At 40.4% G+C, this 288,358-nt stretch overlaps 3 protein-coding genes across 7 annotated transcripts; all 3 read right to left on the reverse strand.

Annotated features, from left to right (window-relative positions):
• Window positions 1–22,877: 22,877 nt before the first annotated feature.
• TLR7 (toll like receptor 7) lies at window positions 22,878–34,174 on the reverse strand. Of its 2 annotated transcripts, XM_075714199.1 has the most exons (3): window positions 34,072–34,174; window positions 32,686–32,810; window positions 22,878–26,173 (listed from the first exon to the last, which is right to left on the reverse strand). In XM_075714199.1, the coding sequence occupies exons 1-3, from the start codon at window positions 34,145–34,147 to the stop codon at window positions 23,033–23,035; spliced, it is 3,342 nt and encodes a 1,113-aa protein (XP_075570314.1). In that variant the 5' UTR covers window positions 34,148–34,174; the 3' UTR covers window positions 22,878–23,032. The 2 variants fall into 2 exon arrangements, with proteins under 2 accessions (XP_075570314.1, XP_075570323.1); XM_075714208.1 differs by lacking the exons at window positions 32,686–32,810; window positions 34,072–34,174 and adding an exon at window positions 32,055–32,089.
• Window positions 34,175–40,516: 6,342 nt separating this feature from the next.
• On the reverse strand, window positions 40,517–66,874 carry PRPS2 (phosphoribosyl pyrophosphate synthetase 2). 4 transcript variants are annotated; one of them, XM_075708119.1, is made up of 8 exons: window positions 66,753–66,874; window positions 56,437–56,620; window positions 53,751–53,771; window positions 50,098–50,196; window positions 48,878–49,002; window positions 46,165–46,338; window positions 41,885–42,044; window positions 40,517–40,930 (listed from the first exon to the last, which is right to left on the reverse strand). In XM_075708119.1, exons 1-8 carry the CDS (start codon window positions 66,872–66,874, stop codon window positions 40,838–40,840), a joined length of 978 nt encoding a protein of 325 aa, XP_075564234.1. In that variant the 3' UTR covers window positions 40,517–40,837. The 4 variants fall into 4 exon arrangements, with proteins under 4 accessions (XP_075564234.1, XP_075564224.1, XP_075564226.1 ...); XM_075708109.1 differs by lacking the exon at window positions 53,751–53,771; XM_075708111.1 differs by lacking the exon at window positions 53,751–53,771 and having other exon boundaries at window positions 56,422–56,620.
• A 39,644-nt stretch (window positions 66,875–106,518) lies between these two features.
• Window positions 106,519–219,692, reverse strand: FRMPD4 (FERM and PDZ domain containing 4). The gene is given in 18 exon segments (XM_075719884.1): window positions 106,519–107,870; window positions 109,649–110,920; window positions 111,245–112,306; window positions 112,905–113,043; window positions 117,018–117,200; window positions 117,800–117,889; window positions 120,272–120,398; window positions 121,552–121,688; window positions 122,429–122,548; window positions 124,640–124,771; window positions 127,938–128,045; window positions 129,201–129,305; window positions 138,490–138,535; window positions 173,532–173,634; window positions 175,763–175,923; window positions 213,207–213,260; window positions 213,262–213,288; window positions 219,583–219,692. Coding segments are annotated over 18 exon segments (5,256 nt in total). The 5' UTR covers window positions 219,621–219,692.
• Between the last annotated feature and the right edge of the window lie 68,666 nt (window positions 219,693–288,358).

Below are 288,358 nucleotides of genomic sequence, written 5' to 3' on the forward strand. Positions count from 1 at the left end.
CTAGCAAGCACATAGAAGGCTCATCTAGTCATCTTTTCACAAAGTTAAATGGATTTTTTTAGTCTTATCTTGTCCTAAAGATGACATCTTGCAAATTAATTTCTGTGAGATTATTAACACTTTGAAAGATAATGAATTTGGGTTGTTTCATGAAGTTGATCCCAGAATAAAAAAGCCTGACTTTTTTAGGGAAACAGAGTTTGTGAGTGATGTTCAGATAGGTCTTCAAAAACATAACATGGAAGATTTAATCATTTTGAAGATACTAGAAAAGAAAAAGACTGTGTGACTTTTAGATACTGTCAGTGGTGGGGTTTTTTTCTCAAAATTTAAAGATAACTTCATCCAGAAAGGTCAAACTCTGCAAGAATTTTTCAAAAGCTATTTCATTCCTTAAGTAATTAAATGTAAGGTGTAAAACAGTTCGCTGGGGCATGCCATGAAACCAGATGGCAGGTACAACAGTTAGAGAAGGGCTGGTAAGAATTCAAGTGTTTAATTTGTTAAAGGTTTTGCAAAGCCAGCAAGTGTTTGGATGGAAGTGTTACCCATGCAGGACTCACATACAAAATGAGCATTATAGCACCTCAGATAATGCCTGCTTAGATCAAGAGCTTCCATATGAAACAGTATATTTAAATCCCATCAATGAATGCTCTTTATTTAGATAAGCAAAGGTAAAGTTCTGTTTCTGAGAAGAGCAGATGGAGATATGCTCTGGTAAAGCTGCTGAAGAAGAAAGAATGGTTGAACCAGTGAGACCTGCAAAAGCCCCATCTCCTAAATATTTTTTTTTTCCATGGAGATTGCTGTAGTAGCAGCTCTTGCTCAGACAGAGCTCCTGCAAATAGAATTCCCAGAGCAAACTCCTGGTAGTGCAAACAGCATTGCTGACATTTAGTCTTAGTGCAGCAACGGGAGATGAAAAACCGTTGGGTACTTTGTGCGGATTGCTACTGAGATATAATTTCCTAATTCTGTTAAGTTAAAAAAAAAGGAATAGGATAGGAATGACCTGACACATTATGCTTAAGGTTATTCTTAAGATTTGTGAACTTCTGAAAGATGTCGTTAGAAACTGCTTTGATATGGATATAGGCAAGTATCAAACTGACAGCATTATCATTTATTTCCATTTATTGTTAAAACCTTCAAGCTTCAGTGAAAGACTGTGAAGGAACTGATGATTTCTACTTCTACAGCATGTGGTAAGTTTTCTGGGGTAATAGAAGATTTCTGGTTCATGAGGACAATGAAGAGCAAGCAAACCAGATAATATTGGATGCAGCCATTTTATTTCAAGGGAAAAACAGTCTGAACAGGTTTTCTCAAGAGAGAACAGCTGGATGAATGGCCCATTAATAACAGCAGTAATATGATAATTCTGTCCTATAGTTCTAATAATAGATCATTTTTAATTACACAAAGCATGCATTTATAAAAAGGTCACACAAAAAACTGTTAGCTACTTTATAAATATCATGGATTCTAGTTGTTTATGGGTTTCATAAGTTTTTCCTTCCCAAGGTTAAATAGATTCCATTGAAGGAATGATTATTATCCTGGGCTGTTTTCATGGCCAGTATTTAACATTTCTTATACTGACTGATCGGTCACATTGGCACATAATCTGGCACAACAGGAATAATTTGGAGAGCAAAACAGTTGGTGGTGAGGACCCATTATATGTATTTTAGGGAATTTTATTTTAGAGAGACGCTGTAGTCTAGTCCTCAGACTGAATTCCCGCTAGCTGTGTTTCTGCAGAATGCCTTCCAGCTTTGTTTCAGCTGAGAGGAAGCCAGAGGATGTGTTTCAAGACCATTTCGCGTAGTGAACCAAAGCACAGCAAGGACAAACAAGTGGGAGAGTTGCTTCCAATTGCATTCACTCCATGTCTAAACAAATATGCTGCTGTAGATACAGCCTGTGACAAGAAATAGGCGTATTTGTGGCTTCCTGCCGCAAAAATGTTCACCTACACGTAGCATGTCTAATCTGAGGAATGACATCTATCTGCTGGACGTGAATTGCTGAAGCAGAGAAGTAACATATGTATCCTCTCCAGAGGAATATCTTCAGCTTCACCTTATTCCTTTGTTTTCAAGGACATGGTATAGCAATTAGCTGCACTAGACACTAGCCAGAAATAGCTTGTTAGGACTTTCTCCAAAGCCTATTTAGAAAAATGCAAAACCCTCTGGAACAATATGGACCAAGGGACTTCCACATCATGTTACCTGCTTCAGTGGAATCAGAGGGAAATTACTCTGTGATAGTTGTTCACATAATGGTTAGAAACCCCTGAAATACTGGGATACATTCTGAGTCCTTGGGTTTGTCCACACTGAAGTCAGAAGTTTAAAAAGTCTTAGTGATGGACTTAATTAAAAATGGATAACATCCCATCTTCAGCAAAACCATAAAAAATCAAATAATATAATCTTGTTAAAGAGACAGAGAATGAACTATGTTTAGAGCTTTTTGGAACATAAACTGTAGCTCTTTCCATTAACAGATAGGTGAACCGAGTAGCATTTCAAACAATATTAGATTTGTAAGCACAGCTAAAATATCTTCATGTAAAAAAATTATATGCTTTACATGGTTTTAGAATCATAATATACTTTTCAGTTACCTGTATTTTTTTTTTATTTACTCTGAAAAGGGAGGTGGCTTAGTATTTATGAATAAGAGATATATTTATTAAAGTAGCTTCCAAGGATCAAATTTTGAAGTGAAAATTATCAGAAGAGACACAGAAAGTAATTCCTCGATGTAGATGAATGGCAGAGGGGGGAGAGAAAGGAAGCCAAAGGAGCAATAAGCAAAAGCTTTAATAAAAATGTTGTTCTAGATACTTACACAGCAAGAATGGACTAGTGGAAGAATATAATCTCCACTCAAAATCCTATGAGATCTAGTAAAAAAGTGCATTTAATGCATCAAAAGAGACTAGTGGAAGTATTCTGTTTACAGGATGGTCTGTAGGATAGGTGACATATAATGCATAAATATCAGAAAAACAGAAGTTCAACATTCAATCTAAGTACAAAGCTGTCTAATCAAGCCATTAAAAAACCCCCAAACAATTCTTATTCTTTTCACTGCCACTGAATTACCTCGGTGACTTCTTAACCCAGGCTTGCTCAGAACTCAGCAGCAGAAGTTGTTCTCAACTGTTTGCTCATTAAGGTGAAGGCTTTTCTAAATATATCCCCGGGGCTGATGCTGATGCCACTTACCCAGCAGTAAAATTCATGGCAGGTGTGGTTGCTGCCGGGCTCAGCAACGTCTCAAATTCCTGGCGTCGCTGAGCACGCTGGTGGAAAATAGACGTAGACCCCTTGAGCCGCTGCTGCCGGCGGTGTCCTTCCCCGGGCAGTGTTTCGAAGGGGGGGGCAGAGGCGAAGGCAGCCTGCCCGCAGGCAGCCCAAGGGGGGTCAGAGAGGCAGCTGGCGCAGCTCCCCGCCTGGGCCAGCCAGTGCCAGCGGCACCTGCCTGTGGTTTAGTGCCACCTGCCCAGGGTGACCCAGCAGCCACGCTGGCTCCCGTATCAGCCTTTATTGACTTGGCGCAAGAAGAGACAGGTCAGGTTTAAACTGGGGGACGTCTTGTCAGAGATGAATATTCTGGAAAACTGGTCAGAAGATAGAGCGTAGAACCACTGCAAAGGCAGACAATTTTGTCACTCACTGCATGCTCCTACTCCTTAGCGCATTTTTCGCCGCATTGGGTGCCCATAAAACGGCTGCATAAGCTTACAGAGTGCAAGTCACTGTGGTTATTATTAGATAGTGACAGACATAAGACTTTGTTGCATACATGCATGACTTTACTGGCTTGCTGATAAAGCAGAGGAATCCCAGAGGCAATTTAAAGGAGCACACTTTAGGCTCAAATCCTTAAAAGTACTGAGGTGCATAAATTTACATGTCAGAGGGAGCAGCACACTGAGTGAAATCCAAGAGCTAATTCTTGGGCACCCAGATTTTGAATGAAAGAAAACTTGTGCACCGAGGCACATCATCTGTGCTGGACTCCCCTCTGAGGCTATCGAGGAGTCAGAATTTCAGCAGTGTCATATTCTGGTCTCTTTGCTTCTATTCACTCGGTGCACTTTGACTGCGTTTTAGGAGACTAGTGAAGTGGTAGCATTTTCATTTTATTTCCATCAGCAGCATCCTTCCCATCTGACAGCTGCAGACCTAGCTTAAGGAGGAAGTGTTGTTCTGTGCAAATACCTCCTGGGGTGGTTTGTAAACTGCATTTGACAACTCCAAACTCTGCATGGATGGTAAAGTGAGCAGTGCTGTTCTTTGTGGGATGGTACACTTGTCTTTTTCCTAAAAGAAGAAAAACAGATACCTAAAAAATTCATTAACACAAATTAAGCTATTCATATTTTCATGCAGAAGGGCAGACAACTATTTGAGCAGTTGTGTTTTCACTAAAAAGGCAATCCAAGTTTGCTACTTCATTTAGCAAAGATAGAAAAAGATTCACTTCCCCTTATTTCTGTCCAGGCTCAGTGTTTGAAGTGAGTAACAGAGTCAATAGGATAGTCAAGCTGGGGCAACCAGGATTCAGTTCCATCCTCTGCAGATGGGTATGTCAACACACAGCTCTCAGAAGTGAAGGGTTCAGGATATTCTGAATTGTTCCTGAATAGCTGCTTCTGCTCCACTTTGCACCAAGTAATCTAATATGACAGTTACTGGACCAGTAATAGCAGTTTGGGGTTGTTTACTTTCCCATTCTGTACCTTCTGTAGACTTTTTTGAGATGAAAAATTAGGATGTTTCATTTCAAAATTGTCACAACAAAATGTTTTCACTCATTTCCATTTTTATCTTCAGCATCCTCTAGCTTATTGAACAAGGTTCATAAACCTGATGTGCAAATAGGTATTCTGAATACTTAACCAAATACTCAGCTGCTATAGTCACCAGGCTCACTCCTGTACCTTTTCAGTTCAGACAACATTAGGGAAGTCACTCTTCTGATTACAAACTGAAGCAGACACTCAAAGCAGCTCCACTGAATTTCCTTTCTGATGGGAGGAGTGTTAGCACTTATCTGCTTTCTGTGGGCACAAGATAGTATTTTCATACTATTAAAAAATATTCTGCATTACTGATGTCATCACACAGGTTTGAACATGAGCTACGCTACAGTTTGAAAACAGGGTAAAGAATAGCTTTTCAGTGTTTGCTCCGGATGTGAGGGCAAGGTTTATGGCAACAGGAGTGTCTCAGCAACAGTGCCCTAGCCAAGCAGAAAACAAAAAGGAATGTAGGAGATTTTCATCTTGAGATTTTTTTTTTTTTTTTTTTTTTTTTTCTGGTTTGGGGTTAGTATCGCAAATCCTGCTACAACATAAGATGCCATTAAATAATATTTCTGAGCTTGTCTTCTATTTCCTACACTGATAAGTACTCATCACTTGGGTTGGGAAAGGTATGTGCCAGGCTAAATCAGGAAATGCCTGTGATTTCACAGGATCCATGTATCTGCAATTTATAAATGAACCTGGGTTTCGTGGACATGAGCTATGGGATGAAACTTGAAAAGATGGTCCAATCAGTGTAGTCATCATATGCCCTTAAATAGGGCAGGTTTTAAATCCAGAAAAAACTGACAGCAGGTTTTAAATCCAGAAATTGTGGAGCCTAGTTCAATTAGAGGCAGATTTCAAAAAGTATTTAGAGACTTAAATTTTCTGGGCTTATGGAAGCATTTGACAGCTGCCAGTGCAATTCACTCTGGAACATCTTGAAGGTCTATTGCATGCCAACAAAAATCATGAAGCTCATCAAAGTTTTATGCTAAGGTTCTGCTTGAACAGTTAAGGTAAATAGGAACTTGCGCAAATGGGTTAATCAAACTTGCCTGTCAAACACAGACTCATTCATCCAAAATCCCTTTGTCAGACATTGACTTTATTACAAAAAAAAAAAAAAAAAGAAGGTTGAAATGATATGAAGCAGGCATGGCAAACCAGAAAAGCGCTGTACCAGAATATTAAAATGGTACTGTCAGATCAACCCTTCTAAATTGCAAGTACAGACAAAAGCCTTAAGGACAGTCCCTCCCCATGAAAATAGACAAAGATACTGATCAGCCAGGGGAAAACATCCTCCAAAAATGGACCTACTGAACAAATGAGCTGCTCCCACTGTATTACAGTAACAGGCAATGCCATGCAACTCTAACTCACAGGAGGATGCCAACCAAGGGTGGCCACCTGAAGAAAAGAATGTCATCAAGTAACCAAAGTGGTGCCTCGCCTTCAGCAGCTTAAACAAATTTTCATCACCAGTAATCTAGACCGTACGTCTCCCAGGTTGTCCCCACCTACAGCCAGGGGCAGGCGTGCTCCATAGTGTATCACGTACCTTCCCTCTCCAGGTCCGGGACCTGCTGGAGGGCACCAATCCTCCCTGTCTGGCTGCAGTTCTGCATTTCCTCACAGTGGGAACCCAGTGGCGTGCAGATGTTGTGTATACCCAAATCTTTTCTCCCGCTATGCAGTCAAGATGCAGCCATGGAGCTTTCATGAATACCATGCTACAGACCAAAGAGTGGCTCCCAGAACAGGGACTGCCTACGTGTCCCCTGTTCAAATGCACACGTTGAAAACACACCAAAGGCAGAAGCAAGTGTCTAAATGACCTTGAAACAAATGCTTCAGAAAAGGTCTGGAAATTAGACAGACTAACTGTATAAAGAACATCAAGACTGAAAGGAGAAAGCAACAACTGATCTCCAAAGTTATCCAGAAAAGAAAAAGGACAGAAGTGTACTGTAACCATATCGCAGATAAAGCCACAGCAGCTGCTAGAAAAGGAACTGACTGGACAAATAAACCCTTTACTAGACACTACATTGGTAAAATGCATGCAATTCCTCTTAATCCAAACAACTAGCCAGAAATTCAAGTTTTGTAGATTACTCCAGGTAACAGGAGAACCTGATGTTTCAGTCAGGCATTTTCTTATTCTGATTGTTCTGCAAGCTTTTATTCATAAGAATGGACAAGGTCTTGTTTTCTTGGCCACAACAAAGATGGTTCCAGCCACTGTAGATATTTTCCTTTTCTCAGCACAAGCGTCCTCTTGGCGAGGTTCTGCAAAGACTCTTGCTGGCTCCTTCTCCACCCCACAATGCTGCCCTTGCTGCCTTTGCAGGCTTCTCCTATGAGCTGTCTCACACTGCTCAGCTCTCCCTCTCTCCATCATGCACTCACGCATGCAGAGACACCTACCTGCTTAGGACGATACTCAACAAAGCACCTATTTCCGAGTAGTTTGAAATTCCTGAGCTGCCTTTGCCTTTCTTGTAGAAATCAGTGATGGGTAGTTGGAGTACTATTTGCCTGCTGACTTTCAGGGAAGATTTTAATGACTTCAGATAATCACTTTAAATGAAGTGGTGATGCCCAGCAGCTTCAACAAGGTGTAACACAGACTGCAGTAGCAGACGCATGTGACCTTGTCTGAGGCATAAGGATATCTGATAATGCAGAAATTCACTACTATTCAGCTATCTAAACATGCAGATGGGTATCAAGTGGGATTAACAAAAGTGCTGGCACCTACATTATTTTATAAAGCTGCCCCTCAGGACCTGATTCAAAGCCATTGTAGTCATGGAGAAATTACCATTGACTTCATTAAGATTCAGTTTAGAGTAACGTTGCACACTCCTTTGCTGCCCTTTGCTGTCTCTGTTCCTGTGACTTGAATTTTTCCCTCATGGCATTGCAAAAAAAGGATGGAAATGTTAGCAGCAATGCATGAGAAATTTAATACCAGTCCTCATGGTTTTGACAGTGTCTGTTCAATACAAAAGGAAAAATATTATTTTTAAACCTTAATAGAATTGTTCTGTTCATGTGTTTAAAAGATCACCACATCTTTAAAAAATTATCTAAACCAAAAGTGAAATATTTCAACTTGTTGCTTGCAAAAATGGTGAAACCTCACTAATTGGCATAAGCTGACTGAAAAACTATCCCATGTTCCTGCAGTAAACATCATGTCTATAGAAACCATGTGCAAGAATTTGATTTCTGCATCACTGTAGAATATATAAATCTGCCTTCAGTAAATCTTCCAATATGTCAAAATGTCTGATGACAAGCAGTTAATGTCAAAATCTACTTCTCTAGCTGTCCTAGGCACCAAACCAAATACATTAATTAAAACATTACAGTATCAAGCTAGATGCAGAATAAATAAGAGGACAAGTTGGGGTTTTTTTTAAGAGTATGTGATTGGATACTGTCTGAACTGGGAAGTGAAAGAAAAATTAAAGGGAAGATGGAATCAAAAACTAAGAAACAGGAACCAGTCATTTTACAATTTTGTAGTGTGGGAGACAGGAGAAGGAAGATAAATTGAAAACAAGTGTAGTGGCACATGATTGGTCTGCAATGGTGAAGGATAATTTTGAATTTAAAAGAGCTTAAACCTGTGATGGTTAAAGAGGAATACTGCTTGCAGAACTGCTCTGCATCAAACCCAATGTCCGTCCCAAGCTCATAGCTACGGGCTCTTACCCACAGGGTAACTAGCCTGACTGAAGAGCTATTTCTAGTGTCATCTCTGCTTGCAGACAGCAGAGAGGAACCGGCCACAGAAAGGCTGATCTCAGGAACGGAGAGCTGCTGTTTGCGGGCATGTCCCAGCACACTGTGGGGAAGGCAGAGGCTGGTCATAAGCTGGGAAAAGAAGTAAGGTTGTCAGTCAGATAGGCTTGTTCTCTTTGGTCTGCTGTCTCAGTTTTAAATATACGGACACCAAAAATTTTCTATAGCCATGTGGGTGTTCTGGATGTGCACTATCCCTAGCCAGTCAGTCTCAGATGCACATATTAAGTGGTGCAGGGCAACCAGACAAATCTATAGCACACGTATACAGCATGCATCTCACAACTGTGCAACAGCTCCAACATCACTGGGAAACATCAGATTTCCTGAAAAAAACCTCAATAGCCAATAAGCCTATGAGCAGTAAGCCCAGAAGTATTAGTTGGATGGTACATGCACTGTGTATGTTTGGAACACTCAGCACAAGGCTCTGCAGAGTTGGCTTGGTTGAAGATTTGCATTACAGATGTTTTCCAGCTGTGGGCTGTGAACAAGATTAGCAGTTAGCCTTAGGTGCCCATGTAAGAGACGAAGTGTACTGCTGATGTAGGATTCATTTGGTAAAACACAGATGCCTATATTTGACCTTTTCACGAGTCCCTTTGCAACTGGTGGAGACAAAACAGCACTTCCAAAAGATAAGTCTTCTCCTTCTAAAGTAGGTGCTGGAACAAGGGAAGGTGACTACAGTGGCTATGTTGCATACAGCAGCCCAACAGGGTCGTATCTGCAAATGGCAGCATAATACTTCAACAAAATGGAAATTTATGACATTTCTGGGTTGCTTTTTTTTTTTTTTTTTTTTTAATAGCAGTTTATAGGATTGAGAGTGGCCAATTAAAAATGTTTTAATAAAACCCTCCTGGCCATGGGGGCCTCTGGCAGCTGCCACAGGGTCATGGCCATAGCACCTTTCACGTATTTCTTGTGGGTGCAAACACTGCCTTTCTGCCACCCAGACATGCTGTGCCCAGCTGCTCACCATGGCCATACCCAGCTCCCAGACTCTTCCCTCTGAGCAAAGAAGGACCCACTTCTCCCCCTTTCCTCCACGCCAGCTCAAAGCTCAGTGCTTTCCTGGTTGGTCACCACTGCTTCTTGGGTGTCCTATACAATGTGTGTGCTTGACTGACTGAATTCGTGCAGATGATACAATTACAAGATAGGAATTTTTGGTTTTCTGGAATGAACAGGTGTAATGAAAACAGTTCCCTTTTGATTTAAGGGAACGTGTATAATTTCCAACAGGAATGTTGTCTTGTCTAAGCCTTGCCATCGGTTACAAATCAACTCTAGATATAGTGGACTTCAACTCCATTAGTTAACTCAATAGAAATTTTAGCCATTTTTCTATGTCTCAAAATCAAGAGTGTGAAGCAGCTGTCTGTAATTGTATAGTAGTCTTTAACTGTATAGAAATCTGTAATCAGTTCTGACAAATCAAAGAGCTTCATGGATTTAAAGTAGCTAAGTTTTTCCCAGATGAGTGTGTACTCAGTTGTTACTGAGGCACAGTTCACTTAAGCTCCTTGGCAGATTTTCAAATGCTGTCAGAGGGATATATAAAAGTCTATCACAAGAAAAGTTAAAATGTGTCAGATATCTGAGGTGCTTAAACCATCCTATATAATACATTTCTCCATTTCTGCATACAATAAGGAGATAGTTCTCCCTGAAGCCTGATTTTTAACTTCACATGTTACTGATGGAGAAATCTCATTCAAGTTTAAATTTAAAATCTTTACTTCAGGAATGTTTTCAATAAATAGGAGGTTCTGTTCCAAACATGCCACCAAAAAGTATTGTTTCTTATAGCTGAGGTCTAATACCTCAATGTTATATAATATAAATATATTAAAAAAAATATAATATAATATATATATAATTCTTTAAATGAAAAATAACTGGTGAAATTGAATTTGTTGAGATATGTAAATATTACTGATTAAGTGAAAAGATTAATTCAGTGTCATTGAAAGCCTAGCCAAGGATGTCTGAAGCCAAATTCAAACAAGCTGTACCCTTAAGATTTTTAAGCTGGTTTGTACAAACGGAGCAATTATTTTTAGACCCAAATTCAAGACTTTACAATATGCTTTACAATGCTGATTTCCTGAATAGAACATTTGCTCTTTTTTCACTATCAGAACATGTTAGTGATGCATGTGACTTGGTTTTCTACTTCCAGCTGTAAAGGTAATCTCTCAAGTTGCCTTTTTTCCTCATATATTTAAGAAAAATACAGTTTCCTTTGTTTGTGGGAACATTTTATTTTCTTTCAGGAATAGATCTGTAAGGTTATTAAATTCCTTGAAGACAGGCATGCCAGCTTTTCTAATAAAATTTGGACCAAGATAAAGGACATTTAACTTTTTAAGGTGTCCTGGTTTTGGCTGGGGTAGAGTTAATTTTCTTCCTAGTAGCAGGCATAGTGCTGTGGTTTGGATTTAGGATGAGAAGAATGCTGATAACACACTGATGGTTTAGTTGTTGCTAAGTACTGCTTATGCTAGTCAGGGACTTTTCAGCTTCCCATGCTCTGCCAGGTGCACAAGAAACTGGGAGGGGGCACAGCCAGGACAGCTGACCCAAACTGCCCAAAGGGCTATTCCATACCATATGACGTCATGCTCAGTATAGAAACTGGGGGGAGTTGGCCAGGGAGCAGTGATCGCTGCTTGGGGACTGGCTGGGTATTGGTCAGCGGGTGTTGAGCAATTGCATTTTACATCATTAATTTTGTGTATTATTATTGTTGTTGTTGTTATTATTATTATTATTTTCGCTTCTTTTTCTGTCCTATTAAACTGTCTTTATCTCAACCCACGAATTTTAACTTTTTTTTCCCGATTCTCTCCCGCATCCCACTGGGGAGGGGGAGAGTGAGCAAACGCCTGTGTGGTGTTTAGCTGCCTGCCAGCTTAAACCACAACATAAGGGTAAATAGAACTTTATGTGTGCTTTGTTTTGCTCTTTGAAATCACCCTTTAATGTATAATGACTTCAATGATAATTTCCTCTAACTACAATGATTTTAGAGATGATAAGTGTTGAGAAAGGTTTCGATACCAGGAGTAGATTTGCTTCTGGTAATTGAAAGATAAATCCTGCTCCTCCAGAGCAGATGAACTCTGTACAAGCTCTCTGGAGGTTATCACCCATGTGAAGAAATCAGATGCAAAAGGGATGCACTCGCAGCGCTGGCAGTTTCTGAAAGCAGACAGCAGGCATTTTGGGGAGTCAGAATTGAAGTCTGCTTTGTTAAGGATGCGTTTGAACAGGAGGGTTTCCAAAGCAAGGCTGAAATCAAAAAGTATCATTGAGGAACTATGACTCACGTCAAGTGCTGTAGAGGTATGGGTAGGCAGGATGGCACCCAGGTCAAGTTACTGTGGGACAGTGACAACACAGTGAGGTTGGTGAGAGCGGGACAGCCCCAAATTCCATGGGAAGAGATTTTTCCATAGGGGTCACTAAAGCACCAATTCTAATCCCGCCCTGCCATTTCCTTCAAGACTGTGGTGTTGAGAAAATGTTGTAATGGAGACTGCTGGACATGAGCCTTAGCCAGGTAACAGTAGGTGCAAGGCCTCTGGGTACTGTCTTCAGTAATCATTAACATTTAGATGCAGTTCCTTTAACATTTTTAAAATTGAGAAAATTGTATTTAATCTATACAAAGGCTGGGGACCATTCCTGCTTCGATTCTTGGGGCTTAATGTGCTAATTCCAGTCCAGTATCAAAATTAGAAGGTTCTCAGAATTGCTAAAATCATCTTGCAAAATCTCTTCAGTACGCTCAAAATATCATGATTTTAGGAGGCACTGTTTCTCTAGTTCTCCCAGGCCTCACTTAAACTCAAAGCTTGCTGATGCTGCTTTTCACATACTAACATAAGGTATTAATCCTGTAGTACAGACCAAGCAGTGTGCTCATAGTCTGTATTAAGGTGACCAAGGTGAAGTTAGATTGCACTCTGGTCATTGACTTGAGAGCAAGCAAACACCTTCACATGAATAAAACATGTAGGAAGCATTGGCATTAGGTATTGCTAGCCTTCAAAGCCTCTCCAGTAAATTAAGAATTAGCCTGAAGGAAAAGCTTTAGTGATGAAAAATGTTATGAAGTCCTCTACACTGATAATTCAAAAATTGTTTACATTAACAGCTGGATCATATGCAACAACAAACCTGAAACATAGTGCAATTCTCTTGCAGAGCTATTCCTACACAACACTGTCACGCACAGTCACACAAATTAAAAATAACCCAAACCACTTCCATAATTAACAAAAAAAGATTAAATATGGATTTATGCTGAAGGAGATAACTGTTGACTTGTAGAAATGACAAACAGATGCTGGCAACTAATGCAGTGATTTTACTGCAGTGAGGTGAAGGGGTGTGTCTGGATATGCAATATAGGTGTGCTTCTTTTGCATCATTGTAAAATGACACGAAGCTGTTTCCTGGATATGCTTTCATTTAATGCATATGCATGTGGATGCATATAAAATATCTCTTACTGAATAGTTAGCATGAGCTATTTTGTCATCTAAAATGAGGACAAAACATAATGACTAGAGAGAATATAGACATGTGAGATTAATGTTGAGTCAATTTTTTTGCTCTGCAGAAAAAGCCCCTGTAAAACAGGAAGTGAAAGTGAGATAAAGGAGGAGATCAGTAAAAAGTGTTAAGAAAAATAAGAAGTAAAATCATTATGTCAATTTGATGGGTGGCCGGGCACGTGGTGATCAGCAGGCAGAGGAATGTGAGTCTTCATTAAGAACTAACTGTCTCAACAATACTCTTCCTCAGGAACAGAAATATATCACATTCAGATTCTGGTCATGCTCCAGTTTGTGTCGTTTTATTCTGCCAATATGCATTTTCCATTCAGTTATACTGCAAGAAATTTTCCAGTTCTGTCCAAGAAAAATAACTGCATCATATTACTAAGGCACAACAGCTACTGTGCTCTGCTGTAGGCTTGACAACATATTGAGAGAGAGAACAAGACACAGAGAGAGAGAGAGGGAGAGGGAGAGAGAGAGGGAGAGAAGCAGAGAGAAGTTATCAGAAATTCTTTCCATTATCAGGAATTTATGAACAGGAGTTAATATAATTTTTGACTATTTTTTTCCCCTGCACATTATGCAGTCAGTATAAAATAAATCACAATAAATCACAGTTCAGGACACATAGAGGAAGACTTGGAAATGGGAGGGAAAGAACAAAATAAATTCACAAGGCAATGAGGTATTAAGTGCTCTTTGCGTGATATCCTGATTAGTTCATCTTTCATTTAGGTGGTCTTTGGGTCTGCAGAATTTCCCTCTGTCATGGTTTAACCCTGGCTGGCAACTAAGCACCACACAGCTGCTTGCTCACTCCCCCTGCCCTCGTGGGATGGTGGAAAGAATCAGAAGAGTAAAAGTGAGAAAACTCCTGGGTTGAGATAAAAACAGTTTAATAATTGAAATAAAATAAAGTAAAATAGTAGTAGCAATAATAATAATAATAATATACAAAACAAGTGATGCACAATGCAACTGCTCACCACCCGCCAACCAATGCCCAGCCAGTCCATGAGCAGTGATCGCTGCCCTCCTGCCCCACCACCCCTGGCTTATATACTGAGCATGACATCATATGGTATGGAATATCCCTTTGGCCAGCTTGGGTCAGCTGTCCTGGCCATGCCCCCTTCCAGTTTCTCTCTGGCAGGGCATAAGAAGCTGAAAAGTCCTTGACTAGTGTAAGCAGTACTTAGCAACAACTAAAACAGCAGTGTGTTATCAACTTTATTCTCATGCTAAATCCAAAACACAGCACCATGTCAGCTACTAGGAAGAAAATTAACTCTATCCCAGCCAAAACCAGGACACCCTTGCCCTTCAATGCCTGCCTCTGCTCATCCTTCTCAAGCTTATGCTCAGTGAAATGGCAACCCTACCTCCAGCCAAAGAGGACTACCTAGGAGCATTGCTGAAGAGACTTAGGCTCTGTTGCACCGTTTGCCTTTAAACTCCCAGCCGAGCCCTCTGCCCTGCAGCAGAGTCAGAAAAGTTTGTGTAGACAGGTATGAGAAAACCATTAAGCCTGGTGGCCAAAACTGTGAGCTTTATGTTTGCCAATGAAACAACATTAGAGAGCTCTTGGGAGCCTGCAGCAGGTTGTTTCATGAAAGGACAGTCTAGACTGGAGAGTTCGACAGGTGGGGGCATTCACACTACCCCTTTTTAGCCCCCCAGTGCAGGATCCTACAGGAGGAAGATCTCTCCCCTGGGACTCCCTAGGGACAGCCTGGCTCCTCCTGGGGAGGGGCTGCTTGGGGCAGGATTTGGGTTTGGGCACCCTGAGCTGCTCTTTCTTAATTTTGGCATGCAGGCCAGCTGCCCACAGAAGGGGCGAGTGGAGCATCTGCCCTTTCCCTTGCGGCTCCTCCACTCATGGTATCACCTGCACTAGTTCGAAGTGCCTTGCCATGAGAAACTACAAAAGGAGAGCTTTTCTTTTTCTTTTTGAAAAGAAGAACTGGCTTGTCCAAGAGAAACAACTGCTTTCTGAATATACATTAGGAAGTCACTCATTGCATGTAAAACTACTAATATAAGAAAATACCTGAGAACAGTGCAGACTCGGACCATCAGTTAATTTTTTTGTTCCTGAGAATAGAATACTACTTTGAGAAAATACATTTCTTTTGTGCTCTTAGGTTCCTCTTTCTTTAGAGCTAGTTATATATTTAGCTTGCCTTAAAAGTCCTCTTTCTTGAAGGTTCTTTTTTCCTTTCAATATGTAAGCCACATTCTTTCTTTCTCTGAGATTTATTAACTGATTTTAGTACACTGTTGACAAAAAAAAAAAGAAACCGGGGTTGTTTGAAGAATCCTTGTTGTGGTCCATAACATTAAAAATTACTCTTTTTGTCTTTTTAAAGCTGAATGTTTTTTGGATATACATGTATATATACATATATATATTAAAAAAAAACCCTGCTCTGGGATTAGTGTCTTTGATCAAAGGTCAAAGCCTTAGAAGGTCTTAGCTGCCGCAAAGCTGAGCTCCACCACAGCTACTCACTGCAGAGGTATTTGCTCCTCTTTCTCTGTCACCTGCAGAGCTGCCCCGCTTAGTCTAGTGCTCTGGGACCAGGGTTGGGGCCAGAGAGGGTGTACATCACCCCTCAGAGCCTGTGCATACAGACACGTACAGCCATACCACTCTGAAGGAAATTCAAACTCAGAAATATCTGTAGTCCAGAAGATTAGCTTTTCTGCCAGGCACTTTCGATGACTGGATCTCACTTCAAAGCAGGGCTTCATTCACAGCCATCCATGGGAAGATGAAGTAGAGTCTTAAAGGAGCAGTACTAAGAGGGAATCTATTGTCTTTGATTTACTCCTTAAATGCATGTGGCAGTTGTGAGAAGTATCTTACAGTCATTGTTCCTGGTCCTTAAGAATGTGTTTAGGAAGCATTGCCCACGCTTGTAACATTATTCCTTTCTTAATTGGAACAAGTGAGAAAATAGGATGTGTAGGATGGAGGATAAGTATTACCAACTAAAATCATGTCATAACTTGCTCTTTGTGTGCATCACTTACTCTGGGACATGTTTCACAATGTTTACAAAGCTCAGACTTACCCTTCAAAGTGCAGCATGTCCCTCTCCCAGCCACAGCTGAGCTGAGTTGACATGCCCGCCTACAACCCACCAGCAGCACCCTCACCCTTCCCTCTCCCTTTCCAGACCCAACTGAGGTGCACATCAAAATCAAAACCCAAGATGGTCATCCATGTGAGGGGTTTCATCTTTTCTCATGCCAGACGCTAGAATGGGCTTTGTGTAGAATTACAGGAGATATCCAGGGTAAAACAACAGAAAATGTGGTTGCAGCGATATCACAAGGCTGGAGCTAAAGCCACTAGCTGCTACTTCCTTTTTCACCACACTGGTGTTTAAGCTTCCTGGAGTTAAGTATAGGCTATACATCACTTCTCCTTCCTCTTCTTGCAGCAGCCCAAATTGCTGGTTGGCTGTCAAAGATGAATAGTTCAGCTCTGGGATTTTGATGAGCTGATGCCACTGCTGCATGAGGTGGGTTTTAGGACATAATATTTTCTGTCACGGTGATGCTGTGGAACATCTGAGAGGAACATGTGAGGTGAGAATCCACAGGGAATTACGGAAGGGCTTTGAGATTTGTTTTTCCAAAGGAGCAAGGGTCAGTACAATTCTTTTTTGGAAGTTCTTGCTTTTGCATCATGAATGGGAGTTCAGGATAGGTAAACAAGAGCACAGCTTAGTGATTGATTTTCTCCTAGGTTAATACTAGAACTAAAAATAAGATAAGTCATAGTCCAAGGTAATTATGTCATTAGGTTAAGAGGTGTTATATGAACAGAATGCAGCATGCAGCTGCAATGTTCAAGAGCATAATCTTATATGAATGTAATTCTTCCATATAGACTTGTGGATCTCAAATATTCTGGGTAAATGATGGGGAAGAATCATCTGCAAGCAAGAAAACAAGAATATAAGGTAAAAACTTTCTTGTTTTGTGTTTCAGGAATTTTTTCCTTTGTTCTCGTACACTGAGAGTAATTTGCCACTGAAGGATGTCAGTTAAAAATCAGATTTCAATTGAGTTTTTAGTCAGCAAAGCAAAAGCATAAAAAAATTAGGGCAGGAAAAGAAGATGTATTCACAAAGAAGGTCTCATTGACACTTTCTCTCTTTAATTGAAAAGTACTACATCTGTAGGAAAATACAAGACTGGGCATGTGTGTTTTTAAGCAACACATACTTCCAGAACCTCTCACTCTTGTGGAATCTTAATAAAATATTGATAAAATATATGATGCCACAGTTGCAGATATTCCTATGCAGAGAATGACATCATAGATAAACACAACAGCTAAGACAGTGAGACTGGAACTTAGCTTGGAAAATATTCAGAAAAAGATTTAGGAACCAAAAGTGGAAACCTTCCATTTTACAAACTTGCCAGCTTTTCCATAATTATATGAATCCATTGTCAGTCCTTCAGAAATGCCATTGCTGGAAAAAGACTGAAACTTTGTTTCTTCAAATGTTTCTGAATTTGCACTGGCAAAGATGGTTTTGATTTTGTGGGTGTTTCTCTTAAAAAAAGCTCATTTACCTAGGTCTGCTTTTGCTCAGATTTTTGCCATTAGCAGCATCTCTTGGTAACAATAAAGGAAGGAAAACAAAATGTAGAGAGGTAAGGCCATGGATTTACATCAGTGGCCATTCTGCTACCGCTTCTTTGGCTCAGGACTGTATATCTTGAACAAAGATACTCTTCCATCAAAACAAAAAAAAAGCACCCCAGTTTTACAGAACTTAGTAGGGCTTCCTACTGTCTCATACTTTGCACACCCAAATTAAGAATTTCTCACCAGGTACACATTTAATTCTCAATTTTGACTGTTTTTCTAATTAAATAATCCCATGTATAAATAACCTCTAAGTGCTCATTAACCAAGGCATCCACACATCCATATAAATTGGATATCCAGGGGCCCTTTTCAGTTTCATCAGCAGCAGATGGGCATAGTAGAACTGATTTGACTTCTCTGTGCTTTATTTTTCCCACTTATACTCCTGGAGATAATGGTGGATTAATGTGTATGTCTTTTGCATTTAGACACACAATTTATCTTCCTGAATTAGGAGGCTAACTTCCATATATACTCAATGAAACTGAGCTCTTCCAGAGGCAACTGAGAAGAATTATAACCTAAATGACCTGAATATCTTGTTCAGAGTAAATGGAGAAATTTGGCTTGTGGCTGATTTTTTCAGATGAACAGCCTATCACAGAGCTTATTTCTACAGGCAGATACTTTCAGAACAAGATTGAGAAAATTAAAAGGCAGGGGTTATTCAGAAGACAAAAAATATGTTCACTGTTTTGGAGAGCCTATTGCCCCAAAATGTGATCTACCACAGACCAAGGGCTCCTGGTCTTCATGGAGTTTTTTTAAAAAATGCTGTTATGAAGTTCCTTTACAGGATATCATGTTTGCTACCTAGCACCCCAGCTTTATTGCAGAACAAGGGCCTAAGTAAGCTAATGTTATGTTGAATTTAGACCTGCTCTGACCTCCAGAGGTCCCTTCTAACATAAACTATTCTCACAGGGAGACACCTGCAAGTTCCTCATATGTCAGTTCTTAAAAATAGGGAGATCAAAGAGACAAAAGAAGATTTTATATTCATATAAACCTATGCTATAAGTAAGGATGTTTCTTGCCAGTTTTCATTGATTATTCTTCTTGTGCCACAATAACAACAGTAATGTAAACAATGCATTTTTCTGCCAATTCCACAAGAACTGTAAAAACTCGATAAATTTGCCAATATTCCTCTTCCTTTCTCTTTTTTCTCCTTCTTTCACTCCACGTGTGGTCTTTCCAGGACACAAAGACTAAATACCAAGTCTAGCCATTGTCTGGTACAATTTCTGTAAGGAAACAGCAACCAATGAAGAGCAGCTTTGGTCATCACAGTTGGTGTTTATAGTACTTAAGATATTTTGATGTTTATAGTACTTCAGATATTTTGATGTCCACATGACATGGTTATTCAAGACCAACTTGCCACTGACTGCACATGTAAGCCTGGAGCAGCAGTCACCTCGCCTAACTGAAAGTATCAGCAGTGCAGACACCTACCTCTGAGCTAGTCATCATGGGAACTCTTTACAGCCAATGTAGAGAAATCCTACTTTTGGGTTGCAATTACTTTGACCCATCTTAAACCTCTGCGTTAGGATGAGGTAAGTGATATTCATAAAATGACTCTATTCTCTCACCTCTGAAGGGAGAATGAGGCATAGACCTGTTAATGCAGCTGTAGATGTCTACATTTAAGTTATCTGAATGCCCTTACCTCCTTGTCCTCATTGACCTCACACCACATCACAAGCTATGCCATCATGAAACCCTGAGGTATAGAAACCTCAGGACTCTTCAGTGCTTTGTAAATTCAGACACTGCTACACCAACTAGGCAAGCAAGCTCTAAGGTTAAAATCCTCATAGAGTTAAAGCAATAAATTATTAGTTTGAATCTGTCAGATAACTCCTACCTCTTTGGTGGTGCTCCATTATAAAAAAAGATTCCAGAAGGAGTGGGGGGTATGCCCATTTAAGGAATTTCTTGGCTATAAACCTAACTAATCTAAATTTAAATTGGTTTTCCTGTTCAAGAAACACTTAGATTGAGCTTGTGCCCATCAATTAAATGCTCTTGGCTACTATGTATGAAACTACCTAAAAAAAGCCGCAAACCCAGTTGTTCTATGGGTACAGAGGTAACTGTTTCACTCTGTAAAACACACATGGTCCAGGACAGTATGTGACCCCCTTCTAGCATACCCTGAAGTATTCAGAGAGAAGGATGTAGGCCTGCCTCAGCTAATTGGGCTGGTACCTTCTCCCTGAAGCAGGGTAACTACCCAGGGGTGTCACAGGACACAGAAATGGGGTGAGGAGGGGGCAGGAATTGTCGTCTTTAGCTAAAAAAAAGAAAACTTGGTGCTTCAGTCTTCCCTGAACCCTCTTTATTCCTCTGACCATGTTTTTTGCAGGGCAAGGGTGCAGGCATCAGGAAGGGTTTTGTTACATGAAAACAGCTGTGGGGTCTTCTCCTGGTGACTCAGGCGCTGGCTGATAGCATTGATCCTGGCAGTGGGCAGTGCCATGCCTGCAGATTGCTCATTTCCCACTGCAGACCACAGAACCGTTCACTGTCCCTCTTGGATACTCAGCAAAGTGTTGGTGCAGCAACAAATAAGCCCCTCGCCATACTGTAAGCTCGGACTTTTTCGTATATATGCATTGCTACTCACGCCATACCCATCTTTGGATGCTTCTCAATGGAAGAGAAAATACTTCTTCCCTCAGCCTCAGAAAGGTCAGGTGACCTTGTGCTCCTTCCCTAATGAGCTAGGTTGAGACAGAGGATCTGCTCCAGGTAGAAATGGTGTGGGGAGGCAGAGGGATATGGTGTGGGAGTAACTGAGGAGCAGAGGTTCCTGTTTCAAGCATTACCTTATGAAGGCAGTCTTATTACAGCACATGTTATCATAATTAGAGATACAAATTGCTTAGGCTTACAAACAGAGCCATCAGAAGGATACATTATTAAAATATATATTATTAAAATATAACCATAAAACTCCCATTTTTTCCACCAGGCCCTCCTCTTTTTCGTACTTCTGTTCTTAATCAATAAAAACGCTGTGACAAATTAGAAGGAAAAACCCCTTGCTGTCTGTAATATTATTGTATGAAACTTGGTTTCCCTGTTTCTGTTTGTATTCTTGTCTGTCTGGTTGCCTACAATTAAATCAAAAAGGGGCTCTTTAAAGAAAGGACCAGGCAGAACAGGTAGGTGAGGAAACACAGGAGGCAGCTGAAATAAGCAGGTTCAAAGCAGTTAAGAGCGTTGGTTTCCCTTTGGCCAGAGCTGCCACCGAGCCTCATGGCCAGAAAAGAAAAAGGGCTTAGAGAGAGAGGGGAGAAGCTGCCCGGACTGCAGACAGGAGTGTCAGCAAGGTGAGAGCGTGCTGCTCCTCCCAAAACAGAGATCATCATCACAGTGAGCAGCGATCCCACCCGTGCCACACACAGAGGTTTAGGCTGCCATCACAAGAAGCTTCAGCTGAAATACTGTCACATGTTTGATGAGGCCGTGCTGTGAACCGGAGCAGGGAACAGGCCCAAGTGTTTATGTTTCTGAGACGTGTTTCTTCCCTTTTTCAGCATGTCTCTAAAGTCAGACCTGTTCCCAGCTCAGGTTTTTAGTGGTGCCCCAGCAGCTGCTGTGGGAGAGGGACCTGCCTGGGGAACAAGGAGGCACAGGAGGGCTTGAGGCTGCTCTGGAGCACCGCAGCACGGCTAAAGAAACAGTGGGATGGATACTTTCCTGTATGACTTGGTCTTACATGTTTTGCACTTTGAGTGACTTGTGTTTTGTTCTGGAGAAAGTCTGGGCAGGTGGAGGACAGTCAGTCACTTTAGCTCATCCTCAGGCCCCAGCCCTGGCTGCACCTGCTAAAACCATCCCAGCTGATACACGAGGGCTTGTAACACAGGTCCTGGGTGGAAAACGGGGAAGCTGAGCTCCTAAAGCTGGCGGCACAAGACTGGAGAGGAGCCCTGAGTCCTCAGGGAGAGGCCAGCTCAGCCAGCAGCCAAGGAGGCAGGGGAAAGGCAGAGTGAAGAGGTTACTTGGGAATTATCAGTAAATGCTTCTTAACTTCTATCATGCCCTAGTTTAGCTGCCTTTTTCTCTGTTCTTCCACCTCTTCCGCTTTCTCTTTTTTCTTTTTACCTCCCCTTCTTTGTCTCTTCCCACTTCCTCTTTATTTTACTTGATTTTGTCCATCTGCCTTGTGCCTCTCCCTCAGCCTATCTGCTGCCCTGCTCTCCTTCTTTGCTCCCACGCAGCAGCTCCATGCACAGGGACTCCCTTTATCTTGTAACTCCATCTGACCCGCAGCCTGCAAGCCCTTCTGAATTTGTTTCTCACATACCTTCCCATTTCAGCCCATACACATTCTTCAAAGTCTCTTCAGATTTATGAGTTTTTTGACAATGCAACAGCAGGAGAGTTCCTGCACCACACCCAAGCCCCTGGCATCCATCCCACCAGAACTTCCTTTCCCCAGCAATCAGGGCTGTTGCCCACTCAGACAGAAGCTATAGGCTCAGGAGCTGTAAGCCTGAGATGAAAAGATAACCATTCTTACATTTTCCCGACTCCTAAAATGGAAGCATGAGCTTTGCTTAGGGCATTGTCTGAGACAAATGTGTTGGCAAATGCTTTTCTTGCTTTTCATAAATACACCAAATACAGAAACTATCATTTTCTATTAAAATCACATTTACATCCTACAGTGATCTGAACAGCAGCAACTCTGGGCACGGCCAAACTCCTCCTGGCAGTCTGTGTACTAGAGTAAGCTGAGCAAGTGTCTCACCCACACTTGACCCAGCCACAGGAGATGCTGGAGGCCTCCAGTGAACTGAAAGCTGGAAGTGGTGATTCTGTTCTAAACCAGGGACTTCCAGTGGGTAGTGCATCTTCTCTTGCTGTGCAGCAATCAATGCCAAGCAAGGTGCATGTCAGCTAATTGTCTGTGCTGGCAACAGTTTCTGTTCAATCTTGTCATAGCAAAACAAGTGAACTATCAGCTTTGGGACTAATTGTGCATTTCATTTTGTGGTACAGTATCACAGTTATATTTATCCTCCACACTTTGACAGTTTTTCCAAGTGAAGTTTAGGATCCGTTGCTCACCGCACATAACAACAATATTTACAGGGAAGGGTAGAGCTACACAGTTTCTTGCAGAAGCTTGTTGTAAGCCAGGGTATTGCTCGTAGCTATTGCATTTTTCAGGCACTGCCAGAAGTAGGGCTGAGATCGAGGGTTAGTTGGCCATTCCAGGACAGAACTTCTGCATAGCCTCTTCCTCAGCTGGACATACCGGGACTTCTGCAGAACCTTCTCAAGAAATATCAAGATAATGACATCCATTTTTTCATCTAGAAGCCGCTGGTGGGCCATGTAAAATGTTGTCTTGAACCTGCCACTTTTAATGTACTTGTTGGTCAGCACGAATATAGTCTTTTTGCTCAGCTGAATGCTCTGGGAGAGGTTGTCAAAGACTGGCTGTCCTGGGAGCCAGTCCCGTTCTTCCAGGCATAAATTGAACTGTCTGGCTTTTTGATCTTCCAGCCGTTCAACCAGTTCTTTCAGCACCCACTCATTCACAGCTGGATCTTTATTGTCATAGGCAATAAAAGCATCATAGCAAGCATCTGGTAAAGATAAACGCCGATAGCCCTTCAACTTGGCAGTGCAGTAATGGTAACTATACCATACATCCCAGAAATAGAGATGGCTCATCACTGTGAACACCATAAAGACTAGGACAGTTGAAGCTGACAGACCATACAGGATCAAATACGAGGTGTCCAGCTCACAGGTATACAGATCCAAGAAAACCACACTCCTCCCTTTATGTGCTCCTGGGCCAGCACAGGTCACGTCTGTGGCCAGAAGAGGAATAGTCACTTGAGTCTGATTGATCCACCAAACAAACCACACAGCATCACAGTTGCACTTGAAAGGATTGCCATGCAAAAGCAGCATCCTCAGGTTGTTAATGACATTTTCAGGGAAGCTAGATTTCTTAATTATTTGGATCTTGTTTGAGCTGAGGTCCAAGTATTTCAATTTAAAAGCACCTCTGAGAAAATGTTTGGTTAGCCGTTGAATGTGATTGTTTCGGAGCATCAGTTCTTGGAGCGTTGAAGAGCAATTGGACAGTTCTCGGGGAACAGTAGCCAGAAGGTTATTGCTGAGGTCCAGAGTTACTAGTTTCTTCAGATAGTGGAGGTTTCCCCAGTTGAAGCTCTTCATCCGGTTATTGGTTAAGTTGAGGATCTTGAGTTCTGGAGGCATAGCTTCAAAAACACCATGAGGCAAAAAACTGAGTGAGTTGAAGGAAATATCCAGTTGTTCTAGGCTAGTCAGATTCTTGAAGAATGACAAGTATCTAGCATTCCCATCCATCCATAAAACATCTAAACGATTTCCTCTGAACTCTAAAATTTGAAGTGATTGGCTTTCCATTCCTGTGTTAATAGAGGTAGAAATTTCATTCTCATTCATCATCAGCTTCTTCAGGTAGGCCAAGTTTTTCATAAAACTAAGCACATGACTAACACCTTCTGCCAGAAAATAGTGTGTGTTCCTGCTCAGGTCTAGAATTTCTAAAAATTTTAGCTCTTTGAAAGCAGTTGAGTATAGCAAATCAATCCTGTTGTTAGAAAAATCCAGATATTTCAAGCCAGACAAGTGGTAGAATTCACTTCCATTTAAGGTTTGACTTATTGCATTATCTGACAAGTTGAGGCATTTGAGGAAACTAAGACCACGGAAGTCTGAGGGGTTAATAAAAAATATGTTGTTTCTGCTTAAATCCAAAGTTTCTCCATATTTCAGGCACTCTTCCTTAACTGAAGATTGGTAGGAAGCAGCCTCTTTGTCTTTGGACCTGCAACTTCGCCCATACTCATCATACCTGAAATAATGCATCTCTTGTAATACTTTCCTGTTGTATTGCTCTGCTGAAATCCTAGGATTAGAGCAAAATCCATAAAAGTTGCTTTCGCCTGAAGAAGGAGAAATTTTATTCACTGAGAGGTCTATGAATTTAAGAGCTGGGAATTCTTTCAACATGCTCAGGTTAGCAACTTTAATAAAATTAGTCCCGAGATCCAACACTGTTAGATTTCTAAGACCAAGCAATGGATCTAGATTTCCTTCTTTCAGTTCTTTAAAGACATAGCCCCTGAGCCTCAGGGTTTCCAGGCTAGAGAGGGTGGAAAATGTCTTAGACAGATTCAAGGATGGAGAATACATCTGCAGTTCAAAATTAAAGGACAGATCAAGCTCTACAAGGCTGGGGATAAACTTCAAAAACTGAGCATCTCCAATCTCCTTAACAAGGAAATTTTGGGAGAGGTCAAGCTCTTTGAGATTCCTGATGTTTTTAAACCAGCTGCTGGGTATGCTCTGAAGAGAGTTACTGTGAAGTCGCAAAATTCTTAAATTTTTCAAGGAATAAAAAGCCTTTGAATGTATCTCAATAGTGCTCTTGGGGCAGGGAATACAAGGATATGGGGCATTATAGCAACGTGGGCAATTACCACTTAGATCAAGAATTTCTAGGTTGTGAAGGGCACTTAAATCATGTTCTTGAATCACTTGAATCATGTTATTGTAAATATACAATTCCTTTAAAGTAGATGACAAATTGGGTGGAATATGAGTTAAGTTGTTAGACTTCAGGGATAGTATTGTTAATTTTTTTAGTTCCAGAAAGGCTGTTTTTTCAATTTCAAATGAAACATTGCATGGATTACGGTAGTAGCAGTTCTGTCCCAGATACAATACTTCTATGTTTCCTAGCTCTGACAAATTGGCTTTTTGGATGGAAAAGATACTGTTTGCTTCCAGGCTCAGCAGACTTAAAGTAGTAGGAAGACCCTGAGGTATTTCCAACAGCTGGTTTGCATCCAAATACAATGACTTCAATCTTGTCAGGGCAGCAAAACTGCCATTCTCAATCTTCGGTCTGCTGGTGCACACATGATCTTTGGGCCCCATTCTGACAGGCACACAGTTGCATCTGAAGTCAATCTCCACAAGGTTTTCAAGATAAGCAAAGGATGTTGGATAGATATGGGGGATATGGTTAATACTCAGGGTAAGGTTGGTAGCGTTTTTAGGGATCCCTCTGGGGACTTCCATGAGACGCCGATCGGTGCAGTCCACTGTCACAGTACCTTCAGAGGCTCTAACATCACATGGTAAACTTTTGGGAAACCAAGCTCCTGACAGCAGCATCGGAAATAGGAAGAGCAAGACAAATGGCAATGCATTTGACATCTTTGCACAAGGTACCTGAAAATAAGGAAATAGGGAGGTATTAATTTAATGCAATGAGAACATCTCATAGGCCATCATATCAACCACATACTGGGTCAGACCAAACAACAGCTAACCTGGAATCCTGTCTCTCACACTGGCTAAAAGGGCATGTGCAGGTAGGATTGTAAGTTTGAGGAAGGCATATGTTGGTATTTCCTCAAATGCTTTCTTTACTTTCTTATCATGAAGTATTGTAGTGTTAAGATAAATATCAATTTCTAAATAACGGATCATAAAAAAAAAATCTACTGAAAAGATGACAAGGCAGGCGATTAAAGGCTACATCGCTGTGAATATGCTTTTCTTAAGGGGAAACAAGCAATGTTAAAAGTCCAGCAGATTGCCATTGTATAATAGCATAAATGAGCAAAGTTAATTTTTTGAAGCATATGAAAGATAGAGAAAATCTACAGTCACTTAAAAGCTAGTGTAAATTTTCAAAACCACATTGACTAACAGGTGAGTGCCTAATTTGAATTTCACATTATAGAATCATAGAATCGTCTAGGTTGGAAAAGACCTTTAAGATCATCCAGTCCAACCATTAACCTACACCACCAAGCCCACCTAAACCAATCAAGGGTAGACTAGACTAAACCATATCCCGAAGTGCCACATCTACCCGTTTTTTGAACACTTCCAGGGATGGTGACTCCACCACCTCTCTGGGCAGCCTGTTCCAATGCTTGACCACCCTTTCCGTAAAGAAATTTTTCCTAATTTCCAGTCTAAACCTCCCCTGGCGCAGCTTGAGCCCATTTCCTCTCGTTCTATCGCTAGCTACTTGGGAGAAGTAGCTCACCTCAGTACAACCTCCTTTCAGGTAGCTGTAGAGAGCAATAAGGTCTCCCCTCAGCCTCCTCTTCTCTAAGCTAAACAATCCCAGTTCCCTCAGCCGCTCCTCATAAGACTTGTTCTCTAGACCCTTCACCAGCTTTGTTGCCCATCTCTGAACACGCTCCAGCACCTCAATGTCTTTCTTGTACTGAGGGGCCCAAAACTGGACACGGTATTCCAGGTGCGGCTTCACCAGCGCCGAGTACAGGGGGACAATCACCTCCCTGCTCCTGCTGGCCACAGCATTCCTGATACAAGCCAGGATGCTGTTGGCCTTCTTGGCCACCTGGGCACACTGCTGGCTCATGTTCAGCCGGCTATCTACCAACACCCCCAGATCCTTTTCAGCCAGGCAGCTTTCCAGCCACTCCTCCCCAAGCCTGTAGCGTTGCATGGGGTTGTTGTGACCGAAGTGCAGGACCCAGCACTTGGCCTTGTTAAACCTCATACAGTTGGGCATGGCCCATCGATCCAGCCTGTCCAGGTCCCTCTGCAGGGCCATCCTACCCTCGAGCAGATCAACACTCCCACCCAATTTGGTGTCGTCTGCAAACTTACTGAGGGCACACTCAATCCCCTCATCCAGATCATTGATAAAGATATTGAACAAGACTGGCCCTAAAACAGAGCCCTGGGGAACACCGCTCGTGACCGGCTGCCAACTGGACTTAACACCATTTACCACAACTCTCTGGGCTCGGCCACCCAACCAGTTCTTTACCCAGCAAAGAGTATGCCTGTCCAAGCCGTGAGCTGCCAGCTTCCCAAGGAGGATATTATGCAAGACGGTGTCAAAAGCTTTGCTAAAGTCCAGGTAGATGACATCCACAGCCTTTCCATCATCTACCAGGCGGGTCACCAGGTCATAGAAGGAGATCAGGTTGGTCAAGCAGGACCTGCCTTTCGTGAACCCATGCTGGCTGGGTCTGATCCCCTGGTTGACCTGTACTTGCCTGTGGAGTTCACTCAAGATGAACCCCTCCATAATCTTCCCCGCCACCGAGGTCACGCTGACAGGCCTGTAGTTCCCCGGGTCCTCCTTCCGGCCCTTCTTGTAAATGGGCGTCACATTGGCAAGCCTCCAGTCATCAGGGACCTCCCCTGTTAACCAGGACTGCTGATAGATGATGGAGAGTGGCTTGGCGAGCTCCTCCGCCAGCTCCCTCAGTACTCTCGGGTGGATCCCATCCGGCCCCATAGACTTGTGAGCGTCCAGGTGGCGTAGCAGGTCATTAACTGCTTCCTCCTGGACTATGTGGGCTCCATTCTGGTCCCCATCCCTATCCTCTAGCTCAGGGGCCTGAGTACCCTGGGGATGACCGGTCTGGCTGTTAAACACAGAGGCAAAGAAGGCGTTAAGTACTTCAGCCTTTTCCTTGTCCTCAGTGACAATGTTCCCCCCCACATCCAGCAAAGAATGGAGATCCTCCTTGGCTCTCCTTTTATTGCTGATGTACTTGTAAAAGCATTTTTTATTGTCTTTTACAGCACTGGCCAGATTGAGTTCTAGCTGGGCTTTTGCTTTTCTAATTTCCTCCCTGCAGGACCTAACAAGATCCCTGTACACCTCCTGAGTTGCCCGCCCCTTCTTCCAAAGGTGATAGACTCTCCTTTTTTCCCTGAGTCCCTGCAAAAGCTCCCTATTCAGCCAGGCCGGTCGATTTCCCCGCCGGTTGGTCTTACGACACACGGGGACAGCCCGCTCCTGCGCCCTTAAGACTTCCTTCTTGAAGAAGGCCCAGCCTTCCTGGACCCCTTTGCCCTTCAGAACCGCCTCCCAAGGGACTTTCCCAACCAGGGTCCTGAAGAGGCCAAAGTCTGCCCTCCGGAAGTCCATGGTAATAGTTTTGCTGCCCCTCCGCTTAGCATCACCCAAAATTGAGAACTTTATCATGTCGTGGTCGCTAAGCCCGAGACGGCCTCCAACCTCGACATTTCCCACAAGCCCTTCTCTGTTGGTAAACAGCAGGTCAAGTGAGGCACCTCCCCTGGTAGGCTCGCTTACCAGCTGCATTAGATAGTTATCCCCCACATACTCTAGGAACTTCCAAGACTGCTGCCTCTCTGCTGTGTGGTATTTCCAGCAGATGTCCGGCAAGTTGAAGTCCCCCACAAGAACAAGGGCTAGCGATTGTGGGACTTTTGCCAGCCGTTTATAGAATGCCTCATCTACCTCTACATCCTGGTTGGGTGGTCTATAGCAGACTCCCAACAGGACATCCGCCTTTCCGGCCTTCCCCCTCATCCTTACCCATAAGCATTCCACCTTGTCATCACCACTGTCAAGCTCTATGCAGTCGAAACACTCCCTACCATACAGAGCCACCCCACCACCTTTCCTTCCCTGCCTATCCCTTCTGAAGAGCTTATAGCCCTCCAGTGCAGCACTCCAGTCATGAGAGTCGTCCCACCACGTTTCCGTGATGGCGACTATGTCATAGCCATCCTGCTGCACAAGGGCCTCCAGCTCCTCCTGTTTGTTGCCCATGCTACGTGCATTGGTGTAGATGCACTTAAGCTGGGCTATCGATTTCGCCCCCAACGTTGTCGTGCTGCCCCTGGGCTCCTCATTAGCGGGCCCGTGTATATCCCCTTCCCCCTTCAAACCTAGTTTAAAGCCTTCTCAATGAGTCCCGCCAACTCATGGGCGAGAATCCTTTTCCCCCTTGGAGACAGCCGATCTCCATCAGCCGCCAGCAGGCCCGGTGCCGTGTAGATGTCCCCATGATCAAAAAACCCAAAATTCCACCGATGGCACCAGCCTCTGAGCCACCTGTTAATCAGGTGAGTTTTCCCATTCCTTTCAGCATTCCTTGCTGCCACTGACGGGATAGAGGAAAACACTACCTGCGCTCCCGATCCTGCGACCAATCGCCCCAGTGCCCTGAAGTCCCTCTTCATTGCCTTAGGACTTCTCTCTGCAATCTCATCACTGCCCACCTGTATAACCAGCAACGGGTAATAATTGGAGGGCCTCACGAGGTCGGGGAGTTTCCTCGTAATGTCCCTAACCCTGGCCCCAGGGAGGCAGCAGACTTCCCTGTGGGATGGGTCCGGGCGGCAGATCGGGCCCTCAGTTCCCCGCAGGAGGGAATCGCCTACCACAATCACCCTCCTTTTTTTCTTAACAGGGGCAGTCATAATCTGTGGGGTTGACTGACTGATCCTTGGCAACCCCCTGGCTGGACCTTCCCCGTCACCTCCCTCCCGGCTTGCCTGGCCCTCAACTTCCAGAGCCCCGTATCTGTTGTGTAGGGGCAACTGGGAAGGTGAGGGAGGCCAGGAGGGGATTCGCCTGCCTCCCTGGGCAGGGACCTGTTTCCATTCCCCCCCGTCTCTTGGATCCCCTCCTTCTGCTTGCCGGTCAGAGGGCAGGGGATCCTCCGCTCCTTGTGGGGCCTCCGCCTGCTGCCCTGGCCCCAGGGACGGCAGGGTGCGGCTCCACCAGTCTATCTCCCTCTCACACTCCCTGATGCTCCTCAGCCTTTTCACCTCCTCCTTCAGCTCTGCCACAGGGCTGAGCAGATCATCCACCTGCTCACAGCGAAGACATTTGCCGTCCCCGCTGCCGTCTGGCACAAGCGACAGGCTCAGGCACTCCCTGCAGCCGGCGACCTGGACGGCCGCGTGTTTGTGTGGGAGCTCCGTCTGGGTCGCCGCATTCCTGTAGTAAGTGTTAGAATGGATGTATGGTTGACCTAAGCCAGTCAATTGCTATACTTCCATATGGTTTAATACCAGCTTGCATTTTCACTGTCCAATAAGGACAGAGAGCCAAGGGGGCACTGTATCAATGCAAAGTGTAAAAATTAAAATCAAAGACAGATTTAGGATTGAGCATGTCCCATGAAAGACCAATAATCAGTAAATAATCAGAGCCAAAATCCTACAGGCATTTAAAGAACCCTCTAACACACACTCTTTGTCTGTCAAGTCTTCGTGGTCTTGCTAACTTCATAGATTTGTGTGTATTATGGGAAGAGCAATAAGCTTTTGATATTTCACAACATACTAGTTACTTCCTCAGCAGCAGTCAATGTCAAAGAAACCCTGTCCCTCTGGCCAGAGGCAGCCAGCTTTGGCTTGCCTAGCACGGGCAGAGCAGCCATGACCGTTTTGCTGCCTTTCACAGCTTCTTAACTGCCTGTGTCTGATGCTGGTCAAGAGGTTTAAAGAAAATAAAACCCACAGTAATCAACAACATCATTTTTCCCTGGAAAACTCAGTGTTGAAGGCTTGGGGAAGCATGGCACACAGAATGCTCTTAAACAACCAGGATTAGTTATGCATGAAATATTATTGACTAAATGTGAATGTGAAAACTTTGTTGAGTGTTGCCTAAGACATGCCTTGTAGGTGACACAGACTTTGGGATTAATAGAGGCTTTCTGTTGTACACTCTGTATACTTAGACCACTGTGTTCCCTGTATAACTTTGTGCTTCTGCGTTACCTTAGATAACTATGCTAAATCTACCTGTGCATCTGTGTATCTGCAGGAGTGCTCTAGTGACTAGCAGGGCAGCAGATGTCAGAGAAGCCTGATCAAGTCTCACACAGCACTGCACTTCTGCTATCTAGATTCAACAGCCAAATGGAGTCACTCTGCAGATTCGTTCAGTCAGCTTTTGAATACAAAGCTTTGGTATGGAAGGAAAAAATGCAAACGTCCACTGCAGACCTTGAATTCAGTGTATTGTCACATGAGATTCGTATCAGTAACCCAGTACCGTACTACACCACAGCCTTTCCTCTACCATGATTTCCTTTCCTATTGCCATGAAGTGCTATGGAGCTTTCTTCTTCTCAGCAGATCCTCAGAAAAAAGGCAGTGTAGCTAAATGTCCTGGCTGGTAGTCATGACTATCATTCACACAATTACCCAGGGAAAGCTAACCTGGACTAACCAGGCCATGCCTGCAAATTCTCATTTCATTATTTTCAACTCTTGTGAAGTCATTTGTTAACAATCAAAATAACCTCCATTTGGTTTATAGTAATTGACTTTGGAAACTCACCCAGTCGGAGGCCACAGTTCACCAGTGTCTTCAGTACGGTCTAACCAATCAGCTTTAGAGGATGATTAACTTTTCTGATTTCCTGATGTATAAAAGCACTTGCATGAAAATGATGAATAAGAGTAATCAGAGTAAGTGGAGAGCCACTCCGGAGAAGATAAAATACATTCATTTCCTCCGACCATCCTAGCTTTTGTTTTAGAACTCTTTTTCCTCCACTAATATGGGCAGGGATGTGGGAGGGAGAAGGAAGGGCTCCACCGTTGATATTAATTACATGGAAAACTGAGGGTCTGTCTTTGAATGAAAAGGGACATTGCTGAAGAAAAATCTGGATATGTTCTTGTAACTATTTGGCCTTCCTTCTTTTCCAAGGGACACACTACAGTATGCATGTAAAAGACTTTATTAGACTAATGAAAAACCAAAGAGTGCCTATCCTAACTGAATGGCCCATGGTGCCCCAGCTCCTGCCTACCTCCATCTGTTGCTTTACCAGACCAACACACCCCAGGGGCCAGGGTCGTTAGCCAAGACAGGTGCCCATGGAGCATGGCAGAGAGGTGGCAGGGAAACCACAGAGACTCTCGCACTGCAGGAGACGTCACTCCATCACATGGATGCCATTTACTTTTATCTGTCGATGCACGTCACAGCAGACTGTGAAGTGCCGACCCTCGCCAGCCACAGACACGGTACCTGCAGCCACCGAGGGAAATAATGACAGTTGCCGTGGATCAAACTCCAGCAGCATGTCTCCCTTAAAAAAAAGGAAGGAAATCCCCTGCTGCTAACTAAGGGTCAAACCACAGATTTGCTGCTCTTGAGGAAAAGTTAATTAGAATCAACCTGTGAAGATTTGCTAAACCAATTAAAACCCTCTGTCCAAGCAATAGAGTATGAGCTGGGCAAGATAAGATTGCAGTCTAGATCGCCACAAACTTTCTACATGAACTCATACTCGGCCACTGCGCTCAGGCGCGTAATTTTAGGTGCGTACCTGAGCTCCTCGATTCATTGCCATCAACCTGGGCTGCACTGACATTAAAGAGAGAGCAGGAGAGAGGAGAGGCCTCTCTGCAGGCACTGCTCAGCTCTGAACATGGAGGGAGCTCTGCCTGACTACGCACTGAACGGAGACAAACACTGCAGGTTTACGTGCCTAAAATTAGGTGCAATTAATCTGGGCCTTAAAGTCTTCACAGGTGTGTTTGTAGGTTTCTTAAGAAGTTGAAAAATGCCTTTTGAGACATTCACAATGCTCAGATTTGAACTCTCACATATTGCAGTATTTTTAGGAACCTAAGTGGTGTTGCAGAGCCAGCCAGCTCCTACCATCTTTAGCCTTCATTTCTTTGTACATCCTTCTGTTTCCCGATACCCTTTTAATACATTAGCTATTGTAACTGTAAACTGTTACATTCTGGTGCTGTGTCTAACTATTCGCATGTGTAATACCTTGTGTCTGTTATAGTACTGGAACAAATAAAAAAGATTGCTTTAATTAGCAGAAACACGCAACACCAACTTGTGCAACGTCTTTGCAATGAGAAGCTAGTTTAAACATACAGCTAGAGTATGCATGTGAAATGTCCTTTTCCCTGCAATCTATTCTTGGCTTTATAAGAAGTTCAAAAAGTACTAATCTGCTGATATTAAGTAGCAACAGTGCAGCTAGGTGTTTCTGAAGGAAGTTTTTCTGTAGGTGTTCCATATATATTTTAAAAGGTGAAAGGGGGAAAGGCTAGAGGAAAAAGAACACCTCAGAAGTTATAGAAATTTGAAAAGACATTATTATACTCATTCTGTAGCACAGTAGTACAATTAAATGCTAGCCAGTTAGTGATAGCGCAAATAAATGCTTTTGTTTCCTGTTGTTACGTATTGCAGCTTGTAGCCACGATAGTAAATTGGAACATTTAGAAAGCAGAAAAGGAGAATATGTTCTTGAAAGTCTTCCACAGCAGTTCCAGCCAAAGAGGTCTAAGAGCAAATTTAAAATGGAAGTTTAACCTACCATTTTCTGTGTGCTTCCAGGTCTGGCAGATTTGTTGCTGGAGGAGAGTGTAAATCAGAGCAGAAGAAAACAGCATAAAAGAGGTCCCAACCGGTTCAGCTCAGGTGTGGAGGAGAGCATAACACGACATAACTCACTCAAGACAACAGCAGTAATCACTGCTCTATCTTCTTTCTCTTCAGCTGGACTGCGACTCGAGAAATAATTAAATGTGAAACAACTGCTGTAACCTACTTCCTCAAACATTTGCACTTGAAATGAAAACAACAGTACCTCATTTACTCCTCCACCCCCCATAAAAATAACTGAGCATTCTTATTTTTTTCCCTTTTAAACAAATTCTCATATTACTCATCCATCCATTGTGACAAAACGGGGGTGGGGGTGGGGTGTCCTTTTGGTCTCATATGCTGCAATTTGCTCTCTTTTTTGCTACTTTTGAATGCAGTTTTCATTTCAAACTGTGCATTTTACCTAGCTACAGTGTCATACTATAAAGAGCTATAAGCCAACCTACTCCAAGAAGATGAATATCCAAGCCACGGGGAACCCTAAAGGAGGTCAATTGCAAAATACTTGGTGACAGATCAATCAGCTAGGAGACAAATGCTTTACATAAGGGTAACATTCGCTTCAGAAAACTAAGATCTGCAGAAGGTCAAGTTCCTTCTTCCCCACCCCCGCACCATTTTTTAGTGTAAGCTGCACAGAGAGGCAGAAATTGTTAATGGATGTTAACAATATTTTATATTTGGAAGTTTTTTATTATTATTATTGTTGTTGTTGTTGTTGTTGTTGTTGTTACTATTATTGGTTAATTTCTGCTGCAAATACCTTCAAGAACTGGGACAAATCTCTTAAGCTAAATACTTTGTAGAATAAATGTCTATTAAGTGAATGGGACTTCAGGAAAGGGAACCAAAATAAACCAGAAAAAAAAAGGATAGTGCTAAGGGCATAGGAAACAGCGTACAAAAAAGTAAAAACGGTGTGGGAGAGTGTCGAAGGAACCAAGTTAAAGATGACATGGATAGACTTAAGCTGGTGACAATCCAGCATTTCATGGAACACGGCGTCTGTTTGAGAGTTTCTTACTTAAAAGTTTCTATGCTTAGCAGGACAGACTAGTTTAATGGTTAGGATATTTATTAGGTGGGGTATTTTTTTTCATATCTTCTTTCCCTACATATTTTTTGTTACATTTTAAATAGCAGTTCATAATTTGTCTCACTGTGGTGGAGCTGAGGAACTCATTTCGGAAGACTGGAACCTGAAGAATGAACAGAGAAAGACTTTGCAATCATACTTTAAAATTCCCTGGGTTTAGTGGCCGAGTCATATAGACATAAACAAAACCAAGAAACTGTACAGCATCATTACCACTTCAATCAAGGCCTAGGAAAGGGCTCATGAATTCGCTATAGGTTCAGGACTATATTGCTCACCTTTGTGCCTGATTACTAAAAATACTGTAATAAAGTACGATTCTGCTGCTGTTCACTGGTAACTGGATTTTTCTTTTCACACAAGATGCACTGAGGTTTTCACTGGGGGTTATTATAACTAATGCAGACATCTCACTAAAATCCTGCTGCATTCTGCAAGGCCATTCAGTGCATTTCTGGTAGGAGGAAAACATTAATTGCAAACACTCTACGCTGGCTATTCCACTCTGAATATTTCACATATTGTATGTCACCAGAAGAGAAAGTTAGCTTCCATGCATTTATAGTTATTCACCTTACTGTAAAGCAACCATGCTTAATTAATTGTGAAATAAGAGAATGACTTGGCACAAGCTGGATTGTGAAAGTTGATTTCCTCAAGCACATAACCACATCCCTGGTATATGACACTGGAACACTGCTTCAGCATGACATACTTAACATCCACTCGCTTTGGTTGTAAAGTAGGTTTTCTAAAGCTCAGTGTCCACTCACCCAACCCTGTAAGTTTTGACAGGTGCTCCATATCTTTGGAGATCTCCCTTGCAGTCTATACCTAGAAACTTTGGAAATTTTAATAGCTATACCAATGCCTTGCCTTTTGTTTTGGACTAGTCTGATTTTATTTTTTTATATGAGGAACTCGCTGTCACCCAGCCAAGAGCACGAGTTTCAATTCCGTGCAGAGTGAAACTGCAACTTTAGCCGAACGCTAATAGAAACACAGAGCGCTTTTTTGCTTTTTTTTTAACCTAAGAAATGTGGGAAGCAAAATACAGCAGTATTTCCCTTCAAAAGGTGGGGGCAAATGCAGGGGAGCTCAGCAGTCCAGATCTTCAGAACTATAATTTGATTTTTAAAGGCACACAGAGTCACAGATTTACTGATTTTAAAAGTTCAGGTTTCCTTCAAATGTTGTACAAAATCTCTTTTGCCTCCTGTGAAATGCAAAGTAACTGAAAGAAAAGTACTTCCTACTGCACCACGTGCTAGGGGAGGACCCACTGGTACCCAACGCATGTATTTTGCCACCTCTATGAGTGAAGAATGTAATTTAAAATGGAGCAGGAGTCTTTAGTTGCCTTAATACTTCATCTACAGGTTTGGTTTTCACTTAGATTGAAATTGGACTGGTGAACAATACATTTCTTCCCCCCCCCCCCCCTTCTAAATGAAAACTTAAAGCAGGATGCTTTAGTTTATTCATCAAAATCAGTATTCTACTGTGTTTATCTTAAAGCTGGGTAGTTTACTTAAAGTCTTGCAGTAATGCCTTTTCTCTGTTGTGCTAACCCTCATAGCAATAATTATGACAGCACCCTAAGTATTCATGGTTAATATGACATTTAGTGTAACATTGCATAATTTACCCAGAAAATTATCAGAAATAAGATGCTCAGGTTTTGAAATACATAAGTTGACTTTTCAAACTGATGTAGACAGATGTGCCAAAAGAACCACAAAGAGAAATGGATAGCAAAATTGAGGAAACGATAACAAAATCACTTGCAAAAGCCTTAAGGGATGTCAAAATGTAGGAACCCTCCTGATAGCAGTTGCAGAAATGTGTTTGCAGGCACTAACAATAACCAAAACAATAAACAGAAGACAACGGTAGAGAAGATGGCCTACAACACAGGCAGAGTAAGCTCTCAGAGCTCTGGTGAGGGAGAAGACCCTCATGGATCTGTGCTAAGAGCCCACCCAACCGCCCAGTGCGCTGACATATGACCGAGGGAGCCACTAGCATCACAGAGACAGACTTTCCCATTTCTGAAAGCTGAGGCTACCCCAGTGCCAAGACTGACCACTTGGTGTTTACAACAGGTTAAAAACTATTTGCTGAAAGCAAAGGCGCCTGGCTTTCCTCTTGTTGAAAGCGAATTACCTTCCAGGGACACAGTAGGCATCCAAAAATACCCGAAATAAGACGCAGTTCATTTCCAAGCTCTCCAGGGTCAGCAATGCAACTACACCTCTCCCGCTTCCCCCTTCCTAAGGGGTCAATAAGATAGGGAAGCCAGAGATGGCATCGCTGCCTGCCTTTGGGGGATGGTGATGATGATAAGCGCTAAGGCAGTAATGCTGGAAGTGGTGGTGCGTGCTAACGCAGGAACTGCCGGCAAATCATGCAACTGGCAGGTTCAGAGGAGTTTGGGCACTTGTGAATTGGATATCCTCTAGTCCTATTTCTTACTGATGAAATGACTAGCCTGCAGAACCACCCCAATTCAAACAGTTTCATGTAGGTAATGTGCTACGGTTTACAAAGAAATTCTCAGGCAAGAGCACTGAGGGAGCACTGGAACAGCCTCTACAGAACATGGAACTCAAACACTGATGGACCCCACAAAATCCCGTAGCAGGAAAGCAGCTCCATACAGAATAAAGGCTTAAGATCAGGGCAAGCAAGCAGCTGTAACAAGGCTCATATTAAACATGCAAGTGTGTTGATTTATGGGCTTCCAGAGACCATGAAACACAGCACTGTCATTTATTATAGGGCTTGATACTGTCTTTTAAAAAATTGTGCATGACACTTATGGGAGAGGGCTATTACTCAGAGGTTATTTTGATCCTAATTTCATGGGCTGCAATTTATATGGATTGATTTTCTTTCTCCCTCTATGTATATTTTTACATATACAAAATATCTATATGATACAGATATGTATATTATGTAGTGTATATATTGTATATATCTAGATATAGCTACACACTGCACATACATCATTGCACAATGTCCTAAGTGTCTGATCTTCAGACCAGAATCCCAGCATGAACTGGTGAGCACAGAGCATTAAACACCAAACACATCACAATTTTCTGTTTCCACGCCTTTTCATTCTGTCAAAATGGATGGGGTTTTCACACAGCTGCTGGAATTCACCTGTAACTCTTCATAAACATTTCTAGTGCACAAAATGCAGCAGACACAGTAAGCTTAATTCTGCATTAGCTTTCTACTCTTTCCCCCATGTCATCCTGTTAAATACAGTTGAGTGGGTTTGCTTACAACAATCTGAAAAATAAGAACTTCAACTGCTCCTAACGTGTTAACTCAAACTCCCAAAGAAATTTAAACATTGTGTCCCTTCTGTCAGACTGTAAAAAGAAGGAGAAGGATGATCTTATTATAAAGAAGTGTACCAGTCTGGTGTGATTAACTGTTCATCCTTATGTCCAAGACAGCTGGAGCATGATTTATGAGCAAGGTTTGCATGAGATTCAGAGCCTACATTCTTCCCTACTTGACCTGTGCAGGGCACAGTCTCCAAAAAAAAAAAAAAAAAAAAAAAAAGTATCAAAAGAATAAAACCACAAGCAATCTCTTGCCACAAGTAATTTTCAAGATTTATTTACAATACTTGTGCACAGTAAAGGCAAACAATTCAGCATTTTGTTTGTAACAAAGATATGATCTATAAAGCAACTGAATTGATACTGTACGTTAAACGTATTGTATACTTTTTGCACAGTAATGAGGTCTAAACTTTGGAATAATTACGTGGCCACAGACTAGGTGTTAAGAGCTTAACTGCAAAGTAGTATTTTCAAGACAATAGGTTAAATAATCTTACATTTAAAAAATTGTGTTACTAATTAAAACAATAATGTAAATTCACTTCCATTTTGTTATAACATATTTTTGAAAATTCAACTGTAATAAGGAGTTCCTCTGAGAACTAGTGGCTGAACTGAATTTTCACCACAGTATCTTATATACCCCATTTTTGTATTCATCACTGAAAGCAGTACAGATGAAATTGTTTTACTAATTTTCATATAGGAAAAAACCCACATATAAGGACAAAATAGATTCATTCTCAGCAAAACCAAAATAATAGTCTATCTGAAGATGTCTTAAATGGAATGGAGAAATCCATTTTATAATACAACACTGTATCATTATAAATATATCCCAGAATAAGCAAGGTGGGATGAAATAAGGCTATTTTTTATGCAGCTCCACAGTAAAGAAGCATCCCACAGGCATGGCAAATGCTTTTGTAATTAACAACTGCAATTTCAGGTCGGAAACTGAGTTTTCCCATGATCTAGGTGCAGGAACACTATCTTAATATATGCAAAGTCTTCCTTTCTAGCAGGAAGACTGAAAACACTCCATAGAAGGATTGGAAGACCTAAAATTACAGTATTAGATTTGTTTTTTTCCCCCAGAATCCATTACTGACTGCATTACCAGCACTTAACCATAAGCCTTCTCAGCATACAAGAGGCAAAATTTTAATTCTCTAGTGTTAAGGTATTTGAGACTAGTTAGTCTACCACAGTTCACTGGCTGCACAGTAAAGTACTGTGGTACTTTGTACTAGAAAACTGAAGCTCTATTGACTGTGCAGTTTGAAAAAAAACAAAAAGTATTTTCAGATACTATTTAATCAAGTAACTGGATAGTGACCAGCTTGCATCAATGTAAGTGTGTTTAAATTTGCTGTTTGGACTTTGCATAGCGAAGCTTTACAATATTAACAGGGAAACTGCTGTGAAACGATTCATATGATCACAACCAAGGAATGTCAAAAACTACGGGGGAAAAAAAATGAAATTAAACCAAACTGCTCATGATTAAAGATTGGTCCTTATTATTGGAACACATGAAATTAATCATCCCAGGAATACTGAAACATTAATCTTACAACCAAAGACAGCAGCTGCACAGAATTGATGTTAGGCAAATGATTTGATGTAATGAGAGCTTTACAAAAAAACCAGCAGCCACATATATCACATGGAAAAAAAGAACACAAAGTGTATGATCCACAGTTAATACTCTGGATGTGTCAACAGCTCCTCAAAATTAACATGAAGTTTACATTCTGTTAGGGCCTACAAAATACTATTCATGGTAGTTAAACATAACAAAACAAAAACCAACAGCTGCTTGCCTGACAGATGAATAGATACAAGATACCCAAGCCTGCAGCATTTAGCTTAACACAGAAAATGATCTTACATGCATACATGCCATTAAGTTCTACAAGCAGTTTGTAGTTCTGTATAGAAAAATGGATGCAAAGCAGCAGTTTAGCAGAAAGTGCGGATAGGCACATGAAAGAGAACTTATGCAACACACAAGACCTCCAGACTCTCAAGGGAATTCATAAAGTTTCTGCAAGATGGAGATTTATTGCCCATTTACAAAGAACAAATGGTAATTACAAGACAAATATAATAATTAAACACACAAGCTCTGGAATTGTACAAAGATACTCATTCCTTGTGGTTGAGATGCATTGTTAAGAACAACAGTGCTAGCTGAAGGGACCCTTGCAAAGATGCAACATAATCTCCTGCAGTTACAAGGGGACGTGACTGAACAGGTAAGACACTGATTCACCATTGTGTGTTCTTCGAATTGCCTCAGCCAGGATCATGGAAATGTCAATAAACTGAAAGAAAAATCAAGATGATAATTTTTATGGGATGCCAAGAACAATAAACTATACAGTTTATAAACATACAAACAAACATTCAATTTACCATTGTGCTCTCTTACCTCTTCTAGGAAGTAAAACAACATTAAAGCATTAGGTACTTAACATATACATAAGAATTGCATTAATGCAAACGACAAACTCAAAGTTTGTGTAAGATTGCTGCACAGGCATACTGCTGAAGAGTTCTGGCATAGGGCATGTTGTCAAAAAATTATTCTAGCCATCAGATGGCAGTGTCCACTTGACACAAACACAGTTTAAGGGAAGTATACCTTTTAAGTGCTTGCTTTGTTTCAATAAATACCAAATAATTTTTCAGCTTTTTAAAAATTCAATGTTGCATTAAAAAAACCCAGTCTTTTAGGCTTTCCTCCACTCTGTACTAAGGAAAAACTCCAAAAGGGACACATGACTTCCCAGAACAATTTCATGTAAAAGCTACTGACATAAGTCAGCTTTGTATTTTCAGTTTGATTTCTGAAAAGAAACATGTCATTGTTATCTCGAGCATTTTCATTAGTGTATTTTAAAAAAAAAAAAAAAAAAGTCATCACCTAAGACTTCTGTGACATCCACAATAACATAACTAACTTAAGTTCCTACATACAAGTATTGTAAGATTAATATGATGAAAAAAACCAAACCCCAGCCAATTTTACATTTGCCACTCTTGAACAGACAGGCACACTCAATCTGTTGCAAACACCAAATATTTTGCAATACTCTACTGTACTACCTGAATCCCCTTAAAACAGTTCTTTGGCATGTTTTAGCAAGATGTTCTGCAAACAAAGCTGCACAATGTATTTTAAAATATTATTTTCCTCTCAAGGCACAAGTTCTAGCATCAGTGAACAGTAAAATACAAATCCAGAGTTTAAACAGATGACAAAAGCACCACTGTACCTGAATTTTTGGGCAGTGTTTCATTTTCTCTTCTTGGGGGATTGTATTAGTTACCACAACAGCCTCAAATGATGCATTATTAATCCGAGAAATAGCAGGACCAGAAAAGATGCCATGAGTAAGAATGGCGTAAACTTTAGTAGCTCCAGCAGATACTAACCTGTAGAACATGAAGGAAAAGTACGCTGTGATGCATGTTTACATAAATGGCTATAGAAGCAGCCAGATAAAAATTTCTGTAAAATACATTTTACACACACTCCTCCTGGAAGCTACAGGAAAATACAAGTACCTACAAAATAATTCAGAGAATTCTAAACTTTTTCAGGTTATACGAGTAAGTCTCACACCCCCCGCCCCCCCCGCCCAAACTGCTAATTAAATAAAAAAGTTCTTATCAGTAGCAGTGATACTAATCTAAAATGCTGCACTTTTGACCATATCAGCACAACATACAACTGAATTCCAGTACAAGTTTTCTATCTTAATCAGGCAACAATGAAGTAAGTTGGATGGCAGTATTCACAACTCTACTGTGCCTCCATTATTGTCCACCTTTATTTTCATTTGCAATTCAAACAATTCTGCTTGGAAAGAGTTTCTGAGGAAGAAGAAATGTTCATGATTAAAAGCCTATCTTACTGCAAGGTTGTGGGAAGACGTGCTGCTGATCCAAGCATGCAGTGAAATGATGCGGCATAGGGGAAAAAAAAAGTATAAATCAAAGAACTAAAACACCTTGTGAATAAGTCTTCTTACTTTGGTTTGGACTGGCCTCTCTGTGTCCACAGGCTCACCTATGTCCTAGCTGCTTTTCTAGTCTTACAAATGGAGGCCCTGAAGAGTGGTATTTTATCATATCATAGCATAAGCACAGTAAGATAGGAAAAAAGACAAAACCACAGAAACATCATCACATTTTGAATGCTCAGCAGAATTAAAGTTTTCTGGTCATTCTTAGCATTACATTTAGTAGCTGTGACCTACAAGGAGGATGCACTGCAACAGGGTGAATGTGTACCAAGGCTGTGTGCTTAAGTTTGTACTTAAGCAAGTTGATCTGCTGTATCTGAAAACACATTTCTTAGTTCATCTGCTTGATACGCATCTAGGTTGCTAAGATAAAAAGAGGTCTAAAAAAATATTTTAGTGAGCAAGTCTAATTAAGCACAAAGTGCATCTCACCTAGACTTGGCATTAATGAAAAGCAATACTTCATGCCAAGAACATGATATAAGACAGCATCACTCAAGCAAAAGCAACTGTCAGTGAACACTGCAGATACATTGAAGGTTTCTGATGGTTTTAGAATTTGCTCTATAGAAATCTACTGTAGGTAAATAAAGAAGAGCTTATTTCATAACAGGAAAGAAATAAAGGTCTCCTTTTTAACAGGAATTAACTTCCTCTACGCACAGGAGTATAAAAAAAATGATTGGCTAGGCAATTTGTGATTTTGATCTGCAAAGGACACAGCCCAGAAGCACACTCTGGGGTCTGATGCAGATTAGTATGCAGATAGCAAACAGCTGTACAACATCTCTTTGCAAAATTCCATCAGAATCCCATCAAAGTGAAAAATACCCACAGACTATATGAATCCCTCTACCATGAGTTTTTGAAATCCTTTTTATCTAGATGCAAACAGCAAGTCTGCAACTAAACACTGTAAACTCATGGGATGATCTTTACTTCAAACCACCAAAAGTAACGTCTAGCTCAATTAAGCTTCACCCTGTTGCTCTGACACTGTTTCCCATAGCATCCTCCTGCAGAAATTGGCTGCTTGTGGCTTGGACGGGCATACTCTTCACTTGGTAAAAAACTGGCTGGATGGTCAAGCCCAAAGAGTTGTGGTGAATGGAGTTAAACCCAGTTAGTGGCCAGTCACAAGTAGTGTTCCCCAGGGCTCTGTGTTGTGGACAGTTCTGTTTAATATCTTTATCAATGATCTGGACGAGGGGATTGAGTGCACCCTCAGTAAGTTTGCAGATGACACCAAACTGGGTGGGAGTGTTGATCTGCTCGAGGGTAGAAAGCCTCTCCAGAGGGATCTGGACAGGCTGGACCGATGGGCCGAGGCCAACTGTATGAGGTTCAACAAGGCCAAGTGCCGGGTCCTGCACTTCGGTCACAACAACCCCATGCAACGCTACAGGCTTGGGGAGGAGTGGCTGGAAAGCCGCCTGGCCGAAAAGGACCTGGGGGTGTTGGTAGACAGCCAGCTGAACATGAGCCAGCAGTGTGCCCAGGTGGCCAAGAAGGCCAACAGCATCCTGGCTTGTATCAGGAATAGTGTGGCCAGCAGGAGCAGGGAGGTGATTGTCCCCCTGTACTCGGCGCTGGTGAGGCCCCACCTGGAATACTGTGTCCAGTTTTGGGCCCCTCAATACAAGAAAGACATTGAGGTGGATGGAGCATATCCAAAGGACAATGAAGCTGGTGAAGGGTCTAGAGAGCAAGTCTTAGGAGGAGTGGCTGTAGGAACTGGGGTTGTTTAGCCTGGAGAAAAGGAGGCTGAGGGGAGACCTTATCACTCTCCACAACTACCTGAAAGGAGGTTGTAGCAAAGTGGGTGTCAGTCTCTTTGCCCTAGTAACTAGCCAGGGGAGGCCAAGATTGGATATTAGGAAAAATTCCTTCACCAAAAGGGTTATTGAGTGTTGGAACAGGCTTCCCAGGGAAGTGGTTGAGTCACCATCCCTGGAGGTATTTGAAAGACATGTGGATGTGGCACTTAGGGACATGGTTTAGTGGTGGACTTGGCAGTGCTAGGTTAATGGTTGGACTTGGTGATCTTAAAGGTCCTTTCCAACCTCTATCAAAAAGTCAGGCAGGAAGTACCTGTTTGGATGCAAAACTATTTGATACTCTCATAGTGTCTACAAATATATTGGACAGGAACACAAATTCAAAATGCTCTCAACTGAGACATACTAGCTTTAGAAAGGATTACGTCCAAGAGTAGCAATGCTACAGTAAATGTTCAGCAACATCAATTTAAAACATTCCCGTGTCTTGCTCCTCAGCAGTTCCTTTCCGCTTCCAACGTGCACTATTTACAATCATATGGGGATGGGCTTTGCTATAAACAATATCAAAATGCAAGATCTTTGAATGGAAGATTTAAAACCTCAGGACTCTGGCCAAGTTAATGGTTGGACTGGATGATCTTAAAGGTCTTTTCCAACCTAAACAATTCTATGATTGTCAGTTTAGACTGCAGCCCTTGACCTCCCAAACCGAAGTCGGTAGCACATGTTTGGATATGAGTGGACAGGCAGGAGCACTTTCGTCTAGCACTGCTCAACTGTAATACCTCATAATTTCAGTCCATTCCTCCGATTTGTCAAGGCAATTTTGAAGCTAGAGTTACTGCCATACATACTCAATTGTGAAACTACAGCCATAGAAGAATTAATCATTTCAGGATTCAGCAATTTTTTTAAAGGCTACAGACATTACCAAAGTTCAGTGCAGTCAACAATGCCAACTTCTGTGGAAAAAAACCCTACTACTAGCCTGAAATGTACCAGCATAAAGCCAGCTGGAAAACCATAAAGTAATCCTTTCTACTTAGCACTGCTAGGGCCTCAGTTAAGATAGTGGGTCTACATTCACATGCTCCACTTCAAGAAGCAGACCAACTGGAAAGAATACAGAGGGCATCAACAACAGAGCAGAATTCTAGAAACCATGTGGGAAGACTGAACAAACTGAAGTTACTTAGTCTAGAGGGGAAGGAGAACACTCTTCCAGAACTAACTTCTAGACAAAAGACAGGAAAGCTTATTTTCACCTCCCCGGATGAAAATGACAAGTAGTTTTATACCGAAGATGTACATGAAAGATTATTATTCAACATGCACTGAACACTGGGGAGAAAATACTTTCCAATGTTAAATCTAGTAAAGCTTTGTGAAAGATTGCCTAAGGAGAGTGGAAAGGCTCCATGATGAGGTTTAAGAGAATGATTTTCTATCTGTCATTTCTGCCTTGGAACTGAAAAATGGACTAGATGGCCCAAGTCCCTTCCAAGTTATACGACTTTTTATTTATTCTGTCCTCTTTCTAAATACAGGTAATATATTTCTGTAAATATTTTCTCAATTCCATGTTCTGATCACAGGACTGTGACCTATAGACTCAAGGATCAGAATGACTTCATGTTACAGAGGTCAGGCTGGGTTATAGGCATGCAGGACACAGCAAGTGCGTTCATCAGCTATCTGCAGGTTACAGTACAGTGAGACAGTGGGCCAGTTCATAATACTACTTACTTGTCTGCTGCATGACATATTGTGCCACACGTGTCAGCCATATCATCGACAAGAATTGCTACTCTGTCTTTCACATCACCAACCAAGACCATTCTGTCCACTTCATTTGCCTTCTTTCTTTCCTTATGAATGAGAGCAAATTCCACATTCAGTCTGTCAGCTATTGAAGTAACCCTAAGTTACAGGAAGAAATACACCACATTCAGAGATTTATTTTAAAAGAAAGAATAGAGCCATACATGCATATTTGTCATAAAGCACAGTTTTTATGTTTCTTGGCTTTCAAATTACCGCAGCACAAACTTTTGCAAGTAATGAGACAGTTTAGAAACAATTTTAATTCACTGCTAATAAATACAACCAGAGAGTCTTAAGCTACACTCCAGAACTAATTTTTTTATTGAATTAACTTTGGTTTTCTGTCATTAAGTGCCTGGCTTTGAAAACATTTCAGCTATTCACAAGCTTTTATTAAGCTGCTGCAATACCTAGTCACAACAGATAACTTAGAGGAAGCCTCAATTCTAAACCTATGGCAGCATGCACTTTAACATCCTAACTGAAAATACCATTGTGGGAATGTGAAGTCAAACCAAAGGGGAAAACCAAACAAGTTAGTTAATAGTGATTAATAATTCTTTTAGCAGTACTTGACTAGTAATCAAGTAGTTTACTTCATTAGTAATTCCCTTAGCAATACATCTGCTTGACAAAGATCTTTTAAAACTATTCAGGGTGACCTCTGCTGGCCAGGCAAACCTCCAGTAACAAACTTAATTTGTTACAGACTTCTTTTTGCTTTTTTTCAGGTTTTTTTAATATAGCAGAGCTGGTAGGTATAAAGACACAGGAATAAACAATACTATGCTTTTTCTATGCTGCCACAACCTTGTAGCCTGTCTTTTTAAAATACGCTTAGAATGTTGTTAACAAGGTTATTAACATGCACAGTTAATAGAGAATACAGTTTTGTTTCTTTATCACTTAAATATGAAGAAGTTGTTAATTACTGTATTTCAACAACTAGGTGATAAACAAAAACCCCAAATGTTTTGGCATTTTTTGTGAACAATACTGTAATTTCACAGCAAGTCTCAATACCTCAGAGGCATTAAGATATCATTAGAATTTGCATGCCTTGTTTCAGTAACAAAATTTAATAAGCTGGGAAAAAAACAAGCAAATGGTAAGAGACAAAAAAAGAATTCAGATATTTTAAATGAGTGCAAGAACATTTTTTTTTTTAACATCTTTAATGCTTACAGATTTAAATTTTAAGACAAACTTTCTTCACATTCTATTCACTTTTCATTAACCCAAGTATTATTTTGCAGGTCTACATGTTTTAAATGGAAAGGCCAAGCCATTTTCTTTACATAACATTACTGGAGATGAAGAAGCAGCTGTGAATTTACTGAAAGCAACATCTTACCCTACTTCACCAGCAGCTGCTTGGTTGCATTACAACAGAAAGGTACCAAAGCTAGACTCTATCTACCTATGTTAAATACAGTGAGAGTGGTCCTCAAAAAAATGAACCCTTACTATCAACTTGATAATATACAAATATTTGGTAGGGGAAAAAAATGCTGTCTTCTGACTTGAATTCTAAGCAAAGGTTGTATTTTGTTTAAAAAAAACCCCACAAACAAAAAACAACTGTGAAAACAAGAGTATCCAGATATGAACAAAGAAATTTCACTGGCTGAGTCATCTGAATTTTAGAATGCTTTCTATAGTTTAGATTCTTCACATCTTTAACTTGATTAATCTAAACAGGAACAACTATGGAGTTCTAATCAGTCTTATTTCCCTATTAATTATTAGAACATGAACACTCACAACAGACCCAAGGACTTCAATTAAAATGAAATTATGACAGGCTTTCACGTATTTCCCCATATTACATTCCAAACATTTAAAGTGCTGTGGGCTTACAGGATTCTTACTTTATTTGTCTTTGTTCCCATTCAGTTTTGTAGCAGCAGCACAACCAACAAAACTCGAGAATAAGCATTTTGCCTCAGCAGCATGCTTTATTGCCTCACCAGCCAGCATGCTTCTGAGCTTTTGCATTAGTTTATATTCAGATACCAAATAAAAGATAGTCTGCTAAATGAGTAACGCATGCTGTGAATGAAGAGACAGTCCAGCGAACTAACTTTTCTATTTCTACCTTTGGGCCCCCAAAACAAACTTCACTCCCTTTTTCTAGTATCCACAGTGCACAACTTGGGGTCAATAGATTTACAGCTGGAATGCAATAACGTAAAGAAAAAAGAAACATGACTCAAGCAAGCTCTTACCTAAATGCCAGCAGGTACAGTGGGAATAGGCCATTTGCTTTGACAGAGAAGGGAAACTTAGGCAATTCCAGAGCAAAGCAGGAAGAGGTGCAGCAACTGGACTAAAGAAGCAAGCAGCAGGAAAAATCTCTTCCCTCCTGCGGAGGGATTCAGCTAATGAAGCCATATCCAGGGAGAGAGAAAAAGATTTTCTTTAGGGTATAGAAAGCTCCTGGCTGTTTTCAAGCATGAACAACATTGGAAGAACTAGTTGTTCTGTTTTTACAATGCAGTTGGATTCATCAGTGATGTACCCTGTATCTGGCACAATTCATAGAGGAAAAAAGAAGACTAGACAAACTAATTCATTAGCCACTAATGGTGGTGGTTGGAAATGGGAAATTAATAGTTTTAGGCTTGTATAGTACCTTTTTGCACCACCTGCATCAGGTGAGACTATGATACAGTTTCTCCACTCCAAAATGTTCTCTTTAATCCACTGCAGCACTGCAGGTTCTGCATACAGGTTATCTACTGGAATGTCAAAGAAACCCTAGTCCAAAAGAGAAAGAGAGTTTAATGAATATATGTTTATATTGTACCTGGGACAAAGACACAGGGAAAGAATCAAGCCTTTGCCTTCATGTATGGTAGAACTTTAATTAGTATTTTACACTGGCCTAATTCTGCCCTCTGATATTGCTGTCAAATGCAGCAGAAGTTAGACAAATATTAAGGTCTCAAAATCTCACCCCAAGAGTAGCAAAATAAAGAACAGCTGTTCTCAAACGATACAAAAATCAGAAAAGATGATCACCTTCAGGCACTCAAGTAAATTCATGCTTGTGAAAAGCTCTCAAAAAATCCAGCAACTAATACTCAAGTTCCATAAATTTCAACTGCTGGACATAAACAGTAGTATTTCTATATGGGGAAGATTCAAGTTAGTATTACTTGAGCAGCAGAAATGGACTCTTTCTTTTTGTGCAAGTTGTGACAAAAAATCTGTGTTAGACCACAAATGAAACTGCTTTTTATTTGCATAACAGCCATCTAGCATAATAGGAAATTCCAATTAAACAGAATACCAGAACTGGAAGTGAAAGTGTTCCTTCTAGAGAATAAGGTATCTTGAAAAGAGGTGCACATGAGAATGACAAACAATGTCTGCTCTGTGTCTGAGGAAAGAGTTTTGTGATTTGCTGGATTCAGCAGTAAGCCAGCTAAAGGTTGTCAGCCTCCATCTCCATTTCTCTTAAGAGAATATTGTCCCCTTGGCTGTAACAACAAAACTCTATCTAGGGCAATCCTATAATCTCTGACCAGGCCAACATTAAGAGAACTTGCCCCAAACCAGTATATTTTATGTTCTGGGAGCTCTTACACTAGACTTGGCAAAGTCCACTGAAGACTCCAATGCACAAGTATTCGAAGGGCCTGCAAAATCACCCCATAAAATCAAGGCTGGTCTCTTTCATAAAGGGAATTTAACTAGAAACCAGTAGTGAGACTTTCTCTGAACCCTGAGAATTACACTTCTGCACACAGCCTTTCAAAACAAGGAGGGAAAACAACACAGAATTAATATTAGCCTTTCACATTAATTCAGTAGAGCTCCTAGCCACAGTTAGCAAGAACTGACAGTTACCTGGATCTGAGAAGCATGCAAGTCCATGGTGATGATGTGGTCAGCCCCTGCAACTGACAGCATGTTGGCAACAAGTTTTGCAGAGATTGGAGCACGACTCTGAGAAATAAAGCACAAATGTTTAAATTTTAAAAAGATTTCGACTAGATGCAGGGAGTCTGAAAGTTAGCTACTTTCATTGATTTTTCCTTTAGAATATTTGGAATCTAGATATGAAGAGCTCCAGAACTTTATAGCCAAACTAGCCTGTCAATAGCTAATCTTGCTACTAGAGTTCTGAAACTTAGCAAAACATTTAGAAATATCTAAATCAGTTTGCACAGTCTGCCAAATGCTGCTTTGTAGTAATTAGACTAAGAAGCAGATGGGGATATAGTTTTCCAATTCTTCTATTCAAAACTTTCAGCTAGCTTTTCTATAGCAGAAGGACAGACAATCTTCATTTCTCTAAGCCACTACCCTACATTAACATCCAACTCTCAAGCAACTATCCTGTTCTAAAAAACACTGCCAAAAACAAAGATTGAAGGCGGAGTGAACCCAACTTTTGAAAACACTGCTTTAAAACAAAGTTACTATCAAGCATTTCTTCATGATACAGTAAAGCTTGTAACAGATCCATGGTGGCGGGGGTCTTCTACCCCAGCCTATTTATTTATTCCTTTTTGCTAATTCAGGTTTAATTGTTGGATGCAATTAGGAGTCTAGAATTCCCAAAAGGGATGGGGGGGGGAGAAAAACAGAGAAGTGGAAAGAACAAAAGACGAGCAAAAATCTAATTAGCAAAGTTAATGCCCATGTCAAGAGCTTTTTAAAAGTGACAGGGATGCAGAACAAACAGCAACATAAAAAAGATGGGAAGTCATGACTGGATGATACCTCACTTTTCTTTTTGAGCAACTCCAAAGTTTTTTCAGATTTTTTTAAGATCTGAAAAAAGCTATGTTGCCCTAGACAGCTTTGTATGTAAGAGAAATACTAAACAAAACCTCCTGTTTTCTTTTTGCCAACCTTTAAATAAGGCTAATAGCTGGCAATTAGCATGAAGTCAGAACTGCAATTGAGAGGTTCCATCTCACTGTCAGACTCTGTTTTTTGCTGGCACAGTATTCTCTCCCGCTACATCTCTTTATCAAACAGCCTCATTTAGCCTCCTAGGAACTCCGTCTCCTGCCAGCCCACATACACAATTACAGAGCATCTCTGCTCTCCTTCCACTGATGCTCAAGGGCATAATCTAAAACAAGCTGAACCACTGCCAATTTAATGTGGATGCTTTTCTGTCTGTGTCATATCAAGGAGCCAGTATTTTCCCCAAAATTTTTTCTAACTTGGGCGGAAACTCGGCATTTCTCTGTTTTAACCTGCAGATTGCCAACATACTTCCAGAAAAGAAACTGAGATATTGCAGTCTTTCTTATGGCTGGATTAAGTTTACCATCATTACAGAAATTCTTTATTTTGAAAATGATCCCTTTTGGTTTTTGTGTTTCACAGAACATCGCCACCATTTGGTCTGTGTAAGATACACAGAAGATCTATGCAACAGCTAGCACTTGCCTAGATCTCTGCAATTCAGATGCATATAGCTTCCATAAGTTGGCTATCACCAGCGCTTCAGCATGGATGATTTTCCAGTTACTGAGGATGATGCTGCTCCTCATTTAAGTTCAGTTCTGTAAGGTCCAAGTCGGCCAAAGCTTTCTGCACATTTCTATCATTAGAAACATTAGAACTTTCGGTTCATGCCATTCAAACTCCTGATCACGTCAGCTCATCTTTGCAGCACAAACTGACAATTTTAAGCTGGGCTTGAAAATATTCACAAGTCTCTGGCAACATCTAACTAAGATTTAGCTTCTACTCTTTTGACTCTACCACAATGTTCTCTTATCAGCTCTTTACAAAGATCTAGTTTGATGCTACAGCTAAGGTGGAGTAACAGGTGATGCTGAATCCAGAAGTTTGCTCCCCTGCTTGTCCCATCCCTTCTTCCCAGGTTACACACTTCCACCACTTCCCTTGTGCTGCGCACCAGGACTTGTCTGAACCAGCAGCCAGATGAGGCAGCTCAAATGGAAAAGAAGGGAAAAGAAGATGGAAAACCAGGACCACCCCCTCTGGTAGAAAGAAGTAACTAGTTCAGGCTAGCTGCTTAAGGCAAGTTACGTTCTTCCCAGAACGTGGTTTGCCATTTCTGCTCCATTCGCCATATTGAATTTTGCTTTTATTTTTTTCCATTTCTGTTCACTGTGAATACTGCTTAGCTTGTCTCATGTATCACCATCACAAAAAAACCTCAGAATACTTTCCTGCATCAAATATTAACATATACATTACCAGTTGGTACTTCTTTCAGCTGCTGGCCTTGCAGGCTGCCTTCCCAGAAGGAAGAACTTCAAGGTTTTACCACTAGGTAATTGGTTTTAGCAGACATGCACACATCACAGATTGCCTACGTGTTGGTGGACAGAGGGTCTTGGAAGGAAAGATAGCCAGACACCAATACCTGTTTCTCAAGAATGGGCTAACAGGAGATTAAGACAAATGAAGCTTGCAGCTATCTGACAGTTTCCTTTACACAAAACTGTGCATTAAAAGAAAACACACAACATGTTCAAAAGGATTTAAGATTTGATTGCTTGCATAGAAAATAAGTTTCATGCCACAATATGATCTAAATTGAAGATTATTTTAAAATCAAAGGAAGTATATTCATGGGAACCTCAGATAACCTGGCCTCATTATTCAGAAACTTGGATGACAGAGGTAGATGAGAACTCAAGATTCTCTGTATCTTGGAGTTTGTAAGGCTTGCTTCTGATCAGAGAGGCAAGAACACAAAGAGATTCATAGTATTCATTGTTCCATTCTTTGACACAATTTGAGATTAGTTTCAGAATTATTAGTGTGAAACACAACATTACATTATGTACAGAAAACTAAATTGTAAAAAAAAAAAAAAAATCACTGAGTTTTTAGTTCCTAAGCAAATTCCCCGCTTACATATAACAAGTTATATAAATTATTTCTTCCTTTGTGATGCATTACAAATTTATTCACAATTCTTAAAATTACTAGGGGCAGGGGGGAAATCCACAAACCTAATATAAACAACCTCACAAGAGTAACTATGCAAAGGACATGTAGCTGAAAGTAAAAGTTGTCCATCAAGATCAAAGCTCTGTTGCTTTTAAGCATCTTATTATCTTGCTCAAAATGCATCACATGCATACTGAACAAAAAAAAAAAAAAAAAAAGAAAAAAATCCAAGAAACCCCAAAGATTTATAACTGGAACTTTCACTTCCAAGAAAGCCAGTTGTGAAGTGTATGGATACTGAATGTTCGCTAACATATTACCTAAATTTATCGTTTCAAAAACAAGATATGCTTTGAAGCTTCAGAAGTTGACAGCCATTATCTTGAACGGCCAGATAAATTTTTAGCTAGAAGCTAGGAGTTTTCTAGTAGCAAATTATTCCGCAGGATTATTGTCATGGCCTAGGTGAAACACAACTGAAATCAAGAAGTGAAACTGAAAATGTTCCCAGTTATACATAATGTAACCCAGTAAGTTTCACCCTTTAAGGCCATATTAATGGAAATGCATAGCGTTAGATTAAAAAAAAAAAAAAAAAAAAGGATACCTACCCAACGCTCCACGGACCCCTTCTACAAATCAAAAAAACAAAGTTACATGAGCTGTAGAACACCAAACTCACCTGTCACTCTACTTCTAACTTATCTCAAAGGCATCTCTCTAGCATCCTACATAAATGTGTCCTGCCCATGGCTTGGAAGGTTAGCATAATTACAGGATGCATAAATGCAACTATGGCCAAAGCACAAATACACCTGAGCTAATTTTAAATTAGCTAGCTTGTGTATCAGAAGTATTCTAGTTTATGGCAACGCTTGATTGCATCTAAATTAATTTATGAACTTTTCTACAATTCTCAGCAAGCCTTTTTTTAAAAAAAAAAAAACAACCCTCTGTTTCTCATTTAAAGATAGTCCAGGTTCAATGCTGAAATTTCCAGAGTAGATTACACAGGCCTTGTCCAGAGTATGATTTTTTTTACTGCAAGGCCCTTTCCTCAAATAAATACATCAAGAGCACTTTCATTGTTCTCTGTAATCATAACTGCAACAGAGGCATGAAGAATACAGGGTTATTTCAAGCAGCAAGGACTCAGTCTATTTAGTTCTTTATGGATTAAAGTCAACATCTTAAATTCAAACCAGAAAACAGCATCCAGCTAGTGAAGGTTATACTGCTTCAGTTCATAGTCAAGCAAACTATAGCAATATCTTACACCAGAGAGAGGAAAATCTGTGTATAGTCATAGGAAGAAAATGGCTGGCACTTTACTGACACTTCAGGCAGCATACAAAGCTTGTGCACTCAACATGGGTCAAAGACCAAGGTGATGTGATGCAATCCAACAGCGGGAGGAAAGATCTCCCTGTCAATAAGCTGCCCAATGTTAACAGCTATATTACAGCTTATTTTGCAACATGGAGGTCAACTACCAAGGTTAATTTCCAAAGATGGCAAACATTTTCTCAATTGCAAAACAGAAGTTAAAAAAAAAAAAAGAAAAAAAGAAAAAAAGAAAAAAGAAACAGCTTGCCTAGAATTGCAGGAGAACTCAGTGACACCCAGAGAACAGTCTGGAACAATGCTCAAAATCTCTGTTAATCAAAATCACTTTCCTAGGCTATCCATCTTCAGATGGCATTTCCAAAAGACAAAATGCTCCTGGGTGGCATGCTGGGCCACCACACTGTGGGCTGTAAGTGTCTCTTGGAAGTGTCTCTCGGATTTTGTGTATCCTTGACAAGGTATAACCTCGATGCATGGAAAACTTGGGACATACTCATCCTTTTCCCACACCAAGAACTTACAGGATGGTCCAGCAGAATCTTCCAATATGAATTTGGAAGTAAAAATGTAGTGAGATGCTTTCCCTCCCTTTCAAACAAAATGTTTATCACTTCCCTTTCAAGCTCTTTCGATAAAAAAAAAAAAAGTATTTCAGCTCTCCTGATCAAGGGAGAGCATTATTCAATACAACACACAGCAAAAATGAAGTTCCAAAAGATGTAGGCAAAGAATAGGGAGCTACTATTTAACTCCTGAATTCTCTTTTTGGAAGCATAACAAGTGGGTCTTGATAATGTTAGTATGGTGTTAGAGAGCCTGCACTTAAAGAATGAGTATACTAGAAAATAACTTTTCCGCATTTAGCTTTGTTCTCAGACATCACAGGCTGAGCATTATATATTTTGTAATATCTGTTATTCTTTTTAGCTTCTGAGTTACTTCTCAGTCCTGTTATGTTTTATATAAAAGAATGTAAAGAACAACAAAAGGCTTTCAGGATGGTTTGCTTGATGCCTAAAGTGAAAGGGAGGGGGCAATCTATTTATGGGAAGTATTGGAGAGGGGCAATTTTCCAAAAAGACAACTATTGCAATCCAATCTTAAAAGCCAAATTCACATTTGGTCTTGTTAGTTCTTTTCAAGTGAGTTTAGGTAAAAGTAACATTCACATCACACATTAGAAGTTTTTTGTATATATAGTAGAGACAGGAAAGTTTAGTTCTGTATTTTTTAAAACCAAACTCACTTGCCACAGAGTTTGTTACTGTGTTATCAACTTGGCTGAACTGGTATATTCATCAGTTATGGCAGATCAAATTCAGGAAAAGGGCACTAAGATCAAAAGAGTATTTATGGGGTTTCCATACAATTTTTGGTCTGCATCAATAAAAACAATTATTACAATATAAGAACTTTTTTTTAATCTGCCTTGCAGCATCAGATAGAGTTTTTATTAATTACTGTTATGCACTGCAGATTTAATCAGTTTCTTACATTTGGCTCTCTGTTTAACCATGTAGGGTAAAACCCACCTACATAATGGTTACAGCACTTCAAATTCAGGATTTAATTCCATGCAATTAAAATGTTTAAAAGGGTGTACTCTTGTCATATATAGAGGTAGAAAAAAAAAAAAAGCAGCTAAAAAAAGCAGGAAAACCAGTCCCATACGGTGAGGTTTGCTAGCAGAGTACTCTACAATATACCACACACAGAGGATGCACCTACTTTTTCAAACTGAAGGCATGTCAATTATCAAAACATAAGCAAAAAATATTTTATATCATCTGTAGGTGAATGGACACAATAATTCAACATTTTATCAAAAGAGGATAAAAAAAGCGCAAATCTTTCAAATCACCTAAATGTTTATGAAAGTGTTTCATCTCCAAAAATTTCAAGTGAACAAGCTGACAAAAAGCATTCTGAAATTACACAGTTCTTACCTACCTTGTCTTTCTTATCTTGCCTGGCATATGGAAAACATGGAATTACAGCAGTCACTCTGGAGGATGATGCAATCTTGCAAGCATTGATCATGATGAGCAGTTCCATTAAGTTGTCGTTTATTTCTCCACAGCCACTCTGGATGATGTACACATCTTCTCCTCTCACACTTTCACCAATCTCTACACTGAAAGAGCAGGAGATGACCATTTAAACACTCGAATTACTGGAAAAGCATTATTAAAGAATAGAAAAAACAGTTTTGGTTTAACAAACTTTCATAGGTTTATCCCCATTTAGAGCAAGATTTTTTTTTACAGCGATTTGGATAACTGTCCCCTTGATACAAAGTCTATTTCAATATAAGCCGGTCTAAAATTTACTTCAGCCTAAATATGGTCTTCGTAAGGTCAGCACCAACCAACATATAATTATGGCTATAGCACTGATGCAGCTCACAATGTTATTAAATTGGATGCTGCTTTTTTTGGTTTAGTCTGTATCTTCTGTGTCCTTGCCATCTCCCAAGGAGTTGACCATTTAAAGAATAACCTAGATGATAAGTACAGAAACAACAGAGCCAACTTCAGAGCATTAAATACTACCTGCATCAAAATACCTCCTTAAAAAGGGCAATTATTTTTCTATGGTAATTAAGATGCTACTAAATTTGATAAACTACTGCATTTTAGAAGAGAGAAGTATCAAATCGCACCCCAAACCCAGAATTCTGGTTAAAATTTACACCATGATGTCAGAGTATTTTTTTTAAAAAAAGAAAATCTTACAGAAAAGCTAAGAGGGCTGCTTATCAACAGCTCACTATGACTCAACAACTCTCACATTGTGTCAGTTGTTCTATTTGCTCTAACTGTGCTTACACTTTGGTTCCTTATGATAGTATCCAAGAACTATTTTATTCTTCCACAGATTTCAAGGCAAATTCTGGCACTGATCACTGCTCAAACCACAGAACTCAAAAATTAAATACAGCTTATAAGTAAACAGGAAAATTAAAACAAATCAGTTGAATGTGGATTCTTTGTCAGTTCTAGACCCAAGCAAGAGAAATTTACTGTTGAACCACACTAACTTTTCACACCTGTTACTCCACATAAAAACAGCAGACTGACCTTCATTTTTCCCTGAATCCGTGCACAGCATACAAGAACCATACCGACTTCCTAAATAATGAGGTGATCAGACCTTTCAAACCCATGCTCCACTAAGTTAGTCTTAATTATTAAATGCTAAAATATCTTGGGTCCTTATTTAAAAGGTTGCATCTTTACCCAAGACACAAATAAGCAAAAGCTTCTAGCTGGAAACCATCCAAATGGCCCAGATGTGGGTAGAGTAATTTCTCTGACGGGTCCTTCAATGCTGAGGCTTGTTCTAGTCACAGTCCGAAGAACTTTCGTTTATCAGCTTTCAGGGTGCTATGTAAGACTCATTAGCTTTCTGTAGCTACAAAACACAGAAAGGAATTTACTGCTTAAAAACATCTTAATGATATGCAAACATTTGATTTATTACCACCAAGATAGTTGAGTCCATGCTCTCAGCTCCCCTATTCGACTCCTCTGCAGTCCCAAACAAGCTATAAAAAGATCCTGTCTTAATTTTTCTCCTTAATTGAATACATTTTTTTGCCTAATAATGCTATTAGCAAGATTTCTTAAGGCCAAAATGAAGTAAACACCAGGACCTCTGGAAGAACAGAGGTGGTCAGGGACAGTGTCATCTGCAGATATGTCAGTGTTAATGCAGGAAACCTTCTGGAGGCTTTCGTCATGGCACAAAGACACAATTTTTTGGTCACAAAACTGTTACTTCCCTGTCCAAGTTTTTGATCAATGGAATAGGGCTGTTCAGAGAAAACTGTTTTGATCAAAATATTTTCTTAGTTTGTTTTCCTTTCTGGAGCTGAAAAAGTTTTGGTCAACCTAACTTAAGTTCAGCAAGACACTAAGCATATTCCATAATTGAAAGAACTGGTCAGGCTTAATTAGAAGCCCTACAAAAAACAGTTCTGGTGTTGGAATATCAGAGTTCCACTTCCCAGAAGACTAAACAAAAGCAAATAAATAAATCAAGAAACCTGTCATTGCTTCTTAACACACAAATCCAGCTCCGAGTAAAGCATCTACCCACTAGCTTATGGACGTAGCCTCAATCACCATTATAGATTCATGGTTGTTATTATTATGAGGTCTCTGAAAAATGATAATCACCACTTGACTGGGCACTTACACAGACCTGCTTATTAACAAGTGTTGTCACATACCACACCTTTGGAATAGGTTCAAAGAACACCACCACCACATGCAAAAGCTCTATGGCACCTCTTTCAACCCAAGACTGTAAAGTTACACTCCAATTCTGGAAATTAACCTAGGAGCCATTACAAAGGAGAAAAAAGTAGAAAAAGACCAAGAAGAAAACACCGTCAATTTTCAGGGGAGAATGTTATTGGAGTGACAAAGGAGGGCAGCATAAGATTTTAGTACTTGGGGAAAAAAGTAACCACTACTTTCATAGACGCATTATGTAATAGGAAAAAACTTTGAATGATAAAAATACATGATCTTCATGTTCATTATATACACAAAGAACACTCTATTGTAACAGTCAAAATTGTTTTGCTCCTTTAAAAAAAAAATAGTGTTTTCTAAGCACACCGCTAAGAAGTAACGTGTTTCAGAAGGTCAGGGAATATACTTTGAGATAAATATAGATCTGGTTAATACAATGGACCTGAAGTGATGCTTCTTCCATTGCCATTAACTACTATTTGTCAATGACCTTGGGCTAGCAATAACTTTTTCCTCTTGTAAACAACTTAGAAATGAAAATGCTACTACTTTCTCTCTTGGTGCATTTGAAAAAATTTTGGTTATGCTTTTCAGGCCAGAATGACATACTTATTTGGCACACAGATATGTGAATGTATGTGTATATGTATATAGAAATACCTTTTCTAGTGGACACAGAAGTTATGTGCAGACTAAAATAAATCAAGATTAAATTAATACTTGCCATAGTACTCAGGAGTAACTCAGCTAAAGATGCCAGAGAATAGCATCATGTAATTACTGCACAAAGATCTTCTCCCAAACAACTGGAGAGAGCTGTGCAACATATCAGTATCTCATATTATCTACCTTCTCAAAGATTGGTATCAAGAGGTATTGTGTAGACTCAACCAACAGACACACAGCTGCCTATTTTACCTTCATCAAGCCACACAGTAAAAGATAACCAGTCATTATGTTGCAAATATTCCATCAGATATAGCCTGTACTAACCACATTGGAGGGTTTTTTGTTGGTTTTTTTTTTTGGGGGGGGGGGGGGGGGGTGGGTTTGCAGTTTGGGGGTCAGTTGATTTTTTTTTTACACATTCAGCTATAAACAGGCAAACAATAAGAGACTACAAACTATAGTATCAGATATCTGAAGTACTGTACCTCAAACATCTATTAGAGAACACTAAGCTAACATCAGTCAAACTTTGTGACAGTTATCTTATTAACATTACTACTAAATTCCACTTAGACCATCTAGATCATGACCTAATTAACTATTTGGGGGGTTATTTAAACAATTTCACATAGTGATGGCACAGAGGAAGGGCACAAGAACAAGCTCTTGCCTGAAGATTAAAAGCTCTGTTTGTTTTATGCAATTTAATCAAATTCAGCTATTTGGTAATACTCATTTTAAATAAACTTCTTGTTCAAGAAGAGTCAACAGAACCTGTGCATTAAAAGCCCTGACACCACACAACTGTGTTTTAAAGTAAAAATTATAAAAATTAATAGCCCATAAAAGTAATTAACAGCCCATAAAAGTAATTAAATTTATTTGAGCCAGTTGCTTGGAATCCACAAGCACAATGCTCTAGCTGGGAAAGATACACATAAAGACAGGACACGATGAAAAACAAGTTTGAGTGTTGGTATCTGCCTTCATCTTGCAAAGGCTGATTCGAAAGTTCACTTAAATAAGTAGAAATTTGGATAGACTAATTACCATGAATTAAGGATAAGGCTCAAAACCCACCTTCATTACAAATATATTTCAATGGCTGAAGCATCCATTAAGCAAAATTCAAAATCAGGAGTAACAGCAGGCTGAGCTCCTTCTGAGCTAGATTTATAGTACACTCCCAACAGAACTTACAGCGATGGGAATTTTAAATTTGTACATCCTAACTAAAAAAAAAAACCACTTGTGGGAAAGCAGGGGATTAAGTATACAGAGCCAGACTACAATGGTAAATAACGTAAATCCGTAACTAGGATCCTGTTCAAATCATGCACTTCAAAGTGCTCTGTGTACCTTTTTGAATAATTACAACAGATTATGTTTCCAGCCATGCTTACAAGAAGTAAGATTTCTCAAGCAATTTAGGTGCCAATAAAGTAGATATGTACGTTGGGCACTTTTAATAACCAGAGAAGAAGCAAAAATTTAAGGTCTAGAGTCCTCAATACAGCGTGCAAAAAGAATCAGCACCTCAAAAGCGATAAAAAAAATCCACATGCTGAATTTGCAATTCATTGAAACCCAGTAAATGGAAAGCACTAAGCAGAGGAGTGTGTTCAACCTCTTACCTTTGGGAACACATTTTGTGGAGTAAAGTCTTTTAACACAAGACCTCCACCTTACCGGGCAAATAGTTCAGCTGCTGCGATGTTATATATAACAAAGTGGGTACCAGCAAAGCCCAAAGCAACAAAGAAACAACAAAAATGCCAGAGCTGGTCTTTAAGTCTATAGGTTATCCCATATCTCCTGGCATCCATGGTCTCGCCTCAACTCTAGGCTCCTCCACTTTGATTAACAGCTCCAAGACCAACCCCCAGCTAGATCTCCATTGACAACTGCCCTGTCCTAACAGTGGGCACCGGCATGGGTAAGCACCACAAGACAGGAAACACGGAAATACCTTCTCACCCTCCACTCTGGCACACAGCCTGCCACCACAAAAAGAAAACACCTTCACTTGAGCAGCTCTAGGTTGAGCCGCGTGCAGTCCGAAAGGAACCCTCAGAAATTTGGAAACAAGGGTCTAAGAAGCCTGAGCACATGCAGAGAGTCTTCAAAGGCTGAGTACCAAACTCGGCAGCTTAAGGACACGTGGGATCGTCAGCCATTATTCACACGGGTCGGTTTTTGGTTTTAAATTTCAAGCATTTAGCATCTACTTAAAGATAAAAAGTGCACAGTATGCAACAAGGTCAATAAAGTAGAAGTCTCAAACCAAAAGCTCTGAAGCATTTTTGGGACTTCTGATTCAGAGCAATGAGCAATGTGATGAATGGCCACATGCGCTGCATCTTCAATCCCCTATACAGGCAAAACACACACAACATGCAATCCGGAAACAGTTTTTATCTTATTCAACCAAGCTGGTAGAATCCATTTCTCCAGCCTCCCCCTGCTCACAACAGCATAAGTGAGTGGGGAGCGAAGGAAACAGCTGCCTCCACTGCCACAGGCAGAGCCAGCTGCAAATCACTTGCTCAGCAGCGGGACAGTATGAAAAGACACTTCACAACCCAGCATGTCCCTAATCCCTACCACCTTCAGCTGATTTAACACTAGCTTATCACCTGAGCTTGCTTACTCCACAGCTGGAGCCTGCAAACACCATAACCATCTACTCCAGCAAAGGCCCCCATGGCAGCCGAACCCAAATGAAGCAGGGTACAGGAGATGCAGAAAGGTCATCCAGAGACCACCCCTAGTAGTACTGACTTGCTAGTGTTAGGTTAACAGTTGGACTTGATCTTAAAGGTCTTTTCCAACCTAAACAATTCTGTGATTCTATGTCTCATCCAAGACAACTACAGTAGCAGAGTTGCAGGATACCGAAGGGGAGATGGGAGGGAAATGTTACAGCCCAGTGCTGAATTGTGCATCCCTGATATATAGCACTGATATCAAAGTTACCAGGTTTGTTCCTGATTTTTTCTATTATTTACTTCGTAGCACAAACTGTTTTCATTACCCCACTTTGTGTGAAAGAGAGACTCACATCCATCTTTGTAATTTTTCTCCAAGGAAATACTGGCTATTTTTTCATGTCTTCCAAGATTAAATTTCAGTCCAAGACACCAGTTTTATTTATTTACTTACAAAAAAATAGCCTTCATATCAACAACACAGCTTTCCCCATAGAGCAGACAGTGTCCCTTTGTAGCCAATCCATATTTTCCTCTGTAAAAGCTGAACAGCATACACTTAAGTTGATGTTTCTGAAACAACCCAGCTTCAGCAGCTAAATAAGGCTGCAGGTAGGCAGCCTCCAAATTCACATGTGCCAGGCAGGATTTCAATTCCCTTCCTCATGGATCTGTTGAGAAGATCTGCAAGAAGACTCACTTCAGCCAGTGAATCTGACAGGAAGAAGCAAGGAAGCTCATGGGAATGGGTGGGAGCACTAACTCCTTCCACCGGGAGGGACGTGTTTAAGAGGATGCCATCTATGACTCCAGTTTCTCCATTTTGAGAATAACAAGTATTTCAAGGACAGAGTTTAAAAAAAAAATAGTCTTTAGAGAAGCAAACATACCATATATTTAACAAGTGATTTACATTCAATGACAATTTTTTTTAAAGTCAGCTGACTCACCAAAAATACCTGCACTGGGATTTAATTGTATATCAAGTATAATTAAATGCCATCTCAGTGTATTTGAAGACAATTTTGTGAAAAACTTCAGAGCGTTTACTATCCGTATGCTTCTGTTACACGTGTGTCAAGAGTTTCATGATGCTGAGGCTACAACAGCCATGCCTGTTCAAGGACTCCCATTCCCCTTCCTCTTCCTCCAGCCTGCCAAACTCTGCTGGTGACGGTTGCTTGTGGGGTTTGAAGCAGATAAACTGACAGAGCCCCCAGCGCAGCCCTAACATTTTGCCAGATAAGTGAGAAGGTGGTGCCACCCAAGCTCCTGCCATGACACTGTGGCTGGCACTTAACTGACACACAAGCTTTCAATACTAAGCAGAGTTATCTTCCACAACCAGATATTACCAAGGAGCGCTCTCGCTGCTTTAGTTAGGGTTGCTTGACTCTGGCAGCCAGCTGAAGGAAAGCATCTCCATACAGTTTAGATGGAAGGAGGGAAAAAAATGGGGCAGTGGTCGAGTCTACCAGCAGTTTCCCCCACTTCCTCTAGCAGAGACATTACATTTCTCAGTTACAGACCTGCGAGAATACTGAATGCCTAAATCAGATGGGAACTGGGATATTGCTAGACACGTTAGTCTCAGTATAAATTAAAAAGAGAAGCCTTTCCCATTTTAAATGTTCTGGAGTTGGGAATGTTCCTGCCCATTTAGCCACAGTGCTTGTCAGTGGTGGTCCTATCCCTGAATAACCTCAGGATACAGCTTTAGTTCCTCAAACCCACTTACATGTGCTAAGGATCTGTGACCTAAAGCCTGTTTGAGTTGAAATATAATGCAAAATATTTAATGACTCTTCCCTCCTCTATTCTGCAAGCCAGACTAACTGCAGTTCTCAAGTCAAGGGTTTCCAGCTAGGATCCTCTGACAAGGATTTAAGCCTGGGGCTGCACACATTTATCAATTTATACATAATTTACGTTTAAGAGAATGCAGCAAACAGCAAAACAGAGTTTTTAATAAAAGGTGAACCTTCTCTGCAACTTGCTAACCTAAGAGATCTGACAAAGCAAGAGTTTGTTGACCCTCAGGCCCAGGCTTATCTGTTTGCACAGGGGTTTGCCCGAGAGCCATTGGGAAGGTTTAAGGTTCTTTGAGCATTTTGACTATCAGGTTCTAGTATTCTGCAATACTGCAAATGTATTTCGTAATGCAAATACACTTGTTTATAAATTTAAAAATACAACAAAAAAGGAAAAAAAAGAGACTGTGCTGGATTATCTTTATATAGGAAGAAATAAACTTCTGCTTACACACACACAAAGAAACTTTGCTGTAAAGACAGACTGAAAATCCAGATGCCTCAGGAAAGGACCACTGCAGCATAAATATCTTATCAACTTTAGCTGTAGTTTAATTTCAAATACACTGTTGAAGAATTCTCTTATTACTATTGCTGATTTTTTTATTAAGAATATCAGTCTAAAAAACTGGAAGGCCAACATCCTGAAATAAGTTGCTAAGGATATTGAAAAGATTACCCACTTAAAACTTTATACAACTGTACTTGCTGAAGGGGAAACAAGAACTTCATTTTAGAATCTCAAAAGTATGAAATTGTAAAAAAGAAAACAAAACCAAACACTTCAGGATTTAAAGTGTTAAGGCATTTTAAGTTCCGAGGGGGGGGGGGAGTCAATGTCAGCCTCACAGTATTGGAACAGAATAAACCAGAAATAATGTTTAGATTAGATACATTCCTCATATCTATACCACACCACATCCCTACTTGGTGGGGCTGGCATATAAGCTGGCACTGGTAGATTAGCCAAACCACTGGCATGCTCCAGTCACCACTACCTACTTGTTTAATGGCAGAGGCCAATATTGCACACCTGGAAAAATAGGTGGAATGATAGCCTAAAGATTATTGTATCCTGAAGCCTAGAATTTAATTAACTTACCTCATAAAATAAATATGCAAACTTTGGAGATAAATTTCTACCTTGGATGAAATCTACATGAATTAATCTCTACTTAAAACATAGCAAACAGCAGACCTAAAGATAAGTGTCTCTGGAGAACAAACATTAAAAAAAAAATTAGACATAAGTTAGCAAGAAAGTCATGCAACCAAATACACAAATTAAGTTTTACCATGCAGAAAAGAGATCAAAGAGCAATAAAGTGAGTACGGGGCTGGAAAGACTTGAGAGAAGATTTAAACCTCATTTAATCAAGAATGAATAGAAGAGTTAGAGTGTGCAAACATTAGGTTGCATAAACACCAATGGAAGAGGGCTTATAGTAATGCCAGTGAGCATAACTAGAACAAGAGCAATTAAACTGAGAATGCAAAAACATAGACAGACTAGAAGGACAAGCTTTGTGAGAGCAATTTTAGAATACACCATGCTAATCTTTCAAAGGAAGCAATGAAAACACGCTTGTTCATGAGATTCAGAACAAGAACGGATAAAAATAAACATAGAATAACCTCTGAGACCAGCCAGCTACTTACAGTCGGGAACTTGTGTTTGAGAATCAGCTGGCAGCCTAGTCTCATACACCCATATAGAAAAGCAGTTGCAGAGTCTTATGTGCCCATAGGATGAACATACAGCTGCCACCTCCATTTAAAACTCTTCTTCAGAAATGAGCAAATGAAACAGGTGGGTCAGAAAGCTAAATGACAAACTAGTAAAGAAGGGCCCGACTGGTAGAAAAAAGCCCCGGCAAGCACATTCTCAGAGAGTCAAGGTGAGCACGCTGTCCTCATGGTTTCACGCCGGATTTTTTTTGCTCTCTTATCAGTCGCTTTCTGCATTCGGCTGGCCAGGAACCTAACGGGCCTGCGCTTTAAATATTAAATATTTAAAGTCATTAGAGTCATTAAATAAGCGCAGATAAGGCCATCATGACAACTGCATTGTCCCCCCCGCAGCACCTACAGTCTTGGACTAAGGAGGGGGGCCCTGGAGGACCTGTAAGCGGTCCACCACACACACAACCGGCTGCTGATGCAAAATAAAGACCGGTCGCCACAAATCCTGAGGCGTGATTTGAGCCAGGCTCGTTTTCAAGTGTCTATCCATCATCACCACCCTGCGCTTGTACCCGCTCACACACGGACCTGCTTACAGAGCCGCGTAATGCGCTGCCATTTGTCAAACCCGGATGATTTTATCTTTCCAGAGGAAAAGCTGATCGCCCGCTTCATTAGCTATCTGCGAACAGCGGGCCGAACCTCACGTCGCAGGCCGGCTGCCTGTCGCGCCCGCCATCCCCCCCGCCCTTCCCGGAGGATGCTCCGCACCCTCTCGGGCGCCGTGCACCGCTCCCCCGCCGCAGGAGCCGCCGACGGGGGCCCCGCCGAGCCGGGACAGCGCCGGCGGGAGGGCGGGCGGGCAGCGAGTGCGGGGCGGGGGGAGCGGCCAGGCCAAGCCGTGCGCTTGTGCGGCGCGACGAGCAGGCGGCTCCCGCAGCGGCGGGGCGGGGCGGGGCGGGACGCGGCGGGGCCGGGAGCGGAGCTCGGCGGCAGCGGGAGCCCGGCCGCGGGGGTGTGGCCGGGGCGCGCCCGTGACGCCGGCGGGGCGGGAGCCGGGCGCCGCCCCTCCCGCGGCGGCGTTTGGGGAAGGGGAGCCGGGGAAGGGGACGCGGCGGGGGGGGTGGGTTCACCTGGTCTCCTGGTTGCTGAACTTCTTGGTGACCACCTTGCCCAGCTCCAGCCCGAGGCGGTCCGCCACCCGCTGGGACAGGTCGTGGTGGGAGCTGCCGCTGAACAGGACGATGTTGGGCATGGCGGGGGCGAGGGCGGGCGGCGGCGGCGGCGAGGGAGAGCTCGCGGGGGGCCACGGCGCGGGGTCAAATAACCGGAGCGGCGGGCCCGCCCCCGCCCCGCCGGCGGGGGCGGGGCGAGCGGCGGGGGGCGCAGGTGGCCGCAGGGGAGGGGCGGTGCTCGGGCGGGCAGAGCCGGCCGCGCCCTCAGCCCCCCGGCCTTCCTCCGCCTCCTCCTCCTCGCCCCCCGGGCCCCGGTGCGGTGCGTGCCCCTTGGCGGGCAGCGAGCCCGCAGCAGGGCTGGGCCGGCGGCTACCGCAGGCGGGCAGAGCCCTGCCGCCGCTTCTCCCGCCCGTGGCGAGCGGGGCAAGCGGAGGATCGTGACGGGGGGTTGGCTGTTTGGTTCAGGTGACGCCGTCACCTAAAAAAGTAATCGCCAGGTACAGCCATGGCTAGGCATGTGCTCAGTTAGCTAGATAGCGAATTAGTTCTGGATAGATACCGGGTTAGTTTTAGCTACCACAGCTGTCCTTGAATAACCTGCAGCCGATTCTAGATATGCACCCTTCGTCTGCCATTAGCGTGTTTGCCTTTCTCGATTGTTGCTTAGAAATAGGGTCACGTACAAACTGCCGTCAGAAAAGCGCACAAAGCCGAAAAGGTCTTAGCTTTCAGCGAATACAATTTTAGCTCGCACGTATAAAAAGAAAGAAATTGCGCTGGGCAAGTGACTTCAGAACCACCTCAGTTTTCCTGCTTTAAGCAAACCTTTGCTTTGAGGAGCAAGGTCTTGAACGTATGTTTGGTCATGCTCTATCAATGGGATTATTGGTGACCAGATAAACCCCAGTGTTGCGTAGTTCATCTCTACAGACAGTTTTAGAGCTGGTCAAAAAGACCTAGCAAAGTCATTTTTCAAATGCATGCTGGATTTTTGACAAAATGGAATTTCCACAAAGAAATTGTGCTTTTTTCCAGTAAGCAACTTTCTCCATTAAAAAAAAAAAAAACCCAAAACCCAACAAAAACAAAATCCAAAAAGAACAAATGTATGTCCTGAATGTTTTAACCAACAGCTGAGTAATAAATGCTTTGGATTAGGGAGTTAGGGGTTAATAGTTTGGGTTGCTCACGTTACCATTCTCTGTGGTCTAAGCCATCCAGCCAGGTATTTCCACAAATCAGGGATGCTTCTTGCTAAGTCTTGCATCATTGCAGAGGCAATATGAACAAGGGACACAGCTTATGGACAAGAATAGGAACAATAAGTATTGCGACTTACCACAGCGTTAAGTTCAGAATCTATTTCAGTGTTGGACACGTTGTCAAAGTCTCAACGTATGAGGCCTGTTTGTATGGCCCACTCTCCCTTTTGCCCTCTGTATTTTCTCCTTAGGTAATAAAAAAGAAATGGGTTTAACTGTCAGCACTGTAGGCTCACAATAGCATCTGAAAGTCAAGCTTCTGTTTCTACCAGTTCATACATCTTCTTCAACAACTAATTTTGTAGGCTACGTTTTGTTCCGAGTTACTTGCAACTCTGAGTTTTGCCAGCTGTCCTGATTTCACTGCGATTTTTAGTATTGGTTATTCTAAAATCTTCAGTTTCTGAAGTGACAGGAGATCACATCTTCCATCAAGTCTGCAGGTTTCAAATCTGTGAAGAAGAAAACTTGCTGATACGACCTCAGGATTATCAGAACTAAAAGCAGTGCTAGACAGAAAAGGGTAATTTAACTTCAAAATAATGTAATAAAGGAAAACCATACTTCACTGTAGACTCAAAACAACACCAGAACTTTTGAAATGGTCTGCAGAAGACAAGAAAACAACTTGGGCTGCCAAAAGTTTTTTTTTTTTAATATATATGTTTGGGAGCACTGAACCCTACAATGAAATCTCACTTGGTGAATGTCTTGAGCTGCTCTCTTTTTTTCCCCAAGGTATCCAGCTAAAACTCTTGTCCTCACATGCAGTTTAGTTTTATTTGCTGGCTTAACAGGATACCCAGACAATTCTTTTCAGCCCACTAAGACTTTTGTGCCCAACAGCTAATTAGTGTTTATCCTGTAGCTATAATACAGAAACTGCAGTCATTAAAACCTCATTGTGGAGGCTGATGTACAAAAGAAATAGTGCTGATTGACATGCAAAGTATGATTATCTTTCCTTTGGTCGTGATAGACTAAAATAGCAGACCAGAATTCAAAAGTTTGTGTCAACACCACTTGAAGCTTTGCACTTTTCTAGAGGGGGAGAACAAAAAATAATCACTATTTCCCCTCTTTTGATTAAATGAGAACAGTAAGGGAACTACCTGCCTAACAGCCGAAAGTAAAACTTTCAACAGGAAATTGCTTCCTTCCTTTTATCATCACATTGTGGGTAGAAAGTCTTGCCTGATGTAGGATGTAACAATCAGCAATGAACAAGAAACTGCTGTTTCCTGGTAACTAGGTGTCAGTAAGTATTGGTCAGTTTAGCCAGGATGACTGCAACAATTACTAGTCAGCCGGACCTGAGAAAGCATATGTAATCCTGCTCCTGCAACAGGAAGCCCTCCCAGCAAAGGTATGAGAGCAAAGGAAAAATAAGAGACCTTAAAATACCAGAAGCAGAAATTGGACTACCAAGAGACTCTGATTTACACAAAACTGAAAAATTTTCAGCCATCTTGTTTTCACTGCAGTGCAGAGTTTTGCAAATCTTACCATATAGCTCACTCTATGACTCTCCTTACAGTTGCCATACTAAAAATTGTTACACCCCAAAAAAAAGTCACTCAGAGGAACCCAGGGCTTTTGTAGTTTTTGTATCACAATGACTTCTGACCCTTTTTTTTTTTCCTTCCAAATTACAAAATATCTATATGGGGGAATATCTGTTGGGGAAAAAAAACCCAGCCTTTTAAAACAACTGACAAAATCCCTGCTGGGTCTCTGGGAATACAATCTGCATATCAAGCTATTTCATTCCTTCCTTTCACACTCGTAATTTGCAAAAGACTCCGTTGACCAATTTCTCCCCTCAGTTACAGCATTTAATTGGCAAATGTTAGCAAAATCATGGCTGTGGTCTCAAAAGAATTGATCGTGAAAAATCTGAGATTTAAAATAAACAGTCGCAGGCTATTTTTATTTGTTGCGTGTATTTTTAACTGTTAGTGTACATTTAGGTCATGATTTCAAGATTTTCTCAGAATCTCACTTGAAAAAATGAAAGCTAATATTTGCCTCTAATCACTTGTCTCCAAGGGCTTTGGCTTGAAGAATAAACAGCAAATATTGGAGGCCTTGATATGGAGTAGCAGCAGCTGACAGCTTTACAGTCACATCTGTCCAAACGTATTATCTCTGCATTTTGAGACCTGTGATTCTATTGTCTTCAAATGCTGATCTGGTTCTTCCAAAGCTTGTTCTGTCCTGTGAGTATAAAAACATAAAAAGTTGTTAAATGAATAATGCTACTGAGAAAGCATAAAGTTTTGTCATAAGGCCCCTACAGTTTTTCCTACCACCCAGTAACTTAGCATGTTCTTCATGATCTTGACCACCCACTGCTCCCAAATTGCCCTCAATGTTCCCAACTTCCACATAGCTCCAGTCATCTCCCTCCCACCTGTCTTCCAAATCCCCATTCTTCCCTGCTTTGCTCTATGGCTTCCAAATTCTGTGACTGTTTCTAATGTTACCTGTGGATATTTTCTGAATACTGAATATTTCAGCTGCTGCTTCTCTTTCAGATCTACAGCTCTATGATATACTATTCAGCTGCTATTGAAATCTCTTTGATCACTTAGCTCCGCTTTTCTTTGTCAGCAGATACAGCTCCTACTGCTTCACCTACTTTATTCTGTAAAAAAGCTTATTGCTCTTCTTAGATTTATTCTGAGGGAAGATGCTAAGCCAAACAACTTTCATAAATTTCTCCTAATGCGCATCATAACACACCTTTCTCAGCTCTAATCATCATCTAACAAGTGGCACCTTCTACAATGCATGATCAATGGGGAAAAAAGAAAGAATTTTCAAACTGCAAGTTACATAAACTTAACTGTTCACTGTATGCTTTGTTATCAGGACATTTTCACATCAGTGGCCTAGACTGTTCTTAGCCCCCTACTTACCTCCATAGTGATGTTCTCTTCTTCTCTAACAGATTTTCACTTAAACTACTTTTAATTAAGGAACAGAAAATGTCTTTTGGTGCTGAGAAACCTGGAAAACTTGTCACTATTTTTCCAGTCTGAGCTTTGATGGCGATGTTTCAACTGCAGTAAGCAATCATTTTGTTATTCTTGTAGTTATGACAGGTTGCCAGAGTTATGTGTATATGTCACCTCATAATGCTGCAGCTTTCCCAGACAGCTTACAAAGTACCTATCAGGATTGTCATATCTAAAAAGATACTATATGGAATATGTGGCTTGTCCTGAGCATGAATTTTCTGCCACATAACAGTAGCAAAAATGATCTATTGAAAGTATTTTTGTAGGTACTGTAGGTATTGCTATGGAGGAAAGGGCCACACTAGGTGATTTCTTAAGATCCTTTATAAATTTTATTTTCCGTAATGCTACTATTATTCTAGATTTTGCCACTGCCAGATGTTCCTTATGGGTTTCACAATAATATAATGCTTCATCACTTAGACTTTTTCCATATGAAGTCATCATACAGTCATGACTTGTGTTCGTACATCAACACTTCTCTTGGACTATATGTACTAGCATTTATGTCCATTATGGAAGTGTTTTGAAGATCGGGTAAGATAAAACATCCTTTTTCATTTTCATTTTTTTCTTCTGTAATAAAAGATAAATTGACCTTGACTAACCCAGTAATGGGTTCTCATGGAGAGAAAAACAATTCTAAACCCTCAAGAACTGTCATATATTAAAATCTTGTTGTCCAGCCAGCTTTGTTATACATTTGATTCCTTCTCAAGATGAGATCTTAGTTCCTTAAGTTTCTGTTGCAGCTTATCCCTGTCAGGAAGCTCCAAGTTGAAGGAAGTAATTTACTTAATAGGAAGCAATTGGATTCCCTTCGTTTTGTCCTAACAGTTTAGACTGGGTTCCTTCAATTTGGGTTTCCCAGTGAATTATGAAACATTTTCAGTTTTGCACAAAGATTTAGTTCCTACTCCTAGGTCATTTCTCAGCTTTTTCTAGGAAAACAATCACATGCTGGTTTAATTCCTTTCTTGTTTCAAATCTTTTATTCAAGTGTTTACAGAACTTCCAGTTTCTACAATACCTCTTATTTGAATTCCTTTTCACTGTTTTTTCCTTTCTGCCATGATTTTGCCCACCTGAGCTCCAAAGGAACATTAGCTTATAATCTTCATCCTTGAAAACTGCACCTTACCTCTAGTACCAGGGCTTTTGCCTCTAATTCCTCCAGCTGGTCAACCACCAGTTTTCAGCATCTTCCGTGTTACCAGTTGCATGAGTAAATAATGGCAAGACAGCAGACTACTCTTGGAATTAAATATTTCTTCGTAAGTCTGTATATAAACAGGGTTGCTGTTGCTTCACAGAGCACAATCTCTAGGGACTGCACTATCAGAGAAAGAAGCATATCAGTGCCAAACTAAGGTGGAAAGAGCAGATCAATATATATCATCCATTCAGGTATCAGAGGCAAAAGACCAAAACTGTCCAGAAAACCATTTTCCACCCCTTTAAAAATAGCCTAGTTCAAGATAAAAGATCAAAGATTTCAGTTTCTTTTGCAAGACTGAAGCTTGTGCATTCTGCTTCAGGCTAACTTAGAAAGTTTTAGCTTGTCTTTTATGCATCTTGTTTCTAAGTCTGGGCAGCCGTAGGGCTGCAGCTTAGCCTGCAAGCCTGTCTGCTTATTCTCCAGTCTAATCTTCCAGTAAATCAACACATCACCATGCTGTGTCTCAATTCTGTCAAATCACATTTTCCAAAAGAAAACCATTGTGCATGGACATTTTTGACGGGCAAAAGATAACGAAAGAGAAGCAAACAAGAGAAGAAAAGAGATCATGATCTGAGACTGCAGTCTTTCACATCATACTTTCATGACCACGGGCATTTGCTTTTGGCTGTAGTCAGAGGCGGAATGTCAGATATCTCTGTCAGATTTGGTCTGACCCAGTACAGCCTTTGTCATGTTGTTATGTTCCTGTGTTCTGACAGCACAGAAGTCCAGGGTGTCAAGTCAAACTAAAGAAAAGTCTCCCTGAAAGCAGACAGCCCCTACTCTGTTTTGAAAGTTGCAGGGTAGATTGCTGTGATGTCTGTGATGCTCATTCTCCTAACATTATTGTACTACCGCTACTTCAAAAGCAAGATAATGTATTCAGATTACATAGACTTTCCATCAGCTTTGGGTACAACTTGCTAAGGGAAGCTTTGAGGAGCTGTCTTCTTGTTTCTCTGGCTGTGTTTATGCAGTGAGACCCAAGAAGACTTCCTTGCTTCCACATCTGAGTGAATATTCCATGTCAGGACAAGATCTGCATGTAGACCATTAATTATCAACTACCCCTTGATAAAAAACCCAAGCACACCAAAAGCAAGAGATCTGAAGTACTCTAAAACCAAACCAGGACTGAAAGACAACCTGTCTATTACTGAGTCAAAACTTTCCTTCCCCTTCCCGTTTGACAGTATAATTGCTATGAATGCTGCTAGTTATTTTAGAAATGGGCATAGAATCTTCATACAACACCAGACAAAAATATAAAAAAAAATAACAGTGGAGCAGAAATAAAAAATGAGAAAAATACTTTTTTCTGAATTTGAAATTATTAAGTATCCCTACAACTTTGCTATACTCACAAACAAAAATGATAGAGATACACCAAATTCAAATTAAATTATTTTCTTTCATATTCAAAAAAGTCCTCTGTGGCAGCTTCTTTAAACTTTTTTGCAATATTTGGAGAAAAACACCCCAAACCCAACAGAAAATACTTTTTATCTACCTATGTATTCTTTCCAATTGATAAATAGTTAGAATTATTATTGAAATTATAACTAAGGATTTGGCAAAGAGTGGAAAAATATTTTTCCATAAATATTTTGAAGAATGCCGAGTCAACTTCACCATAGTGTTATTATTTGAGACAGCTGTAAAAGGTGTGTGTTTTATTCAAAACTGATGTGAGAAATATTTTCTTCACTAGATAAAGACAGGCATGCAAGTCAAGTTTCACTAACACTGGCATAACGAGTACCAAGAAATAAAAATTACATGAAACATAAGAAGACTTCATACCCCTAATCCACCATAAGTCACTCCACCTTCAAAATGTTTCTTCGTGTTACCTGTCTTCATATACAAATCAAACCAAATGAAAGCTACATCACTCATATTTGGTTCTTTTTGATTATTCCAGGCTGATTTCAATGATAGCTTCATTAGTTACGTTCAGGATTGGACCCACTGGGTTTTACTTCATTCTTACTCCAGGGAGAAATTACAGCAGGTTGTGTTTATTAGCTTCATTCTCATTAACAATAAGTTCTTTCATCCCCCATGATCAGGTGCAGACTTATCATGAAGTGGAAGGAAGGAGAGTGAGAGATCAATATACGAGCACTGACTGCTGTGGTGCTTGCATTCCCAAGTTATGTGAAGTAGGAACTGCCACGGGCCCACTGAGACTGCCAGTTGGACTGCTAACCTCCTTAGTGAAAGGGTCATTGACTTGTAAGGATGAACTATATGTAGAGAACATTTCTATTTTAAAGTAGGTCTAGTTAAGTGTTTAATGTGATACCACAATTGCTATGAGACACAGACTGTTTAAAAAAAATTAATACCCCATCAAAAAGAAATTATTAAAACAGACTTAAAAATACAGCAGCTATTCCCACACAGCTTGGCAACTGTACAAGTGAGTACATTTGCTTCACACTCTAAAGGTTTCCTCCAAGATTAGAAGGAACTAGAAACTTCCAAGCATATACGTGTAAGTTTGACTTTGCAAAAGCTGAAAGCATTGGTCATACAGGTCCAAAAAGCATTTCTATATCCATGAGGTCTTGCAAAGACTTTTGATGCTTTAACATGCTAAAAAATCTGGAGCCTTTATCAGAAAAACACAAAAAAAATGAGTTACAAATGGGGAAAAAAGAAGTATATGTATACAAACCTGCTTCAAACCATCCACACATTAATGTTTGATGCTAATGATAATGTTATGAGGCTAAGCAAGGAGGAATAAATATTGAAGAAGTACAATATGTCAATGCATATTTCTTTCTGAAATTATTTTAAAACATTATAAATTTCTCGGTAGTTTTGTTTCAACATTATGGTATGATAATAGCAGATCCTAAAGATACTACACGGGTTTGTTTTCTGATCTTGTCTTGTATCCTGACTTCAAATGACTCATGAAGCTCTGCACTAATGTTCTATGAGGCGTATCAGTGAATAAAATTACTCATAAATAAAATACATAATAATGCATCAGTTGAGGAACTTCATGATTTGGATGAAGGTTAAACCTGGTATATACTTGTTGCCTTGTGTTCAAGATCCATTTTCATCAAATCATTCTCCAGGGTTCATGTATTATTTATATCAAAAGAGGCCTCTGTATTTTAAAATCTTCTGTAAAATCTTTAAATCTTTTAAAAATCTTCAAATCTTTTAATTTTCCTCTCTGCAAGTCCTATAAACTTGTTTCCTGTTTCCTGCTCATCTTTATAGAACCATCTCTCAAAGGAAAAGGAAAATAAGGTACCTATGTGGTTAAAAAGAAATGAACAAAAAACCTCAGGCCATTTTTTGCCAAGATGAAATTCACAGTAACAGAGATCTCCCGGGTTCTTTAAGAAGTAAAAGCGTAAGGCATCCATGCTCTGCCCCTTTATCTATCTTGTTCCTATATTTCTCTTGAGGAGCTATGTTGGAACCTCCACAGATCTCCATAAATTCTATCATTATACCCGTGGACACAATTGCAGCACAGCTTTTGCCAGTGGATACTCCAGTGCTAACAACGGTGCAAGGTCTTTCTCCTCAGTAGGAAAGGTGAAGTTAAATTATTCCCACAAGCAAATATTCTGTATCAGGAAAGGTGAAGTTAAATTATTTCCATGAGCAAATATTCTGTATCAGTAGCCCTGGCAATCTAGTGGCAACAACATAACATTTAGCTTTGTTAGAAAAGCAAAAAGGACCTTTGCTGCTTAAAACGTACAATTGTATAGAACAGAGAGCTGTTACAGCAGCATATATAGCCTGAATCCTCACCTCCTGCTCGCACAGACCTCTGTTTTCCTTGCTGTTCTGGTGGTACTGATGAATCTTGTATACCAGGGGACTGAGAAAGAAGGAAGGCGTCACAAGAGCGAGGGAACAGCTACAAATAGGGGTTGGGGGCGGGGGGGGGAGAGAGAGGGTTTCCTCCCCCTGCTTCTCGACAGGGCTTCTGAAGTCTCTACAACATTCTGACATCCCACTTATCCTCACCTAAATCTTCTCCTCTGTCCATGCCTCAACATGTTAACACCCCGAAATTTCCTAAATCCCGTGGCCTGACCAGCTTTCCCAGACTCCAGAACATCACTGACATTTGCCAGCCTTCCCCTTATGCTTCCTTTTAGCACTCCAAACCCTTTCTGCCAGCTCTCTCAAAATGCATTTCACCTACTTGCTGTGAAAGAAACTGTGAGCCAGCTCTTGATCTGACTCGTTATACAGAGTAAGACCCATACTCAGTACGGTGCTGTAAAATCCTTCTGTGCCAAAGTTTGAAGACCTTTATTTGGTGATAAAGTTCAGTTGCATCTGTTTAACCTGACATGTCTCTCTGTAGAACTCCACAGATTTACCACGTCTGAAACACTGTAACATTTAAAAGTACCATTTTCAATAACTTTTCTTCTTTTCCCCGTGAAAACTCAACAAGATCTATATTTAAAACGGCACAGAATGCATAATTTCAAATACCTATATCATTAAACATTAATCAAGTGCTGTTCAACTAAGCTCTGAGGTGTTGTGAACTCTCAGTCCCCCTTTGAGATATCAATATTATAATCATCAGAAGATCTTAAGTTCCTTCCAGTGTTGTGTCTTGGAACCTGTTTTGATCATTGGTTAACTAAGGCTTCTTAGCTATGGGTAAGAAGAGATAAATTTCAATAGACCTGCTCAAATCATGGCCACCATTACCACTTTGAAGAGGTAAAGGCAGAAGTCAGGGCTGTAATGGTTAAAAGCTCCTTTTGACTGGGAAAGTATATAGATATGCCCTGTTGACTAAGGAGAAAAAATGCAAGACAATGGAAATACTGTTTAGGTTCATGTCAAGAACGTATATACTGTCTATGAAGCTCAAGAATAAATGGGATGCAGGCTTGTTTAACCACAAAAATCTGCAAAAATCAGGAGGAGGGATTTTTCAAACTGTCAGCAGAAGCCTACAAAAGACTTCTAATGCTATATGGACTCTTCAAATCCATTGGAAAAAGCAAAGGTACATGATACAGCAATCTTATATACCAGTGAATGAAACACATCCAAGAATTTTGCTTTGCACCAAGGCAAAGTAGCGGGTAATTAAAATCTCCTAGCTTCCAAATCAGTGTCTGCATGCAAACTACCTATTGGTAATGACCCCCAGAATGATGATATGCCAAACTGCCCCCAAGAAGTATTTGGGGAAAGCACTAGCTGGAAGGGCCAAGCTCACACCAGGGCACAGTTTAACAGTTTGTTAGCATAAAGGATCATGCTCTAAAGGTCAGCAGTACTTTCAGGCATGCTGAAATCTCCTAGTATAGGCACAGTTATTCCAGGAAGTTCTTATGGCAATGATTTCTCCCCTGCCCTGTTCCCCCTCCATGCCCCCCCCCCCCCCCCCCCCCAAAAAAAAAAAACCTAGAAGCTGCTACTGGTGAAGTGACTGTTTTCAAGTTGATTTTCACTGGAAAATGAGTGAAAACGTAAATGTAGGAAGCAAGCTTAGTGAACGTGAATGAGAAGAGTTCATTACTGTAAGGAGAGGAAGGAGTCAAAAGATTAGAAGAAAAATAAACCAAACTAATACACTCAAGGATCTGGAGATGGAGTCTTCTGGAAACTTAATTTAAATGACAGAAGACTGCCAGGAAGGTAGCAGTAACTGAAAAGGGCTATAAATGGAGAACAGCGAACCTCTCTGATGCAAGACAGAAAACAAAGATAAGAAATCACTGTGGCTCTACCAAGAGTTTTTCAACAGCATGAGAATTAAAGAGAAATCATGCAAGGCACAAAGACATCCCTCCATAAGTATGAAGGAATAAATGTAAAGGATTAACACACAGGGATAAAATCAGAAGGGTTAAGGAACATAGCATGGGTCAAAAAAAAAAAAACCAAAAAACAGACCTCATTTGATTACCAGGAAAGGAAACCTCTCTTGGAGTTAGTTCTGGTTTTGACAAACTGATTTACCTCTGGAAATGCCTATATCCACTGACTCTCAAGGAAACCAGGGACAAAATCAGCCATTTGTTCGGTGTCAGGACTCTGATAGTTCATTTTCAGCAGTTAAAAGGGATTGCTTTACACAGAAAGAACAGAGAAGAGAGTGGAGAGGTAAAGTAGAAAATTCAAATAGTCAAATGTAAACATTCCGAGAAAGTAAAATGCTTTTGACACAATCTTCCACAGTATCCTTATAGCCAAAATAGTGAGATGTGTATTATTAACATGGATGATAAGGTGCGTGGAATATTGGCTTGCTTATTAGGCTCAGAGGCTTGTGGTCAACTGTACAAAGTTCAGCTGGCAGCTGGTTACCTGCTGCATGCCTGAGGGATCGATACTAGAACTAATACTGTTTAATATCTTTATTAATAACCTGAATAATAGGACAGAGGTGCTCACTCAGGAAGTTCATGAACAATACCAAATTGGGGAGAGTGGTTGATATGCTGGGGGTCAGGCCTGCTATGCAGAGGAATCTCAACAGGCTGTGGAAATGGGCCACCGGGAATGAACTTCAACAAAGGCAAATTGCTGTCAGTACCTAGAGAGCAATAAGCCCAGGCACCAGTACATGCTGGGGACTGACCAGCTCCACCACAGCTTTGCAGAAGAGAACCTGGGGTTCCTGGTAGACAACAGGCTGAATATGAGCCAGGAATGCGCCTGTGGTAGAGGCAGCCAATGGCATCCTGGGTTGCATTAGCAAGAGTGTGGCCAGCAAGCCAAGGCAAGTGTTTCCCTCCTCCTCTGCTCAGCACTTCTGAGACCCCTTCTGGGGTGCTGTCCAGAGCTTTGAACTCCCCGGGACAAGAGAGACACTGACACACTGGAGTGCATCCAGCAGAGAGCCACCAGGATGGTCAGAGGGACAGCACACGTGATGGAAGGCAAGAGGGTGAGAGAACGGGGCTGGTTCAGCCCAGAAAAGAGAAGACTGAGAAGGATATTGCTGCTGTCTCCAACCACCTGCTGGGAGGTTACAGAGATTGGTGGAGCCAGACTCTTTTCATAGCTGCACAATGATAAGATGAGAGGCAACAGAAACAAGCTGGAACATGGGGAATTGTGATCAGAGACAGGAAAACCTACTTCACCTTGGGGTGGTCCAACACGGAAACAGGTTTGCCCAGAGAGGCTGTGAAATCTTCGTCCTTGGAGATATTCAAAACTCAACAAGACCCTGAGCAACTCAGTCGAATTGGATCTCCTTTGAAAAGGAGGCTAGACTATATGACCTCCAAAAGTCCCTTAAAACCTGCATGATTCTATGATTACGAAAAAGTGGTGATTGCTTTTGAAGGCAATCAAGAGTTGGATCTGCTAGATACCTGAGAGGAACTATCCCTTTCCTTTCTCAGAAACCATTTCCTCTGACAACTATTAACCTGCCTGCAGTAGAAACTCATAGTTTTTCCAAATTTGAAGTAGATTTCACATCAAATTGTAACATAAAAATAATTCCTTCGAGGTGGTAAAACCTTGGTATTCCTATGTCCTGACTCCTCCCTACTTGTCAAAACGTAATGGCAACAAAAGTCAAGCCATGACAAGCCTAGCATGTACAAGAGGCAGCATGACCTTTTCCAGCAGCCTGAAAATTAGATGTCTTCATTGTCACCACTTGAAATGATTCTTGGTCTAAAAGCATCCAGAGGAGTTTCTTTGCTTAAGAGAGAAACCTTTTTGCGATTGTTTTACACTTCATTAGGAATCTTTTCCCCATTTCCAATAGTTCCAATCACCTATACAGCATGGAAGGATCTCTGTGTTGAGGCCTTAGAATTGGTCCATTAATTTAGACTTTCTAGTTACAGAACTAATGTTCTGCACATATGTACTTTGTCAGTAACAGGTGCTTCAGAATTACTGAAATAATGAGGACCTCCTAACACTAAATGACAGTACTCCCAAGGCTACACTGGGGATCGGGGGAGAACTCCTTAATATTTATTTGTTCACTACAGGCTTGCCCAGTTTAAAAAAAAAATTCAGATGCTTCTGTCCAGCAAACCAAAGGCCATTAGTAAGGGCAAAACAAACCTGCTACTAAGGCTGGTCTGCTTTCTGTAGGTATGAAAATTCTGAATTTTGCCCAGTGCTGACAATCTACAGTAAGACGACAGATAAAAGGACTGATTTTCTTTCTCTAGACCTGAGTCTAATTGCTTGCGTACAACAAGATTTCACTTCCTGCCATCAGGTCTTACGCAGTTCCAAAACCTAGTTTTAATTTGTCATTCTTTGTCCTGTTTTTAATGATCAGAACAAAAATAAACTATACATGGTTTTCTTCAGTGTAAGATGACTTTATACTTTGCAGCCCTAGTATTCTTATTGTTTGGCTTAAACATTCTTGTAAAAGGGAGAACCTAACCTCTACTTGTAATTTAAGAGGAAACACGTGGTTCGTTATTCTATGAAGAATACCCCACTGAAAGTACTGGGTTGGAAATGGTCACAAGTAGAACTGAGTAACAGCACAGTCAGGCTTTAATTGCCTGGGGCACTCTAACAGCCGTTCTGAAGATTTTGTATGTCTTCATATTCCCAGTTATTCTTCACCTTCACAGTATGTGTGTCTTCTCCTCCATTTTTATCATTTTCCCTTCACATAGTAGCCTGGTGCTCTGTACTCTGATCTGGGTCTGATCACAGCTGCATGCATATTCCATTTCAGTAGCACTCCGTAAGAGGGACCGAGAAGCAAGGCAATATGCAATCTTTTTTCATTAAATAAATTAATTGCAACCTGATGTAATGCTTTGGTAATATTTCAGTTTTTCACAGTTTCAGAGCTAAATTCTTGACTGCAAGGTCTATAGGACAAGACCATTGTTTTCCCCTTATTTGTAGTACAAAAGTTGTATGTTGTGGACATTATGTAAGACACAGCTATCATGACCTGAATTTCATGGTTTTCTTCTGGAGTAACTATGGAATTTCATGCAAAAGGTTATGTGGGCTAGCTAAGCTCTTTAAATCACCCCTCCCCCTAGAAAGAAAATCAAATGCAACAGTTCCACAAATGGACATGGACAGAACAATTATCTCATTAGGGAGAGCGTTCTCTGTTCTCATGAGAAGGAAACACGCCTGTTTTCTTTGAGTGTTTCAGCTGAGGCTGGTACGTGCCTTGCCTTTCTATAGGAGGAATTGGTCCCAGCTTTTTGTAGATCCTGAAGGAGGAGTGGAAGATCACTGCCACCAGACAGCTTTATAAATCTGCTTGCTTTTCTTCAAGTTTTCTTTTTTCCTTGAAAAACAGAATAATCCTTAGGGCGCTGAAGAAGAGTTGTAGCTCCAAACAATATTACTTTATTTTTCCCGATATCCCTAAAAGCAGGGGAAGGTGATGCATCCCTTCCCTTCCTTCTCCTGCACAACCTGCTAACTCTGTCTCCAGTCACCAGACCACTCAGCAAAAGGGCACTGGGCAAAAAGTATATAAAGGGAATGCAACTTTTATTTCTATTTTTACCCTTTGCAAAAACATTCTAGTATTATTAAATGAACATTCATCAGGCCTACAAAAGCCTCTGCAATACACAGGAACAAAATATTATTGCTTTTTGTTATTTTGCAGGCAGGCCTAAGGCTTGTACCTGGAAGTAGCCTCAGATTAAGATATAAAAATGTCAATCCAATTTTATTGCTGGGAGTAGCTTAATTTAGCTGCTTGGGAACATGGAGTGGCTCTTCAGTGGTTTTCCAAAGGCAGTTTCAGGCACTGTATTGTCTTACCTATTTTTTATTTTATGCAAATATTTAAATTTGATTTTTATGTATAAAATTATACTGCAGTCAGATTAGAATGGCTCAATTACTTTTTATCTCATTGTCATTCTGTGATGTTCTGGCACTGTAGTTTGTGATACTGTAAAAGCAGCAGTATTTAGGATTCAGATGATAAAACTCTGGATCATCTCCAAGAGGATCCGTTTAGGCCCATTTCAAACCTACTGGCTTGTTATTCTTCAAAGGTCATTTCAGAATCAAGTAGTACACAGTTCACATCATGTTTAACAAAAGAAGAGCAATATTAAAATAATTCTGTTACCCATGAAACACAGTACAGAGACTGAGGAAGGAATGAAAACAAAAAGGAAAGGAGAAGAGACTCTCTTAAAATACATGAAGAGGAAAAGGGAACCAAAACTGGAAAGAGAAACACTGCTGAAACCTCCATTCCTAGGTTTCAATAAAAAAACCATTATCTCTAGTACTCAAAAGTAGGCTCAAAATCATAAAAAAAAAAAAAAAGAAACAATGAATTTCACTTCATGATGGCTCTGACCACTGGCCTACAAAATATAAAGACAAGTCCACTTTCTTCCAGTGCTGCTTGGTGTTTCTAAACCTGAACACTTTTCTTAGCAGAATTATTTAGAGAATTTGACCCTTATTCACAAATTGTTTTAAGATGGTGCAGACAATGGATTTACTACTTTTTGCAAATACTGAGTCTTATCCATACTGATGCATGCCTCTGCTTGGTTTTACTATTAGAGCAAAGAAAGCATGTACATTTCTTGGAATTTCAAAATCAGAAAACAAACCTTTACACCCTTCCGTCTTCATAGAGAAATGTAGCTCTTCTGATTCTTTCTATTCCTCCAATGAAAAAAAGTATGAGGGGGTGGAGGAGAAAGATGTTGTCTGTCTTCTTCTTTCCGTGTTGTGGTTTTGTTTGTTTGTTTTTTTTTTTTAAATGTAATTCTGGTCATAATTACACCAAAGGAGAAAACAAAAAGCCCCAGAATCTCAGGAGGGAGAGGATGTGTGCTTTCAAAGGTCAAAATTAATCAATTTTCACAAAGTAGTATTTTTAAGAATGACATTTTAACAGCAGAAAAATTCAGCATAATGGAATTGACAGTTCTAAAAGATGAAACAGTGAAGGACGGGGATACGCCCCTGAAGCTCCTTTCTTGGCCAGGTGCGGGGTCACCTACTGAATTGTCTGCACTTCCCAGGCCAGAGCACAGTGCAGTCTCTCAGGGAATGCATGTTAAGGTGGTTTTACTGTATAAATTCCTATCTGAGATGCTCTGCTGATGTATTAAATGATCACCCACAGCTTTTATACTTGTACAGATTTTACAGTAGATTGAGAACTTTAATGAAAAAAGTATGAATCACACAAAACTATTTCAATCTGATTTCCCTCTAGGTGTTACAGGCAGTAATTCTTACTGACCTTTAATTTTTTAAAAATTATTAACAGCATTAATAAAATGTTAGTCATTACTGTTTCCCCATAATGCTGCAGAGAATAACTAGCAATTCACCAACGCTACAGGCTTCTGTGATTTGATCCAGTCTCACAGACTTAATGGATGTGATTAAATTATTTTATGCAGAGTAAACATTTGCAGTGTTTCTCTTCTTGCTCCTGTCCCAACCTAAGCAAATAAACTGACTGCCAGCATCAGTCTCATGCTTCTCATGTGAAACCTATTGTGAACTTTCAAAGCCCAGTACTGTAAGAGAGAACCTGATGTACTTCTAAATAAATTCACAGATTAATTTGCTTAGTGGTTTTGAACAATAAAGGTTATGGCCCCAGTCATTTGTCTAGAAAGTATTCTGTGGGAAATTAAATGCAGCTAGAAGAAAGTCATTCTTCCCTTTTTCTTTCCCGTTGCTTAAGATGTCTCTCCAGAATAAAGTATTTTTCCCACATCCATTTTCACTACACAAGTAGTTTTCCTTTCTTGGAATTTGAAAGAGATTTTCAGGAAATAAAATGACATCACTTATATGTTGTGCTTTTGTAATAAAAGGCTGGCTTTCCAGAATGAGGAAATAATCCAGCACAACTGAATGTGGATTGGATGCAGAACTACTCATTTAGCATTACTTTCCTCCACATGCATCTCAGCTGGCATTGCCAAATCCCTGATGAGACTTCAGTTTGGATGTGCACACACTGACTGAAAATTTCCTTCAAAGCATTATTAAAAGCCTTTACCTATCAATCCTTAAAATCCTCAAATCCTTAAAAGCCTTCTAATTTGCTATGTTTAAATGAATTATTCAAGATCATACAATCAGTCAGTGGCAAAATCAGGAATGAATGCCAACAGTAGTCGAGGGTTTGCCTTCCTATCCTAGTATCTCAGATAACAAGCTCCTGCCATGTGCACACACTCGCTCTCTTCCCTTGTTTGCCACTGCACAGCTTTAAAATAATTAACTTTTGACCTGGTTGGAGAAAGCTGGACGGCCGGTTGTGAAAGAACCTGTTTCAGGACTACCTCTAGGTTATGAGAGATGCACTTTAGAGTTTGGTATCTGCTCAGATCTAATTTTTACCCAGAATATTTTGAGCTAATTCCATTAACTGCTTCCAAATCAGATGGTGGTAAAAGGAACACTTTCACTGTTACAAAATACGAACACTTCCTCAGAGTTGTCAAGCAAAAATGTTTACACTTTGTAACTTGAAATTTGTCACATAATTATTGCCACACAATGCACTGCAGAATAATACGTTTTTTCTAAACCGGTTATTCAACTGAAATTTGAATTTCAAATGAGTTTATGAAAACCACATACCAGGTTTCTCAGCAGCTTTTCAAACTTCAGATATGACACAGTACTTTAATTGCTGGAGACATGCTTAAAAGCAGAGAGAGATTAAAGGTGAAGTCCTGCACTTCTGTTATCAATAGCAAAGTTTCCAAAGGGCCAGGGCTCTGTGCTTTCTGCTTCTGTTGAGGTTGTAAAATGCATGCCCTACTTTCAATAACATTGGTGAAATGGCGGTAACTTGCCTGCAGCAGCAGGATACACTGAGGTCAAAATTTTTCTTGTTGAGTGTTTCCAAAGGACAGTTGTTTCTTACTCCCAGATCAACCACCAGAAAGACCTCATGAGAGTAATGAGAAACCTGGGGCCTGGTACTAATGATCCCTGTCCTAAATCTCTTGCTTCTTACAATGACTTTCGGTACATGTTCTCTTATATTAGGATATGAACAAATTTGCTGAAATAGGCCTGTCCTGCCTGATCAGGCTAGCAACCAGAGCATATGACAAGAGTAAGACCTTCCTTTTTGCAGGGTTATTTGTTTGAGGTTTGGGGTTTTTTTTCTTGTTAATTCAGTTCCCACTTGGTGACTCTCAGCTGTTACGAAATACAGATGGTAGCAATAGTAACCAGGACAATTGCCTTTGCTAGCCCGGCAGTTTCAACACTTTTGTATACAGTCTCTAGACTGTTCTTATTCCGGGTGTCCCTCAAAATCATGGGTCAAGGGAGCTGATGCAAACTGAGGCTTTGTCCTCATTAGGGGGCATTAGGTGACTGTCTTGGTGACAGTTTCCCTTCGCTACCTGGGACTTTGCAAATAGAATTTAGGATGTTGCTCTTGACCTAGAAAGGCATTTAGGGCCATTTTTTTTGACCATCCATGTCTTTTCTTTTGCAATACCAGTCAATATTAGCAAAGGTGTTCAGCCTATACATATTAAAAAAAATGAGATTTTTGTCTCTCTCTGGAATTCACTCTCAAATGCTATTTTTAAAATGGTTACTCCTATTATCTTGAACTTTTAGGGCGTACCCTGAAGATGATGTTTCTCTGTGCTTTCATTTAAGTGGGAGTTAATTAAATTCTTTGTTTGTTTGTTTTTCTTTCCTTGGGGATGAGAATATATTACCACTTCTGTTCTTGGTTGGGTTCCCAATTTTCACACCGGTCAGAGAGCATAGATTGGGGCAGGCCACCCAAAGAATAGGGCTCTGAATAGCAGCCCCCAGGAAGGAGTGGATGGAAATATTTTTGCAGTGTTAGATACATCTAAAGAACCAAATTAACCAGAGCAGCAAGGCTCCTCTACCTGAAAAGTCTGGACTTAGACGAATGCCCTTCACCTAATTGAGACGATACGGCTGAAGAGGAACATTCAAGGAAAGCAAGTGTGGTGGAGCTGGGCTTGGTGGAGCCAAACAGTTGTGTTATGAAGCTGCTGATGTTTGCACTAAATGAGGTTCGGTGAGCAAGATATTACCAAGGCTGACAAGAACTGTTTCCATGAGCACACTGGCAGTGAGTGGAGCAGGACAGTACTGGACTGTGTCTCACAGAGAGGGAAAACTATTGGTAGGTAATGGCTGGAAAGCCAAGAGTGCTTTTTTTTTTTTTTTTTTTTTTGTCACAACTTTCACTAATGTGAAACTAAACACCTGTGATGAGGTGTTCAGCACAGCTAATGATGGATGCCTCTTCTGACTAAAATATTAAAGAATGGGCTGGAGAATACTTAGTGATTTTCTACTGAAATGGGCCTTATGAACTTCTGCCAGGGCATTTAAAAATAGGAGCTGAAATGCTCCTAGAAAAATGAGAACTGAAAGAGGTGAGGCACTGAAATCAGAGGATTACATTAAGTTCTTGAAGTCAGTAGAAGTATTCAAGGGTTGCATCTAACTACCTTTAAGTCTGCATAACTTCAGGACTTAACCTCAAACATGCAATATAAGCTGAACACAGGAAGAAACACCTGTATAATGGCCTGTAAGAACACAGAAAACTTTACACGTGAATCCTGCTTTCTTGTTTACTTTTTTTTGACTTTTATGCTTTCTCTCCTTTTAAAGTCATCCAGTAAAATTTCTGCTGTAAAATGTAATATAAGATTTTTCCCTATCTTCCTAGATCTGAAAATTCTCCAAAACCTGGGCTGCAGCCAAAGATTTCAAGATGTGCCCATTCAAAGAAAGATGGGCTATAAAGCAAAGAAATTCCTGCAGATGAGAAGCAAACTGTGATTAGTGGTAGGATTCATCTCATCAACGTTTACACATTTACAAACTAGACTTCTATAACTGTAATAGCCTCCCTGACCCCCTGCACAGCTCCCATTTAGAGTCAGTGGAGAAAAAAACCAGCATTTCCTGGGCACAAATAATCTGGCTTCTTTTAGATATCTTCGTTAGGATGAGAGGAATTCTGTTGCAAAATTGCCCCTTGTTTTTTTGTTGCCTAGAAAGAGAAGGTGGAATGATTAGTATTTGTCTGATAAATGCCATCCTGAGTGTTAATGCAAAAACATCATAGTTGGAGTTCTGTCTGAAAATAAACAGATGCAACAACCAACTCTCCTCGCCTTTGACTGTGCCAAAAGATGCATCTATGAATTTAGAATGAGGATTTTGGTCCAGAAGTGGCAGTAGAATAAGTAGCAAAATGAATAAGCAGAGTCAGTTCATCCCACATTTTCAAAGGTAAATTCAGTTAAAATAATCTGTACCAAACTTTTTTTTTTTTTTAAATTGTGAGATTCAGAGGCTTATAGTAAATATTTGCTTTCCACTTCATCTCCATTTAGGCTGATATGAAACAGATGCTAAAATCTGTTTCTGAACAGCTATGAGCTTTAAGATAGTTCAGATCTGCCCGTCACTCTCATAATTTGCATACACAGTATTATTTCTAGGATTTTCCTTAAGTGATTTCTGTGCTTTTTCTCTTGATTGTTCTAGCTCTTGGAAGAAAGATAAATATGCCCCATAATGGTCCTCTGATTTGCTTGTTTAACCTGATAAGGGTCTACTAAGATTAATTTCCCTTTCATACATTTGCTAATAAGGAGACATTAACAATCAGAAGATATTCCCATTAAGCATTTGATTCACACTGGATAGAGAGACAGCATTATATTTCTCTAGCAGCATTGGCCTTGTTCAACCGATCTTAATGAAGGATTGATTTTGATGCCATCTTTAATGAATACATGAACAAAAAGATTGAGTCTTTCAGCCAAGCTTATCTGAGACTCTGAAAATAATTGAAAAGATTAAGGTGACAGATTGAGACAAGACTACTCTAATGTAAGCAAGCCACTAAAAATACCAGGCTGTCAATACAGCTATCAAATATTGATTGAGTATTTGCACAGAAGAAACAGAAGTGAATATTTGTTTCAAAATTAAATAGGATATATTCCAGAATGATCAGTTGTTCTCCCTCACACTTTGTACACACCCAAGAGATCTCAATAAAGCCACAAAATACATCTAACAAGTGCAGATGCTGCTGCCTACATGATAACCTGTTCAAACTGGGGCAGCATCTACTTTTCCTGGGTAGCTTTAGATAATGTGGAATGAGAAAAGACAATTGAAAGTGGCATCACAATTTAACTTCAGATTTTTGAGTCTTTTAAGAACATAATCTCTATCTTCTAATCTTCTATCACCAGGGATTTTTTTTTTACGTAACTAAAACAAAAAAAATTAAAAACATTACTTTTCCTAGTTTCTGTGTGCTTTTTGTTAAAAGTCATGTCATGATTTAAATATCAAACCTGAAAATATCAGTGATAAGATGTATTTGCCAGTTTGAGTGAATTTTCCTTCTATAATAAAAAAGTCTTGACAAAACTAAATTTGCAAATTTTTCATCTGTAACTACTTCTTTGCCATGTACTGTGACTTAAAAAAATATTGTACTGACCTGATGGGGTTTTATCTTTTGAGGTCTATCTTTTGAGGTCAGAGAGTGATATTGCAGCAATCCATTAGGGTGAGCTGCATATAGAGAAAGTAATAACAATAGAGCTTAAATGGTTTCCCTTGCTGTGAACCAGGTAGGCTTAATCTAGCATGGCAGCAGTGAAACAAATATTTAAGTAAAGAATGAAATTTTCTTTTTACTTCCTGTTGAAGTGCTTTTTCCTTCTCTTTCTCCCTCCCTTCTTCAGTCGAATGGACCTAATGGACCTACACAATTACTGAGACTGAAGAATAGCACATCTTTGAAATCACCGTCTTGGAAAAACTTACTTGCAACTACATGCACACATGTGCACTTTGGAAATCCATAGAAATATCTATTCATTTTTACAGTAAAGAGTATAGAATATTTCAAGTTGGGTACAAGACAATTTATTTCTGTTGATCGTTTTATACTTTGTATTATCTTTCATCGTTTGTTCCCATTTCCATTTCATTTCTTCTCTTGCTCTAAATAAAAGTGCAGAAAAGAGAAAAATGTCTGTACTCAAATATTTGATTTCACTTTAATTGCTGCTTTCACTTCTGAAAGACTTGAGGTCATATTAAAAATATTTCTAAGCAACTGCACTGTTTCTGTTTTTTCCCCCCAATTGAAATCTAAAGATAGTAGACCAACTGTAACAAGAAGCTATCTAGCTTTCATATTACCTGATCCAGCAGACAAAAAGAAAACAAATTTTTCATGTAATGCTTCGACACATGCCTGCTTAAATGCATGACTTTAAAAGAGTTTTATTTTTCTCGTGTAGAATTGTCACACACAGTCTCTTCCCAGTTCCACTTGGTCAGCTATTTAATGTCTAAGGGAACTAAAACTAAGAGTTTGGCTATGAAAATCAAATAAAAGTCTCAATATTAATGTAAAAAACCCTTGATTTCTCTTGGTGAAATCGGAAACCTTTTAATGAGAAGAAATAAAAAAAAAAAAAAAAAGTATTGCCTCTCTTCAAAGATACTTTTTTTCTGAGAATCACCATTCAGCAGCCCACGCCTGCTGGTGCCACTGCTGTAATATAGCGGAGATCTTGAAGTTCCCTAGACCTTTCAATCCAAACACATTGGCTGTCCATGCCTCTACCCATCCCCTAGCCTTAGTTCACACCTTTTCATGAAAAAATGGCATGAGTTTTTATGTAATATGTAATACTGGAATAATTTCTAGTCGCTTTCTTTCCCATCCTGTTTGGAAAATGGGCTGTTCTACTTGGACGGGTCACACAATTCAATGCTGCAAAGAGGTTCCAATGCCACTGAGTCCTCATCCTCAAGTCTGAATGTCTCATCCTACTTTTTAGTTTTGTCTGCTTTTCCCCACTTTTGAGCTTTGCCAGTGTTTCATCTGCTTGAAAAAAGTCATCTTTGTATTCAATACTTTTGCTTTGCCAGAATTGGCACACTCACCGAGGCTCCTAGTCTGTGCTATTTTTAAGAACGAAAGGCAACAACAGTTTTCTTTGCTAGCATGATGCTAGTCTTATTTTTTCCACTTCCCCTGGGAACTCTCTCCTTGGGATTTGAGGTATCTTCTGGTCTATGTCACCATTCCTGCTTGCTCAGCTGGGCTTTGATACATTTCAGGCAAAGTCCAATTCTTTGACAACTGCCTACACCCTGCACCTTTGTTTTCCTCTGAAACATTGAAATAGCTTGAAAGCTATTCATGTATGTCTGATGGGTTTTTGGTTTATGGGTTTCATTGTTCTCCTTCTTTGCTGTTTCTGAAATAGAAATGTCCCCAGCTTAAAAATACTATCAATATTACTCTCACAATAACTTTCATCTATGGTTGTGTGATTTTCTCATTTGACCTAGCACAGCTGTTTGGCATGCCTGTTGTTAAAGGCACACTGAATTTAAGATGACTGCAAGACATATGCTCTGTCTTCACACAGCTCCAGATGCCCATCCCTTATAATAAGATCTTTTCTACAGTCTGAGAAACATTCTGGAAGTTCAGCCCAGTCTAAATTTAAGACCCAGTCTTAAATAAAATCTTCCAAGATAGAAATCTTCCAGATAAAACCTTCCAAGTCAAAACTGAAAAATGATACAAAAAGTTAAAAAGAATATAACTATGAACACGGGCTACAAATATTAACCAAGCTGTTAACTAAAAGTGCTCACATACTCTGTGAACTGCTCTACAAGGACAAGTGAAAGTGATGGGCTTTTGGGAACAACAGCACCTCTGGGCTAAGAGCGGCAGATTCACTCGGTCGGTGTACTGGGGTCCTGTACAGAGGCAAAGCCCTATATCTGGGGAGGAATAACCCCACGTACCAGTAGAGGCTACGGGACAACTGCCTGAAAGACAGCGTTGTAGAAAAATGGGTGCTGGTAGGCAACAAGTTGAACATGAACAGCATCCTGGGTTGCATTAGCAAGAGTGTGGCCAGCAAGCCAAGGCAAGTGTTTCCCTCCTCCTCTGCTCAGCACTTCTGAGACCCCTTCTGGGGTGCTGTCCAGAGCTTTGAACTCCCCGGGACAAGAGAGACACTGACACACTGGAGTGCATCCAGCAGAGAGCCACCAGGATGGTCGGAGGGACGGCACACGTGATGGAAGGCAAGAGGGTGAGAGAACGGGGCTGGTTCAGCCCAAAAAAGAGAAGACTGAGAAGGATATTGCTGCTGTCTCCAACCACCTGCTGGGAAGTTACAGAGATTGGTGGAGCCAGACTCTTTTCATAGCTGCACAATGATAAGATGAGAGGCAACAGAAACAAGCTGGAACACGAGGAATTGTGATCAGAGACAGGAAAACCTACTTCACCTTGGGGTGGTCCAACACGGAAACAGGTTTGCCCAGAGAGGCTGTCAAATCTTTGTCCTTGGAGATACTAAAAAAATCAGCTGGTCCCAGAGCGATTTGACCTTCCAACCTGAGTGATGCTGTGACTCCACATCTCAGCTATTGCAGGAGTAAGGCCCTGTGGCTCAGCTCCCGTATTGCTCTGCTTTGTGGGGCTCAGATACCTGTTAGTCCGTAGCATATGTATTTCAAGTGATGACCTCATGTGACTAGGAAAGAACCTCCTGTGACATCGATTGCTTTTTATGAGCAGTTTCTAACACAGGAATTCTGTGCCCCAATTTCACAGTAGAAAATTTTATTGATTGTTACTTTTCCCTGTCTTTTCTGTCTTTTATTCTACTGCAAGTCTCCAGTGTTTCCAAAAGAAGTTTAGAAAAGTGTAAAACTATCTTGGTTAGCTAAATGAAACAATACTGCCTGTTCAGTGATACAGCCATGCTGAGAAACATGGATCTCAACTGTAACTCTTCAAAACTTTGCATTAAGTGAAATTTTCACTCTTCAGTTCTTTACACTAACTGAATTACTTCTGAGGCACTTAATCTGGATTCCACAACTTTTTTTATAGCAGTGTTATTTTGTTTGGGTTTTTTTCTCCTTTTTTTTTTTTTTTGGTTGGTTGTTTTTTTAGAGAGGAAGATCAGGATAGAATTTTGGAAAAATCAGATGTCCTTAGGGACTAGAAGTAATAGAAGTGGGATAAATGTGCAGTGTCAACAGATAATGGTAACAACCTTAACTGCTGGCACTAATCACTACCAGGATGATTAGGAGCGACTGATATGCTGATACTGAAAAATGTAAATGAGATCATATTATGCACTTATGAGGTACTGTCAGTAGAGATAGATGACTATCAATAGTCTGATTAAGTAGATTCTGAAGAACCACCTATATCAAAATGTTAGAAAAGCTTGTTGAATTTAGCTGAAGAAAACCAGAGAGAACCTGACTCTATGTGAAGTGGAAAGATGCTATCAGAGATTGAAGAGAACTGCTTAAAAGGCCCCAGTTACAAGAAAGATGAGTATTATTTTAATCTGGAAATAAAAATGAAGTTTCCAGCCATGGAAAGAGCAAGGTTGCAGAACAGCTATCCAGGAGGAGCAGGTACAAAACCTGTGTGAATATCAATACAGCAGGTAAAAGGATTTGTTGGGTTTTTTTTAAACTCTAGAAAATCACTTAAAAATTAATTACAAAAATCAGGGAAGGTCCTAAGTCAAGCACTCAAAGGTTAGGACATTTCAAAAATAAACGTGCCTGCCTCTGCAAAATTTACATTGCCCTTTCGCATATGCATGATTTCTGCAGGACTCCTGTTCAATGCATAGGCACCAGGATTGTGTATGAAGCAGAACATGTAGAAAGAAAAGATACATGAAGAAAGTAGTAATCAGATATGGCTGTACAGAATGGGATTCTACTCTTTTCTCTGTCAAAGAAATTCAACATGTTGCTGTTTCTACGATGGCTCACAGCATTGTCTATAGTTTTCCTGTTGGAGAACATAAGAAGTTCAAAAAGCCTCTGTTCTTTCCTGATGTAAAACAAGTCTCAGTTCCGACTCTTCAACAATTTTCACTAAGTGAAATGAGCAAATGGGGAAATCTAAACAGGCAAGTGGTGGCCATTGTTTTAAATTGAAGGAACAATTATCCACACACAAAGGAACTGGCCTTAATAAATGAAGGATGCTGAAATAATATATATTTTTCAATATTTATTCCATACAGGTTTCTTCTAAATTTGAAAAGAAGAGGGAGGTTGTTTAGGGTTGGTTTTTTTAGGGTCAATTTTACTTTCTGATCTTCATGTAAGAACCACTGTTATATTCTGATTGTCTATTTGCAGGAGAGCTCATAAAACAACTTTAAATAATTCAAATTAATTTCATTTTAGGTTTGCAGGCTCTCTCTTTTCTGTTTGCAAAGGTGTAATTCAAACGGACACCATCACTCTCAGCTGCCAGCCAAAACTGAACTCATGCTAGTTCAAACAAGAAGTGTTTGCAGGAGCAAGCCTTACAGTAAGTCTTATATCATAATGATCCGGATGGAGCAAGATTGATGGGGTCTGGTCCTAGAAATGTTGCCACAGGTTGACAGAATTCGGTAACTTTAAAATATCTTCAACATTTCTAGATAAATTATTAATAAAGAAACAAACAAACTAATGTTTGCTCTTCAGGTTGCTCCTACAACATTTTGTGCTTTTGTTCTGCAGTGCCAAAAGAAGGGACATAAGTTAATTAACAACTGTTTTACTTGAGCCCCACTGACATCACTGATGATGCACATTCAAAGTAAAGAGTGAACATGTCTGCATTGCTTTTGATGTAGTTCTTTTCTGAAGTGCTGGCAGAATATTTTAAAACCATCAAAACGTACTTTGCTCTTTGTCAACAAACTCACAGCTTTTTTAAAAGTTTAACCTTCAGGTAGATACCACACTTGGCCATTTTGAACTGAGAAAGAGACTTAATGAAAGCTGTGAATATGCAACGTGCGTAGTTTCATGGAAATTGATGTGCATCCTGAACAATAAATGTAAACAAACAGCTGTTACAATCCCATAAAATGGCCCATCTGAGATTGTGAGATTCATTTGTACAAAACTTTGGCCTTTGAATCAGAATGTAAGAACTACACGAACGTTTTGTGAACCTCTCCCAAATTATCAACATATGTTCTAAGAAAAAACATGGCATTTGCCTAAGAGAAGGGAAATAATCTTTTGACTTCTCATTCAAAACTACGACATTATTCTTGAAATAATGTTTCACATTCTCCATCTGCCTTTTTTCTACTATTTATTACCGGTATTATTTAGTAATACTGATCTCCAATTTACTTGATCTGGGATTTAGAAATACGAGAAAAGATGTAGTTAGGAATCCTGCCCACTCTAAATTTTGCAAAACACAGTATATGTAATTTCTATACAAATACTAATGAGGATTCAGAAAGTTCTATTTTTAAACCGTGAACAATTATGAAGTGCTGTTAAACACTCCTATTTAAGTTTGGTGCTAAATAAAATATTGAGATTTATACAGAACCTAAACATTCCCTTTCAGGCTACCAAAGCTCATTGCTTTATCTCCCGTGCTGACGGGACGCAGTGCTTAGGGAGGCATTGTGCTGCATGTGTACAAGGAGCTCTGACAGGCAGTGCTAGGGCTCACTCAGAGAGACTGAGAAGGCTGGTACATCCCAACTCGAATGAGTATAGGCATGACGGTGACAAAATAAAATCAACACCAAGTTGTGGAGTATTATCAAAGTTATTAATCTGTGCTGTCCTCTACTACCTTGATTATGCTTTTCAGAAGGGCTAATGGGATACCATGACATAAAAGTAGAAACCACCAGGAAAATAATGATAGATGTTTAAAAAAAAAAAATGTAGAAAGCTGCATAGACCTTCTGAATCAATACGTTTCAAAACCCTTATAATTTCCCAGCTGAGTTCTTTCATTTGCTGGCATTAGGAACATACAATTTTAAACATCTACAAGGCAAGCATGAACACTTGAGCTGGTTATCTCTGGTGCCCCTAATAATTCATCAGAGAGAAATGGGCGTTTCCAAGATGTGAATCCACTTACCTGTTTTTGATGTCTACTTTCAAGTGATGCGAGTAGAACCTAGTAGTGCCTGCTTCTCTCCAGTTTGAAGGGAGCCCAGCATGACTAGCTCACATTTGAACATCTCTAATAGAAACATCTCCGGTTGTTTAAATTAATCCTAAATTTTTGTGTTTCACACATTCCACTAATTATCCAGTAAAAGAAATTTATGAGATTCAAGAACCTCGAATGCATTTAAGCAAGCAATATTCAGCGCTAGTAACTCGAAGTAAAGCTTTCATATTACTAGGAGTTCTGGAACTGTTCCTTACTGTTCACTGCTGAATTGAGCTGTAGCTTTGTTATTAAGCACCTTTGATGGAATTCATATTCTGTTCAGTCTTAAATCAGCAGAAAGATCAAACAAAAGAAACCAAGTTCAGAATTACTCAGCATGAAAAACATGAAAAGCGACCACACAAATTTATCCAGTCAGAGTAACTTTGACAAAACTTTCCTATAAATTCTCACAGCATATTAAAACTTTGTAAGCAAACCATTAAGAAATGTGAGTACGAAGAAGGCAAACAATTACACAAGGAAAAAGTCTAAAAAGCTGGGATATGTGGTCTAACTGGCTAAATAACATCCTCAAACAGATACTGGAAATAGCCATGCATAACTTAATTTGAATGAATTTCTTTTGGAGAAACAATGAGCCTTGTGCCTTTCAAGGCACTGTGTGGACCCAGAGGTGGGAGGCATCATCAATTTGGTGATGATCAGATGTCACTAGCAAAAGTGAAGAGTAGATGACCTTGACAAATAGTAACTGATGTGAATTAAAATTCAAAACAATACAGTGACAAATGGCAGGGGGATATTCATCTCCCTATACTCATCACTGAGGCTGAGCTGGTTGTCTAGGCTCTCTATATTGTCAACAGAAAGAGAGAAAAAAGCACATCCAGGAGGTGATTTATCCCAGCCATCTTTGAATGTGCCTCTGGAGATGCCTCTTTCTCTTCCTGCATTCACTGTAGAGAGTGTTTAGGTGATTTATACCTGATATCCAGCACTTAGACAACTAAAGTCAGGCAAGATGAATTTTACCCTGGGGACAGAAAAAAGGCCCACCGTAACTTAGGAGTTCGTCAGTTTTAATTGACTGAGGAGAAAGAAGTGAGCATACTAGTAATTCACAGAATGACTCTGAGCCACCAGTACGCTTCAGGCATGGAAGGCAAATGGGATCCTGTGGTGTGCCAGACAAGAAATTTTCCAAAGATAGAGAAGTAATAATACCACTATATAAAGATGGGTCAGATCTCGTCTGGAATTTGATGTACAAGCATCAGTGACAGAAGAGAACTATTTAAATAAAAAATGTAGTATTATAACTAGTCTTTTATCTTAGGCTTTGGTTAGAAATTAAAAGCAGGTCCCTAAACCTTACATCAGTGATGTTCTGGAACAGCCTTCTACAAAGAAAGACCATCAAAACCCCAGGTGCTTTTAAGATGGGTCTTGATGCTGGCTGTCTGCACTGAGAAAACACAACTAGACTCAGTGAGAAGAAGGCACCTTTCAATCCAAAGGTCCTATGGACATAAGATATATAAATATCATATAAATGGTGCAAATTATTCTGCAAGGAAAAAGTATTCCAAATGTATTCATTTTTAACTTGCGAAGTACAAATGAGGATATTCAGGAAGAATAATGTAATTTTAAATGAGATTTCTTTTCAACAAGCTTTGCAAAGAAAACTGCATTTTCCTGAACTTCAGGATAAGCAGGAAAGGAAAAGTAAAGCTTACAAAATTAGCAAATAAAAAAATATATAGACCGCAGTGTCTTCAGATGTTGTTTAAATAAGTTGTCAGTATAACTCAGTTACACAAAATTAAGTTTCTTTTAACAATTTTCACTCATAATACCACAATTGTTAGGGGAGCCCTCAAACCTATGCTGACTATACTGATGTATTGTTTTACATGCAAGACAAGCCTTTGTGTAGAATCGGTTTTCTTTTTATCATCCAGTAGTTAATTTACTCATTTATGAGGGTCTTTCATACAGCAAGAGAGGAGAGAAAAAACATTCAAAACTATTTTTTTAAAATCAGTAAGACTGGCAGTAGAAATTCAGTCAGAAAGAAGAATAGCAGCATTGGAAATGACACTATAAAATGTGAAAAAGGATTTAATTTGCAATCTTACCTTCATACCACAAGCAGAGCCATGTGGGCTGAGCAGGCTGCCTCCAGAGATGCTTCCCTTGTCCAAGGCTCCTCATGACATTCTCTGATTTTTCCATGGAGGTACCTGAACCTTTCCACTAGATGCAACTGTCTCCTTCTGGAGGGCATGCTGGCAGGAATCTCCACAGAAGCATCTCCAAGGGAAAGGTTGGGTTTTTTTTTCCAGACACCATATTTTACCTGAAGTCCAATCAGTGAACAAATGAAGCAGTTGAAAGGCATGCCCTAGTTTGTTCCGGTGAATACTTATCCTTCCTGACTCCTCAGGGAATGCACTGCTGCCTTGCTCTCGTAGTTCTTCCATATATTTAAAGCAGATTTTCTTTTTAATATTCTGTTTCAGTGACTTAAAGAGAAGATGCTGCAGTAAACATTTTCCTTTTTAGAAGGCAGGAACTGCTTTTAAAAGCAAAAGCCTGTGAAGCATCCTTGATGAGAAACATACCCAATACATCTCTTTTTAAGACATGGTTTTCAAGTGTAAAAAAGTTAACAATGAAAGGAGGGAGGAATAAAATAGGAAATAACAAGGTCTGGTGGAAGAAAAAAGTGTAAACCAAGACAAATTAAATATAATTATCTGCAATGTATAAAGAAAATTGAAATCACAGTTATAAAAAGCCAAAATTTAGTATGATAAATAGTTTGCATTTAAGTGTCTAATCCAAGTAGTGTCCTGCGTTGGTAACTATGTTTCAGATACATTACATTTGTTGAAACTGGACTAAGTTATGAGGTACATCTGGCTGCTTCAGGCAGTGATGGTTCAGCATTATTAAGGAGAAAGTCAGCTGTACAATTAGCTGTACTACATTTGTGCCTGTAATTTATTTGCTTGTAGAACTGACCTGTAGCAGAAGCCCTAAAATAAGTATTCAACGGGGCTGAAAAGCTTTAAAGCTTTCCACTGAAACATGCTGACTTTGGACTAGAACTAAGAGAGGGAGCACAAGCAGTTTGCTGCTCTTATTGCAGAAAGCAGTTGAAGATAAGCTGGAGAAGTAAGCATGGATTTATGTACTAGGAAAAGTTTGATGTTGGGGCTGTTCTTTCCAAAGGCTGTCAGTTCTTTGGGCCATCCATGAAGATTCAAGAGGTATCAGAAATCGCAGAGAGGTTGACAGGATGATCAGTCTTAGCAAAACTACAGACCAGGAAATTCTTCAGGCATCCATGACCTCTGCATTGCTGACTCAGGGCGACTAGATCCTCAGCTGCATCTGTGGCCATTTCATGGGCAACAGAAGAATCAAAGTAAAACTCGATCCTTTGGCATCCCTTTCAGCAAAAAGAGTCCTGGCCATCTGGAAAATGGGATTCCCATGAGGTAGTGCTAAGATCACATCCTTCCATGGACACTGGAAGACTTCGTAATTTATATTAAGGAACTCAGCACTTCTACTGAAATCAAAGCCTGGAGGATTGGCTGAAGCCTTCAGGTTGTCACCATTAACATCTAAATATACCACCTTCAAACCTATCCTACATACAAACTTAGAGTTTAGCACATGAAAAATAATGCTTTCAAGGGTAAAGCTATTGATGACATTTACTGTCACCCCATGCTGTCATTTTAAAGGCATAAGCAATATGGAGGAATCTTGCAATGCACTGCCAAAAAGGATTTAGAAAACATCTTTTCTCTCTGAAGAGCAACTTGAAAAACACTGTAAAAAACATTGTGTAACATCTCAGTGTCTCCAGTATCAAATCATTATATAAAAATGTTTTTTATATTTGTTGTTACCAGTTTTCTGCAAATTCTGTACTAGAGGCAATTATCTTCTTTTGGCCCTTTGCTTAGAGTAAAAAACAACAATACTGTTTATTATTATAAGCTTAATTCCGTCTTTGTTGATACAGACTGCTGTCCTGTTATCCTTTAATGGTAATTCACAGGTGGAATAGAGAACAGAGATTGGCCTTCGAGAAAGAAACATAACTTACCACTAATTAGTCTTCTTTACAATGCATGGTCTATAAATAAATCTGTTCGGAGGGTACACCTACACCTTATCACTCCAGACTGCAGAGATTTTCCTTTTGCAGTAACCATGGAGGATGTATTCACGCTGTTGTCATCACCTTTGGCACAATGGCATAAAAAACATAGCAGGCAATAAACTGTTTTAATTCTTTCTCAGCCACAGAGAGACCATCTAAAACATTGAAGGAAACCCTGCTAATAGAGCTCAAGATGTTTTCTTTCTTTTTTCACTCTCAAATTAATATCCACGTTTGTTCACACTGTGCGACTTTATACAATTACCTGCCATAAATTATGTAGCAGAGGTTCTTGACATCCCTCATGCAAACAGCACTTCTAGACTGACTCTACCAAGTGCTGTGGCAGCTCTTGAGGCAGCTCATCAGAGATGGCACAGTGCCTGGGGAACGAATGGTAGATATATAGCAGTTCAGTAACTCAACAGTCTCACAGAAGCTGTATACTCAGTTGGAAGTATCAATTCCTAAGTTTTACAGCAAATGCTGAAACTCCCAGCCATCCATTTAGATAAGCACTGGATCTGTCAGAGATACACACAGTCTGTATGTTCTAAGAAAGTCAGGACTACAAAGAGAGCTCTTTTCCTATTAAAGGAAAAATACAAAAATACAAAATAAGGCATGTTTCTTAGAAGCATAAAGGAACATGAAGGAAAACATAAATAAAGTGACACTAGGACACTACCTTCAGCAAAAATGATGGCTGCATCTTAAGAGATGGTCTGTCTTTGAAGAATAAGGTCAAAGAAGGAACAACCACAGGGGTGTGTATTTCTCTCATTTTTCTAACAGAGAAGATGAAAACAAAGCAAGCCACCTTTACAGAGAAGGAGAATCCATGAGAACCTGGAACACCAAATTCAAATTCCCATAACTCACTGGCCTGGCAGAGGAAAACATCTCAGTAATCTTAGAGCTCAAGGCTGAGACAGATATTAAATTGACTTCAGTAAGGGTAAGGAACTACAACAAAGGACCAGACTGCTTCATTTGGAGCAGGTAACTCAGAACAGTTTGAACTGATGAGAAGGGAAGGAAGACCAACAAACTCACCAACCCAAAAGCCTAACCTAGTTAATAGCATGAATTCCCTTCCATTACTTACAAGCTTGTCTCTAACTAGAGAGAAATGGAAGTGCTGACAGAGCGAGCCTTCCTGCATCTGCAGCATGGAGAAAAGCATTTCAAGACTGAGTTGAGCCACACAGCCCACATTCTGCAATAACAGGTGCAGGAATAGCAGCAGAAGTCTATTTGAGAAAGGGATGAGGCCTTTATATTACAATTCTGCCCCACCACTGCAGTGGACATCCTTTGTCCTGCCTTACCTTGACTGAAACTGGCAACAAAGGTCCTGGAGGATATGCTTTAACCACACTATCAGGGAATTGTCCAAGAGGAAGCCTGATCACTGAACTGCTCTCATGAAAGCATTGAAGACACATGAAAGAGTGTTCAGGAAAGAGCGAGATTAGTGTCGTGGGACACAAATTGATCTATATCAAAAAGACACCACTCCTGATCCACTGGTAGAGCTGAGAGAGTTTTTGAGAAAGTTGGGGAGGGTCTGGTAGATAAACTACCAATTAATGAGGCCAGTTGTCTCTCCTGCTCTGCTAAGGGCTAATCAAATTCCGGAAGACAGAAAAACCTCTGCACACTCTCTCCTTGTTAACAAGTTTAAAAAAGGATAGTTGAGCAGTGAAGTCCTGACTTGAGTGAACACCTTTAGTATGTTGGTACGATGGTATGATGGAAAGCCTTGCATGCAGTTCAGATGAAGTGGAACTCCATGATACTGATGTGAAGCTTCCAGTCCTTTGGCCAGTCCCTGTTTGATCCTGTTCCCAAATAGACTGTCAAACCTGGAGAGAACAGGTCTAATGTTACTCCTTGGAAAGCTGGAGGGAATTTAAGGGTCATTCCCTGGTGGAAAATACCTTGATGCTGCTACCACAAGCGATAGCTTTCATACCTCAAAGAACAGCAATGCTGACTTAGGGACTTTGTGCCGTAATCCCTTGGTCACTTAGATTGAGAGGTCCTGCCTTCATCTTAACATGATGGAAAGATTAGCAGGAAGTGCCTCCTTGTGCACAAGTCTTAGAACAACCATTTCTGGTTGCCTCAGAATGAAAGCCCTTCACTGGTGCCAAGAATGGTGGCAAGTATTCCAACTTGGCCAATATTAGCATTTTGTGGTTTTGGCCTCACAGATGAGAAGAGGCTTTTGTGGATTCTCATGCTACTGTCTGAGCTTCTGATGCCCTCCCATTCCACTTTTAAAAGTGTGGCAAAGGAGCATGCCTTATTCTGAGGCAGTAAAGGCATCTCTTACACAGGTGACAAGGTATAATTCAAATCTCACAGATCAGACAAGGCAAAAAGGTAATCCCAAAAGAAGACACTGATGAAGATTAAATGAACAGGAAACAACTTGGTTGGCCATTGTGAAAAACTGGAATAGCTCTAGGTATTGTCTGTCAAATATAACGTGCTGAGAATAAGAGAAGATGGTTGCAAGTGCAGGTACCATAAAGAGCAAACATCTCCCAAACCTGAGCAATAAGGTCCACATGGGACAGGACAACCACTTAAAAAAAAGTATTTAGAAGATTTTATTAGTGGAGCAGGAGACATAACACATTCCTTTTTACTCTTCCTTAACTCTGTGGGCTGAAAAGAAATAGGTATTTTTTCAGAATGACAAAATGAGCTCTAAAATGCAACTAAATATGGCCTATTGCATAAAAATGTGACATTAATAGCACAGTCTCTTTTCAGAATAGAAGTGCACTTCAAACTCAATATTGAAAGGTTTACATTTACTATAGTAAAAGAGGCTGCTAGGTTAGTTTACCTTTTTTTTTTTTCCCCCTGATGAAATCAGATTTGCTCCCAGATCTTGTGAGTCTAAACTTGCTCACCCCAGAACCCATTGCTTCAAAGTCTCCAAAGGGAGTGCTGTTATTGAGTCTCATGAATTTTCACCCATCAGCATCTCCCAAATTCCATCGGCACTCACAGAAGAATGTCACATTTCACCTTGAGAACACCTACAGGAAAATGTGATTACTCCTTTATTTTATTTTATTTTTTAACGGTGAGTGCCTCATGCTCTCTGTTGCTTTGGCCAAATCTAGGTCTGAAAACACAGTAGGGCTGTTCCACAGGTAGCGCAGTGGAAGCTTGTGATCACTTTCTTTTTGCGCAGAACAGCTGAACTCCTGAACGTGGAGTGGCAAATTATAAAGACTGGTTAATGTTAGGGCCACATGCCCAGCAATAAGCTACTTGTGACATGAACCAAGTTTTCATTTTGTACCAGTTTAGTGCTTAGTGCAGTGAGGCTCTGGCTTTTAACATATGCTGCTACAATGTTACAGTTATACCCTATTGAGCCAAATTAATCCCTGATAAAATACTGCTAACTTTAACTAGATTTCAGTGCAGTCATAGAGTCTTCTCTTTGATATAAACTGGGTAAGTTACTCAGGAGCCCATTTCTCAGCTTCAAATAATGTGCTAGTGTAAGGGAGAGTATTACCTCTCTGGTGAGCAGCGAGGACATCACGGAGCATTCTGGATCTTACAGTCATCATGAATTGATGGAGTTTCAATTAATTAGAAGGAAAAGAAATGTAGGCATGCAGCTTTGTTTCTTAATTTCAAAATGGCAAAACTTTGCCAAATGTTATTTCAGAAAATAGCCTGAACTCAGGGACTTAAACATGAAGATGCCTGTCATTTTGTCAAGTTAAAAAATCACTAAACATACAGTGTATATATAAAAATTTATAAAAGTATAGTGTATTCCAGATGAAAGTATCTTATTTAGTATTTCTTTACTGACTTAGTGCAACAAGTAGGTACATACTGGTGACATTTCTTGATGACATGAAGTTAAGACATACAATTAATGCAGGAATCAATTAGGATACCACACAGGAAGACAAGGACACCTTAATGCTTAAGGTTAACAGAAATAGGTAGCAACTAACAGAAATTCAGTAGCAACTGATGTGCAAGGTCATACGCTTTAGAATTACTAACAGTTATCTCTATTATCAACGAGGGATCCCCTTAGCTGCACAAGACAAGCAGAAGAAAGATGAAAATACTTACTGACAAAGGACGATTGTGAGCCACCAACCTAATAAGCCTGTGAATACATGTGATTCTAGGAGACTGCAGACAAATTATTTCCAGCAGCTGTGCCATTGTACAAAGTCCTCCTAAGGCAGTATTTAAAAGCCTGCATATAATTCTGTGTGGAAAGATTAGGAGAAAGACATTCACATAGTATTGGATGGGGATATCCGAAATCCTGGGGGAAAGAGAAGCTGCCTTCTAAGAGGCAACTCGGAGAGCTTGGCTAGATGATCCTATTTATCAAAAGTGAGACAGGAACATGGTGGCAGTTCCTGAAGTCACACCATTGAGTCCAGTGGAGGGTCACCGTACTGGTCAGGGGCTGGAGAACACAATATACCAGGAAAGGCTGAAGGAACTGCACTTATTCAGCCTGGAGGAGAGAAGGCTCAGGGGAGACTTTATTGCAGCCTACAGCTACCTGATGGAAAGATACCAGAGAAGACAGAGCCCAACTATTCTAATGGGTGCACAGTGATACGATGAAAGGCAATGAATATTGTTGGAACATGGAAAATTCTGATTAGACATAAAGAATTTCTATTTTTTTTAACCATAAGGATTGTCAAATATTGGAACAGGTGCCCAGAGAGGTTGTGGGATCTCCATCCTTGGAGGGTGTCCTATTTGAAATGGCCCTGAGCAACCTGATCTGATTAAATCTGGGGCTGGACTAGATGAACTCCAGAGGTGCCTTGCAACCCGAATTATCCTACAAGTCAATGAAAATGCATTAAAAAGGAGAGGAAAAAAACCCACTAGTTAAACCTAAAAAATACTGCCACAAAAAAAAAAAAAAAAAAAGACAATAGTTAACCTTAGGGAGCAAAATGAGCAGGTTTACAATCAGAAAAGTTCTTAAATAGTAAGGATTTTTATCTACTTAATTTCAAAATAAAATTAGATCAATTTATGAAATGAACTGGAATGAAAAGGACTGGACTAGCAACCCTGAAAGTGCCACATCCCTATGATATGTGCTGATGCTTGGTTGTGACAATCCTAAATCTATTTTTGAAACTTAGTATTTCTGAATCACTGATGACATTTTTACATAAACTCACAAAACACTGAAGGAATATGTACCAATACAACAATTCAGCATATTTTTCCCCAGTGTGAAATACTTAAAAACCAGAGTAAGAATTTCACTGGTACTTGCAGCAAAAGAGCAGCGCACACCGCCCCACTCCCAGGACTACCAAAATGAGAGCACTGAGTGTGAGCAGCACACGGGACAGGCTGTTGTCACCCACCACCAATGTAATTCAGCCTGCAGCCTACCTCTGAGCTGCCCTCGAGAGTGGGTCCATGTGCTAAGTGAATTGGTCTAGGAAACCAGATTTTTCTCCTATGAACAACAGACTAAGCTTCTCATACTGTGTTTCTGGAGATGTTTCTCTGCAGTTGGAAGAAAAGGCACGTCTTGATTTCATAGTGAAGTGCACCACTCTATGCAAGAAAGTATTGCCGTAGCAAAAAAATTAATTTTGTCGGTTTAGTCTTTCTAGTTCAGCAGAGAAAGCTTCACGCGTGCTTCAGCTGAATGGGTAAGTATTCAAAATAGAGCAGTTACTCTCTTTGCATGTGACATTAGGAGAAACAGATGAAAATTACCTACACCAGTTTGGAGAATGGTATTCTGCACTTTCCACAAGGGCTGCCGCTCCTCGGTGACTGAAAAGTTTAACAGATGCTCTTGTGAAAGCCTAGTTGCCAGGTGAAACTGAGAGCTTTTGCTTTGGCTGCCTCTCAAACACGAGACTGCAAAATGTTTTCCAGAAAGTTCAGATGGGAGAGATTACTCACAAATTGCCTTTGTCATCACTCAGAGAAGAACTGTCTCTGGCTGGAAATATTTCAGAGATATTTATTGTATTCTGAAAACTTCATTTTATTTCTAACTTATTTACAGTTAAACATTCAGAATCATAAAATATGAAGTATAAAATATTTAACAAAATAGATGCAGTTCATGTTGTTCAGATGCACCAGAGATATATGATGAAACAGTAAACAGCATAGGAATTTCCTGATGGTCCGTTCTCTCATTTACCAGGGAAAGGAGGGTCTAGACCTGCCCTATACATTCTGGTCTGACCAGTATGGCATCAACCTTTCATTTCAGAGAGAGCACCACCACTCTGACTTCTGTGTCCTCCGTCTTCCACAGTTACCTTCACTATCTGAAATGCAACACTGCAATGTTCAATACATCAGGTACCCTCTGAAGTTGGTTTTTTCAATACTTTTTTTTTTTAAATATAGAACTTCCTAGAAAAGAAGAATCAGGTAATTCAGGCCATATGAACAAAAGAGTCATTTATTATATATATATTCTCTAGTAAGTTATAATAGTCTCTTGGATTTTAAATGTCTTTTTGCTATTTTCAATGCTTAAAAATTATAATTTTAAAACATTAAATATTGTGTTATATACATTATGATTTAATTTCTCGTTTCTAAACATGGAGCATTCTCCAAGTGAAAACCTGGATGAAACAGAAAACAACTTCATTGACATAACAGGCTTTATAAGTTCACTTCATACAACCATAGATTTGACTATATGAAATATAGCCAAACATCAATTTGCTCCTATATGGGTTTTTTTCTGTTCATTTTTCTGGTCTTGGGGAGAAGGTTTTTTTGGCTTTTTTTTTGTATAAACGGAAGGACAGATCTGGTCATTACTTTTGTCGGTGTTCAGTATTTTAACTTTTTTTTTTAATCTCATACCTATTTTATATAAAATAACAAAATATACAGAGAAAGCTGAGTTTGTTACATTAGTTCATACACATACAGTAAATAAAAGTTTTTTATGTATGGCTTTGCAAAGGTAGATTATGAAGTGACTTTTGTATTTTATTTGTTTAAAAGCATTTTAAGAGAACGTGTTAGTGTGCTTACAATAGCGGCCATGGTAGTCGAATGTCGAGCCAAGAGTTTAATGCTAGGATCACTGGAGGTCTTGCCTGACACTGCTTCTGCGGCCTTCAGAAGACAAATGTAGTTTATTACAACCTCGTCTATCTTAGCTATAATTTCCTGCTGCTGTGTTTCAGAGTTCATGACTTTAACTAAACGCATGCAGGCTTCTGTTAAGCAACAGAGTACTTGAAAGCTGGAAGTCATAGCTAAAAGCATTTCCTCAGGGCTTTTATCAGCCATGGCCATTTTCCTGCAGGCACTTCCCAACTGTCTTGATTCCATAGATAACAGTTGTTTGTACTTAGAAAGTTTAAGGTCATATGTTTCTGGATGTAAATCTTCTCTCTTGCCCATACTTGCTCGGACCAGTGAGAGTAGCTCATTGGCATCCTTTTGTGCTGCAATAAATCCATCAGGCATGGCATATGTCTTCTCTTTCATCACATTTATTCGTGTGATTCGCGCATCGAAGGCCACATCGTTGAGATTCACATCAATTTGGCCACCTTGGATGTCAGCACTGCTCTTCTCATGCGTGTTGACTGCCTTGTCTTGCAGGGGCTCAGCGGCTTTCGGGGACTCCAAGACTTTCTGCTCCTTTTCACTGGAAAATGACCGACCGACTGGTTCTGCAAGCTCACACGGGAGCTGCGGTTCGAAGAGACACGAGAGCTGAAGGCTGTCTCCATCATCTTCATCGTCATTGTCATCATTTCCTCTGCTTAGGAAACAATAGCTAAAGGGGCCACGACACCTCCAGGTGCTGATGTCCAGCTTCCGCAAAGGCAATGTTCGACACTGCTTGGAGTCCTTCTGACTGGCACCTGTGCCCAAACACCTCTTACTGTCCTTCCTATCAGCGCTGATGTACACAGAACTCTGGGAATAACTTTTTGACAGCTTTTTGCCCAGGGGGAGTTCCACCCGTCTCTCCGATTTGGATTCATCCTTTCGGGTGATGTCCAGGCATTTCAAGCTGGCTGCGGCTGCCTTCTTTTCAAACAGCATCTCAATGCCTGCAGATCCTCCAATGATGCTGCTGCTGCGTCTCAGCACTTTCCTGTTGTGCGGCATCCTGAGGCTTCCTCCTATCATGTCATATGGCCGTAAACTAACTGTTGCCCCACAAGCCTGATTTACTTTGGGAATGTCACAAGAGTCTTGATTTTGACTTGGCACCTTTGATTCTGATAGCATGGATGATAGCATGATGGAGTCAGCTAGAGGCTGTCTAGGAAAAGCTGTAGGCATGCCTCCTTGTCTTCCCTTTTCAGGCTCTGTGAAAGCTACACTAGGGGTAGTAGAAGAGCAGATAGAATAATTAAGCATCACCCTGATAATATTCAGAGGCTGAACTTTTAAACATCTTTAACAGTCAGGACAGTTTAAACATCTTTAACAGTCAGTCCCATTTTTTCCCACTGGTCTACATTCCTCAAAATATTTCACAAAAAATTCATTGCTAGTTCCTCATGTCTTCTGTATTTCAATCTATCAGCAACTTACAACTTATGAATAGTTAATTGTTTATGCCACCACAGCAGACTCATTTAAAAAAAGGAATAGAAAATCATCTACAAAACTTCCTAAATCTCCCCCAATATATGGATTGGATATTTTATATTAAATAGTTAGATTAATACTTTCAGATTAAAATACCTTCTTTAACTATACCTGTGAGGGTATGTGTCCTGGTTTCGGCTGGGATAGAGTTAATTTTCTTCCTAGCAGCAGGCACAGTGCTGTGTTTTGGATTTAGTAGGAGAAGAATGTTGATAACATGCTGATGTTTTTAGTTGTTGCTGAGTACTGCTTATGCTAGTCAAGGACTTTTTCAGCTTCCCATGCTCTGCCAGGTGCACAAGAAACTGGGAGGGGGCACAGCCAGAAGAGTTGATCCAAACTGACCAAAGGGCTATTCCATACCATATGACGTCATGCTCAGTATAGAAACTGGGGGGGGGGGTTGGCCGGGGAGCAGCGATCGCTGCTCGGGAACTGTCTGGGTATCGGTCGGCGGGTGGTGAGCAATTGCATTGTGCATCACTTGCTTCGTGTATCATTATTATTATTATTATTATTATACTGTTACTATTAGCATTACTATTTTACTTTATTTCAATTATTAAACTGTTCTTATCTCAGCCCAGGAGTGTTTCTCACTCTTACTCCTCCAATTCTCTCCCCCATCCCATCGGGGTAGGGGGAGTGAGCGAGCGGCTGCGTGGTGCTAAACCACGACAGTATGGAAAGCTGTATTCATGGTAATTTTGGTTTGGTTATGTGTTTTTTTGGCAGAGAAAAAACATTTCTCATTCTTGCTCCTAGTCTGTTCCACTTTTGGATTTTCATGCATTCACACACTACTGCTACATGTGGGTTGCAACCCAAGAAGAGGGAATCATTTAAAACCCAACTGAAAGCATTTCCAATGCTATCTCTGAAAAACTGCATTTTTTTATACAGTAAGTTCATAAAAATCTCTTGAAATTGGAACTTAAAAATGCAGTAATGGTTCTATATGTAAATTATTCTTCAAGGAAACACCTACAGTCAGATGGTGAAGTAAATACATGCTTAATAAGATAGTGACATTTTCTCATCCTTACATTTAGAGCTTTTTATTCATACTGGCATGTTTTTGACAATCTGCTAAAATAGCATATAAGATACATAATAAACGAATCACAGTTTTTCCTATCCTACATTAATATACCTTGTGAATTCATCTCATAATCTAACAAGTATCCTGGAACTCAAGTGACTAAAGATTTTGGAGAGAGGCTTCCAAACAGTGGAAGAGAGGTGTCTCCATTAATGTCCCCCCAAATATTTTTAACTGTAATGAGAAGTTTTAAAAGAAAAGAATCTTTGTAAGCAGCTCATAAGAACATCTCAACATGTAGAAGTAGATTGAATAGATATACCAAAGGTCTAATCCCACTGTCTGCTACAGCTTGACAATGTAGTTTCAGGTAAAGATAATGCAAACATCACACCTAGTCCTTAACCTTAATATGTAGCTTTAAAAACAAACATAAGAAACATTTTATTACTGCTGTACCTGTAGTTTCTTTTATCTTGGGGATCCGATGACATCCTTCTCTCAAAGTGCCAAACAGTGGTTCAGCATTAATTGCTGAATGCACGACAGGCACCGTCATTCTGTGACACACGGCTTCAGGCTGCTGGTGCAGGTCCTTGTACGTCGTTCCATGGTTTGGAAGAATGGCAGCTCTTTCATCTGCTGGAATATAGGCAATGCCCTTCATTGATGGGTCAGAGATAATGTGCTTAACCTCAGAGGTACAAAGAGGAGATTCAACGGGGGTAGCACACGTGCTACTGCCTGTGCTGCATCCTGCATCCACTGAAGAGCACTGAGAGCTTTGCAGTGAGAAATGGCCTTCACTTTGCAGAGATGACATGCGCTTAGCCAAGTGATATTCACAAAGTCTAGCCACGCTCTGCTCAGCTTCTGGAAGCTTTGAAGGATGGTCATCTGCAGACAAATCGGTATCTTCTGCGTCGTTTAGGTCTTTGGCTGAAGACACGGGAGTCATGTCTGACAGAAAGTTTTCACCTTGGCTAAGCCCTGAGGTATCATCCTGATCCACCTCAGGATCCACTTCATCCTTACAGTCAGTTTCTGTTTTACCGAGGACAGGAACTCTTGGAAAAGTCTTCCCATTCACTGTTTCTGGGCTTGGCTTATCTGCTGCCCCATCATCGGCAGCGTACCATCTTTGGCGAAAGGCAGTTCTCTCCACATTAAAAGTGCTTAGGCGTTGACTGTCTCTTGCTGAAAGAGTTCCAAATTTAGCTTTTAGATCTTCATCAGTCTCTGCTTTTTTAGTTCCCTGTTGCTTTTTCACAGTAGCATTGCCATCAGAGGGTGCTTTTACTTTGCTGTCTGTCATCTTATTTTTCCTTTTACTAGTGCAAGAATATACCAAGGATCCCATGTGCAATTTGCTAAAATAATCAGTGACAGATTTTGTTTCCATGGTCTCTGGCTCCATTTCCATGTTATCTGAATGAAGAATCTGCTTTGAAGGCACAACTTTTGACTGTAGCTCTGCAGCCTGACGACCAGCCAAAGGCTGTGAGGGCTTCATGCCCGGCCCTCCAGCCTGATTCTTAGCAATGGGAAATTCAGTCTGCTCTTCCACAAGGGGTTGGTAGCCTTCACTTGTGGTCAAAAACATACGTGCAGTGTTTTCCGACTGTTTCTGTGCTGCGGCTAGTTCAGAGCTTTCAGTCATTTCAGAGGAATTTGTTTCATTGCCAGAATCTGAAGATGACTCAGGGCTATACGCTCGCAGGATAGCTACACCTGCAAGCCACAAAAAATAAGAGTCAATTAAATGACAGCAGCTGAAGCACCTGGATAAGTGACAAGCAAAGGGGGTGTGTTAGAGACAAAAATATGCTTGGTAAGAATAGTCTGACTTTATTGCACAGTTCCCAGGACAAGTAGTTTAGTAACATAATGGTAGTTCCATTAAATAATATGGAATATGATGTACGCAAAATGATGGCAAAAAAAAAAGAGAATGAAAAAAAAAAACCCCAACCCTCATGAAATGGAGTATTTCCAAAGCTAAATGGATGAGATGGAATGATTTTCAATGAATAAATGTAACTATGGTGAAAGAACCTGAATTGTCATTCGTTTGCTGTTCCTCTGAAGCAGCCAGAGCTTCTAGTGCTTGAAGAGTAGAGACTACAGCATCATCTAGCCCCTTCTCACACTTGCTCTCTGTATTAGTAGGGACAGCATCGATAAGCGACACTGGAATGTCATCATTGCCTAGATTACTGGCTTGCTCCTTGTTGTCTCTAGGCTGCGTTGCTTGATTCTGAGAGTCTTCCTCATCTGAACTGTCCCTGAAGCCAGGTGGAGGAGCAGCAATGGCCATGTTTAAAGTATGCAATAGGAAATCATCTTCATTATCATCACCTTCCGGAGGTGGAAGTGAAGTCAAATCAATAATGTCATCACTAGAACCAGAAAGGCTGAGAAGAGCAGGCCTATTGATTTCTCCTACCATAATGTCTTCTTCACAGCTTACTTCATCTTCATCTTCGGCATCATCTGTGTTTTCTGCATAACAAATATCATGCAGCAAAGGCTCTTCTATCCCTTCCGCAGCTCCAAATATTTTACTGTCACTTATAGTTGCGTAAACAGAATTTGTAGCAAATTGAATGCTTTCAGCATCTGGTGACAACTCCAGGCCTTTGATGTCATTGGCATTACTAATATAAATGGCTCTTTGTTTTTCTAGTACTTCTGGACTTTCATCCAAAAGCCTTTCATAGCCAAGAGTCTGGGGATTGATACCATCCAAGTTGTGATCTCCAAATATAAAGGAAACTTTTGCTCCCCTAGGGGAATCCTGTGCTTTCTTGCTAGATTCCAAACCTGAGAGTGACAGCAGTGAAGGCTGATTAAAATTTCTGCTTTCTTCTGCTTCAGTGGGGTCACTTTGCTTGGCCAGATGCTGATCAAATCCACCTGAATTATAAGTATTTTCTATGTACAGATGTCTGTGTTCTTTTTGACATAACAGACTTTCAGAAACATCTACAGTCTTCTGTTTTGGATCAGCAAAGGACATTTGAGTCTCTTGATCTCCTTCAGCCAGGAAAGTGGTAGTTTTTGGTATACAGTTCCACTCAGAAGCAAGGAGATTATGCTTCCCTCTGTTTTCAGTTCCTATAGCATGGTGAAATAAAATCAACATTGTGAAATCAAAGAGCAAAGTAATGTAATTTTTAAACAATAAGTTGTTAATGCTGAGCAATAAACACTCTGAATAGGGCAGCTGGACCGTCACACGCTTCAGAGAAGCACGTTCAAACTCACCTCTGGTCTAAGTTAAATACCTGTTGATTCAATGACCTGAAGATTAACTGGTACTTTTGTGCTTTAGTACCAAACTAAACCTCAGCTAGGTACAAATGCTATTCCAGGAACAGTAACACAAAACCAAATCCCCAGCTGATTTCTCCAACACCACAGGCATTCTTACAAAAGATATATGCATATAAGATAATAACACTCACAGGGAGCATGCATCTGTTTCACTGCAGTATGAAAAACATTCATCACCTGCTTTATTTTACCATTAAGATGCTATCATAGGCTGAGTATTAGAACACTATAAAGCTGAACTGATATACTGGGGTGCTAGGTCTGAGCCAGCAATCAGATCTCATTTGACATAGCCTTGTATTTATCTGGAGGTGCGCTGGCTTAAGCTGGCTTCTGCTTTATACATCGGACCATCATTAACATACTGTGCAATGAATACCTGTTTCTCGGCTCCCTGTATTTTTCTTGTTGGCCATGTTAAATATTGAGCGCCTTGAGTCAACCAGCAGTCTATAGTATCCAGCTGTTAGGCAAGCAAGATTCATTGCATCTGATGACTCCATCAGTAGAGTAACAGGCTAAGAAGAATACAACCAAGTCTTGGTTAAGGCTGTTCCTCCTCAATCTGTTTACCTGCTGACAATACTACTACATGGAAGCAAAAGGAATTACATCACAAACACCACATTGAAAATTACACACGAGAACTTATTTTCCTCACTAACAATATAAAACAGTATCGAACATTTAGAAAAGACTGAGTTGCAGTAAGGTAGAAGTCCACCTGGACATTTTAACAGCTGATTTTGCTCCCTTTCTGAATGAAGCTAACCATTTTAAGGCTCTTGCTCCATCTTTTTCTTAGACAATAATAGATATATTATTCTCGCCAAAGCACTGTTTACTGTTACTCTGAAACTGCCAAGGACTAAGGACCTGGTACATTAGATGCTGGAGTCCTGCAGTAGTATGGGAATCTGCAGGTTCCCAGAAAATGAGGTGCCCTAAGCACATGTAAAGAAGCAAAACATGTGAAGCAAACAGAGTCAGGGAAAGTTCAGGTTCAGAAAATACAGTAGTGAGGTTAAAGCTATCATTACACAACAGTGACAGTGAATATTACAATGACAGCTTAAAAGATTGCAGTGTTTGTGGCCTGGCATCACTGGAAAGACAAGCGATTTAAAAATAAGCAGATAAACAGAGACAAAGAGAACGGAGAAAGATCCTCAGAAGGGAGATCAGCAAAGAAAACAAACTCAAAGCGTTTAGAAAAAAAAGTCAGACCTAACAGAAAAATAAGACACCTCACAGCTTTGAAAAACTACAGCTGCCAGGCTAGCAAGCATCGAACCGGAGACATCCATGTGAAGCTTACTTTCTTTAGTGCCCTTTCCTTTTGTGACAACATATAAATTTCTTTGCCTAAAACTTTTGTTCATATCTCTGTAGCTTTTAACACCAAAAGCTGCTCTTCTCAAATTTATTTTAAGGTGGCTAGCCTCTACAACTCCTAGAGAGGAAATAAAAATGAAGCCCTTACCATGATATATAGGTAGAAATTACACTGTAGACAACCCATCTTATCACTCAGTTTGTAGTGACTCATAGCTATGTGGACATTTGTGACAATTTATCATAATTTAGCACGCAGAGCCCACTGTCACAAGACAGATGCAGAGACCTGCATAATTTGTTCCAGGAGGAACATTATATGCAAAAAGGATGGCTCTCCAACTGACTCAACCCCTTACTAAGACAACTGATTGTGATGGAGGCTCTGGCCAAAACATAACTGATGATCATAGCTTACTACCAAACCCACAATAGGTCTGACAATTTTTTAAATGCCTGTGTGCAGCATCTTAGGCCAAAATACCCTGGGTGCCCTGAATGTTGTATGAACAGTTTTCAGCAATGTGGAAAAAAATATGCTTTATTTTCTTTAAAGTATTTTGTGCTACAGTTTGACATTCTATTCAATACATGCTTCTTTCAAAGCATTCAACTATAGCTATAAAAGTTAACTATAAATTAATAAACCTACAACGGGCTAATTAATCTCTTCTTTCGAGTGACTACTAAAAACTAACATTCGAAATGCTGTGTTGATCTCAAATTTTCTGCAGTGAAAATGGAACAGGCTGCCCAGAGAGGTGGTGGAGTTACCATCCCTGGAAGTGTTCAAAAAACGGGTAGATGTGGCACTTCGGGACATGGTTTAGTCTAGTCTACCCTTGATTGGTTTAGTGTGGACTTGCTAGTGTGGGTTAATGGTTGGACTGGATGATCTTAAAGGTCTTCTTTTCCAACCTAAACGATTCTATGATTCTATGATTGACAGAAATGGGTGATCTCCACAGAAATCTCAGAATGCTGAAAACAGTGCTGTGAACTACGGTTCATCTGCTGAACAGTCCTGTGACAACTAAACTTTTATTGCCTGCTTCTGCCAAGTGATACATGCTTGAGAAGACATTAAAAAGAACCAAAAATAACATAAAAATCCAAACTGTTTATTCATTTATTCATTAAGAAAATATTGGCATATATGACATGTATTGGCATATTCAGAATCTGGATATATGAACCTGCTACCTTAGGGTAAACCAAGGGACGAAAACATCTGTTGAGAGTAACTACCTGTGTGGGCCCGCATCTCTTACACAGGACACAGTGACAACCCCTACTTGTAGAATCATAGAATTGTTTAGGTTGGAAAAGACCTTTAAGATCATCCAGTCCAACCATTACCCTAACATTACCAAGTCCACCACTAAACCAGCTAAGGGTAGAGTAGCAACCCCACGCCTCCTGGCTTGGTGGCTGGATCATTTATAATGAAAGTAAAAACTAGGTGTCATTAAGATTGGAAAAGACCTCTAAGATCATCATTCCAGTCATCAACCCAACACCACCATGCCCACTAAACCATGTCCCAGAGTGCCACGTCTATCCGTTTTTTGAACGCTTCCAGGGATGGTGACTCCACCACCTCTCTGGGCAGCCTGTTCCAATGCTTGACTACCCTTTCCGTGAAGAAATTTTTCCTAATATCCAATCTAAACCTCCCCTGGCGCAGCTTGAGCCCATTTCCCCTTGTCCTATCGTTATCTACTTGGGAGAAGAGACCAACACCCACCTCGCTACAATCTCCTTTCAGTTGTGCTGCACAGAGAGGCAATTTTTTGTCAAATTCCACCCAGAGTCTCCTAGATTGGTAATTTTAGTATTAGGCCAGTCTGTCTGGGTTTAAAATCACATGTGTGAAAATGCAAGGAGATGGGGATAGACATGGTTTGCAATAAGACAGTGACAGTATTATAATATAAAACAACACCGTATCGTGGTAATATATAATACTATGGCATACAGTAGTGCATTTTACATATGAGCAGATGGGAAGGATTTAATTTCTGTATTACTTTCTCCACCTGCAAAAAGGGGATAACAGCTTTCTCACAAGAGGGCTGAGAGTTTAGCACAGTAACGCAGGTAATGTAGCCTGAGATCCTCAGATGTTGTCATTGCTAAGTAAGGTGAAAGAGATGCTGTGTTCACCAACCTGTACATTTATCTTAAGATGCTGTCAAAGAGCATCTAGATTAATTTACAGCAATGTTTTTTTCATTAACTTAAATACAGGGGAACAGTTCCAGGTCAATAAACATAAAGCATTCAAAGCAAAAGCTTAGTAAAATATTCCTTGTGTATGTTTTTTGTGTATAGCTGGGTAAGCAAAAAGAACTGTTAGGCTCTATTTATTCTGATAGAATATTTAAGTTTCAAGTCTAATGAGAACTCTTCCTTCAGTCTCTGATTATCCTGATTAATGCTCTAGACAGTCTATGAAGCCTTTCACTTCAAAACCAAATAGAAAACACACCAAGAAGAACCAGGACAATATAATATATAAAACTCCGCTCATTGCTACTAGATGCCACAGACAAGGTGTTAAGTGGCATTCAAGAGAAATTAAATGACTATAGGTAGATGAAGAGCATCTATGAATATATTGTGTAGGTTAAAACACTTGACTGGAATTATAAGGGCTAAGAAAAAAACCTTGCCATTTTACAGTTTATTTCATTGGTAACCGCTAAGCGATTACTTGCAGTGAACTTTGCAAATAAAACACTGGATTACAGGGGACACTGGGCTGATGCAGCTGGCAATTCTCTAATGGTAATAATATTGTCTGTTACACTAGAAGGAGCTTCTAGGGGCTCAAGGAGCTTCAAAAGAAGGGCAATTTCATCATCACCTCTTCTCACCACGGAAATCAAGGAAGACAACAACAAAACGAGTTGCCTGGGGTCAGCCAAGAGAAAAATCAGAACAGAATACAAGTGCCACAAAGCACCAGTCTGGTACACCATAGGCCCCTCAAATGCCCAAGCCGTACTCTACATGCACTCTGAGCACAAAAAAGCTAAAAATGCACCCGCAGAATATTATTGTCATGAAAATACTCAGAACAGTATAGCTTGATCAAATACTCAAATAAAGACAAAAATGTTAAAGATACTATATAAATGAACAACAAACTTACCTTTACATCTAAGACGTGCAGCTCAACTCTAACACTGCTTTCGTCTTCTGTAAACATCTCAATCCTGTTCACGTGGCTGAAGTCTGCCAGAAGAGCCACCAGGTTTGTTTTGGTGTTTATCACATGACTGATTCCGTACCGCGGTCCTACTAACAGTGTCACTTCTGAACGCTTTTCTCCCTGCTTTAGTAGAAAAAGAAAAAAAGCAATAGTAAAAAACATGATAGGTACTGCATAGTGACAGAAATCACCACTGCCTTCTTTCATTTTCATGGAGCTACATTTGCATGGCATTTCTACGTTGAAGATTATTATGTTTTTCTAAGAAGATACGATATAGAAGAGCATACTTGATTCATAATTAAAAACCAAAAAGTAAAGGAATCTGCTCCTGGATATTGACTGTACTGTAGTTTTTAAATGGATAGTAAGATGGACAGACAGATGGATGCATGGAATCTGCTTCTGTTAAAAGAAAATCTTTGTCATCAAGAGTTCTCCAGACTAGTAATATTAGTATTCTATAGTTAATTGGATGGTGCTATTTGCCAAAAGGGTGCTAACCTATCTCTAAATCCTCAGTAAAAATTCAAATTATAAGAGGAAAATTATTTTCCAGATTAAAAGAAAAAAAAGTGATTTGGTTCAATTTAACAATTATTTTTTAAGTGTATGAATAGAACCTAAACTTCTAAAGAAAATTATATGGTCCAGCTTTTGCAGAAAGATACTTGGATAAAAAAATCAAGAGAAGAGAGAGACTATTTCAAGAGAAATATTACCACTAATGTTGCCTTGAAAACACGCCCTCCATATAATCGTAGATCACTGAGGAACTTTAGATAATGCACCTTGGCTTGCAGAGCAGAGAGCTGAGGAAGGAGAAACAAGGGTAAGAGGTGGTGGTGGAAATCATCACATTACCAAATTCAGAAAGAAAAAGTATTTGTGTAGTCTAAGGAGAATGGACTGCAATAACAGCTCTTCAGAGCCCGAAACTAAATCATTAGATGCTTGAGTTTCAGATGAGGAGAAACAGTTTCATTCTGAAAATTAAGATCTTGCTTGTTTAGTTAAAATGCACTGAGGACTTGGGTACGGGCAGATCAGATCACTGCAAGAACATTGTAACTGCTCCAATGAAGGGAAAATGTTAAACTGCTCAAATTAAACATCTGTTCATTGTGGCATTTCAAGGCTAGACAGCAGCTTTCCATTCATAATCACCAGCAGTTCTTAAACATTTATGTATCTATACAGAGAAAGAGAACAAAGAATTTGCTTTTGTCAGCCCTGTGTATTACATTTTGCTAGGTACTTGTGGCATATGGCATATTATTCCACCTCATTACAGCATTTCTCATTTTTTTTTAAATAAAACTTTTCCACTGTATTTAGTAGGGAGTAGGTCTGAAAGCCAAATACAATACACCAATACATATGATCCTATCGTGCCATACATGTCGTAATTTATCTCCTTTCTCTCCTCTGAGCTTAAACTACCTACTTGAAAAGAAACAACTTCTAAATATTTCATGAGACTGAATGGAAACAAGAAACAGTTAATTTCAGCCAAACAGTCTGGACCCAAACCTTATACGTCCCTGGTGTAAATCCTTATATCTGGACGTTTGAAAGATAAGATAAAACAAGCTCATCTCATTTGCTATTCTCATTTCAGCCACTAGATCTCTAAATGAAAACCTTATTTGATCTTGAACAGCATTTTAAGAAAGAGCCCCTATCCTAAGGTTTTTCTAGACAACAAGGAGGAGATTAATCTGGAGCAGAGCAACTAGTGGGAACGCTTTCCCCTTCCCTTCACCAGGTGTTCAGCTGGTGGAGAAATACACAGAGGTTGTAAAAAATGGGAGAATCCTGAGAATGACAGGCTTCCCTTTACGTGGAGGGACAGAAGACCCCAGAAAAAAATCAGTTCCTGAGTTAGTACCTACAGTTGAGGACAGAAGGTGATGAGGAGCTCAGATGCTTCCCTTCTGAGACCTACCTGCTAAAAAAGCAGGTCGGCACACAATGTATTTCCAAAGCTCAAATCAAAAAAAATGAAGCAAAACCAGCGAAGTCTGCTTGCTGCAGGAAGGGACTGTTGCAACCTCTCTTCTAACCAAGAACTGATACTGTATGTCAGTCATCACCTGCAAGACCTGCAGCAGCGATGGCTTCCAAAATAAACCCAAATTTACACTACCCGGAAAAACAATAAGCCATTGGCATTATTTAGCTTCAGCAGTATAGGAGACGTGCAGTGCTTCAATCAAAAAGGTGGCCTTCCTTCCTGAGCATTGCAGGTCAAACACAGAACTGTGTTCACAGTCATGATGTGGTCTGAAACCTCCAAGCAGGATTTCTGCTGATCACAATGAGCCTTAGCTCAGGCACCACGTGTTTTGGGGTTTTTCTGTTCAGAAACAAAGTGTCATGAAGCAGGATTCAACTCATTTTACGTCTCAACTAGTCACTCTTAGGTTCTTTTTATAGTCCATAGAGAGAAATAGGCATTTCTAGGACACAAGTCATCTGACCTATTTTTGGTTCCTAATGTGGGATGGGATGAATCGCTCCCTAGCAGTGCCTATTCCTCTCCATTGACTACAAAGAGAGACTAGATGGCTTGCATAAAGAAACCTCATTATGGTGTCTAAACCCAGCCTCAGCTGTATGCATGTAACAAAGGCATTTCTCAGAGACATTGTCTTCTACATGTTTTTTCCAGCTGAAGTTAAAACTTAGTGCTAAGAAAAGCATTTTACGATAGCAAGGAGGGTCAGTTACTGTAAGGAGCATCATCTATACAGTTAGACCTTGGCCAGCAAAAAGTCTCTATCTGTAGCATAGCGGAAAACAATCCTGAAAAATAGCATTTATGCCAGGCCCATAGGTTAATGTGGTTGAGATCTGAGCATCAGAGAGAGAACAGTAACTTTCGTAACAAGTCTGCCATTAATAGGAAGCACTAAATGAATTAAAAAATACGTATCTTTATCATACATGAAGCATTAATAACCAGTTTTCTGGCATTCTCAAGATAATAAGATAGTTTAGTTGGGGTATAATTAATTATTTTTAATTGTTCTTGGCTATGTTGTACTGAGCACCAAAATTTAAATTGTCTATATTCTCTGAAAATATAATGGCTAGGTGTTTCTCCGAAGGATTAATTTTAAAGGTTTCCCATGTACGCCACCCTTTCTGCTCTTTAAAACACATTTTCCATTAAGATGCAAATGTAATACCTTTTTACCCGGAGGAACTAGGTTTTGATTTGCTTTGACAAGGTGTGAAAGTGCTTTCTTTATGTTCTTTTCTTTCATGCTTTGCAGCACAGCAGATGGAAGAAAAGTCTCTAATCCCCATTCTTTTCTGCAATAAAAGGCATATATTTAATTTCACATTCCTGTGATGATTATTTATCTTAAGACTGGTGACTATGATGCCAAGTGAACGAATGCCTGAAAACAGAAGGAGAGTTGATCAATTCCACAGTTTTGCAATAACATATTATTTTCTATATTCAAACTATATATTACTTATGAAAAAGATGCTTTAAAATAATATATAATCTTTCTTCTATCCCTTCTATCTCTTCCATCATGCCTTTCAGAAAAGAAGTTTAAAGTTTTTATCTTTAAAATCTACGCTGTATTGTTAAACACCACTTAATTACATGGGCAAGTACCCTTATAGAATTAAAATGGTGGAAGATTTAACAAATAATGTCAGATTTAATTTTCTTTTCTAGGGCTTTTTAGAATATGAAAAGCAGTCAACCGTTGTCTTTGTCACTTGTATTTTGGTTTTTTTCCCCCTCACAACCAACCAGTCCCCCTCCTTTTACCAAATTTTCTTTTCTGCTTCAACACTTGTAAGTAATTATTTCTGCTGATTCATTAATATAATACAATATAACATGAGCCACAGTAAGGTGGATAAACTTTACAAGATCAAGTGTGCAACAGTTATTATTTGCATTCTGCAAGCAAACTAAGGAAAACCAATGAAAGTTTTGGTGTTTTGCTTTGGTTTTTTTTTTTTAAATCCAAGCAGATGTACACACAGTTGCATTATGGAGACTTTCTTTTTCTTTGTAGTTACAAATAGATGTTGTGTAACATAAAACAGGTGCCTACTGGAATACTTCTGTATCTAAGAAATCTTTCAAGTGGAATCTAAGACCCTACAATCTTCTGTACCAAGAAATCATCCGAATCTTACTATAATAATCTCTACTAAAACCCTAGGATTCAGACCATATAAACTTAGATCTGACAACTAAAACATTGAAAATGAGTGACAATCTTATTTACAGTTATAGGCTATTTCACATGCCTAAAGAGACGACCAAAAGATGTAGTCCATACTTACAGCTCTTAACACACCTGAATCAATTTCAGTGACAAAGAATGAACCTAAAATTGGTGCATACATATAGACATATTAAAGAAACAATCTTAAAGAATCTATGAGTTACTCCTAATGTTTCACTTTTAAAGAACACACTGTATTCTCAACTTACTCTATATATTTGAGGGAGATTTTCTGAGTTTGCTTGGTGGTCACAGTTGCAATATACATTTGTAATGCAGCCAACCGCAGGGCAATGTCATATTTCAGTTCTGGTCCAAATCTTTCCTGAACCACGTCATTACAGCTCTGCCAAAGAACCAGTAGAGGGAGCATCAAGTTAAAAAATCTTGCAGTAAAAATAAATTATAGTCCCCCTTTTTTTTAAAAAAAAAAAAACAAACATTGCATGAAGAGTAACCCTGAACTCAGAAGCAGGACCATGCTGAAGGTAGGACTGTTGCTCTCAGAGGTGTCAGATGCTGACCAGGGTATGGGCACTTCCGAAGAACACAAGGACTTCTGCCAAAGAGCAGAAGGCATGAGCATTTTGATCTAAGGTGTCTTCATCTTTCCTGGGGAGAACAGTAATCCTCTTTCACAAAGAGTGTTGGGAAGGTATCAGCGTATCTGGACTCAGGATAGCAGGATTCTAACTGGTGAGATACTCAGGAGAACCACATTTCTTGTACATCAGTTTTCTCATCCATTTTACTGGAAGTTCCTTTTCAGACATTTCTGTCTGATATTACAGTACCAGAAATAAGTATTAGCAATTACTTCAGCTTCTCTCTTTTCTAAAGCCAAATATATTTTGGAAAGATATCAAAGCACTACTATTTGGAGAGACTTATAAAGGAAGGGGACTTTGCAGATGATAAAGATTTGCACATTCCCCAAGTGGATTCATTGGCTTTATGCAGCAGAAATAACAACCAGGATTTACTGCAGCCATGCTTTTCTATGTGAAGATATAAATCTATATATACACTGAGTGCAACTGTCTTTTTATTCTCCTTAACCCTAACAATGGCCATGCTTTCACTTACCTGTACATAGAGATATTCAAAAGCAACTGGATCTCTTCTTAAAAGATCAATCGGATCCTTTGGGACAAAGCTAATCCTGAAAAGACATCTCATCTTATGCGAGCTTGGCCTCTGGGTCACCTAGGACAGTGCAATAATCATATCAGAGCTTGGCAATCTTGGTCATGCAACACGGTCTGTAGTCTTGGGCACCGTGACCCTGTTCCAGAACCATGTGGTACCAAGAAAAGTAATTCTATCCAGCAAAGAGCTTTGCCACGGGCTCCTTATTAAGTTCTTCACATAAGAACATCATATATATAGCCTTGTGGAAAGAGTTTTAGACTCATACAGGCATGACTGCCCAATACAACTCATCCTCAAAGCAACAGAATTCACTCATTCAGAACCAGAGTGAAAGGACAGAGAAAACAGACCTTAATGAAAACCATCCAAGTGAAATACAAACTGAGCTGTGCTTCAGCAGGACCAAAATACTCATAAAAGAGAAGGGCTAGAAGGTTTTTGGGGAGAGGTCACTTTTTTTTTTTTCTTAGACTGACTGAGAACACAGGTGAAGTACAGCTTAGCAGCTATTATTCTCACTTTTTCTTGCTTGTTTTAATCCACTAGCAATTTGCGAGAAATTGGGTCTTTTGAATTTTCCTGCATTGTTCTGCATTAAGAGACCTACCCCATGACTTCTGACCAAGACAAATCTCTTCCAATACATTAAAAAATGAAAAAGACTGCTTTGCTTGTTGGTCAGCAAAACTTTGTTGAGCGTGTAACACTGTAATCTGGCTACATAAATGGGGGACCACTGCATAGCTAATGAATAATTGGATGAAAGGGTAACAACCCAATAACACCATTCTAAGTCATGGTCAGCAGCAATATTATAATGGCAAATTAAAGTATTGCTGATTTTACAGGAACTTCAAAGAAGAAACCCTGAGAATAATGTAGTTTATTCAATTAGGCTAATGTAGTTAGAGAGTTAGTGTACTTTATAATCAACATTTTTAATTGATAAAACTGTACTTTTAAAAATCTCCACTGAAGTCTCTGTCTTGCCCTAACAATTTTCCAAAATGTGTGTTTATCACATTGTCTCTGACCTCACTCCTAAGTATCTAGGTATACTCGGTATGTATAAATAAAAGCTCCGGATGGGATTTTCGAAAGCTCACTGTGTTGGTTTATTCTGATCCTTCTGATTTCAATGGAAATTTTACCAATTACTTCAAAGAGAAACAGTTAGGCCAGGAGAGCCAGTATTGAGTACTTCTGGATATTGTGCATTCATTGGGTAGCTTATATCCACAAGAAAAGAATGTTAACATGGCAAAGTCAAAGGCTTAGAAGTTGGAAAATGCCAGAAAGACCATTAATTGGTAAATGAAGTTCCTCCATACCATTACACAGACTCTAGTTACATGATCAAGGGAATTCTGGCATTTAAATTAAATATTTTTCCCCATCTCATCTAAGAATTCATGTCCTTTTTTTTTGTAAATTTAGGTGAAATTTAAAAAATACTAACGTTCTCCTGAAACAGAAATATCATGGAAAATTTCAGGGTAAACAGTTTGGCAAAACGATAAGCAGCTAAAATCAGGCTCCTCTGCTGGGAACTGTGAAGTAACTTTACCTCTAATCACACTTCTCTGATCTAAGGAAGAAAGTCACACCAGCATTTTCTGGGTCACAATTCATCATCACTGAAGTGACATAATGTATCGCTGTGTAAACAAGCCAAACTTGGCTTCATCAGAAAGAGTATTATTTCCTGTCACCCAGATACAGATCTGTATAATCAGAGAGGAATCAAAGATCAAAATAAGGTTTTAAAGGAATTTGGGCAGACTGTGGCTCTCAGAATTGTTATCATCGATTTTCCGGCTGTTGAGAACGTTTATTAGCTGGGCCACATATGATATGGAAAAAGCTTTGTAAGTATTTTCTAGCTTTCATTCTGATCTTTAATGAACTTTTTAATACTTTTTAATGGCCCAGTGAAGCAAGGAAATATGATGCCTATATAATAGAAAAATAATTGTTTTCTGTGAGAACTTGATTCTTACAACCACATCTAAATACTGCTGCTATTTGATAGACTGTATCGAACTATAAATCTTGCAGTTAAGTCACTTGAGTAATTAAAAAGATGGATAATTTACTGATTAATCAGTCTCATTAACATCTGTTTTCACAAATCATTACACAAACCTGAGTTAGAGTCTCCTGTTCATGTAGCAAAAGGAGTTTCGTTCCAGATCCTTCAACCCTCTGCTCCAGCATCAGGGAAAAGTGTTCAATACACTTGATGGAAAGCTTTTCTTGGAGTGTTAAGATGACATCCTAATTAACAAAGGATTTATAAAATGTGCTTAAATTTGTGAAGCGCTTGGGACCCAGTTCTTCACTGCCACGCACCCTGCATGTATGCAGCACAGGGTGGAAGCCCAGATGTTAAATGGGAGGACAGTTGTGTTTCGTGCCTGTTCTGCACAAGTATACAGGACATCACACACATTCACCCAGTGAAAAATCAGTGCCTTTATATTCGCACATCCCTGAGATGGTATCAGACACACATGTGAAAAATATATATATTGCTGTGAATGGACAATTTTCTGTGCAGTTTAACATGCAAATTATACTTGTATGGCCCTTAAATCATGTCTCTCTGTCTCCCTGGAAATAAAACCTCTCCATCAGCAAAGGAGAGATGGTCTTGCCGCTCTTCACTCACTTTTGGGGCAGGGCCACCCAGCAATACAAACCAAGTTTATATGTTCAACAAAAAAATTAAATGAATGGCCTTTATTTGTTCTTATGGCAAGGGGTTTTTTTTTGAAGTCCACTTCTTGATACTTGTGTTTGATGGACATTTTTGAGTTTCAAATGCTGACAGAAAAGCCAACGACAATGATACCTGTGCAGAACAATAGCTCTAAATTCAGGGACCATGTTAATATATAGTATAAACCCCATTTTCAGAGACTGTTAAATTTTTTTTTCATATTGAATTATGTCTAAGAGTAATTAATTCAAGAACAATTTTTTCTAAAATAACAGCTAAGCAAACCTCCTCACAAAACCATTCAACCAATCCCAGCTTTACTTTCGTATAACGCTTTGTAAATATATGCAGAGTATTGGTATCATCTGGCAACGTATCTTTTGCTTTAGTGAATGTAGTAGGAAAAAGAAATCTATAATAACCCATCATTTAAAATAAGTTTCACATTATGTTGGTGAAAGGATTAAAACATTTCTGTCCATCCAAAAGATTTTTTAGATATACACAAGTATCCAGATGGATAGGACTTGCTAAGATCATGATGAATTGTAATCCGAGTGTTTTAACACAGTTTAGGAAAAGTAATTGATCAATTACAGTGTCTTTATGAAAAATCAACCTCAAACTGGTAGAAGGATGAAAAATGTATGTAGGAGGATGGGGACAACTCTGTACAATGTAAAGAATATAAGACAGTATTAAAGGATTGCAAGCAACTAGTCTAAAGAATGGAGGTTAATATTATACTATTCTGACTAATGGGAAATTTATTGCTTACACATTAAATCTACTTTTATTTATACTCCTAAACTATGCTCAAAGACAAGGGGCATAACAATAACATGAAGAGACATGATATTAAATATAAGTTTTTAAGAGAGGGTAATAATTGCACTGTTTTCCGCTAGCTGTCTTGGACCTTTTAAAATATGATGCTAAGGCACATAGGCACTCAATTACTGAACCAATTTTTTTGCTAGCCTATCCTCTCATCTGATAACTTAGAGTCATCCCAGGTGCTGCCTCCCAGCAATAAGGAAAGCGAGGACTGCAGGTAAGACACTGGTTGCACCCTCGTTGTTAAGTGGTGAGTTACTGGACTGCTAGGGGTGGAAAAAAAATGCATTTGCCTTGACTCAACTGTGGCTCGTCTACTTCACCTCAGTGTAGGAAGAGAAGCAGCAATCCACACCCACCTGTCCACAATGAGGAATATACACATACATACATGCAAGAATATGTAATGTATAGCTGTGCAGGCTATGGAATACATAAATGCCTGAATTAGATGCAAAGGAAGTTATGCCTAGAAAAAGTCAGAATGACTAAGGTCAAAGCAGGCTTACAACCTCAATACAGCTAGGTCGCTGAGCCCACGTGGGTATCTTTGCAAATTACTTCAGATTAGATATATGGTCTTACAGTACATGACACACCCATGACAGAACTACTGAAAACTAATGTAATGTGATGGCCAAAGACTGGTCTTCAGAGGCAAAATATCCTGGAACAGGTTGGTTGGTTTTATGCTCATAAAAGAAAATACTGGAAAGTGGGCTCATAGGCCTTAGAAGGGTATGGAGACCTCACTAGCTACTTGAAACATGTCTCCTAATTCTTCACCCAACCAAATTCTCAAAAGGACTGAAGGTATTCAGTACCCCATGGATGTAGAGTGGAGGCTTGGATCCATTACCTGCACTCAATTTATGCCTAAAGCATATATATGAACTATAAACAGATATTGCAGCCCATTTTTAAGTGTAACTCCAGTATTTGTTTTGCCTTCAGACTGGAGTAAATTTCCCCTTGTTTACCTTAGCAAATCACTCTCCTTGCGGTTTTAACTGATTGAGCATATTGCTGAATCACAGTGAGCGAAAAGCAGCCTTTCTTCAAATATGCATAGCATTACAATCCCTTAAAACCAGCAAAAGCTGGCAGTGCAGTTGAAATTTGCATCCCCAGCCTTCACTGATCATTCCCACCCATGCATCTCTTGTCTCAGTGTCGCAAGCATGCACGCTACCATGCAGTGAACTAGATTTGGCAACCAATCTGTGTTAAAACTAGCTCACCCAAACAAAAATGCTTGAGAGACTAGCAGCATGCCCAACAGTGCTAGTTGTGCTGCTTACTACGCTACTCCATGGCACTCACAGACAGACAGCGATGACGCCTCTGGTTTAGGAACCTACGTGGAACAGTGTCACAGACACTCCCTAGCAGCCTCAGTTGAGTGCCAGGGCTTCACCTCCTTATTTCTCTACATGAAATGTGTTATGGAAAGCATAGAGGGCATTACACTGAGACAAGCAATTTATCACCAGCATAACCCTAAAATATCCCATCCCAAGTTCATTGGATGACAAGCTAGATGATATTCAATTAGCAACCAACATCTTAATCTTCTTAGCTCCTGAGTTCTGCTGACAAATCATGCTAGTATTTGGCAGCATATCAAAACGATAGGACCACAAAATTTTAATTGTGCTCCAGGCACATTAAAATGATCACTTGTACTTTTTTCTTCATTGACAATACAATATGTTTGTAGCAGCAAAATGGACCAAAACCCCGTTATTTCTGAACTATGAGTCCCAACAGAACACACTAGTAATTTTGTTCTTAAAGTATTCCAAGTAAATTATGATTACTGAAGGTCTTAAAAAGAGTTAACTGGCATTCTTGGCATTGCATACAAAGGCATATCTAGCCTACCTTTATTGAAGTGCTGCAGTCAAACCGGAAAGATTTGGTTTGTCCATTTTCAAGATACACCTTCAGAACATTTGGCATGAAAAGAAGTGAATTGTCCTTAACTGTTTCCTGCCAAGTAAATTAATGAATCAGATTACAACATGTAACGAGGGAAATCTAAATGTTGTTCTATAAAGGAGGACATCATTCAGATGGAAAGGTAACAACCGAAAACGAGCGTGTTGGCTCAAACTGAAAGCAGAATTAGGAAGGCCCTGCAAGTGTCTAACCATGTTCGTTACAGCTGCACTCTATAGGTCTCTTTCCTGGAAAAATATAACTGTTCACATACATTTTATGTCTGGCTGGGAGTATTTTCTTTCCCTAAATACTATCTTTCTGACACTAAATGCTACCTCTAAAGTTGAAACATTTTCAATAAAACAGAAAAATGCCTTACTGTTTTGCTGAATATAGTGAGCCATTTAGTGTCTTCAATCCACAAAACGGGAACTCCAGATTCATTAGTAAGAATTACAATCAAGATGTTTTACATTCTCTTTATAGCTGGCTATTAAGTGCTAATATCTGTCATCATTTAAAAAGAGTAACATATAACATTGCTACTTAATTGTGACAATTCATAACAAGGATAGTAAAATAAACAGGAAAAGGAAGGGAAACAAAGCTTTTTTTTTTGTTTTTAAAAAGCAGAAATTGCTTTTGACAAAATGCAGTATCAATTTATGTTTGGAAGAGAGATGGATAAAGACATCAGTATGGAACGATGTTCTGGCAAATTATGAAAATGAGCCAGGAGTTCATGCTTAAGGAGTTCAGTGCCTCTCAAAGGGAGAAGCCGGAAACAACAAGTTTAAGTAGATAAAATGAATTTTAAAAAGGTCTGTAAGGTAATGCTAATCTGTTTTCCTGACATGGTACTTCTCTTGAGTTTATGGGTTTTCCTACTACAAAATTGCTCTGAAAAAAAACCCAAGCAAGCATTATCAAGACTATAAAGACAGGCATATATGTGCTATCACCACAAAATGCATTCACTAGCATTTTAATTTCATTTTAAGAAGGGACAAATTTTTTGCAATATTATGGGCCCAACGGACTTTAAAACCAGATCTTTCAAAAACTTCAGAAACAGAAAAACCCTGCCCTTTGCAAGCCTATCACCACTGTTCCTACCATTTAATTCCCTCACTTTCCAGCCCTGAGGCGTACCTTTGGATGAAATGCTCACTCCTTCCTGAGGTTAAATAGTTGAATACTCACCGACACCTGGCCATTGATAATTACTTCTTCTGAGAAGCGCACTTTGACAGGATTGGACTTCAATCTTGCCTTTTTTGCAGCACTAATAAAAGCTGATTTAGGAGACTGGAAGGAAAAATGATGACAAGATATATCACAAAATTTCAAGTTAAAACATATCTTTCCTTTTTCAGTTATTTCCCATTTCTCACACACTGGGAACTCCATGTATACGGCAACATGTTGCATACCATTCACTGAAGAATGGGAATACAGTCAAACCATAATGCTTCCTGAGATAATACTTATGTACATACATATATGGAATCACTGATGCATACTGCACATACTGAAAGTTAGCCACTGTCAGACTGCAGCGATGTGAAGGGCTCTCGGTGTACATACAAATTCCTTGTAGGGCTTCCACAATGACTGCTGTCAGCCAAACTTGTTTGCATGAACGGACACCGACCAGTGACCAGCCAGTGACCCTTCAAACACTGAATGGAAAATTTTTGCATAATCTATGATCCACTAGATACAGATATACACACAACCTTTGCCAAAAAAGTGTCTGAGAGCTCTCCACGTGCAGTGGCATCTCACTGTGTTAGTCCACTTCAAAACACCGGTTAGAACCACCAAAAGGCACCTGCAGGCCAGCAGGCCTCCCCTGAACATATCCCCTGCACAAACCCTGTGCAAGGCTTGCCTTCGGTAGATCGCTTTGTGGGACTTCATGGATTAGAAGTCTAGAAACATTCCTAATTTTCTTCTGGGTCCTAACTTACTTTTACCTAGTACATTATTCAACGTTTTCACCTGTGACCAAGTGTGCAGCCTTGGAAAAAAATTCGCTTTCCATTTGAGGAGTCTGACTAACAACCCATTTTTAGTAACAAATTAAATATTCACAGTGAATGGGATTTCCATTTTCAGCAGCAGAAGCAAGGCAATTTTATTCTCAGGTCAGTTACAAACACAGTGCTTCTGGCATTGCCTAACTCCGTAACAGTGATAATAGGCAACAGAAGAAATTCTGGTTTTGGCTGAAAATCACTGGGCTCCTTCAGGCCAGATTTTGGTCCATTTGTTTCAGTAAAATGTGAATTAAGATTTTTTCAGAATCTTATTCTAATTCCTGAGAAGTGGCCTTACTAGTTTTGGATCCTGAAAAGACTAACTCCTGTTGCTTTGCCTGTGAGAAATTAGTGCAGGCATCAGTGATGATGATCCTGGAATAATTTCCTATTATCAATGCAGCATGACAGCAGTCCTTGTAAACACAGGAGGTCTTGTCACTATCACTCAAATTTTGACTCAACTAACAATCTGCAGGAATGATGGAGTAGTCCAAGGCCACGTGCTCTTGTTGTCTCTGATCTCTGCTGAAACTGCTTAAAGTTATTTTCTTGTGATGCAGAGGCCTTGTTTCTAGTAACTAGCAGGAAGAAGTCTCTAGCTCATTTCTGTATGCCACTGATTTACTATCACATAGAAAACATGGTAACTATTACCACAGGCTCAGTATCAACCCGTGAACAAGGAATGAAAGATGCCACATTCTCCCAGGAAATATCAGAGTCATCCAATAATTCCTGGAGCACAAAATAGAACCAAGAAATAAAAATGAATGCTTCTTCACTTTTACAGTTCATTCTTTCTTACCTCTTCTCTAGCAGCTATCACCATACATCTTTTTAATCAATAACAGTAAATGACAGAAAATTCAACCCCATGATCAAACCAAGCTCAGCTTCCAAAGCCAGTGCTGAAAAATGCAGAAGGTCCCCGAGAAGATTTGAAACAACCACCAAAAAGAAAGAAAGAAAAAAAGTTAAAAAAAAAGAAAGTTAATGTCTCAGGGAAGGGGACCAAAACCAGTTCTTCAGCAAGGAGGGAGAACATGGAAACGCTGAAGAAGCATGCTAACATATTGTACTCTAGAGATGAATTCCTAGAAAGACATAGTATACAGTAATACCATGATTAATATAATAATTCTACACATGCCTTTTCTAATTTCCCTCCTCTCCACATAGTCCCTTTCTGCAGTGTGTAAGGGGGATAGTCTATATGGCAACCAAGTAATGGACTGCAACCTGTTGATTCCCACTGCTATGGGGCAGCACAGCTATTAGGAGTAGGCTACTGGCTCTCCCTTGTAAGGGCAACGGGACAAGAGTGGCTTTCACTTACTCTTCTTGCTGGAAGAACCTTATTACAGTTGCTTGCTCTTATTGCAGATGAGTCACTGGTCTGGCCTCTCTTTGCAGGCAGACTGCCAAATTTTCTTCCTAATTCTGGCAAGGTTATTCCCATAGAACAAATCCGGCAAACCGCTATGTGGCTCTGTCACTCTCTACAACCTCTCTCGTTTCCTCTCTCCAACCTCAAAAGTCACTTGCGGGGGGCATAAACGCTTAAATTATGTTATTGCAAAAATGTCAGAGGGGAGTCCAACATGACTGAAAGATTCGAACATATGTGAGTTCCCAAGAACCCCTCTGGGATGTAGGGTTTAATGTACATATTGCACAGCCAGGGGAGCACACTGTGGTCTGCCATAAAACATGGGGCTTCCCTCCCTTCCCACTTCTGCTGTTGCAGCGTGGCCCCTTGCCAGACACCCTGGGTGAGCCTGGAAGCGGATTGCTTTCTAAAAAGCTTCAAACTATAAACCAGGGGTGTAAGAAAAACTAGACCAGCTGCGCCAGGTATTTGGGGGAATGTTCTCTGCTGGTTAAAGGTTTGAGTAATAGCACAGCTTTTGCATTTAATTGCACAATCTCATTGTTTCTACCTCTGCATCAACTTGGCGCTTGACATTTTCTCTTTGAGAAAGGAACTGTTTCAGGAGAGTGGGGCAAACACCTAGGAAAACAGTTGGGTTTGATTGTCGAAGCTTGCTTTTCTAACAAAGCCTCAGCAAGATGATGTGCTGCTCTATTCTATTTTAATGTCTTCAGGTTTGTAGGTGAAGAATGCTATCAATTAATGATTCTCAGAGTGCCAGGTTCATTTGTTTCTGCTACTCTGTCTTCTAGTCAAATGGAAGCCATTATCCTCTGTTAATGACCTTAAGTAGGAGGTGTTTACACTAATGCAGAACATTTAACACTGCAAGTAAAGTATTTGCATCGTCACAGATAAAAACAGCTTAATTAGAGTGACTTTTGCAAAATGAGAGGACATAGTTTAACAAAGAGCCAAAATACTTCAAAAACCCCACAAACTTCACACTGCGTGACCTAAGCACTGTCTGCTGTTAAGAGCTCAAATTTATCAGGAATTTAAATAATTTTTACGTGCTTACACAGAACTCAGTAAAAATTCAGCTGATCTTTTCAAGACTACCTGCTAACAAGAGAAATGAAGCATTGCATAGAGATTTGCTTGCAGGAAATGACAGTGAAGACTGAGACCCTCCTTTGAATCCTAGTTACTAGGGACTGCAATCAATGGGCATCCCATCAGCAGGGTCAAAACATGAGAGATTGCTATAACAAGAGGAGGCTTTCTGGAAAATGTTATTTTTCTCATTTTCTGGACATTACAAAATTAGATCCTATTTTTGTCAGCAGCACAATAGCAGGTCATTTTCAGATAGCTCTTAAAAACAATATCCTTCATTTTGAGGGAAACTCTTTTTCGATGAAAATAAGAATGTCTAGATCTTGGTCCACTTTTGAAGGTAAACTGTAATTTAGGGGACATTCCAAGTGAAATGGTGTCTATTTGCTGCAAAAGCCCCTTTGAGTGCTCTTCCCAGCAGACATGCTGCAACAACAAAACCTTTACTCATGCTCAAGAAAAAGAAGCATTTAGCATTTAGAAGAGGATAGTGTAGTACTGAGCTGCCATAAAGAAATGAAATAAGGCGGCAGTATGGGACAGTCACAAGGTGAAAAGAAAACCTGCTTTGTGACAATGAGTGTCAAAATCTGACAGAAATACTGAAGTTTTCAATAGCCACAAATTGTATATATGCAATCAATTCTAAGTTTGTTACTTAAAATTAGTCATTAGTTTAATATGAAATACTATCTTTGTTAGGAAATAAGGAAAAATTGCACGATGGCAAAAGTGTGTTGACTTTTTGGTCCGTCCCTAAAGGCAATTATATGAGACAAAATTTAGCAAGCAAATAAAATGTGAATAAGAGGAAGAATTAAATTTATTAAGTGGAACAGTACGTAATGCCCAAAGGCAAACTAAATACTGCCATTCATAGCTGTGAGCAAGGCTGAACAACTACACTGGCTCACAAGAGCATTGCAGAAGAGCAGGTAGGGACACGGAGCAATAATGTGGAGAAGTTTTACTATGCAGTAATTTGTTATAACCACAGGGCACTGACAGATCATAATCAGGAGTATTTCTTTGTTAAACTCTTGGCACAAATTTAATTGCTGAAATCATGGTCAGATTTGGGTTCTCTCTTTAAAGTTGGTGATCTATCATAGACAATTATATTTTACTATTTTTAGATGGTAATCACAGTCTGATCATTAGTCCCATACATGTATAGGATGTACCTGTAAGGTGGGGAATAGCCAAACCTTACTTTAATGAAGGCATTGAGAAAATCCAATCCATTCCATCTACAGTACACGACAGCCTAGTGATTGTCCCCAAAACCATGAGCAAAACCACAGGTCAGCTTCAGACTTTGTGGAACGTGCAGACATTGCAGCTCATCTTGTGACTAGATGGGCCTGAGCCATCTATCCCTGCATTTATTATATGTGGAGATCCTCCATAAAATCCCCTCCACTGGCCTGTTGGGATTCTGCCTCTCCAGAGTTCAGCCCTTTACATTCATGGATTACTCCTTTATGTTCATGATTACCTCTCATACATAGGTGACTGCTCTTAATCAAGTGCAGAAAAGTACAAAAAAAATCAGCCATGCTGTACTACTTTCAGTCCCACAACTCCGCAAGGATGAGGACCTTTGGGAATGAAACAAACCTTCACCCCATACAAACCCAGGCTAAAATGAACACATGAAGGACTATATGAATGATAATGCACCTGAGATGGGAGAAAAGGCTAATGAAGAAGGAAAAAAGACCTAATGGCAGCTGGGGGTGGGCAGAACTACAAGGAGAAAATGGTGGACAGGGTGAAGGGGGGAGGGGCTCTTTTCTACTTTGCTGAAAGAATTAACATGGAAGTTCACGCTGAATTTTCTCAGAGTCTTCACTGCTGAAAAGATCATGCATTTTTTACAACTACACTCCAGAAAAATCCATATAGCCTAAGAGCAGACCTCCAGGAAGAAAGGTCAGGAGCAGCAGTGCTCACTGGGATTTGCACCACACACAGATGGAAGAAGAAAGGCTGGCAGCACAGGTCTGACATGAGAGGAGGCTGCTTCAAACAGCAAAGAGTGGTTGGACAATGGTCATGGGCCAGCCAGCACTTCCAAAAGGCAACGCAGTGATGGCAAGTTTGTCATTAACCACACCATGATCCTCTCCTGTGTAGAATTAAAGCTATGTATGGATCTGACCACACCAAAAAGCTGATGAGAAAGTTACGCAATGGAAAAGGTCCTCAGGATGACTGCAAAAAATGTACACATTCAAAAAAAAAAAAAAAAAGCCATAATTTCTACACCAACTTCACAACTTTAAGGAGTCAAAAATCATCTTGATCAAAATGCTCATGTCTGACTTCCAAATGATTTATAAAATGACACCTTGGTAGTCTTTTTCACTTTAAAATTTGAAGTCTTTGTGACAAACCTGTTTCTTTTTTATATCCTTCTTTACAACCACAAGTCTGGAGATGGTAGCTGCTGCTGTTACATGACTCCAGAAGGCAAAGCAGCATGAAAAATACTGTGAGACTCTCAATAAGATTGTTGCCACAATCATTATGATCCATAAATAAGTGTTATTTATCACAGTTTTTCTGCAAACGTTGTGTCTCAGACATACTACTGTGTTATAACAAGAAGCATCTATTTCAAACAGAAACAGATTTTATCTTTTTCCCACTGCAGAACTTACACCCAGCAAAATTGCCATAGATCTCAGTTGGGCCTGGGCTACATCCAAGGAGTTTAAGAGATTAATCATGAAAGCAACCTATCAAATGATCTCTACACATAAAATCAGAACAGATATCAAAACAGGCAAGTTATCTGATTTGAGTAATGCTTAAAACTTAATAAAGCAACAATCAGAATGATAGTCCATTTACAGAATAAAATGGTCAGAAATTATAATCAAATGCCATACTTCCAGAAATCAAAACTTTGAACTGCTTCAGCTGCTTTACCTGTTCAGTGACCTCCTTATGAGCAGGGGTGATATGACCCTAGCAGAGATTTGTAGTTTGATGGAAAGAAAAAGATAGCCTAATGCTTTGGTCATAATTAAAATGAAATTTTAATGACTTTAAGCATTAAACAAAACTGAATGCACTTAAGCAGAAATGATCCGCAAGAGCTTTCAAAAAGTACTAAGTGAACTACAGAGTACTATAAATCTAGATTACATCTACTTTCACCTGCAATCATAAAGGATGGTTACTTGAAAGCATGAAAACAAAACACACTCTAAATAGCGCAAATAAAAATAATTAAGAAACAGCACTCTTGTAATCCATCTTGGCAGATATTTTTCATGCAATCATAGAAAGAAAAAGGTTCACCATCAAGAAGAGAGATCGATTAAATGTTTGTAAAGGTGTATTTCTGCCAAGAATGGGGAAGAAGTTCAGTCGTTATTTAAAAGCTCTTACTTTTCTTTTGTCTGGTTTCTACTTCATCTTTCCAGTTTTATTGGCAAAATAGTAAAAATGGAGGAGGCAAAATTAAAGAAAAGGGGAAAGCACGTGTGCACCATAATGTTTGAAGACATAAATAATGTTTCCAAACTGTAAGACAAAATGTATTTGCCAGAGGACCCCCTGCACAGAAGACCAGGACAGGTACACAGCCGGAGTGCAGCAACACCCAGGATGGCAGAGCTGAGAGGGATGTCACCTAACAGGCTCAGGCACTACTGACAGTAACATTGTGGCAGTACGAGGGCCAGCATGGGCCAGAGGTTCAAGGCAACTCAGGAGTCCCCAGGAGACTTCACAGCCCAGGGTTTGCACAAACTGAGGGACCCTGCAGTGCTTCAGGGCTCAAACTTGGCTGCACACGCTGGCAGCATCCCAACTGCTCCCCATCCCTACACACACCTTCGTTTCCACTGCAGGAAAACTTGGGCTTGAAAGCAGTAAGGGAAGGATGCTATGAATCAACAAGACCCTGGTCTGGACAGGTAGGGAGGTACAATAAGAGCGCCCAAACCAGAGGAGATCTGCAGGGTGCAACAGTCCTGCAGTTGAGGCTTTCCCAACTAAGCTCATGCCATTGAAGCATCCTGACTTTCGGATAAAAATGGGTCAATTAAAGCTAGCACCGATATGCATACATCAATCGCATCTTCTGACTGCTCTGTAGACATTCTTGGAAAGACAATCTTCATGCCTACATGAGATAAAACGTCCACAGCCCCCAAAAACACTTGTGCTTTGTCTGGTGAGGTAGAGCTGGGGGAGTCTGACAGACATGCCAGAATGGGGCAACACAAATAGACGTATAAGATGGGCAGATCAGCCCAAATGGCTGGCAGGACAGCAAAGTGTTTCAGTGCCATTCCTAGCTCAGTGACATCGAGAGGTAGTTCAGTTATTGATTAGCTTTTGGTGCTATGTAATGAGAGGAGCAGATTCTGCCTTGTCAGGCCTCAAACAGGGCTTTGACCCGAAGAACTGGGAAGATACCAGATCGTGACCTTCCTTCTTCTCCAGGTCAAAGGCTGGAGGAGGACCGTACCTGTGCTGTAAGGTCTCCCATTGAACATGGAGTGCACAGTTCATTTGGGTTTCAGCTTCCCTTACGTTCAGTGTACACAGGCTTGCTCTCGTACCAGCAGCACAGGGATAACAGGCACAGCACCTCGCAGACACATAGTACTTTAAGGGCTATGTATACCGACACTAAAGCCCTTTCTTCACCTGACATTTAAAGAAAAGAATGAAGCCTGTCAATGGATGAACTAAGGCAAACTGCATAAAAAAAGGCAAGTGCGTGCGGATTTCTTTTCCCCCATATTATACACATCCCTGTGATCAAAACCACTGGCTGTAATCCAGCAGGCTTTAAAGGTGGTTAGGTTTCTTTATGTAGTCAGATCATCCCTGCCTTTTCATTTCAGGTGTCTGATGTCGACCAGATCCCAGCTCACCTTCCTGCCACTGGTCTTCCTGCAGCGCAGCAGCCCCTGCCTGGTTTTGCCGTGGAATATGTCCTTTTTCCCCACAATTTAGTTGCTGTGCAGACTGGCTTCTAGAAATGGTACAGGACCAGCACAACTACATGACCACCTCTAAACTAGCCAGAAAGGCTAACGAGTAGTATGAAGCCACCTAGCAGTGGCCAAGTTGCCTTTGCAAGATGTATACTTTCGCAGCTTCATCAGGTAATCTTGTTTTCACATCTTTGTGTCAAATCCATCTCATCTCTTATTCTTGGGTGAAAAGGATGCAATTATCCCTTGTTAATCAAAACTGTTGTGTATCAGGCTAGCCAGCGGGGAGCTGAATGGACCTGTTGGAATCTGAAATCACTCCTGATGCATGGCTGAGGCCCCTCAGCAGCCTGCGAGGTATGCACGGCCGTGCATGGATATATGGGAAGAGGGAGACGTGCCTCCTCCCCTGGCTTGGCTTCTCTCCTGTTTCATGGGAGATGGGTTTGCACTGACAGGTCCTGAACCCGCTCCCACAAACTGCTGAGTGAGATGCAAAGGCACGTCGCATCAGCCAGCTCCGAGTTGGGCTGTGGTTTCTCTCAGTCCTTTCAAGCCAGCCTCACGCAATCGCCTGTCTCTTCTCTCCCCTCACCTCCACACGCCCTGCGCTGGAGATGCAGGCAGAGCCCTGCCTTGCATAAGGTACAGCTGGTTTGATACAGCAGCGTAACTCTGTGGGACCGAGGCAGAATCAAATAAAAACCAGGAGCTACAACAGATCAGAAATTGAAGCAGAACTCAGCGTCCTGCTCTACCTATCTTCCTGGTGTGAGTTTAAAGATACTGTTATTATTTAACTTGCTAATGCAGTCTTTGAGTGCAGGACGCAGTAACGCAGTCTTAAACATCACCTTTAAGAGACACAGCCCTTATCTCACTTCTTTCTTTTTATTGCACAGATAAGGTAGAGACACAGACAGAATATAGGCAGAAAAAAAAAGCTGCTATGTTGCTAGGAAACTAATTCAGAAAACAGCGATGATACTTACAGGGTAAGGTTGAACAACAGTAAGGAGGATTGATTCTTTGCAGCTTCTATAAAAAGGAAAAAAAAAGTAAAATCAAGTAAAAATTCATACTTTTATTCACTACAGATAAACAGCTTTTCTTTTTAATGAAGAAAACTGCAGTAATATGGCCAAATGTTTATTACAATCACATAGCAGAGAATTAGAGATTAATAATATGCCAACATAACAATGGATATTAAAAAAGTAAGGTTTTTTCCAATCTAATAAATTGAATTGACTTAACTTTACAGTTTATACTACGAAATATTTGCTTTATCAGAGAGACCTGCATGCTGCAATAACCGTTTTCTCCAGCAAGAATGGAATAACATTTGATTAATCCTATCAGTTCGGCATCTAATGACTATGAAGTTCTTTCACCCACTTTACAAATGCAAGTCACTTTTTATACCATCTAGCTCTTGTACACTAAATGCCAAATTTGTCTGAAGACAGCAGCGTTTTCAAAACAAAAATGAGGACAAAATTTGGCCCCCCTCTAGCTGACCTTTTTAAATAGGTGGAAAAAGATTAACATTTGGTGAATAACCCTGTTAGAATTTTTACGTTTTTACAAGATTGCTAAAGAAAGGTTTTTCTTTAAAATTAAACAACTCTTCTTTAGGATGAAACTAGTAAATGGAAAACATATAAGCAGCTCTAAAAAAACCTAACTGACTTAGAGGGTAAAGAGAAGAAATTATTGGGAATCTTGATATGATCAAGTGGTCTGGACAAATGACAAATGTATATTTTGACTATTGGTGGGCAGTTGGTGGTGGTGGTGGATAACTGGGGAAAAGTAAGGGTGAAGGGAAAGAAGAAGGAAGAGAAGCCAATCAGAGTCAATATCTTTTGTACGACATTGATGTCTGCTGAGGGCAATATTAGCTAAGAAAAGGTCAGTTGCCATTTTGTTGAGATGGAGTTGATTTTCTGTTGGTTTTACTACTTTCAAACACAATTAATTGTTTATTTATGTGATTTATTGCCTGGCTAACTGAAGCGCAACTGATTTGGCATGCCTGACCTGTTCAGCAGAACTAACTAAAATTAATCGCGCTGTATTGGTATTATACAGTGTCACCTAATATGCATATTCACACCACTGATACGCAACTTAAAAAGCCAAAAAGCAAAGAAAACAGAGGAGAGACTGAACGCCTGGTCAGAAAATTGGTCTGGAAAGTCAGGCTATACTTGATGAAGCCAGCACATCTCTGAAGGCCAACTGGGATAGCAAGTTCTACTTCTGTCAAAGCCATCAGTCATGCAAGGGGCAAGGTCTGACCAAATAGCCCCTAACTAAAGAAAAATCTTTTAAGCTTCAACTTCTACTCCTCTTATTAGGTATTTCTATCATTACACTAAAGGAGTATAGGTAGATTTTTCAAAAAGAGGGATTGAAGGCTTTGGTTGCTTATCCGTGCTTGGAAAAACAGAAATAAAATTGAGTTAGAAAGTTAAAAAGGATTAATGAGGAGCTACATGTGGTGAAAATGAAATATTCTGCCACGAAACAGCATAATTTTATCCCCTTTAGATATAATTATAACTACTTTAATGAATTTCCCACAATTATTTTTCATTTCAATAAAACATGTTCCAAAGTTAAACTCCAGAAATTATTTATTCAATCATGAAACAGCCTTTATTTACAGTGTTCATATTTCTGAAAATGTACAGTTCATTCTTAAGGTCTGTAAGCTACAGTTTTGGAAATCTCCACAATTAGTCTTTATTATTCTCCATTGTTATTCTAAAAGAGTTTATAGCTTATAATGTAAAAAAAAAAAAAAAAGCAACCTCCATTCTCTTTTGGCTAACAGGATTCCCTCTACTTTTTTCTATTCTACCTACCATATTTTTGGGAATCTGAGAATGCATGATAAGAGATGTAATTTATTTCAAGAATCTCACAGTCACATCTATGCTATCCACATCTATCCAATTTGTCACGAGTAGAGACAAAAAGCCCACAGTTGTTAGCTATGGGATAAACTGCAGCCCTGGGATAACTACTCCATGCCCAACTGACCTCTTCAATTACTTTCAACCCACTAATTTATGTTTCTCGTGCAACAATAGACTACTACCACCCCTGCATCCTGTGGTCCAGCTACCTTAGAGAGTTGCCTTTAAAAAAAGAAAATCAGCGGCTCCTGAAAATGTTTTTTAGCTCTTCATTATTCTTGGATCAAACCTGTCCAGGCGCCAGTGTAGGCAAGATTCATCTAGACTAACAAGAGCTTTTTTAAACCAAGAGGTCAAAAGATTTATTTTGGGGACAAGACTTTCTTACAGGATAATCACTTGCATTGGAAGGTTGCTGGACCCTGGACCATTCGTTCAACATTTGAGGCTATAATCAGGCCATTTGGAGTACGTGGACCCAAGCAGGTTACATGTGCACAAAGCAGGTATCAAGCATGACATACAGTCCGTCATCATAAGAGAAAACATTTTCTATAAAACACATGCTACATACAAAGCACAGCACAGTTACAAGAGAAATAAACATTTAATCAGCAGCTTTTTGAGCTGCAGTACTTAGTCATGACTCCACTGCTCGTTTTAAAACCTCAACTCATGATGACAAAACTCCATACCACAGCACATCACTTTCTACTTCGAATACTGTTAGCAAATCCTATATATCTAAATGATAACTCTTGCACAGCACTGGAGACTGTCAATCATACAGTATTGTATATATCACAGTAATGGAAAAACAATGGAACCACTGACCGCGTACTGTGATCTGTAAGTTTTATAGCTTAAATGTATGTGTACATACGTATGTCCATGTGTGACAGCAGAACATATAAACAGTTTAGATTAGATTACATAAACTAGGTACATCACCACACTCAAATGTGTGCTAATTTTTTTAAACAACTTCTGAAAGACAGTGGCAAAGGCTAAAAAAGCAATTGCAGTCTTACTTTCCCCCTGAAATGTCTTTCCACCTCTAAGAATGTAAGGAGAAAAAAAACCCCGTACATATTACAGGTATTTGAATACCTTTTATACTCACTTAGCCACAACCTAATTGCTTCTTTTTTAAATCTACATACTTTTTTAGAGTCACTCAAGACCAAACATCTGCAACTCCAAGCTTGGACAACAGCTGTGGCCTTTTTGGGTGCTTTGCCATCTGACCAGCTAAGACCAACACCACAATAAAATATCATCATTTTTTTTTTTTTTTTCATTTCCTGACATTAGAATCAAGTGGTGAGAACAAGGCTAAAGTCTGAAAACTGCAATGGGAATTTCTGTGATTCATCTCTCTGTCCTTCCCTGTGCCTCGCGTGGCGATTATATTTGTCCATTCTCCCTACTCCTTACAGCTACTTAGGCTGTAACAAGGAGAGGATATAGATGGTTCGAGAATCAAATTACTGAGCATTATAAAGGTTAAAGTTGTATTACTAAGTATCATGCACCTCAGGCTACATGAGGTGTTAACATTCAGCTACAATGCCAGCGATTGACTTTATCTGTGAACTTGTGGCTGGAAATCACTGTCCCTCTTCTGCTTCCTTCTAGCTGGAATCGAGGAAGGGATGCGAGGGCAGATGAGGGCTGTGGCGGGGGGATCCCAGTATCTGAGCCATATGGAATAAGTGGCTCTGTTCTTTGTATGCAGCAAATATAGCATATGAACAAAAGGAAAGTATATATATTACCTGTACTCATTGTTAAGACCTGAGAATGGAAAATTATTGTTTATGCTAATTTAAAAGCTTTCAGCAATTTTACATACTAGAGGAGTACTAGGTTTCTCTCCCAGTGAAGATGAACAAATTAGGAATTGACATATAATAAATAGTATCATCTACAGGGAATGTAATTAAGAAAAGTCTTTCTCTTAACCATAACTTATCTCTGTTTCACTCACACCAAACATCAAATTCTGAAACTCTTGGTTTGAAGTGCTTTGTTCTCTGCCATTTCAGGATCCTCTGTTTCACTTTGGGTCTTGCTATTGATGAGAAAGGTCTGAATTTCACAGTTATGGAGTGTGATGCCATGATTTGCAGTATGCTTCACACTACATTTTTGAAGTAAGGAAATGGAAATCAGTGGGTCAAAAAGTAACTACAAAATGTAACAGGTTACCTCAAATGCCCTATTCAAAGCTAAGGAAAGTGGAACTCATCTTCAAATTCTAGCATCTAGGCTAGAGAAAAATTCAGCATTTGAATGTCTTTCATTATTGTGAAGATTGAAGCAGTAATAACCAACAAAGAGTTTGCAAAGTCACTCCATTGTAGTACATTTCAAATTATTTCAAAAGGATCATTTTGATTTGAGCTGTATATACGTTTTTACATAAAACCTGTTCTACAGTAGTTATCTTCACCTAGGGAAGCTCCAAATTTCAACTCTCCAGACTTTTATCATGAGCAACAGTTCCTGTGGAAAAGAACAGTTTGCCCCAGACATATGCCTAAATTTATTTCCAGGCTGGAGACATCTTCTGGAGGGACCTCGGTGGGACAGAGTAGACCCATCTTACCCCAGGGTTGCCTCACCCTCCGCTGTTACCATGCAGCCACCCACAGCGTGCCTCCAGGTCCTGCAATGATGCCAACCTGCCTGAGTGGACTAGGGGAACCTTGATAAGCTAGCAGACAAACTCAGTATTTGTTGACACTCATGAAACAATGTAGAGGGACAGGGGGAGAGAGGCTTTAAGATTACGCCTTTCCCTAAGGCTATTTTTGTCACAGGAGAAGCAGCGCTGTGCAAACATGAACACAGAAGCTAAAAGCCCAAACAGTCCAGCTCCTCTGCACTGGAGAACTTCTCCAGCAAGAGCCATGGTGTGTGGGGCTCTTCCCGCTCTGTTTCCAAAGGCAACACTGCAGCACACGAACTACAGGCAATGTTTCCGTGACTCAGTAGCTTCTAACTGAGAAGTACAATAGATTAAACTAGGTTGGAAGCCATGCTACTGTGGGCAGATCGCTTCTCTCCTCTTGATTACATCTACCCATAGATGAATGTGGTTTTAGCAGCAGCTGAAAAATCTGACCTCTCCAAGCCTAGGAGGAGGGTATTTTCCAGACAATTTTTAGAGGAACACAGAAAAATATACCTGCTCAGGAGGTTTCCAATATATGGCACAAGAGCTGCCTGAAGGGTGGCAGTAGGATTTCAGTCTCTGCCTGTCCAGCTGGCTGCACTGACCCCCGGGAAGTCTCAGAGATCCTGTACACACCTAGATATGGGCTATCCTGCCATCATGCTACACAGGCAAGGCAGAGTATGCTACACATGGCATTACTTCCCCAGCTCCATCTCAGAAGACAGTTGCAGGAGCGCAGCAGGCAAGAAATGTAGCAAGAGGCTCATGAAATAAGGTACACTACCACAAAGGTGAGGTGTGGGGTCCCAGTTTGGGGAGCAGGAGTAAGGTTGCATGGTCTATGGATAGAGGAGATGGGACATGAGGCTGAGGTCTTGCTCTGGGCACGGACACATGAGGAACAGCCTACGAGATGAATGGGAGCATCAGGTCAGATGCTGTTTTTTTCCTGGGATGACAGAGCACAGCAAACAAGACCCTGGTGTTCAGGTCTTATTTTTGGAGATAGGGAGGGTGCATTGGAATCCCTGATATCAGAAGGCAGAGGGATCACACTCATATTTGGAAAGCTAGTGGCTGCTTCTTCCACCACTGTTAATGGTATTACCTGCCCTTAGCCTCACTGTCAATACACTGACATACTCTTGACATCCAAGCAGCTTCAACTTGTGAACTCCTGAACCCCAGTTCATTTGAATAGCCCTGCTGCTTCACAAGGTCCTTAAAGTTTAAGTCTGCCATGAAATATGTGAGGACTTGCAGCGGCAGAAGCAATCTGCACAAGAATCTGGGAATTTTACAGGATTCCTGTTTGAATGTCTGAGCCCTAAAAATGGTGCAAGTAACGGATGCTTGAAATGACCACTGCCACATGAATTATAAAAGAACTAAGCACAGGATTATTACTGCACTGCAGGATCAAACAGCAGCAGAAACACAGCTGAGAGAAAAGATACTCTGATTCGAACATAAATAACTTCAATAATAGCATACAGAAAATTACTGTCAAAGCAAATTGCGTTTTATATAAATGTTCTTCTTCTTTCTTTTAAAGGTCTGGCATGGTGTGAAAGTCAATCTTTAAAATTGTCACAGTCTGCAGCTGGCACTAATTGGAACCCTTGTTGGCAGTCTCCGTAAGGGGCAAAGAAGCGAGCGTGTCTGCAGGCTGAATTACGCTCGCTTCCTCTGATAGAAGTGGTCCCTTCAGATCAGGGCTGTGGCACGCTGGCAGGCTTTCATACAGGAGATGCCATTTCAGATGCCTCTGTAGTAAAGGCTTTGAGAATAAAAAAGCCTCCCATTCTCTAAGGCTGTCCATCTGTCAAGCTTTCACATGGACCAAATTCACTCTGTTTTCTCCTTTATTAGCACTGTGGCAAGGTGAGCCCTATAAAGAAATTGTTCTTGAATTTCAGTGCTTTTTGAGGACCTGTATTTACCTCTAGCCAAAATAATCCTCCTCTCCACAAATACCCAAAGTTGTCCAGTTGCTTATATTCTCAACTTTAAGGCTATAGTCTTTTGTAACTGTGTTACCAAAATGTTAGTCAAACAGTAAATACTTGTGCGCGCTATACAAGAGTTTCTTGGCAAGGCTTCCTGAATATCAACAGCAGCGTTACACTGCTATCTAGCTGCTGAGTAATGTTACCTGTCGTCCTCTACCAGACAGTGTCTTACCAACGCCTTCTTACTACATTGGCCTTCAATTAATTCTGGAGTGCAACTCTTAGTAGCAGCAATATGCAGAAAGTTCTACATTGACTGGGTCACCTTCCTTAAGCAACCATTTTCCCACTTACACAGATCCATCACGGTCTCCCTCAGCCTCAAGATGGAGTAGAGGACATATTAGGAGTTACTGACACTGGAGTTGTCTACTCCAACAGAATCAGTATTTGCTTGTTTTGGCCAGTGTAAAAACTGAGAGCCAGATGGGCACACATGTATTAACCGAGGGACCGAGACTTTCACCAAGTCCGACTGTTAGCATGCTACTGCCACATGATCACAGCATAAATTACTTCACGCTGCATGAAGATGCCATACTGCCAAGGAGAAAAATGTAGCGCTTACTCCCCTATTAATTAATTGTTCAGCTGTCCTCTTCTAATTAGACTTTCTGCACATTAGTTTTAAAGGCTCAAAGACAGATAAAGTGGGATAATATTGGTCTCTCAGGTCACTCATTCAGGCCAACATTTCAGCATTAGTTTTCCTATCATTAACTGCCAAAGCGTCAGAAGCTCTGAGGAAAAGTTGATTCTCAAAGTGTAATGAACAAAGTGCAATATAAGCCAGCCCCAGGTTGTCTGTTGATGAGACATCTTTAGGAAGGGTGCTATGGAGCTATCATACAGTACTATCAGAGTAAAATATTTACAGAACAGGGTGGTCTCACCATGAAGAGGGCAGTTCTGCCCTCCTGAAGATTTTTCTTATTTGTCAGACTATGTTGTTTCCATCAAGACCAAAATGACTTTTAAATGGCATTTCTGTGGGCATTTTGAGCAAGCCCTTTCAGACAGGGTTTCTAAGTGAGTTCAGTGCAATTCCGTTTCCCCATTCTGCAGCTGCCCATCCATGTGCAGAAGCCGGCAGGCATGCAACGGCTGCCCTCACCGCACACACTACTCAGGTATATTAAACTCATGTAGTTAACTTGGGATCACTTATCTTTTGTGCTAACATACTTACTGAGGACTTCCAGGAACCTGGGCTGTACTAAAACACCGAGGCTGCAGAACAAAATGCAGAACATGGCAAATTCTAACTGTTCCACAAAATCCAACCCAATGCTGACATGAAAGATTATGCTTTGAAACAGTGGCGTGAACCAATTCTCTGGTGCAGCCACCAGAGACCTAGCAATGATTATGAAATCTATTCTGATTACTCTGTCATTTCTTAACTTCAGCCTTCAAAAATGGATACATCATGACTTTGTTACAGTTGCATATGTGGTCACAGCAAAATCTAATTTAAAAAATGCTAAATGTAATTAGAACATTCTTCTAATTTTCTAAATTTTTGTAAATACCTCTGGATTTTCAAACTGGATTCGGAATTCATTTACCTGGGAGAGGGAAAGAAAAGGACTACAACACCTTGAGTGCTTTTCTGTACAGGTCCTACATGTTCCTCTACGTTATCTGAATTAGATTAAGAGAGAATTTCTTGTGCTCTACTGAATTTCCAGCAGTTGCTTAGACATCTTGATGCAGTCACATAGCCACTTGAACTTTTACTTCAATGGTGGAAACAGACAAAATAATGAAGCTTAAAGGACTGAAGGAAATGATGAGGTAACTTTCCAAAGCCTGAAAATTGGTGTTATTCCATTCACTCATCTCAGTGCAAAAGAGGGATGAACAATATGATCTAGCAACTGAAAAGGATGTTTCAGAGGCAAATGTAACTCTTCTATTCACATAATGAAGCCTTGTTGGTTTCTTAATTTTTTTCTTTCAGAGACACAACATAAATTTTCACTTAGGAAAGAAATTCCCTCTTCTAATCATTTATTTTTAATGCCTGGAAAGAAGTTCCCTCTTCTAATCATTTATTTTTAATGCCTGGTTTTGCTGACACTCTATTAGAAAGTAACAATCATCCCTTTACTTAATATTTTTTTTCTCTAGTCTGGCTGCAGCAGACCTCTCATGCCCCATGGGAAGTGAAAGTTTTGATTTCATCAATGCTGGGCTACTTCTCTTCATTTTAAGTGGCAGAGCAGCATGCTTTGGATGAGGACATCTTGTCACTGGGGAAAAAAGAATAAAAGAAAAATAATTCTTTGAATAGTCACACAGTATCAGGGAAAAAATCAGTAGCAAAAGACCAGCAGCTATGGTGACGGTTTGACAATACATGAAATCTGGCCTCCAGTACTGGATTGAAAAATCTGTGGCCGTGCGCTGCATAGCTCTGGAGCAGTGTGTGAACAGTGTCTGTCAGTACCAGCATGCTCAGAAACTTCAATAAAACGGATTTTATACAGGCTCAGGTATTGTCTTTCATTCAGCAAATGCCATAAAGTTAGCACAGAAGTCAACAAAAACTTCATGGCACGTCTAATGACTAATTTCACAGAAATGTAACTCCGTGGCCGGGTTAAAACTGCACTGGTGATTGAACAAGCAAGGTGCGGCTCTGCTACCACAAACCACGAAACCAAAGTTGGACTGACAATTGGCTGCCTATGGCCACAATGACATGAAAGGATGAGAAGGGAAGTACAGTCGCTGTGATGGTCACAGCAACTTCTGGCAGCAGGCAAAGCGACGCCGCTGCCTTCTGCAACGAAACCCTGCCTCTAAGGGAGTTCTTCCTTGCCTACCCAGTCTTGACAAAAGCTAGGCAGCTGATATACTGGTATTAACATAATGCAAATATTGCTTCATTAGTGCTTCTACTGTCCCAGCAGTCTCCCCCACTCTGATCTTTGTCACAGGTGGACATACTTTAGACAGAGAGAAGATTTACTGTATATGCTGGTGCAGCATTTGCACAGTGAAGTTCGGTCAATCTAGATAGAATGGAATTTAAGAGATCAATAAAAGGAGTAATTCAATAAAATGCATTATCTAATGCCAAACACTTTGAATAAATAATTACAGCAATAAATTAAAATAAACACTGGTATAAATTTCTTGTTCCTTGCTGAGAAACAAGGAAATCACGTACTCTAAAGTCACATTTCAAACTGGAAATAAGGGAGTGAAATAAAAGGCAGTTGAAGATGTCAGAAACTGTAGAGGAGGAATGCTTGTATAAATAAGATTGCAAAAGAGATCTATGGGAGTTACATACTAAAGAGGAGGAAAGATCACTAAACGTAAGAAAATCTTAAAGATATTTTTATTATGCGACAAATTAACCATAATCTTCTATGCTTCATTTTCATTTGTACTGAAGCATTAGAAACCATTGCAGCTGCTATTCATAAACTGTATGGCACTGGCATTTTTACTTTCAGGTTAGGGCACTGGGTATGTAATAATGAAAGGTCAGGCGTTCACATGCATCCTTCATTCCTGCAGCTATTTGATTTTTTTTTTTCCTTAATGCTTTTCAAAAAGCAGAACATCAGATAAATTTTGCTGATTAAATGTTAAATGCTTTAGGAGCATCTTGTTTTAGAGAGTTATCTGAGTTTTTATTAATAATGCATAACATTCACATAGGGCTATTTTGTGTCGGAAGTCCTTCACAGACATTATCTTAGCTCTAAGTAATCCAGCCAATAAAGACACAGAAATTAAGAACAGGAAGATGCATTCAGAAATGAGATAAAGCTCTTGAATTCTGGAGAATATTGTATTTTCAAACACTATATTATATACTGTTCTCGGTTCAATATTACTGGCTTTATTATTGTTCCTTAAGTACTCCAAGAATAAACGGTGTTTTTCTTTCAGATGCCTGAACACTATTATTTTTGCTTTTAAGTCCTATCTACTTTTTTGGAACCAAATTATCTGATCTAGTCTAAGAGCGCCTCCCTTTTTTGTTATGGAACACATTGCTATTATTATGTTTTAAATAATTAAAGATTGACAGAAATAGTTTTAAGAAATAAATGTTCAAACAAAACAAGATTCATTCAATTCCTCATTAAGAAAAGTCTCGGTGGTCAGTGGCTTGAGTTTTTGTGGGGTTTATTATTATTGTTATTATATCTGCAAGGTTAGACAATTGATGGATACTGAGCTGCAGAGACTAATGCAGAATGATTTTTGCTTAGTGAGACTGGAATAGAAAATTGCTTGGTCAGATGCCAAAGACATGTGCCACTGAAGTAGCGTAAATGATGGCAAATGTGATTTTATAATGATTTGGATGGGCAGCCAAAGAGGCTACTCTTCTTAAGCTACCATGCACGTGGCACAGTAATTCAGACAGCAGCAGTCCCGATGTGCAAACTGTTTGACTATATGTCCCCACTGTCCCCACACATTATTTAATATATTTAAGATGTAGACTGATATGAGGAGAAACGGAGTCAGAATTGTTGCCAGCCAATTAACCACTTGCTTCTCTTAGATTGCATTAGTTATTAAAAAGTCCTGCCATGAATATATACCATATATCCAGAGTGTTTAAAATTCAAAGGTTCACTCCCTTGTTTTTTTTAAAGGATATATTTATTTATTGTGCTAAAATCAGTAAGATATGACTTTAAGAATCTATTCTATTTAAAGCTCTGTCCAACCTTTCAAAATCATATTGATAATTTTCATTTAATACAACTAAATATTTATGCTGGTTAACTTAATAATGTATTTACACTGTTCTGCCCTTCATTTTTTTCCCCTTTTGTATCACTAGAACTACATCATTTCTTTTACATTTTGTTTGGGACAAAGAATCACTAATTCAAGTCTCACTGAAAAGTTACAAAGCAAATGTACACTGCATGTAAATGTGGTCCTTAAGATAAAACTTAAATTACACTTAAGCAGAAATTCTTCCTTGATAAATGCAAAAATATTGCAAAATACAGGGGGGGAAGGAATGTTTGAAAACGGGAGAAGAAAATTACCCTGCAGACACAAACCAAGCATAAAATGCTGAACGGTTGCATTCTTCTATCCGCACAGAAAATGAAGACATAATTGCAGTGCAGTCGGACACACCAACGTGAGCTCTAGTCTAGATTCGATGGGTAACGACAGCAGTAAAAACGATGCCGCCCTCCTCGATACCAGTTATTGCCCCCCAGAAAACGCCCACACGTGCAGAGCCAAGCGGGTGCTTCGCTACCCATGCCAGTCAGAGAAAAGTTCACTCGGGGATACGACAGCACACGTGCTGCGCTCAGGCCAGCCCCAGCCCACCGCCTCTGCAGCGCTGCCACGCTCTGCGCCGCAGCAAGAAGAAAAGTGAAAATTAACCGGTTCTATTACTGCCCTCTCCGGCTCCTTAGAAGCTGTGGGTAACAGTCAGGACTGAAGAGAAGGACAGCAGAACGTCTCTCTGCTCTTTAGCAAAATGGTGAGGGGGAGGAGGGAAGCTGTTGATGGAGGAGGCGAACACCTAACTCACGATATAGCTGCAGCCAGAAGCTGGTAGGAGGGAAGACGGATTTTGGTACACGGAAAAAAAAAGAAAGGAGTGACTTTGTGCCACTTGCTAAATTAATTTTATAGGTATTTTCTAAATAATTTATCTGGTATACTTGTATTTCTTTCAGCTAGGTTTACATCCCCTGTGGCTCGACAGGATGCTTCCGTCTCCCCGGAGGGCGCTGAGCCCCGCTGCAGACAGCAGGACCCTCCGGAGCCGCACCCCCCGCACAGAGGGGATCGAGACCGAGGGCGCTGGGGAGGGAGCACGCCATGCCCTGGCACAGAGAGTGCCCGGGAAGGTGTCCTGGTTTCGGCTGGGATAGAGTTAGTTTTCTTCCTAGTAGCAGGCACAGTGCTGTGGTTTGGATTTAGTAGGAGAAGAATGCTGATAACACGCTGATGGTTTAGTTGTTGCTAAGTACTGCTTATGCTGGTCAAGGACTTTTCAGCTTCCCATGCTCTGCCAGGCGCACAAGAAACTGGGAGGGGGCACAGCCAGAATAGTTGATGCAAACTGCCCAAAGGGCTATTCCATACCATATGACGTCATGCTCAGTATAGAAACTGGGGGGGGTTGGCCAGGGAGCAGCGATCGCTGCTCGGGAACTGTCTGAGTATCGGTCGTCGGGTGGTGAGCAATTGCATTGGGCATCACTTGCTTTGTATATTATTATTGTTATTATCACTATTATATTGTTATTATTACTGCTACTATTTTACTTTATTTCAGTTATTAAACTGTTCTTATCTCAACCCAGGAGTGTTTCTCACTCTTACTCCTCCGATTCTCTCCCCCATCCCATCGGGGCAGGGGGAGTGAGCGAGCGGCTGCGTGGTGCTCAGTTGCTGGCTGGGGCTAAGCCACGACAGAAGGCCACAGCCTCTGCCCCCGGCACAGCCACTCCACTGTATCAAGCAATTATTTGACACAAAACCCTTAAGCAGGCAGAGCCGCCCTATGCCAGTGCTCTCCAAGCACGAGCCATGACAGCACAGGGCTGAGGGCACACCGCTGCCGCTCTCTGGCTGCAGCTCTGCACCCGCCTGCCAGCGGCCATCTCCTCCGGGCAGAAGCCAGCGCTGTCAGCGCGGGCTGCGCTCACCGCCGCAGCTTTCTGGGAGGGAGCGCAGAGGCGCTTGCCTGTGAATTGCAAATGGGCCGAGGTGAGGGACCGCAGCCGAGAGGCTCGGTCCGGCCAGCGCAGCCAGCCCGCCCCGGGCACCCGCCCTAACACCACTTCGGTGGCGCCATTCACCTCGAACTGTCTAACGGCACGAGGTACCACAGCTTAGAGTACTTCTCTAGACGCTTTCTGTGATCAGAGGGACAGCCGCGAATAGCTTCTCCCACCTTCAGCGTGGCTACAGGTGACTAGCTCGGGCTAAAGGCCCAACTTTAAACAGCTGGGGTTCACAGAGGTGAATTTTCAATCAGGTATGGGAGCAGTTTTATTGTTGAAAAATGACCCTGGCCTGTCAGACGCACAAACAGACGGCAGGCTGCTCTGCGGGCTGCACGCGGGGTTATAGGCACCCCAACTCCACTGCCTGGCTTTGGACACTGCAGGGCTGGCTCTTGTAGTCTGAGCTAACTCAAGCATGCTGCATAAAAATGTCTCCCATATATAAGCAAACAAAACAACTTCGCTGGTCTGAAAAGCACGCAATATCAAGGTTTCCCTTCTACAAAATAGCTCCTATAAAGAACAACCTTAGTGGTTTGCAGTTTTCTTCTCTTGGGTGAACATCCCATTCTTCTCTTGAACAGCTTATGCTTCCGTTTCATCGTTAGTATGTTGAGGACTTTAATTTAAGGCTAGTTGATGAAGTCATTAGGCACCACAGATATCCCTCACTTCAGCTGCAATCATGAGATAAGCATCAAAAAAAAGCTTCAAAAGTCTTATCTTCTGCATTTGTACACACTGACAATGATCTATCTGTGCAAGCATGAATTCCTTGTTCCAAGGACACGCATTAAAATTCAGTTCTCAAAGGGGATATAACAGAGGATTTAGCATGCAAGGGATACGTGTTCTTTAAAGGCTATATGTCAAACTGCAAGATTAAAAATAGACTTGTCAAAATTGAGCCTGACAGAAATCACCGTAACATCTCTTATGTTCCAATGGACATAATATTCTTCATTATGTAGTCACATAATAATTTTTCTGGGCAACCTGGAGACTTCTCTGGAGTCTAATTAGACTGCAAATGTGATTTTCAAAAAGCAAATGAAACCATTATTTTAAAATTACATTTACTGCTGATGCAAAGTGCTAGATTATGAGTATGGGCTGGCAGTTTCTTCACATCTACAGGTCAGTAGTTTTTCACATACATGTAAGCAAGGAGAACAGTTAGAATCCATCCTCATGCATAATTTTGGCCTTCAGGTTGAATCTGTCAGCAAAAAGTGGATGGGAGCAAGAACAAGATCTAAACGGACAGGTCACAGAATACTGATAATGCATATTTATCACCTGCAACCCAAACTAGATACAAAACTGGCCAGGTGCATTTCACTAATTTCTCATGTCATGTGTGGCAAGAGAAGAATAAAAAAATAAAAGAGTTCAAAATGATTAATCTGTAATTCTACAGAAAATGTTCCAACTATTAAAAGTCTTCTAAACCTTGCAAATACTTTTTTTTTTTTTTAATTTTCAAGACATTTTTCATTCCCTAATTCTGTCCTATCCTGACTTTTTGCATTTCAGTGATGCTAAAAGATAATCTCAGGGCATGAGCTCTTAGTCTACAAAGCATCAACAGCCACAAAATTGTATAAAGAAAAGAGGCAGGGGAGAGAAGTATCCTTATAGAAGCAGATTCTCAAAGCTAATAATTAAAAACAAAAGTGGAGGAGGGAGATCAGAGAGCTTTGAGAGGATTTATTTTGTTGGCTTTCCTCCCTCTACCCTCTCCCTTCTCCCCAGCTGCAGCTTCCCCAGAAATGTTCGAAGTTCATACCTTCCCTGTGGCTCTTCTGAAGATCTGATCTCCAGAAGGAAAGTTTCAGGAAGGTCACCTATGAAGGGGATCTTTGCCCCTCTAAATCCAGAAGTTCAGCATCTGAACCACTACTATCAGCATTTTTAAAGGCAATTAGAAACAACACACTCTCCTAGTTCTTTGCTTCATCCTGTGAGACCAAATGTCTAACTTCGGCTTTGCTGTTCTGCATGCTGCTGTTGCCAATATCATTAACCTATTTATTCAGCCTGATGCACCTCAGCGTTTTGCACAATGCGGTGGTGACTTCGTACTTCGCTCGCAGTGCTGCTGCTGCCTTGATGTAAGTCGGGGCAGTGTCCCCATCCGAGCAGAGGCCTGAAGAGCTCCTTCCGTCCTGGCCTTGGACAAAAACCCCCAGGTGTCCCAAAGGCAACGCATGTTTTGGTGGCTTGCATCCAAATTCATTGGTTACACAAAGCCAGCCACTGGAGGTGCTTATAGACCCCTACAGCTACGTTATGCTGACTGTAGCCCTGCCACTCCTTCTGTGTCCCTCCCCGGGAGATGAAAAGAGTGGCAGGCTGCCTCAGCTGCCCTCCAAGCTCACCATGAGGAGCAAGGGCAGAAGAGACAGCTCCTCTCCAACCTGCAGTCTTTTTTTTCTGGTGTCCTGGGCTGGGAAATATTCCAGCTCCTTCAGATGCCACCTACCTCCAGTTCATCTACTAAGAAGTAATTTGGAAATTAGACTACGCCGGAAACATATGAGTCGTTCCCCTTTGCAAAATAAGGGTGTGATCTGCACACACTATGCACTACAGTGGGGAAGGTGGAAGGGAAAGGGGGAGACAATGGTAAGTCTATGATTTCCACTTGAAGAATCCATATTATATATATTCATTAAGGAGATCTTTGATTACATGTATGGCCAATTAAAGGAAGATAATGTTGTGGGCTACAGTGTGTTGGAGAGGAGTGTGTTGGAGAGAAGAGAGGAAAACAGGAACCTGTAGGTTCCTGTTGTGCTGCTTTCTAAAGGGAAAAAAAACAAAGACCAGAAGTTACCAAGAGTATTCAGGACCGTTAGGGGATGCGTAGAAAAATGAAGGGAGGAAAAAAAATGCATATGCTTTTTCTAATTAAAAGGGTTGTGGAAATAAATCTTCCCCAAGAGACAGTATTTTGTAAACAAGTCATTGTGTGGTCTCTCTGACCTTTCTCTGAAACAGCTGGAGCCCATCCTATCAGATACAAAATGCTGGAATAAATGGACTTCGGATCTGATTTGGTCTGGTGGTTCCTAAACTGTTGTATTCCCCTTCCAGGTGATTGATTTGTTTCATAAAAGCTTGTGATAATGCTCACATTGAGACGCTACCCAGTACACACAGCACTGACGCTTTTGGTTGACATTTGCTTCTCATCAAAGTTCTCCTGAACTTCAGCAATCACCATTGAAATATCTGTTACATGGAATGTAACTGTAAGTCCTGAATCTAATCAACTTCGCTGCACAGGAAGGAAGATGATTTCACTGAAAAAAACATTAAAATGTATGTTGTAAAGAAGGGTGCTATTAATTAACCACATACTTTGTTTTACTTATTTAAGCTCTATTTTAGTAGGTCAGAATTTGAAATAGGGAAACATTTCTGATTCAGCCTGCTTTGGGTTTCCACCTCTAACACTGCACTGAGAACTAGAAAATTAAACCAACTAACTTAACAAAAGTAAAAACAGAAAAATGAAAATAATGAAAAGTGATTAAAAAAACTTTTCTGTTATTATTATTATTATTACAGCAAAGAAGGTAGCGATGATGCATATGAAGGTCGTTCTTACAATCCATCAGGTAAATGGCGAAACTACATCTACTACTTGTGAGGAAGAGGATGAAGACAGAAGTAAGAGAGAAGATGTGGCAAAGGCAGCTCTCCTGGGCATGGCCTTCCTTCCTGCCCCCTCCTCACCTCTTTTCACAGTAAAACAGCCTCAGGAAAAAGAAGATTAACTGATTTATATCAAAAACTTTATCTCAGTGCTGTCAAACTTGTGCATTAAATGGTGTATCAGTTTACCGTGACTTAAAAGCCATGACGCCAGCTATGATAGACTGTGGGTCTTCTGTTTTCTCATTTTCAGTCTTCTAGAGCTCATGATTTTCTGCTCTTTCTGCAAACAACAGGACTGGGCTCTTCCACTTAAACAAGACTGGGATTTTCACCCATTTGCAGGAACACCACAACTCGTAACAAAATTACCTAATGGTTTAATTTGGACTCATGAGAGAAATACAGGGAAAGGACTTCCAACTGCCTGCTATTGTTCAGTAACTACGTAAAACATATCCACTGTTTTTTCCTCTTGTAGCTACAAAGCAAGGTTGAAGGCTGCTATTGCAACCTACAACAGCCCTCTGCTGCGCCCCACGTGCCTCTGCACCCTGCCCCAGAGATGCTGATGTGAAATCGGTGCCAACAAAGGGTGATGCAGTGAAAAAATGGTAGTAAAGCTAGTGCATAGACCATCCCACTGAGGCACAAAACAAAAGCGCTACATGGTTTCATTTATTTACAACTGTCATTAATTGTACAGAGTCATGAAACCTAACACACTAAAAACTCCTCCGGTGTCTCGCTCCTCTATGATTTTGTTTGGCAATATATAGCATAACCTTAAAAATGGGTTTGGCCTACTTGAAACATCTAATTTTCACTTTGTGTTTTCTGAGGCCTTTGGTAGGCACCCAGTTTCACAGAAGGCTGAGTGATCAGAAAGTGAAGGGAGAGAATTAGGGAGAGTGATGGGAAAGGGATCTGCAGTGGCTGGCATGGGTAGCCACTGGGAACGGCATGTCACAAAACCACTCCCTGAATTACCCTAGATCAAATAGGTAAATTCTTTCTTAAAGCATGTTATTCCTCCACTTGACAGCAATATCTTAAATAAACTGGCAGGCTACAAGTAGAGGCACTACAAGTAATCCATGGGGTAATCCGTAAACAGCCTGATCCAAATCTCCCTGAAATCCATCAAAAGATTTCCACCGTGTTCAGCACACTTTGGATCAGACCCATTTTGCTGGAGGATGAACATCACTCCATAGTTCCCAAGAAAACTAAGCACAGGTGGCAAAGCAACACCTTTCCTGTTGCTTTTAAGAGATCTTTGTCAAATATTTCCTTTAACAAAGCCTTAAAGAAGTAACCACTTCTTCCCAGAAAGCAAAATGTAAGTATTTCTAGAAACAGGCAGTACACATTTTAGCATTTATTTTATGGACACATCATTTACAGATTCAACATACAGAATATTAATCATATTCAGAGCTGTCTCTACACAAAAATTAAAATGGGCATTATTCTCTGTGCCTGCAAAAACAAAATATTCTGTCTCAGGTAAATAAAAAGAATTAATTTTCAAATCTGTAAAACTGCTTTATTTGCACTTGACTGTTTAATGGGCAGGAGTTTTAATAGATCTGGCACTGGCAGGATAGCAGGAAACAGCACTATCACTACCACTGTATCATGTTTAATAATTATAAAATGCTGTGTCTTGTTACTCTACTTACAATAATAACAGTGTTGCTAAACAGCTATCATAACAAATGTATTTTTGACCAAAGAGCCACTGATGTTTGTCTTTATAAATTAAGCTAGACATAAAAGTCCATGTCTGTAATGATATTACCTTCTTCGAAAGAACAGAGAGTGCATTGGTGCTGCACTATGAGCAGCAACCAGTATCCTACCGGGAAATTCACATTATCCTGCCTCATGCATCAAATATCTAAATGAACAGCTTTGACAAGAGCTTTTTTTCCCCTCATTGTTAATGACATATATGCAAAAGCACTGTAATTATACTAAAGCAGCAGCTGAAGGAAAAACTCTCATGGAGATATCGGTAATCTGTCACGAAGAGAGTACTATGAAGACAGCAGGCAATTCAAAATCCCAATATTTTTTGCTTGAGACAATTTAACTGTTCAGAAGCATCTATCAAACACTTATACAAGCACATTTTGGAATAGTTTTTTAAAGTTTACTATTTACTCAATAGACGATTTTTATGAAATATATGAAGTGTAATATATAATTAAAATGTGCAGTAAAGTAGCTATTCAAAGTACCTACTGCCTGCTGTCCTTTGGTAAAATATCATCTTTCTAATCAAGACATTAGGAGTAATTAATCCCAACTGTAAATAAACTGTTGCTCAAACAAAAACTAAGTCTGAGATCAGTAAATCCTATCAGATTAAAGCACTTATGCCATACTCTTCACCACAGTACAACCAAACCAAATTATTATTTCTTCCTACTGTTTCTGCCATTCAGAGCTATAATTGCCAAAGCAGAACTTCTCGAAGCATTCAACGCAGAAAAAAAATTCGTACTAAAAGCTGAAGGAAACACACTGTAAACTGTGTATGTTCAGCACTGTGTACGAGAAAAGTTACTGCTTATCATGCTGCATTTGACTGCCATTCAAAAAACAGCTCACTAGCTCCAGTGAAATAACGCATACCTGAAAAAAAAGAAAAAAAAGAAGAAAAAAAAAAAGAAGTCATGTCCTGCATAGCATCAATATATGCAAGGCTGCAAGGCAAGAGAACACATCGAGCTGTAGGCAAGCCTTTGAAAGACACTCTGCGTGATGATAAGTGCAGACAGAACATGGGCATGGGCTCGTGCCCGAGAGCAGAAAGTTACTGCCGTAAGATACGCTTACTCGCTTTGCCACCTTCCAGGAAAAGTCACACCTTCCTGGAAAAGTCACACCTTCCCATTAAGGGCTGACAATCCCACAGGGACTGAGCACAGCTTTTTGAGCTGCTCATAGTCAGAATTCAGGTATGAGACAGGGCAGTCTTATTACTCCTATGCATCCAAAGATCCTAAGACCAACGTACAACTTATATCTGACTTCCTGCAAAACACAAACTCCCCCACTAACCATAGTTGATAGTTGTTTTGTGAAGGCCTTAACTGCTGCTTGAGCTACAGTACATCTTTCCAAACAGATACAAGATTCTCATTTAAAGACTTGAAATGATGGAGAATGACCATGGCTCGCTTGCTTTCATCTCTCAGTGCTACTAGCTGCAGTTTCTTTGGGCTGGACCGTACTTTTTTCTACCAAGCTGAAGAGGTGCCTGCTATCCAAGTTCTTCCTTGTTCAGATGTCCACATTCAGATAAAGCCATCTTGATCTCTCCTGCAATAGCCTGACTAGGCCGGACTTCTTATGTCTCTCATAAAAGGGACAACTCCTGGCTCATTTTTGCTGCTCTTCCCAAACTACGTCCAATTACCGGCACACTTTCAGGAATGGACAGCACTGCAGACCTCCTACGGTTATATATAAAGTTTATATTGCCTCCCTACTCCCACTTGATATTCTTTTCCTTTTTATATCCCCTTTATATTCATTCTGTTAGCTACAATGTACTGCTCTAAAAGGTCAGATTCAATGAATTATTTGATGCAATGGCAAGCTGAGGCACGAAATGCTGCCTCTTAACAGCTTCTGGTAGTTTCACCCTAGGCTGAGCTTCAGTTCTGCGAGCCAGAGGTATCAAGACAGGAATTCTCACAATAACAGCTCTAATTCACTTGCTCCGAGCAACGGGCACATCCACTCTGCACTTCACCCTGGCCAGGCTTCTTCTGAAGCAAAGCTTTACTACCAGAGACCATATTCAACACACCGTGCTGGGAAATAGCACCTGCCTTGCAACGCCAGCGCACAACTTTCAAAGCTCCTTTCCCTAAATTTCTGAACTTCTGGAATTTGGCCAGCTATTGCCACATGACAGCAGTGCCATCAGCTAGAGGCGGGAAGACCCAGCATGAGGTTTCTGCAATGCCACGCTGCACAGACAGTTAACTACAAGATGGCAGGCACCACAGGATTTCTTTGAGGCTGCTCTACCAAATGCAGCTTGCAACGGAGTCAGCCCACAAAGACTGGATCATGAAGGGCTGCCATCCCCCAGCCAAAATGCACAACAGAGAGTAGGACTGCCTCTGAGAGGCAGGCACCACGTATGTTAACCTTCATGCCCTATATGTAACCTTCTGCCATGATCTCCTCAATCACGTTCCCTTTCCCACAGTTGGTCTTTCTTCCTTGATTGTACAGTCCCATTCCCCAAAGGTCCCTCTGCACCCTGCCAATGCAGCCTCTCAGCACATGGGTTGGAGAGTGTGATCTTGCAGGTCCTGGGCTCCACCACTCTCTTGGCCAAGACATGTTTCCACCTGCTGGGGAGCTAACTGCTGCTCTTTCAGTGCACAGTGCCATGGGCTGGAGTGAGACAAGGATGAGTAGTACATACCCTCTATCAGAGGGCAGACGTGGTATTTGGTCCACAGACCCAGTGGGTGGACACTTGGGCTTTATAAACCACCAGCAGAAGTTTTCTGGTGATACAGACCTCAAAATTCTTCCCTAGTAAACCCCTGCAAGTACGTACAAGAGTCCACCACACCCCAGTGGACAGCACCGTAAGGACAGAAAAAGCTGAGAGGTTTTGCTTCAGGACAGTGAGGGAGGCTCAGTATCCTCAGCAGTATTTTTGCTCCATCTGGAACAATGTAAAGCACATGGAAGACAGGGAGGTGATTCGAGACAGCCAGCAAGGCTTCACGAAGGGCAAGTCCTGCCTGACAAACCTAATGGCCTTCTATGATGGAGTGACTACAACAGTGGACAAGGGAAGAGCTACAGATGTCATCTATCTGGACTTCCGTAAGGCCTTTGACACAGTCCCCCACAACATTCTTCTCTCTAAATTGGAGAGATATGGATTTGATGGGTGGACTGTTCGGTGGATGAGGAATTGGTTGGACAGTCGCATCCAGAGGGTAGTGGTCAACGGCTCGATGTCCAGATGGAGATTGTTCCTGTTTGCTGGCTGGGGCTAAACCACGACAGTTCCCCAGCACAAGAAGGACATGGACATGTTGGGGCGGGTCCAGAGGAGGGCCACAAAAATTATCCCAGGGATGGAGCACCTCTCCTACGAGGCCAGGCTGAGAGAGTTGGGGTTGTTCAGCCTGGAGAAGAGAAGGCTCTGGGGAGACCTTATTGCGGCCTTTCAGTACTTAAAGGGGGCCTGTAGGAAGGATGGGGACAATCTTTTTAGCTGGGCCTGTTTTGACAAGACAAGGAGTAATGGTTTTAAACTAAAGGAGGGTAGATTTAGACTGGATATAAGGAAGACATTTTTTACAATGAGGGTGGTGAAGCACTGGAATGGGTTGCCCAGAGAGTTGGTAGATGCCCCATCCCTGGAAACATTCAAGGTGAAGTTGGATGGTGCTCTGAGCAACCTGATCTAGTTGAAGATGTCCCTGCTCATTGCAGGGAGGTTGGACTAGATGAGCTTTAAACATCCCTTCCAACCCAAACTATTCTATGGTTCTGCTATAAAAACCTGACATGCTTAGTTTGGCTGCCTGAAGTACCAGCTGTGCCTTGGATGACGCTGACCTTTGGATCATGTTGACCTCCAGCTCTGCTCTCCTGACCTCCCCAGTGTCTCACAGGAGCTGTAGCTCTGGCTGTTCCCGCCTGACTTACAAAAGCCTCATGACACCCACAGCCTTTCTTGTGGGTGAGGCAATCCCCAGAGGGATTAAATTAATTGTATTAGGTACCTTTATAAAAATGTATGCAGCATATTTACGTATATCCATAGCTAACCTGTGTATGCTAGGAACGCTAATATTCTACACCCTCCCCCCAAACTAATAATACTCATAAAATGATAAGGGTTTTAAAAATCCCCTATGTTCACATCATTCTCTATTTTTCATTCTCAGTTTCTAAAACTGGCGAGAATCACAATGATGTCAGAATTGGCGCCTTTTATTTATCACTTTTAGGTAGAGATACAGGAAATATTTCAAATAAATATTTTAAAACTCTCTAACACAAATCTCCTTGTAACAGATCGTCTGTACAAACCATATATAACGTCATGATAAGGTTTTGGCTTAAATGAGCTGCAGAACCTCAGGTTCTCGTTTCTAAGTAACGCACACATCCCAAATCCATGATAATAAAGCTTTATGAATCACATTCCTCTCTCTCTCTCTGCACATACATACAAACATATGCAAATGTGTACATACAAATGCAGAAGACATACAATGCAGAAGACATACTGCATGCTTATATGTTATTTATCCAATAAACAGCCCTAAGATTTACATTAGCAAACTGTATCCTCAGTCTACGTGCCTCAGAACATAAATAATAAGATCTCCTCTTTCACCAACAAAAAAACGGTTACAAAAGAGTGCGTTGAGTTTTCTTTCACTCCCATATGTCAATATGTGGTATAGTTCCTTCCTTAAACCCACAGCAGTTTGTATGAATTATTAATGAACTGAACAAGCCTGCTGGACACTGTAACATGACTATAATTGGCATAGAACACTAAGAAATTGTTTCAGTAGTTTTTAAGGAGAAAAAAGCTGTATCTTTACTAACGCATTTGCTCTAATATTTAATTAAAGCCTTTGAACACAAACAGAATTTCAGATAAAATGCAGAACAAAAGGGTATTTCCGGTCACAAAAGTAAAACTGAGCAGTAAAGAGAATGACACAAGATAAAGAATTAAAAAGAAACTGGACTGCAAACTCAATTAATGAATAATTTTAATTTTTTGCTGTCTTCTGAAATTGAGAATTGTTGCTATTATTCTTGATAAACTCTTAGGCAGATGATATTTTCCTTTTAAGTTTCAGGCACACTGTAATGACGCATAGAAAACAATATTGAGCAGAAAGACAATGTATGGAACAAAGATTTCAGTGCAATGATTAAACCTCATGACTCCTACAGTTTTTATGAAATACAGATGACCTCAAGGATTTTAAACTGCTATAGCAACCAATTTTCTTCTCTAGAAGAACTGCCTTTTTGCGTATTGCTTTCTGAGTAACAGACCTGCTGAAAAGCTGAAGTGATCATCATAAAATGGGTAAGTTCTATGATATAAGATGACAAGACCTTTACCTGTCCTGGAGTCTTGTTTGATTCATAAGCTGAACAAATTTGGTTTTAACTAAACCTCCAACCAAGCTGGATTACTTTATTTAACAATGTAGACAGTGGACTGCAGGGATCTTCCCTTGTGCAGTAAGTAAAATACATTAAGCTTTAGTCTGCATGAAGAGGAATAAAAGCTAACAGAACAATTAACATTTCAGCACATACTACGTAAGAAATATGCCTTTGGGGTAGTGGAGGTTGATGGCAATCTGGGTTTATCTCTGCAGCCTCCGTTTTGGTATTTGCAGTCTCTATTTTGATATTTTTTATTTCTTGGTTTCTCAGACTAAGACAAAGTAATATACTAAAACCAACATCCTTTGGAAGTCACCTGCTGTGAAATACACGTGATTCATCTTTCCCCTATTACTGTTGCTGCTTCCAGGAGGTCTGTGAAGACCTGGATATTTCAAGGCAAGCAAAAAGTCAGAGAATGGTATCTTTGGGAAAAAGCCTAAAAAAGCTGAAGTGGAAGCTAAAATGCTTCTCTTACACTATTTTTCATGTGTTGCTTGTAATAAATTATAGATGATCAATTGTCACATCAGAAATCAAACCAGGAAGAGTTGACCAATAAATCCCACAGAAATCTACTGGGTTAAGCTGCCTTTTGAAGCGTTCAATATTTTTTAAAGGTGAATTTCTTTTTAGCCATTTTTATTCTCTACTAGTTTTTGTCTCAGATCCGTTGTTTAATCAGAAACTGGTTTTGTCCTTTGACCTTCCACTATGACCCAGAGTTATCCCAATCAGTGGTCATATTTAACTGAAGAATCTCACTTTGGGGACTAACGAGTCAGAATATGTAAAACCGCTTCTAACTTCCCTTCTAACTCACCTTCTGATTGGGCATATCAGATAAAGCTAGATGTAGATACTCTATCTCTTGACAATTTGGGGAGTCCTTGCTGGCTGTACTATTGCTAAATTAAAATATGATCTAATTCTGTGTTCTAAGTTTTCTAGTCCATCAACCAACACAGAAGTCCCTACAACATTTCTATTCTAATTACATTATACTATCAACTGCTAAGAAAGACTCTGAGTCACAAAATTATTCTTATCGGAGGGAAGCGGGAAAGAGAAAGGACTTGCTAATGACAATCTTAAGCTTTTGATCTTATTTCGCAATATTTTTGAAAAAGCTTCCAAAAAAAATTAGGCCTTGCCAACACAAAAAGAGTCATAAAAATGTAAAGACAACTGCACCAAGAGCCAGATCCAATTTTCTTACAACACATTTAAGTCTGGACATCTCTGAATCAAAAAGAAGTTTGGACTGAGGGTTTTATCAGACTACTATTCAGCCAGGTACTTCTCATCTCTAGTATTTTGTGATTTTCCAGCTCCACAGACAAACTACAAGTTACTGGTGTCAAGTGCTGTCACAGCCCCCTGCCCTGCCTCCCCCCCCCCCGCCGCCTTTGGCTGACCGAAGGGCAACATTGCTGTCAGAGCAGATATAAAATGGAAGTGTAGAGATAGCCATTGTAACTGGACCCTAATGCTATCAGGGACAGCCACCTTATGGGTGCACACAGCTTCAGAAGGCACCATTCTTCATTTGATTTTATTTAATAGATTAAATGTAGTCTGGGAAGTAAATAGGATTATGATACTAAAAACCTACTCTGAGAGTCAGGAAGCCAGAAAGACATAGCATCAGCATGCCAAAGAGCCAGAGAAAGGTCTTGCCATCTTCAGGAACTCCCGAGTCAGCTTTCCATTACACAAATTGATTAAAATTACACCATTATACCAAGGGACCATGAGCTACCAAGACCTCTCCACGACACTTTGCTCTGAGTAGGGTTTCACCCATTTCCCAGTCACTCTCCTTACCTGCTTCCCACACCAGGTAGTGCTGCCTCCACCCTGACAGGGAAAAAAAGTGTTCCTTTAACTGCAAACACAGGGTTACACCACCACTCAACATGCCAGCTGCCCACAGTATCTAAGCAGCCCCAAGGAGAAGGTCTTAAGACCTCCATTCATTCATATTTTCCAATTACATGGTTCAAGTTTTTTTAAAAGCTATTAATTTTTGCTTTTTTCCCCCCTCCATTCTCACTGTGCTATAAAAAAAGACATACGTAGCCACAACCCTAACAGTTATGCTAGCTTTATTTTCTCCAATTTGACAACCAGATGAGTTTTTGTAAAATGTACGAAACCCATCAAATACAGACACTGCCAGGAGCTTCTACAGAACTAACAGCTAAAGACTATAGGTATTTCAAATTCATGAAACTATACAAGACATTGCAAAATGGTCACAGTCTTTTCACCCTTCTCTCTCAACAATTTAAATTACCTTTTACATTTCCTATGAGCATTGGTGCATATAAAACTGCAACCCCCAAAACAGGATTTCTTAAAAACAGGAGATTAAAATCTCTCTGTCTTTCCCTGATACAAGGTGCCTGTAGCAGACACAACCCTCCAAGGGTCAACTTACAAAACCATAAAAATATCATGTTTGCCTCCCAGCTCTTGACATCACCTTTGCTGTCTTTCTATCAAAATACAGCATTTGGGTATAACTCATAGCAACTACAAGCCTTTTGCTTGATACTGCCATCTACCTTTCAGTCTTTTAAAGAAGTATTTCTCTGTCATCCTGAAGATATTTAGGGAGCAGATAAAAACCAGTTAATTTCTATGATCCAAATGTCCAGCACTGTTCTCAGGATAAAAGGGAATGTTGATGCCACCACTGTCCACATTGTGTGTAACACAAGCCTTCACAAAGCATCGCAGGCCTTACACCACACAACTATCATACCTTCTCAAAAATGCCTGTGTTTTCCATTACAATAGCTTCATTAGCTGATGTGTATGTGCTGAGTCAGTCAGCAACTGACTGGCAGGATGAGGGAGTTGTAAACTTCCCAGTGAGGGCAGCCACACATTTCTGGAAGGGCAGAATTGCTCTGTGAGTCCTGTGCCTGCATCTCTGTCATCTTCATACTTCACAGTCACTCCTTGCTGGCAGCCCCAGATGCTCAGCACAATCCTCTCCTGTCAGCCCATACTGCTTCTCCAAGCCCAGAAAGTGTTCTGCACAGACTGGCGCTTCCCAGGCAAGCTCCTGAAGCTGTCTCTGTCTTGTCTTCCTCCCTGTTCTCTGCTTTCTGCTGATTAAACTGCACCGTATCACAGTGCTTGTCTTGTATAAGCGTAGCTGTCCTGTAGTAATGTCCTCAAGGCATCCACACAAGCCACAGAATATTCAAGTACCAACAGCACGATGTGGAGGGCCGACTTGACCATCACAATCTTTTATGATTTGGAAATGTCATCCCATAAGAGAGAGATAATGGGGTTGGGAAAGAGAGACCAGGAGATTTCTTTAGTTTGACACCTCTTCTCTAACCCTCCCCGCCCCAAACACAGGACATGAGATTTTTAGGTACCTCCTGCTACATATTCCAATAGGAAGTAATCCTTCGATGCATGAGGCTTGCAGCAACAGCACAAAACATCTATTGCAGAGCATGCAATATAGAGGAAAGCCATCAGGTGGAAGGGTTAATTCATAATAAACTCAAAGCTGGGTGTTCATTTGTATGACTTTACATGGAAACAATTACTTTGAAACATTCACATCAGTGCATCTGGCTTCAAAGTAAAGCCTCCATGCAGACAAGCCAATGCTTTTGTTTAGTTGTAAGAGAAGCAGTAAGCCTGCTTGTCAGAACAAGCTAAAGAGAGCAACATTTGCTGGTTCACATCTGAAGGAGGCATTTTGTACAGTTGCTTGTGTTTTGGGCACAGCTGTTCCACATCTCTGTCCATACCCTTGCATTCAGCTACCATAAAGCAACTTGCTACAGAACAGCTGACCTGAGATTCATCACAGCTGACTCCTCTTTCTAGAGGAGAGCAGAGTAAGATGATGACACAACTCTTCAACCGGATGACACATCAAGCCTTGGAATTAGACTTGCTAACTCCAGGGGGCATCCACCGTGGTGAACATGAAAAGAAACTCATAAATTAAGTTCTCAGCATTCCAAACATTTGAATTACAGAGCCCAAACCTGTCTAAACCATGTCAGCCAACTTTTTGCTAAGAACAGAGCAAGGATATGACACTGCATGCTTTCACAGATACAATGGCTTTAAAAGAGAACAATTTCCATAGTTGGTATTGATTTTAACAATAACAACTAATATCTCCTTACCGCTTTCAACTCGGCTTAACTCTTACAGGCTTTTGAAAAGGTGAGCAAGCGTTTCTGAAACCATATTACAGATTAATAATTAAAATCTAAAAGAGATTTGAATTAGGTCTCAATAGATTAGCTCAAGTACCAGAAGCACCTCACCACAGCAGCCAAGAAAAAAGGTAGACAATACTAAATCTGTGCGCTCACAGTTAAGATTGCAGCACTTGTTAGATTTAAAGCACTTACGTTATCTCTGTATTATGTTGCAGAAACACCTCAAAAGGTATAAGATACACATCTAACAACACACCTCAAGTCAGACAGGAACTGAGTTCTCATATCCTGACTCCCAGCTCTATGTTTGGGCCAGCTGATTAGAAGAAGCTAATTAAATGCCCTGGCAGAAAGCTTATCTCCATTGATGTCACTTGTAAAACTCCTACAGATAACTTGGTCCAACATTTTGTCCCTCTGTTCAGCATTATGTATCTAAAAACCAAAACACCAGCAATTCATAAATCAAGGCCTGAAACAAAATGGGTATAGCCTCTGGATTTATATACCAAACTGGGAATATAATGGAGTACCTTCAGATTAAAAGGTTCGCATCACTGGTTTTTCAGGAAAAGCAGGTTTCAAGATTCTTCATCACTAAACAGTACCATAGCTAATAGCTTAATATGCTTGATTTTTTCTCTGTGATATTGATGAAGAAAGAATGTTTTTAATATTAAAGTCCACCAAAATTGCTTGATCCAATATATGAAACAGTCTAAGCCTAGAGACAGAAATTACTTTTGAAAAGGCTTATTTTCAGCTGCTGTGAGAAGACTATGATGACAGGCACTGCCACTGAGCTCCATTTTGCACTTGTGTTTCGCTATGATGATGCAGAGAAGGCAAACTGGTCCCCTGACGCACACGGAGTCAAATGGCAGTGACAGAATCCTCATCCACTCCATGACGATGGAGAGAAGGGTCAGTATTGATTAAATTAATGTTAGCACTTAAAATGCAACACACAGCATGAAATCCTGGAGGGTTCCTTCTCTCCAGTCTTATGGTAATACAAAATTAAAACAGAAATTGTACTGCAGAATTGAAAGAATCCTCCAGACCCTCTTGATGAAAACTTGCCGTGACATTAACTTGCCAAAGCAAGAGTTATTTCAGAAAGGTTTTTGAGTCATTTCTCTTAAATAGAAAATAGAGCCAACAAGAAAGAAAAGCCCTTAATGAATTTCACCCTTTTCAGTTCTTGCTTTGCAATTAAAGTCTTTTAGTGGAATTCCACAGGATGTCAAATACTAATTTACTGCTGTTACAGTTTCAAGGAATGGACTAATCTAGCCTAATTTAGCAACCTAGAAGTCAGGTTTCTACTCTTAAGATAGTTTTCTGTGCTCCTTCTTTAGTCAATGCATAAATAAAGGTTTCTGCAACAAGGCAGTTTGTTCCAAAACAAGTATCTTGGATGGATCACCCTCTTCAGGTGCCTATCTCTCCTTACAGGCTGCCTGGATAACTATTTTAATAGTTAATTTAATAGTTTAATTGAAGTATGAACAAATATCACTACCATGCCCTACTCAGGGTTTGCTTTATGGGGTAAGCAGTACATCTCTGTCTCACTTAAAATTTCAGTAAAATGTCTTGCTAAATAGTAAGACATTTTACACAGGTTGGGATCCTTGTAGACTAATGCATGCTCAGTTCAATCTAAGACAATCAAGTCAGTCATTCACGTTATAGAAATTACCTATAAACATATTATAAGGCAAATTATTTGTTAGATATATTTCTTTAAGTGTTTTAAAGGAAGGTTTGGTTGGTTAAACCGACTTTTGAAAAGATACAAATTTAACATTAACCAATGATAATGAAATACATGCACCTCTGAACAACTAATTAATTGATACAGTACATTAATACACCTTCTAATATGTTAGTTTTGCATTGTTGCTCACCTTCAAATATGCAAAAAATTGCTACATTGTGCAATGACTTTAATGTTATCTCAAAGTACTTATTGTTAAGTATGTGTGAAAAGCTTTAAGTCACAAAATCTGTATCAGCAGTAAAAGAAAACCGAGATAAGTAGCTCCTGCTACAATTTTGAACTGACTGCACTTCAAATACGTCTTGTTTCTTCAGTATTCTGTTCGCTTCCTCCTTGCCTGGACTGTAACCATACATTTAGAAAACTGAGCTTGTTTCTTCCTCTTTTTCCAACTTCAATAACTTTCTGTCTTGAATGGAACACATCTAGACTGCAGCCATAAGTGACGCTCATAAAGGTGACCTCTCTTTGTAAGGGAAACCATAAACATGACTTCTGGGTTTGTGCTTGAAAATAGCTCAGGAGAACATAATATGGTGCAAAAGCCATTGAACATTACCAGAAATAATGAGCCCTTATATATTTTGACTGCAAACCATACTGTATTCATATTTCTGCAACCTTGGCTTTCAAAGGACAACTTGAACACTAATTAAATGTTGCCAGTATAGCAGAGCCAAAAGAATTAGATGGATGAGAATGACCTACAGGGGATATTTATAATGAATATCCCTGATAATCTCCAGAACTGAGACCTCCTAGGATACAACAATATCCCTCAATTCTTAAAAAACAAAATAAAGTCTTTCACCAGGTTCCTGCTCAGTACCCCCTGGAGTCAGCAGAGGTGGCTTTAATAGAGTTTTCTACTTAAGGAAGCTTATTTTCAGTAATGAATGTTTAGAAAGCACACACATAATTAAAACATTAAGATGCAATGAAGAGACAATGTGAAAATTTCTGTATTATGTGCTCCCTTTATCTTCTTGCATTTTCAGTAATGTAAGTAAAGTAAAGTAAAGTAAAACCGTTACACAAAAGGGACTTTCTTAAAAGACTTAAGTCTTTTTTCTAACCCTGTAGGAGTAAAAAGTACACAATGAATTTGGAGCTGACAGGAAAAGGGCTGAAGAAAAACAAACGATCTGAAAATAACTGCCTTGACTTACTTTGTGGAAAATTTAGAAATAAAGCAAATTTATTGCTTAGGGACATGCTTTTTCCTAATGAAAAAAGATTTAATTGACATTTTTCAGATACCCTTCTTGGTGGACATTCTGAATCTTTCTTTATTCTTTGGATTTAAGATAGACAGTAGCAGAAATTCTGTTTTCCATTTTCTTTTCCTTCAATAGCATAACTCTTTTCATAAGTAAATATCCCAACAATGTTTTCTTGGAAAACAATTAAATATTGCATTACACTAAAAACTCCATTTAACACTCAAGGTTGACTTAACATCTAACATTTGTGTATACTTTTGTTTGGAAGTTCTGAGTCTTGCTAAGCTTGTTAAAGCATGATGCTCATCTGGTTATGAAATCTGCCTTTTTCTTCTTATGCAGTTTGGGTTTTCTTCTGTTTGGTGGCATACTATGATCTTTATGGTTGTATTTTGAGAGTAGATTAGTTTTTTCCATACACTCTGCAATTATAAAGACAAATTGTTTCTTGACTTTACGAAAAGCTTTAAGGGAAAACTGCATAAAAATAGCCACAGAATTTCACACCATGAATATAAAATATACCTTGTTATACCTAATCAGCAAGAGACCATGCAATCACAGAAAAAATACAGTGTTGGAATATCAATTTTTATTGATGTGCTGCAGTGACCACGAGATGGTACAGTGTAAGATCCTGAGGGAAAGGAGGAAGAGGAATCCAAGCTGAAGAGCGGACTTCAGCTTTTTCAGGGCACTGGTGGGCAGGGTCCTGCAGGATGCAGGTCTGAAATGCCAGAGCCCAGTAGCGTTGGGTGACCTTTATGGAGAGCCTTCTCCAAGTGCCAGAATGGTCTATTCTAATCCGCAAGAAAGCAAGCAGGCATGGCAGGACACCAGTGTGGCTCCACAGGGAACGCCTGACTGAGACCCAGTGCAAAATGGAAGGCAACCAGAGATGGAAATGGAGAGAGGTTACCCAGGAGAAACAGAGAAGCCGTACCTGGCCAGGCAGGGATGGAGTTTGCAAAGCTCAGCCGGCACTGAAAGTGGTACAGGGTGTGAAGGGCAACAAGAAGGGCCTCTACACCTACATCAGCAGTGAAAGCCAAGGGAAATATGAACTCACTGCTAAATGGGGTGGGCAACCTAATGAAGGACACTGAAAGGGCTGAGGTACTCGATGCTTTCTTGGCTTTGGTCTTTAGTTGCACAGTCCGCCACCCTGGTCCCTGAGCTTAGTGCCAGAATTTAGGGAAGAGAGGTAGACAAAGGCTGAATTAGGGATTGCTTAGGCAAGAGGGACACTCACAAGTCCACAGGCCTAGATGGGATGCATCTAAGGCTACCAAGGGAATTGGGTCATGTTTTGCAAAAGCTGCTCTCTATCATCGTTGAAAGGCCACTGGTTAAGAACTGAAATATCTGCCCAGTGTGGCTGTGAAATCTCCATCTTTGGCGATATTAAAAACTTGATTCAACAAGTGCTAGGCAGCCACATCTAACTTTGACACTAGCTCACTTTGAGCAAGAGGTTAGACTGGATGACCTCCAGAAATCCCACCTCAATTCTTCTATGATTTTGTGATTATGCCCATTGCCTAACCTAGGCATTTAAAACATACTCATCGCTGACCACAGATACACTGCTACCAGCTGGAAAACAAGATTTCAAAATCGCTTCCACGCACATTGAAAATGGAAAGCAAGACTTTTCAAAGTTGCAGATGTATCTAACCCATATGAAAATCTTCTATTATACAGAAGGGATTCATTATTTCATTGGTATAGAGAACTGCTTCTGCTGTGGTGTCAGGACTGTACAGTGACAGTGTTTAATCATTCCAGGTGTCCCCACTGGCATGAAAAGAAAGCTCTTCATTTCAAATGCTGTAATATACAACCTGAATACATTTCACTCTGAGTCTCATCAAAGAATGAGTCTCTGTCAAAATCCCAACAGCAGACAGATTTTGAGAGCAGAGGTAGAACTACAGTGTAAGAAAAGTGTCACCAAAAACTTCCTCTGGAATGCAACAACACTTAATTTAAGTCACTACCTATAATTGGGTAGGGTGCCATTCTTATCCAGTTTCTCATTTGAAGGCAGACAGAGAATTAGCCACACCACTCAGTTTCTCTCAGGCCTAATCAGTCCATTTTCCTTGTTGTTCTTACTACATATTGCTGGCAGCAGAGAAATGAGACAGAGATCCTAATTCTCATTACTTACATATCAAAGAATCAGGGAAAGAATGAAGACGGCAGTATGATCACTTCATGAAGAAACAAAGACATCAAAAATGAGTTTAGGACCCATTTGTGAGGCTTATGCTGATGGTCAATACAGAACATAGGACAGAAATTTATTAGGAACAGGACAGTTCCTGCAGTTCATGGGGTCTCTTTGTCACAAAGCAAGAGTGTCAAAGTCCCCTCTTAATGCGCTGTGTTTCTGTTAGCTGACTTGCAGATTAGCACCTTTTTTTAAAAAAAATCTGAAAATGTATTGTATTTTGTCCAAACCCGCCTAACACAGATAAAGGCATCAGTGTTACTGGCATCTTTATACCATTTCTGCACCTCCTTTGGAAGTTTCCTTCACAGCTGAATCCCCAGCAAATGAGCACCCATTTGCTCAAATTGTGATCTTCAAGGGGAGTACAACTACCACGGCACCTCCTGCCCAAATTTCTGGAAGCAAACATGACTTTTCAGAATTACATGGGTAACACTGACAGCTACCAGTTCTGAGGAGAGGTACCTGCACACCTGAGTACATTCCAGGAATCAACTAGACCCACAACTTCAGAGTTTACACCAATGAGAAGGAAAATACAGAAACAAAACTGGTGTCCAGCAACCAGGCTACCAGAATTTAAAATAATCATTTTTATGTTTAATTTTTTAATGACTAGTCATTTTTGCAAGCAATGCACTAACATTTCTTGTTACTCAAAACACAAAAGCTTATTATGTGAGTCACATCACATCTTTTTCTACATCCTGAGCATTTGTCAGTACCTGTCCTTTCTTTCCTTCTATATCCCATTACAAATATTGACATTTCTCCTTTCCTGCTCTCTCCACAGTCACTTTTTTGTCGTTTTCTGCCTCCTATCTACACAGCCCTGCCTGCTCTTTTCACACAAAGTCACCTACCTGCAATCCACCAAACGCTCTTTGAGCTTCCCTACATATTCCCATTTACATGCACCCATCCGCTCACAAAAATCACCCCACCAACATTTTCTTTCCTCTTCACATACGACAGACCTGACTCAACTTTCTTCATGTAAAAGAAAGCATCAGAGCAACAGTGACTGGAGCTGCCTTGCTCCAGGAATGATCTTTTCAACAACCCATACCAAAAATAAATACCAGGAGAATACCATTCCTCTTTTGATACCCAAGTATTTTGGAGCTGTTCCAATATCTTATTATATTTTTTCAGCTACCCAGAGGACATTTAAGAGGACACTTCATTTCAATACTAAAATACTTTACCATTTTTCATTATGACTAAAGTAACATTATTTTCTCTTTTCTCAGCCATGAGCAGGCAAGACTTGCTGTATTATCAAATGGCTGCACAGGCAATAAGCCACTAGGTTCATAGTTTAAGTGACAGGACATCAACTACCTGACAAGGTCGATGACTCTCTCCCTTGGAGCAGTGCTGACTGGCTCATCATTAATCATTATGATCTGATCCCCTGGTATAAGCTTTCCTTCAGAGGGGCCGCCTAGAGACAAATGAAAAAAAAAAAAAAAAAGCACAGGTTAGCAGACCATTGTAAATGCACAAACACACTCTGTTGTTCACATACTATGAGTGGGTTTTTTCTTCAACTAATGGCATGTTTAACACTGTTTCTGACATTACCAGTACTTCCTCACCAGGAACATGTTGAAAGTGAGTGGCTTAGCACCTTCTACTGAAGTTCCTCAAGTTAAGTTCCAAACCCACATCTAGCCACCTAAAAATAAGGGCTTGATTTTCTGCAGGGCCAAAAGGGCCCATAAGCAGTGGCCTAATTCACCCTTTAAGGTGCAATCAACCATACCTTACTCATCCCTGATCAATGTTTGTCTGATACTCTTGTAAGACCACCCTGAGGATGACTCCTTTTCCTGTAAATAAATGATCCTGTTTAACTGCTGTTAAGATCACAAAGTCTTTTTCCCTGGTGTCTACACCAGCTCTTCCTTGTTGCGACACATTGTTTCCTGTGCCAGGCAAAATAACACTGGAGAATATCTTATTCCTCTTTCCTATGAAACATCACTTAGATATTTGAAAGTCATTCACAGGTCTCTCCTCTGACTTTTCTGTTCTGGGCAAAACAAACCTGTTTCCTTCAATCTGAAGACAGTAAGTTTCTATACCTCTAGTCTCTGAGTCTCTTTTCCTCTGGATTTCTACCACTCAGTGAACACAAGTTTTATGTACGTCCAAAAGCATTGTCACTTTCAGTTAGACACAGATATTTAGCATTAGTTTGAGTAGACAATCAGACATGTACATGTCTATGTACTTTGGATCCCGACACTGCTGAAATACATATTGAGTTTATGCTTTATAAAACGCACATAATACTTTGCTTCTCAGCACGATTACATGCCCAGAAGGAGGTGTGACATTGCAACTGCAAGTGAAAAGGTGTATCCTCTCTAGTCTTCTGTCTTTAAACTCTGCAATGATGACACACGAAACCTGCAATGATATTACCGATATGAAGATACAGTCTTAAAAGAAAATGTTTCAGTATCAAAACCAATTCATTTAACAACTGAGCTAATGCTGTTCTTTTCCTCTGTGGTTTCAAAATTTTACTTCACTTATATATCCAGCATAAATGGATACAAATCCATGTAGGAGAATGTTGTCCTGAGCTCACCTGTCCTGTTCACTTGGAACAGAATATAATAAACACCATTTCCATAGTGAACTTTAACATAAAGCTACATTAATAAAGCTAACTTGGGAGAAAAGAATTGTCTGGATCTAGTCCAAATAGTTACACCTCTCATTCCATCTGAAAGCAATACAAATGTAATCAATGCACACACATGGGTAAATGACATCAGAACTTCACAAAGTCGATATTGCCTCTCCTCTGCTCTCTGCAGGGGTTCTGGAGAACATATCGAACAAGAACAAAGTCAAATCCCTGCCCTTGGCTCCAAGGCAATTTTACGTAACAACTGAACTTTTAAGCATAGAGAGCAGGAGCCTGCTACCTGGGAAACTGAGCAGTCCCAGGTCTGGTCACCTATAAGTTCAAAAATACCACAAACCTCACTAATTTTCACTCCAGGTAAGACGTTTAGGGATCTATTTTGACCTGGCTTTTTGCCACATTACACAGGAGTATTCATTTAAAAAAAAAAAAAAAAAGCCAGCAAGAACGCCCCCTTTCTCAAAACCAAATACTGTAGTTAGAAACCTAGTTTCTCCTTGGGAAGTTGATGACAGAAAGAATGAAAAAAATGCAAGTTTTAATCTCACAACTCAACATACCTCTCGAAACACTGATTCAATGGCAATGAAGGTGACATCAAACCAATATAAACATAACAGGGAGAAGACCTTCTTTTCTTGAATGAAGTGGGCCAACTTTTTTCAGGCAAACAACAGTAACGGCTCAGAGCAATAACCTAAACCTGGCTTTCTGTTAAGACATTTACATAACATTCAAAAATGAGTGCAGGGAGGGAAACTACTCAGTAATACAAGGCTTAAAATCCTACCTAGCATTTGTGTTTACTTTGTCTGCCTGAAAAATTTAACAGTACTCAAATTTGTAACTGTATTTCATCTCAGTAGACTAAGTCCAAGTTTGCTTTTGGGGTCAGGTGGGGAAAACGTACCTGGTGTTACTGAGCGTACAACAACTGGCTTTTCACTACCAGCCACAAACCCAAATCCTAGCACAGGATCCCTCCTCATTTCCACTTTCCGAGGGGCTGGAGGGGTTACTTGGCAGCTCTCTATTCGAGGGTCTTCAAATGTGGCTGATTGTGTCATGTGACTGTGAAAAAAAAAAAAAAGATGGAAAAAGGAAAAAAATCATTAAAACATGATTTTGTGGTATCTACTTGAGCCAAGCAATTTCTGCAACGATATGAGATGAATACCTGAAATGTTCTCACTATAGGAACGAAAACATCAACTTAATAATTTTCTATTAGATTTTCTTACACATAAAGTAATAATGCTGCTGGCAGGTCTCAAATAATAATCCATAGTATCAACCTATAAAAAGGTCTGTCTTTGACAGCATACATTTAATCATACCCCATATATGAAAGAAAAATAACCTAACAATAAAGCCTTTGTCGTCTGTGCTTGAATTTTTCATCCTTCATTTTTTGGAAGGGAAAAATAATAGTGAACTACTCATAATGTAAAACATAACAATTAAAGTCTGCCAGCCTTTTGCAAGAAGAGAGGACACATTTAAATTTGGTTTTCTAAAATGTTAAGTGAGTTTCCAAGCTGAGTCTTCTCAAACAGGCTACCTAAAGCACAGGTAACAGCTCTATATTTACTACTCAGGTAAACTCTCCGAAGTCACTCCAAACTGTTCCAGGGAAAAAAAAAAAGATATTAAGAAAATAGATTTATCGGCAATTACTAAAATACTTTACTTTCAGCTACAGTGTTATGACAAAGCTTACTTATTATACCTAGAAGAAAAAATTCTCATGGCTGGAGGGAAAGATCTTGATTTTTCAAGCAGAAAATAAAAAAGATGAAAGCTATCCAACACAACATATCCATGAAAGAGGACATGGTTTAAAAGCACAAAGCCTTCTAAATTAACATTAATAAACACTGAAATGTGACTGATGCTGTATGCAGACTGAACTGGAACCTACTTCGTGTTTCCTACCCCATGCCTAGAGCTCCCTGCTGAATCACAGCTGCCAATTCCCAGTGCCGATTACACAGACAAACAGACCACTCCAGTGTCATACCCTTCCAAATGCCATAAATTGAACGCATATGCTTCAGAAAACCTAGTCACCACTGCAAGACAACAAGCAATACCTGGTCAGCTTAGCATGAGGACAGACTACAGCTCGTGGCATCAGGTTACTGCAGTCTTGACAGAGCTCAGATGGTATTTCTTTAAAGCTGCCTGGCCAAGAGTGAACTCTTTTTTTTTTATCTTCAAGAGACTGTAAACCTGCAGGTGCTGAACCACCTCCAGCTCTCAGTGGCTAAACGCAGTAGACAAAGGGAGCCAAGTCCCAACCCCGTCTGCAGGGAGGGCGCAGGCTCCTGTGCTGACAAAGGTAATGGCCAGGTACCCAACCTAAGAACGCCGCAAAGGACATTACAGAGGCAGATATCCCTACAGCAGTAGGCAGTATCATCAGTTTGAAAGTTGGCCTCCTCGTAAATAATTAACAATATGAAAATCAAGTAATTTTCCCATATCCTTGATAATCTTACATATAACATGTTATAACGTGAGAGTTAGGGGATGTCCCATGTGACCAGAATCATTGCTTTCACCTCCTGTCCCTTTTTCACCTTCAAATACAATTTCCTGAAGAACTCCAGACAGGCAGTCCATAAGGAGAAAGGCATCATTCAGAGACCTGTTTTCAGCATCAATGACACGCAAAAACTTCTCTGATCTTTCCCCAACACATACACCTTGGGCATGACATCAATTTCGGTTCTCTCCATGGTATGCTTCTGTTACTGATACACAGAGGAGCAGCAAAATCGCAGTAAACTCTCAGTGAGAGTTTATTCCTGTGACTGGATTTTCCTAGGGCTTTTCTTCAAAGAAACGCTCTATCCCTAACACTAGATTCAGCCTGCCTAAGAGCAACATGTTGCCTTTTTATGCATACGATCAGAGGTAGCAGAAGCTACTTCGTTACAAAAATAGGAGAGAGCGAGAATATCTCTCTGCTCTCCTAGTATCTGCATAAGGTGAAGTCAGCATAGAAAATACATTTTCTTTCACTGGGTAGAACATCACATCTGATACTTCATTCTCCTCCTCCTCCTGTCACTCTAGATTTTGTCAATTAGGTAATTTTCTATTATGTTTATTCAAACGAACTGTTAGAAAATCCAGAGTTTTATGCAGACTCTTTATGAAATCTATCTTGATGACCTCCCAGCCACCCTCCTCCCCATCAACTCCTATTTATGATTTGGCCTTCTAGATATTCAAACATCTTGTCTTTCAAATGGGACACTTTCTGAGGCGTCACTGCTGTTTCAAACACTATTTCGTCTCGTGAACTTTGCTTTGGTAAAGAATATGAAACTCTACATTTGTCACCTCTTTTAGGTGACTGCCTTACCAAACTTCCCACAAAGTTAAAATGTTCTATTTAATAATTTCTTCCTAACAGCTGTTTCCGTTTCTGTAACCGGGGTACTATGAGCTGATGCTGTTTCCAAAGAGGAAATGCCGTATTTACGAGCAACTTGAAAATATCGCTTGAGCCTTTGAGAGCTACTTCCCTGGCACCGTACATCCTCTCTCTTCAAGCACTTGTGTAGTCTGGTTTGAAAACTAAATCATGAAGAAAAAAACCCCAAAACAACCCCGCAAAACCCCCACCAACAGCTGCTCTTCAGATAACAAATTGCAAGAGCACACACAGAGACTTGCTCAAAAGAGCAGCTCTGCTAGTGGATGCCTCGCTCCAGCCATTGCATCGGCTCGTACTGAGAATCTGCAGCAGCACAGCAGCAGTTATTAAAAGCCTAAGCAAGAGGATCAGCGAGGAACAGTCCATCACGATTCTGAGTGGCGCAGCAGGTTTTATGGGTTTTTAAGGTTATCCACCTTCAAATACATCTACTAAAAAGGCTCTGCATCTCACACTTCCACAGCCTGCTGCATCAGATATTCTCGTATCATTCAGTACGTTGGAAGTGTATTTCAAGAGAGCAGCAAGATATATGAATATGATCCCAGAAGAGATTAGATGAATACTTAAAGCTTTGTGTGATGGTACGTTAACAAACCTGCTTCCTCCTGTGGCTAGCCCATTATTGAGATGCCAGTCATAGTACCATAGTGCAAGACTAATTTGAAATTTGCATTACTTGGAGGCATTTGATCTCCACCTCAGCTATGGAAAATATTGACTCCTGAAGAATAACTATGCTAAGAGTTCTAAACCAGAATCTAATAAACTTGGACTCAAAACAGCCACCTTGGGGAACCTTACACAGAGCATCACTTAAACAGTGAAACATCTTATAAGAATAACTCCAAAACTGCAAACTTCCCCTTTGCTCCAAACACAATAAAACATGTGTTTAGATGGTACTGTGCCTAACTTATACCTAAGGATTTATTTTTCTGAAGGAAAAATGGAAGAAAAGGAAAAAGGCTAGGATTTTAAGTAGGAACTGTTCTTTCCACGTACACAAACACAAGCTGCCCTTAGGTCGCCTTTTCAAAGAGGGATACTTATTTCCTACCGTTTTCAATGACCGAGATGAGTCTCTGCTTTACAAAAGGCTATCTTCTCTGATGTGCTCTTATTGTGAGCAGTGGGAGACAGCTGCCATTATTAAGGAGAGTAATTCTTAGAGAATTTCTTGAACAGAGATTTTATATACCAGCCTCTTCCGAGAGATAAACTACCAGCTACGGAAAATCATAGCAGAAGTGTAATTCCAAGTACTTATGCTTAAAAGCTTTTTGTGGCAACTACTCTACTCAAAAGAGAGGGTAACAGGGGAAATAAGAGAGAAGGCACCTGAGTGTGCATGCACCGACACACAGAGCAGAACGGAGGCATTGCAGGGTGGCATAAAATTGGTGTGCACGCTCATCCCCAAAGGGGCCTATGGTGAGTGAAGGAGGAAGAAAATTAGGAAAGAAGAGTACGTTGCGGGACACTGACCAGCTGCAACAAGGCAGCCAGCACCTGCAAACACAATTCAGCTGCCCAGGACATTATGGGGAGCCTAACGTAACAAATACATGCCTGAATGCATGCTTGGGAAAGTCGGAGGTACTTTGCATCTTCACATCATTAGCTTCATAATGATTAACTTGGTAACACTTTCTATGGAAACCTTTTTGGTATTGTCCTCATTCAAATTACATGCTGAATAACCCAAGGAACATCTAAACAAAGATTAATTGAGAGCTTGATTTAATAATGCATATTAGTAATTAAAAGCAAAGTATCTGAGCACAACGCTTTTTCAGCCTTTGGATTTTGACCTGTCATTCCCTGACACTTAGGGATTAGTGGGCTAATTCTCAGACGTTTGTCTATGGCAGTTAAGAAAAGCCTGTCCTCAGCAGGCTGAAATTTGTTATGCAGGAATTTGCATTTCCACAGGAAAATGCTTAGGGGTCTAACTCTTCTAAGAAACTGAAAACTATGGCATGAATTCAGCGACCCTGGTTATGATAAACATTATTTTGAAAATACGTAACAAAGGCACCCGAAAAACTTCAGCTCCATTCTGCAATGACATCCCAAAAAAGAGCAGAAAAGGCGATACCTCAAGGTGAATTTAATATAGCTGCACAACCACAAACACTAAAACAACTTAACCGTAATCAAATGGCTGTTGCATCATATCATGACAGTGTGGATACAGGCTGCATTTTTGCATTTCATGTTGTATTTCCGTATTACAGCTTGTTTCAATTACTTCAAAGGTTAACACCAATTCTCAATTTTGAGGGTTTTAATCTTTAGCTTTTAAATAGTTACAATGGCTCTGATATACAGATTGATTTAACTGCAAAATAGACTCTGTTTTCACTTGAAGCACAGCAGGTGTAATCCTGGTCAGTGATGGAGAAGAGTCTGTGGAAATGTTAAACCACTCATGGGCTGATAAGTGGAAGTGGGCGAGGAGGATGGAGATAAGGACTTTGACAAAGGTTTAATTCAGAAATAACAAAACCACTTCAAATTGTTGAGCGCTGTTAAAATCCTATCTCTAACTCAGAGGAGGTGGAGGATCTGCTTTGTTGATTGCAGTTATGATTTTCAAAAAGATCTATGCAAGTTAAGGACACCAAACAAACCTTCATTTACAATTGGCCATCTGAATCTCTGAGACCACGAGACTCTGCCCATCCTGCCCCAAAACTACATCTTAGTTCATACTCTATTAAAGAGCCTCATGTTTTGCATTCAAAATTTCCTTTCCAACTGAAAGTCGTAGAAGATACTGCAGCAGCAAAAGAAAGTAGATTTGATTCTCACTCAATCACCTGTTCTTCAGGAATTAGCTGTAAGTAAAATGGCTTGAGACTCAAGACAATATTATGGAAACTGATAACAACATGAAGGTATTTCATAGTTTTCCCCTTGATAATCTGGAAAGACTATCAAAACAATGATGACAGTTAAAAGGAAACTGTCATAGGTGTGAACAAACTCTCCAGAAGATGAAAAACTGACCTTCATTTATTTATCTTAACTAGTAGCTAAATATGAAAATCTTCTTCCTTCCTTCTCTCCTCAAGTTCCTGGCACCTCTCAGTATATCTCAAGTTAATTTATTTTCTCCAAGAAATCCCACAAGAATTATTAAGAACTAGGACACAAGTGTCAAAATCATGCATCAACTGTATCTGTCTTCTACTTGGAAATGACATTTCAGAAAAAAAGTGTCCAAATGGTTATTCCATTGCTAAGTAAAATTGCTGCTTTTACAGAGAACCTGGTGGCTTGACAAAATCTTTTTTGCTCCATTTTGCAGCAAACCAGAGAGTCGCTCACAGCTCCAGAGTTCTTTTTAGATATAGTCAACAGACAAAAGTTTTATTTTCAGCTGTTCAAAAACGAGTCAACTTTTAACACTTCAGTAAAACATTCCCTACATTTTCACTGTTCTCGTGCAGGTGTGTATGTTGAGAATTCAATATCACAGGCACAGAATATAACCGGGAAGATTTATCAGATTTTTTTTTCTTTCTTTCTTTCTTTCTTTCTAGGCCTATTTTTCTGCCCCGGTGTCAATTCTATTTTTTTCATAAGCTTCTTCAGCAGTTAAATCCTCTAAAGTCAGGTCATTTTATAGCACCCTAGAAAATGTTTGGCATATGCCATCTGGATGAACATATGGTAAAAATGTAATTAGAAAGAAAAAGGTTTGCTGGTTTCAGGAGAAGTTGGTGACAGCTTTTTGATAAAATTGGACACAGGGAAATCTAACACGTAAAAAATTTCAAAATCCACTCTTCCTCCACTGTCGGGCATGATGTGCAATCTAAAGCAAGAGAAAGTGAAGCAAAATCGCAGTGAATAAAACTGACATGAATACAAATTCAGAGGGATAAAAAGATTTATGCTCAGCTCAGGCAGGCACTGGGAGAAATACATCAAAAGTATATTTTACAATGACAATTAGCACCCTCATATTGAGAATATTACATGTCAATGCTTCTGCAATCTGCGTATACTGTATACGAATGCTATATATTGGGAAGAAAACAAACTTCTATACTTGAATCCCACAAAGACATGGAAATAAACCTCAAGCCCCAACTTGCAGATGAGCAGTTGTTTGTTTTGAGTTTTTTGTTTTGAGTACAGATTTCCAGAGAGGTTCCCTTTTATTTTCCTTCTCTCAGGACAGCCACAGCATTTCTGGAGCTCTGTTCATGATGAACATTGAGTTTCCTGCCTGCTGTATTGAGATGGGGCTTTTCAGGGACCAGCCAAATAGCAGAAATTGCAAAGAAACATCTCTGTGAAAATTAGCCATGGCAAAGAAAGGGCCACAGAGGATGGGAAGGAAAGATATGAAGGGACCCTGCAGAGAGGAGTTATGAATATCACGAGTTACAGAACAAAAAAAGGGACAGGAATGAAAAAAAAATGGTTTTCAACACTTGACTATGTTAGGAAAAAATCTCAAAGGAGAATCTTTCCCAAAGGAAGAAAATGAGAGCTCCCAGCAACACTGGCCACCTGAACACTGGAATTGCCTCCCCTGTAAGCCAAGCATGATGCCAGCCTCTGCCTCCCTTACCACCTGAAATGCACAGCCAACACTGGTACGTGGACAATGAGTATGTCTGAACTGCACCTGTACATATGGCATATAATGCACACTGACAGCCCCCTCCCCCCCTTAATGTGTAATTATGCTGCTACACACTGTACTGAATGGCATTTCTGCATCCAGTGTTTTTTCCTGGCAACCTTTTCCTACCTGGGTGACACTGGCTTCAGCAGAGATGCTCCCGGTTTGGAAGCCTGTAAGCGGAAGGAGATTCAGTGGCCCACTCTGTTGGCTTGAGCAGGTTTTCATAGCCAAAGGAAGCTCACAAATTATTCATATGTACTAGGCTGTGGCTGAAGAGCCAGCTGCCTCCCACAAGCAATTCCAGGGCAAGCCCTGTGCTGGGACTGCCTGGGCACAGGGAAACCTCACCATCAGAGCGAGCAAGGCAGCAGAAAAGGCTGGGACTAACATCAGCTGGTTACACCAAGGGTTCCAAATGTACCACCAACTGGGCCTTGTCTTTTCCTGGAACAGAGATTTAGGACCCCACCAGGAAACTGGCATTTCCTTCCTGGAAGGAGCCTTTCAGCAAGTTGGCTCTCACATGGGCAGCATGGGCTGGTGGTCCAGCTACGGGAGGCAGGGTGTTTGGCCACCTGCCTGGCCCAGGTCCTTCAAGAAGGCAATCATATGAGTTGTTTTTGTTAGAAATCAGAATTTCTGGCTCTCCTCCAAAGCAGGAATTTCTCACACTTACTGAGGTTGGATCTGAAGTACACCTTTTGTTTTTTTCCCACAAAAGGCATTTTTCGTTATGTGATCTGAGCAACTCCATTTAGGATAGCAAACTACGTTGAGGCCTTTAAAGATGAGCTGAAACGTAGCTTTTCATTATCTTCTATACATGCATCAATAAACCCTGTTGCAACTAAAGACACAGCAAGGGAAAAAAAGATTTACTGCACTGCAAATACACAATAAATTCATTTGGGCCGAAAGCGTCCCCTGGAAAACAGAATGAAACAATTCCTATTCATCCTGCTTTTGAGAGGTTTCATGCTAACCCCATGAACAGTGATCTGTCAGCTCCTGCCTAGCTGAGCTCTGCAGCAAGCAGCATGGACCTATGCTGAGGGCCAACAGCGTTTCCCATCCAGCAAGGCAAAGGAGCTGCCACCTCCAACTCAACATGAACGATTTGTCCAATTGAAATGTTAGAAAAGAGAAAGGGGGAGGAGAAGCACCATGGAAATAGCTTCTAAGGTGCCGATTAGATTAGGAAAGCTCCTGACTGAAAAAATCTGGTCTGGTGCAATGCTGGAGGCTTGCTTTGACATGCACATGTCATTCTCTGTAAACGCTAAGTGTGGGTACCCTGATAACATGGTAAGAAAATAGAATCCAGATTTAACGTGCCCATTGTAACCCCCTGGTACAGCTGGGCTTGGCATGAACAAATAGCTCAAATACCAAAGCCCCTGTTTCAGCATCTCTCTATCTGCCTAACTCCTGGTAGCCCGGCACAGTTATGAGCATATTTTATTTACAAAGAGAAGTAAAACACATTTGTTTCTCCTTTGAACCTAATCTTCCTCATTCCTTCAGCAAGTGAATGGATGAGCAGGTCACAAAACAGGTTGTGAAGTATTTACTGATTTCCTTCCTTTTCTCAGTTTACATTGGAGGGCTCCTGAACCAAAGTCAGCCCTTCTGGTGGTACCACATCAAACCAGCATTTCATCTATCACCTCTTCAGCAAAATGCGGCCTTTCTCAGGTGAAAACTAAACATCAGCTGAAAGCAGGAATCAGGTGAAAACAGCAACATATGGGTTAGCAGATACAAAGTGGGTACTCAATACTGCAGTTGCCTAGTTTATCCACAATCACATAGTTAAAAGTTCAGGGATATAAGCTACTATATCATTCTGGTGGGTACAGCTCTCTGCACTAGGAAGCAGGTTTGAGAGTTGACCTCAGCAAAGGGCAGCACAGGAACCCAGTTAGTAACGTGCATTTCTCTGGGTTCAGGGGCACATGGAAAAGCAATCTGTACGTCAGTACAACAACCTGTCTCTGGTTTCCCAATTATCTTCCCTGGAGACTCAAGCACAGGGAAGCTTAGAAAGTTGCTGTGCTTTTATAAAGAAGTCCAACTTCTGCAGTTGTGCTGGTTTCGGCTGGGATAAGAGTTAATTTTCTTCCTAGTAGCTGGCACAGTGCTGTGGTTTGGATTCAGTATGAGAATAATGCTGACAACACACTGATGTTTTAGTTGTTGCTAAGTACTGCTTATGCTAGTCAAGGACACAAGAAGCTGGGGAGGGGGCACAGCCAAGACAGCTGACCCAAACTGACCAAAGGGCTATTCCATACCATATGATGTCATGCTCAGTATAGAAACTGGGGGGGGTTGGCTGGGGGGTAGTGATCGCTGCTCGGGAACTGGCTAGGCATTGGTCAGCAGGTAGTGAGCAATTGCATTGTGCATCACTTCCTTTGTATATTATTATTAGTTATTATTATTACTGTTATTATTATCATTACTATTTTACTTTATTTCAATTATTAAACTGTTCTTATCTCAACCCAGGAGTGTTTCTCACTCTTACTCCTCCGATTCTCTCCCCCATCCCACCGGGGCAGGGGGAGTGAGCAAGCGGCTGCGTGGTGCTTAGCTGTTGGCTGGGGCTAAACCATGACAGCAGTGAAACAAAAAGTGGAAGAAAAAGCTTTTTCTTCTCCGGCTACCAGACAGAAGTGAGTTCATGTAAAGTGAAAGCTATCTACAAGCAACAAGATACGTAGAATGACTTTAAAAGATTTTCATAATAACTCATAAAAGCCCCCAAATGAAGGCTTCACGTTCTGTAAGTCTTCACAGTCAGTCTTCAAAGCAAATCTTCTAATTCCGGAACAACTCCAGAGAAGGCCTGCAGGAGAGAGGGGAAAAGAGAAGCCATCTCTTTCTTTCCCCTTTCTTTTAACCACATACAAATAGAGAGCATTACCCTTCTTGACTGCTGATTTGGGAGTGTACCATTATGACTCCTCAGCAAATGCAAAATGAGAAAGAGAACTTAATTGAAATAATCTAGAATGACAGATTGCACTGATGGGACGTGAGTCTGCCAGATAGAGCTGTCATGTGAAAATTAAACTTGGGATATAGAAAGAAGGAAAAAAGATCAGGTACGTTTGATCTTTTTTTTTCCTGATAGGTTATTCGCTATACTTCCGCACAACATGGCTGAATGATTTTTCTGGGCCTACTTTTTCATTTCAGAGTAAGTTGATAACCTTTCTAAGTGAGAGCACTTCTAGTAACCACACAGAATTTTATAGACCTTAAAATTAGGGGTGCTGGTGACCATATTTCAGCTCCATTACATCCAAAAAGCTTTTGCTAAAGCCTGTGGGTAATTTCTATTTACCTATATATGAAAAAAAAATGCCCTACTACAAATCCATTATGTTTGACAGTATTTATGTAAATATTATTAAAGACAGTATGCATTGTAATGATGTACAAGAAACATTACCTCCTTGCATTCATAACTGCCAGCAAGCTTCTTCAGGAGGCAAAGGATCTAAAAGGCAATATTTGACATTTCAAAACAGACCCCTTGGGGTTAAACTGAGTTGACAGTTGCTCTAGGGAAGCCTATTCAGATAGAAACACCCCACCTACAGGTAAAGAAAAAGGTCAAGCACAAGTGTCATTTACAGTATTGGCCAAAAGAAAAAATAAATAAATAAAAAGGAAATTATAATGGAAGTTACAGCAAGGCTGATCAGCACATCAAATCTCTGTGTTCATCTCAAGAAGTCCCAATTCACTGTAAACAGATAGTGCGAGCTCTTAATAAGGCAGGCAAACTAAATGCGCCAGAACAGGAGTTCAGACACAGTGGAATGAAGGTCATGGGTTTTAGTGAAACACTCCAATTTCAAAGCGTAAGAAAGTGAAAGAAAATGCTATGTTAGGGACTTGAAAAGGAGAAGGGTGTATATCCAGGTGAAGCTGGGATGCTTTGTCCCAGGCAGTGGCTGAGTTAGTACAACAGAATAACAAATACTGACCACAAAATCCTATATGCAAACCACAGGAATTTATTGAGCCAGTTTGTCCTGGTTTTGGCTGGGATAGAGTTAATTTTCTTCCTAGTAGCTGGCACAGTGCTGTGGTTTGGATTTAGTAGGAGAAGAATGCTGATAACACACTGATGTTTCAGTTGTTGCTGAGTACTGCTTATGCTAGTCAAGGACTTTTCAGCTTCCCATGCTCTGCCAGGTGCACAAGAAACTGGGAGGGGGCACAGCCAGAAGAGTTGATCCAAACTGGCCAAAGGGCTATTCCATACCATATGGCTTCATGCTCAGTATAGAAACTGGGGGGGGTTGGCTGGGGGGCAGCAATCGCTGCTCAGGGACTGGGTGGGTATCAGTTGGCGGGTGGTGAGCAATTGCATTGTGCATCACTTGCTTTGTATATTACTACTATTATTATTATTTTCCCTTCCTTTTCTGTCCTATTAAACTGTCTTTATCTCAACCCAAATTTTACTTTTTTTTTTCCGATTCTCTCCCCCATCCCACTGGGGAGGAGGAGCGTGAGCGAAGGGCTGTGTGGTGTTTAGTTGCCTGCCGGGTTAAACCACAACAAAGTTAATAATCAGCCATGTCTAACCCAACTTTAGTAATATTACTAATATACCAAATACAGACAAGATTATTGATACCTTTTAATAGAAATACTTATTATGTAATCTGCCAACATAGCCAAACTTTTTGTTTTCTTTAGCAGTTTCTAACAGGAATCAGAATTTCAGGTAGAGTTCCTGTGAAGTTTAAGACACTGGGATTGTGCTCTTTTCCAACAGAGAAAACCAAACCTTTACTACTTCTGAAACAAAATGAGAAATGAATAGGCAGTGAGCTGCATAACTTGTCTACACAGTGACAGTCACAGACCAGCATCTCATCAGAAGAGCAAAATGATAAAACCAGAGAAGAAAGGTATTTGGAGACATTTTCCCTTTTAATGCTGCGTGTTGCTCTTCTATTATTACTCACCTATCACAAATATTTTTTTGATTTTTAAGACAAATTTACCATTTTGAGAAAAATGTAACAGATGACTGAATTAAGGAATGAAATTTCTTCTGCAATACATGCAGCACATACCGCTTCACGATTTTCTTTTTTTCCTATTGTAAATAATACAGAGTAGAGCTCTGCAAGGTTTCTAAATAGGCATTTAATTTTGATGAGGCAGAAATATGAAGATTTTAATACAGCGTTTTTACATTTTAAAAAGAACACATAAAACTCAAGTTTAGTTATCATCCCATTATAATTGGCACAATCTTATGAAAAATGCAGTATTTATACATGTAATAAACTCTTAACAATGAATGTGAGACAATTAAGTGGCATAAGTATGCTCAATGTCAGAACTTTCTAAAAATTAAGTCTACTGATAGACGATTAAGTTCTACAAGCTTCACCTTTGAACACCAATGGACACCTTCGAGACATTTATAAGAATAATGTGCAATTCTGCAAGGTCTTGAGAACTCACTTCTCCCTTTAACCTCCACAGAGGACACCAAAAAAGAGAGGGTTATTGTCACAATCAGCCCCATCAGATCTGACAGGAGCATACATACAGAACAGAACCACAGCCACTGTTACCGACACCTGCAACAGCTCCAGCAGTCTAGAAGAGCTGCCCTTCCTGTGTATCTGGGAGAATTTATCATTAACTTCTACATTTATCATTAACCTCCATCAGACTTACAGTTTTCAGTTAATTCCAAACTATGACGATCCTCGCTTCGGAGTTCAGAACAATTCTACAGCTGGTTTGCTTTTTGGTTAAGCCACAAACATATCACCCTCTTCTGAAATCTAAAAGCTGACAAACTCCGCAAAGCCCAATCTCATGAAAAACATAATTAAAGGCCTTCAAACTTTCAGAACTGAAAACGTAGAACAAGAATTTTGGAATATTGATTTTTTTTGATGAAAAACAACACTTGTGCATTTCTAACATTAAATACGGTGCTGAAACAAAGACTTTAGAAATTCAGCCTTTCAGACAACCAAGTATAATTTAAATAAAATCTTGGTCACTGATACTACACATATTTTCAGCCTACTGTAATAAAAAATACAAACTGTAATCTCTCTTTTGTACATATACTGGTCGGATTCACAGAATAGGCCAAACTTGAAGAAAATGAGCCCTAATATTCTGAAATATGTTCATTTCTTACTTATCTTCTTAAGCTTGAGAACAAGGATGGATTTGAGCCATTGGCAGTGAACGTGAATGGGTTTAGCTTGTAAGCGTAGTCACCTTCAGCCTCGGGCTGCCCTGGGGTTCAGGGTTAAGAGGAAGGAGTGCCGTTCAGTAGCCACAGTATATTCAGCAAGGCTTTTTTTTTTTTAAAAAAAAAAACCACAAAACCAAAACAGAACAGAAAATAACAGAATGCTGAAATACACACTTGTTTAAACATCATCCATGACATGATCCAACTACATAGCAGTAGCTAAATTTAGGCCAATAATGCCCCCATTAAGCTGCAGTCTCAACCATCAGGAGAAATCAATTTTGTAGGAAATGTTCCGGTGAAGAAGTCCCCAATTTACTATGTGTCAATTAAGCAGGATATTCTATAATAACGTTTTATAGTTAGATCACACTTCCTGGCCCAAAGCACTTCAATTTTCACATAACATCACTGAACCATAGTGGCCTTTAAAACACAGGGCAGATTTTAAACTGCATGGCAGAGCACATGAAAAAAAAAAAGGGAAACCTCTGCACAATTATATCAGTTAAACCCTTGACTCTTTACCAAATATATTGTGGCCTCATTTTAGTGTCCACACAAAGCATACTGAACTTTGGTTTTAAATGTCTGCTATAAAGGTAAACGTAAAGAGCATTTCCACCAAGGAATGAAAAGCTGAGCCAAACCTGCTGACTTAGGTCTGAGCCTGCTGCCCCAGGGGGACCAGAGGCCTGGATTTTCATTTACACGGCACATAAACCGATGTCAGAGCAGCCTAACACACTTTGGCTGAAACGGGAGTCAGGCCCTCGGTATTTCCAAGCAGCCGCTTCAATCGCGCTTTGCCAGAAGAGCTGCTGTAAGCCTGCAGTCTCTGATGGACCCTTGCATGAAAGCACTGTACGACCAGGAGCTCCAGGGCAACGCGGACTCCAGCCCAGAAGGACATCCCCTATTTTCAGAGCTCGGCCACCAGCCTGAGGTGATAAACGCCTTCACGCCGCCCCGCGCCCTAACTCTGGGGATGTGCGTGGGCTCCCCGAGCCTCCTGCCCCCCTGCTCCGCCATCTCCCCAGCAGCGCCCGCCGGCCGACACCTTCCCACCAAACCACACCGACGTCACGGTGGTCACCGCCTCCTTCAGCTTTGGTACGTTAAACACCACAAACTCGGCAATGTACATATACACACACATATAATATCTTTGCTGACATCTCCAGAAATTTTGCGCTCTTGGTCATGTCACAACCTACAAAGTGAAAGTAGGAAAACGCCTTCTGGACATTTACTAGACCAGTTTTTAGTAGAGTTAGAGGTCAGCATATGTAGGAAGCACGTACGCCTCAAAATAAAAACACTCTTTCACATCTTTAGTTACTCAGACAACCAACCTTTATATTTTCAGATCGCATAAAATCCAGTCTATAAATGGAACCAATTTTCATCATTTAATCATATAGCATTTTTATTTAACAAAATATGCAAATCAAATTGTTATTATTCCAGAAATCAAGAACTCGGAAAGATCAATTAGAGAAGTTTTACTCAGTTCTGACAAGCAGTTTAACTTCAAAAACTCTGCAATTCACATTTGGGGGCAGGAGAGAAAACATCTGTCACATCTGGAAATAAAATTACTCTCTAAGTTTTGTTTTGAAACAGGAGTCACACATTCTTACAATTGGCTTAAAACAACTGGAACCAAAAAAGGCAAAGCTCACTCTACTATTATCTAAAATTAATTAAAACATCTGGCAAGAGAAAATAACAGGTCTTCTCCAGTGATGGATAAGTAACCTACTCACTATTCTATCAAAATCTCCATAAACATAAGGAACTGATGTTGGAAAAGTTCTAACATTTTCAGTCAGATTCATATCCTTGTACAACATGGTTTACAATTTATTCTCTGGTGTGGAAAAAATAAGATCCACTAGAGCATCAGCGATTCAGGGGACATTATGTTTGACCATTACAGTTTTGCTATAGGTAAAATAGCAGGAAAAAAAAAAAAATCTGTGTTTTAGAAGTCTCATTTAAGCTTCTGTACCCACATTCTGTAGAGTTATGCCGGTTATTCTATTGCCAGTTGTAAGAAGCGTATTTCTACCTTCTGATTTTGGCCTGCTTCAAATACATAAAGCATTAAATAAAAACAAGCCACAAAACAAACCAGAAAAAAATCACAACTGCAGGAAAAAATAGAAAATGCCCTGCAATAAATCTTTCTGTTACACCTTTTCAATGAAACTTCTCCTCTTCTGTTCTCCTAAGAGAGAAGAATAGGAAAAAGAAATGACTTTTTAAATAAACTATAAGTTTTTTCACTTTAAAATATAGGTAGATGCCTGGCAACAATTCAGAGCACCCAGGTGTGAATTCCATCCTCATAAGAAGGTGATACGTTAGCACCATCTTGGTGGTGGGGTGGTGAAACCAAAACCCAAGCACCAACCAAACCACAGGCCATATATACAATCTTTGAAGAGTAATGGGAGAGGAAAAAAAAACAAGGAACATGAGCACACCAAGTCCAGGGTGACTTTTTTCATAGTCAAACCATGCAACAGAAGGAGGAATAGGAAGGAAAGGAGAGTTGGTAGAGATGAAATCAGAGGAGAAGCCACTCATCAGAAACCTCTCAATTCCTTTTAATTGAGTATAGCGTGGGAAAAGTGTTGCTACTGCCAAGAGGAAATTCACAGTCAAACTTCTTGACTACTGGGAACACTCCATGTTATACCCATGACAGTACAGGAAAAATTACAAGCAAAACATTCTAGAAACATCCATAACATCCATAACCTCCTTCCAGCCTCCTCCCAGAGACTGACAAAAAACCCCAACTTGTTCTTCTCCTACCAGGATGCTTTCTTACAGCTTAGTGCAAACATCAATCAACATTTAATTCCCTTCTGAGTCCACTGGCAGCCTGACTTATAGTAACACCTGAGTGAAACTCAGCCCAAGCAAGACAAAGGCGGTGTTTGTGGGAAGCAGAAAAACATCGGGAGGCCTTGGCAACCGTTATTATCTTACCATCCATCAAACACCGCTGTCCTCAGTGTGCTCGATCAACCTGCATTCCCTGTACTTCTGGGCACACTGAAAAGACATTTCCCACTAAAATGTAGGTGAGGTACTGTAAACTCACTGTAACGAGACCAAAATAACTTCTAACTTTAAAGGGTTCTAATTACTCCAGTACACACAAGCCCAGGTACAGCCACTGCGTGCAGATCCCAGTGTACAGCCACCGGCATCCTCTTTTCTCACGGTTACAATGGCTGCATTGCTTGGGAAATCTTCTACCTTAGAGCCTAGATCCTTGCAAGAAAATCTGTCACTAATCCAACCCTACAGCTGCGTACATGATGCCAGATGAAATAAAACATGAGCACGAACTGAATGCTTTCTGCAAGAACAAAACCTGACTCTTCCTCTTAGATCTCCTCATAGCTGCAACTAAGGGCAGTCAGAAGATTGGGTTTTCATTCCCATTTTGCATAGCTCTTGTAAAACTGAGGTCCCAGTGCAGCTTCCGTATTGAACAGCTGGGCATAAACCTGCATTTTCTGTGCTGTTAGGGTCAAATCAATCCCTTAGACTGAAACAACGTGGCACAGTCTGAGTGGGAAAACCTCCACATCCAGATCCTCTGCTGGTGTTTGCCTTCCTTTGCCTCTGCATGTGCTTTCCTTTCCGGATATTCAGGCAAGACTACACTTCCAGTGTAATCCTTAGGAGAAATTTAAATCAGTCATGCTGGAAGTATTTAATTTGCTTTCTAAATCATGAGTCAGATTGTCTTTTACTGAAAGTTGAGGGGGCGGGAGGGGGAGAAAGAAAGAAAAGGAAGTTTGACCAATTAATCCCTTCTACCAGTGGAAGGCTGCTACAATGGTTTGATCAGGCTCTTGGAGTTACAAAATATGGAGTGTTTGGGATTCAGAGCAGACAACTCTCTGCAGCAAAATTAGCTATTCATCTCCATTCTTCTGTATATAAATGAGCAAACAAGTTACAGCCAAAGTGTCTGCCTGCATGGTCTGCTTAGTAATTCTGAATGCAGGACTCTCCAGTGCACAGACACCCAGAATTAATATCGAAAATATCCTGGCAGTCGGTTATTACTACTGATAAATATTAAATTGGATGACAGACTGTGCTATAAAAACTGTGAAACTAAAGAAATAAAATGGCTGGGTTTTGAGCCAGAAAGACATGTCCTTTAAAAGATAAAACCAGAATTCTTCAGTACATATAGATATGGGAATAGCTAATGATTGATCAGAAGAAACTTCAAAGCAGATGAGTCCACAAAGCAAGGAGATCCATCATATAAATCTGAATTAATTAATAAAGCTTATCTTGTATAATTACTGTATCATATGGATGATGCTGGTGGGTTGAGCACAAAGCAACATGAGCAGTATTTACTAAATATGGTAAAGTGCTGTCCTCCATTCAATATAACTATATTTAAAAAAAAAAAAAAAAAAAAAAAGGTCATATTTGGGTTTTTTGCAAGCTAATAATCTTGTGTAAGTATACTCTGTGCTTGAACCGGAAAGCAAAGGAGTTTGATGCAGTACTTTGTCCTTCCTAATTTTGTACCAGAGTCTGAAAGCTCACCTTCGACACAAGTGAAGTACTAGGTGTTGCGGTACACATTTCTGTGCCAAAAAAAGTGAAATCATGGACAAATGACCTGATCTCAGGAAAGAAAATGACCTCCATCCCAAATTATTTACAATCTTGGAAGAATATTGAGAAGACTTATTTCATGGTATTCACAAAGGCCATAAACAGCAAATGAAGATCCAACATGCTGCTCTCATTGTCACCTGCTCCATACAAACTTCCACATTTCTCAGTTATGCCATGATGAGACAGAGTGTTATTGCAGTGGTCCTGCAGGAGGGAATGAACTCATGCTGGTGACTTCAGAGCACCATGCTAGTTTTTAAATTCAGCTGTCCAGGAGATGATGAGGTAGGTAGCTCCGCTGAAGGTTGACTTCATCAGTTTGAAGGCCTAGGTACAGCATGCATTGCCGGTAGAGTCAAGTTGGAACCCACAGTGCATGGTATCCTCTGAGCCTGAGCAATAAGTCTGGTATGGCAGGTATTTGATGTCCTTGGCTCTAGCAGCAAGCTCTCGGAGTCTTCAAATTAGGGCTGAGATCTTACTGACTGGGAGCTAGGTCCTCAAGTTGTGGGGAAGCACATCCACTGAGGAGAAGCTATAAGACAAGCAGCTTCTGACTCACCTGTGTCTTCTACTAGTGGAAACCTCCTTTAAAATTATTTTTGGATCTATCTGAACATAGTCCAGCAAAACAGGTTCCTAATCCAGCCAGCTCCAGGAGCAAAGCTCAGCTGCATCAGTGGCAACCCCAGAAGCACACTGCCAGTGTGTGCCTGTCCCCTGAGCAAGTACGTAGGAAACCAAACCCAAAGTCCAACAGTGATTGCCTAATGCGCTTTTGGGGAGTGCTCAGATCCTTCTGAACAAACCTCTACGCTCTACAAAGAATGGCATTGCCTGTAACAAGTTCATCACCTTCTAACCAAGCTACGGGTGTACTGGAAGGCACGCTGCTTTACAGCAAGGCTGTATTGTACCTATTTATTTAGGCAGGAACAATATCATTTGTAAGAACGGCAGTAAATGAAAAAAGATAAGCTTATAGGCACAAAAGAATACTTTGAGTACCAGTTTGCCTAATAACAGGTTATTAGAGCAGTTTATGTAGCTGGAAAAACAGGCAAGATTTAACCAGAAGATCATCTTGCCCAAAAGCATGTTTTTGGTTTTGTTTAGTTTTTTTCCAAACTACCTCTGTCATCCCAGTAAAAGATACTATCTCTGCTAACAAGCACTGCCTCACTTCTATTTCTAGACCCATCACAGTTACAAAAACACTACCAGCACAAATTTATTCACTGTTTCTCAAGGAGGGCTTTTCTGACTCATTGTTTTTAATGTACTGGATACTGGATAATATACTGGATATAGGCTTATCCTGCCTTATCTTAGATCAGATTAAATTCAACCATAAATATCGGAACATATCAGCTAGAAAGCATTGCTTGGCTGCTCTGTTCAGTAAGTAAGCTATAGATCATGATAAATCATATATGGAAAGCAGATGAAGCTTTCTATACAGCCCTCTGAAGCTTCTAGATGGTTGAAGTCTCTACACCGCTTTGCTTTGCAACTCACGGTGCTACAAATGATTTGGTTACTTTCACATATCAAAAGTGTAAAATCATAGAATGCCACAACCTTGCTCACAACAATCAAAAGCACACAGCCATATTTTGGATCTCCTCTTTAATACAACTGACAGGTAACCAGTAGGCATTTTCTGCCTCAATGACAAGGGTTAACTTCCATGGAAAAGTCCTGCTGATTTGCTGATGTTTATCAAAAGTACGGTATAACTAACTAATTGTGAGACTAAATACAGAGCCAACACACGCCTGCATCTCTTAAAGGAAATTCTAAGGTCTTCTAATCAACTTTAAAGGAATAATTCATTATAACAATAAGGTGCCAAGGAAGATACAGTGGCACATAAATCAAGCTTGAGAACAAACCCATTCACTGTCTCCCATTCAGATGATAAATCTCTCCTTTAAGTATACCTGCCCCTGTCAGCACTGTTGCTCTTACCTGCCAAAGCTTGCCATTGACAGGCATCGCTTTTGTGGATGGCCACAGTGGCTGTGGGCTGCCATGCAATTTTTAACCAATGCGAAGCCTCAAACAGCTTGGTAATAACATTACACATCATAGATTTTGTAAGATTCAATGGCAACATAGTGCCCCTTTTCAAGTTTACACAGCATGTGTTTAAAGTATCCTTTATCAAGCCTTGAAAGGAAATAATTTCTTTAACATGGGTTCTCTAGGAAACAGAAACTCTCCTTTGGCAAAAAATAAGTTCAGCCAGCTGGGTTAGGGACAAAAATGGATATTCATATATAATGAAAACTGAAAATGGAGTCTTACTAAGATAGAAGTGTTCTCCAAGTACTTCCTCATTTTTCATTCCACAGGTATTTCTCAATAGATAACCAGCCTTGTTCTGGAAATGGACTAAAAGACTCCCAGTATCCCCCACCTCCCTGTTAGGTATTTCCAAATAATATGCAAGCACTATTGGCCTGAGAACTTTCTGTCACTACAGCAATACTAATAAATTAATTATGCCAGAGACTGTTCCCTGGCACTGAGAGCAAGCGGCACACAACAGCCTGTGCCAACATTATTACTGCACTGTAGTTCTCACTGTAGTTATTCTCTTAACCTCCACAACCAAAGGTGCCATGTCCAAAAGTCTTGTGGGGAGAGACCACAGCCCATGCCAAATCCCAACCTATGTTCAGGATTTATTTGGGAATGTGTAACTTGGCACATGCAAAAGCATGCCAAGGACCATTCTAACAATTTGGCTGTACGGCCCCATCAAGTTCTTGTCCTTGGAAACATCATGCAGTACTGCTTAACTTACAGGGGCTTCCAACTCAACAGTGTCTAAAACAATAGGATCTTGTTGAGAAAGTCTGTAGCAGCTTTAATGCAAACTAATTGATAACAGCAATAAAAGCTTCAATAACAGAAGTTTTGGGGTGTTAAATCTATCATCGTTCTGTGTCTCATTCTACATGCAACATTAGTAGAAGTATCATGTGTAGAAAGATCCATAAACATGGCCCTTTAAATACTTCTAACAACAGTCAACCAATTTCTGGTCAAAATGTAAATACATCCTTTAAGCACAACTTCTGCGCAGGAAGCCTCACACTAACAAGACTGCTGGAAGATGGAAAGGTGTATCAGGGAAGTTACAGAATCACAGAGCCATTGAAGCTGGAATGGGCCTCTTGAGATCATCTAGTCTAGCCCCTTTCTCAAGCAGGGTCACTTAAAGCAGGTTGTCCAGGACCGTGTCCAGCTGGGTTTTGAATACCTCCAAGGATGAAGGCTCCACAACCTCTCTATTCTAGGCAACCTGTTCCAGTGTCTGACCACAGTGTCCTCCTGGGTCACCTGTCCCTGCTCTTCCAGCTCTTGCAGACTTCCTTTTTATGTCTGAGTTTAGTCAGGAGTTCCTTGTTCATCTCCACGCAGGCTGCCTGATTGTTGGGATGGACCAAATTAGAGCTTGGAGGAGCTTGAAGATCAGCCAGCTCTCCTGGACTGCTCTTCTTTCCAGGGCCATGGGATACCATGTGATTCTTCCAAGCAGGTCCCTAAACAGGCCAAAGCCTGCTTTCCTGAAGTCTAAGGCTGTGATCCTGTTTCTTGCCCTGTTCCCTCCTCTCAGGCTCCTGAACTCCACCATCTCATGGTCACTACAGCCAAGGCTCCTCCTGACCTTCACATCCCCAGCTGGCCTGCCTTTGTTTGCAGGTATGACATCCAGCAAAGCATCTCCTCTCATTGGATCCTCGATCACCGTGGCCACAAAAATGTCGCTTCATGTTGCACACCACCAAGTACCAGGGTGGTTCATGTCCCCCATGGTCCTCATGCGTGTGAATGTGAGGCTACTCCCAGTTGTCTGAAGGTCTCATCTACTTCTTCCTGATCAGGTGGCCTATAGCAGACACTCATTACAGCATCACCCATGTTGGTTTACCTGACTCACAAGCTCTGAGCTGACTCACCACCCATCCCCACAGTAGAGCTTCTTGCTTCCCAGCTGCTGTTTCACATAAAGGACAACTCCCCTTCCTCGCCCTCCCAGCCTGTCCTTCCCAAAGAGCCCATATCCCTCCATTGCAGCACTCCAGCTCTATGAGCTATCTCAATGCATCTCCATGACCCCAATAAGGTTATAGCCCTGTAACTGCACACAGATACACACACTTCCCTCCTGTTTGTTTCCCCTGTTGTGGGAATTAGTGTGGGGGCATTTCAGAGAGGCACCCAAGCATGCTGATTCCCCAGAAAGGGCATGAGAGCTTTCCACATAAGGGCTGTTCCGTAGGCACTTTCTTTTTTACATGCCTATGCTCTTCAGGAGATGCTAGTTCAGTCTTGTGGTGTTGATTGCCATGGCCCTTCTGTCCCATCACCCCAGGCCCTTGGCATGCCTGCCACTTCCACCACTTCGACTGTTGTGGAATCTCCTCCGTCTTTCCTACTTTAAAGCTTTTCTTACCAGGTTGGCCAGTCAAGTTTTCTTTGACTCTTTCCCTAAGCATCTGCGGTTAGATACTGTCCAGTGTCAAATGCAAGAATACGGGCTGGACAGACTTCTGGTCTGAGCCAGCAAAGTTGTATTTACAGTCTCACTTAGATGCACAGATAGGCATTGTAACGAAACTACTATAACTAGGACGAGAGGAAATGGGCTTAAGCTGCGCCAGGGGAGGTTTAGGTTGGAAATTAGGAAAAATTTCTTTACGGAAAGGGTGGTCAAGAATTGGAACAGGCTGCCCAGAGAGGTGGTGGAGTCACCATCCCTGGAAGTGTTCAAAAAACGGGTAGATGTGGCACTTCGGGACATGGTTTAGTCTAGTCTACCCTTGATTGGCTTACCGTAGACTTCGTAGTGTAGGTTAATAGTTGGACTGGATGATCTTAAAGGTCTTTTCCAACCTAAACGATTCTATGATGCTATGATTCTAATATTCTTTCCTAGGCAAAACCCAAAGCTTATATTGCAAAATCTCTCTCATACCAAATTAAAAAATGACTAATTTATAACTGATTGATTACTTTTTCCTATAAGGTTTTACTACATATATGCTAAACATGGGAACAAGCAGATAAAGAATACTCTCTGCTGTTCTATTAAATGCCTTTGAGCAACCTATAATGAAAACAGAGAGATTTCATGCTTCTGCTCACAGGTGTTGGGTAATAAAAGTACTGAGGTTAGACAAAAAAATCTACTTCTTTCTAAATAAAGCCTTACTGCAAATGCAAAGCATTACAGTATCTAATAACATTTTCATCTCTAACCTTAGATACACATTTTTAAAACAGCTTGCATTACTCTGTATATGCCAAACAACACAGCCCAAAGTACTTTTTATAAAATAAATGGAACTGAATGGAAAAAAACCCCATGTAATACAGATGAAATACGAGACTGTATGAGCAAAGTACTGCTGCTCATTATAGGTCAAACAAGGATTTGTAATGTTAGTTTTATAGTTACCTACCTCAAAGAAAGGCCATGCTTTTTATTTATATACATATGTATGTATACAAACATAAATCAGATATGGGATATATGACTTCATTTCCCAAACACTGTATCCCCTGGGAAAGACACAATGCTGGCAACAACAAGTAATGGTGTGTTAGCCATTAGCTATATACTTGGACCCAGAATAAGAAAAAATAGTAACTTATTACTATTATTCATGTTTACCTTGATTAAGATATGCTTGACCACAGTTCAAGATTTTTCAGATGTCTAGGTTCAAGTGTTTCTTTTCTTAGGATAAGCACTAAACACCTTACACTTTCACAAGCTCTGAGCCGCCCTCTTGGAGGCTTTACAGCACACATGCATAATCAGTGGTTACTTAAAAACAAAAAAAAATTATCAAATGTGAAAAATTAAGAAATAATAAAGTGTTTGAGGTAAAAAGAAAAGACTTACACAATGTTGATTTTGAAAAAAAATGTTTTGGGAGCATATGTGGAATAAATCATTGAATTATAAGCAATTTTGCATGAGAAATTAAAACCAAGATCTTTTAATGCAACTCAATAGAAGGTTTATTAAAATAAAGTATGGTCTGTTGCAAAGCAGTTAATTTCTATAACTTTGTTTTAATCATTTCTGACTCCTCTCTTGCCTTCAGTCTAAAAGGTGGGGGTTTGTTCCACTTCACTGAACGGAAAAATAATTATTTGATCGCCAAAAATCGCTTTCAAAGAAATATGTTGAAGACCAACATTGGTTGCTTATTCTGTAGCAAAGGAGGTTTCTGTAGAGGTCAGAGCAGATCTTACTGCATTTTCACATTGGCTACATGTGCACAACACTGATTTTTCTTGCTTTATCAGTATCCATAAAAAGTGATGCAGCTGCTCTCTGCCTCCTAACATTCCCCATAGGAGAGTACAAAAGAGAGGACAACCGAGATGTAATCCCTCAGATCCACCATAAAACCGAAGTCCTTGGAAGCAATGAGCTGGTCCCGCTTTAACTGCTGTGGGTTTTGGTACAGATTTTGATCTTGCTAAAGTGTTGTCCTGGGGATCAACAGGAGAGGAGCTAAAAACTCAGGATCATCAGAGGATAAAAGTATCTGTCACTCAGACTGGACTCACTCCTGCCCAGGAGAAGCAATCTCAGGGACTGGAAAAAAAGGTCTTTTTCCTCAGCTTCCCAGGGCCTGGGGACCAAGCAAGCTCCTGTGGTCCCGGAGGAAGACTGACTGTTACCTGCTTAGCATAGGGCTGCATTACAAAGTCCATCAGTTAAGTCTCACCAAAACATTACCTACATGCAAGCTGAAGCAAGGCCAAATGACTCATCTGACAAGTGCCATACTCGGTCCCACCCCTGCTTCAGTGAGCATTTCATTCATGTTAATGCAACAGGAAACGGTGCCATCATGAATGCCAAGTGCTGGGTGATCTTGCATGGGAAACAGGAATCGTGGGCTTACCTCACCAGGCAGAGGACAGAACTGGCCATCATGAAGGCATGAATCACTTTGAAAAGCAAATGCAGTTTCCCGTCTTCAGGCAGTTTTGTGAATTTAGCTCTGAACGGGCTATTTTGAGTAGAAGAAAGTGAATTTTGGAGTACTTTTTGTTCCAGTCAGGGAACAACCAGGAAGAGAAGAAACAGTAACACACATTCTATTTTATTTGATCCAAACTAGCAACCAAGCTGAAAAAACAATTATTCACAGAATATAGCTGCAAGTTCTCATGGAACCTGTTAACTGTAACAAAATATATGAGACTCTCCCATGCAGGAAAGACCACTACATCCCTAGAGAGTATTTCCATCAGAAGATAGGTCAGGCTAAAAGTTTGAGTCCGTCATTAAGGACAACTACCTATAAAAATGAAGACCTGAGTAGTGAGCTGTGAGAAGCCTGAAACCTAACACAGCTTTCAGCCAGTGCGCTCGGGTGCCATGGGAAGCCCGGCTGCTGCATTGCAGAGAACAGCACCGCACATCTTTAATCTGCCCAGCTTCACATCAGCCTAAACTTGGTGCTACCATAGCAAGATTTGTCCTGCTACCCGAGCCAGCTCATTTAAGGCTGACTGGGACACGCTGACCACAGGATTCACACCAACTATTGCTGTGCAGGCAGATCCCTGGTTTTTGACCCCATCTTTTTTCTTCATGAGTCACAACCGAGACCCCGATCCAGCAAAATGACCCCGTAACACACTTAGCTAAGAGAAGTGCTCCAAGGTCCCCATAATGAACTCAGCAGGCCTAATTAAGCAAAACAGGTGCTCAATTATTTGCATTTTGGGTTCTACTATGGGGCCGAAAGGACATCCATTCACTGCCATAAACATTTAAGTGTGGCTGATTGCAGAATGAAGCCCAAAAGGCTACAGGCAACTATTCACAAAAGCCCAAAACACACTTTGACTATTATCTCTGATTAAAAAGTAAAAATTAAAATACCTCAGCGATAGCTATGGGAAAACATCACAATACCAAACCCTTTTCTACACTTAAACTAAGGAAGGATATTTACAAGCTCAAGTGGCTGACAAAACAATGAAAGCAAAGAGAGAAAAAGATGGGAAGGAGGGAAATCAACTGTTATTCTAGGAGTCATGAAACACTGCAATAGTGCAACTCATGGGAGAGGCAGTAAAATATAACAAGTGCTTTTGTGTCATCTCTGTTGATGTAAATCAGTGGGACTCTGCTGACATTAATGAAGCTAAGCTGACTTATGGCAGAGAATTTATTTTCTATATGCTCTTTATTTGCTATGATGATGACTGATCTCTAAATTCAACACAGATTTTATACAATTATAATTAAAGGTCTATAATAACATACAACACAAATGCAGTCTGGGCAGGAGAGTTGTATTGCTGTATTCATCTTGTGGCCTCATATTACCAGTGGCAGTGGTATACGTAATCAAAATATTAACGACACCTCTGCGAAAGGCAGCAACATAGCATGAAATGAATACTTTAGAACTACAAGCAGTCACAATTCAGGACAACTAAACAGTATCATTTTATAAGACAAATTTTGATTCAGTTACCAAGAATGTCAAGATTTAACTCATCTCATGCCAATCCTTAACTCTCATAATGTTTTAATAATGTAGACTATATATCGGCTTATAACACATGGCTATGTGTTTTTGGCATTTGACAAGATAAAATATTAACATTCATACCGCAGACCTAATGCCCCTATCCATTTGACAGACATAAATACAGAGAATTTATAAGCAAAGAATTTATAATAAAACCAGAGAGCATCCATACCAACATTTAAGGAAAGAAATTCTGCAGAACCGTGGCAAGGATTATTACAGGTCATAGCCGGATCAAGAGTCAATGCCACTGTGTTACAAAAAAAATTACAGATGTCATTTGTTACTTCCTCTGTCCTCCATCTTTCCACATCCCACCTCCTTGTCAGATCAATTCTTCTCCTAATCCTCCTCCTCTCCTGATTCCTAATGACTGTCTTGTACCCAGGCAATCCAAGCGTTGCCACTCACACTAGTTCCTCCTCAAATTGTATTGTCCCTCCACTTCCCTAGCTTCCTTGTCAGCTCTCCATTCTGATGCCTGGCAGTCATTATTGGCATACTTCTTTCTAGCCACACAATTTTGGGACATGCTGTGTGGATGCTCTTTTGGAGATTTCAGTTTCCACATTCTGCTCAGCATGGCAATTTCTAAAATTTTCAGAAGGCTCTTAATATGGGAGAACTTCACAGCAATATCAGAAATGACATCCCTGGCTGAAAGGTGATGTGTGGGTCACCTTTCAAATACCTGTCTCAAAGACTAGGAACCAAACTTTGTAATGACCTTTGGCAAAACAACTTTTGTTTTTCCAGGGAAGGGATGATGTTTTTCAAAATACCAACTAGGTCTTGGAAGAGCAAGGGGAACAAAAAATTTCAGCTCAGTCAAGGAAAGCATAGTAAAGTTACCAACAGCTAAAAAAGGTCTGCAGATGAGAGGTATTCAGCAGCCCTTCTAAAGGGAATGAGACCAAGCAGAGCCTGGTAATTTCATTCCACTTTTTCTGAGATTTTGTAACATGCATAAAGCAGTGTATCTTTCCAAAAATCTACATTATTTGGCTTAGATAGCAATCCTCATTTGCTGGTGAGAAAGCACATATAAATAAAAATATTAGAGTTCCTGAAGCGTTGTTAGAAAGGATTCAAATACAATAGTTATAACGCAAAATTAGAATCCAAACATCACTGAAAAAAGGAGACCAAAACCTTTCTTCTAACTTACGACATACTGTGCCACCTTTTTTTCCCCCAGAGTTTGATGGTTATTGACAGAATTTGGAATTGACACCTCCTGGGACTAGACAGTAAACAGAGTAACTTCAGTTTTCATAATGGATGATTTTTATTTTCTTTTTTTAATGGGCAGAGAGATTGAGGTTCAGCTAATCTACCATGAAAATCTACTGGGCATGTCAAGAGAAACAGCTGGCTGTAACACACAGCAGAGTGAGAAGTGCCAAAAGTTACCGAGACTGAGGGCTGGCTGGGTTTCACGGGCAGGTGAGGGGGAGCCACGTGAATGATGACCACATCGGAGGGGAGCCCTGCCAACCCTTGGGGAGCTGAACTTGCAAGGCCAACAGTGCCAAGGGGACTGTATCGGTCTTGCTATGTAAGGCAAGGTGATGGTGATGGTGTCACAAACACCAAATTTAGGCACAGATGTCACAGAAGTGGAACCAACGGGGGAAAGTGGGGTGTGACACTGGAGAGACTGGGGCCAAGAGTCTGCTGTGGGGAAGACCATAGGCGTAGATCAGCTACTGGAGAGACCCATTTCTGCACGCATATGGGGAGGTTGTGCATGCATGTGTATGCATGGCCTGATAGCAAGCAGCCTGATTTGCTGATGTGTAAGAACAGGATCAGGCAGTTTGTACTGGTCACGTTTACGTGCATGCTCTTTGTGTTGACATGGTGCCCGTAAAGGCACTGGTTGCCTGTATGCATGACTTTGGTGGTTGGCTGTGTCTGTACAGAGCGTGTGTGCGTGCACGCATGTACATGCGTGGGGACTGCATGCTCAGTCTCACTGTGAGCTGGACCTGGGGACGGGGAACTGCAGCAGCCTGGCGCTATCAGACTGGGATGGGAGGAATCCCCTTTGGTCTAGAGGGCCACTGACTTGTCCTCTCTTGAAGCATCTTCTACATTTGACTAGCGTTATTTCAGTTGTGCTACTTTAACTGAAACAATAACACATAAAATATATGGGGTAAGAATGAAAAGGACCGAGTACTCATGAAGAGCATTAGTATTCTATCCAGTAAGAGAGAAAGAAGACATTGGTCCAGTTAGAAAGAAGGTCTGGTGCAGCATGTAAAATATACACCAGAACATGCTGACCATACCTAGCCTGTTGTCTTGCTCCAATACCATCACTTGTTTGACACCACTTTACATCTATACTTCCTTGAAACATGCTCTAAGTGCAGCTCTTCCTTGGCTAGTTGTGGTAGGTACTGTAGGGCCTGTGCTGCAACGTCCCAGGTTGTTGATGGGCCTGTTGAAGGAAACTGTTTTCTGTAACTGCCAAGAAAAGTATGCTTTTGATATTGAACACTGAAAAGTCAGTCTTTAAAATAAACAAACAAAACCACCAAAACCCAAAAACAACAACCTGTGTGAAGGTTACTTGTAGTGGTAAATGAAAGAAGAACTTTATTATTACACAGGATGCCCGAACTACGGAGGCTTTGGCAACTTCTACCATATACATGCCAAATGAATTCAATTTGTTGTTTTTTGAGTCTCTGAAGAGCTGTGAAACTAGCACATTTCCAAAGCACTACCATTTTTATCATTGGCACTAAAAGTCTACCCACTCAAAAATATCATAGCCCTTACATCATCTAATACATTTAACAGTTACGGAGAAGTTCACACGAGCAACTGGATTCCTTAAATGACGCTTCAAAAAATGGTATCAGATACTAGTGATTACTTTTTTATATAGGTGGGCAGAAGAGGACAGCCACCATATCCTGATGAAATTAGTAACTCATCCGGTTATTATCAGACAACAGTATAAAACTCAAAACTGCCAGCAAGAAATATTGCTGATTCATTGAACTTGTCCTTATATTTGCAGCCCACTTCAGTGTTTTTCACTTTAATAGGATTGATGATAATGTCCATTTTCCAGAAAAAGAAAAATATTTACTATGTATAAACACTTAAGGAAAAATATTTCCTCTCCTATCTTTCAATGAAAGCATATTTTAAATAGAGTTATAATTCATCATTCTGTGACAGCATTTAGGAAAGAGCATTTATACAGTTATCTAAAAGCCTGGTCAAATCATATCATCTCCCTGAATTATCATTCCATTTAAGTACTTTTATTACCCATATGCTTACTAAAAACACTGATCTTTATTCCACTTTTTATGTGGTAATCTAAATTGCCTTGAGTAATCCGTCTAACAGAGATAATTAAATGTGTTTCATTAATATCTGCAAAAGGTTCCAAGGGCATGCAGTGGATTAAAGTCTGGTTTGCAAACGTGTTGCTCAGATTTCATGACCTACATGCTAAAGAAACAAGTCAAGTGCTACTTGACTCACAGGAAAATAGGAATGGAAGGGATCTGGTTTGCCATCATCTCCAATCCCTTGCTATTTTACACTGTATCATATAATCTCCTTTAAACATTGACCAATGATCAGCATAAACCCATTTCAGATTATTCAATCTGGTGCCATAACTGAAAGCTTGGGAATGAACTCCATTGCTCCAATGTTTAAGGGTCTCCTCCCTTGCAATCTAAACGTATAATCCCTTTAGTTCTTTGCCACAAATTATTTTTTGTTTTGAACAGTTCTCATGTCTTCCTTGTGTTTATTTCCTCTTTATTTTAGTTTTGCTGTATTAGATAGATCTATGTCTTCTAGTCTTCCCTCATATAATGATCTTTTTCCCTCCCCTAATCATCCTAACAGCATTGTCTGCATTTGTCACAGTTTGAATCCCCCCTCTGAAACACGACTAGCCACAATTAATAACACTTCCCTATCTCCACAATGGCATTTGCCATTGACATACCCAAATGACACCACTTGGATGTCTCTCAGCGATTCAGCTAATAAATCAAGATTCCTCTAAGTCATTTTGAGCAAACACTTCTAGATAATTAGGAAGATTTTGTTATTAATCTTCATTTGCATCTTTGAATTTTACTGTGTTCATATATGTTCCCTACGCAGAATCCCCCCATTCCTCCTTTGCTTATCATTTATATGGATAAAGAGCCACTTGCAAGGTGTTTCAACAGTTCTTAACACACTTTTTACAGTTCTTGTCTTATTATTAGCAAGAATCATGGTACAAATGGTGGAGACGTATATAATGTTGTGTATATATATATATATATGCACACACCCCACCCCACCCCCTGACTCACACACAGCTCTATGCCATCATGTTAAATCTTGAAACCGGTATTTTCATAAGGCATGAAACACTCCTGGCTTTCTCTGCCTCTCTCTCCTCTTCCTTCTGAGTTTCTTCCCTGAGAATCCCCCTTAGTCTCATATACATCCATATTTAGCTCTCCAGTAAAAACAGGAATTTTCAGATTTATTGAAAGTGGTAGCCTATCCATAATGCAGCCGTTAGACCACCTGCACCTGCTGTCTTGCACAGATATACCAAAGTAATTTTAAAGTAGCAAAGTCAGATGCCAGTAGCAGCTTAGCTGTTGTAGCAGAGAGATCAGCCTGAGTTGTAAAACCTGCTTGAGAAGCCACATAAATTTTCAGATAGTCCATGCTGAGCTTTATGATAGCCTGAGAATGGCAAGCAGTCCAAGTAGCTGAAAAGCTCAGTAGGGAATGCCTATTGGTTTCTCTTCCACGTAGCACAAGCACTTATGCTGTATTCTATGTAAACCTAACCAAAGCCTGTACAGCAAATCACTTTTCTATCATTAATATTTACATAAAAACATCATGATGACTTTCAAATATGGCACAGCACTTAGTCTGGCAACATGTGGATTGCTTAGCTTTTTAATTTGTCACTGAATGGTAGTTACAAAAAAAATTTGCAAGCAATTCTTAAGTTTTGACACAGATTTGGGGAGGAGAGCGAGGCAGTAAATCCCTCCTTGAAAAATTCACTTAATCTTACCATACTTCAGCACTGCAATCAAAAATGAGAATAAAGGCAATGTCTTTCTAGCATCTGCTCACTAAAATACAACCACCAAGGACATGAGGATCCCAATTTTATGTGGCAGACTTCATGTGCTCCTGTAGCACAAAACCAAACAAACAACAAAAAAACCAACCACCAAACCCACGGTTTTTTGAGCAAACTTGTCTGGAGGTTCAGCTGGTCAATTCTTTAAATTTGAGCACAAAATCAAGTAACAGTAACCGTAAGCTAAGCAATACCTGGCTAACTTGTTTTAGGCTGCCAGATCCTGAGCATGTGGAGTTGTGACATCCTTTTTCTCTAAGGATGTCAGGGAAATGCCAGTTGACTCAGACTATAGCTTGCTGAAGAAGCAGCTTCTGGACAAGGAACAAGCCAACCCAACCACACTTCCCGCTCCGAGCAGCTCTACAGAAAGCCTTGTCCTGTCACTCTTCCTAACGGTGCCCTGGCTTTCGGCGCAGGGCTAAATTGCCTATGCAAGTCACAGAAGCAAGGCTGAAAAAACAGCTGTGCAGCTATTACACATTATGTTCAGGTGATAGGGTTCCTCCTTCAGGAACTGTATTCCTGAAGGCTCATGCCATGAAAGCAGCTGGTCCTATGATCTGCCCATTAGCTTGCACTTGCTTTAATTAATTCTAGTTGGGAAACTAACAGGACTGTTTTTAAACAGAGTTTGAGGATACTGATGTTTGGATTCCTCTGACCAGGCACTGCTCAATGCCTTTTGGAAACTTCTGGCTAGTCACGGAGTTACGCTCTGGGGAACCAAGTCCTTTTCAAGACCTAGCCACAATCCTGGCCCATATCTGAAGGCATGGAAACCCCTATTTTTTAGAGGTATGTTTTAACTAAAAGGATTCCCAACCAGAAAGTTGTGACTTTTCAGTGCACAACACCAATGTTGAGCTAATCCTTTTACAGTTTCCTTTTCAAAGGTAGACCATTAGCTCATCATTCCCTAGTACGCTGTTAAAATGGTGGAACTGCATTTTGATAGGATGCTGGCAACAGGAATCATGCAACAAAATCTCTAATTGTCATTACTATGAGCTGCCAGAATCAGCCCCTCATGGCCCAAAACAAAATGTCTTTTACCAGTATGGCTTTTTGCCAAGTCTCTGCTGTCCAGCTCAAGGCACTAACTGGGTTAAACAAAACCAATAAAAACAGCAGCAAAAGCAAAATGCTGTACAAAAGGGATTATGAGCAGGAAGAGAAACATGAAGCACCTCTTTAGGCTCCAGATGAAACTCTCTAAAACCTGACCAAGCCCAGGGACAGCACTACCTAATACAGCAGTCCTAAGAAACTGTTTCCTGTATCTCATAAGCTGTTTCTTAAAAAACTTCTTCCATACATCCCTGACTTTCTCATTTTACCTTACATTTCATCAATATTTCACTACTTCTTCCTTCTACATTTGCTGGATGCTTATGCCAGGAGCTAATTTTAACAGGGCTTCTGCATTTTTGTATGACGAAAGAGTGCCACCATAAACAGATACTTTCTACACTCATTCCTACAAAATGTGCTTGGTATTCATCTCCTCCTTTAAAGAACTTGCCAGATGTAGTGATTTTTGGATATAACTGTAGTATTTATCCTGAATGTTTAACAAAGGCTTTTCATCCCAAGATATGAAAAAACAAATTGCATCTTAACGTGCAAGAAAAGACATTTTAACTTAAAGCCAACAAAACTGGATGTCAGACAACTAGTAAAATTGAAGCATCATCTTTTCATAAGAGCAGAGCTAAAACACCTGTCTGTTTACACGCAGAGACCTAAGCTTATGCTCGAAATAAATAGGGAACCAAAGACATCAAAGACTGTATAGATTCCCATAATCAAAACCAGACACAAAATGCACTCTGACAGGTTTGGCAAGTTCTGATTCTCATAGAAAAGGTGCAGTTGTGGGCCCATCTACCACTAGGTCTCTTAAAACATTTTCCAAGCAGATCTGCTCTGCAAGGGTAGAAAGTCCATCCTACCACAAAGAACGAGAACAGTGTGATCCCAAGACCAACCTCAGACCAAGTCAGCACTGGTAGGAAGAAAACACCTTGATCTCAACATCTTGTGAGCTTGAAATATTGACCAAATATTCAGAAAGCAAAGGCGCCACAGAGTCTACATCTGCCTAATACAGGATGAACAGCTGCAGACCGTTTGCACATGGAAGGCAGCTCGCTGCCACTTCTCACAGGTTGACAGAAAAGAGTGACAGAAGATGTCCTCGTAAATTTGATCTCATGGAAAAATCAGCATAGCCCAAACCCATTGGCAGGCATTTCTGGGATAGAAGAGCTCATGACTACAACATCCCCCAATCACACTGAACACTTGCTGATAAACCAAATGTAGGGATTAAGGCTCCCAATTTAGACCAGGTATTTCAGCTTTATGCAGCAGTAAGAGACCATATGACGGTGATCAGAATAGCTCCCGTACAACCAAATCAGAAGCCAATCTGAAAAAAGAAAAACAAACCAACCCTAAACCACACCACTAAAAGCTGAGAACTCCACATGCCAGCAGATTTGCATCTCCAGTATTTTTCATAAATACACACAAAAAAGCTAGGAACAAAGCCAGAGACAAGCAGAAATACATTGGGATTCATTAAAGCATCATCCTATGTCTTCACTGAATATCAGTACGTGTATCCGCACTATAACGTTATATGTATATTACACATTAGAAACGTTACTTCATAGCACAGCTGCAAATAAGCATCTTTCCTAAGTGAACCTAAGTTCACTTAAAAATTAAAAGCAAAATGGCGTTATTATTCTGTTCAATTTCTTAAACTATGGCAAAGTTTTTCCACGCTATTTGTATCCTAAATAATATGCCCCTCCAGGTTTTAATTATGAAATGCTAAATAAATCCCACGAGCAAATACTTATTCGTATCTGTCTGCTGAGTTCCTATTTGTAATTCCAGTTAATTACTTCCCCTGTCAGGAAAATATTCTCTGAAGTCCCAAGATGCCACAGAAGTATCTCAATCGCTTTCATTTTACGTCTCCCAATGTTCGATACAGAATATGTAAATTCATTTGGCTACTGCTGGAAGAGTAAGAAACTTGAAATAATCTCTGCACTGTCAGCAGGTCTTTACCTTGTGTGCTTAATCCCTGTTACCATGGTGATATTTAATTGCGCAGCCACACAGTTTGATTGGTTTATTTTAAATTGAAGTCCTTCTGTGGAATGGCACAGGATCCTAGCGAACATTAGATAAATGGCTTTCAAAATATTGCAGTGAGTCATGTTGTTGTCAGTGACTAGATTAATTTGAGTTCAGTTAAACTATTTCTTCACCTTATTCTTATACACATATGACAACATACATAATATGAGGATTTTTAGCACTATATTTGGGAGCTGAGCATTTTGAGTATAATTAAGCAGTATGTTATTGTGAGAAGGACAATTAAAACCTAACTGAGAATTAAAATTCAGTAAGCTTTTATTGGTAGTATCATCTTGTCTTTCTAAAACAAATTACTTTGCTGTTCTACAATAACAAGCCAGATAAGAACCTTTTACAGCAGGCTTATACTTGATTTGCTTTATAGAAAACTGTAAATATATTAATATGACAGAAATGAAGCCAAAAGGATAAATACAGCTTCCTCAGTGCTAGCTTTCATATACCTCAGCATGCAGTTCCTTAGGATATGAATGACTGCTGGAAAGGCATCATCAATATGGTATTTCCTGGCACGGCATAACATATTAGGTAACTTGTTTTAAATTCACTACGATGAACCGGTGTACTTCAACTGTGCTATTTAAACAGCAGCAATATACTGTGCTGATCTCACCCCTTTTTTCTGCTCTACAACCCAGCTCCAGCACATTTTTTAATTAATGCCGTAACTGAAGCTCTGGGGGAAATTTTCACCTAGCCTTTGCTGTGAAAGGTCCTAGTTCCATCACTGAGTATCAGACAGCTTTGCCTTATTTATTTTTTCAAGCTTGTGGCCACTAAGGCCCCAGTGTACAGCCTGCAGGATCACTCTACCTTTTTGGTGTTTCAGAGGCTGTTTTCCCCTTTATTTTTAAGGACTATCAACTAGGCCGGTTCTATTTCATATGCAGAGCCTCTGTGTTTGCACCATTGGGGATACCAGCACGTGACCCAGGATAAGGCTAATAGCTTCTTACAAACCACTACCGCTCTCCCAACCACCCGCATGGCTTTGCAGAACCAGAACTTGATGCTTTTAATCCAAATACTGTAGGGACTGCACTCTGTTTTACAAGAAAGATGTTTGAAAAAGCAGACTCCGACTGGGGCTATTGTTCTCACACAAACTGTTTACAAGAATTAATTTGGTTTACACTCCCAGGAAGGGTAGCTTCGGGTACGGAAGCAATGCTTCTACAGATGTATTTACATGCTGTAATGCAGAGATGAGATGCCATATGAAACATCTACCCAGAAGCATGTGAACTCCAAGAGTAATGAGGATTTCATCTTCTCACCTCTGTACATTGTGACCCTGGGTTGGGATACCTCGATTTTCTTTTCTATACAGGTTCTCCTCCAGAAGTTTTATTCTGCTTCCTAATCCACCTTCAAACACACAAAAATAACAGTTTTCAGGATGTGATACTTCTCTGAATTTCATGGCATCCCCATCCACTTCGTGTGTGGAGGTAACACTGGGGACTAGATCAGAAACACTGACTGCAGCAGAGGCCCAAAGTACATGATTCCCTGTACTCCACTTCGGTACAATTAACAACCAGGCAACCCAAGGTTAATGACTGAGCAAAAGCTTCTTCTCTTCTGAGTAGTCTCACCCACATTCATACCTGCTTGTGTAACTCTCCTCACCTTTCCAGTGTGAGGAATCCTCTTGGTTCAGCAGGTGATGGTTGCACATACGTGCAGAGAGGACTTGGAAAGGGCAAGCCAGGAGATAGGGAAGGAGCCACGCTGCTGTGGCTAGCTCCTGAGTTACTGCACACCAACTAGCTTAGGTACAGCTGCCTTACAATGCAATGATCTCTCCATTTTTCCATGCTCTAGTTAAAATACAATAACCCCACAAGCCAGCATCTCCTTGCTATTATTCCTTCCATTACAGCAATGATTTATCCCAGTCGATATTAACATAATTTTGTCTGTCGTATTTATGCCTACCATATTTACGGCTAGACCAACAGTTCTCCGTGAAGGAACGACAACTGTTAAATCATCTTCTCTTTTCAGGAGCTGATTTAGCAATACTTTCTTTTTCACTGTATGCCTGCGTTGTCTCTAGGCAGACCACTGACACAAACAGGTTGCTATATAATTTTCCTCCTTCTCCTTTTTAATTATTCAGGTTTGCTTTAAACAGTCACTTGTGTTTGTGCGTCCCTGCTGCTGCTTGTCTCTTCTAGCCCCACTCCCCCTTCCACCACACAATCCTGTCCTTGAGCAGGTCAAACCCTTAGCAACAGAAAGCAAATTTGTATTCAGTCTGAAAGGAGCACAGTAGCACTCTTTCTCTAATAGCACACTATTCATATCAATACTCCGTATTAGTGACAAGGGAATTTAAAAAAAAAAAAACAAAAAAAAAAAAAAAGAGAGAGAGAGAGAAAAAACAAGAATCACCATACCAATCAGACCTGTTGTCCACCTGGTCCAGTATCCTTTCTCTGACAGCACTCAGTACCCACTTCAGAGGAAGGTGCAAGAAACCTTGTAATTATAGAATAACCTGATTAATACAGGAAGTTTCGTCCTAGCCCTAGGCAGTCAGCAGCTGACTCACCTGCTTGTCTGAAACATAAGATTTTATATCTGCTCTAATTTTTTTCTTAATCCTATGTAATTTAATACTGGAAGTCTCATTACAAATGTACATTGCAAATGTACATTTGAATCCTATGAAGCATTTTAGGCTTTACTTTAACCTGTAGCTGAGAGTTATATTTGATAATTATATAGGTTGTACTATTTTTATCACTGTTAAACTGCCTGCCATTCAATCTCATTGGATGTCCCTTTTAGGGACGTGGGAATAAGTGGGCCAGAGAGTGTGATTCCACTGCCTGTTCCCTCGGCATCTCACCTGGGAGTAGAAATGCCTGAAGAGGCACACCATGGTCAGCCTTTGGCTTGAGGCATTATCTTGGTATACAGACTGCCTCCATTCACATCCCTAACATGAATCAGAAAAAGAAGGAAATTAATCCTCTTTTTGACACCCTGCACAAGCACAAGCGATCTCACGCTGGCTGATGGAGGATGGAGGAGCAGCGGCGGCGTTGCTCATATTTTTGCGAATGCCACATAAATCCTCCAGTGAATTGAGTCAACATTGTTTCTGTACTTAGAGATGAAGAAATGTAATGCATTCAGTAAAGTGGCAGAAGGTGGCTCCTGTGGCTTCAAACTTTCATTACAGACTTATGTACTAAGGTAGTCTTAAAGTACAAATAACAGCAGCCTTTTCAAAACCCAGAAAGATGAACAACACTCTAACAACAATCAAGGCTTTCACTATATTTTATATCTTTTGACTGTTTTCAGAACCTTCCAACAGAGCAAACCCCAGAGAAATATTCTGAGAAAGAACTAAACTACCAATAGGGATGTACAACCTGCAGAACATATGGACAAGAAGGTTGGGGCAGGGCTAGACATACCAAGAGAAATAAAAATAAAACTAAATTAAAAAAAAAACCACAACCGAATGGTCTGATCCTCTTCTGTGCTTATTTATTTTGAATTAAACTGATTAGCAGGCTGAGAGCCTCAGTTTTGCATCTGGTATAAATTAGTGGCCCTTAATAGGCAGGATGCTTGATTGATAAGCCATTAATATCATCAATGATTGTGTTCTGTCATTCCTCACAGTTGGCTAGCTATGAGAACTGGGAGAGTACAAGGAGGACCACGCAGGCCAGACAGGATGCATGCAACATGCATATAGGAACTCTACCTTTCAGAAAACATGAATGAATTTGCTCTTCTAAGTGCAGCAAGCACTGAAAGAATAAGATGAAGACTAATAAAGAAAATTCAGGTAAATATTTGTGTATAGAAGAATATCATAGCATTGCTATATTGTAAAGAAATATTGTACTGTGAATGCTTTGAGAATGTAGGATGTTGTGAGCTGCACTAGCTACCAAAGAACATAAACACATTACTTATGGTTTGTGTGGGGATCAACAGCTGATGTTCAAGAATTTAATATTTCAGGAATAGCATAGCTACTAAGCCAGGCAAGAACAACCAAAATGTAACAATCTCACAAGCCAAAAATCATGGAGCTGATATGATATGCAGGCTAACATACTTAGAAGAAAAAATAATTAAGTTTGCCAGATACACCTGGAAGAAGTCTGGAAGAATTTAGCGTGACTAAATACAAAAGCACCAGAAAAAACAACAGCAGGCACTCAGGCTATCAAAATATGTTGTGACATGTTTCAACTGGTGTAGCAACCACATCATACTAACATAACAAGATTCGGAAAGACTTCTGACGAGTAGGTCTCTCCCAGCTCTGCTGTGCGCTCCAGGGACTGACCTGTGGTTTCAAGCCAAGCCATAATGCTGCAGGCTTTCATCTCTGGGTGTACTTCCTTTTATTTCTTGCCTGGGGTCCCAGCTGTTTGCTCAGTTTGTTCCAGACTGGAGCACAGAAGTAAGCTAATATGCATGAAGTACAGATGGTCAGGGTCCTTGGAGTGAAATAGGGAGCAAACCAAACTGGTAACACAGTCAGACCCTGTCATCCTCTCTGAGGCAACAGCAAGAGTTAAAGTAAACATGACCAATAGCATGTCTTGCAAATAAGGATAAAGCAATAAACTGACCTTACAGACCCATGTAAAAAAATATTTTAAGAGTGTAATAACTGACTACACCTAAACGGGACCACTGTTGCTTTGAGGCCACATTGGAAGGGCTACACTTCCTTTCAGTCAATCTTATTTCACAGTCTCTGGTCTTTATGTGAATGATAGAAGCCAGATCCACAAAAATACCAAAGGACCTACTGTCTTAGGAATTAAATCAGAATAGGAATCAAAAGGGTACGTATGACTTTTCATGGCAACAAATGTTACTTCAATTTGCACCTTAGAGTGCAGCTGTAGGGCAGCTTAAGCCAACACAAGTCTGTTACAACCCTGTTCCCACATCAGTCCGATACTTCCATGGGTCAGGAATGCTGCTGATCACCTGGCATTAGCCGTGCTCCGAGCAGGAGGCTGGACCAGCTGACTTCCAGAGGTTTCTTCAATACTAAACTATTCTGCAACTCTACCTTACCGTGCAGAGGACTGGCTCAGGGAGCTAAACAGACATAAAATTCATGGCTTTCTCTGTAGGATTGATTTTTTTATTAGCTTTTGCCAGTTTATTTCCCTCTATCAACTCCTCTACAGGTCTGACAAGCAGCAAGACTGACACAAGGGAAAAGTGAAAATGTACAAGTCCAAAAATCAGTAAGATCTCAGCAGTGGCAACTTAGGCAAGCCAAGATTGCCATGAGGCTAAACCCTTTGTGGACAAAATCAGCCAAAACCTTCCTGCTTTGCATGCTATCTCCCTGAAACTCTACACTCCCATCAAATACATTTTTAGTGTGTGTGTCATGGTTGTATTCAAATTAGCATTACAGAAATTTCTCATAATCAAATACTACACAGCGTATATAATAAATGCAAAGAAAACAGGCCTTTAAAACAGTTAAATATACACTGTAAACTATTTCATAGTAAAGGTCCAGCTTAATACAGCTTGTGCAGTACAGAAACACACTGGAAGAATACTAGATGATTGCCATCCTCCCATACTGAAATGTATTACTTAGCTCATAAAGCTATTTCAAGTAAAAGTGGCAAGTTAAATGGGAATGGGTGAAGTTCTGAAGCTTTAATTTGCCATGGCCTAAACTTAAGAAAAAGTATTTTAGAGGTTTGCAGAATGACCCTGGTTGTGTCATCTGTACAGAAGAGATAATGAATCGATAGCGACATCTCAAAACATTTTGATAAAAGGCTCTTCTCGCACTTTTACAAAAGTGCTGCCTGGCAATGGCAGCTGCCCCTGATTAGCTCAGGCCATAGGGACTTTCAGAAATTTGAAAGAAACCAAATTAGCTTCAGCAGAAAGAATAAACATCTCTTCCCATTCACGCCTTAAAGCATTTGCACAAACACTACATAATTACTTTTCATTTCACCAAAAGATTCTCCTGGATTCTCTGTTCTCCCACAATTTCAAAATTACAGTATGTCTGCTTGCAGTTGAATGGATATGCACATATGGCACTAAGGAAATTATTTAACTAAAAAGCAGTTAATGTTGCTATGAATTATGTTATTTGCTTGTACAGAACTCATGCGCACATTTCATTGTGATAATACCTGGTTTATACATCTTTAATCAAAACCAAGTGAAGGATTTGAATTGCTTTTTCTCCTTCAGTGTGATACAATTTGTTAATCTGTACGGCTATAAAAAGCTTTGAAGACAATATGAAATGCTATCTCATTGATCTCTCTCCTGCCTTTCTTGACATAACTGTCAACAACAATGTCACGATTTAATTCCTAAAACCCAAGCCTGAAAAATGAAGGAAAAAAATTAAATAGTATTTTCATTTATGTAGTTTCATGTAGTATTTGCAAAAGCAGTCATTTTGAAAGCCAGAGAGGGCTTCTCCTTGGACAAATAACAGACACTGTAAGAACAGGTACTATATCTCTCCACAGAGGAATCGCTGGCAAAGTCACTAGGCGTATTCAGTCTTTGGTCTTTCTTCTAAAATGAAGATACATGTCCACGTAACTACCCAGTCACGTCATAGCAGCTACTTGGCCTGACGTTCACAAGTAACGGTGGGTAGCTGGTGATTTGGTACAGCAATACACGGTTCCAAGTGGTTTCCTGCTTTCATTCCGTTTCTGAAGTTTTACTGGCTTTTAATGCATCCCAGGGGACTGTCATTTCATATAAGATGTGTTACTGCTCTGGAGACATGGCTGGTGCATGTGTTACAGCCAGCGCTGTTGCTTTAAAACTTTTGATACAAGAATACGTACTGTAACTCATGCAGGGTGTGCGTACACAGCATTGTTCAACTTGCACTTAAGACTGCTCAGAGATATCAGTGGGTAAGAAAGTCTGGCACAAAATATCAAAGGCTTCTGCAGACCACCTTTCTCAGAAGTCTCATTCTCTCCACCTGTTAAAGCAGTTCATTTTTTTTTCCACATAGTCTGCTATCCACATGCAGAGAAAAATGGATGACAGACCAGGGCCCCAAAGAAAACAGAGTGCAAGCACCTTATGAGAGCATGGAAAAAAACCCAAAACACACCACCACCACCACAAGCCTAACATTACTTAAGGCATAATTTGGCACTGCCTGTTACGGATTTTTGTTCCTAGATGCAGTTTTCTGCATTTGAGAGAGGGATATGGCACTTTAAGGTACTAAAAGGCAATCCAAAAAAATAAACAAAATAATCATTAGCTACTGAGAATTAGAAAACGTTCCCAAATTGCAAAATTAATGAGTACTAATGCACTGCATTCTGCAAGTCACAGCTGTTTATAGCTACACAACAAGTGCAGCATCCCATTATGTGACCAGTGAGAAAAGAGAAGGAATCAATTGTGGTGCCTGTCCTCCGAAGCAGGATATTAATTGTTCAAATGAATCTCAGTCACGCAGAGGAGAACATGCCAACAGTCTGCAGAAAAAACGGACAGCCAGGGTGTGTAGGTCCCTTCACTAACTAGAGTAACAGAAGCAGCAGAGTCACATCTGCCCAGTACTTTGGAGGTTTACCTGTACTTCTTGACGAGCTTAATTAGTTCAGGCAGAAAACGTGTGCTAATACAGTTAAATTTTGCCTGGCATTCAGCTTCACATTGTCCAGCACTGCACCCGGTGTCTTACAGACATGCAAAGCACGACAAATACTTGTTTAAGGAAGAAAACGACATTTCAAAGTTAGCTTTTAAGCCCTCATTAACCCAGACAACTTGCTCCCAAAGCAAATGCCTCCTAGGAAGCAAGGCACACACCCTGGGCAAAGCAGGAAGGAAGAGAAAGCAGAGTAACAGGGATCCTCATTCTTACACTGTACAACTACAGTTTTGCAGATGAAGGACCTTGAGTGAATTAAGGGCTTTTAATGATCAATTTAAAATAAGTCTGATGTTTTTACTCTGTGTTAAAAGAAAGAATTGTAATTCTTATCTAAGACATCATGCTTTTTTAAAGCATGCACACCTTTCTAATCAGACTAATAAACATAAAAATGAAATAGTAATTAAAAAAATACCAACTCTTCACATGAGCAGAATCAAAATGCTAGCCTTAAAATGGAATGTAAGCTAAAGCAACTAATGCTGCAAAATCAAGCAATGGTTCTGCTAACTCACCACCATCACCCCTTCTTAGCGAAGAAGTTCCAAAGCCATGTAAGAGTACATTTGCTAGAACAGCAAACTGTGGTTCATCCAAGCCACTTAAGTGATTTTAAAGAATAAGTATCCACAGTTTTCACTGGGAAAAGAAAAGCCAATTTTGTTTACAATCATATCATCCACACCACATTTATTTTGCAAACGTTTAAATTCAGAGCTAAAGGACTAGGCGAAATCTAAGAATTAGGATATTAACTATACAGGATCAAAATATACACTTTCTCATTGCTAATACAATGAATATATTAGACAGACTAGAAAAGCTGACATGGCAGAGATGAAGGAGAATTGTTAGTCCCAGTCAGAACTGATCTTTTGCCTCATTCTTTAAACAGGGCATTTTTATTTTTTTGTTAATGACATTTGTTGTAATTCCTCAACGAGTTACAGGCCCTTATATTATCAGCGTTTTCTTGGGTAAATGAAATCACCCAGTACCAAAACAAGGCGCAGTAAAGTACAGTCAGAGCTATGTCTGTACAATAAATCAAAACAGATGTGCTACAGACTGCACAGGTCACACTGCCCACTTACTTGATGAAGTAGTCTCTTCCATCTCTGTTTGCCGTCATCTCCCATCCATAAGGTGTCCCCTGGTTCAAGCTCCAGGTCCCTGAAGGGTGAGGCCAGCCTGAAGACTTGTTCCTGTGGCTGCAATTTTGGAGCAGGGGGAGAAAGAGAGAGAAGAATGGGGGGGGAAGAGAAAAAAAAAAAAAAAAGATATTTGTCTTGTATTTATTCTTCCAATTTACTTATTTTACATTCACTTGGCATCTGAATACTTTCAAAGTTGTGACACTTGCAGCCAAAACCCAGGCAAACAAAAACAGGTTAGCAGGCCTACTTACATTTGTCATATTTTCCCAGTAAGTGGAAAGATACACTGTGACTTCTAATGGTCTTTGAATCATAATAGAATCATAGAATCTTTAGGCTGAGCCCAAGCCTTTGGCAGGTGAATCAGTCCCACACCCACAATACTAATGTTCAATAGTTTTCAGTACAAGGGACGGAAAGCATTTTTATTTATTGCCATCCCCCAGCCGAATGCCAGTTCTCAGTACAGTTTTAGCCAAAAAAAACCCAACGAACCAAACCAAACCACAAAACCCACCACATGGCTGCACATGACACATGTAGCGCGCTACCTGGCACGAGAAGGAACATCAACACACACTCTCATTGCTAGCAAACCATCTTTTGTTTCATATATTGGAACAAAGGAAGACTGTAACACTTCTGTATATGGATGCTAAATTGATTCAATACGCAGATGTTGTTGCACTTGATCGTTATCCATTAAGCTATTCCTCCAAATAGCTTTTAAAAGGCTGGAGTACCTCTGAGCTCACACACTTGTTACACATCACTGCTCGAGCACTCTCTGCTAGTATTCCCACTCCTGAGCAAGGGCCAAGTCATACCGTCTTAAATAAAGCAGTAGTTTACAGAGCTCACCTAACTAAGGGAGATTCAGCAGCATTCCCAAGTGACAGTATTTCCCCACTAGATCTGAAACATTTTGCAAGGTGCCGTCTACTGACTCCATACACAGAAAAGACACAGCTAACAAGAATCCCCCATAGTTTCCCCATAGGAAACCCCAACTTTTGCACTGACGTTCTACCCCTCACTTGCAGGAAGTCAGCTAGATGTTACCATACATTCCCACTTCCTGCTGTAGGACTTAGAGGTAGAGAAGGCAACAGATAGGTCTTTCAACAAAATTAATCAAGTCATTAATATCTCTGTACAACCTGAAAAAGAGAAAGAGCAGGAGAAGGAGGCAGGGCAACCAATGATGCTAAAGGCCGGCTGAGAGCATGTCACAGGCAAAGATGAATCAGCACACATCACTGAATACAATCTGAAATTTAGACATGCAAACCAAAACCACACAAAATAAGAGTGGTTTTTGAATTAGGTGTCTTCTCCCTCTTTGCCTTTTCTCCACCCATCAGACATACTACAGCTTAGTTTTACTTGCTAGATTTATTTAAGTTCAAATGCTAGCAAGGAACTTACTATCTCTTGCCTTAGAGATGTAAGAACTTATTTCTTTTAAAGAAAAAGAGTGCAATGTAACCTGGTGAACACTCTTCTGAAGGAACAGAATTGGTCTCCATGGACAACTCAACAATTCATTGCAAACTGATAAACTCAACAAAGTTGTACATAGTTAATCTTTCCCAAAGGGGGAATGCATCATTAGAAACAAACTAGCTACTTCCCCTTCCCCCTTTATTTCAAGGATTAATCACTACTGAGAAAAGATATGGTGCTTCAAAATATAATTTACATGTAAAGTAGAACATTACAATGGAGTGCTAGATATCATCTGATTTACCAATTACATTAAGTACTCTATCTTCAAGGAGTAGAAAAACATTTCTGTTAGCATATTCAAACACTGATATTTGCCATAAGACAGGGCTTAAGTCTAATATTTGAACATGCTAGAAATCTTAATAAAATTACAGCTACTCATGGCTAATGAAACACATAAATGTCAGATATGCTACATTACCCCAGAAAAATGCAACTAACCCATTCCTGATCAAAGGAATTAATTAAAAAAAGGCATCTGAGGAAAGAAAACAAATACTTTCAACACTCTCTCATGCAGTTTCATGTAAAGTTGAGCTTAAGCATTCCTGTTTCTCCATATGCTTGACAGAGGGAAAAGGGTGGTCCCCTTCTTTTAGATGGGAGCCATCCTACAAACTAAGAATGACAGCTAAACTTCATCTATAGACTTCAAATTACACTTTAGAGTATTTGGGATGTTAAACACTGCAGTTAACTAAATAAAGTAGAAAGCAACCTAGTTTAGCTGGACTTTAATGGGATACCCATGCATTTAACACTTTTCACTTTAATTAAATGTGTTTCACAGCCTCTGTGCTATAGTTCCTCCATCTGTAAAATGGGTACAGTGACATTTAAATTCCCATGTAAAGCACATCAAACTTTTATTATCAGGTAATCTGTAGGAGCACAGGACAGTGATGATGATCAATACTATTCCTTTCTGCATTCAAACTAATGGCTCATCTTTGCATTGATTATAACATTAGTGAATTTTAAGGTAAATTTAATTTCCCCGAAAGCTTTCTTTGAGCCCTTAAAATATTAATGGTGTCAGAAACTACCATATATGATGGGTAATAACTGTCCTACTTAACTATAGATATGTCTATATCTGATCTAGTCCTCCAGACTTTCTTATAATCAATGGGATAGAAATTAGCACTTGAGACACTGTATACACCTACATTAGATGTGTGCAAATTCGACAAGTTGGCTCCAGACATGGGAAAAACAACTACTCACAGAACATTTCCTATAGTCACTGTACAATTCAATAATAAACACTCATGTCATAACAACAAAACAAGGGGTTTACACTCAAAGGTGAGTAGTGCTGGTGATTCACAGCTGCCTGTACAGTCAGAAAAAAATGAGAGAATAAACTGAATTATTTCTTTTTATATACCTCCATCCACTGGTTGAATATTATTCCGCTTGTCTGCAAGGATTTTGTTCAATGGTCACTACAAGGAGCAAACGATGGTAAAGACGAGATAAATGCCAGAAAGAATATCAAAGTCTCTGGAGAAAACCATAAACAGGTCAGCCATTTCACCTGGGGAAAGGACAAAGCCATCTTGGCAGGCTTCAAGTCAAGAGGATACCTTGGTGGTGAGGAAGATCATCCGGCCATGGGAGATCCCAGTCCAAATCCCACCTCCCTGCAGGTGATCTTGGATAAATGCCTGAGCTCACTGATCACCATTTGCCACGTCCTGCCCTCACAGGCAAAGGAGCAGGAGCATACCAAGACTGTCGAGGTTTCCGGAAGACCTGCACACTTCCGAAGACTGGAAAGGTAAAGAAAATGCGCCTTCTACCTCAGCAAGCCTGCCTGCAGAGAAAGCACTGGCACTGCTGTAACTTGCTGCTTGCTGTCCATCGCCACCCCTGCTTGCTCACAGCAATTGGACCTGCTGCTGGAGTGCCTGTCGCAGCACAGCTCTTAGGTGGCAAACTTCACTGCGAAAGCCTAGGCCGGTGTCATGCCAGCAGGTCTGAAAACAACGCAGCATTAGCTACGTTATCCCATCAACCTGCTTTTGACATTCTCGATGCAGAAGCAGAAAACCTGATCCCTCTGAATTGTTTCACATCTAACAACTAGTTCATTAAATCACTGCGGCGGCGTGTAAGGAACCAACGTGCCCTATGGAGGGACCTTCTGACTGAGAATGTAATAGCTGTGCCACAGTGAACATCTTCAGGTCAGCCTTTTTTCTGCTGTGTGCTTGAGGCATGACTGAAACATGAGTTCATATGTTAAGTCTCCTGTACTCGACATCAGCAGTATGCGACTTACACAATAAGCAGAACATAGTCAGCATAAACCATGGTAGAAACAAGAAGCAAGTGGAGATTTTTAACCAGCAACTGGAGATTCCTCTCAGTAGGTCTTTGCTACAGAAATCTGGATAGACTCTTTAATTATATCACCTCTATAGCCCAAGCCTGTAAATTTTGTTACAAATGTAGTGCTTCCCTGAACTGGTGGAAATGAAGCTCTTAGACTGCAATTGGCATAAAATGGCATAAACTGGTACTGACACAAAAGCAGCATTCCTCTCAGTATCAGTCAGTCCTACTTCACATCACAGTTGCTCTTGTGCCAATGCAAGTAAACTGGATCACCTTAAAACTAGTGGCTAGTTTATCCAGACTCATCTCTGCCTTGCTCCATGGCCTCCCAGATAGCCACATGGCGGGAAAAATGAAGGGCAGGACAAAAACTGCTCCAGATAGTCCTCAGGCAAAGACAAGACAGAAAGCACTCAACTAACATGGAATGCCCCAACTCTAGAATATTCAGCACCTAGTGGGGCATAACACTCAGTATATAGGATTAGGGTGCATACCCACTCCAAAGATAGACATCATGTTTATGTCTACCCTTCTCCATAGACAGGGGATACGAAAATCCTTGTTTCCTTAGGAATGAAGTTGGACAAAGAGTTAGGAGGTCTGCTTTATCACTGGAGTAGTCTTCACTCCCTTGCCCAAGAATCCCAACTTGCACTCTGCTGACAGATTTAAAACAGCAATAAAAAGTAGTCGCAACCTTGAAATCCTGCATTTTTCTTTTTTTTTTTTTTTTAAATGATTTGAAGAAGGCAGAAACCTGGTTAGCCTTGGTCATAGTGACTTTCATTCCTGCTCCCTGCAGCCTCGGGGAGATGGCTATCCTTGCAAAACCATCATCTTCATAGGTGTGAATTGATGGGTCCTTATAGTGACATGTTGCCTCTTTGGTAGAAATCCAGAAGAAGGTATCTCAAGGAGTTAAGACCATCTCTGGCATTTAGGGTCTCAGTGAAGAGTTAGACATTCAGCTCTATTCTGAAGTAGACATGTGAATTTGCAAGCTTTCTACCAGTATTCGCTAACTCTCCACTGACTCTAATTTGGAACTTGGATATTTCATTCCGTGTAGACACCAAAATTCGAATTTCAAGCATATGAATCTGGAGATGAATTCTACATTACCTTTGCAACAAATAGTGAGGCCTTATCTTTAAATTCCTGTATAATGTAATAAAATTTGCAATTTTTATCACCTGATTATTTATTTCTCATTCTATACCCCCTTCCAAAACACCTAATAGCAACACCAAACCAAGTGTAAACGCCTTCCAAGCTCCTGGTACCTTTAGTTTTAAGTGAGAAGTTTTACACTACATTTATCAAACGAGTTTTTTAATCTCAAGAGCTTTCGAATTTTGAGGTAGATACCACCTATCAATTTGTTACCGTTTGCTTCAGTGATATGATCTCTAAGATCACCTACTAACTTTTCAAGTTGGGGCATAACTTCAAAAAGTCCTCAATAAAGAAGGTCCCCTTGGAAACCCCCCTCCAACACACAGCTGAAAAAATACTTAACTAACTTTATCCTTATTTTCTCCAAGTGTTGCTTTTATTAATGAGTATCCGTTAGCTCACAGACTCTAGCAAAGGCTGAAATTATCAGCAGAGTTTCTGATAGAAATCTTCATAATTGTGTAAAATCTCTGATGTGGAGCCATGTATAATTTCCCTAAAGATAAATAATTTGAAATATTAATACTCTATGCATGTTTCCTCTTTAGTTGTTAGTAATTTTTTAAGCATCTGCCTTGGATTTCCTCTGCTGGATTAAAACAGTAGAAGGATTAATATTCTAATCTTCTTTTAAAGCAATCCCTTGAACAACACAGCTGTAACTGCAGTGCATGACTAAAGTTACAGAACTTGTACTATGAAGATTCACAGTGTAATGTCGTGTTTACCACTTGGTCATTTAGTATTTTGGAATACTCTCACTTAACACCTTGGTTGTTCTCACAGTACTTCCTTATTTACAGCACTTCTTCGTTCCTGAAAGCAATATACACAGGGTGGGCAGTGACTCTCTCAAGGTTGACCATCTAACAACTCAGCATTGCTAATGGACTAATAGCATTGATACACTGGCTTTCTTTATGTTACCATACTGAGAAAAACTTCTGCATTTTGAGTCCTGGTGTGTACCCTGGCTTCATTTCACCTCCTTATGTGTACAAAAGCCAGTTCTCTGCCTCCCACATGCCAATACCAAAGTCAGTCCCTCTCCAACCCATCATAAAAGGAAGACATTCTGAACAAAAGCCACGTTACACTCCCAAAAGTTGATTATGAAGGGAGTGGGGCTCCACAGCACCCCTTGGGAGGTAAGTCTAGCCACCACCTAGGAGGTATCCAGAGAACACCAGAGGCACAACATTTTGTATTATTAGTTTTTAAAAGTAAGAACACCACACCTAAAGTATCTGCAGGGCATGTCTACCTGGGAGTAAGAGAAAAGCTTGCGACACAAGTGGAGTTCAATAACAGTCTCTCTATGATATTTCATCTTCCACTGCCTCAGGAATAGAAACTTGCTTTCTCAATCCAGTTCTCACCCACTCCTGTCCCAGAAGACTACCGCACTAAGCTTACCTCCATCCTACCATTTTAACTTAAAAAAAAAAGAGAAAATGAAAGTTTTAAAGACGTTGTAGCTATACTATCAAGATCAATCATCATACCGTGCTACTGAAACTCTCCTGAGGGGCACTGTACAATAGGACAGACGTGATGGACAATAATTCCTGGATCCAAGATCAAAGACACTGAAAGGCTTGCTCTCTCTGCACAGACAAGTCCTATAAATCCCCATAGAAGTAGTCCTATCAGAAGTAAAACAGAAGAAAATGAACTGCCCCAGACACACTCCGCTGTACTTAGGAAAAAAAAAAAAAGAATCATAGTGGGCTTCCTATTACTAAATCACATAAGTACAAGAGGGAACCCTAATGACTTCAGATACCCACAGAGTCAGACACCCTTCATATTCTACAACCTGCATGCTTTCAAGTCTTTTGCTGGAAGAGAAAGCAAGGGGATTTTAGTCCTCAGGTAGTGTGCACTATTTTTGAACTCCTAGAAACTGTTTCCGTTAAAAGAAACCTGAGGATTATCACCCCACAAGTAACCTTGGAGTTTCAAGTTTGTAATTAAGACAAACATTAAGGGTAGAATCATTGTCCAACATCGTTTTTCTTATTTAACCACGAAGTGCTAGAAAAATATTTTTGCCCTGTGACATCTGTCCATCTCAATAATCTTGCAACACACAGCCATGTTCTGGGCAAACGTAGAATAATGTTGCAGTACCTTTCAGGCTTGTCCTGAATTTTCTCCCTGGGTCACCCATAATCAGATAAACACAAACGCTATGCAGAAAATAAAGACACCCATCCCTCACCCTCCCCCCCTTTCAATCTGGTCTTAATTAGTATGTTCTCATATTTTTTTCTATTTTTCTAGTGAGGACTACAACTAAAGCCAGGCTCCCTTGGGCCAGTTGTTCAGAAACTGCCTCCAGCTGTAAATGTCACTTTCTTATCAAGAGGACCTAGGCACTAACTACTCCCCAAACTCTGGAAGGAGCAAACACCACCACACTTTCCACCCCCACCTCTTCCCATCTTCCACCACAGATGCTGTGAAATTGTGAATAATTGAGAAAGTACCATTCATTCTTACTAAAAACCAACAACAATGCTAAAGGCTCCACTCAACCTCTCAACCTTTAAATCCTTGTAGAGCAGAAAAAAACCAAAACAAGGACAACTCAGAACTTCATACTGAACTCCTCTAAGCCAGTTTACAATACAGTAGAGGAGATACATTTCTAGAAAATCCTGTCAGCCTGTTGTTTGGGTTTTTTGGGTTTTTTTTTTTTGTTGTTTTTTTTTTTTTTTTTTCTTTTTTACACAGACTACGTTAGCTTCCTTCTCCTCAGTGCCTAAATGTGAGATTTCTAAATGACAGCCTATGTCTGGGATCAGAATAGGAGGCACTCAAATGAATTCCTCCTCCACCTGTCATTGCTACTGCTGCCAGTCATGAGATAACGAGGGCCCATGGCCATGTAGCTGATTAGAAAGGTAAGGGATCTTTCACCAGGGATCTCCTGGCAGCCACAAGAAAGACCCTGCTACTGCTCCCCTGCCAGACAAGCAGGGAAATACAGCAGCAGCTGCCCACCACTGGGTGGGGGAGAAAAGGGGCAATTCCACATGCCCAGGAAAGTCCCCTCATGGGCTCCCATCACTTCAGCATCAATTCCAGACCCTTGTCTGTGTCACAGGCAAGGCAGAGCGATGCAGAACAAAACCGCTGGTTGTTCAAAACCTACGCCGTAACCATTACATGATTGGCTATATGAGGAATGGCCCCTCTTAATCTGAAACTACAATATAATGTTACTTCCTCACAAGCTCTGTGCTAATGCTCTAGACGTAGACCATTTTTCACCATGAACCTTCCACAATTGCTTCTTTTGCTTTCCTCCCTCTGCTCCGCTTCATGTGGCCAAAGATGCAAGTCCTCAAACAGTGCAGCTAAGTACCACCTACAGCACATGGGTTTGCCTTCGGCTAGGTAGACAGCTCCTAAGTATTGAGAAGTGGCTCCTCAAAGAGCTACTGTTGTCCACTACGGTCCCAGAACTAAAAATCTTGTAACACAAGGTATCAAAAGTACAGACAGTGCGTTGGGACAAGGGATGAAACAAACCATGGGAGGCAGAGGCAATGCTGGTTTGTTCCAGCTGCCAGCAACTTCCAAGTGCCCTGCAAAAAGAGACGAGGTCTTCTCATTCTCTGAGGCACCCTGCCTGTCCTGGGATGCTTCCTCTCTTTTATCTGATTCCACAACAAGTTTTAAACTCTTCACCGTTGGTATAGCTGTTGTTTACACTGTCCTGTTCAGCAGCAGTTTTTCCTTTTTGCAAAAAAACGTTCTTGTGTTCTGATCCTCTACAGTCACTGCTGTCCAGTAAACATGCTTTCATGTCTGTTGCTTGTGTTGTTCTGGGTTTTTTTTGTTTGGTTGGTTGGTTTTATGGGGTTTTTAATGTCTAATATAGGTCACATCTTCCATTTCCCTGTCTTCTCCCTCTACGTTACACTTCCATTATTATTAAAGATGTGCCCCCATTACATAGAAAACAAAAGTCTCCATTGTGTTTCCTTTTAGAGTGCCAGGACTTTTCAGTTAAAGCACACTGACCCCATTAGAGATCCAAAGTCCTGAAGGAATTACTTTCCCCTTCAGAATCTTGTATTGCAAAAGCCAGAAAGTACCCAAAGCAGCAAATAACGGCTGGGACTTGGACGCCTGTAAAAGGCTCTTTGACTTTCTGTTGTATATGATGCTTTAGCTTCATGCTGATGTGCGCCAGTAAGTACAATTCCCTAAAAATTGATGTGTGCAAGGTGGTTTTTTTCTGTTTTAATGGGGCTTTTGACCTTAGGCTTTCTCAGGTTTACTCAGTATTTCAGGAGCAACAACAAAAAAAACCCCAAAGTATATGAAGCATATTTGGCTCCTTCTCATTTAGTGACTGGATTATTGGTATTTCTTCTTGAATTTTCTCGAAAACCTTTTTAAAATGGGTTTGTTTTCTCTCACACTAGTACATGTTGGAAAACCTTACCATATCATAGCTAGCATCCCTCTACAGCAGGCAGCAAACTAATTTTTCATACAATGCAATCTTCAGCATTTATCTCTGACGAAATGACAACTATTATCAGATACTGAATTTTACTCCACATAAGATTTTTTTCTTTTTTTTTTTTTTTTTTTTTTTGCTTTAAAGCATCGTTACCTCTACTCTGAATGAATGTCTGTCCTCTTAACAGTTTTCCAGTAAAGTGCAGCCATGATTCACTGTTAAATTTCAGTGACTAGTACAGGAGTTTTCCCATTTCTGCCTCACGGAAAGAAAGTCCCCTAATCTGTGCAATAGAGATGCTGTCTAGCTCACTGACTGCATTGTTACCAATAATGAGAGTTTATGGTAGTATAGAGGAGAATTCTGGAAATGCAGTGCTGTAAAGTTTAATCATATTTTAGATAAAAGTAACAATACATTGCATACTTTCTTACTACCTATTACATAGCTGTTCATTTTATGCCATGAAAATTTGAGGTGTATGTATTCATTAAAATTTGACTGTGCACACTGCATTCAGAAAAGGAAAAGGGAATCTCATTTTTATACATAGCAAACTTTGTATTATTCCAGTAGCCTGATATGAATACAACCTGCCTGCTGTGAGCTGACAAATTTTGTATGATCATACACTAGAAAAAGCAGCTCAGAAAATTTTCAGCACTTCTTGGGAGATGATTTCTATGGGAGTTTCCTATTTCTATAAAGATGTCACCCACATTTCAGGCCTGTGGTCACTTGAAAATTCTTCACCGCATGGTCTTGCTGTAAGGTAACATTTTAGTCTGTAGGAGAATGAAGTTACATCAGAAGGATGCAGTTAATGAGGACCAAATTGCCAAAAAGGAAACAAAATTGCTTTTCTAAAGCTGAATTAAAGCCTAAATTCCTACTGCTTGATTTTGGTAGCAACTCTTACTAGGTCTCAAGATGAACTCCATCAACAAAATAGTGGAACAAAAAAATCTGACTGATTCTTAATTAAGAAGAGAGTACTGCAAAGAAGAGAGAAGAAGAAAAGCACCCTCATACATTTATTAGTTCTTCAGATTTCAACTATGAAGAATTCTCCTCCCTTTCAATTTCTTAGGAAATAAAAAGAAATGGTCAAAAAATTAAATAATGGCAGCCTACCTTAACCTATTTTGTAAATGAAATTAAATTAATACTATCATCTTAATTTTAGAAAGGGGGGGGGGGGGGGGGGGGAAGCTATTGAAATTATTTTCCCTACCCAGAAGTTAGTAAATAAGAAGCATCACTGCCCAGTGATTACAGAAGCAGCTCCAAAAGCTGAAGTCTTCTCCTTACAAGACAAATTTGATGACCTTGAAATGAGATGTAGCCACTGATCACTGGCTTAGTTTGTTTTCTATAAACCCTTAAAATCATTATTTAGAAAAATTATATAAACCTTTTCACAAGAGAACAACAAGGAATAAATCAACCAACACAAGAATTAGCCTTTAATAAGTCCATTCATCAGAAATCTCAATACCAAAGTAACCAGTCTGCTAGATTTTAACTCTATTTCAAATATTGTATATAAGCACATAATCGTAGTTCAAGGTATTTTGTTCTGCTTTCTAGATGAAAAAAGTCTCAATATTCCACTTGACTTTAAACCAAAATTCTCAAAACGGGAATATATGAACAAATATTCATCCCCCTATTACAAGACTAACTGTACCATGTACTTTTCTATACTTCACACCTGGAGAAAAGTTACAAAAAACTTCAGAAAGGACCACATAATACCTGTGCTAGGCAGTCTATTTACATTCTTAAAACATCTGCACAGAAGCTTGTGTTTCTACTGCTATCATGCTAGAAGGCTGCTGGTTTTTTTTTTCCTTCTTCTTTTCTTTTGAACTCCTGTGTATTTTTCCATTAAGGAAATGATGGTTTATACTTACATTATTTCTCAGTAGATTACTGCAAAGGGCATTTTGTGTAATAGTCAGAAGTTTTTACCAGTGGTAAGAAGCCTTCATCCAGATACGAGTTATTTAAAGCACTCTGAACATAAGCCCACTTACGAAATCAAGCAAATTTGAAGCAGTTGCATTCTTAGGAAACCACCAACACTTTGCACATTCCATCACAGAATTATGATATGAACCAAGGCACATGTAAAACCTCAACAAATGAGAAAAAGCAATTATTATATTTTTTTTTAAACTTCCTTCCTTAGCCTTAATGACTCCACAAAGTGTGAGCCAACAGAACTGAGCCAAAATGTCATGTTTCAAATGTAATTTAAGGACTTAGATACTTAAGGGCCATGTACAACATTTAACTATGCGTATCAACAAAATGCAAGAAAAAAAAGGTGCCTTAAAAACAAAGTCATGTAACTTATTGAACATTTGAACGGAAGCTGTGCAGATACATTTCAAAACTGGAGAGATGTGATCTCAGATCATCAGTCCCTTTAACACATCCCAGGCCATACCACAGGGGAGCTTAGAACCAGGTGGGTAGAACATCCATCTGTAAGTGACAGACTGGGTTTCCATGCCATTTGATCTAGATGCAAGCTCACAATGATTTTCAAAATCTTTTTTTCCTGCATTCTCCACTGGGTAACACACATGCCAATAGAAGCTGTAGTTTCCTGAAATTCCAAGGAAATCACTGATTTCCACGCAAGGAGCTACGAAAAGGAAAAGCTGAAAAGGAAAGACAGGAGGCAAAGGACAAAATTTCTTGGTTAAAACTGGTCTTGAAAAAAGAAAAAAACAAAAACCAGGGCAAGCTTTAGTGTTTGACAAGAACCCCATCTGCCCAAGAATATCACCACAACAAGCACCAGTAACACTAACCTCTGTCATCTTTGAATCGCTTTTTTCCAGTATTTATGGTTTACAATACACTGTAGCCAGGAACAATCATCACTGATTTTTTTACTTTCAAATTTGTGTCTGAAAAATCTCAGCAGAACACAGAATTAACAGTCTCCCAGGCTCCTGCCGGTGCCCCTTCTATCACTACCTGACCTCACTTTTTCCTGGCAGACAAACTACATGGTGCGATGTCAAACTTGTTCTCATTCCCATTCCACAGGATGTAATTTGACGACGAAGTTGCTACAGAACCAGGACATGAGGCATCACATCAGTGTAACGTTTCCTAAGATTGTCAACTCTGAATTAAAATCTGCTTTTAGGTTCTTTATCAATCCAGATATTCAGATATTTTTTGGCTTATCAGCAATTTATACTTTTCAGCTCTCTAGAAGAATACTGTTCTGGACAAGAATCGGAAAAGGCAGCTTTTAAAGTTACTGTGGGTTCACAACAGAGGGAGTGTGCGACTTAGAAAAGATAAAATTCAAATATTTTATCACTGCCCATTAAATTTTTTAAAGCATTATACCTTAATATACCATAAAATAGTTTGTAGCTGGAACAGAAATGCTAGAGACATTTTAATAATTATCTATATATTCAGCTACTTTTCTGGACTATAGCATGTTATGATTGCAAATCCGTATTAAAAATCTGAACTTTTCTACCTCTTTATGATATTAGTCTGCTGTTTACATAAAATGTTACATTTTCTTCAATAAAGAATGTGAAAGTTGAAGGTATTAGAATTGACAATTCATTATTTGCCTTCCAAAATGGGTTAAAACACATTTTTGTACCTCTAGATCCCAGACGCTCAGAAAATCACACTTCTGCCAAAGCTTTTGCTCCCAGGCTACCAGGAGTAGCCAAGCAGTATTTTATCCATGCCCTGATGAGCTAACAATCAAAGATTTAAGTAATTCCAGTACACGGCAATATATGCTTTATTTTTTCCTTCCCTCCTTTATCCTGCCAGCCCTTGGATACTAGAGACACAACTCTCTGGCAGTCAAAATGAAGCAAGAAAATGAGTAGTATTTCATTGCTATTCTACCAAAGCGGAAGCAGATTTCATCTCTAATCATCATTTGTATCCCTCATGCTCTTATTCCATGGTGCATTCTTCAGTGCAATCTCCAGGTTACTATTTCTCTCCCGTATCTATCCATTCCACCATGTTGTTTCGATTGTGTGATTACCCAGTCGTGTACGGCAGCAGAGCATCCAAAGCAGCTATGCACGGAACCCCAGAAACAAAGCTGTTAAAGCAATGGTGAAAGCTTAACAAAAGAGAAACAAAAAGGTGTATTTTTAAGTGAATTCACATGGCTGCACCATTTCCTTTTGTTTGCCTTTGAGATTAGCAGCAAGGCTTAGAGTTTAACTTGAATGTCATTTCTAATACCAGCTGCCCAAAACCAATGGGCCCACTGCCCATTTTCACCTTACACAGTCAACAGCAAAAGCTCTTGCTGACCACTAAGGCAGCAGTGTTCATGCTCCATCAGCAGGCCACCGACTTGTACATGTCACAGGACCACAGGACAACTCCGTTTGGAAGGGCCAGCAGGAGGTCATCTAGTCCAACCTCCTGCTCAAAGCCTTTCAGCATGCTTCATGTAAAGCAATGTGATCAATAGGTATTACACTGCAGACTAAGTTGCCTGGAGTTAATCTTATATACTTGAACTCTACTACTATATTCTATTAATCGTTAAACAAAAGACAGAAAGAGAGAAATTTGCTTGTTCTCTCCTTTGCCATTCCTTGTTCTTTTCATATCAGCATTTCCTAACACAGCGATTTTTAAAGATAAAATCTGTGAAACAAAAACCTGTAATGTAAAATGTATTTTCTTCTTTAATTTGATTTATCACCTGAAAAGCACTCTGAGGGTAGGTAGTACTTTTAGAACCAGAAGATAAAACATATGAGATATTGTTGCATGAAAAGCTCTTGGGATACTATGGCTCCAGCCACCTAAATCCCTAATATCTTATGATATTAAGCCGTCTAGTTATGTATCTGGGTAAAAGGACTCATAAATTTCTTGTAATAACAGGTTCTTAAACACGAAACAATAAAAAAAAAAAAAACCCATAACCTAAATCTTTTCTCCTCCAATTTACATCAGTCTTTCGTTATATGGCGTGGTAGGAGTATGGGTATATATGCTTGCGTACATCCTGGCAAGCTGCAACTGCATCGCCACTGTGACAGCTACTAGAAAGTAACAAAAAAACTCTCTCAGCTATCTGCAAGTAATAGCTAAGGAAAAGGATACAGGCAGAAGTACAACAGGTTCACCTAACCTACTTACAGCCGCTGACAAGCGGCTTCCTAAAGATCCTGCAGCTGAAAATGCAAGTTTTCCTGCAGTCAGAAAATTAGAGGGACTCTGGGACTTACACAGGTTTAATACTGTTCTCTGACACGAGCTTGTAGTGCTTCCGGATGTTTTCCTATAGTAATAAAGATGAATCTGGTTGCAGCTTGTAGCTGCATGTTCCAACCAAGGAGTGCACCTAGGCACGTATTTAGATGCAATTCAGATCTTTGAAATAATGTATTCTCTACATTTGAAGTTCTTAGAGGTTGCTAATAATTGCATTGCTAACAGGAATGAAATTAGGCACAGTGTCGATAGAGGAAAATGTGAGCAAGGGCATACAGAAACACCAAAGTTTAATAGCCAATGCAATTCTGAGATAAACTTCAGTGTTTTCAGCGCAGAAACTGCTGCTGCAAAGCTTGGAGTCACCTAGCCAGCTCTACCCTTCACCGTATTTCCTTTTTGCTGTTAAAAGAGTGCTACCTGTGTAGGTTTAATCCATTTAACAGGTGATACGTGCGTTGTTCCAGCTACTATTGGACTGTCTCCCAATAACCTCACAACACGGTCCGTAAACTGGGTCCCCTCACACCAACAGGGTATGCCAGGGACACTGTTCAATCGAACTGGTCCCAACCTCACCATCAGCTGCTATCATGTCTGTCTTTCATGAGATGTCCTCAGCACAAACAATGTTCTCCAACTAGCGAGCTATAAGTTTATTCAGTGAGAATATGTGATTTGCAAAACAAAACTATGTGTCATCTTCCTGAGCTGCGAGAAAGAAGGAGGGGGAAAAAAAAAAAAGAAAAAAAAGAGAAAGTGGAAGGCAATGTACAAATTAAGAAATACAACGAATACAAAAACCAGCTTGGGAAGAGGGGGTAAACAAAACTGCTGCTCTTCTGCTGCCCAGTGCCACAGAGCAAAGGGTGAAGCCCTGGCAGAAGAAGGGCCACAAGAGGAGACGGCCCATGCCAGGCTAGAGGAAGCTTGAGGTGCTCATGGGGCGCTGCAGGAGCCCACTTCAGCCAGGGAAGAAGGAAAAATGACCTTAAGAATGGCCACTGATGGTCAGACCCAGATTAGCTTGAGCCCAGCCTTCTCATCAAGTCCCTTCCAACGGGCAGCAGCAAAACTTGGGGAAGAAGTAACTATCATGTCAAACCAGCTTTTCCACCAGGTGTGGTTCTTAAATTACTTAATCTCCTCTTTTACAGAAGCCATTAGATTACAGATCATCCTTGCCATCCTTTCGTTATTTTCTTGCACAAATAGCTCTTACTTGAGACAGCAACTGTAGACAGAAGCAACCGAGAAAACCCTTACCAAGTTTGATTCGAAAGTCACACAGGTGTTAACTTTCATCTTTTTGCACTCCTGCCTTCACTGCTGCAAATCTGTTTCCAATCCTTTCCTTGCCAGAATAAAGTAAACCTATTCTGCTAGCCTGAAGTCTTGGCTGGCAGCAAGACTGATGCCGAGTGACATGGCAGACCCTGAGCTCCATGCTGCTTTGGCAGCAGGGATGCACTACTGGACCCCCGCAGTAGCCAGCCCCCAGGTTTTTGGCCACCCAACCAGTCGACGCAGTCCCACAGCCCATGGGGTAGTCCAGGAGGACGTGGGAGCCTCCCTGGCATGTGTACCAAGTGCTGCCGTTTCATGAAAAACAGCCTTTGCCTGCAAGCATTAGCCCAAGCATCAGGTCAGCGGGCTGATTTTATCACCCACAACCCTATTCTACTTCACAGAGCTATTTTTATTTCTTCAATGTATTAATTCTTCCACCCATTTTCTGAAGCACAGAGCCAGAACTTGACAGCTTACTTACTGTAAAGACATTCAGAAACGTCTGTTCTGACATTCATAAGGGCCTAGTTATTTATAAAACAGGCAAAAAAGTGCGTGGTAACAGGAGTTATTCACTGTGGCATGTTTTATATTCCTACTGAAGCCCACCTGAACCTTTAGATGCTTCAATATCCTTAAAAACCTGCTTGCAATGTTTTAGAAAGATAAATCTAAGTTTAAAATGACCTAGGTCTAGGTTTTATAAACCTGTTGCTAAGTCCAAGTAACTTGAGACTGACTTAGGCATTTTTAAAATAAATTGGTATGTCAGCAAATACACTATTGCTGAATTATTTAGTTAATTTTATTTTAAAGGTCATACCTTAACACATTTAAATCTTCATTTTATCACCAACAGAATACATTTAGATATGCCTAGCTTTTTGATATTAAAATTGTTGTTCTCATTTATATTTTAAATAAGAGGATTATATTCTGTTCTCAAATGACAGTATACTGTTTTTTAAAAATTCACCTTGGAGGACAGCACTTCCATGTAAGAACTACAGCTTCACCACACTATTACTGAATCATAGAATCGTTTAGGTTGGAAAAGACCTTTAAGATCATCCAGTCCAACCGTTAAGATACATCTTCCCCTGAAGATACAGGGAAATTCTACTCCCATCTAAGGTGGTGGAAATTTTACTGACTTCAACAGGGGGCAAGTTTTTATCCCTGGAGTATGATCGACAGCAAACCCTACTACCTAACTTGGTGGGGCTGCTGAACTCCGTGGCACAACCGGTCTTCTCGTCTTCCCCACCAGGAAGGTTTCGGAAGCTCGTGACAGGTCTGGGCTGAGACAGCAGGCACTGGAGTGCAGCGCATGCCCAGAAATGTTGCCGTCTACGTTAGCATCTCGCCCAGCATCAAATTAGCTCCACAGAACTGACAGGACAAAGAAACAATACAGGGTGGTTTGGATGGTAAATATTTACACAGTGTCAAGTTGAATTGCAACAGCATTAACTCTACTGCTGGGTTAAACATAGTTGATTCAGAGTCCTGAAGCTATGAAGTTGATTTACTTCCTGTATAAAAAGGATGTTCATTCCTAAACAGGTAAACAGACATATATCTGTGAGGACTTACTTTTTTTTTTCTTTTCCCTCCCCCAAAGTAAATATTTAAGAGAGAGTTCAGAAAATGAAGTTGTTTTCTTAAAAGTCACCACCAGGCAATTCTTCCCTGTCATCAGCTCTGTCAGGGCAGGCAGACACCTAGGCACATTTGAAATCCAAGTAGGCAGAGCGCAATGTTTTTCAAACTGGTCTTTGCGATCTGCTGTGGCATTAATAGAAACATCTCAATGCCTACAAGTTTACAGGACACTGCATGAGATTATACTCCTGCCAAAATATGTAAACATGATTTATTTATCCCTTTTTCTGTCAAAGACTAAGTTTGCACAATCACTTTAAATTCTTTAAGCATCTTACGACCAATTGATGAATAAGCATATATAGCTGCATGTAAAAAGGAGAAAAGGGAGATACGCAAATATATACACACACATACAATGCAAGAACGAAGTATCGCAAATACACATCTTGCAAAACACTTTGCTTTCCCACCACACTTCAATTCACCCATATGTTTGTAGCTCTCCATTACTGGCATTCTTCTTCCCAATTTCAGTATTGTAGAGCTAGGACCTCTGATTTTATTACAGGTTTCACGATAATGACTTTTAATTAAGCTTCCTAGAATCTTGCTTTTTTGTGGTAACTTCCATTCTGATATAAAAAGAAGCGTCCAGGACTCAAAACAGAAAAGGAAAATTTTTTTAACTATGAAATACCATGTCAGGAGAGGACATGCATAATGATTTTTAGACCAGTCCTGTTAATAGAAGATCTGACAAACTTTGAATTGCCCTTCAGTATTTATTCTTAACCACATTTAAAAAAAAAAAAAAAAAAAAATCTATTCCTATTGCCCCAAATCACAAACTTTAAAAAAAAAAAGAATCCTTCCAATTTTTGTTTACCAAGGGACAGAAAATGAAACGTGCTGCTTCTTTTCCTAAAAGCTGCAAGGGGTCTAGCAACGATTTTAGTAGAAGGCATAAAAAATTTTCAAGTATATAGTAGGAAGGCATCAGAAAGTCCAAATACTGCACTGCTTGTCCAGCAATGGAAAAAATATATAGACAGTATATAGTAGGAAGGCATCAGAAAGTCCAAATACTGCACTGCTTGCCCAGCAATGGAAAAAATATATAGACAGAATCAAAATGAAAGAGAAATAAGTCACATTAATAAGTCTGTGCAACCTCTTCTTTTTAGCATATATTGCTCAAGGCTCCACTTCTTTCAAAACACACATTAAGCCACCGTGTAACTGAGTACCTCCCTGCCAAAGAGTCCTTGCTGGTGTTACGCCCCTCTTAAGTTGTAACTTTTTCTGTATCTTATCCTTTAAAGCATAACTTTTTAAAGGAACTATTTGTGCCTACTTCTTCTGTAAATCTCCATGAACTCTCCTTCATTCCCCTGTAGCAGACTTCTTGCAGCTGCTCCCTTCGGTTCCTATTCAAAGCAACCCCTTGATTTGTTTCCAGACGCCAAGAGAGAGACTGGTAGGGTTCTTCTTTCTGGATGATCTACACATGACACATTCAAAGAGTAAAGCAGATCAGCTCTTGCACTATGGGACAGTGGAGACTTGATGTGGTCCTCCCCCAATACAGTTTAAAATCTCAATCTCAAAATTTGTCATCTAGATTAAGCACTCTCCGAGATTCAGACACGCTTTTTTGTATCTTTTGCCAACCAATCTCACTGGCAACGCCAAAGGATTTTTAGAAGACATCGTTTGTAATGAGAATACAATTAAATAGCTAAAACGTAAGTGACACGAGAGTCCTTCATTAAGGACTTAAGTAGGAACCACACCATTTTGTAGCCAGGCTTTGTTTAGCAACAACTTGTGTTACTCCTGCATCCCACTGCCACATCAAGAGGCAATGGTGACTCAAAGAGCCCTGGTGACAAAAAGCACCACCCTTCTGAAACAGGTAGCATTTGCAATCACGCCTTTAAGAAGTAACTCAATCCTCGGAACACGCTTTTCGCTGATGGCTTTGAATGCCTGCAGAGCCGCACAGTTTCTCTGCTGTCATTTCTCTGCACCCTGACCACCGCTTGCCATGCAACACGGCACATCTGGCGCCAGCCTTCCTTCAGCTGCACCCTTCTGATGCAGCCATGAGAAAGTCTGACTCCCGACAGCCTGCCTCCAGAGACAGCAAACCGTGATGGGCCTCCGAACCCCTCCCCTCCTCCTTCAACAGGCCGAGCAAAAGCCTCCTCCCCTGCCACAAGACCTACGGGGTGACGAGAGCCATGGGAGGCACGGGCTGAGCCCCAGCCAAGAGTGGGAAGGAAGCGGCGTGGGGCACGAGTGGGAAGCTTCAGCCTTGCTCTGCAAGAACAAAAGATCCACTTAAGTGACCTGAACTTTCCTCCATACAAAAGCCAAACGTGAGTTTGCGTTTGGTAGTGTTGGGTTTAAATTAAGCTAAAACCAGCTCCCATCCAGCTCTGGTCTCTGGGTCACCACCCTCTGTTAAGGACTTGTGGGTTAGGCACTTGTCCTTAAGCATGGGGCAGCCACTGAACTGAAATGGTTGTTGTCATTGACATCTAGCCCTGAGCCCCATTAGTCAGTTTTGAGCTATCTTTACCACAGCAAAAGCTGTTCCCTTGCTGCCAGCCCTCGGGGCCTGCTTCCCTAGAGCAGCCATAAGATGCCGCAGCTAGACCTAGCACAGCCTGTTACAGCCTCCGCATACGGACTGCCCTAAATCAATCACAAAAATGTCACCAGCAAAGAGATCAAACCTCCATATTGCTTGTTACTGCACATTCCCTTTTATCTGTTAAAAAGAGGATGCTGCTCACTTCCCTTCAGTCTCGTCTCCCAGTTCCTCAGGAGTTTATAAAACCCTGTTGTGATTGGCTTTTGTTGTTGCTGCTGTTGCATTTTCCTCTACCTTCCCCCCGCCAAAAACCTCCGGGAAGGCAGCCATCACGCTCTTCCAGGGTTCGCTTTTTATAACTGCTCTACTTCCTTTTATATTTTCTTCTCTGTGTGTGTGTGTGCGCGCGCGCGTCTCCGCGTGCGCCACCTGTATCTTCATTAATATTTACCGTCTGTTGAGGAGGAAAGCGCTTCTCAATTTACTGGCATATTTACCTCATGTGCTTTGCTGCACCCGGAGTCATAAAACAGTGTCTTTCTCCATTCAAACCATGCAAACTTCATCTGACACCAAATTTCCCTTGCCACCCCTCTACGTCTTTCACTACTCGCTCGGTGCACAAAACAATTTGCAGTTGCACAGATGCATAACACGGTGATCCTTGAATATATTTCTTGGCTCCCTCGCCCACCTTCCTTCTCCCTCCTTGACCCTGTAGCTTGACTACCACGAACTCTGAAGAACTGAGGAGCTCCGTGCTCCTTGCCCCCTTATTGCAGCCGGCTTCGAGAGCTGCAAAGCAGCGAGCAGCAGCAGCGAGCCGGGGAGCAAGGGCAGCCCCAGTGCCACCCCTCCCTCTGCGGGGAAGCGCAGTGCCTTCCCTCGAGAGGTGGTGGCAAAGGCGGATAGCAGGGGAAAGGCACATTAGTTCCAAGGCGCAACTCTTCCCCTAACACCGCCCAAGACTCTGAAGCTAAACACTTCCACTAAATACAAGCACAGGCCTGCAGGCAGTCTTGCTCTGTTTATGTGCTTTATGGAGCTCTTTTTTTCCCTGACTGCAATCTTGGCTTCTTTGATAGTTTTCTGAGTTGGTTTTATTTAAACCGATCTCTTCCCTCTTGCCACACTAATCGTATTTGACTCTTGATCTCCTCTTCTACTGACTCCTCACACAGCCGGAGCCAGGCACATTTGTTTTACCAGGCTCTGCGTGCTTGGGGAGCTTCCCATGGATGCTGTCCGTCACACTTCTCTGCTGCTCCACTCCCAATTCACTCGCACGCGGCACCGCTCTCACCAGCCTGAATCCCTCACCAGCTTCCACAACTGCCTCCGCAATTTGTGATTCCCTCTCCTGAATGAACCTCATTACTCACAAACCAATTCAGTATCTGTCCTCCAAGCTAGAGCCTTCTCCGAAAAGTGCTCGCCTTCACAGAGGAGCCAGAGCTGTTCCAGTAAGATGGAGATGGCTACAAACGCTGCTTCCTCTCTAACAGGGAATTAAACTGCAGGAGCTTCCTTCTCAAATCAGACTTTATCAAATTATTCCAGGTCCTGAGTCATCTGTGGATGAGTTCATCAGGGTCTGCTTCATCATCTAGAAGGGATAAAAAGTGATTTCAGAAATCCCAAACAGGCTTTTAGAGCTAAATTGCCAGGGTCCTTCAGTCCTTGACTGGCAGAAACTGTGACTCCAGTTCACTTCATCATCTCCTTCCTCCCCTGCTTCCCCCAAACACGTGAAAGTGTGCACGTACACGCGCATACGCGCATTATCAGAGCTCATTCCATACAAAATCCCTCTTTATTGTTCCCACAAGAGGACTGCAGGACCAGGTGCTGTGAGGGATGGGGCAAAGGGCTAAGAATTACTATAATTCACGGCTTGTCCTCCCAACAAGCTGAATGGAAAACAGAATTTGAAAGCCAGTTAAACTCCAGAACAAGAAAAAAATCCATGGCTGAAAATGGCATCATGAGTTACTACTTAGCTCCTAAATAAAGTCCGCTCTTCCTGGCTCCCCTTCTCCCTTCCCAGGATGATGAAATTTCAAATATTCCAACACCATTTAAATAGACAGAATACATCTTAAATATGACAGTAACATATTCCATATGAAAAAGTTCAGTTGAGAATCTGTTAAGCTGAATTTCATCATAAAAATCACACATCATATTTACCAAGTGGTATCTGAAAGATTAAGCCAAAGATAATACTCAAATATTCTCAAAGTATTGCAAACTAAATATAGATCAAGGTTTGCAAGAATTTATATGCCTTATTGATCCCGAGATTTTACAGATATAAACTTTGTAAAGAGAACTATGACTTTAATACATATATGTGCTGCAGAACCACATGCAGGCAACCACCAGAGAACTCTCTAATCACTACATGCTTTGGGAAGGCCTGCCAGCACCCTAAGAGAAATATGGCCGCATCTTCCACCAACAAAGCAACCAGACACCTAATTTTCACTTCTCTAACCAGAGCAAATTTATTGAACTGATGGGAGTGGGAATGTCCATGAGTTACCACTAGTTGTTGCATGCCTCCCTCTTAGTTACATTTGGCTGGAAAATGCCACTGCTTATTTAGCCTAAGTACTCACCTAGGAAGCAAAAACAGGACACCAGTTTAATCTGTAGTTGAGAAACAAGCAAAACAGGGCAAAAATTATTGCAAGGGAGCCAGTTAACAAGGCTAACTGCTCATTTTTTATTGAAACACGTTGAGTCCGGTAGCTTTTTTTACCTTGTAAGTAAACACAGGGGATGCATAAGCAAAACCAACACCAAGAATGAAAATGCGCCGCTTTGGGAATGTAACAACCAGCTTGAGTCCCAAAAAGGTCAGTGGGGTGAAATCCCAACACTTGTTCTAAGTATACCATTGGTTATATCACTGGGCCACACTTCATCCCATGTACTCTTAAGAAAAAAACTGAGTATTATCAGCTGTTAAGATATCTGTCTGAGTACATGTTACACCTACCAAGGCCAGCCTAGTTAAAATGTTTTTAACTCATTTACCTGGAAGCACTGGGCAGAGGAGAGAAACCAAACCCTCAATCACCACATGAAAAAGTAGGAAAACAGCTTCTGCCAGAAAAATATCCAATTTGTACCTTCGCTGAATTCAACACATAAGAAACATCTCCATGCTTCCTCAGCACCAACTCAGATGATCTAATTAGTTTAAAGTCATTGGACCAAAGTTAATTAGGGAGAAAGAAAGAGGTGAGGGGGATACACAGGTGCATCCTTTCATTCCTCCATTTGTACAGGAATGGATGCAAAGCAAAATCCAAGAAAGCTAATCCAAAATCTGGGAAACCCCAAGCTCAGGCAGGGTCCCTGCTATGAAAAGGCATGTCAATAGTTTCTGTCCTAATGACCATGAGACAACTGGGTCCATCTTTCAAGGCGTTATCGTGAGGGTTATGATTTCACTCCCAAACTCAGCAGTCCAGCAAAATCCTGGGCGCAGAGGCTGACCGGCCAGGCCACAAGCTGGCAGGTGAGACACTGCCCCATGAACCAGTCCCCCACGGCAAGGTGCTACTGGCTGTCCCCGGAGCATGGATGCCAGCAAGCCCCATGCTGCAGCATTAAGAATCACTGCTTGGGTTCAGAGGAACCTCAAGAAAAAGCCTGAAGCTGCTGATTTTCAAAGTATCAGGAAAGATTATTTTAGAATTTATTTCAGCTACTGCTAAGTGTCCATTCTTTCAGCGTTAATTTTCTGAATACCCTGAAACTGTGTGCTATAATAGAACAGACAAATTATCCATTTTTTCAATCTTGCTTGGCAATAAGTGGCAAGAAATGATAGAATCACAGAATCATAGAATCATTTAGGTTGGAAAAGACCTTTAAGATCATCCAGTCCAACCATCAACCTACACTACCAAGTCTACTCTAAACCAATCAAGGGTAGACTAGACTAAACTAAACCCCACAAGGCCAAAGTCTTTATAGAGGCCACTCAGTCACAGAACATATTTTATTTACATCCAGCAAGAAGGGCTAGCACAGGCCCTGGTGACAGCAGAGTGGCACCAACAGCGACCTCCCTTCGTGGTAGCCGTGCAGCCATAGCCTCTGGCAAGCCATGAGAGGTGCGGGGAACACAACAGGGGATGCGGCAAGGCCTGGACACCTTTCTAGGGGTGGAAAGTAAATAACTAGGTGCAAAAGTTTTAATTCTTCATTAAAACACACACACACATGCACAAATAAAACAAAACCACCCCAAACACCTCCCGTGGAGCACAGACCTATTCTTCCCTGACTGCCCGCAGAGCTGTTTTCCCAAATACAAGGGCACTGAAGTACAGTGTTGCATTTGTAATTTTCTCTCCAAGAGTCTGCCTTAAGAGAAGGATAATTTGTCTCATACTGGATGAAACGTTTATATTTCCAGATATGTCTTTTGATGCTTTTATCCTTCAGTTTGCTGGGTAGAAGATCAGAAGTCCAGTTACAACAGTACCAAGCCATATCAAATACAGCAATATCACTGTATTACTTCCCAAAAAGGTACATGCTTGAAGCCCTTGCACCAATTCTCTATTGATTACTTACAAAAGGCAGCTGTTTTATTATAAAAGCACTTTGGAGACTCTTCATTTTTCTCTAAATAGATATATACTTTCCTAATTGAGATTTTTAAAACCTTCTTTTCCAAAACTCATCTTTCATCTGAAAATGATACCTAAAGCATATCTAAGATGCATCAAACTCCACCCTCCTGCCAGCCTGCAGCCCCATATTTAAGCTGCTGTCCTGAGTTGCACGAAGTCATGCAGGGATGCTGCACAGAAAAGAAGCAGTGCAAGTGTGAAATACCATCAGCAAGATTTTTATTTCTAAGTTAAGGAAAACAGTTGAATGATGCACCAGAAGAGATATTAATCTTGGGCATTCTGTATTCTTCTCCTTTCTTAAAGCAGTAGTAAAGCAAGGAGACATTTTTTTCCTTGGAAAGAAATGACAAGCTGAAATATTCCTTCAGGCACCACATTCCTCATTTCTCTTTTTATCAGACAGCAGGATTTATTTGGTTTAGCTGGGACTAAACTTGCTATACTAGCATCAACGACAGAAATGAGAGGTAGATAGCCGAAGAGAAATTGTGGAACCCCTCTGCATAATAAAATAACTTGACTTATAATGCACCCCTGACACACCTGCCATCAGGGTTTAGGGTGGCAGGTACCATGGCCTTCAGCAGACAGATGCAACACAGAGAAAAATCAACAAACAATAATGAAATAATCACTTATGAGAACTGCAGACGTTCTAAAAGCACCTCATTATTTCGCATCCTACCAGATATCTTCTTAAGTTTAAAATGAAAACCAAAAGGAGATAGATTTAAGCAGAGATAAAGCAGACTCCATACCTTCTCCCCCTTTTTTAATTTAAAGTAAAAATGCATTCCTGAGGAAACTTCTGATAGTAGATCTCTATCTACTCAGAAAACGGTGTAATGAGAGTCAGTGGCTTGAAATGTTAGCTAGATGAATTCAAATGAAAAATGGGGGACATTTTTATCATTATAAAACAGGCAATTAGCCAGGGGAGTCACTTTAAGACATAAAATCAAACCCAGAGGTCATTAAAAAACATAGGAAAACCAGAAAATATAGGTTCAATGAAGAAATCAATAGGTGCAAATTTTTTAACTGTGCAAGAAGTCAAATCAAATGATCAAATTAGTTCACAAACTTTACCAGGTGATTCATAGTGGCTTAAACAAAAAGGAGATAAGATGATTTAAGACATTCTTAAGGCAGGTCAGCTTGGATCTGTGGGAAACAGGCCAGTCTTTCTTTGCTTCAGATCTAATCTGAGTTAAAATTTAACAACTGCACATCTGAAAAATTGTGTGGCTCCCAGAATTAGTAGGCGGCTCCAGGGGAAGCATGGAGAAAAACAGTGAAGTGAAGGAAGGATGGTTATTTCCCAATTAGAATATGGACCAGTCAAAAGGGAATAAAGCAGAGAAATGGAAGAAAAATTCAAGTTTTACTACGCCGCTGAAAAGAAATAGGCTTGACTAGTCTTTGTTAAACACTTAGAGAAGAAACGTATAGAGAGGATAATATGGTGGAACAGAGAGAAAGTCCAAGTTCAGTGACCTTTCATCTCTCAAAAATATTTTTGTATCATAAATCCCGATAAGCAACACTACAAATGTTTCAGTTCAGATTCCTCCTCCTTCTAGGCACAGAGTTACAGAATGGCTGCAAATATAAACACCTTACTCAGAGACTATAAATTTTTCTCTCCATACAATCTGCAACCCAATTTTAGAGGCTGCAGTGAAGAATCCCAATATTGCTTGTCCCCACAATTGCTAAAGCTCGTCCATGGCTACCGGTAGTCTGCTCTGTTTGAAGGACAGAATAGCCCTTGCCCATGTCCTTCTGTTGCCACCTGAAAATAATCGCGCAAACATTCATGTCAGCCTTTTTTCAAACACTTCAGATCTGCCATGCAAACCTAAACATTTCCAAATTACTTTCTGCCTGGAGATCAGACAAACCCACTGGATTAAACTCGACTTTGCTAAAGCAAACCAGCTGGAAGCTGAGTAACTTTGAATTTGATTTTATAGCATAATTGAGCCCCTAATATCAATACACAAACACTACCCATTACACGGAAAAACATATGAGCTTCTGAATTTCCAGTCATTTCATCTGAAGCCATCTCATATTCTAAGCACAGTAATATTTTTAAGATAGATGGTACTGACAGGACTAGTGCATCTGGATAAAAAGCAAAAATTTCCTCTTACTATTTTGCAGAAAAAATATTTGTTAACTCATTGGAAAGCTTACATAATGTTCCTGCATTAGCTATCCCTCCATGCTGTAAAATTACTGTTAAAATTCATATGATAATATAATAGACCTTATGCTTCAGTCTGCACCTATTCTTCCCTAAATTTGAGCAGATCAATGTAATGTTGCATGAAAATAAACCAAGCACTTTGTTAATCGAGACAGCGCAGCATCCTTTAGCTGAATGTCAAGCATTTTTAGAAAAAAATAGTCTTTATTCTAACGTGCCCTATGTTACCTCTTTTACTCATATGTATCACGTTGCATTTCTGCCATATTGAAGCCGCTCAAAGAAACCAGTCAAAGATGTTCCAAACAAAATACTATCATTTCATGCGAAATATTTTAAATAAAAAAAACTCTACAAAAATGGAATACTGAGCCCAAACAAAAGAGCAGTCTCATTCCTAGAGACTGTCTGTCATACGCTGCTGCTGCAGGGAAAGGAGCCTGAGCCCAGGCAGAGCAAGAGGGGCTGAAGCTGATGGAGAGCCGCAGCTCCCACTGCGGTCAAGTGAATGAACCTTCCTGCTGATCGAGAGCAGTGCAGACAAACCCACCTCACTTCGTTTCCATCTTTAACTCTGACATCAGAACAACAACAAGAACAACAACAAGAACACCCCCCCCCCCCCCCCCCAAACATTAAGGCATGTGGCATTTCAGAGTTTGAAAGCTGGCACATTTAGCACTGAATGAAATATGGGTACTTATTGCTAGACATTAATCCCTGTCATATTTGGCAGTTATGGGGATGAAGAATAACTTGCTCATTATCCAGTTCAGAGTAGTGGAGAGAAGAGAGATTAGAATCATAGAATCGTTTAGGTTGGAAAAGACCTTTAAGATCATCCAGTCCAACCATTAACCTACACTACCAAGCCCACCTAAACCAATCAAGGGTAGACTAGACTAAACCATATCCCGAAGTGCCACATCTACCCGTTTTTTGAACACTTCCAGGGATGGTGACTCCACCACCTCTCTGGGCAGCCTGTTCCAATGCTTGACCACCCTTTCCGTAAAGAAATTTTTCCTAATTTCCAGCCTAAACCTCCCCTGGCGCAGCTTGAGCCCATTTCCTCTCGTCCTAGGTATGTACCGCGCAACATATGCAACTTAGGCTGTTACTCCAGTCGAAGACGAAATTGTAACACATTAGATTTTGTGGAAAGAGAAGAAATACAATACTTTCTTGGCTTCTATCTACCATCGTACAAAAATGGCATTAAAATAGAGTTCTTACAAATGCTTATTTACAATATTATACCCACTCAACTCTCCATTATCTATGGGGAAAAAAAAAAAAATTGAGATAATGGGATTACAGCGAGACAGGGGAAAAATATCTTCCTGAAACAAACTGACCTGTACAGAGCAAATTCATGTCTCTTCATCCATGGCACGATGCATTCACAATCCAGACAAACTTATTCATGCAAATTAATAAACCTCTCCATGATATATGCATTACTATTTTCATGATAAAATATAAAAAACACGCTATAAACTGTTTAATAAGGGGTTTGATTACATTGTTTATATTCTGTCAACTAACTCATCATGCCAAGACTACTTCAAAGAAGTTCAGGGTTTTCAAACACCTACAATTAAAAGAATAAGAATGGAAATATTTTTCCCTGGGAAACCTTCACTTCACATGCTTGTTTGATGCTACTGTCTTGTATCAACAAGATCTAATTTATTTTTGGGATAGTTTAATTTTTTTTTTTGGATCTAAATTCAGTTCTAGCAAAGGCAACAACTTCCTAATTTCTAGAGTTACGAAACTTTCATTAACATATGTTTTAGATGATCTCCAGGTGCATCACCACTGAGTAATGCAATTATGCCAAATTAATGCAATGTGTCATTATACATTCTCTTTCCTTATTAATGAAACGCTATATAAAAACCCCTAGCAATACACAGAAATCTCAGCTTCTTTCTTCAAATTATAGTTTGAAACTACATTTTTTTCTTGAGGTGCAGAACCTGGAATACATTGGCAATATTATACAGTTTTATATATGACAGCAACTCAAGGAAAAAAAAATAAAACATAAAGCATAACTCTGGGCTGCAAGACATTGCTTTAAAAAAAATCAGTAATTATTGAAATTGTATGATGAAAAGCAACAGTCTTCACTGTTTAATATGAATATATGAGTAATTCAGCACCTATTAACCTACCATACTGATTTTCTTTTTCCTTTTTTTTTTTGTTTAAAAGTAAAGAGCAAAAAAGCATCAGAAATTTTTGCAGTATCGATTGCCGTGTTCTTCTGTTAATATGCAAGTTTTGGATATAAATTCCTCAGATTACAACTGGTTATTCTATTGTGAAGATATTTTAAAGATCTAAAAAACATTATTCCCTTTTTTGCTTTTGATGAAACCTATTCTGCAGCAATATTTTTTTTTATCTTAGTTGAGGCCTGTATAAGATAGGTTCATGTATTATATTTTTTTTAAATTGTAGTAATACAGTTGTTTAATGCACAGCAATTTCTTTTGGAGTAAGTATGTTGCATTTACAATACAACAATCAGCACACAGGTATACAGTCAGCATACTGATTTGGCATCCTGCTATTCAAAGTGTTCTCTTACACCTGTTTTCTTTTTAACTATTGAGTAACACTTTGGGAAACATCCAAAAGAACTAGCCTTAGGAGAGTAATCTCATGAGGTTTCCTCTGCTCTTAATGGACAGAGACAGAGATTTCTTCCAGGAGTAAGCCAGAAGAGGAAGGTGGAGCACACTTTTCCCTAGAGGAGCTGCCACCTTCTTTCCGCTCATTACAGAGGGAGTCTACAAAGACCAGACTCCCGGGGTTAAAAGTAATCTTGGGAATATTGCTCTTTGCTTTGTTTCACACGAGCACCTTGTAGTTCAAATATGAAAGTTAATGCTACCTTATACCAAAGCAAACAGGAATTAAAACCAGTGCTAAGCGACATTCTTCAAAGACGGATGAAGTGCTCTTAAACCTTCTTGCTCAGAGAGCAGAATAAAGCAAAATGCATTCATAAAGAGATGCTCATTAGTGAGATGAACTGAGGCTGCTCAGCACTGTTGTTTGTGGTCTGAAATCAAGAACAGCAGATCCTGCAGCTCTCACCTGAAAATATATTCATCTTTGACTGAATACAAGAATGTAGGAGGGAAGAATGCACCAACATCTGAAATCAGTAATACCTTCTCAGATTCAGCAAATAAGGCTTTTTCTTTAGTCCAAATAAACTTGTGTCTTGTGAATGTCATATGAAAATATCCTCTATATTTGTTTCTGTATAGTGGCAGAAATAGGATTACACTGAAAATTGAAGTAACAAAAGAAAACAACATCCTCCCGAAATATTTTTCTTGCAATAAAGCAATTATGCAAGACTAACGTATTATCTAAGATCCTTATCTGGTTAAGAAAAAAATAGTTGAAATTCAAAGAAGGCCTTGAGTCATTAGACAGTTTTGAAAGATACCATGCATTGAGCTTTCGGCTAAATGAATTATCAGTGTTTTTCATGGATGATGTGAATCCATTTTTAAGCAATTAAGTCTGCAAGCATTATCAGTTGCCTATCTGCTGATAGTTACCTGAGTACTCTTCAAAACTAATGTTATATATCTAGCAGAGGCTATACAAATCTCATTGATGCCTCGAAAAGGTGTCATCACGAGAATGAAAGTCTTAACATTTATACTTGGAACTGGCTTGTTTTGAAAGGGAAAGCCGTAAAAGTCGAACGGGACAAGAATCTTTTGGTAGAGCAGTTTTTCAAACCTCTGGAAGATTTCAAGCACTGACTCTGATCCACACTGGAACATTCTTTGTTGTCAACCACTGCCACTCCACCACCTCAAGGCATAAGTATTATTCACCAAAGGCATATTGCTTTCTTACAGCCCCTTTTTTGAAAAATAGGAATAAATCTGCTCCCAAACCATGAAAGACAGCATGCTCCCAGATGCTGGATGCTTCACAAGTTTCAGCTAAGCCACTCAGCTGATGAAATTCCATCTTCATTTGCAGTAGTTTTGCCAGACTTGAAAAACATGTTTCATGAGGTTTAATTAGCTCTGGGAATTAATCTGTAGCACAGATGTAGGCCCTATCCATAGAGGTTAAGAGGCAAAACTAACACTAAAGTTCTGACTGTGCCTATCACCACGAAGTATAAATACAGCATTATTACAGCAAAAGCTGTCAGAGGAAAAATAACCCTGAAAACTTCTTACCAGGTACAGCATCACTCTTGTCTGTAGAGGATACCAGGTGGGGGCAGCGAGCAACAGTCCTGAAAGGCTACAATACTGACTTCTTGAGCATCCTCTACTCAACCAATGTACGATAGAGATGACAGAATTAATTAAAAGAGAGCTGGCAGCAAAGTCAGAGGCTATAAAATCCAGACAGCCTTTTGTATAATCAAATAATAATAATAATGAAGGGAAAAATAGCAAATACATTTGTCCGGTACTAAGATATAACGTGCAAATATTCAGAAGAGCAGAGGCTGTTTAAAGCTCATCTACAGCAAGAGATTAACATTTATTTTCTTGATGTGTGCACCACCTAATTTCTTCTTGGAACTATCCATTTGTTTTTTAAATTGGCCAATCATATAGCATTGAATACTACCTCCACACAATAAGCAATCAATAAAACCTCACTGACTTTTAGTATTTTCATTCTCTTTTGCAGATATAGCCATCTCTATGAAAAATCCTGTTAAGCAGTACCATAAAATGACATCTATAGTAATACAGCCAGACAGAGATTCTGTGCCCAGCAGCCAGTTCTTGCAGGCTCTACACACTTCCCCCCCCGCCCCCAAATATTAAGCTGACATGCTGATATCAATACCTTGCTTCTCATTCTTGCACCGGTTGTCAGACAGAAAAGAATATATACAGTAGCCTTCATCTGATAGCTATCCTTACCAGAAACTTGTACCAGAAGCTTGTATTTACTCATATTGCAACCGAAAAAAAACCCCACTAATAAAATCCCAACAGAAAGCTGTTACATTCCTCGCACACAGAGCACCCGGCTTTCCTCCAGCACATCGATGAAGAAGCAGGGGCGCACACTGCAGCTAAACAGCTGATTGAAAAACAATGACCATGCACAGTGCACCAGAAGATGGTTCCTTGAGCTCTGCTGCACAGCCTTTTTCTTCTCCCAACTGAAATGAAATCAGAGACTTAATCACCTGTCTCAAACAGGCTAATCTTATATACCGATAGGTCAAATTAAAGGCTTGGTGGGAAATTTTCCATTGCCAGAAACCCCACATTATTTTCCAGAAAAAGATGACTCCTTGACTTCCACTAGAATTTTTAGAATAATTTTATTCCTTGCACTGTAGTATTTACTTATTGCATTTTCATTTTCTACCACAGGCAGTCCCAGCAAAACAGGCAGTCAATATATACCTGTGTATCACTGAGGCAACATCTGATTAATAACTTGGAGCCTAAAGCTTGAAGGATCCTCAAAAAAGCCAAACTTCTCACAGCAGAAAGGATTTTAATATGCACGACTGGTAAATCTGTATTTTTCTTGTTTGTAAAAGGAAAGGGTATGAATACAACCGAATAAAACCTGCACATTAGAATTTTTACTCACAGTTTCAGGCTGTAGTATTTTACACATTGATAAGAATACATTTTCATCACATTTTGGGGCACTAGCTGTTTTCCCATAAAGAAAGGTAAATAGTGCAAAGGGATTCCTTGGCAAAAATCCTACTTTTGACATTAATTTCACAATCCCTCAAGTTTGTAAAGAAGTAATTACAAATGTGGTGACATTTTGCCATTACTTCACACTAATTCAGTTAATTCATCACAGCTTAGCTCAATAACCTCCTTAGCTTTCAGCCATCTTTTATTTCCTAGTGACATATTAGCTTTGAAGTTTATTTAGCCTAAAACTAAGTTGCCTTGGAAAACAAAGCACTCAAATGATAATTATTTTTGTGCCCTTTACACCGTAATTTCACTTCGAGGATTCCAAAACAGCTTAGTAACAGCATAAAATACAATCTCACAAAATCCTTGCTAACACAAGTTTCTCCACACCTGTTTTACAGGTGGGAAAATTGCAGCGTGGAGAAATTAAGTGGCAAGATGCCTCAAAAGCTTTCTGTGCCGGTCAGAAGCTGCGCCTCACGACAGCTCCCCATCTCTCCACTTCCAGAAGACAAAACAACCCTGCGAACCGCTCCAAGGCATCTCCAGCTGCATTTTCTTCTGAGGGCCTTACTTAAAGTAGATAAGCAAAACCCAAGTAATTCTCCAACTTCTTTCTATGGCCTAAGCCCACAAATCTGGCCAAGATTGGGAGAGAAAGGGAGAGGAGGAGAAAATTTACTTGGAAGCTTTCCACATCTGTGGGCTATACTCTTGACACACCACGCAATGAGGGGCTACCAGGGCTTTGGTAGCCTGTGGGTAGAGCAGAGCTGTTCAAGGGCTGCCCCAAACCCACAGCCAGCTGTGGGTGTTGCTCCTGGCATGGCATCCATCAGCCACATCTGCATAGGGCGGGGTGGGGGGGACACTGGAAGGCAGTACACCTGTGGGTCTTCAGAGAGAGGATTAGGGATGGGAAAAGAATAATGCAGTCCTGGAGGTGGGGAGACAACCTGCATGCCCTACCTCCTGCAACTTCCTCACCTCCCTTGGAGCCTCCCCACAGGTGCTGAGCCCTTCCCACACCCCATCACTGTGTCACCCTGCCCATCCAGCAAGCCCTCTGCCACAGCCACGAAACAGAGGTCAACAGCTTGTATTCAGTCAATCCCCATGTCATTTATGTACAAAATCTCATAGCAGTCTTACAATGCATCACATTTGGGACATACTGTGAATATCAGAGAAAATGTTTACCGATCTAGATGTACCCTAAACACTCTGCTAGTACTGAAGTACCCTAAAAGGACAAATTAGATTTCATTTACATGAAGAGATGATGGAGTCTGTATCCTTGGAGATACTCAAAACCTGACTGGACACAGTCCTGGGCAACCAACTCTAGGTGGCCCTGCTTGAGCAGGGGGCTGGACAAGATGACCTTCAGAGGTCCCTTCCAACCTCAGCCATTCCGCGATTCCAAAGTTCAATCCTATGAAATGTAAGAAGGTATCAGATCCATATTTGGTACATATTTAAACATATTAAGTACAAAGGTAGTATAAGACAAATTTGTGCGTGCATGTGTGCATGAAACTGGTCTATGCTACAGCCACAATTCAGGGACTCCCAGAAAGTGCACTGAAGACAAAAGCAGAAGAGGAATTACTCCCAAGCAGGAGAAGAGGGAAGCTGCATCCCCAGAGAGCCCCTCAGAAGAAAGGAAGCCTTGATGAGGGAAAGCAAGGTTGCAAACTTATGCTATCTATATAATTCAGTTTTAGGAAGTAACATGCTACTGAGTTGCCCACTTGGCTCGAACAGTCAAATAAATCTTCAAAGAGGCTCCACTCCACAAGGCAGCACTCCAGATGCAACACGTTGTTGAAGAAGCACTTCAGTTCAACCAACATTGAGAGGTGTCTCAGAGGACCTCCAAGCGATAAGAAAGTCAGGAGACTAGTGACAGTAAGTGTGCATGAGAGTTTCTAATTTTTTAAACAAGAGTCTATATTTTGTTATGTTAACTTAGAACCAAAGAAACCTGAAAGAGTAAAATGCTCTAAAAGCAAACATGGTAAGAGCACATACCTCCTGCAGAAATAATACAGCCAAACAAAATGGTGTTAATAAAAAGCCTTTCTCAAATCAGGAGTTGATGTACTTCCCAATAAAGTGCAAGAATCAGTCTGAGGGCTGGTATTATCTAGGGTGAATGGTACTTCAGCATGTATCATCTAGCAAGTCTTTCACAGGAGGTACGGTCAAGAGAGACCTCGCAACTTGTAAAAATTCATGACGGGAGTCTGTAAAAATATAAACGTCTTAATAGCGAAGGACTAAGCACGGGAAAGGCACTTTATTGTAATGGCATTTTGAAACAAACTTGTGCTTGCTTTTATCGTGCCCTTTGCATTAGTCACACACTTCACACACCTCTGAACTGAACGACTTCAAACTGCCACCAGCAGCAGAGAATGAATGGCACAAGGGCACAAACCACCCCCTAGTTGCACCCCCAGTCCTTGCTATCTCTTTTATTTGCAGCCTTTGGCTTCTGGCCCTGTCCGTATGCGTATCTCGTGGTCCATGCCTCAGAAGCCTGTGAGCAGAGCAGACATATCAGACACAGCTCTTACTGCTGCCTCCCTGCCCCATCGCAACTGGCAGAGACCTAACAGCATCTCCACAAAGGCGACGGGAGCAAAGAGCTACTGCTAAAATAACTCCCACCTGGGAACGCCTGGTAAAGTAACTCCCCTGCTACCAACTGAATAAATTCCCATTGAAGCTCATTTGAATACAAAGACTAAATAAATAAATAAATAACCCCATCTACACCTTACTTAAGGGTTTTGAAGTATCTTATCTGACATGTGAATGTACCTGACATTAAATATCTAGGTTTTCCTACATCTGTAGGTAACAATGTAATGCGCATGGGAAGTTAAAGTATTTGTTCTCTCTTTTCAAATGACAAGAACCTAAAGCATTTTCTTTAATTTAACTCTTTGTTTTTCGTCTGCTCACTCTTTTTCAGGTTCCAGTGCTCCCCTGGGAAACATTTTCACAGTTGAAAGCATGCTGTGTCATCTGTTATTCCCCATTTCAAAATCTTAGACTCTAGTGCAGGAACACACATTAATCATTCATTACTGTATAAATACATGAAAAATTAATAGCCCAGCTAGAATTCCAAGGCATCCACTTAATGAGCTGGGACTCAAACCTTGGAGCATCATGTCTTTACTATTACACATATATAAAACAGTGTTCAGAAAGCTTCATCAAATGAGACCTATTACTACAAATTCAGCACATTAGACCTGTGAATAAGCATCCAAAAACCAAATTAGACATTTACCTTTTGCAAGAGGGGAAAAATAACCTCTCTTTTAATTATGAACTTGTTGCAGAAGACTGAAAATCCAACCTTAGACCTTTAAAGATAAAAACTCAAAAAGCAAATGCCATAAAATATTTGGTAAACTTGCTTCAAGTTTTAGTTAGTTTAAAAATAAAACCCAGTAACTCCAAATGAAAGAATGCTTGGCAATTTTCAAAATATTTGGATATACTTTGCGAATGTCAATTAAAGCCATGTTTACTGCTGCAAGAACCAGTTAATGCAACAAATCCCAACACCACAAGCACGGATAATGAAAAAATAATAACAAGCCAGAGTCAAATCACGTAATTATTTTGTTCCAGTGCTCTGAATTGTGATCTGCCTTCATGATCAGAAGCACATATAATTGCATTTACACAGACTGAGAGGGGCAATACAACCATGCCTATTTCCAGGGCAGCTGCAAGCATGGCACCTATCTTAGTTTGACCAGAAAGTCTGTGCCAATGCTGGCTTTACCCGAATGACACTTTGAAGCACCTACAGGAAGGCCATAAAGGAGCTCCTTCTTAGAATCAGTATTTTTTCTTCTCATCAGTGGTAATTCAAAAGCTTTTTTTATTGACGCTACACCGCATCCCATCAACAATACTGGAAAAGCTCAAAAATTAATAATAAAAGCAGGCTGACTTGTTCTCTTTGGAAAGGGGAGGGCAGTATAGGTGAGAAGAGGCTGGCGGAGAACACATCATCATCAAGCCACTGGCAAGACAACTGTTATAACATAAAACTCTCTGCTGCAAAGCAACAGTTTCTAGAGAAGGAATTAACATATTTCCAGAAAAAATTAAGATGTAAGATGTAGAGCTGGAACATATCAATAATCAGATGAAACAGTAATTCTCAGTCTTACAATGTTTTAAAAATTAATCTCCATATTACTGAGGGAATAATGAGCCTTTTGCATCTATGTTGTGCAAGAATACTTGATGATCAGGAATGAGCTCCTCTATGACCTGCAAATGCTTTACAATTATAGGCTACATTTCTGTATTTCCTTAAGCCAGAATGATGTTCCTAATTTATTCAAAACTCATTTATATTTTCCTCAGAGCAATTCACAAAGCTACCAAAAAAAAAAAAAAAATTATTAAAAATCTGAACAAGCTGCTGGCAGTCTTAAGTACAAAACATGGCATAAGCTTTTACGTACTTCAAAGGAAATGTGTCCGCCCCATAAGCCAAACAAAACTCTACATAGTAGAGCAAAACTATAGCATGAAGACAGCACCATGACCTTAACCAGATTGCAAAGACCTGATTCCCTGTTTTGCAGTGCTTCCACTTTATGGGAAAGCTAAGTTTCTCAGGTCTAATCTCAGTTTAAAGCAGTCCGGTTTTGTGAGAGCATGTGCGTATGCAAACCTATGTATTTTACCATTAACTGCCTGCGCATTTGGCCCCCTACCAAAACAAAGTAATGCTGATCACCTGCAACAACACAACCTGACAAGGCTGCCCTGCCCTCCTTGCCTTTGAAAATTCCAATCTCTTTGCGGGTCAGATCCTGACACTGCTCAGTTCAGGGGGGTATTCAAAAGTCAACAGGGCAAAGACATCGCCTGCAAAGAAAGTCAGAGTGAGGACACAGACTGATTGCAGCATAAACAAGGAAACCATAATTCAGGCCAAGGCTTTCAGCAAACTTCCTCGCCAAAGCAGGGTTAACTCTGGGTCCCAATCATGCAATACCCCCAAAAACATACTTTTCCCACCACCCCTAACTCCTTCAATCTATAAACCCCCAGCTCTGCAAGATGAGACAGAAGTGTTTCAAGGACCCAAATTTTTAAAAGGTCAAATTACAGGATTACTCCCTCAAATCAAGATAGAAGTACCATAATTCACTAAGCATGTGCTCTAAGTGGGTAAGTTATGCTGTATTTTTAAGAGGTATGTAATTTTGGAATCAAATTAACAGGTACCACTGATGCAAAAGAGTATTTCCTTCAAGAACATGAACCAAAGCAGGTATCATTAGCTATAAAGAAGAAAGTGGCTCTTGCAACATAGAAAGCAGCGTAAGAAGTTGATACAAAAAGAGCTGAGGAAGCCTGTCTTATGGCAGAAACTCAGTAGAAGAATGTATTATTAATAGTAATAATAACAACAGATCCATGATAACTTTACAATAAAAGTCCTGAGAATTACAAGCATCACGGACAATGAAGGCATCTGGGTTTTGTTTTCTCTCGTCAACAAATTCTTTGTTCTGGATGATGATAAACTTACCCAAATTCCTTGCTACCATTGTATCTCTAGACACTGTGAAGAATAATAAAAAGGGAAAAATTAAACAGAAAGACTGGCAGGAGCAAGTGAGTGCAAAGCTGTACTTAAAATTAACAACGAAGGAAGCCTGAGAAAGAAGTGAAAAAGAAGCCTCCTGTGACATGGTTAGTATGAAGAAAGCGATGCACTCGGTGTAAAACCAAAGGAAAAAAGCACACAAAATGAATTCTGAATTTACAGCAATTGATACCAGCTGAGAATCAAATGAACTGCTGCAGCATTCAACATGAAATTATCCCTTGTAATAACGACTAATGGGTTTGCTATATATCATACGCTGAGGCTAACCATTACATAACAATTTAAAGTCTATGAAAGTAAATCAGCGTCAACATTGAGCAGCCACAGGTCTCAGCATAATTCACTTCCACAAATTCACTCAGTTCAATTAATTCCTAATGTACTTAGCTGTAAAGCTTGTTTGAACTTGTTGATGTTAAGCTACTGAATGTTGCAGGACTTCACATCTCTGAGGCTTGTGCCCTGCTATCTAGAGGTGCTGTATTTCCTAAAGTCAAAACAAATAATTTATTTTTAAAAAAAGGTGGAGGGAGGAGCAGCGTTTCCTGCATATATACCGCATCCTCGCCAGACAAAGAGGCCATGGGAACGCATGCCCAGCGGCCCAAGCCGCTGTGGTTCAGAGCCCTCCCCTCGTGCTGTGCTTCCAAGTCCCTTTTCCTCACCCCATCCTGCCCCAGAGCTGCTCCTCCCAAGTGTCCTCTCCCACTCACTGCTCCTATCATCTCCCCCAGCCCCCAAGCCCTTCCCACTGGAGCTTCCAACCCCCAAACCCTCCCTCACCTCTCTCTTTTCTGCTCACTGTCCCAAGTGCCCTCCTACCTGAGCTTCTCAGCCACACCAACACCCCCAACCCCTGAGCTTTTCTTGCTACGTTTGCAGTAGGACCCCAGCGTGATACTGCTGTCCTCCTCTGGCCACCCAGACACGGCTGCTCTCCACTGTCCAGCTTGTAATCACATAGATCTAATTTCTTTTGGAAAATCAGGATAAAAACAGCACCCCCAGTTTTAACCTCTGGCACCAGATGGGTTTGAATTGAACTCCCCTAACTCTTTGGAGAGGCAGAATCAAATTCTGACCTTGGGGTTCATTTTTTGTTTTTAATGCATTAAAAATCAGAAGCCAATTACACCCAGTTTGGTGGAAAGCAGCATCTATTAAACATGGAGGAAAAGATGACCAAAGGCTATGGAGGAACTGGCCTTTTCAAAGGGCATGGACTGCAGATCTCACTCAGGCCAAATGCCCACGCAGGTTATAGTTGGGCCCATATGATTCTCACATAAAGAACCTCTCATCCCAATCAAGAGAGTAATTCAGGTTGTGTGGGATGTCCAGAGGTCTCTAGTTTAACCTACTGGTCCAAGGTAAGGTCAGACCAGGTTTCTCCTCAGGGCTTTATCCAGTTTCGTCTTGAACACATCAAAAGATGGAAACTGCATAGCCTCTGGGCAACCTGCTCCACTGCTTAATTATCCTCATGATAAAGCTTTTTTTCCCTTTTTTTTTCTAGTCTAACCCCCTCCTCCTTCAATTTATGACCATAATCTCTCATTCTCCCGCTACACGCATCAGTAAAAGGCCCGGTTCTGCCTTCTTCACAACTTAAGCACTGGCAGGCTGCTGGTAGGTCCTCCTGGAGTCTCCTCTCCTCCAGCCTGAGCAAGTCCAGGTCCCTGCGTCTATCCTGACAGCTAATGTGTTTACGGAATTATTTAACCTTGTATAAATCTAACCCTTATTGAACATTTACCACTGGACAAATATCAGGTTTTTCTTTCTCTTTGTTTTCATAATAAAAAATTTCTGACTTCTACAGTCGAGGAAATTATTGCCATTACTTCTTGTAATGGAACCAGTGTGTTTTTATATTCAGTCATTTCCTCATGAAATGAGGAATTGAAATCATGAAATGAGAGCGTGACCATTCTTTTTTTCTTTTTTGTTAATACCAATGCTATAACCATAATAGGCATTAAAAAGAGAAATGGGACCAAGTCCATCATTTCCTCACATTTTCAAAGGCACTGTGTCAGTAGCACACAACTCGCTACAGTCTGTACTGTCAAAACCCAGAAATTACAGCATTTGTCTCAAGTTCATGCGTAAGTTCATGTCATCTTAGAGCCTTTCACAGCTTTCTCCATCTCCTCAGCACAAAACACAGGAGTCCAATAGCAGATACCCAAGAAAAATTAAAGCCAAGTACCAATTCAGTAAAGCCTGTCTGGTATCCACTTAAAAGAATACACCGTGGAGATAAAGGCTGTTAAACTCCATTATAGCCCGAGTAGCTTAATCATGCGATGCAGGACCTCAGAGTGATCACAGTGATCTGTTCTTCCACAAAGAATTTAATTATCCCACTTACTCTACAGCAACTAACAGTTCTTGTTTTGTGAAAGGCAAGCATGGGAGCCACAGTACGGAAAACCCCCTCGAGTAAATCTTGCTGGGTTACTACATCATTGCCATTCTGTCTGCCTTGCATGTACAGGGTCTCTACCGGAAAAAAAGGGGGAAAAAAGGTAGGACAACTATAAATACTATTAACAATACGCACAGTCTCCAGAGAGACTGCAGAGAAAGAGAGAAGACTGGTGCACAACTAAACCAGACAGATAAGAAGCTTGTCGGATGGTCGGGCTCAGAGCGGGTAGTCTATCCAGAGACCACCATCGAGTGGAGAACTGCAGGGGTCTGTCCCGAGACCTGTCCAGTTTAACACCTTTAGCAATGACCTGGAGGACGCGATGGTGGGCACAGTGCCTTGGTAGCAAAGGCATCCTGCAGCTCCCGGGAGGTACGAACAGGGGCACAGCCCGGAGATCAAGGGAAGGCACTGTTCCCCTCTGCGTGGCACATGTCAAGACTGCAGCGAGACGCTGCATCCAGTTCTGGACCCCAACACAGGAAAGAAACTGTTTCTCCATGATGATGGTGTGGCAGTGGAGCAGGTTGCCTCGAAAGACTGCGTGTCGTGGTTTAGCCCCAGCCAGCAACTGAGCACCACGCAGCGCTCGCTCACTCCCCCTACCCCGGTGGGATGGGGGAGAGAATCGGAGGAGTAAGAGTGAGAAACACTCCCGGGTTGAGAGAAGAACAGTTTAATAATTGAAATAAAGTAAAATAGTAATGATAATAATAACAATATAATAATGATAATATACAAAGCAAGTGATGCACAATGCAATTGCTCACCACCCGCCGACCGATACCCAGCCAGTCCCTGAGCAGCGATCGCTGCTCCCCAGCCAACCCCCCCCAGTTTCTATACTGAGCATGACGTCATATGGTATGGAATAGCCCTTTGGCCAGTTTGGATCAACTCTTCTGGCTGTGCCCCCTCCCAGTTTCTTGTGCACCTGGCAGAGCATGGGAAGCTGAAAAGTCCTTGACTAGCATAAGCAGTACTCAGCAACAACTAAAACATCAGCGTGTTATCAGCATTCTTCTCATATTAAATCCAAAACACAGCACTGTGCCTGCTGCTAGGATGAAAACCAACTCTGCTCCAGCTGAAACCAGGACACTGTGCCATCCCCATCCTTGGAGGGTTTCAAGCTCCGACTGGTCCAAGCCCTGAGCCACCTGGTCTGCCCCCAGAGCTGCCCCTGCTTTGGAAGGAAAGGCCCACATCCCATCCCACCAGGATGGCTCTGGTCATAAGGGAGATTAGAGAAATTCAGAAGCTGTGCTGGCCGAACCAGTGTTACTTGGACAGGGCAACACGGATGGCATGTCAGCTGCAGCGAGCTCCCACCTCTCTGCTGGTTTTGGGTGCTGAGCCCAGGGCACCCACCTCCTAAGAGAAAACTCAACCATCAGATGTGGCAAGATGCATGTGAGAGGAAGGAGGAAAAAGTACTGCACAGTGCACTGAAAGGCTTTAATCTTTAAATGACAAAATGTGTACTTTCTGTATACTCTGCAAGTTCGGGGTCGGGGGGGGGAATTAAAACCACATTAAGAAGTATTTTAAGCTAGAAAAGGACAAAGCAGTAACAGCCACAATATCAGCATGTTTTACAAAGAAATATCTAGAAGGGCATTAAGATTTTCACCTACTGAAAAGGGGACGCTGACACAGAACAGACAAATGCTTGAGTTAAGCCCCTCAAGTGCAATTTGGAGAACAATGAACTGACAACTATGATTTTAAAAGCCAGGAGCTATTGGAAGTCATCACCTTTTCAAATAAAGCCAAATTATAGAGACTACTGTTAAAAAAACCCAGAAAAGGGCCGCCAAACTTATTTTAGTAGGCATATTATATAATTAACATAATTATTACTGTGTGATTTATATTAGTATAATTAACTCTGTGGTCTGATATACATAGTCTTACATACATTCATCAAGTTGGCATTTTGATTGGTGAAAATTAAATTCGACTACCTTTGGGAAGTGACAAAGTTCTAGCTAAATTTTTCTCATTGATTTTCTGTAAATACATAGTAGCAGTTTGGTGCTGCTCATATATAAAAAACCTACCCTTCTTTACTCAGTAGAACAATTAATTAGTGTGTTGTTGACATTTTCTACAGAGAGAAACACTGAAGTATTTAAAAGAAATACAGAAAACTAAAAATATACTATGTTGAACTAATAAAAAAAGAATGGGCTCATTTATTTTTAATTGTCTTGTTCCCATTACATAAGCCTGGAAATAGTTTCCATTTTCATAAGCCTTCCAGAAAAAAATGTTGAGTTACTTTAGAAAATCCTCATTTAAGTGATACTGTGATGGTTTTGTTTACAAAAAAATTAATATTTAAAAAATTTTAAAATTCTGACCAAAATTTACCATAGAAACCTGTAAAAAACTTTAATTGTGTGTACATAGGTATGTATAGAGAATTATCCTTCAGCAGAAAAATAACCATTTCTTTACCAAAAGGTAGTGATCTCCAGGTTGGTTTCACTTTGGAATTCCATATGAAAAATTAATCACTGAATTACCGTCTCACTGATAGGGTTCCATGGGAACAAAAAATACAAGAATGGTTTCAACCCCTATTTTATATCATAATGTGTTTCAAGCACATATATCTCACAGCTCTAAGGGTACAAAAGTTTGACAAAAATTTTTTGGATGAGAAAGCGATGGATAGAGTAGGAAAAAAATTAGAAGGACCAGGGAGTCATACCAAGAAACAGGGATTGCTTAGTGGATTCAGCCATTCAAAACAAAGTTTTTTAAAGAGTTGACTGAAATCTTAAGTTATGTACACAAGCTAACGCATCCAGGGATGAGGGATTAAAGTCTGACATACAGGACAGTTCTGGAAAAAAGTATTCTCTGAGCAGCAGCAGCACAGGAGCCCAACAGGAGCCTTCCCACAAACTGAGCTCATGAGCACCAACGGCAAGGCCCAGGTGCAGAGGGAATCACGGGGATCGATGCCAAAACATTGGGCTTAGCTTGTGTCTCCATATTCCAGTGGACACAGCAGAGAGCCACAAATCATAGGCAGAGAAAAGAGAGATGGAGCTGGTCCATAAGACTTGGACACGGCGACTGGATTGGACATAAGACTTGGACACTGACTGGCACTGACTCACCAACAAAAGGCAGACCTACATGACTTGAATGCCAAGAGGTAATAGCAGGTCTGGAAGGGGCTCTTCAATCTCACAGTGCAAGACAACAACAAGAGCCAAAAGCTGAGACTGAAGTCAGACACAAATCATATAAAGGAAGGAGAGAAGGTATTTGCATCAATCTGTACAATGAGAGTAAAAGGAGGGGAAGAACCGTGGCATCTCCCAAGGATGTGGAGGACAAATACGCTTCTGAAACAGACAGGTCTGTCACACGTGTCAGGACGTAGTCAGGGAACAGCCTGTTTAAACAGCCTGCAGCAAGCAGGAGACCAAAATACCAGCTCTGAAGGTCTCTTCGGGCTTCATACAGCGGATGAAATAAGTGTTCAACGTGCTTCATTCCAAAATGGGGGTAATTGTTTCTGCTGTGCAGAAGCACATGTCTGATTGCAATCAGAGTGCCGAGACACCAAGGCTACCCAGGTACAACAGCCTGCCGTAGGCAGCACAACGATAGCTAATCAAGTCACATCGAGGACTTTTCATGTTCTGCGATACCAGCGCTAACCAGCTGCCCTCAGCCAAGACTACCTAACAGCAGTATTTCTCGGGACACCCCTCCAACGCTGGCTTTTTGTTAGTATTTTGAAAACTATTAGTTAGCCAGTTTTCAGTGCATTGTATGCCACCTTCGCCGCCAAGGTGTCGATTTCAAACATTGGTAGTTCTAAGTAAAGGTTTTACAGAAAGAATATATTAAATGGAGCCACTGTAGTACTTACCAATATGGGGTTTTTTTGGTTTTGTTTTGTTTTTTAAGGTGCAGACAGGTAATTGGTTCATTTTTAAGTTTTTTCGTATTCCCAGTATTAAAAACCTGATTTTATCAGAACGGCCTAGACAGTCTCAAAAGCTCCTCAGACAACTTTGAAAAAAGTTGACTATTTGACTATTATACGACTTAACTAATTTTAAAACAACTAATCTGTAGTCCATGCAGCTCAATACCATGTTACTTATTTTGCTGAAAATATAGAACAATTTTTCAGAACAGTCAAATGCCTGATTATCTCTTCCTCAGGCTGATTTGTTCTTATTTAGCTCTGAATATTTACTGCAAGCGGCAGGTCCCATCACATTCTTATTACTACCTTAGCTATTGCAGATCAACAGGATGCCCTTGCCATGCAGCTGCTGGGCTTTTTTTCTTCAACAATTTAGAGACAACAAGAAAAAAATAATTTTCATTTAAAATGTTACAATTTCTTAAAAGGTGGATTGGAGTGATCATATTTCACCAACCTGTAACTCACGCATTAGCTCACAGCAGTAACAACTACATTACCTTTGCTGAGTTGCTGCAATCTGCAGCAATGGCAAAGTTTCAATGTTCCAGTCCCACTGGATGGTCCTCACCAGAGTCAATTCAAAGCCAAACACTGTATATCGCCACAGGGCTCAGGACATCACGCAGTACCTTCAGAGAAGTCTCCCCACCTAGGCCAGGCTCCTGCACGGTGTTGGGTTCCCCACTTGTGGGCTCCTGAGCTCCCCGGGCTCCTTCCTCAGCTGGCCCCAGCTTCTTTAGCTCTTCACAGAAAGAGACTCCAGTGTTCAACACAATAAAACATCGTAAAATCTGCTTTTTTGGGGCAAAGATTTCTGCTAACGACTTGATTTTGCAACCACGTCCCCTTTTAACTAATCTCTCCAGCTACGCGTATGCATTAAAGCATGTTAGACAGAGTACCCACGTACTTGCGACGACCACCCTTTATACTAGAGAGGGTCAGATGCATACAGGTGTATTTAAAAAAAAAAAAAAAAACAACAGACCATTCATCCAGTCTAGCTTTCCCTTCTTTCAAATGAGTCACTGTCTTTGAATGTGACCAAGTTACATTTTGCTTGGGAATTAACCCACACAGTAGCAGCAGTTTTCCAGCTCTCTCCACTCCATACTCAAAAAAGAAAAAGGGGGGGGGGGGGGGGGGGGGGGGGGGGGAAGACTTTTCCCAGTTTCAGTCTCTTTCCAGCAAAGAGAAGAGCAAATCAAGCATCCAAACAACCAAAAATAAAAAACCCCATGTAAGCAGACACAATCTGTATGTAAGAAATCCTGGTGCTAACAAGGCTGTGCCAAAGCAAATCATCCTGATTTTCTTACAGCTTTCGCAGGACTCTATCTGCATACAGATTGAAAGGATGAGGCATCATTTCTATAGCACACAGTATCCCACTGAACATTAATCACCATTACCCACTTAGATACTGCAATATGCAAGACTGATTGCTGCTCCACAACTGCTCTGTGGCTCTCTCAAGCATGCTAGCCCTCAACGCTACCGCACTCCTCTCCACTTTCTTACAAGGAAGTTAAAGGAAAACATTCAATTTTCATGCCCCAAAAGGAAAGGCAACTCAAATGTCAGAAGGCATGAGGAGTGGTGCACAATTATCACTACTCAACAGCAATTGAGCCAACAGGTCATTTTGGGATTCTTTAGTATTTTTCTTGTATTTGTTCATTAGCCTCAATATATAAAAAAACAGAACTCATTGGAAAAGAACCATCCATTTAGTCTATATAAGGGGTTTTGTATTCTGTTGGGTTTCTATCTGGGGCTACCTTGTTCTTTTTTACTTTTCTTTTTTATTCTTCTTTTTAAGAATATAAAAAGGTGTTTTTCCAAAGAGACAGGAGAAGTTGGGTCTGACTGTTCAACATCAGTTTGTAATATCAAAAACTTTTAACAGGCAACTTTTTAAAGTAGAAAACTTTTAAAATGTTCACAAGTATTTTTTCTTCTTGTTTTATACTCACATCTATGTTGAACATCATGAAACAAAAACAGTAATCAAGCATTAACATTTCCTTATTACAGCATATGGCAGTCCTTTTAAGTGGTAAGTGCCAGAGTTCTTGAGATACTTTGCATATCTTGCAGGGTCAGACATTTCTTCTTTAATTAGTCAGTTTTGAAGAATGACATGAAAAAGTACAAATTGCACACAAAATACTCTTAATTAATACAGCAATCTGTTGATAACAAAAGGTGGTTTTACTTTGTACGTAGCTTAGTTAATAATGGGTTGTTTTACCACTTTCATCTATAAGTAAAAATCTCAGTATTTATGATTTATACATTTATCATTCTTTAATAAGATGTGGGATGTCTGTATACCCATGTCTACACTACTATGGGTATACAGTACACACCTGTACACAGGCTATCTGCATTGGTATATAAGTTAATGAAAGATGAACTTCCCAGAATATCTGAAGTCCTACTCGGCCCTCAGTTAGGGGCTAAGAACAGAGGATAAACTGCACTGAAAATAAAAGTTTGCTCATCCCACACCACTTCCAGTTGCACATGAATATATTTGCTTGGTTTACTTTTGCATTCGCGATGGATTCAGCCTAGAATTAATTGAATCTTTTGTCTGTATCTGTGAACTTCTATGGCTTTATTCGCCTGCACTGGAGAATTTTAAAAAAACTCAGTGGATGTTTTGCAAGATGTTTCTTGGGCCTGTAGTCAGAAATTCTGCTAAATACTTGGCCATGGGTGACAGCAGGAACAACATTTGTCAGAAGAGACGGAGAAAGAATATCAACCACAATGTTGCAGCCATTCCCCCCCGCCCCCCTTCTCTCCCTCTTCAAGAGAAAATACCTCCCTGAAACCTCTTCCAAAGAAGCTGGAAATAACTTGGGAGAGAGTAGGGGGACACTTCAGCCACTTGCCAGCTGTGGTTTTACATGCTGTGCCTGTGTCCAAAGTCCTCCCTTCAACAAAAGAAAACAAATCTCCTCAGCCAGCTCTCCTACGGCAGAATATGCAGCCTGCTCATCACTGACAGTGCTACTAAAACCGGACAGAAATGCATACTATTGAATTCTGAAATCAGTCACCAAGGGGACAGAAACTAGTACGTTGAGTAGCGGACGTACAAGGTTTCCTACCAGCACATGCGTTGGGAGCGAGGCAGAGCACTGCCCTCTGAAGCAGTTCCTGCACCACCTGCAGCAGTGGGGAGGTAGGAAATTTCTAACACAAAAGTAATGCTGGAGGTTAAACACTCCCTTAAGCAAATAAAGACCTAGCCCAGACTGAACTTTTAACCACACAATTTAAAATTTAGGCAAAATAAGCACATTGAAGGTAACGGACTTCTTAATTTTTGTAGATCAATGGTAAAACGTACCTTCATGAATGCGGTGTCAGCAGCAGCACTCTACCTACGCAAGTTGCATACAGAAAGTTACCTCCCAAAATATTACTAACTCAGAAAAGTGCATGTATTTTACTGGTTTTAGAAAGGACCTCATTGAAACAAACATAAAAACACCTTAGGAATAGAAAAGTTACAAACACATAACTCAAAATTCAGATGAAGGCACAAAATCGCAGGCTGAAAGATCCTCTTTGAATCTGCCTTCTCATTTCCTCATCTGAAAATTTTTTCTAACTTAAAAAAAAAAAAAAAAAAAAGGTCGCTCCTATGCCAGCAGCTTTCAGAAAAGCTTCTAGTGAACCACTGAAAAGTAAAAAGTTGATATTCTTCCTTTGGTCACATAAAGCAAAGAAAGGTTTCTTCTTTCTTCTCCCAATTTTCTTCTTTTTTCTCCATTTTTTGGGAAACATATGTCACTTCAATAGACAAAAGCTTAGAATATTGGTTAAAATGGAAAAAGTAAAAATTAAAAGGAACTTCCAGGAAGTTAACCATGTTACCTAGCTCACTGTATTTTCCAGGACAGAGTTAAGATAAACAAACAAACAACAACAAAAAGAAATTTAAAAAAAAAAATTCTCCAAGCAATATTTTTAAAAAGTACTGAAAAAGACTCAGTTTGAAATAGAAAAAGAATTTAATCACTTTGACCTATTTTTTAGTACTGAACTTAGAGTAATTTTGATTTTTGCATGTTTGGTTTTTTGGCAAAGGTAGACAGATGGAAGATGGGGCGCCTATGAAAATTAGCCAAACTCATTTCTTAACCTTGAAGTAATCAAAAGCAGCTTCAATAGGCTGTTTCTATTAACCACAAAATACGAGGGACATTGGTTGGTTGGGTGTTTTTCAGCCAGTGAGGTCATGGGTGAGGACATAAAGACGAGATGAGAAGTAAAGAATCCCTTCTGCAATCTGCAGTCTGTAGTAAATGGAAGGACTTTTCTAAGCTATTGATAATTTTACAAGAAAAAAAAGGTCTTTTAATTTATTTTTTAAAGACAACCAGCAGATGTAAAACTAAGAGCACACTTAACTCTAGAGTAACTAATGACACTTACTGCAGCTATTATTAATAGAATTATACTAATACAATTAATACGCTTCTTTTCCCAGGAATTGTTCTTCCTGGGTTCCCTATTCCTCACAAATACATCCTAAATTCTTACAAGTTTTGTTTTCAAACTTCAGCTTTTCTTTTTACTTTTTTCTTCCAAACTGAAAATAATCTATGTGGAAACCAGACTTGTTAAAGAAACCATTCACAGAGAAACCATTCCATGCAAAAGTGAAAAACAAAACAAAACAAAAGAGATACAAAGCTTTCAAGACTTCTTTTTCCCATTCTAGTTCTTGTTCTTCTTCTTTCTTCTTTAAAGTAACACTTACAATAAAGCATAGAGAAAAGAGTATTCTTTATCTTAATACTTTTTAAAAGCATGGCAATATAGAACATTTCACCAGTCCTTCAGGGTTACAGATCTTTTAAATTGCCAAGTGTTCAGTGCAAAAAGTTGGGCATCTGAAGAGAACTGTTCCATCTCCCTTCCTACCCTCACATCTCCCTGCCTGAAACACACATGCTACTTTTCAGCAATTCTTCTAATGACACCTTCAGAACATTGGTATCATAAATTCTCTCATCAAAAGTCCTCTGGTGTTCATGGCACTTTGGGTGCTCAGCCAGCACCGAGCACGAGAGCACCAAACCAGCTCCGCCGGTCGTGGAGGAGACCATGCCCGCACCGGCGGTACGTGGATTAGCTCATCTCAGCACCTCGTCAAAGCACATCCTTAGGCCATTTCAGGCACAGAACAAAACACAGATTTCTATGCCCACTGTGTAAACTACAACACGCTTATCCCAAGTGTAATAGCATAAAATAAAATCAGAAGCAAAGGATCAGGAGAGAGTTATTCAGAAGCAGGAGATGTTTTAGAGCCGCAAGGGGGAAGGTTGCAATCGCTTTTCGCTGTAGCCTCTCCCCGCAGCCACATCCTAGCCCCGTACTTAGTATTCACAGTATGAATGCTTCATATCCATATTCACACCTCACGCAGGTGAGGTGTGTCCCCCTTCCATAGGTGAGAAGTGTGGGTTTCATGTACCGACCTAAAATAGCTGAGGAAGCGGCAAGATCAAGGAGGCCATACCCACCGGAAAGCCAAACGCTCTATCCGAGACTTGCCTTGTTACCAAAAAGCTCTGGCCTGAACCGCTGCTTCCAGTCCTTTTCATTTAGGGTCTGAAGGGAGGACGGGATTAATCCCTGACAGCCCCTGAAGCCCTGCCCTTCATGGTCTGCCCCACAGGCACCAAAACGCTTTGGAGGCTCCGTCAACTAGCAAAAGGGACCGTGGTCCTTACTGACTCCAGCCTCGCGCTGCTGGCTGCACAGAGACGAGCCAGTGTTCATGCAACTGCCCCAAATGTAACCCTGAGCCCTTGTTAGGGTTAGGCCCTCTTTAAACTTCCATCGGGACCTGCCTTTACCCCACCAGATGTCTTGCAGCGGCTGTAACCGGGAAACAAAGAGGTAGCTGGCTCCTGCGGATACACTGAAGAGACAGTGCATTACAGTCAGTGATCCTCTCGCTAAGCGGGCGACATGGGTATCACAATCGTTTGGTTATATTTATTTCCTTTGGCAGGCGTTTGTTCAGTCAAAATTATATAGGTTTTAAATGTGTGTGCTCAATGAGAAAGAAGGGTGTTGTACCATACTGCCAAAATGCAATTCCCTTTCTCTAATCTATTTGGAAAATATTTAACTTCATTTCAACATGCAATTAGATTAGGTTCTTATTGGACTATTAAAATCTTCAGAATAATCATCCATCTAAAGCTATTCCACAGCTTGAATTACTGGTATTTTCTATTTTTGTATAATGTATTTGGTAAGAACCCAAATAGCTTTTAATTTTTTTATGTAGCTGCCAAATCATAATACAGTAGGTCAGAGAATGCCTGAAGCAAAACATAATCCATGATATATAGGCTATTTTTTTTTTCCTTTTCTCTTGCAGGCCTGGGTAATGGATGGGCACAAGCAGTTTCACATGCTGTTCTGCATCACAGGATTTAGTCAAAATTAGCTCACCAAAATAATTAGTTTTTTCCCATACTTATATTGATTAATGAAGGAAGGAAAGGAAAAATATCTAAACCAGACTAGACATGACAAAAGTAGGAAGAAAAACCTTCTGTACCTTGTTGTAGGCGAAAAAAATATCTATTTTCTAAACACTGTTTAAAATGTATTTTAATATTACTACAGACTTACAAGCTACATCAGCATATGAATTTATGCATACATGCACTCAATGTTATGTCTCTTTAAAATGTATTAGGTGGCATTAGTAACAACTGCTAACTCAAACAGTGCTGATGTGCGTAACCCAAGGAAGAGACAGAAGAGTGCAAATGCATGTTTCTGTATTGCTGGCTTGTAGAAGTCATCATGCAGCAACCCAACTCCTCTTGTGCACTTAAAAATTTTTGGATTTAGTTCTGCCTTCTTATCCTCCAGGTGTTGTCCGAGTTTGTCCTGGTTTTGGGTGGGATAGAGTTAATTTTCTTCCTAGTAGCAGGCACAGTGCTGTGGTTTGGATTTAGTAGGAGAAGAATGTTGATAACACACTGATGGTTTAGTTGTTGCTGAGTACTGCTTATGCTACTCAAGGACTTTTCAGCTTCCCATGCTCTGCCAGGTGCACAAGAAACTGGGAGGGGGCACAGCCAGAAGAGTTGATCCAAACTGGCCAAAGGGCTATTCCATACCATATGACGTCATGCTCAGTATAGAAACTGGGGGGGGTTGGCCGGGGAGCAGCGATCGCTGCTCAGGGACTGGCTGGGTATCGGTCGGCGGGTGGTGAGCAATTGCATTGTGCATCACTTGCTTTGTATATTATTATTACTGTTATTATTATATTGTTATTATTATCATTACTATTTTACTTTATTTCAATTATTAAACTGTTCTTACCTCAACCCGGGAGTGTTTCTCACTCTTACTCCTCCGATTCTCTCCCCCATCCCACCGGGGCAGGGGGAGTGAGCGAGCGGCTGCGTGGTGCTTAGTTGCTGGCTGGGGTTAAACCACGACAGAGTTGTTTTCAAAGAATGCTGCTTCTTACAGCTCCACTCTTCATTCAGCAAAAATTGGGAAAATAAAGCCACAAGGTACCCGATGACTACCCCAGCATAAAGATCAACGTCTGCCCAGTACAATGAGCCAGAGTTCAAACTCCAGTTTTAAATGTGGGAACACACATGAAAAAGGACATGAACTGAGGAAAATCAGAAGGTAATTCTGTATTTGCTGGAATTCATAATTTGTTTTGTAGGGAACAGGCAGTTCTACTCCAGCGTTTGGGATAGAAAAGTCTGAACTTCCCAACTTTTATTGTACACAGTGATCATCTCCTACACATATCTCCCATTCCCAACTGATATGACATTCATTTTTAAAATTATAAAAATATTCATCAAAATAAAAGAAGTCCTTGTAGGAGTCAGAGAAAGTACAAAGTCAGTTGCTACTATGGACTTCACTACTGCAAATTTTACTTGGGAGGCACTTAGATACAATGCCAAGCAGATAACAAGCCCAAGTGAAAACAAAATGATACTCTGTGCACACTGGCTGTACAGTGCAGCCAATCTTCTGAACCTTCTGAGATGTGCAGCAAAACCCGAGGATCATAAACCGTGAGAACTGCAAAAGCTGGTGTTATGCATAGGATCTTACCAAATGAACATCCAATTATTAATGTTACGTAGCTTTACTATATGTTTATAAAACAATATCAAATAACTACCCAAGAAAACTGCTGAAACTGGTGAGTCACTTCAAAAATACAATATACAACCCAGTACATGAAACCAAGATGGACTACACTGTTCCAGATTATTCACGTGCAAATTGGGAGGTTTGAAATCATTAACCTCAAACTGAGATAAATCATATGATTTTTCTTTGTGAATACTGAAAGCAGCCACGTACATCTGAAGCTGAAGTACTGAACATACATTCACAGAAATAACACAAACAATTTTATGTTATGCAAGTAAAATCACACACACCAATAAACTGTGGACTACAAATAACTTAATGTAGCAGAAGATCACATATTATATTTCTTGTCAAAGCCAATGAGATTTAGGATCCTTAGTGACTTAGACATTTATTACATTTACTGAGTCTTATCTATGACTTATATTATTATTAACAGAGCTAATTAATTTTTTAAAGCTATGTAATTCATCTGCAAAGTGACAATAGGATGGTTAAATTGAAGAGGAAAAGCAGAAAACCAACATATCCTTCAGTAGCTTTTCTACACGAAAAAAACTAAGCTTAGAATCAAATTACATCTTTTCTTTCCTCAACCCAGATAGTCATCAAGGATACTGCTCCTTGCAACCTCCTTGCAAGTTGTATCAACCATTTCTTATGTGTGAACCAATTTTACTAATAGTTTATGCAACACTATTCAACAGACAATTGTTTAGATAATTTTGGTTTGGTACTAGAGAATATAATGTTTTAATTTTTATTTACATCTGAAATATGAGCAACTGGAAAAAAAATTCAGCTTTTCAGAACGGGCCTCTACAAAAGCAGATTGATGACCCTAATGTTCAAACTTGACAGTGGTCTCCTTCATCTTGCTACACAAGCAAGCATAGCAATTAAAAAGCATCCATCCCAGATCAGAATGACTGTTATCTGACAACTTTTAGCTTTGCAAAATAAGTTGATTCATAAAGAAATTACACCAAAATTACACAAATCGCCACTGAAATAGGTATTAGCTGTCAGTCGTCTTGGCCATATGAGCAGAGTGATCAAGAATATTAGCAACATGCCATCTGAGCTGCCGTGTCAGCATTAGAAATTCTCCCATTAGGCATACAGCTCAAAAAATAAACAGAGACCATTTGAAACATCGTGGTTTGCAGCTGTTTTGGACTTCAATCACTATGCATCAATAATACATCTAAACACATACATTTATTATTTCCAGTTAACTTTCAGGTCAGATCCTGAGTCTATTTTAGGAATGTCAATCCTGCATTCAAAAGGCTAATTATGCTTCATGCAGATACACCCAAGATATAAACACTTCCCAGAGAGGCACAGCCTTGGCCTCATGGTGCCAGGATGGGTGGTATACCAAAACCACCTGTGAGCAGTGTACGCCCATATTCCACATTTCCCTTCAGCATTCTAGAAGCAAAGACCAAGACAAAAAACTTTCCCCAACTCCCCGAGTTAATTATGGAGATACATAGTGTATCTTGTCAGTGTATATGCATCACACCTTCCAGGTGCATAAACTGCACATGCAAAACTCATGCAATGTGTCCACCATATCTCTGCACACTGGGCTTCTTGCTACATTGCTCATATGCTTCTTTAGCCCTTACAGTAACTCCATACCTGTCACAACAACCACATAAATGGTAGCAGCGTGTGATTTTGCAACCAACTGCACTGTTACTGTCAACCAAGCTAACTAGTTCAGTGGTATCTGAAAAGGTACAGCTACAGTTTAGGCATACCCTAAAATGAGTATTTCAGATATTCCTCACTCGGCTATTAAACAAGGCTTTGGAAAATTCCTAGCAATGTAACTGCCTAGTTAATAAAAACTAGATTATTACTGATGGGATTTAACACAAAATTTGCATAAACACTAATGAAAGCTAGAGAAGTAAACAGGCTCCATGCATCGTGATGAGATTAAACAAGAAGTCTGATAAACTGATAGGAAGTTCCGCAGTTTGTTTAATCTTTTAAAGAAGTAGTGAAAATCTTTTTATTGCTTTCGCATTGTACTGGCATACACCCAATCATTTCATGTGCACAGAGAGAGCTTTTTGTGAAGATATGAACAGGAGTTAGAAAGAAAAATAAGCAAGGCACTAAAAATTTGATTACAAGCATGCGGGAACACACACAGAGAGCACTCTGTGCAGACAGATCCAAAACATGAAAGAGGACAAAATGATGGTGATACATTTATTTTCAGACCATCTCCTTAGTCTCCCAAATACAAAGTATATAAAAATACTGCTATTGACCACCACCCAATGGAACCAAAATGCTGTCTTTGCAGCAGACCATGAGACTAAGCAATAGCACAGAGAAAGGCAGTCAAGCTTGGAATTACACGTGTTTTCACCAAGTTCCCTGAATCCAGACAGTACTTATCAAATGGGCCACTCTTTCAGGACTTTAGACCCTTATCTAATCTATGCTGACAGAAGAAGAGAGATGAGCTGAGAATACACAGGCAACACTTGCAACTTTTCAAACTACCTGTGCTAAAAGTATCTGTGTCTCCAATAAAAAAGTGACTGTAAACTTTTCAAATTATAGCTCAGGTGTAAAAATACTGAGCTGCTTTATTTCAGCTTAACTGATAACATTCTGTGGCTAGAGATCCACATGCAAAGCCTACCTCCCCAAGGCCAAAAATTCACTCCTATAGGGGATGCATCTTGATACTGAGCATAACTATCCTTTTGTACATAATTTTAAAGCATTTTAAAAGATCCAGAATGAAGAAGCTCTTTTTCCAGTCATTTTTGAAATCTGGGATGATGATACCATACAAAAAAAACCCACCAAGCAGTCCATGAAAGCACTCAGCTGAATGAAGACTGGTGTCCTACAGCTTTCTGCATCATACTTGAACCCAACTGGCTCCAGATACCCCGTGTCTCAGAGACTTCACAGAATCAAAGAAGTGCGGCTGGGACAAACTTCTGCCCAATCTGTTGCCCAAGTGGGAACTACTGCTAACAGATCAAGTGAGCCATGGCTGTGTCCAAATGAATCTCAAAATCCTCTGAGGACGGAGATTAAACCACTTCTGTGGGCAATTTCTTCCAGTGCTGCTCTGCCCCTGCGGATAAAACTTCCTCCCTACCGTTCAATCCCAAGTTCCAGTTTGTGCCATTACATCTCTCTTTTTGCCATCTGCCATCACTGAACAGAGATCAGCTTTAACATCAGTTTTAGGTGGCTACTGGACTGTTCTTCGGATTCTTATTTTCCAGGCTACGCAAGCCCAACTCTGTCAACCTCTCCCTTGCAGCCACACTCCTTAAGCCCCTCACCATTTTGCTAGGCCTCCTAATGGTCCCTCTCCAACTCTTCTACCTACCTCTTGAAGTGGGGGGCCGCCGAAACTGAATCGAGTTTTCCAGACAGCCTCACAAACAGTATGTAGAGGGGATAAAAACTTTCCCTGAAGTGCTGCTCCTAGTGTAGCCCGGTGCCTGATTTGCCTTATTTGCAATGAGAGCACATTTGTGGCTCATGCTCAATTCAACATAACATATGGGGTTAATTTGCAGCAGGTGCTGAACTTTGTATTTCTCCTAAGTCAACTTCAAGTAGATTCTGCTGTCCCAGTCCTCAGGGTTTTTGAGCTCTCTCTGGACTGAAGCTCTACCATCCAGCACATCAAACAATGTAATTTAGTGTATCTGCAAACTTGCACAGGGTGCATCTTGCTTCATGACTCGGATTGTTGATGAAAACGCTAACAGTGTCAGCCTCAGTATCATCCCCTAAAGTACCCTGCTTGTTAAGGACCAGCAATTGGATGTAAAGCACCACTAATCTTTCAGCAGCTAATTTTCAACCCATCTAAAATTCCACTTGCCTAGCCCACACTCCTTCAGCTTCCAAATGAAACCTCTATGGGAGACAGTGACAAAAGCCCTACTGAATTCAAGGCATCTACTGCTCTCCCTCACCCCTGTAGCAAGTCATTTCATCCAAGGCAGCAATAAGGTGAGTGGAGCACAATTTGCCCTTGCTAAATCCATGCTGACTGTTTCTGACTGTCATCTTGTTCTTTGTGTGTTTGGAAATGAAAATATACTCTGTGATCTTTCCAGGCCATGAGGTGAAGCTTACCGGCCTATAGTTTCCCAGATGCTCCTTCTTGCCTTTCTTAGAGACTGGTAAAATGTCAGCCTTTTCTCATTTATTGGGGACCTCCCCCAGCTGCACAGCTTTTCTGTAGTGGTCTCACATCTGCCAGCTCTTTCAGGACCCTCAGCAGCTCCCACCCAGTCCCATTAATCCGAATATATCCAGCTTCTCCAAGTGGCCCCTAACCTGTTGCTCTCCAGCTGTTGGCTGCGCCTCTCTTTCTCAAAAAAATGCTGGCATATACAGACACAGGGGAACAGGCTGTTCCCTGAGGCAAATAAAGCATTTAGTGTTTACATTTTTCTGTACGATCATGTACTAGCTTGTCGCTCCTATTCATCGATGAATTTACAGCTCTCCTGAACTTCTCTTTGCTATCGATCTACTTTAAGAATCCCTTCTTGTTACTTTAGCTAGTTTTTGCTCTAACTGGCCTTTTTTTTTTTTTCCTCTTGATTTCATTCCTATGCAACCAAGCTATGCTTTTGTACTCCTCCTCCGTTATCTGTCCTTGGTTTTGTATGCTCCACTTTTTGCATGCTGCCTTTCTGAGTTTCAGTTCCCAAAGCAGTTCCTTGCCTAGTCAAGTGGGCCTTCTTTAAAAGTCCCCAGGTCTTCTCGTACAATAGGATTGGTTTTTTCCCGAGCTCTCGATAAGTTTTCATTCAAATCAAGCCTTACGTTGGAGGACTGAGGAGCCTGCCACTCGGGCACCCATCCTTCTCACCTCTGCCCCCATAGCCCTACAGTCGCCTTCAATCTGCTGAAGCCTTTTCCTGGCCGCTTCACTGATGCCTGTCTAGATGAGCTGCCAGGGAAGCAGTCAGAAAGCCAGATAAGCCATGGCAGCCTCTCTGCAACGCCATGGATCCAGGCTCCAGGCAAGCAGCAGACCTCCCCAGGTGACCGATCCGGCTGGCAAACAGGATGTTCTGTCCCGCAGAGGGCAAAGTCACAAACCACTAACGCTTGTCACAGCGTCTTCATATGATGGGTCTGAATTCGGTGACGCAAGGCGTCCAGCCTACGGTCCCCCTGCCAGCAGAAATCATCCGTACTCCTCCGCCGATGAAGCCCAGGCAAACAGCCACGAACAGAGACGGAGCCTTCTGTGTGTGCATCTGCCAACCTCCCCCTGGCCCAACGCTTAAAAACTGGTAGGGGACACCTACCAAGGTTAATTTGACCTGATAGCTGGGAGTGAGAGCGAGCACCACAAGCTGGGGCTAATCCAGCGCCGCGCGGCACCGCCTGGCCAGCCACATGGCAGCCGCCCGGGGCTGCGGGCGAGCGCCTGCCGCCCCTCCGCTGCCCGGGCGGGTCAGAGACAAGCGCCAGGGGAGAGAGCACAGGTCCTCTTGGCTAAAGGCTGCGGTAGACTATTTTAGAACCACTGAGATCACCACCCGTCTGGCCAGCTCGACACACGTTCGACAATGAGTTAAAATGTGTGACAGGCACGGAAACAGGCGGCCAAGTTACGTAAGCTTTTTCTTCCTTTGGAAACCAGGCTAAGAAGTCACCCCCACGCACGCACACGTCCTCCACATCAGCAAACTAAATCCTGGTTCAACTATTAGCATGTATTTATTTCACTCACCAAACACGAATATGATCCTGATTTCCTTCTCCATTCCTTTCTCCTCTAAACCCTGCTTGGCACTACTGAGACCGTATAGTCAGAACATGCTCTTCTTGTTTCTAGACGATGGAGGAAAGATACAGGATGTCTCCACAACACGTGATTTTCTCTAACCCCCTTCTTCCAACACACTGCTATTAAAAAATTAAAAAAAAAAAAAAATCAGAGTTTGTTTTACGCCTAAACACGGAAGATGAAGCAGGTGCTAAAAATCCAAGTCTTCCTGCTGGACAGTTTTATCTATTACTCAGTTCCATCACGAGGTAATCTAAATGGCCCAACAGCATTACAAAGTTATTGCAGATATGCTACCACAAAGTTGAAAATGTGGCCTTACAGAATGTGGCATATTTTCCCCACATTAAAAATATTACAAAAACTAATTTAATACTACCCACTACCAAGCCTAACTGGTTCAACAGCCCATTATTTGGGAAATAAACATCTTCCACACTCCTCAAAGCAGAATTAATCCAAAATATAACTAACACTAAGATGAAGAACAAACACCGAAAAATAAAAAAGCTTGAGTCAAATCTACTGATTGGTGTCTTAGCTGTAACATAAAAGGAAACAAATCTAATGTAAACCTTTTGTGGGATTTAGGCAAGTGATGTAATACAAGCAAATTATATTGATTTTTTCCCCTCAACAGCAATGATTTGGATAATGAAAAGAAAACACCGAACAGTATTAAGAAAAACAGAAATGCAAGCCTGCAGGTTCAAGTCAGGTTGCTCCATGCAGTCCTTTTTTATATAATTCAATAAAATTCAGGAAACACTAATTACTTTTTCTTTCCGTACTCATTATCATGCTTATCATGTCGTGCTTGCTGAAGTCCTAGCTAACCACTGAAGGTTCAGGGTCATAATTTCTGACATGTCAGCTATTGCTAGCCAATAACTGAGACTTGGTTTTAATAGATGCCACAAAGCTAACTAACTTCAATCAGGCACTCTTAAAAGTCATCACAAAAAGCCTTTGTGCTGCTGAAGCCAGAAAATAATCTTATGAGGAATGGAAGGTGATAGTACAACGTTATTTAATGCACTATAGGGTGAGGGGGAGAACATAAACCAACCTACCATTGCCTAAGAAGCTGGACATAAAACATGTTTTTCCTGACAAGTCTAATTGTCAAATTGCAGCTCACCATTCAGTTTTGGAACAGGTCAGATCGCCTGCCCTAAGCAACGGTAACTAGCTAGATGCAAAGGGAAGCTTCAAGTCTTCTATCAGTTTATCCAAAGCCACTGTAATACTTGAGAAGCAAGCATTAAACTTAATCATCTGGATTGCAGTAAGGCAGGCGTTTAAAAGAAATGGATGGGCAGATCTTCTTCAGTCCCACTTTCCTGGAATGGAGTGGCAAAATTACGTTAGCAGAAACAGAAACTACTGTAAAAATAATGGAATTAACTATTGTTGCTGTTTTTAAAAAGGGAATAGACTTCTGTGGATTAATAGGCAGAAAATTACTAAACAATCAGGCTTTACCACTAACCTTCCCCCTATCCTCTAGAGAAGAAAGCCTTCAACTGAAACATTTTTGGCAGGTGAACCAAAGCAAATGAGGCTGTATTCTTTCCAACTCTATCCTAGGGCAGGCTCTTCGATACAAGACTGTTTGCAGACCTCCCATGTGAAAAGGGATATTAGTTATGCTGTCTTTGCAGTTTGAAAAAACACCACCAAACCAACCTATGCGAACTATACAGCTAAACCTGAGAAATGTTCTGCCTTCATTCTGCAAGTGCACAATCCTCTTTGGAAGTCAAGATACCTATGAGTGCTTGGTGTGAGGGCAGACCTATGGAAGTATTTCTTCAAACCACAACACAAACTAAGGAATGTTACAATGATTAAGCAGAAACTCAGTCCTTCCCCATCAAGAAAAGAGCCCTCCTATTATCTTTCGGGCAATATTTCCGCAAAGGCGTAGTTTAGAGAAAAGCTGGCAGCACTATCAGTCTCAGTGATTGCATATCTGGGTCTGTAATATCACAACACACCAACAGAAAACACTGCAAATCATAAACAAAAAAACAAACCCCAACCAAAAAATCTTTGCTTTTAAAAGAGGCTTTCAAGTTGCACTGCTGGCACTGCTAAACTCACACTACCTGCCATCTCGACATTTCAGTATCACACTAAGAATGAGCAATGCAAATTCTTCTGCTTCTGCATCCGCCTGCATTTCAGTGTTTCACCAGTAACAGAAATGCTACTGCAACCTGTTCCTATGGATGCTGTAAGGACTCCACGTGTTGGCATTTCAGATTTCTGCATAACAGGAAGTACTTCTGCGAGTATGAAAGAGTATCTAAATACGTTCCACAGAAGAGTGCTGTCTCAGTACACGTGTTGGAGAGGGGCCTGTAAGAAGAACCCCCCTCCCCAAAAAAGAGGTGGAGGTAATGTATTTTAAGCATCACCACTCTAATTTCAGTAACCATTGTATTCCTTCTGTTCTACTGAAGTTCATGGTAGAATGAATCTTCTAATCCATAAGCAGTAATTATGATTTTTAAAAGGCTGCCTTTTGTCACCAGGTCTTCAGAAGCTTTTAGGAGGAGGTGTCAAGCAGGCAGGCAGACTTCTTTTGCCAGACAATAGAAATGTTACTTAAATCAATCTTGTAGGAAAAGGAAATAACTGCCGCCTTGCTATGTAAATATCACCGTGTTCAAATACCACCATTCCCTGGAATGAGGATAAAGGTTTTATATGAGAAAGGGTGGTTGGGTTTTCTTTTTTTTTAAAAAGGGATTCTAAGGTTTGGATTTGTAAGACACATCTATTTTTCAAAATCTATTAGATTTTTTTCACTGTTATATTTCTTTCCACTTTTGGAGATTTATAACTTTTATAGCTTGTATAACTTTAATTTCAATAGCATAAAAGTTCTTTTATAATTAATTCTTGTTCTACTAATAAAGATGAGAACCACAGCCTCTGGGTTTATAGATTCCTCTCCAAGTGCAACATCATGCTCACGGTGGTCTCCAGGAGCTCAAGCAGCTTTCCTTCACTAAGCTGCAAAGTTTTAGACATGATGGAGCATTGGCCAGGGCTTCTAGCAAGCAGCAAGAGATGGTGGAGACACAGACATAGCTCCTCTGAACAGCAGAAGTCTAGTAAGATACTACAGGATGAGGACATCCAGCTTTAAATAAGCAAAACAGCAAGAGACAAACAGACTTCCAACCCCACTTCTGGAACCATGTTCTTTTTGCCCAGCCCAGCAGTTTAGATTTTAGCCTTCTGAAATAAGCAGGTGTTTTGATTCCTCTGTGCTGTTTGCTAAAACACAGGCTACACTGAACAGAAAAAAAAAAAAAAAAAAAAAATTATGCTTATCTAGACTTTTTCATTTGTTATTCCTCCCAAATTCCTTTATGCCCTGTAGATGCCTTCCCTTTCCCCAGACCTCTCCTCTTCAGGATTCTTCTCCTCACGCTTCATTCTGCATCAACTTTTGGTGCCACTCCAGCCCCCAGAGCCGTGACAGAAACAGCAAGCCCTGAGCTCCCTCCCTCACACAATCTTTCAAGGGGATCCTATTGCTTGTCCCTCCCAGCTATTTTGCTCTTCCGTCGGTATAGCAGCTGTGACTCCAACACCTAGTTTGTACAGCTGTCTCACCAACCACAGGTAGCCAGGATGGCACAGAAAGATGCCATTTCACCAGAAGAAAGGAGCACGCAGAGAAACACAAAGGCGGCTCAGAGAAGCAACTAGCTTCATCTCACACTCCTCCCCAAAAGCCTCCACTCAGACCCAAAACCCAGCGCTCTGCTGACCGGTTTCCCCATCTGAGGAGGCTTCTTTTACAACCGAAACACAACAACAGTGCCCACAAATGTGCGGAGAACAAACACCACGTGGGCCTACGTGTGTCTCTAGTAAGCTCCTCCTAGGCTGATGAGAGCTATCAATCAAAAGTAACTTTGAGTGACGCTTTTTGGGTCAGAGCTCAAAATGTTTGGGTTGTAGCCCTGGCACAACAGGGCTGCAATGTACTGCTTGGAGCCCCTGCAAAAACAAGGCATAGGTGTGCTCACTGCTGCTCCATATTGCAACCCTTCTGGGGCAGAGCCATTGTAGCGAAGGAGGTTGTTGATTTGAAGCCATGACAAGGCTGCTTTACATTCAGCAAAAAGTCCTTCAGGTTAAAGAAAAACAAACAAACAAAAAATCACCAAACAGCTATTACAGTTTCCAAAACAGCGATACATGAACAAGCGTGTCCTTAAAGAGGAAACTCATTAGTAAACTAGAGCATACAGTCAAAATGTAAGCCACTGTTTGCAGTGTTTAAGAATGAGAACTATTTAATTAGCAGCTATTCTTGCAGTCTGAAGCCAAAGATTTGTTATTGTGAAAAGACTTCACTGTCAGTGGTTTCCAAATCAACGGAGGTAGGACTGCAGCAGACTTCAAACTAAGTAGATCTGACTGCAGATTCAGCGTACGCACCCAGAAAGGTGATGCAATCTATACTTACACATCACCATCTCCGAGACGCTTAAAGCATGACATGTACAAACACAATCTTAACGCAGCGTGAGGCAAAGGTGCAAACAGAAACGGAGCTGTGGACTTAAAACACTCAGACAGACATTCGTATGCAAAGATAAATTACGCCACGCAATGTGTACAAAGCACACGCCATAGAATTGAAAGCTTATTAGGATTAAAATTTAATCAGATATTTGGTTTTGAACTAGATTTATGACAAGAGATAAATGACAAAGTATGCAAATCACTTCAGCCACCTGGCAGGTAGGGAAATGTGCTGCAGGGAACAAACTAGTAGTAAATAAATAAATAGAGAATATGTTGCCAGGCTCTGAGAGGAAGGGCTACAGGAAAATGGACTCTCTTCCCTCCAGGAGAGGTCACGGCAGTCAATAGGAATTACTAGCATCATTCTTGTAACGTGAGAGCAAGGTGAACTGCCAAGTAATAGCTACACTGCAACGGTATTTCAAACACTAGCTTCAGCAGTAATACAGAAGAAAATTTCTTTTCTTTTAAAGAAAAGGACATGGATTTCCAACAAGAAACTAAACCAGTCAATTCTTCTCTCATGACATTTTTTTCCTGTTGAACTCGGTGCATCTTGTCTTGAAAGATCTCCGGCAACCCTGTGACCTGATGCAGGGCTTTTCACTCTAATGAAAATCCTGTCACCACATGATGTAAGTCACCAGAATTACACAATAACTTCCTAAAAACTGTAGCCCCCCCCACCCCCTTTTTTTTTTTCCCTGGTCAAATGAAATTGTCTACTCATTACAAATTTGTTGATAGAAACTCAGGGAAGTTAAACATGGAGTGAAGGGGTGCCTGAAGGTTTAACATCTGTGAATGCCTTTTCCCACTGATCAAATGCCTGAGCTAATGGCTCCTGAAGACACTGCTGGTTCCTACTCTCATTTCTGCCCACAGAACATCCCAGAAACAAAAATAAGGCACTTTTTTTTTTTTTTTCTGTATAACAAAGGCTTAACCTGATGGATTATATCCTTATAATCAGTTTTGAAACTGATGGTAAGTGCAAAAACTGATCTTTGAAGGAAATGATGTGCACGGAAAATGCTGATTTACTGCAAGGAGAAATCTCCGCGTCTGTTTTCTCTCAGATGGCACCTTTATTCAGACTAAAGAATCATGATGATATCATATGGAAGCCACCCATCCCCAGCCACATCTTGCTTAAGTTGCTAGTGTGTTTTTTTGACAAAGAAAAAAAAAAAAAAACAACCAACCAAAAAAAATCCACCAGGTAAAGTGGATTATACCACACCTGTTTTCCTCCTCCTGCCTGAGGAACTATTTGTAACACCCAAACGTGGAACATGTTCAAAATGTTTGCCTGCTTCAGCTGGATAGTGCTACAGAGAGTAACTCCCAAGCCAAGTGGTTCTCCCCCGGTATAAAGTGTTCCTTTCTCATCCATTCTTTCAAAGTACTTAGTTGTAGCACCAAGGTTTTTCTGAAGGCAAATTTAGGATACACATTGGGGAGGAAATGAGAAGCAACAGTTCCATTGGCAATACTAGGTTGTAAATCTGACGCTGGATGGCATGTGATGGAAGAAAAAGGACATCTGAAATGCTGAAATACTACTACTGCTATGCAGGCTGTGGAAAATTAATAGCTTCTTGGACTGAAATGATGAAGAGAATAAACTCCTCTAAATAGCTATTTTCCCCACACATATACCTTGTGGTGAGTGAGAACTTTTTCCCTTTTATTATTATTATTATTTTATACAGAGAGAGGACCATTTGGTATATATTTGGACTTGCAGCCTATAATACTTCTTTGTTCTAAGTGTTCATCCAAGCAGCTAGTTACTGCTTTCCAGATTTTGAATTTCTGGTGAGAACAAACAGTTTTGCAATGTTCTTCAAAAGGCGTCCAGGTAACTATTACACAAGCAGATTACCTGGTGTCTCTTCTCACCACAAGAGGCACCACCGCCAGCCAACAACTGCCTTGGCTGCGAAGCAACATAACGTCTTGCATCAAGGACCATGTGCAGTCATTTTTTTGTCCAGGAGACATTCAGTAATATATCCACCCAGGTCGCAACCTGCACAATAGCCTCACCACTGAACACCTCCCCAGTCGGACCACCAGCTGGCAGAGGCTTGTGAGCAGAGTGGGAATTAAAAGGACAAGCCAGATGTCAGAGGGAACAACTGCTTAGTGACAGCACCACCGTGGTAGGAAGAGACATCTCACAGAAATCTTGTCTTAAATTTCAACAACACATGCCCATGAGCCCCAGGCATGCCGCAGGAAATGAAATCTCTAGTTACAGCGGAAAGAACAAGAGGTACAGGGCTATCCACAGCGTGGCACTACACTTACCTTTTCCTGTTAACAGGATTTGGGATTTCTTCCCCACCCCCAGCCCCCCTTACCCTTTTCAAGTCTGGATGCTCACAACTTTAGCAGCGCAGGAATCACATCCAGCGTGCAGCATCTTCCCCACAGTCCATTCCCCCAGCACGAACCAGGCGCCTCGCCCCTGCCCGCACACCCGGCTACCCATGGCCCTGGGGGCCAGGAGGCACCGCTTCTCCCCCCTTTGCCTTCTACCTACCTAGCAAGTCCCCTCAAAGGCAGCACCTGCCAAATCCCTGTCAAACCACGGCAAGGGGGCTGAAATTTGGCTTTTGGCAGGGAGGTTCAGTGCCTGAGCAGTTGTTCCCATATTTGGGGAATAAGCAGATTACTGGACAGAAGCCGTTTGCATCCCTGATTCTGATCTACCATCGGATGGAGCACACTGGCCAGGAATACAGCAGTTTCAGGAATGTGCTAGATGCTCCGTAACTGAAGACAAAGCCATAAATTTAAAACAAAAATCTAAATTAAATAAAAAATAAAAAAATAAGTGTGTCAAAAAAATGTTTCACAAGATCTGAGTTATCACTAAAGAACAGACTGCAGAGATATTATATCCTTATGAAATAAAACGTGATTCTGAAGGGCTTCTTTACTACGGCTGTTTTGGTATCTCTTTGAAACTGAAAACCAAATCGATTTAGACAAAAATATTACCCAATTACACTTGCTGCCAATGACTCCATCTGCATGGGAAATGTGAATACAGCTGAGTGTGAAATGATCCAGTCTCAGACAGAAAATTCTGGAAAATTATTTATCTGCACTAAGGGGGCCACAAAGACGCACTTCATTTACTGAAGAGGCAACCTACAATCACAAGTAATGTTAAGTAGCACTAAAAGTTTGTGTGAAAACAGAGGGAACCAAAGTCGTCTTGTAGCTTTTATCCACCCAAGTTAAATGTAACTCCACCCCTCATGATACAATTTCTCTTAGCAAACGTCCACCTATATCAACCACCACCCACCTTGGCCAAGGTGCCTTTTCAGAAGATGCCCCTTCTGCACTCCTACTTCTAATACACTCCCACACCTACCACTCCTCTCCTCTTCCCTCCTTCTGCTTGTGCTTTTTAAACAGACAAGGAATTTTAAACTCCTCAGAGCAAAGATTTTTTTTTTTTTTTTAAAATAACCCAGGTTTTCAATGCTGTTGAACACTGTCTTTCAGACACATCCACAGTATGGAGAAGGACATTACAGGCGAGACAGCCAGTTTCAGAAAAAAGTAATACATTTTTTATTCCATTTTTTTCCCCACTTGATGTCATACCTGCACATCTCTACTGCACTGTTTCTTCCCTCTTCCAAGATCCAGGCAAACCCAGAGAGAGCAGATGGCTCTCAACATCTCTTAGAAATCTTAAGTCCTTCTTACATACTTCACTTGAACACTGCCCTCAGAAAGCCTGTGGGAGGTATTCAGAAAAGCAACCTTTGGTTTAGTGATGCTTGTCCCCTTTAGCTTGATATATCGCTGACAAAGAAAAAGAGGCTCTTCCAAGGAGTGGGATGCAGCAGCTGCTATCCAGCTTGGGCAGTGAACTCCCTTTTGGAAAAGCCATTTTCTCTCCCTTGACTATGGGATGTGCAGGAGGCCTTTCTGTGCATTAGCGTCACTGAAGACCCTTCTTACCTCCTGCTGCAGATGACTCCTTGCTTAAATTTCCAGGCACACTCTCCTACACCTCCCTACCTAAATCCATCACTCAGCTCCTGCTCTCTAAATCTAGCATGTTAACAACTGTGAGAGGTATATTTAGTTTACCTAAATGATACTTACTCATCGGTGCCACGTGCAAGTCTGCTGTTACTGGACAGACTTTCTGCTACTAACAGAAAGATAAGGAAGCTTTTCATACTGCAGTTAAGTTATAGAGGAGACAGGTAAACATTAATTAAATTAAGAGAAGTTTGTGATGGAGTCTGTCAGTGAGCATCTTAAATAGAGACTCTATGCTGAAGCTTGGCAGCTCTTGTTAGCGAGATGCCCATGTTGCAATGTATTACAGTGTGCTTTTTAAATTATGTAAGGCACCTACTAGCTAATAAGAGAAGTGGAGTATGTCTGAATCTACTATCAAAATCTGTTCTGTCTGTAAAGTCATCAGCACCCATTCCCATACTGCAGTTTCACTCAAGAAATCATTCCAAAAGAAGTCCGGGTTCACAGGACATGACAGCAAGTCTCGGGTGTAAGTCTGGACAAACTGGATGAATTTCCACTGTATTCATATCCTGCAGGAAAACACATTTTCAAGCTGGATCCGAGAGACAGACCCAGAGTCATGGGTCAGTGCCAGCAAGAAGCACATTAAAGGACTGTGAAGCCAAAAATTAAAGCCCTTTGGATAAGACAGAGCTAATGATTTGCTGCAAGTGATATAAATGAGAAAGACCCATCAGCTGCTGCTTTACATGACAGCAGCACGAGGACTGATGACAATAAGAACAAACAACAGTACACAGATTCCTACCAAAAAAAAAAAAAAAAAGAAAAAAAAAGCTCTCTTGGACCTGATGGTTTGATGTTTCTTCATTTAGCCATATCATACATTTTGAAAAGGCTGACAAACCCCAGTTATAAGTGGGCAGACCTGTATCACCCTATACTGTGACACTACCTTCCTTGCACACTGCTCTGAACAAAGCTCTACTACCCTTGGTGTAAAGGCGAGATTTCACTGCTGAAAACAGCAGGGTCTGGGAGGTTACTGAACTCTGCTCTTTGAGACCATAAACAAGGAAATGAATCATTTATTTTAATCCTTCTGAAATATCATAAGAGGTCCAGAGATCCTCCTTCTCTCATGCCCCTCCAGTGGCAACCTTCCCATGAGAACTCCTCTAGATTGAGTTGTTCCTCTGAGTAAAACCAGCTTACACCATTTGTTTTAGCAATAA

This window comes from Pelecanus crispus, chromosome 1 (assembly GCF_030463565.1).
Source record: "Pelecanus crispus isolate bPelCri1 chromosome 1, bPelCri1.pri, whole genome shotgun sequence".
Classification (NCBI taxonomy): domain Eukaryota; kingdom Metazoa; phylum Chordata; class Aves; order Pelecaniformes; family Pelecanidae; genus Pelecanus; species Pelecanus crispus.

Coding starts and splice junctions, on each gene's coding strand:
- TLR7 (XM_075714199.1), bottom strand. CDS start 34,147: ATGCTGTTTTCTTCTGCTCTGATTTACACTCTCCTCCAGCAACAAATC. Junction 32,811..34,071: donor CTGGAAGCACACAGAAAATG/GTAGGTTAAACT, acceptor TTTTTAAGGGAG/ACATGCTGCTGGAGTTTGAT. Junction 26,174..32,685: donor ACGTGCATCGACAGATAAAA/GTAAATGGCATC, acceptor CCTTATTTTCAG/GTACCTTGTGCAAAGATGTC.
- PRPS2 (XM_075708119.1), bottom strand. CDS start 66,874: ATGCCCAACATCGTCCTGTTCAGCGGCAGCTCCCACCACGACCTGTCC. Junction 56,621..66,752: donor TTCAGCAACCAGGAGACCAG/GTGAACCCACCC, acceptor CTGCTCTTTCAG/TGTAGAGATTGGTGAAAGTG. Junction 42,045..46,164: donor ATATGTCATGCAGCAGACAA/GTAAGTAGTATT, acceptor CATGTTCTACAG/GTTAGTATCTGCTGGAGCTA.